At 40.2% G+C, this 288,358-nt stretch overlaps 10 protein-coding genes and 1 long non-coding RNA gene across 18 annotated transcripts; 5 read left to right on the plus strand and 6 right to left on the minus strand.

Annotated features, from left to right (window-relative positions):
* Positions 1–3,260: 3,260 nt before the first annotated feature.
* On the plus strand, positions 3,261–20,358 carry LOC130905874 (metal transporter CNNM3). Of its 2 annotated transcripts, XM_057819629.1 has the most exons (12): positions 3,261–4,021; positions 6,501–6,835; positions 6,897–7,073; positions 9,093–9,250; positions 9,319–9,462; positions 11,806–11,964; positions 12,071–12,240; positions 12,318–12,414; positions 15,477–15,607; positions 15,669–15,816; positions 15,940–15,991; positions 19,845–20,358. In XM_057819629.1, exons 1-11 carry the CDS (start codon positions 3,314–3,316, stop codon positions 15,981–15,983), a joined length of 2,271 nt encoding a protein of 756 aa, XP_057675612.1. In that variant the 5' UTR covers positions 3,261–3,313; the 3' UTR covers positions 15,984–15,991; positions 19,845–20,358. The 2 variants fall into 2 exon arrangements, with proteins under 2 accessions (XP_057675612.1, XP_057675611.1); XM_057819628.1 differs by lacking the exon at positions 15,940–15,991 and having other exon boundaries at positions 3,262–4,021; positions 19,845–20,355.
* A 14,904-nt stretch (positions 20,359–35,262) lies between these two features.
* On the minus strand, positions 35,263–36,855 carry purbb (purine-rich element binding protein Bb). Its single transcript, XM_057819648.1, has one exon. The coding sequence runs from the start codon at positions 36,661–36,663 to the stop codon at positions 35,770–35,772; it is 894 nt and encodes a 297-aa protein (XP_057675631.1). The 5' UTR covers positions 36,664–36,855; the 3' UTR covers positions 35,263–35,769.
* On the plus strand, positions 35,489–75,044 carry polm (polymerase (DNA directed), mu). Of its 2 annotated transcripts, XM_057819637.1 has the most exons (12): positions 35,489–38,795; positions 41,775–41,949; positions 42,020–42,127; positions 46,990–47,160; positions 47,232–47,303; positions 48,817–48,937; positions 48,997–49,129; positions 49,188–49,285; positions 54,733–54,944; positions 55,009–55,092; positions 55,163–55,265; positions 75,005–75,044. In XM_057819637.1, the coding sequence occupies exons 1-11, from the start codon at positions 38,605–38,607 to the stop codon at positions 55,247–55,249; spliced, it is 1,452 nt and encodes a 483-aa protein (XP_057675620.1). In that variant the 5' UTR covers positions 35,489–38,604; the 3' UTR covers positions 55,250–55,265; positions 75,005–75,044. The 2 variants fall into 2 exon arrangements, with proteins under 2 accessions (XP_057675620.1, XP_057675619.1); XM_057819636.1 differs by lacking the exon at positions 75,005–75,044 and having other exon boundaries at positions 35,491–38,795; positions 55,163–55,505.
* ved (ventrally expressed dharma/bozozok antagonist) lies at positions 63,050–78,903 on the plus strand. Its single transcript, XM_057819587.1, has 3 exons — positions 63,050–67,334; positions 75,005–75,237; positions 77,678–78,903. Exons 1-3 carry the CDS (start codon positions 67,169–67,171, stop codon positions 77,960–77,962), a joined length of 684 nt encoding a protein of 227 aa, XP_057675570.1. The 5' UTR covers positions 63,050–67,168; the 3' UTR covers positions 77,963–78,903.
* Positions 78,904–81,015: 2,112 nt separating this feature from the next.
* LOC130905976 (glycolipid transfer protein-like) lies at positions 81,016–94,165 on the minus strand. Of its 2 annotated transcripts, XM_057819808.1 has the most exons (6): positions 94,052–94,165; positions 93,378–93,543; positions 92,508–92,566; positions 90,645–90,778; positions 88,798–88,948; positions 81,016–87,277 (listed from the first exon to the last, which is right to left on the minus strand). In XM_057819808.1, exons 2-6 carry the CDS (start codon positions 93,478–93,480, stop codon positions 87,095–87,097), a joined length of 630 nt encoding a protein of 209 aa, XP_057675791.1. In that variant the 5' UTR covers positions 93,481–93,543; positions 94,052–94,165; the 3' UTR covers positions 81,016–87,094. The 2 variants fall into 2 exon arrangements, with proteins under 2 accessions (XP_057675791.1, XP_057675790.1); XM_057819807.1 differs by lacking the exon at positions 94,052–94,165 and having other exon boundaries at positions 81,017–87,277; positions 93,378–93,882.
* A 3,649-nt stretch (positions 94,166–97,814) lies between these two features.
* LOC130905291 (small G protein signaling modulator 1-like) lies at positions 97,815–135,542 on the plus strand. Of its 3 annotated transcripts, XM_057818525.1 has the most exons (25): positions 97,817–97,981; positions 98,083–98,126; positions 102,426–102,501; positions 106,699–106,861; positions 106,955–107,107; positions 107,199–107,266; positions 110,709–110,851; positions 110,915–111,046; positions 111,138–111,262; positions 111,325–111,392; positions 113,690–113,853; positions 113,920–114,049; positions 115,930–116,056; positions 116,122–116,186; positions 116,257–116,402; positions 118,600–118,728; positions 118,800–118,976; positions 119,072–119,140; positions 123,619–124,686; positions 127,533–127,657; positions 127,759–127,841; positions 129,929–130,038; positions 130,095–130,191; positions 130,254–130,421; positions 133,770–135,542. In XM_057818525.1, the coding sequence occupies exons 1-25, from the start codon at positions 97,975–97,977 to the stop codon at positions 133,856–133,858; spliced, it is 3,726 nt and encodes a 1,241-aa protein (XP_057674508.1). In that variant the 5' UTR covers positions 97,817–97,974; the 3' UTR covers positions 133,859–135,542. The 3 variants fall into 3 exon arrangements, with proteins under 3 accessions (XP_057674506.1, XP_057674507.1, XP_057674508.1); XM_057818523.1 differs by lacking the exon at positions 133,770–135,542 and having other exon boundaries at positions 97,815–97,981; positions 130,254–131,981; XM_057818524.1 differs by lacking the exon at positions 133,770–135,542 and having other exon boundaries at positions 97,815–97,981; positions 98,086–98,126; positions 130,254–131,981.
* A 1,583-nt stretch (positions 135,543–137,125) lies between these two features.
* srsf9 (serine and arginine rich splicing factor 9) lies at positions 137,126–157,895 on the minus strand. Its single transcript, XM_057818526.1, has 5 exons — positions 157,769–157,895; positions 153,487–153,666; positions 153,143–153,333; positions 141,354–141,526; positions 137,126–137,374 (listed from the first exon to the last, which is right to left on the minus strand). Exons 2-5 carry the CDS (start codon positions 153,642–153,644, stop codon positions 137,168–137,170), a joined length of 729 nt encoding a protein of 242 aa, XP_057674509.1. The 5' UTR covers positions 153,645–153,666; positions 157,769–157,895; the 3' UTR covers positions 137,126–137,167.
* On the minus strand, positions 144,599–147,554 carry LOC130905293 (uncharacterized). The gene is made up of 3 exons (XR_009061080.1): positions 147,200–147,554; positions 146,971–147,111; positions 144,599–146,400 (listed from the first exon to the last, which is right to left on the minus strand). It is a non-coding gene; the product is annotated as an uncharacterized LOC130905293 (long non-coding RNA).
* A 5,675-nt stretch (positions 157,896–163,570) lies between the features above and the next one.
* Positions 163,571–186,003, minus strand: ndor1 (NADPH dependent diflavin oxidoreductase 1). 2 transcript variants are annotated; one of them, XR_009061178.1, is made up of 16 exons: positions 185,865–186,003; positions 184,216–184,355; positions 181,024–181,101; positions 177,881–177,978; positions 177,698–177,796; positions 175,420–175,521; positions 171,590–171,793; positions 171,239–171,366; positions 169,402–169,613; positions 169,219–169,326; positions 168,984–169,098; positions 166,872–167,018; positions 166,671–166,789; positions 164,511–164,605; positions 164,218–164,435; positions 163,571–163,583 (listed from the first exon to the last, which is right to left on the minus strand). XR_009061178.1 is itself a non-coding variant. In XM_057819776.1 (15 exons), the coding sequence occupies exons 2-15, from the start codon at positions 184,348–184,350 to the stop codon at positions 164,291–164,293; spliced, it is 1,785 nt and encodes a 594-aa protein (XP_057675759.1). In that variant the 5' UTR covers positions 184,351–184,355; positions 185,865–186,003; the 3' UTR covers positions 163,984–164,290. The 2 variants fall into 2 exon arrangements, 1 of the variants encoding a protein (XP_057675759.1); XM_057819776.1 differs by lacking the exon at positions 163,571–163,583 and having other exon boundaries at positions 163,984–164,435.
* A 2,438-nt stretch (positions 186,004–188,441) lies between these two features.
* Positions 188,442–232,186, minus strand: lrsam1 (leucine rich repeat and sterile alpha motif containing 1). 2 transcript variants are annotated; one of them, XM_057819271.1, is made up of 25 exons: positions 232,020–232,186; positions 229,667–229,857; positions 227,612–227,668; positions 225,152–225,196; positions 224,977–225,054; positions 223,584–223,652; positions 222,200–222,284; positions 221,985–222,106; positions 221,780–221,870; positions 220,576–220,685; positions 219,116–219,145; positions 218,654–218,776; positions 215,129–215,268; positions 215,008–215,052; positions 214,839–214,909; positions 212,704–212,803; positions 212,511–212,598; positions 208,462–208,536; positions 208,014–208,094; positions 201,656–201,751; positions 197,639–197,737; positions 197,431–197,562; positions 194,657–194,723; positions 194,318–194,517; positions 188,442–194,217 (listed from the first exon to the last, which is right to left on the minus strand). In XM_057819271.1, the coding sequence occupies exons 2-25, from the start codon at positions 229,736–229,738 to the stop codon at positions 194,095–194,097; spliced, it is 2,199 nt and encodes a 732-aa protein (XP_057675254.1). In that variant the 5' UTR covers positions 229,739–229,857; positions 232,020–232,186; the 3' UTR covers positions 188,442–194,094. The 2 variants fall into 2 exon arrangements, with proteins under 2 accessions (XP_057675254.1, XP_057675255.1); XM_057819272.1 differs by having other exon boundaries at positions 229,667–229,864; positions 232,020–232,155.
* Positions 232,187–236,774: 4,588 nt separating this feature from the next.
* Positions 236,775–247,649, plus strand: lmo4a (LIM domain only 4a). The gene is made up of 5 exons (XM_057819372.1): positions 236,775–236,920; positions 240,002–240,239; positions 242,430–242,526; positions 242,631–242,789; positions 247,246–247,649. The coding sequence occupies exons 2-5, from the start codon at positions 240,007–240,009 to the stop codon at positions 247,252–247,254; spliced, it is 498 nt and encodes a 165-aa protein (XP_057675355.1). The 5' UTR covers positions 236,775–236,920; positions 240,002–240,006; the 3' UTR covers positions 247,255–247,649.
* The last annotated feature ends 40,709 nt before the right edge of the window (positions 247,650–288,358 follow it).

Consider the following 288,358-nt stretch of genomic DNA (forward strand, 5'->3'; position numbering starts at 1 on the left):
CCCGAATTCTTAATCGATATGGATGTAAAACAGTCTCAATTCTTGGTTAAAAGCAAAAAAACTGCAGTTAGTGTTTATTTTACGTAAATATGTCAAAGTACAATGCTAGTCTGTTAGTGAATGTAGCTAGCAGCCACCTGATGTAAACAAAGCTTTTCCGGTGAAAATTCTTGTCAATAAATTCTTAAATCCCTGAATTCTTTATAGATATGGATGTAAAACAGTCTTGATTCTTGGTTAAAAGTAAAAAAATAAAATAAAAAAAAAACGTGTGGTTAGCATTTATTTTACGTAAATATGGCGAACTATGATGCCAGTGCAGTAGCGGCTGATTTCTCCCATTGATTTTTTTTTTCACAAAATGCATGCATGGTACAAAAAATCTAATAATTGCCTCGAATCCTCGAACAAATCACTCTTAAGACAATCCTTCCTGTTTGTATACGGTACAGCTTTCATACTTTTTCAACAGAAATCCGGCGTTAGATCGCTGCGCGCGTGTTAGTGAATAGCTCCTCTTGATGTGGGCTGCCCCCTATTTGAATGCGAGGCACAGTGCATGACTGATCCGACCCGTCAATACATTATGAGGTCAATGCAATGAGTTAAAAAATAAAGCTTGTTCTTCCTCTGGCCAAGATGCACCTTCCCACTAATGAGTTTATCCCGAGTAGACGTCAATGGCAGTCAATGCATCACTTTCTTGCACAATAAGATTGCAGTATATTCTTTGTTGCACGAAGTCAAAGGTCTTCTTGTAAGACATTCATTAACACTCTTTGACTTTGCTGGTGAATATTTTGTCTTTTCTGTAATGTGTGACAGCCAGGAGCGCGTAAATGTGTACATATTGCAGATCCGTTTTCTAAAAGGCATTAGAAGAATCTGTCAAGGGTTCCTGAATACAAACTAGGGCTGCAGCTATCGATTATTTTAGTCATTGATTAATCAATGAATTAGTTCGAATAATCATGGAATTGGATAAGGAACATATATTTTTTTTTAACTACCTGAGCTGATCTTCAGACGGTATAAAAAAAGAAATAAATGAGGAGCTATGTAAAACAAAAGAGAGATTGGCTAACTTACATAGCAAAATTCCGCTAGCTTAAATGCTATAAAATTCTAACTTTTTTTTTTTTACAATGCTCAACGGTTAAATATACTGATAAACTAAACTACGAATGCATTTAAAAAAAAAAAAAACATTAGCTCAAACAAAAACTTATGTTTGTGTTTATGTAGCTTATGTTGGTCTTAACAGGGAGCAGCTAGATTCAGCCATGTGAAATGAGTTGTATTCACGGTTGCCACACAAATCAATAAAACTAAATGCAAACACTTTAAAAACGAACCATTAGAACGCCACTTTATTTAAACGAATACTCGAAGCAGCAAAATTTTCAATAATCGGATTACTCGAGTTAATCAATTAATCGTTGCAGCACTAAATGGAACTAATCGGTTTAGACGTGTATGTAATATCGTATTAAAATGATCGGAGGGCCTCAAATCAAATTGTGTGACATCATCAAAAATGGTATTGTCCGTTAAATTAATATTGTATCGTCATGAAATTGGTAATTTAAAAATTTAAATTTTATCAAGGGATAGTATTTTTTAACAAATTTCACATTTTAAATTAGTATTTAAGAAAATATTTCGTCGACGAACAATTTTTTTCATGACGATGACGAGACGATAACAAGCTAAAAACGTGTCTTGGAAGACTAAAACATAACAACACGAATGCCAGTTTTGGTTTGATGAGGACGAGATGAAAATGTGCTATTTTCCGTCACATTCCCAATGTGTGACATTTTATGTGTAGTTGGCTAACCTGCATAGCAAAAGTCCGCTAGCTTAAATGCTGTGAAATGCTAATTTTTTTTTTTTAAAAACAATACTCTTAATTGTTCAAACGCATATTCCCACAAAAACAGCTAAATATTCCTATTAATTAAATTACGAATGCATAAAAAAAATTAGCTCAAACAAAAATTTTAGCTTATGTTGGTCTTAACAGGGAGCAGCTGGATTCAGCCATGTGATATGAGTTATATTCACTGTTGCCACTTGAGGGCGGTGCAACCACCCATATCAATAAAACTAAATGCAAACACTTTCAAAACAAACGAATCGAACTACTTGATTTATTCGATTAATCACTGCAGCACTACTAGAAACTATCTGGTGCGCACCAGAAAACTATCTGGTGCGAACCAAATAATTTCTGGAAAGAAAGTTCCCTTTTTTAGGCCACAAACTGCAGGTGCACATCGGACAACAGCAGTTTCAGCGTGCTAAAAATGACAATCCAGCTTCACGTCAATTTTGTACTCAGCTATGAAGATATTACTGCATTACTTGCACATCGTCACCAATAGTCAAGAATAGTTTTCTCGTGCTTACCAGATTGTTTCTAGTGCGCACCACAAACGGTGTATCGCATGTCATTTTGGAGGGAAAATGACAAGCAGTACTCAATTTGGACATTTAGGGATGTCGTTTCTAAGGGGTGTACTCACTTTTGTTGCCAGGGGTTTAGATATTAAAGGCTATATTTTGAGTTATTTTGAGGGGGAACTAAATGAACTACATTATATAAGCTGTACACAGACTACTTTTCATTGTGTCAAAGTGTCATTTTGTCAGTGTTGTCCCATAAAAAGATATACCTAAATATCTGCTGAAATGCGAGGGGTGTACTCACTTTTGTGATTCACTGTATCTGGTGCGCACCAGATTGACTATTTCTCTGGCTATTTATTGATTTATTCATTTATGTATTATGTTTTAATTTTGGCAGTCCTGCGATTCCATACGTTTGCTCAGTTTGGTACTGATGCTGCATTCGAGGAAGGTGGGAAGTCGGACTGGTACCATCCGAGTGGGATAAGTCCGATTTCCCACCTTCCCCGAATGCAGCATAGGACCTCCCAGTTCAAGTGGCTTTCCAATGATATTTTTCCTGGTGAGAGGTTGGACGTCTCCGACGTCCCACCTTCCTCGAATGCAGCATTAGAGCAAAAGTGGCAAACGTGTCGAACATAAACGTGGCCCGTCGTATTAAGCACGTTTGTTCAAATCACGCGTATTGCGTCAACGAATTAGTAGCATCTGTCGAGTAAGATGTTTAGTTTGTTAATTTTACCGCGGCTAAACTGCTATTCAGTTAGCATGTTTTGATCAAGTCGAGTTGTCGTTTGCCCTACAACTTGAAGGCAGCAGCGGGAGCCCGAGAGTGGGCGGGGTCCCGCCGCGGAGTGCAGTCACATGACCCGCCCCGCGAAGCAAGCTGAGCAATTCCAATATGGTGGCTAGCTTGGCAGGTCTTCGCTTGCTGTTGATGATATTGTTGTGTTGCGGGATCCGGTTGGGCTCGTGCGAGCAGGCGGCGCTGCCCGTCGTGCGCCTGCTCCCGCAGGACCCCTCGGGCCGCGTGCGGATGAAAGAGGGCACCGTCAGGGCACCCCCGGGAGTCTTCAAGCTGAGGCTCTTCGCCAGCGACGTCCGCAACCGGACCTGGCCCGGGCTGGCCTTCGCGGGAGGCTCCGAAAATTCAAACCAGGACCCGTGCCGTGACGAAGCCGGACGGCGGCAGGCCGCCTTCCAGGTCAAGGAACCCTTCGCGGCGGATGAAGACTGCAGCTGCAGCGGGCTGCTGACGGTGGAGGTCCGGACGGGGGGCGACGGCGAAAACCTCTCTTTTCACTTGTGCGCGGAAAGCGGCGGCGAGTGGTCTTCTTGGGGGCCGGACAGGCTTTGCGTGGAAAGTGGCGGCGAGTGTTCTTATGGGGGGCTTCGCGTGGAGCCTCCGCCCCCGGAGCACATCCCGGCCTGGGGCATGGCGGTGTTGGTGCCGCTGCTGGTGCTCGCCTGCGGGCTGCTGAGGACGGTCCACCTCAGCCTATTGTGGCTGGACCCGGTGGAACTTTACGTGCTGCACAGCTGCGGTTCCGAAGAAGAGAAGCGCGCCGCCAAGCGTCTGGAACCTGTCAGGAGGAGGGGGAATTTTATGGTAAAACAAAACAATCCAAAAATTCAGAATGTCTTGAAGAAACAATAGTGATCATCAGTGTTGTCACAGATTACTCATTTAATTACTGATTACGCCCCGGCCCCAAGAAGTAGTTACTTTACTGATTACGTTATTATCAATGTAACTAAGTTACTTTAAAAGTAATTTATCAGTTACTTTTCATCAATGTTTCTCTCTTTGCTGCCTCAACATAAGAATAACAACAGAAAAATGTCATCGTATGAACCGTAATTTCTGGACTATAAAGTGCACCTGTTTATAAGCCACAACAGCCAAATTTCACAAAATTTGTGAAACAAATCCACATATATGTCGTACCTGTCCATGTCGTAACATTTGATATTTACATACAGTCGGGTAAATAAGTATTTAGTCAACCACTAATTGTGCAAGTTCTCCCACTTGAAAATGTTAGAGAAGTCTGTAATTGTCAACATGGGTAAACCTCAACCATGAGAGACAGAATGTGGGGAGAAAAAAAAACAGAAAATCACATTGTTTGATTTTTAAAGAATTTATTTGCAAATCATGGTGGAAAATAAGTATTTGGTCAATACCAAAAGTTCATCTCAATACTTTATTATGTACCCTTTGTTGGCAATAACGGAGGCCAAACGTTTTCTGTAACTCTTCACAAGCTTTTCACACACTGTTGCTGGTATTTTGGCCCATTCCTCCATGCAGATCTCCTCTAGAGCAGTGATGTTTTGGGGCCATCATTGGGCAGCAAGGACTTTCAACTCCCTCCACAGATTTTCTACGGGGTTGAGATCCGGAGACCAGCTTGGCCACTCCAGGACCTTGAAATGCTTCTTACGAAGCCACTCCTTTGTTGCCCTGGCTGTGTGTTTGGGATCATTGTCATGCTGAAAGACCCAGGCACGTCTCATCTTCAATGCCCTTGCTGACGGAAGGAGATTTTCACTCAAAATTGCTCGATACATGGCCCCATTCATTCTTTCCTTTACACAGATCAGTCATCCTGGTCCCTTTGCAGAAAACCAGCCCCAAAGCATGATGTTTCCACCCCCATGCTTCACAGTGGGTATGGTGTAAGGTGTTCTTTGGATGCAATTCAGTATTCACAGAACCTGTGTTTCTACCAAAAAGTTCTATTTTCGTTTCATCTGACCATAACACATTCTCCCAGTCCTCTTCTGGATCATCCAAATGCTCTCTAGCGAACCGCAGACGGGCCTGGATGTGTACTGGCTTCAGCAGGGGGACACGTCTGGCAATGCAGGATTTGAGTCCCTGGCGGCGCATTGTGTTACTGGTAGTAGCCTTTGTTACTGTGGTCCGAACTCTCTGTAGATCATTCACTAGGTCCCCTAGATTTTTGCTCACTGTTCTTGTTATCATTTTGACGCCAAGGGGTAAGAGCTTGCATGGAGCCCCAGATTGAGGGAGATTATCAGTGATCTTGTATGTCTTCCATTTTCTAATAATTGCTCCCACAGTTGATTTCTTTACACCAAGCATTTTACCTATTGCAGATTCAGTCTACCCAGCCTGTTGCAGGTCTTTAATTTTGTCTCTGGTGTCCTTCGACAGCTCTTTGGTCTTGGCCATAGTGGAGTTTGGAGTGTGACTGACTGACATTGTGGACAGGTGTCTTTTATACCTATAATGAGTTAAAACAGGTGCCATTGATACAGGTAACAGATGGAGCCTCGTTAGATCTCGTTAGAAGAAGTTAGACCTCTTTGACAGCCAGAAGTCTTGTTTTTTTTTTTTTTTTTTTTGTAGGTGACCAAATACTTATTTTCCACTCTAATTTGTTAATAAATTATTTAAAAGTCAAACAATGTGATTTTCTGTTTTTTTTCCACATTCTGTCTCTCATGGTTGAGGTTTACCCATGTTGACAATTATAGGCCTCTCTCATCTTTTCAAGTAGGAGAACTTGGACAATTGGTGGTTGACTAAATACTTATTTGCCCCACTGTATAGAAGAGGGTCCTTAAAAAAAAAAAAAAAAAAAAAAGCACTACTGAGCTGTGCAGCCACGCCCTTACTCAAAACCAAAATTAATCTTCTAAATGTACTCATGAAAAATCTGGTTGGATCAAAGGTAAATCTTGCGGAATCCACCACTTGTTTTTTTTTACCTCCAGGTGTTCAAAAACTCAGGTGAAAATAAATTTTAAAATGATTTTTATATATTATCGGTATTGGCCTTGAAGAGCAGGAAGTTATCGATATCCGTGCACCCCTAATTTTGACGAGGTGGGTCGTTTGTTCATTCAACCCAATGGTGGCCAGTGAATTGACATCGACACTATTCTAGTGGAACATTTTCGTAGCATCCTGTTGGTTCCTTTATATGGCAGTGAACTCTTTTTAAATGATATATCGATTCTTGGTGGGAGCATATCAACCTACAAATGATCAGGATATATCACCATATTGTCATGACACTAGACGCTTGACCGCAGCGGTCCGTTTTGTGCAACAGGCGTGCTCGCTGCTCTTCCTGTGCGTGCTGGGACACTCGGCTTTGGCGGCGCTGCTGTTCCGGGCGCTGGGCTCGGTGGCGTCGGCCGCCTTCGCCGCCGCTTCGGCACTTTTCGTGGTGGGCGAGCTGCTCCCGCACATCGTGAGCTCCGGCTACGGCTTCCGGCTGGCCCCGGGCCTGACCTGGCTGGCTCAGGTCGGCATGGTACTGACCTGCCCGCTGTCCTGCCCGCTGGGGCTGATCCTGGACCTGGTGCTGAGGCGGGACATCAGCACCTGTTGCATCAGGGAGCGGGCCATGGAGATGATCCGCACCAGCGTCAACGACCCTTACAGGTAGTGCACGTGCCACCTTACTAATCCAATTGGCTCTCACGTCGCTTCTCGCTTTTGCCAGCGAGTTTGTGAAAGAGGAGTTCAGTCGCGGGACGCTGCGCAGCAAGACGGTGGAGGACATCCTGACGCCCCTAAAGGACTGCTTCATGCTGCCCAGCTCCACTCTGCTGGACTTCTCCACCATGTCGGATATCATGCAGAGCGGCTACACGCGAGTGCCCATCTACGAAGAAGAGAGGTGGGCGCCTAAATGCCACCCAGTTATTAGTCATTTCAAAATGTGTTTGTCTTTGTCTAGTTTTTGTTGATGAAAGCTCAGATTCGTCCAGTTTTAGTCAAATGTTACACAATATTTTCGTCTGTAAAATTCAAAAGTTTCACTATTTCAAATAATCATTGACAGACAAGCAGGTTCACCGTTAGCAATAGCCTAATCCCAACGCCAACGTGAATGCTATGCTAACGCTACGAGGTACATTGAGCATGTGATGATGAAAACAAAAAAACACGTGTCACTCTTTAATTATGTAAGGTAGTGATTTAGATACGCCACAAGGTGTCAATGGGAAGTTTTAAATTAATTAGGATCAAGCGAATGACTGCATGTTGTCCCTTGACTGACTACCTTCACTACCTTACATAGTTAAAGAGTGACACTGTGAAGTACAGCAGCATGGCCATGTGACGTCACCGCCCTGTGACGTCAACAACAATAGCGAGCTACTAGTTTAATTTTTATTTAAAATTTTTCAAATTTTATTAAAACGAAAACATTAGGAGTTTTAATATCAAATTATTATAACTCCTTCTAAAATTTATCTTTTAAGAACTACGTTTTTCTCTCTGTGGTACCCTTTAAGTTAAAACGTGAAACTCATCATGATAAAATGTGAAATTTGTCATGTGAAAACAATACGATAACTTGCTAAGATTTAATTATTTATTATTTAATTATTTATTTATAACACCAATTTCATGACATTACAATATATATCTAAAGGACAACGATACAATTTTTGATTATGTCACAAAGTTCCATTTGAGCCCCCCCCCCCCCCCCCCGATCAATATAATACGATATTACATACACATCTAACCCGATTAGTTCCATTTAGTGCTGCAACAATTAATCGATTAACTCGAATAATTCGACTATTAATTAAATTTTGCTGCTTTGAGTGTTTTTTTTAACTAAAATGGCGTTGTGGTGGTTTGATTTGAAAATGTTTGCATTTAGTTTGATTGATTTTGGTGGACACACTGCCTTCTAGTGGCAACAGTGAATATTACACATGGCTGAATCCAGCTGCTCCCTGTTAAGACCAACATGAGCTATGTTTTTGCTTGAGTTAATGTTTTTTTAATGCATTCGTAATTCAGTTTATAGGTATTTTGAGTCGTTTTTTGTTGGAATATGTGTTTGAACCATTTGTTAAGAGCACTGTAAAAATAAAAAAAAGTTAGCATTTTATATTTATAATTCATATTTTATTTGCTTGAGTTAATGTTTTTTTAATGCATTCGTAATTCAGTTTATAGGTATTTTGAGTCGTTTTTTGTGGGAATATGTGTTTGAACCATTTGTTAAGAGCACTGTAAAAAAAAAAAAAAAAAAGTGAGCATTTTATAGTATTTAAGCTAGCAGACTTTTGCTATGTAAGTTAGCCAGTTGTTCTTTTGTTGTACTTAGATCCTCATTTATGTTTTTTTATACCGTTTGAGGCTCAGCTCAGGTATTTTCATTTTTTTATGTTCCTTATCCAATTACTCGATCAATTGAACTAACTAGTTCATCGATGAATCGACTACTAAAATAATCGATAGCTGCAGCCCTCTTTCCATTTCACCAAATAATCTACAATGTATGTTGGTAAAACAATATAAAAGTTTCCATCGACATTTTCCATGTATCATCATCATCGCCATAATTAGACCTGTTCTGGCAATTCACAAATTGGCCAGGAGATGGTGCCCGATCTGTGCTGACTTGCTATATTGACGGGATTCCATCCGGCATAGTAGTACCACCAATCGGGTTTAAGATGCCCCTCTAATTTGCTCCCCCTGTCAACCGTACGTCCGTAATGCATGTAAGATGTTTGAAAATAGCAACACATATAATCCACACGGATAACACAATTTGTTACGAAATCAATACGAATTCATTGATTGTTATTGATATTATGCTAATGTAAGATGTGGCAGTCCTAAAAGGCTGTTGATTGACAATTTCGCCGATTTGATTGAATCGTGGCAGGTCCAACATCGTGGAGATCCTGTACGTGAAGGACCTGGCGCTGGTGGATCCCGAAGACTGCACGCCTATGACCACCATCACCAAGTTCTACAACCACCCGCTGCACTTTGTCTTCAACGACACCAAGCTGGACGCCATGCTGGAGGAGTTTAAGAAAGGTGAGGCGAGATTGTTCGCCCGCACCCGATGACCCGCTTCCACGCTAACGTTAGCTCGTGGACTTCAGGCAACTCTCACATGGCCATCGTGCAGAAGGTCAACAACGAGGGCGAGGGCGACCCCTTCTACGAGGTGCTGGGATTGGTCACGCTGGAGGACGTCATCGAGGAGATCATCAAGTCGGAAATCCTGGACGAGTCTGACGGCTACCGTATGTTCTCTCTGATGTTGTTTTTGTCTTAGTCTTTTGGACAAAAATACTACTAATTAATTTTAGTCATATTTTAGTCATTTCAAAATATTTTCATCTTCGTCTAGTTTTAACTGACGAAATCTCATACAAATTTCGTCGAGTTTCAGTCGACAGTTAGTCAAAATGTTTTCGCCTGTAACATTTAAACCATGTACCCTTTTCAACATAAATCCGGCGTTGGTACGCTACATGTGTCGCTGCGACCGACTGCGAATAACTGAAGCGGATTGTGGGATGCCCCCTGCTTGAAGGCGTGGCGCACTGAAGGTCGAATCTGAACCGTCAATCATTATGAAGTTTATGAACTAGCCTTGAGGGAAGAGATGAGGGGATGGGCCACCGTCCCCCACACCCTTCCCCACCACCTTCTAGCCTACCAGCCACCGCCACAACCCTCCAACCCCAGGACCACGGGGCAGGACACCCCACCCAGAGGGGGCGACACCCTGCAAACCCACCGGCACTTGGCCGGCGACACACGCTTTGGGGCCTAAGGAGGATAGCCGGGTAAAAAAGGGAAAGGAAGGCTCCCCGAATGCCTGCCACCTGAATGAGTGTGTGGGTACCCAAGTTGGAAGATGTTAAGAGTGCGTGAGTTAGTGGCAGGCTCCCGCAATCGGAACTACCGGCCACAGGGCGAGAGACGGGCCCCCCAGCACCAGGGCCCCGACCACTCCCCGCCCCAGGGCACCCACCCTGCATTCTCGACCGGGCGCCACACCTTCCTGTGTTCATCTGCTATATGATATATTTAAAGCAACACTTTTTTTTTTTTTTTTTTTTAAACCTGTCCTGTTCAGCTGTTTGGCACGGAGAACGGAAGTCTATGTGCCCGGTTGGTTTGAACAGTTTTAATGTTTCACAATGAGAGTGTGACATACTCCCATTGTGATCATTCAACACACCTCGTTTATTATGACAAAGCAGTAAACAGGAAGGCATTATTGGGGAACAGAAGAAAAGAAACACAAGAGAAAAAAGAAAAACACAAACAACAACAAGAAATACATTGAACGTCTAAACTAACTACTAATATGTTGGTGCTATCGTCGGCTAGATGTACTTCTGGTTGACACCATGTGGGGGGCCTGTTGACCAGGGAAAGAGGGGACGGGGGTGGGGGGAGTCTATAAGCTAAGTGATTGAAAGGGGTAGAGTGTACGTAAATCAGCTCTGTGATCTAGAACCCAGTAATCGTGTGAATCCCTTGTGAGTGGAAGCCCATTGGTGACCGACCCTACGCTGCTCCATCGCCAATCCCGGCGCCGGGACCCCCCGCCCGAGTGCGCCCTATCACATCCAGCCGCACGCGAGCCCCAACATGCGCGGGACAGCCACGCCGACGAGCAGAGATGCTACGCGGGCGCCAACCCAGGGCCACGGCCCCCACCCAGCCAGTCTGGGGAGGGAGGGTGGTAGGTAGTGAAGGAGTGCCGGGAGTCCCTCCTCCCGCAGCCCAGCAAAGGAGCCATCGCCCCTCCCCCGGGATCCAGGGTGGTCCCCCAGACCACCCGCGCACCCATCAACCGGCCTTCAGGGATGGCAAGAGGGGACGCTCCACCCACCCCACGCCCACCCCGTCAGCCCACCCGGCCAACGAGCCACAGCCGCAGCCCCTCAACCGGCACGGCACGCCACGGGACCCCCAGTGGCCCACCAAGCCCAGGGCAGGGTCCCCCGCCGGAGCAGGCAACATCCAGCCGATACACCGGCACCCAGCCAGCGACCCGTGACAGAGCACAGGGCGTATACCCAGTCAGAGAAGAGAGGAGAAGGCGGAGGCAGGAAGATTCCGAGGAGCCGCCGGATCGGAGCCCCGACCTCCCCCCACTCCCGCGGCCAGCAGCCCAGCCAAAGGGGAGGCCACGCCCCAGGAGCCACGCCATTGAGAAAAAGTGTGGGAAAAGCAACACTTGATAACTTTTCAGTTCTGGTTGATTTGAGCGACGCCGGTGGGCAAAAGCGGTAGTGTTTTGCCTTTAGAAAGACTGCGTTTCCCATGTGGACCAGCGCACACCCGCACAGTGTCATAAAATCATGATCTCCCGGTCGCCTGCAGTTGGATTAAACAACATTTCAGTTTCCAGCGGCTGTGTGAAGGATGAATAATGATCCAGTTGGGGCTAAACAATAGCATATGATGGTTAGCAACCGTGTAGCTCAGTGTGACTTCTCCACGCCTCCCCGAACTCGTCATGCCAGCGAGTGAAAGCCGGGCCATTGTTTATTGTTGAGTGTCCTTTTTGTCATTTTTCCTCCTCAGACAAAACTTTTTGCCTCCACGGCATTTGTGTTTTTCAGTGGACAGGAAAGTGAAGCGTCAGCTGCCTCCGCTGGAGATCCCCTTGGAGCCTCGCGGGACCCCTGAGGAGTTTTCGCTCTTCAAAACGCCCGAGGGGGAGCCCAAGATAAGGACTTCACCGCAGCTTCTGCTCGCCACTCACCGCTTCCTCTCCAGAGGTGCGAGAGATGATCTCTGCTTACCAGCTCTCTCAGTTCATATGATAATAAAGGCATTCTATTGTAGTATTTAGTATGTAACTTAGCATTGCGTGTGTTTGTGCAGAAGTGGAGCACTTCAGTCCATTACGTGTGTCAGAGAAGATCCTTTTCCACCTTCTGCGTCACCCCAGCGTCAACCAGGAGGTGCACTTTGACCCCGCTAACCGCCTAAGCCCCGCCCACTATCTGTACACACGCAACCACCCGGTGGACTACTTCATACTGCTGCTGCAGGTGACCGTGCCAGGGAAGCCAAGGCGCTTTTGTTGTTTTGACTCCGAGGGGATGTCTTATTATTTTTTCCACCGTAGGGTCGCGTGGAGGTGGAGATCGGCAAGGAAGGACTCAAGTTCGACAACGGCGCCTTCACGTACTATGGTGTGTCCGCACTCACGTTGCCATCTTCAGGTGAGGATGCCAACTGTGACAACTGCATTTACAGTGCTGGCCAAAAGTATTGGCACCCCTGCAATTCTGTCAGATAATGCTCAATTTCTCCAAGAAAATGATTGCAATTACAAATGCTTTGGTAGTAATAGCTTGATTTATTTTGCTTGCAATGAAAAACCACAAAAGAGAAAGGGGAAAAAAAATATCATTATCGTGTGTCAAAATTATCGCGTTAACGGGCAGTAATTAATTATTTTAATTAATCACGTTAAAATATTTGACGCCTTTAACGCACGTGCCACGCTCAAACAGATTAAAATGACACTACAGTCTCGTGCACTTGTTACTTGTGTTTTTTGGTTTTTGTCACCCTCTGCTGGTGCTTGGGTGCGACTGATTTTATGGGTTTCAGCACCTTGAGCATTGTGTAATTATTTACATCAGCAGTGGCGAGCTACTAGTTTATTTTTTGTTTGAAAATTTTACTAATTAAAACGAAAACAAGAGTTCTAATATAAAATTTCTATAACTTGTACTAACATTTATCTTTAAAGAACTACAAGTCTTTCTATCCATGGATCGCTTTAACAGAATGTTAATAATGTTAATGCCATCTTGTGGATTTGTTGTTATAATAAACAAATACAGTACTTATGTACCGTATGTTGAATGTATATATCCGTCTTGTGTCTTATCTTTCCATTCCAACAATAATTTACAGAAAAATATGGCATATTTTATAGATGGTTTGAATTGCGATTAATTACGATTAATCAATTTTTAAGGTGTGATTAACTCGATTAAAAATTTTAATCATTTGACAGCCCTAGTTTAAACATGTCGTAACCTGAAATTATAATAATATAATTAGAGGTACCACTTTATGTATGTGTGTGTGTATATGTACCGTAATTTTCGCACTATAAGGCGCACCTGACTAAAAGCCGCCACCCACCAAATTTGACACGAAAATGACATTTGGTCATAGATAAGCTGCACTGGACTATAAGCCGCAGCTGTCCTCACTGTGTTATGAGATATTTACACCATAAGATATAAACTGGTTACGCTATTTGAGAGCAGCATCATACGACTGTCATAAAACCAAATGAACAACCACGAAGCTTTGAACAAATTGGCTGCAAACCCTCAATGCTTCAAGAAGCTACATTTGGCCATCACTGCTCCCTTGAGGGAGACAGACAACCTCTGCTGTCAACACTGTTGTCGTCCAACATGCCTCCTGGCATGCATTGCGGCGCTACAGAAAAAAATTCAGGTTATGTGCTATTTATTTCTTCAGTTACTGTTCCAGTTGTTTCATTAATTGCTAGTTATGGTATTTGGGAACACTTTATTTGACAGCTGCGCCATAAGACTCATTAGACCGTCATAATTATGACATGACACTGTCATGAGCATTAATGAATGATTATAACTGATGTCATTTTGTGTTATCCGGCAAATTATCGCACTTTTGAATGGACGTAAAAGATCCGAGCTGGCCAGTTAGTGACATAATTTGCCAGATGACACTTAATGACATCTGTTATAAGCATTCAGTAATACCCATGATAGTGGCATGTCATAATTATGATGGTCTTACGACACCGCTGTCAAATAAAGGGTTACCTATTAACCAAAATAAATCAACAAATAAGCTGCACTGGACTATAAGCCGCAGGATTCAAAACGATGGAAAAAAGTAGCGGCTTATAATCTGAAAATTACGGTATATATAAATTTTTTAAAATAATTAATTAAAAAGGGAAAAACCGGTAACTATGCTTTGATTTCTGTAGTCAATCGACATTTTTAATTAAAATACAACAATTTTGTAAGTATAGTAACTAGGGTTGTTCCGATCATGTTTTTTTGCTCCCGATCCGATTCCGATCGTTTTAGTTTGAGTTATCTGCCGATCCCGATATTTCATGATCCGATTGCTTTTTTTTTTGCTCCCGATTCAATTCCAATCATTCCCGATAATTTTTCCCGATCATATACATTTTGGCAATGCATTAAGAAAAAAACGAATAAAACTCGGACGAATATATACATTCAATATACAGTACATAAGTACTGTATTTGTTTTATGACAATAAATCCTCAAGATGGCATTTAGGTTATTAACATTCTTTCTGTGAGAGGGATCCATGGATAGAAAGACTTGTAATTCTTAAAGGATAAATGTGACTTTGTATGTTGTGACTAAATATTGCCATCTTAGTGTATTTGTTGAGCTTTCAGTAAATGATACTGCAGCCATTTAACTTCTGCCCAAATGCATGATTTCTTCCCCACATTGCCTCCCACGTTATTTTGAATTGCTGAGAGAGGTATTGTAAGGCTTTAGCCACATATAAACTGGCTCCAAAGGCTGTCAAAATTCTCTCTACTCATTATACGCTGCCTTGTAGCGCTATAGGTAGAACGGCATCTTTAAAGATTGAACGCCACAGTGCGCGAGTTGGTCATGCAGCGCATGCGTTAATTATTTAACGTGATTAATTTAAAAAAATTAATTACCGCTATTAACGCAATAAATTTGATAGCCCTACTTTGAGCCAAAACTACTCTGGATGAGCGTAAAACATTTTGTCTGTAACGTTAAATACAATTAGCAAACGATTTAAATAAAAAATATACGTATATATATTAAAAAAAAAAAGGCATGTCCGATATTTTTTTGCCGATTCCGATACTTTGAAATTGACGTGATCGGACCCGATCGATCGGGATAGTAACGAAAATGTATGGTTTCCCACTGGTTTTATGTTTCTAAAAAAGGGAAATGAAAAAAGCAACAAAAAAAAAGGTTTTTGGAGGCTCAAATGGACAATTTTAAAGTCAACAATGTTTCTAAACATTGTATTGACAATTAAAATACATGACGCTTTTTTTGCCTATCGATTAGTTGATTATTCCTGGCGGCCCTAGTTTACCTACCGTTGGCGGCGCAAGATCTCCAATCCATTTTGACTGGGCGGGGCAAATGAAAGAATGTTGTGAATTAAATATTTAAATGGGTTGGCTGGCATAATGGCTTTAGTACAGTACGTGTGTCTGTGCGCGCACAGTGCATCAGTCTCCGGTGGCGAGTCAGCGTCAATCCCCCCGAGATCCCTTCGAGGCGTCTGACGCCACCAGTCCGTCCAGTTACTGTCCGGACTACACAGTCAGAGCGCTGACGGACTTGCAGCTTATCCGAGTAAGTCCCGCGAGTCACTTGCGTGCGCCGCTCTCCCCGCTCACGTATCGTTTGTGCGCAGGTGACGCGCCTCCAGTACCTGAACGCCCTGATGGCGTCGCGGGGCGGCGCCGACTGTGGATCGGGTCCTGAGCCACCCGAGATCAAGATCCTCCCCAACAGTCACACTAAGCTGCTCAACGACAGGAACGCGGCGTCGGGTGCACCAGGTCAGTCTGCGCTAGCTAGCTAGCTAACTAACTAACTCAGATCGTCGCCTTTTTGCTGTCAGCGCAACTAAACAAAAGCAGTTTTTCTTGTCTTTTCTTTTCCCTCCTGACTTTCTCCTCCAGACTTGAACTTCTCTTTCTTTGACACCATTGACAACTACTGCTAGTGCAGCAGGTGAAGCTATCCGCATGCGTTACGCTTCTCTTGTGCGTGTTTGTGGCTCTCTTGTGTCATGCTGTACAATATGACGATATATACAGTGATCCCTCGCCACTTCGCGCTTCAAACATCGCGCCATCAGTCCGTTGCAGATATTTTTTTTTTCTTCAATTTAAAAAATAAATAAATGCGGTAGTTTATAGAGCTGTCCCGATCCGATCGCATAGTCTGTCACTCTCCCTCCTGCTGCTTTTCTTCGGGCAGTGCTTTGGAGTTGTTTGTTAAAGTTAAGGATGATTGACAGGCGTTAAGGTTCGATCTTACCAGAAAAGCTTGGAAGCTGAAACTGCATGTGTCAATCGTCGTTGAGCTAGTTAAACATTTGCTGCGGCAACTCATTGTGTGTAAGTGAGCACTCAACTCGATAAAGCATTTAATAAAGACAAGCATTTTTCTACATTATTGTCGTTTAAAAATAATTTGGTGGGACAGTAACATGTTTAAAAGTTAACATCATTATCACGTTTGAAGTGCTTAAAAACCATTAAAGCACTAGTATACAGTGAATCACAAAAGTGAGTACACCCCTTGCATTTCTGCAGATATTTAAGTACAGTGATACCTCAGCTCACGAACATAATTGGTTCCCAGAAAGTGTGTCTAAGGCGAAAAGTTTGTCTTCCGAACATTTATTTCCCATAAGAAACCATTAAAATGAGAATAATCCGTTCCCAGGTCACCATAAAACATAATTTTCTCCTAAATAAGCCTTAAAACTACACAAAAATATACCTTATTTTCTTTAATGTCTTCTTAGGCTTAACACTAGCCTGTGGTGGGGTCTTTTTCGGTCCCATAATAGCAAAAGTACACTCACTATTAGGGATGGGAATCGAAAGCCGATTCCAATTCGGAACCGGTTCCGACTGTTTCGAGGCCTCGACATCACAATGAAAAAACCTTAACGATCCCTTTAACGATTCCTAAAGACGCGTATTGCGTCGTGACGTGTCTTGTTGTCCAGACGCATCAAACTAGCATGGCGCCAAGTACCACTCGCTCCAAAGTTTGACTACACTTCACCAGGAAAGAGTGTGAAAATGAAAGGTTACGACGGGTAAGCACGAGCATTGCAGCCATAAACATAACAATGACAGCACGTAGGTTCAAACGCTCGAAAGTGTGTCTTCACTTCACGAAGAAAAATTACAACAAAGCGACTTGCAGTCATTGCAAGGTGGAGATCACTGCATCGGGAGGGAATACGACTGCGCTGTCCTCACAGAGAGGCTAAGGCTCAGGTCTAGCTATACAGCTAGCTAAACTCCCAAATGACGATGTAGAAGATGTTGGTATAATTTGCTGACTTTATTCAACCGTCACTTGAAGAGTGAAACTAAGAAAAAAATGAAACAAATCAATTTCGTCCCCAATAACAAACAGGTTTGCATCAACGTAAATCAGCGATGATTAGCTGCTAATAACAGTATGGTTAGCATTCGTTCGCTAGCATTAGCACATCGTTCAAACCACTACACAACTGGATTTAAGTGTCCGATCGCGAGTGGAAACACAAAAACAACAACACAAAAGATGATACATACAGGCGTTGCCTCTGTAGATATTAACATTAACAAAGAACGTAGGCTCGTAGAAGTGTTTCCCTCTCTCACTTCGCTCGCTCACTCGCTTGGATGCGGCATTTCTTCGGCTGCCGAAACTGCGGCCCGCGGCCCAAATACGGCCCGCCTCCACATTTAGTCCGGCCATTTTGATTTTTTTTTTTTTTCTCAATCGTGTTATTTATTTCCTAGCCTGTTTCCTTGAAGAATTCAGAGAGGGTTATTTGGTTATTATGCATTTAATTAATAGTGTTTTATTATTAATTATTATTACTATATTATTATTCTTATTTTATTTACTTTCATTCCGTGAAGAATCCAGAAACGGTTATTTGATTGTGGCTTTCTGAAAAACAATAATTTTTTACATTTATGCACTTCTGCAAACGTCACACTTTTTCTGTTACAAACTGACCCAGGCCCCTCGTCAGAGAAGGGAAAAGTTATGTGGTCCTCACAGGAAAAAGTTTGGGGACCCCTGCTTTAACACATATTGCCAAAGGCAGAACAACAACCTATCTGCCAATATATACCAATATTTTTTATTTCTATTAGATAAATGTTTCAGTAAAATGTTACACATTCTTGTGTATTTGCCACTTATTGCCATAGTTAACATTGAGGCTTTGGGCCTCTTTTGATTTCGTTGTGAGTTTGTAAGGTTGTGAGTTCTGATTAAACAAACTCGATGCCAATCAAAACGTTTGTTCTTCTTTTTCCCCAAATTAGAATCGATAAGAGAATCGATAAAGAATCGAATCGTTAAGCAATATCGATAATGGAATCGGAATCGTAAAAATCCTATCAATTCCCATCCCTACTCACTATGGTCCAAAATGTGTCTATCAAACACAAACCACGTCCGCACTCAACGAAAGGGAGGGGACGAACTGGGACGACGTGAGCGTGCGTCAGCTTCTCGTGGCGCTGTTCGACGCCGAAAACTAGTTCGTCAGCAGAGACTATATGCTCGCGCATTTAATGTTCTTGAGGCGAAAAGTTTGTGAGCTTAAGCGATCGTGAGCTGAGGTATCACTGTATATCTTTTCATGGGACAACACTGACAAAATGACACTTTGACTAGGGATATCCCGATCCAGGTTTTTGCACTTCCGATCCGATACCGATATTATTTTGCACTTCCGATCTGATACCAATACTGGACAATACCGGCCTATCTGAGCACGTGTTAAAGTTATTTAGCCTGCTTACTTAGTTGTAAGACTCATGTTGAAAAGGGTTTTAGTACTCTTGATAACAACTAGCCTGACTGATAATGGTTCAAGATTAGATGAAATGTCTTGTTTTCTCATGTATATTTATTAATTTCTCTTCACCTAAAAATATATTTGTTTTATCCGATTACTCGATTAATCGATAGAATTTTCAGTCGATTACTCGATTACTAAAATATTCGATAGCTGCAGCCCTACTGTCGAGTGCCAATTTGTCACGCATAGCAAACGTTTCTGCCAGTGTTAGTTGCGTAGGACCTTTCTTTTTGTCTTCGGTTTTCTTAACATACTCCTCTTATTGTTTGTGGTGGTATTTCGCTAAATGCTTGATTAGGTTGGTTGTATTAAATCTTCTTACAGCTTTACCACCACGCTTGACTTTATTGTGGCATATGTTACACTCTGCCTCTGACCTTAAAGGACTCTTTGTCGTCCTTTAAGGTGAAATGATCCCAGACAGCTGACATTTTTACCGATAAAATCTCTCGGTAAATTGGGAGACGGTAATGTAAATGTAGTGTGTTGAAGGTGTGCCGTAAAATGTGGACCGGATTTTAGGGAAACCGAAGGAAAAACTGGAATGGATTATGTAAATCGGTGCGCTGGAAAACCCGGACCAGACTTTAAAAAAAAAAAAAAAAACTATCGGAAGTCGGGATCGGAATTTTTCCGTGTTCCGATCCGATACCGATGTGCATTTGTTTGCCCATATCGGCGTCCGATCTGATCCAAATATCGGATCGGGACATCTCTAATTGTTGCATCCTTAAAGTTGTCAGACGACAACCGACATCCATCTCGTTATGTTTTAGTCTCCCAAGATAAGTTTTCGGAGTGTCATCGTGACGTCATCGTCAGTTGTTCGTCGACTAATTATATTCGTTATCGTCATCGTTGATGAATTTGATTAGTTAAAATTCCCATCCCTAGTTCTTACATTGTTTACCTCATTGGTCGTTTGAGACCACGTGCTCACCTGTGCTGTGCTCATTATTGGTTGGCTTCCTGCAGATGGAACAGAAGGCGGCAGCCAAGATGGCGAAGAAGAAGCTCGGGCGTAGCGACTAACGACGGCCGTTTTGAGCGTTCGTCCGATTGGACGTAACTCATCTCCATTCCTTTTGTCATTGTAATTATCATTATTATTATTTTGAATAATTTTTAATACTATGTTTTATAAACACTGTGTGTAGATTCGTTTATTATGTATACACCTTGATTTGTTTGATTAGGGCGGTGCCTTTTGTGTAGCTCAACCATTGGTCTTTTTTTTTTCTGTTTATGTGACAAAGGACGTGGGGAGTTTTTGTAAACGTCCGTCCGTTCAGACGCGAATCAACTCATTAGTACTGTGGCCGAGAGGTGTCGGGCGAACTGCAAAGTTAAAACACTTTGCAAATAGAAAAAAGCATGAACCCCAATTGCAAACGCTAAAGAAAAAAAGCACGAATACCAACTGCCACAACACGACCCCCAATTCCTAAAGCGCGATTGCAAATTGGCAAAAGCATGAACCCCAATTGCCACAACACGACAGCAAATGGTTCGCAGCACGGATGCAAATGGCTCGCAAGACAATTGCAAAGACAGTGACCCAGAAGTAAAAAAAAAAAAAAAAAAAAGACGACACTTTGTATATTGCTACATGTGCTTTGTAACCATCTCCATGGACCTCCGTAAAGTTGCCCCCCCACCCCATCAAACGCAAATTTATATAAAAATAATGTCAATCGTTTGTGCTGCAACGGTTTTGTAGATACAGTATTATGCTTTTATTGAGATATTAATTTGGAGTGCTGACGTCACTCGTAGCTTTTTTTTCTTAGCTTAGCTCCCGCGGCTAATGGAGTGTACCAACTCTCTCAATAACAGAGGGATGTCCTAACAGCTAGCACGAACGTAGCACAAACAAATTCGGGTCCATTTTGCACTAAATTGGGGGGCTTGAGATATTAATTTCGAGTGATCACGTCGAATCGAGACCCTTCTGTTATGTTTTTTTAATGGGGCGTACAAAGGGGTGTCCTAACAACTAGCACGAACGTAGCACAAACGAATGGCACCACTTCGGAACCATTTTGCAGTAAATGAGGGGCTTAGAGGGACGTCAACACTTGTAGTTAATATCTCAAGCCCCCCAATTTACTGCAAAAATGACCCGTTTTTTTTTTTTGTGCTACGTTTGTGCTAGTTGTTAGGACACCCTTTTATTATTGAGAGAGTTGGTACGCCCCATTAACAAAACATAACAGAGGGGTGTCCTAACAACTAGCACGAACGTAGCACAAACAAATGGCACCACTTCGGAAACATTTTGCAGTAAATGAGGGGCTTAGAGGGACGTCATCACTCGTAATTAATATCTCAAACCCCCCAATTTACTGCAAAATGGTTCCGAAGTGGTGCCATTCGTTTGTGCTACGTTCGTGCTAGTTGTTAGGACACCCCTTTGTTATTGAGAGAGTTGGTACGCCCCATTAACAAAACATAACAGAGGGGTGTCCTAACAACTAGCACGAACGTAGCACAAACAAATGGCACCACTTCGGAAACATTTTGCAGGAAATGAGGGGCTTAGAGGGACGTCATCACTCGTAATTAATATCTCAAGCCCCCCAATTTACTGCAAAAATGACCCGTTTTTTTTTTTTTTTTTTTTGTGCTACGTTTGTGCTAGTTGTTAGGACACCCTTTTGTTTTTGTTATTGAGAGAGTTGGTACGCCCCATTAACAAAACATAACAGAGGGGTGTCCTAACAACTAGCACGAACGTAGCACAAACAAATGGCACCACTTCGGAACCATTTTGCAGTAAATGAGGGGCTTAGAGGGACGTCATCACTCGTAATTAATATCTCAAGCCCCCCAATTTACTGCAAAATGGACCCATTTTTTTTTTTGTGCTACGTTCGTGCTAGTTGTTAGGACACCCCTCTGTTATTGAGAGAGTTGGTACGTTCCATTAGCCGCGGGAGCTAAGCTTAGAAAAAAAAAAGCTACGAGTGACGTCAGCACTCCAAATTAATATCTCAATAAAAGCATAATACTGTATCTACAAAACCGTTGCAGCACAAACGATTGACATCATTTTAATATAAATTTGCGTCTGATGGGGGGGGCAACTTTACGGAGGTCTGTGGAGATGGTCACAAAGCACTTTTTTTTTTTCTGGGTCACCGTCTTTGCAATTGTCTTGCGAGACAATTGCATTCGAGGTGCTAGCCATTTGCTGTCGTGTTATGGCAATTGGGGTTCGTGCTTTTGCTAATTTGCAATCGCACTTTAGGAACTGGGTGTCGTGCTGTGGCAGTTTGCATTCGTGCTTTTTTTCATTTGCAAAGCGTTTGCAATTTGGGTTCCTGCTTTTTTCTATTTGCAAAGTGTTTCTACTTTGCAGTTCGCCTGACACTTCTCGGCCACCGTACATTAGGCTAACATTGATGGCGACAGACAGCGAGAGGGGACTCTTATTTAGTAAATATTTATTTTTGTTAAAATTTAATGGAAAACACACAATATTACATTTGTTTTTTATTCTTTCAAGACTCCTCCCTCTTCAAATTATACGTCTATTGCCATAAATGGCGGCCATTGAGTTCATAAAACACATCCTTTCGAAAATTGGTTCAAGCAATTGTTGTGAAATTGACTGTCTTGTGTTCACGGTCACTAGCTAGCTAGCTATCTCACTAGCGAGCAAACATCTTTGGTTGTTTTGATGTTGTTGAATTGCTCGTTCATTTTTCTTTGGTTCTCCAACAATAATTTTGACTCCTCCTTAACTGGAAACTCAAATTAGCACCTTGATTCTCGCCCTGTTGTCTCCTAGCACTTTATCAGTACTTATTCACAAATATTCTGGATTTTTTTTTTCTCTCTCTCTAAAAGATGGATGATCACTTGAGCCTGTTCCCCCACTGTAATTATTCTCAGGCCAGCTGACAATATTCATCACAATAAGTGCATGCCAAAGTTTTAGCGACAGTTGACGAGGCTAATTAGCCTTTAGCGACTTGACCATTTCTTTCGGTTGACATTTTGTGTTTAAAAACTGTAAGAAACCTTCCGGTGTGTTTTGATTTAGTGTGTGTTGAACGCGCTAAGTGTGAAGCTGAACTTATTTAACAAAGCTAATGTTTGTTTTAGTAGTGTCAGGAAGAAGCTTAGCGTTCAACGCCCCATTAGCAAGATTAGCATTGGACGAGTTGGGAAATCATTCCGTGTGTATTTTTGATCGACCGCTGTTAGCACTAAATCTCAAGATTTGTTGAAATTGTTTTTCTAATCTAATATTTGGTTCTTTTTTTTTCTTTTTTATAAAAAGTGAATGTGGGAAAAGAACTGACAGAGTGCAAGTATTCGTGGATGTAAATTGGCGAGTATTTTGAAGTTTTATCACTTCCTGTTTGTGTTACATTTGTATCGTTTCAGCCGCAGGAGCGGCCTTGGACTTTAATACTTTCAATGATTCAATTTTGTCAGGAAATAAAAGTCAATCCTGATTTATATATGTGTCTAATTTTTCTGTTATATCTCTTTCAGTGCCATTGACATTGATATCACATGCCGGCGTCAAATCATCCTTCTGCAGTGAGTTAGGCATAGACTTCATAATGTATTGATGGGTCAGATCGGTCATGCACGGCGCCTCGCATTCTAGTAGGGGGCCGCCCACATCAAGAGGAGCTATTCACCAACACTCGCACGCAGCGATCTAATGCCGGATTTCTGTTGAAAAAGTATGAAAGCTGTACTGCATACAAACAGGAAACATTGTCTCAGCAGTGATTTGTTCGAGGATTCAAGGTAATTATATTTTTCGTACCATGCTTGCATCTTGAAATGTGAAAAAAAATCAATGGGAGAAATTAGCCACTACTACATTGGCATCATAGTTCGCAATATTTACGTAAAATAAATGCTAACTGCATGTTTTTTTTTGCTTTTAGCAAGGGATTGAGACTGTTTTACACCAATATTAATAGAGAATTCAGGGATTTAAGCATTTATTCACAAAAATTTTCACCTGAAAATCTGTTAATATCAGGCGGCCACCACCTAAATTCACGAACAGACTAGCATTGTGCGTCGATATATTTACAAAAAATCATTACTAACTGCAGGTTTTTTTTTGTGCTTTTAACCAAGAATCGGGACTGTTTTACGTCCATATCTGTAAAGAATTCGGGGATTTAGGCATTTATTCACAAGAATTTTCACCGGAAAAGCTCTGTTTACATCAGGCGGCTGCTAGCTACATTCACTAACAGACTAGCGTTGTACTTCGACGTATTTACGTAAAATAGTTGCTAACTGCACGTTTTTTTTTTTTTTTTTTTACTTTAAACTAAGAATCGAGACAGTTTTACGTCCATATCTATAAAGAATTCGGGGATTTAAGTATTTATTCACAAGAATTTTCACTGGAAAAGCTCTGTTTACATTAGGCACCCGCTAGCTACATTCACTAACAGATTAGCATTGTACTTTGACATATTTACGTCAAACAAATGCTAACTGCACGTTTTTTTTTTTGCTTTTAACCAAGAACCGAGAGTGTTTTATGTTGATGATCGATAAAGAATTCAGGGATTTAAGCATTTATTCACAAGAATTTGCAACGGAAAAGCTCTGTTTACATCAGGCACCCGCTAGCTACATTCACTAACAGACTAGCATTGTACTTTGAAATATTTACGTAAAATAAATAATAACTGCACTTTTTTCTTTTTTTTTTGTTTGTTTTTTTGCTTTTAACCAAGAATCGAGACTGGTTTACGTCCATATCTATAAAGAAATCGTGGATTTAAGCATTTATTCACAAGAATTTTCACTCAAAAAGCTCTGTTTACGTAAGGCATCCGCTAGCTACATTTACTAACAGACTAGCATTGTACTTGGACATATTTATGTAAAATAAATGCTAAGTGCACGTGTTTTTTTTGTGGGGTTTTTTTGCTTTTAACCAAGAATCGAGACTTTTACGTCCATATCTATAAGGAATTCAGGGATTTAAGCATTTATTCACAAGAATGTTCAACGAAAAAAGCTCTTTGTCTGTGATTCCACTACGTCAGCTTTGACGGCCTCGCCAACAATGCAGGCCCCCTACTTATCGGCCCTATGTCCCGTCAATACATTATAAAGTCTATGAGTTAGGGTTGCCAACTGTCCCTTGAAAAACTGAATCGTCCAGTCTTCAGAAAAAAGTACTAGTATTTGTAGAAAGAACGAATAATGGTATGGTGCTTTACAAGAATATGCAGGGAAACTCATTCCCCTGCCTAAACAGGTAGTCCCCGGGTCACGATGTACCCGACTAATGTGATTTCGAGCAGCTATCAAAATGACTACTATAGACACATACAGCCTGTATTGCCCTCATTATAAGGCTTATATCAGGCTTTTATTTTTTTGCGGCTCCAGACAGCCTTGTTTTTTTTTTGTTTTGTTTTTTTTTTGTCCTGGTCCAATATGGCTTTTTCAACATTTTTGGTTGCTGACCCCTGAGTTAGCCAGTAGAGGTCAGCCTTTATCCTTTAAAAGCACAGAGGTTCTAGTTTTCTTCAAATAGTAAGAACAATTTTTAAAATATTAAATAAAAACCATCCAAAATGAAAAAAAGAGACGGGCAAAACATTAAAAAATTTTATTTTAAACTAAATATGTACTAAATACTAAATAATTGCTTTAAATAGGGTAAAAAGAACGATTCGGACAATTTTGATGTCAACAATGTCTTCAAAGCATGTAGTGATTTTAAAGTAAACAGGTCATTGATCAAATAAACTTTAACATGAGTAAACCATTCAAAAAGTTTAATCTGGTCTAAGTTCACATGTAGGACTTTTAACTAAAACTTTCTAAATATTGGTACAGTAAAAATGCAGTTTTGAATTTGTGAGTTGTCAGAGAGGTCCTGTACTAATTTTTACCAACCTTAGCCAGAATTTATTCAGAATTGTGGATTTACAGTACCACAAAAATGAGAACTGTAACTACATCAAAGTATACATGTAGGACTTTTAATTCAAACTTTCTAAATTTTGGTACAGTAAAAATGCATAGTTTTGAGTATAGGAGTAGTCACAGAGGTCCAATACTAAAATTCGCCAACCTTGGCCAGAACTTATTCAAAATTGTGGCTTTACAGTACCACAAAAAAACTAACCTGATCAAACTTCACATGTAGGACTTTTAATTCAAATTTTCTAAATATTGGTACAGTAAAAATGAATAGTTTTAGTATGGGAGTAGTCAGAGAGGTCCAATACTAAAATATACAAACCTTGGCCAGAACTTATTCAAAATTGTGGCATTACAGTCCCACAAAAATGAGAACTGTAACCAGATGAAAGCACACGCGGGACTTTTAATTCAAATTTTCTAAATATTGGTACACTAAAAATGCATAGTTTTGAGTATGGGAGTAGTGAGAGATGTCCAATACTAAAATTCACCAACCTTGGCCAGAACTAATTCAAAATTGTGGATTTACAGTACCACCAAAAAAAAAACTGTAACCTGATCAACGTATACATGTAGAACTTTTGATTCAAACTTTCTAAATTTTGGTACAGTAAAAATGCATAATTTTGAATTTGTGAGTAGTCACAGAGGTCCAGTACTAAGTTTTACCAACCTTGGCCAGAATTTATTCAGAATTGTGGATTTGCAGTACCACAAAAAAAGAACTGTAACCTGATCAAAGTATACATGTCGGACTTTTGATTCAAACTTTCTAAATTTTGGTACAGTAAAAATGCATAGTTTTGAGTATAGGAGTAGTCACAGATGTCCAATACTAAAATTCGCCAACCTTGGCCAGAACTTATTCAAAATTGTGGCTTTACAGTACCACAAAAAAAACTAACCTGATCAAACTTCACATGTAGGACTTTTAATTCAAATTTTCTAAATATTGGCACACTAAAAATGCATAGTTTTGAGTATGGGAGTAGTCAGAGAGGTCCAATACTAAAATTCACCAACCTTGGCCGGCACTTATTCAAAATTGTGGATTTACAGTACCACAAAAAAAGAACTGTAACCTGATCAAAGTATACATGTAGGACTTTTAATTAAAACTCTCTAAATATTGGTACAGTAAAAATGCATAGTTTTAAGTTTGAGAGTAGTTGGAGAGGTCCAGTACCAATTTTTACCAACTTTGGTCAAAATTTATTCAGAATATGGATTTACAGTACCACAAAAATGAGAACTGTAACCTGTAACTAGATCAAAGTATACATGTAGGACTTTTAATTCAAACTTTCAAAATATTGGTACAGTAAAAATACATAGTGTTAAGTATGGGAGTAGTCAGAGAGGTCCAGTACTAATTTTTACCAATTTTGGCCAGAATTCATTCAGAATATGGATTTACAGTACCACAAAAATGAGAACTGTAACCAGATCAAAGCACACATGAAGTACTTTTAATTCAAATTTTCTAAATATTGGTACAGTAAAAATACAGAGTATTGAGTATGGGAGTAGTCAGAGAGGTCCTGTACTAATTTTCACCAACCTTGCCCAGAATTTATTCAGAATTGTGGCTTTACAGTACCACAAAAATGAGAACTGTAACCAAATCAAAGGACACATCAAGGACTTTTAATTCAAATTTTCTAAATATTGGTACAGTAAAAATACATAGTGTTAAGTATGGGAGTAGTCAGAGAGGTCCAGTACTAATTTTTACCAATTTTGGCCAGAATTTATTCAGAATATGGATTTACAGTACCACAAAAATGAGAACTGTAACCAGATCAAAGCACACATGAAGTACTTTTAATTCAAATTTTCTAAATATTGGTACAGTAAAAATACAGAGTATTGAGTATGGGAGTAGTCAAAGAGGTCCAATACTAAAATTCACCAACCTTGGCCATAACATATTCAAAATTGGGGATTTACAATTCCACAAAAAAGAACTGTCACCTGATAAAAGTACACATGTGGGACTTTTAATTCATTTTTCTAATGTTGCTACAGCAAAATGCATAGTTTTGAGTTCGGTTGGAATGCATTTAACGTAATGCTTGGATTACACGGGTGCGCTAATTTTACCACAGGAACACCAACGTCCACTGGCTTGACCTCAGTCACCAAATCCTACTTATTTTTCACTCAATACTTATTTTTCCCCATGTATGTGTAAGCAGTGTATCAAATACTTGTTCTCCCCACTGTATATGGCGGAAAACACTTGGGTGACTTGAAGTTCCGCTTTGAGACCCCCAATTTGGCCAAATTTCAAAATTGTCCGATATGCATGTGCATGCATCATTCGAAAGTTTAAAATCTCAATTTTCTGGGGGAAGAAAATTTTTGAACAGGAGGGCATTTAAAAAAAATTTTTTTTTTTTTAAACGGCAAAACCCTTTCTGGAGGCGAGAACACGCGAGAGCAGAATTACAGAGGCCATGACTTTAACGAGATATTATCGCGTACTTATCTTGTTTTGATCCCAAAAAATCCATGTCGCATGTATCAGTGAGTGTCAAGACACAGCTGTGAATGGTCAAAGCTGGATTTGTTTGGGATGTTATGTGTGAAACATATAACAAGGGCCGCGATGCAGAAATCGCAGACATCAAGGTGTGGTCGAGATGTTCTTTTTCATATATTTACGCTTCTAAACGTTTTTTTTCCTATTTTCCTTTGTTTGGATCGATTATTTATCATCAAACATATCGGAGAAAATGCGACAGTCACAAAAAAAATACAATTATGCGGTAGTTATGAGGTCGATATCAGTGACTTTTTTACAGACGCCATTTTTTTCATTGTGACATAATTTGTTTAGAAGTTTAAGATATGTGAGTGAATAATTTTTTAAAGCCAATTTTTAAACGAAATATGAGACATCAATGAGTGATTCTAAGCTAAAAACGACATAAATTTTGAATAATAAATATAATTAATTACCTTCGTTTTATGGATGGGTTGAAACAAAAGCGGTTGCGCGACATCTGTAAACCAGGGTTTTCAGGGTAAAACGGACAAATTGAAAATTGTCTGGGGGCTTCATGCGCCATGAATCTGCTATGGCAGCATATAAACATATAGTTCTATTAAACGCAACAGTTATTTTGGCTTAAAATACAGCAGTTTCTTTTAAAGAGGAGTGCAAGAGCAGAAACTGCTTTTTCAGTCTTGTCTGTGTTTTCCGCCATATATGGTCGCAGTTGGCGCATGTGTATTGACACCAAACCCTACTTATTTTTGGAAATACGACCCTATTTATTTCTCTCTACACGGGCCCACTGGGGAAATCTACGGTATCCCCATATGCCAGTCCGCCCTTGCTTCCAGGCAAAATGGATCGGACGTCCAGCACTGTCATTGGCAACCAATGAGTTAAAGAAGTGCCCAGTAAGGGTTGGGAAAGAAAATCCTAATTCGGGTTAAAAGGTCACATTGGCAAGTCGTAATGATGTGTAGTCACATGAAACTGGCATGATTGATGTCACGTTGTCACGGCGAGGCTGACGAGTCGAGCACGCAGCAAGTGGTGGGAGTCCCGTTCTGTGCGCATGTTGCGTCCGCCTGCCGCTCACATTGCGGGCACATGGCAACAGGATCTAAAAATAGCGTGCCCGCCTGCCTGCCTGCCTGGTAGTCCTCCTCCTTCCCCGCAGGATCAGGATCAGGCTTGCTCCCGAACGCTAACGTGCTGACATACTTTTCTTCTTTTGCCATCTCACTCTCCCCGTCTGTTTCTCTTCAAATACAATTCCAAAACTGCAGCTTTATTTGTTGTTCAATTAGATTTCAGCTTCTGTGGGTTGCCACGTGAAGGGTCAACTCATCAGCAATGGGATTATATGTTGATGCTTTGGCTCTGATTTTTTTCCCACCCAAACTTTACCATTTTTTTCCCCGACTATTTAAGAAAAAAAATCAGAAACAAACAAGCAATAACAACAACAACATCAAAAAATCAAAACACATTTGAGACATTGCTGCCTAGAGTGTTTGTTGGATCCTCAAAATTGGTGAGAATGTTCATGAGACATACAGTGGGGAGAACAAGTATTTGATACACTGCCGATTTTGCTGGTTTTCCCACTTGCAAAGCATGTAGAGGTCTGTAATTTGTATCATAAGTTCTCTTCAACTGTGAGGGACGGAATCTAATACAACAACAACAACAAAAAAACAGAAAATCACGTTGTATGATTTTTAAATAATAAATTTGCATTTAATTGCATGAAATAAGTTTGATACATCACACAAATCGAACTTAATATTTGGTACAGAAACCTTTCTTTGCTATTACAGATACCAAACGTTTCCTGTAGTCCTTGACAAGGTTTGCACATGCTGCAGCAGGGATTTTGGCCCACTCCTCCATGCAGATCTTTTCCAGAGCCTTCAGGTTTCGGGGCTGCTGCCGGGCAACACGGACTTTCAGCTCCCTCCATAGATTTTCTATCGGGTTCAGATCTGGTGACTGGCTAGGCCACTCCAGGACCTTAAGCTGCTTCCTACAGAGCCACTCTTTGGTTGCCTTGGCTGTGTGCTTTGGGTCGTTGTCATGCTGGAAGACCCATCTTCAGGGCTCTCACTGAAGGAAGGAGGTTGTCAGCCAAGATCTGGCGATACATAGCCCATCCATCCTCCCCTCAATATGGTGCAGTCGTCCTGTACCCTTGGCAGAGAAGCAGCCCCAAAAAAATGATGTTTCCTCCTCCATGTTTCATGGTTGGGATGGTGTTCTTGGGGTTGTACTCATCCTTCTTTTTCCTCCAAACACGACGAGCCGAGTTTAGACCAAAAAGTTCAATTTTGGTCTCATCCGACCACATGACCTTCTCCCATTGCTCCTCTGGATCATCCAGATGGTCAGTGGCAAACTTCAGACGTGTCTGGACATGCACTGGCTTCAGCAGCGGGACCTTGCGTGCACTGTAGGATTTTAATCCATGACGGCGTAATGTGTTTCCGATGGTTTTCTTCGAGACTGTGGTTCCAGCTCTCTTCAGGTCATTGACCGGGTCCTGCCGTGTACTTCTGGGCTGATCCCTCACCTTCCTCATGATCAGTGATGCCCCACGAGGTGAGATCTTGCATGGAGCCCCAGAACGAGGCAGATTGACCGTCAACTTGAACTTCTTCCATTTTCTAATAATCTCTCCAACAGTTGTTACCTTCTCCCCAAGCTGCTTGCTTATTTTCCTGTAGCCCATCCCAGCCTTGTGCAGGTCTATTATTTTATTCCTGATGTCCTTACACAGCTCTTTAGTCTTGGCCATTGTGGAGAGGTTGGAGTTTGTTTGTTTGAGCATGTGAACAGGTGTCTTTTATACAGGTAAGAAGTTCAAACAGGTGCAGTTACTTCCGGTAATGAGTGGAGAACAGGAGGGGTTCTTAAAAAAGAACTAAGAGCCGAAATATTTACTAGTTGGTAATGTATCAAATACTTATTTCATGCAGTTAAATACAAATTTATTATTTAAAAATTATACAATGTGACTTTCTGGATTTTTGTATTAGATTCCGTCCCTCACAGTTGAAGAGAACTTATGATACAAATTACAGACCTGTACATGGCTTGCAAGTGGGAAAACCAGCAAAATCGGCAGTGTATCAAATACTCGTTCTCCCCACTGTATCTGCGCCAAACTTCCATGCTTGGTGAGAGTCATACCCTGAAGGGTCCTGTAGGGGTCATTTGCATCAACTCTGTAGCGCCAACTAGTGGCAACAGAAAGTCACTCAGTTTACTTATACATGTCCGGTTATTTCCGGGTTGGTCGCTGTAGTTTCAAGAGCTTTTGTAAGACTATAATTTAAAGCGCATGTCCACACGTCTCTGTCTGTTGCCGTGACGACCCTTTGCTCGCCATTACAAGGAAGTAGATTTTTTTCAGGGACTTTGGCAGCTTATAGACCTACAAAATTTGGCACAAGGGGTCGAATTGGCCCAATTACAAGATCCGTTTTGGTTTTGAATATGGGTGTGGCTGCACAGCTCAGTAGCGCCTCCTTTTTTGTAGGGCTGTCTTCAATAGGGTCTTTTTCACCTAGTTTTGTGAATGTATTTGTAATCCCCAAAAAAGAGGCGAGTTTTGAGAAAATTTGATTTGATGAGAGGGAGACGATCTGCCACCACCCTGACCTGCGTGCCGTCCGAGTTGCGCCAAAGTGCGAGGGCCCGTTGCAGGCCTAGTTTTCATTATTTTTTAAGTTTAAAAAAAAAAACATTGAAATACGGGGGAGTGCAACAGTAAATATTGTCTCTATTTTAAAATTTTAAAATGTATTTATTTCAGTGGCATTGATAATGATAGTGAATCATTAAATCATGTGGATATTGAAATCTAAATGAAACCTCTTTAAATGAGTATGTCACGAGTAGAAGTCCAATCCATTTGAACTAGGAGGGCTGTTGAAGTAAATTGGACGTCTATCACAGTCAATGGCAGCCAAGGAGTTCGGAGCACAGCGACAAATTTCCACCCTCAACTCTGCAGCTGCGGAACGAGCGCATGCACGAATGTGAGAAGGTGGGCGGAGCCTCCGCCGCACACGCATTCCTGCAGAGGGAGTCAGCTGGCTGACAAGCGCGCGATTGTGCCAACCCACGCCACATTCTCATTAGACAAGTATGTACACGCCCCTTCCCTTCCCCACCCTACCTACAAGTACTACTCCGCTTCCAAATTCCAAAACAAGACAACACGTAGCGCCGACATAGGCGGAGTTTTACTTTTGGGGCAGGGAGGCATAACATGTTGACGGCCCCGAAACGCAGTGTCAGCAATAAAATTAACTTACAACAATATTTATAAAAATAAGTTGAAAATGAGGGTTTTTTGTTTCCCATCATTCTTGAGGGGAATTCTAAATCAGGCTGCTTAGGACAGCTATACTTTTCACCAAGATCGTTGTCCATTGAATTTAGTTCTCCCGGCGTTGTTGTGCCAATATTTTTACCCTTGTCAAAAATTGTACCCCCTGGGCGGAGCCACTGTGCTGCACGGATTTGGATGATTTCCATGTTTCAGTGATGTAGTTATCCACGAGGTTTTAAAACATGGCCCAGCTATAAAAAAAAAAAAAAAACAGAACTTTTTTCTTCTTCTGTCGAATAATCATTGCTATGTGGCAAAATGGATTTTGCCATGTTGCAAAATAGATTTTGCCATGTGGCATGTTTTTGGGTATGTGCATAGCCGTCAATGGCATAGTCTGACTTGGTTGCCAGTTGGCTGTCATTGCACTCTAAAGTGTATTGTCAAAAATCACAGCCAAACATGTTTTTTTCTGCCATTTAAAATTAATGGAAAATTTGGACATGCATAGCCATCAATGGCATAGCCTGCCTAGTGTCCGGTGAATGTCAATGCGCTGTAATGGTAAGTGGATGGCCAAAAATCACAACCACATGTTTTTCTGCCATTTAAAATGAATGTAAAATTTGGACGTGCATGGTCTGCAAAACTGTAATATACCCCCAAAAAATGCCATACCCCCACCCCCCGCCCCAAAACAAACAAAGTCCATTTTGCCATATACCAAAAAAATGCCAAATGTCAAAATCCATTTTGCCACATGGCAAAAAAAAATCTCACATGGCAAAATCAATTTTGCCACATGGCAAAAAAAAAAAAAATCCCACATGGCAAAATCAACTTTGCCACGTGGCAAAAAAAAAAAAGCCACATAGCAAAGAAAAAATGCCACATGGCAAAATCAATTTTGTCACTTGGCAAAAAAAAGCCACATGGTAAAATCTATTTTGCCGCATGGCAAAAAAAATGCTACATAGCAAAATAAATGCCACATGGCAAAATCAACTTTGCCACATGGCAAAAAAAAGCCACATGGTAAAATCAACTTTGCCACATGGCAAAAAAATGCCAAATAGCAAAAAAAAAAAAACAAAAACAAAAAACATGGCAAAATCAATTTTGCCACAGGGCAAATACCACTTTTGGTTCTCGTTGTCTCTCTCAATTTGACAAGCAATCAGTTGGCATTTTGTTGGTGAATCGTCACATTACATCGCCCCAATACTACGCAGGTTGCTTGACTGCGGTTGAAATGTGTTTAATTATCAAGCATCAAAATAGTTTTCGATTCATGTGCTATCTGATTGGTTGTCAATGAGTCATAATTGGAATAAAAATCATGAACATAGTAAGATTTTGTTCCCTGACGAGCTGTTAAAACGAAGCGTTTTAGGTAACGTCTTGCCTCTGCAACGTTCACCCGTCAATGGAGTTTTCCATATATGTTAGAGGTGGGTTGAGTAGCCAAAATTTTACTTAAGTAAGAGTAGCGTTACTTCAAAATAATATTACTCTAGTTAAAGTAGTCATCCAAAAACTGTACTCAAGTACAAGTAAATGGGTAACATTGTGAGTAACTGCTTACAATGTTTGGTTTTTAAATGTTTTTTTTTTTTTTTAACCTAGTTATCTGTATCAACTGTTATGATTATACTGTGCTATAACCTATCACATAAGTACATTTAGAGCTGCAGCTATCGATTATTTTAGTAGTCGATTAATATATGAACTAGTTAGTTCGAAAAAAAAAAAATCGAGTCATCACATGATGAACATGAAAAATTAAGATGCCTGAGCTGAGCATCAAACGGTCTAAAAAATGAATAAATGAGGAACTATGTACAGCAAAAGAAAAATTGGCTAACTTAAATAGCAAAAGTCCGCTAGCCTAAATGGTATAAAATGTTTTTTTTTTTTCTTTTCACAATGCTCTTTACAAATGGTTCGACACATATTCCAAAAAAAAAAACCGGCCAAATATACCTATAAACTAAATTACGAATGCATTAAAAAATATATTTGCGCAAACAAAAACTTATGTTGGTCCTAACAGGGAGCAGTTGGATTTAGCTATGTGCAATGAGGCAGACTAGAGGGCAGTGTATCCACCCAAATAAAACTAAAGTAAAACTTTCAAAATAAACCATTACGCCACTTTGATTAAACGAATACTCGAAGCAGCAAATTTTTATTCGAATCTTTTTTTCTAATCGAATAGTTGAGTTAATCGATTAATCGTTGCAGTACTTAGTACATTAACGCCAAAGAAAGACAAAAAATCATTTAATTCCGACAAGAGAACAAAAATCTGCAGAACTAAAGCGTAATTCGTCCAAAGAGCATGAGTGCCCTTTAGTAAAGAATAAAAGTTCCTAGTTTGAATAGTGAATAGTTCCTTCATAGTTCCTATTAATACGAAAGGATAACATCTCCGGTTTTCCGTGGTCAATCGGTGCCAAATACAAATTAGGAGTGAGGCTAAAATCTGCGCTTTCGAGTCATGTTGATGTCAAATACTTAATTTTTTTACTGTGCTTAGTTACTATCCATCTCTGTTAGTATGAAGCTAACTGTATGCTAACAGAACTTTCCCAATGACAGGAATTATCTCGAGCCCCCCAAGAAAAAGTTTTCAACTTTTTAGGAAGAAATTGCGGTTTTCTTTATTTCTGAACGGAGGACATTTCCTTTTACACAATACATTTTTCATCAATAAGTATTTGAAAATATCTTTTTCTTTTGCTGGTTTGCAATAATTTTCCTATAATCTTGTGTATAGAGTTTTTTGGAAAAGAAAAAAAGCAACAGGAAGATCCACGGACGTGTTAGTCGGTGTCCGGCGTCTCTGGAGAGATGTCCGCTTTGCAGAGAATGCATGGACCCTCTGCCGGTATTGCTAAGAATGCGCCCCTGCACGCACGGCTGACTTGTAAAAGTGCCAAAACATCGGACAAGAAGAAGACACGGACGCCGAAGGACGCCGACGAACGGACGGACGTCCCCACGGGCGGCCTCCACGACACAGACTACTTGACGGCTGGAAACTCGGTGACACTCCAGCACGAGGCCGATGGACGCTCGCGTGCTCTTTTTTTTCTCCCCCCAATGGCGGGCGGGCGGACGGACGGACGTCAGTCGTCGTCCACGTCGTCGCCGTCCGACTCGTCCCGCCTGTCGTACATCTTGTCCCGGTGGCGCTCCTGTATCTCCTTCATGGCGTCGGCGTAGCGGCTGAAGGCTCCGCCGAACTTGGCCCAGGCCTTAAAGGGCACCGTGATGGAGTTCCGGTAGCTGGGCTTGACCTCGCTGACGCGCAAGAAGACTCCGTACTTGTTGGAGCCCACGTCGAAGAAGAAGCGCTTGGAATCTACCATGATGGAAGTCTTCTCCGGGAGCTCGGCGTAGCCTCCCGCCGCCACGCCCCCGCCGGCCAGCTCGTCGTCGTCGCCGCCGTAGTCGTCGATGAGCTTGGCCAGCGCGTCGCGGAACTCGATCAGGCCTTGCGCCGGAAGGGCTATGGTCTGGCCGGCCAGTATGCCGCCGCCGCCCCCCGCGGGGCCCCCGAAGCCAGAGCCCGGCCCCCGGTTGAGCGTCTGGCGGATTCGCAGGAACCTCCCGCGCTGGTTCTCCTTCAAGTCCAAGTAGTACTTTCGGTTCTCGCGCACCAGAAACTCGCTCTTGAGGGCTCGCCGCGGACCTCCGTCGTCGCCGGCAGAAGCCTGCGCTATCTGCTCGGGGCTGCTGGGCCCCAGTTGGGCGTAGTGCTCGATGAAGTCCCCGAGGTAGTCGCGCACCTCGGCCGCCACTGACAGCGACAGGGTCAGCCGACTTTTGGAGCCTCCCGCCCCGACCTCGGCGATCTTAATGAAGCGGCCCTTGCTGTTCTGCTTGACGTCCAGGTAGAAACGTTTATTCTGGATGTCCAGGCGCTTGGAGGCCAGCTCCTGGGTCTCCTGTTCGCGCTGAAAGTGCTGGAAGCCACCGCTGCTGCCGCCGCGCTCGCTCCCGCTATCGCCGTCCGCCATGTTCAGCTTCTGCCCATCTCCTCCTCGTCGGAGCTCCGGCCAACGCGCGCCGCCTTCACGCTCACGCTAACCGGGGCCGAGCTCAAAGGGAGGCTCGCTATTGGCCGAGCCGCCCGCCGGTCACCCGGCTACGGTCTTTTCATTGGCTGGCGCTTTTTGTCACTCATGCTCGAGAGGCCGCTTCCGCTTGCGTTCTTCCCCACACTATTTTTGGCCTCTCGTGCCTCCCACCCGGCTTCGACGTCTTTGCGTGACATCACGTTTTCCAAAGTAGACGTCGTGCCGCGAAAATGACCACTTAACGACATGGCGGTTTAACGTTTGCTCGCCATGCCTTTTCCCTCTTTGAAGCAACACGTGGCGCTCATTTGCCGCCAGGGGGCAGCAGAGTTCCGCATACCTCACCCTGCAAGTATCCTCATTGCTCCATCCCTGTTTGTCAAGAGGACACTGGAGTAAACTCATTCACTGTCATTGACGGCGACAGCGGTCCAATCATTTCGGATAGGCAGAACTCCCAGTTAAATGGAATGGACGTCCTTCCCCGTCGATGGAACAAACATGAATTCAAACGGATTGATTGGACGTCCATCGCTGTCAATGGCACAATAACATGTTCTTTTTTTTTTTTTTTTTTTTTTGTTATGTAAGTTAAATTACTTTATTTTTTTTAAATTTTTTTTAGAAATATACAGTTCAAACACAATTTTTAAAAAATGAAGTCTGATCATTCTTTTTTACTTATTCTTAAATAAAATATTCTTAAAATCAAGCCAAATTATAGACAAAAAATGAATGATATGTGATTATTCACTGCACTTAAATCATTCATTGCCGTGGACGGCGACAGACGTCCATTCCAGTAGTAGGACTGCTAGATCTTTCCCAGTAAAAATGGATTGGACGTCTATCAACCTCTTTGCCAAGGATACATGATCTTGTTTTTTAATGTGAAATATGTAACATACTTTTTCAATATACACAATATTTTGTAAAACTTATTTTTCCTCCCTTTTATATAAAATATAATAATTTTAAAAATATGTAAATAGTAGGGCTGTCAAAATTATGGCGTTAACGGGCGGTAATTAATTTTTTTAATTAATCACGTTAAAATATTTGACGCAATTAACGCACGGCTCAAACAGATTAAAATGACAGCAGTGTAATGTCCGCTTTTTAATTGTTTTTTGGTGTTTGGCGCCCTCTGCTGGCGCTTGGGTCCAAATGATTTTATGGGTTTGGGGAGTGAGCATGGTGTAATTATTGACATCAACAATGGAGAGCTACTAGTTTAGTTTTTGATTGAAAATTTTACAAAAAAAAAACGAGGGGTTTTAATATAAAATTTCTATAACTTGTACTAACATTTATCTTTTAAAAACTACAAGTCTTTCTATCCATGGATCGCTTTAAGAGAATGTTAATAATGTTAATGCCATCTTGTTGATTTATTGTTATAATAAACAAATACAGTACTTATGTACTGTATGTTGAATTTATATATCCGGCTTGTGTCTTATCTTTCCATTCCAACAATAATTTACAGAAAAATATGGCATATTTTATAGATGGTTTGAATTGCGATAAATTACGATTAATTTTTAAGATGTAATTAACTCGATTAAAAATTTTAATCGTTTGACAGCCCTAGTAAATAGATACAAAAATGAAGCATTATCAAGTCAAGAACAATACAGGGTAAAATAATAATATACTGTGGGTCGTGGTGGTGGAATGTGGCCTGCAGTACCTAACATCTCCAGCAGCCGACGCGCTTTCCCTTCAAGTTTTCCGAAGAAGACAGACGCGGAAGTGACCTAATCTGTATCATCCCCACAAAATGACAAACTAAAAATATAACTAAATATATAATAATTTTTGGCGTTTATAATTTGTAAGCCCAGCCTGTATGACTTAAAAACTTCTTCAGAACGAACTATGTTGCCACTTAAACGACGAAAAGTGTCCTCCGCGAATAGCGGGGCGTCGGCGAGTCACAGCCGGGATGAAGCGTGCAAGTTCCCGCAGGTGGTTCTTTACCTCCTGGAGAGGAAGATGGGGACCAGCAGGAGAAGTTTCCTCACCGAGCTCGGCAGGGGAAAAGGCTTCAGAGTTGACGAGAACTTCACGTACGTTGTCATTTACATTCATCCGGAAGATACTTAATATGTCACAGTCAGAAAATCTCATAACTGAGATTTTAGACAGTTATTATGATAGTAAATAATCATGACTCTGTGAAACTCTTCAGATATTGTTGTTTTATGTTTTCTGTGTTATTATTTTAAAGGGAACCATTTTAAGAATTGCACTTTAATTATTTATTAAAGCAACGCTAGCTAACTTTTTAACCTTTATCAAATATTTTCATAACATTTGTGATAATATATCATCTGACAACAAGTTGAATGACCCCTCTTTTATATCTTGAGGGGGTCTGTATCGCTTTCACCGACATTAATTAACTTTGAGGAGGGTGACAGGAACCCTGCCACACAAAAAAATAACTACAAATGTGCTGATTGCTTTACAGCATACATCACTTGCTGCGAATGCTCCAAAGATGGCAGAGCAACAAGAGGCAAAAAGTTTATTCTGAGGAGGAAAAAAAAAGAGGCTACCAAAACAGAATAAACATTGGCCCGTCTATTACTCGCTGGCGTGACGTGGTCTTTCCTTAAGGCAAAACACGAGCGCTTTTGTCCACCTGCGCGGCTACAATCGACCAAAACGGAATTCTAACGCCATCAATGTCTGTAACATTACCGGAGGAAGTAAATTAGATCAAGATTCAGGCATGAAAATCTCTCACCGCTCGGCTAAATTCGCCGTTTCAAAGTCAAAAAGGGTGACGTACGTGAATTGTGTAGATCCGAGGAGAACATTTTTTGAGGGCTTTGGGAGTACAGGAGATTGTTTTTTTATGTCGGACGCTTGGTATGCAAGCGGCAAATGTCAAAAAGAGCGCCCCAAAGTGGCCAAAACATTGACTTATTTCAACATAACAAAGGAGGATACACTGTTATGTCCTGTCTCTTCAATGCCAAGCTTGGCTGGACGTCGGCCGTGAATGAACACCTAAATCGCCGTTACCCAGTTGTAGTTTTGGAAGACGACAGGAGACAATTACAAGCTGGCAGATCATAAGTCCATCAAACAAACTAGTGACATGTTTTATTGAAGTTGCTAAGCCTGTCACGATATGAAATTTTTTTCCATTTATCGCATGGTAATAAAAATGAGGGCGGTAATTTTCTCGGCTGGATACATTGGTGCATGCGTGTTGATGGCATATAAGACTGCATTTCCTTTCACAGATATTTATTGGTCATCAACATGCCGTAGAATTAAAGTTCAGACACACAAAATAAGGAAACACATCTATATTAAATACTGTAAACGTTAGCGTTGCTACATTGAAGCTAATGGGGAATAAAGACAACCTACTTTAGCCTGCTATAAAACATTGGCTGTCTTCTCTAAAACGCAAACTTGCGGTTAAAAGGTGACACTTGAAACATAAAAAATCACTGGTTAACAGCATTTGCAAATGAAAAAAATGACAAAAATTGATGACTGACACCACATGCAATGACAAAAAGAGCTTTTTTTTTGCGGAGTGTAAAGTTTACTGTTAGCAGTTTTGCGACCGTACTTCCGGTGAACATTTCAAAATAAAAGCACATCATGTTCGCCATGTAAATAACGATTTCTGGAGTTAATCCCACATACTTCAGAATTCAGATTCTACTCTAAGAATAGCTTTAAAATGACACCCATTATGAAAAATCTGATTGGCAATGATTATAATACTCTTATCTATAGGAGTAAACTATAATACAAATGCTAGATCATAGACTTCATAATACTTGACAGGACACGGGATACAGGGCCGATCATAGACTTCATAATACTTGACAGGACACAGGATACAGGGCCGATCCGTAGGGGGCCTATTTTCAAAAACTTTAAATTCAGATTTTTTTCACCGACCTAAAACCAAAACAGGCACCTACCTTAGCCATGTATGAGTCCCCTTGAGCAGTGGGATCAAAAAATTCAAAGTCGTTCTCTTATAAAATCCCGATTAATTATTTTTTATATAACACAACTTAAAATGGCTACAAAAGTCTCAGATTTTACACTGGATGCACAAAAATCACCAAATGCAGAGATAATCACCTATATTTTCAGGATCAATAGCAATATTTAACATAAGTTTTTGACCAGAATAGCAACTTATTATTATTATTAAGTTTTCAACAGCTAATAAATCACTCAATTTAACATCAGAAACTTACTTGTGGAAAACATGCTGAATCATAAATAACATCAAAATAGATTATTAATAAATTCTATGTACAATCAACTTATTGTAGAATAGAGTAGCCCTTTATTATCATTATACACTATATACCGTGAGCGAATGAGGCTAGCGGCCACCTGGCGTAAAAGGAGTTTTTCTGGCGAAAATTCTTGTGAATAAATGCTTAAATCCCCAAATTTTTCGTAGATAAGGACGTAAAACAGTCTCGATTCTTGGTTAAAAGCAAAGAAACCGTACATTTTGGGTTTATTTTACGTATATTGATGAAGTACCATGCTACTATGTTAGCGAATGAGGCCAGCGGCCGCCTGGCGTTAAAGGAGCATTTCTGGCAAAAAATCTTGTGAATAAATGCTTAAATCCCTGAATTCTTTATAGATATGGATGTAAAACAGTCTCGATTCTTGGTTAAAAGTAAACTATGAGGCTAGTCAGTTACCAAAATTAGCCGCCTCCATGTGTAAACAAAGTAGAAAATTCCTGCGAATAAATGTTTCAATCACGCATGCATGGTACGAAAAATATAATAATTTACCTTGAATCCTCGAACAAATCACTCCTAAGACAACCCTTCCTGTTTGTATGCGTATTTAAATCCAATCGTAAGTAAATCCAAGCTTAAATCCGACATGAGCGTGTGCCGTCTTCGGCTATTACTAAATGAAGCTCGGCCTCCTCTGGCAAGGCGTCGCGCAAAGAATGACGAAGTGACACGTCAATAGTGATCATGTCAATCGGCGAACATTGAGTCTTTAATAGGCGGATACATGTTTCTATTCAGTGAAAGTGTCACACACGTCATCTCTGAGAAGAACTCTAGCGATGAGGTCAGACGCTGGCTGAGTTCACGGGGTCACCATGCCACGCCCGTTCACCTGCTGGATGTGAGCTGGTTCACGGAGAGCCTGAGCGAGGGACGTCCCGTTGACATCTTGAGCAGCCATCGCCTGACGGACGTTTGTATCCTCATTCTGGGCCCCTTGTCACGAAACGGGCCGTTATGTTGAAACGCTCTCGGCACCGTAGGAGCAGCCGCAACTGGAATCGGGAGGAGAGCAGATGGCAACGTTCTCCTTGCCCGTCTATGCCTGCCAGAGAAGAACCGGCCTAAACCATCACAATGAAGTCTTCACCGTAGGTTGCTTTGGATAATATGTGCTCTATGTTTGAAGCTTGACTTTATTTCATTTTTGAGTTGTCTTGGGAGCAATACACTGCTGGTCGAAAGTATCTGCAGTTCTGTCAGATAATGCTCAATTTCTCCCAGAAAATGATTGCAATTACAAATGCTTTGGTAGTCATATCTTCATTTATTTTGCTTGTGTTGAAATCCCCCCCCGGGCCAAGATGCACGGAAACAGCGACAGCCAAAACAAGTGCCGCTCGGCCGATGCTGCCCTCGCGCGCGCCAACCGTGAAGGCAGAACTTTGCGCGTTCTCTCTGACATTAACCCTTTGTCCTGACTCCATGTTCCAAAAGTTTGAAAAAGACTCACCGAAAGCAGGTTGACAATTTATCCGTCGACAATGGTCAAAAACAAGGCAAAAAACAGACGACGGAGGGACAATTCTGGATCCAAAACAAGGTTACATGTTTCCGAGCAGCAAAAATCTGTGTTATCTCAGTGTCCAGTCTTTTAGAGTCCTTAGTGAAGTGGGCCGTGTCGAAGGTGTGTCCCAAGGTGTGCCCGAAGGTGTGTCTGGGCGTTGCTTTTGGGTCTTCCCCTCTGTGGCCGGTTTTGGGCGGCTTAGATTCGTGCCTGGATGGGACGCCCGCTATCAACTTTGTTGTCCGGGCTATCTCTACTTGTTTTAGGACAAAGCGCTTTGTCCTTGGAGTTTGCTGGGAGAGCTGATTGCAAGAGTTGGTGCGTCAATCTTGTTCGTGACGCACGCGTTGGGCTTCAGTGATAAGACGGCATTGTGTATCTCTTCTATTTCTTCTCATTAAACGATGGTGTGCTATTTATTTTATATTAGTAGTGCAGTCCTACCGTATATATGAAAATGATACTATTTACTGATTTATTATATTACGTGTGTTAGAGTAATGCAGACAGTTAGACGGTGCCTACGAGAAACTACCATTTTTCTCATCTCCCCCTCATTAGCCCGGATAAGGTGATTCACTTTACTGTGTCAAAGGGCATGTAGTGGAGTCTGCTTAAACAATAGTTAGATGAATGTGTTAGACTAATGCAAACAATTATATGGTGTGTGCGATGAAGGTTTCTTTTCCCTTCACTTGCAATGAAAAAAGCACAAAAGAGAATAGGGAAAAAATTTTATCATGATCATTTTACACAAAACTTCAAAAAACGGGCCAGACATAAGCATTGGCACCGTATGAAAAATCATGTGATGCTTCTCTAATTTGTGTAATTAATAGCACCTGTTACTTACCTGTGGCACATCACAGGTAGTGGCATGAACTAAATCACGCTTGCAGCCAGTTAAAATGGATTAAAGTTGACTCAACCTCTGTCTTGTGTGTACCACATTGACCATGGAGAAAACAAAGACCAAAGAAATGTCTGAGGACTTCAGAGTAATAGCAAATCTTCATTTATCGTCATTTATTTATCTTTATTTTGCTTGCAATACATTTTTTTTTTTAAAAAGATAATTTTATTTTTAAAAAATCCCCCAAAAATGGGGCGGACAAAAGTATTGGCACCCTCAGCCTAATACTTGGTAGCACAACCTTTAGACAAAATAACTGCGAACAACCGCTTCCGGTTGCCTTCTCCAAACTGCCATTTTTAGAACTCTCCATAGGTGTTCTATAGGATTCAGGTCTGGACTCATTGCTGGCCACTTTAGAAATCTCCAGTGCTTTCTCTCAAACCATTTTCTAGTGCTTTTTGAAGTGTGTTTTGGGTCATTGTCCTGCTGGAAGACCCATGACCTCTAAGGGGGACCCAGCTTTATCACACTGGGCCCTACGTTATGCTGCAAAATTTGTTGGTAGTCTTCAGACTTCATAATGCCATGCACACGGTCAAGCAGTCCAGTGCCAGACATAGCAAAGCAACCCCAAACATCAGGGAACCTCCACCATGTTTGACTGTGGGGACCATGTTCTTTTCTTTGAAGGCCTTGTTTTGTAAACTCAATGCTGATGCATTTTCCTCAAAAAAGCTTGACTTTTGTCTCTTCTGACCAGAGAACATTCTTCCAAAACATTTTTGGCTTTCTCTGGTAAGTTTTGGCAAACTCCAGCCTGGCTTTTTTATTTTTCTGGATCAGAAGTGGGGTCTTCCTGGGTATCCTACCGTAGAGTCCCTTTTTATTCAGACGCGGACGGATAGTACGGGTTGACACTGTTGTACCCTCGGACTGCGGGACTGTGTGAACTTGTTTGGATGTTAGTCGAGGTTCTTTATCCACCATCCGCACAATCTTTGGTTGAAATCTCTCGTCATTTTTTCTTTTCCGTACATATCTAGGGAGGTTTGCCATAGTGCCATGGGCTTTCCACTTATTGATGACACTGCGCACGGTAGACGTAGGAACATTCAGGTCTTTGGAGATGGACTTGTAGCCTTGAGATTGTCCATGCTTTCTCACAATTTTGCTTCTCAAGTCCTCAGACAGTTCTTTGGTCTTCTTTCTTTTCGCCATGCCCAATGTGGTACACACAAGGACACAGGACAGAGGTTGAGTCCATTTTAATCCATTTTAACTGGCTGCAAGTGTGATTTAGTGATTGCCACCACCTGTTATGTGCCACAGGTAAGTAACAGGTGCTGTTAATTACACAAATTAGAGAAGCATCACATGATTTTTCAAACAGTGCCAATACTTTTGTCTGGCCCATTATTGGAGTTTTGTGTAAAATGATAATGATTACATTGTTTTTTCATACTTTTATGTGTTTTTTCATTGCAAGCTAAATAAACGAAGATTGTATTACCAAAGCATTTGTAATTGCAATCATTTTCTGGGGGAAATTGAGCATTATCTGACAGAATTGCAAGGGGGCCTATACTTTTGGCCAGCAGTGTATGTACAGTGCCTTGCAAAAGTATTCGGCCCCCTTGAACCTTGCAACCTTTCGCCACATTTCAGGCTTCAAACATAAAGATATAAAATTTTAATTTTTTGTCAAGAATCAACAACAAGTGGGACACAATCGTGAAGTGGAACAAAATTTATTGGATAATTTAAACTTTTTTTAACAAATAAAAAACTGAAAAGTGGGGCGTGCAATATGATTCGGCCCCCTTGCGTTAATACTTTGTAGCGCCACCTTTTGCTCCAATTACAGCTGCAAGTCGCTTGGGGTATGTTTCTATCAGTTTTGCACATGGAGAGACTGACATTCTTGCCCATTCTTCCTTGCAAAACAGCTCGAGCTCAGTGAGGTTGGATGGAGAGTGTTTGTGAACAGCAGTCTTCAGCTCTTTCCACAGATTCTCCATTGGATTCAGGTCTGGACTTTGACTTGGCCATTCTAACACCTGGATACGTTTATTTTTGAACCATTCCAATGTAGATTTGGCTTTATGTTTTGGATCATTGTCCTGTTGGAAGATAAATCTCCGTCCCAGTCTCAGGTCTTGTGCAGATACCAACAGGTTTTCTTCCAGAATGTTCCTGTATTTGGCTGCATCCATCTTCCCGTCAATTTTGACCATCTTCCCTGTCCCTGCTGAAGAAAAGCAGGCCCAAACCATGATGCTGCCACCACCATGTTTGACAGTGAGGATGCTTTGTTCAGGGTGATGAGCTGTGTTGCTTTTACGCCAAACATATCGTTTTGCATTTTGGCCAAAAAGTTCAATTTTGGTTTCATCTGACCAGAGCACCTTCTTCCACATGTTTGGTGTGTCTCCCAGGTGGCTTGTGGCAAACTTTAAACGAGACTTTTTATGGATATCTTTGAGAAATGGCTTTCTTCTTGCCACTCTTCCATAAAGGCCAGATTTGTGCAGTGTACGACTGATTGTTGTCCTATGGACAGACTCTCCCACCTCAGCTGTAGATCTCTGCAGTTCATCCAGAGTGATCATGGGCCTCTTGGCTGCATCTCTGATCAGTTTTCTCCTTGTTTGAGAAGAAAGTTTGGAAGGACGGCCGGGTCTTGGTAGATTTGCAGTGGTCTGATGCTCCTTCCATTTCAATATGATGGCTTGCACAGTGCTCCTTGAGATGTTTAAAGCTTGGGAAATCTTTTTGTATCCAAATCGGCTTTGAACTTCTCCACAACAGTATCTCGGACCTGCCTGGTGTGTTCTTTGGTTTTCAAAATGCTCTCTGCACTTTAAACAGAACCCTGAGACTATCACAGAGCAGGTGCATTTATACGGAGACTTGATTACACACAGGTGGATTCTATTTATCATCATCGGTCATTTAGGACAACACTGGATCATTCAGAGATCCTCACTGAACTTCTGGAGTGAGTTTGCTGCACTGAAAGTAAAGGGGCCGAATAATATTGCACGCCCCACTTTTCAGTTTTTTATTTGTTAAAAAAGTTTAAATTATCCAATAAATGTTGTTCCACTTCACGATTGTGTCCCACTTGTTGTTGATTCTTGACCCAAAAAATTAAATTTCATATCTTTATGTTTGAAGCCTGAAATGTGGCGAAAGGTTGCAAGATTCAAGGGGGCCGAATACTTTTGCAAAGCACTGTAAGTTTTGCACTTCAATTATTCATGAAATGGCCCTAATATTTCAATAGACATTAAAGAAATGAAAGTTTTATGTATTTTTTTGTCCAATACTACAAGTTTGTACACTTGTGTGTACTTGTTCTTCAAGTATGTGCACTTGCCTGTACTTGTACTACAAACACATGTACAAACACATGCACTTTTACTTGTACTACAAGCATGTCCACTTGCTTTTACTTGTACTACATGTACATTTGTTGATAGTACAAGCACATGTACTTGTTTGCACTTGTACTACAAGCACGTACCGTACCAAAAAATGATATCGGTGCAACACTAACAGTAATATGAGTGGATCTGCCTTTTGCCGAGGATGCCCTGTCGTTGCTGGCGGAAAACGCTGAGCTGTGCCAGGACGAGGGACGCGCCTTGGCCTTCCGCCGTGCCGCCGCCGCGCTCAAGGCTCTTCCAGAGCCGGTGACAGACGTCAGGCGGCTCCGAGGGTGTCCATGCCTGGGCCAGCGCTCGCTAGCGGTCATTCAGGTGCCCGTTATGTTTTTATAGTGTTAGTTTCCGTTCTGGCCTTGCTTTGCTGACCGACCTTTGTCACGCAGGACATTTTAGAGAATGGGACGTCCCAGGAAGCCGAATCCACCAGGCGCTGCGAACGCTACCGGGCAATGAAGGTTGTGCTAGAACTAGGGCTGCCAAAATTATCGCGTTAACGAGCGGTAATTAATTTTTTAAATTAATCCAGTTAAAATATTTGACGCGATTAACGCACAAATGTATACTTGTACTTGTTGTGTTTTTCGGAGTTTTGCCGCCCTCTGCTGGCGCTTGGGTGCGACTGATTTTATAGGCTCCAGCACCCATGAGCATTGTGTAAGTCACAGGTGTCAAACCGGTCCTCAAAGGGCCGCAGTGGGTGCTGGATTTCATTCCAACCAAAAGAGATGAATACCTTTTCACCAATCTGGTGTCTTACAAGTGTAATCAGTTGATTCCCGTCAGGTGCTGGTTATTTTAGCAGAAACCTCATTGGTTGAACAGTCTATGCTCGATCTGTTGGAACAAAGACCAGGACCCACTGCGGCCCTTTGTGGAATCTGTTTGACGCCACTGGTGTAAGTAATTATTGACATCAACAATGGCGGGCTACTAGTTTATTTTTTGATTGAAAATTTTACAGATTTTATTAAACGAAAACATGAAGAGGAGTTTTGATATAAAATTTCTATAACTTGTCTTTTAAGAACTACAAGTCTTTCTATCCATGGATCGCTTTAACAGAATGTTAATAATGGTAATGCCATCTTGTTGATTTATTGTTATAATAAAGAAATACAGTACTTAAGTACCGTATGTTGAATGTAAATATCCATCTTGTCTTATCTTTCCATTCCAACAATAATTTACAGAAAAATATGGCATATTTTATAGATGGTTTGAATTGCGATTAATTACGATTAATTCATTTTTAAGCTGTAATTAACTCGATTAAAAATTTTAATCGTTCGACACCCCTAGCTAGAACAAATGCTGACAAAACACAAACTACACGCACTTACCGTTATTAACTTGAAATGATAAATAATTATTTGAAGTCCAGGAAAGCAAGCTGTTGTCACCGCGACAGCCGGGTTAACTTTTCCCTTATCGCTGCCTGTCTCATAAAGATGGATTTTTTTTTTAGTCTCTGCGGGGTCTGCTCGGCGAGCAGCACAGACTCAACGGCATCTTCCGCTGCACTGGTGGTCCCGGTTGTTCTGCTCGGTCGTCCGCCGCTTGGCATCCTTCCGCCGGCGCTCCGACCGTGCGCCCCAGCCGTTCATTGCCATTGAAAGGGGTTGCGGGTCTTACCAAATGCGCTACTGCCCTCCAGTGGCCAGTTTTATTGCCTTAAAATGGATATTCAGATTTGTCCTTTGGAGCTCACTTGAATCAGAACCCAGACATGTCTCTTATGAAATGGGACTGAAACAATTAAAAATAAAGCGGTATTTTTACATTTTTGGAGCAAATGAGTTAATTATTGATGACTTTTTAATCTCTTATCTGTTGAACTCGTCGGCTGCTATTGATGGTGCTAGATGTTCCGATTCATTTTTTGCTGCGAGGGGCAAATGAACATTTGTTCGGTTCTCCCAGTCGAAGTGAAGTGGACGTCTTGCGCAGTCAATGGCACTTGTCTTCCAGCTCCTGACGGGAATCTTTGGCGTGGGAGCCAAAACGGCAGATCTCTGGTTCCGGGAAGGCGTCCGGAACCTTCCCCAATTGCGCCGCTCGGGACGCATCCTCAATCGAGCGCAACGTGCTGGTGAGTGTCTCAACGAGCTGGCGTCCGGGACTTATTTTTCGAGCCTCTCGCACTTTCAGGCGTGGCCCACTACGACGACCTGATGCGGGGCGTGACCCGGGCAGAGGCCCACGCCGTGGTCCAGATCGCCCGTGAGGCAGCGGTCGCAGAGCTGCCGGGTGCGCAGTTGACCCTGGCGGGAGGCTTCAGGAGGTACAACTGGGTGACGCCGGTAGTGCCTTCCTTTTTTGCTGACGGACGCTATTCACAGGGGGAAGCCCAGTGGCCACGACGTGGACTTGTTGATCACACATCCGCAGGAGGGGTTGGAGGAAGGACTTATTCCAAAAATGGTGGCCCGCCTGGAGGCTCAGGTCAGCGCTCAAACAGTATGGAGGACCAAAGCTGCCTAAATTACAAGTAAATAAATGAATGATAAAAGTGAAAAACAACTGTAAATACAAATATAGTTACGTAAATAAATACATTCTAAGGCAAAAGTAAAAATGAATATACAGTGCTGGCCAAAAGTATTGGCACCCTTGCAATTCTGTCAGATAATGCTCAATTTCTTCCAGAAAATGATTGCAATTACCAAATCATTTGGTAGTAATTATTTCATTTATTTTGCTTGAAATGAAAAAACACAAAGAAAATGGGGGAAAAAATTATTATCATTTTATACAAAAACTCCAAAAATGGGCCGGACAAAAGTATTGGCACCCTCAGCCTAATACTTGGTAGCGCAACCTTTAGACAAAATAAATGCAGACTAGGGATGTCCCGATCCAGGTTTTTGCACTTCCGATCCGATACCGATATTGTTTTGCACTTCCGATCCGATACCGATACTGGCCGATACAGATACCGGCCTCTTTGAGCATGTATTAAATTTTAAAGTTATTTAGCCTCCTTACTTAGTTTTCAGACTTATATTGAAAACGGTTTTAGTAGTCTTGATAACAATTTGCCAGCTGAATTAGGTGAGTTGGAATAACACATAAGGTTGGTAACAAGAAACTGACCTGTTTATTAAATGATAAACACAAAACATTATAAATAACAAACAGAAATGACATATTCAGACAGTAAAACATGCTAATAATATTGTAAACTGTCTTAAAAAAGCAAAACACACAAACAACCTGAAACTATTAACTATTATACACTCCCTTTGATTTGCTTGCCCAGCCCAAAAAAAACCCAAAATTTTGTTTTATTTGTAGGCTCGAGCCCGAAAAAAAACAAAATTTTATGCTTTATTTGTGAGGACTCAGGAGCGATGCGTGGTTACGTTTTGTGTGATCACGTTTGGTGACGCCAGTGCATATATGCATAATGATAACAAATTATTGCCTGTCTTTTGTAACAAATTCTCCCAGTTAAACAAGACTGTAAGATGGATATTCAATAAAAATTTATATATTTTATATTTGCATGTGTGTTCTAACAGGTGAATAGTGGATTTGACATTTATTTTAATCTCCTCGAGTTGGCAGAAAAAAAACACAAGTTTTCTCAATGTTTAAATACTCTACATATTTTTATCATTATATATGCTTTTACACAGCGAAATAACGCTGGAAAAGTACATACATACATACATCGTTTTAGTATAAATATATGATTTTTTTTTTTTTTTTTTTTTTTTTTTTAAAAGTCTGCCCAACGCGTCTAAATCCCACTTTACTCACGAAAGATAATGGCTCATCATCCAGAATGATTCCTTCAGCAATGACTCTTCCCTGGGCTTTGGGACTGTCAAGTGCCAGTTCGTCACGCAGAGCAAAAGTTTCTGCCAGTGTTCGTTGCGTATGACCTTTCTTTGTCTTCGGTTTTCTCCTTTTACTCCTCATATACTGCTCATACTCCCTGTATTGTTTGTGGTGGTATTTCAATAAATGCTTGATTAGTTTGGTTGTATTAACACTTTTTACAGCTTTACCACCACGCTTGACTTTATTGTGGCATATGTTGCACTCTGCCTCTTCGTCTTTGTCGTCCTTTAAAGTGAAATAATCCCACACAGCTGACATTTTTACCGATAGTCTCTCAGTCATTTGGGAGACGGTAATGTAGTGTGTTGAACGTGTGCGTAAAATGCAGACCGGATTTTAGGGAAACCGAAGCAAAAACCGGAATGGATTATGTAAGTCGGTGCACTGGAAAACCCGGACCGGACTTTCAAAAAAAAACTGGATCGGAAGTCTGGATCAGAATTTTTCCGTGTCGGCATCTCTGATGCAGACAACCGCTTCCGGTATCCGCTTCCGGTATCCATCAATGAGTTACTTACAATGCTCTGCTGGAATGTTAAACCATTCTTCTTTGGCCAGCTGCTCCAGGTCTCTGAGAGTTCAAGGGTGCCTTCTCCAAACTGCCGTTTTCAGATCCCTCCGCATGTGTTCTATGGGATTTAGTTCTGGACTCAATGCTGAGAACTTTAGAAGTCTCCAGTGCTTTCTCTCAAACCATTTTCTAGTACTTTTTCAAGTGTGTTTTAGATCATTGTCCTGCTGGAAGCCCCATGACCTCTGAGGGAGACCCAGCTTTTTCCACACTGGGCCCTACATTACGATGCAAAATTTGTTGGTAGTCTTCAGACTTATAATTCCATGCACACAGTCCAGTGCCAGAGGTAGCAAAGCAACCCCAAAACATCAGGGACCCTCCGCCATGTTTGACTGTGGGGACCTTGTTCTTTTTTTTGAAGGCCTCATTTTTTCCCTGTAAACTCTATGTTGATGCATTTTCCCAAAAAGCTCTACTTTTGTCTCATCTGACCAGAAAACATTCTTCCAAAATGTTTTTAGCTTTCTCAGGTAAGTTTTGGCAAACTCCGGCCTGGCTTTTTTATGTCTCTGGGTCAGAAGTGGGGTCTTCCTGGGTATAGTGTCCCTTTTCATTCAGACGCCAACGGATAGTACGGTTTGACATTGTTGTCCCCTTGGACTACAGGACAGCTTGTTTGGATGTTAGACGAGGTTCTTTATCCACCATCTGCACAATCTTTCATTGAAATCTTTCGTCAATTTTTCTCTTCCATCCAAATCTAGGGTGGTTAGCAACAGTGCCGTGGGCTTTAACACTTCTGGATGACACTGCGCACAGTAGATCCATGAAAATTCAGGTCTTTGGAGATGGACTTGTAGCTTTGAGATTGACCATGCTTCCTCACAATTTTGCTTCTCAAGTCCTCAGATAGTCCTTTGGTCTTCTTTCTTTTCTTTATGCTCAATGTGGTATAAACAAGGATACGGGACAGAGGTTGAGTCAACTTTAATCTATTTTAACTGGCTGCAAGTGTGATTTACTTAATGTCACCACCTGTTATTTGCCACAGGCAAGTAACAGGTGCTGTTAATTACACAAATTAAAGAAGCATCACATGATTTTTCAAAGGGTGCCAATACTTTTGTCTGGCCCATGTTTGGAGTTTTGCGTAAAATGATAATGATTTCATTTTTTTCCCCATTCTCTTTTGTGTTTTTTCATTGCAAGCAAAATAAATGAAGACATTACTAACAAAGCATTTGTAACTGCAATAGTTTTCTGGGAAAAAATTGAGAATTGCAGGGGTGCCAGTAGTTTTCTTCAACACTGTGAATACAAAAATTAAAAAAAAAAAAAGAAATTAAAAACTACAAAAATAATTTACTCAATATTTTCGTCTGTAAAGCTTTAGTCCATGAACAAATGAATAAAAGTTTACAACAATTTCGGATGAACATAGACATTGAGCACATAATTGTAGCATCTACAAATGTATCGTGATAATAAACACAGCAGGAAAACAGTTCTTGTTTTCAATTAATTATACTCACCTGGATCCCACTAACTGTATGTAAAAAAAAAAAAAAAAAAAAAGGTGTCCGAGAGTTTGAGACGACGATAGCAGTTAGCAAAAGCCTAATGCTAATGTGAACATGATTGCTATGCTAACGCTACGAGTTACATTTAGTGTGTGATAATCACTCAGCACAGATCTTAAAAGGCTAAAGCAGCATGGAATATTCTCTCTTGCCAAGATAAAAAGACTAATCTTACCTTGTGTGTCTCAAAACAACAGGTGGGGGGAGCAGCAAGACACATGAGTGACACAACCAGACATTGCTACGATGCAGGCTAACTACACACAAAATATCACACATTGTGAACATGTGTCGGAAACTATGGTGCATTTTCGTCTCGTCAGACGAAAACTGGCATTCGTGTCATTATGTTTTAGTCTCCCCCAAGACACATTTTTAGCCTGTTCCAGTCTCGTCCTCGTCATGAAAAAATTGTTCATCAACGATATACAGTGCCCTTCATATTTATTGGCACCCCTGGTTAAGATGTGTTTTTTAGCTTCAAATATTATTTTTTTTTCCAAATAATATGGATCCTTAATAGAAAAAAAAGAGAAAAATCCAACCTTCAACACAAGTGGATTTATTCAGTGGGGGAAAAAAATCCCACATAAAGAAATAATTATTTGACATCAAATAATGTGTGTCACAATTATTAGCACCCCTGGTGTTAATACTTTGTACACCCCCTTTTGCCAATAAAACAGCACCTAATCTTCTCCTATAATGTTTCACAAGCTTGATTTTGTGTCTGGTGAACCATTTCTGTGTAGATTTGGCCTTATGTTTAGGGTCATTGTCTTGCTGAAAGACCCAGTGATGACTCATCTTCAGCTGTCGGGCAGAGGGCAACAGATTTTGATTTAAAATATTTCAAAGCATTCATGATGCCATGCACCCTAACAAGGTTCCCAGGGCCTTTGGAAGCGAAACAGCCCCACAGCATCACTGACCCACCCCCATACTTCACAGTGGGTATGAGGTGCTTTCTACACGCCAACAAGCTGTTTGGGAGGCATGCATGGAGAAAACCTTTCCTCACTCACAATCATAAACCCAAACGTCTGGAGTTCGCCAAGCGGTCAACTGGGACCGTGTGCTTTGGTCAGATGAGACCAAGATTGAGCTTTTTGGTAACAAACACTCTAAGTGGGTCTGGCGTGCCACGAAAGATGCGTGTGCTGGATAGCACCTCATACCCACTGTGAAGTATGGGGGTGGGTCAGTGATGCTGTGGGGCTGTTTCGCTTCCAAAAGGCCCTGGGAACCTTGTTAGGGTGCATGACTTCATGAATGCTTTGAAATACCAGGACATTTTGAATCAAAATCTGTTGCCCTCTGCCCGAAAGCTGAAGATGGGTCGTCACCGGGACTTTCAGCAAGACAATGACCCTAAACATATGGCCAAATCTACACAGAAATGGTTCACCAGACACAAAATCAAGCTTGTGAAACATTATAGGAGAAGATTAGGTGCTGTTTTGTTGGCAAAAGGGGGTTGTACAAAGTATTAACACCAGGGGTGCTAATAATTGTGACACACATTATTTGATATCAAATAATTATTTCTTTATGTGGGATTTTTTCACCACTGAATAAATGCACTTGTATTGAAGGTTGGATTTTTCTCTTTATTTTCCATTAAGGTCCCATATTATTTGAATATGTATATATATATATATTAGAAGCTAAAAAACATATCTTAACCAGGGGTGCCAATAAATATGAAGGGCACTGTATTTTCCTTATAGTCATCGTTGACGAAAAGAACACTGAAATGAATACATAAATTAATTCAATATCATTAGATTTTGACATTTTCAAATTGATCTGTAGAAAATTCTGGCACATTTTACCCTTAAAATGAGCTATTTTACCTTATAATGGGAATATTTGTGTGGAATATTATGACATTTTTTGTAAGGGGGGAAAAAGATGACTGATTTTCTCGTTTGATGGTGTGACCTCAGGACTTTCTTCTGTACCACAAGAGCAGCAAGAAGTCGAACTCGGGTTCTAGCGGGGCCTCCAGCATGGACGGTTTTGAAAGATGCCTGTGCATCTTCAAACTCCCCGAGCCGGACGACGGCGGGCTATGGCGAGCCATCCGCGTGGACCTGACGGTGGTTCCTGCGGGCCAGTCGGCGTTCGCCCTGCTCGGCTGGACCGGCTCTAAGGTGACAGCACAGGCGGGTGAGCGTTAGGCGTTAGCGTGACAGCTGTTTTTTCCTTCCCGCGCAGCTGTTTGAACGCGAGCTGCGACGCTGGGCGAGTCGCGAGAAGAACATGTCGCTGAGCAGCCACGCTTTGTACGACAACCGGCAGGTGTGGGAAATAACCGGACGTTCGTTTCGTGTTTAGCGGTGACGCAGCTTTGTTTGTGTTGGCGCGGCAGGGTGAATACTTGGAAGCCGCCACGGAGGAGGAGATATTTGCTCACCTCTCCCTGGAATACGTACCGCCTACGGAGAGGAACGCCTGAAGAACCTTGGTGTCAGGTCGGTCATGTCCACGGTTTTCTTTGGAGAAGGAATATGCCTTTTTGACTCTAAGAATGACTTCATGGTCCTCAAAAGGTTCTGGGTGGACAGAATATTGTGTTTTATGTACATAGTAAATGAAAATCTACCTGTTTTGGTTCTCTACTAGTCAGCAACAGTTAATTGCATTTATTGAAATGCTGCTAAGAAAGATCATGTCATATTGTTCCAGTAAATAAATATATTTAAACCAGTATGTTTTTGGGCAGCCCGTTTAATTTTTGTTTTAGTCTTAAGTATTTTCGTCCAAAAAAGACTATTAGTCTTAGTCCATAGACTTCATAATATGTTGACATGACACGGGGCGTAGGGCGGATCCGTAGGGGGCCTATTTTTAAAAACTTCAAATATTTTCAAAAGCAAAGCTGCTACCGACCTAAAACCAAAACAGCCACCTATCTTAGCCATATATGAGTCTCCATGAGCAGCGGCATTAAAAAAATTCAAATTCGTTCCCTTATAAAATCCCGATTAATTACTTTTTATAAAAGTATAACACAACTTAAAATGGCTATAAAATTCTCAGATTGTACACTAGATACACCAAAATCACCAAATACAGAGATAATCAGCTATATTTTCAGGATCAATAGCAATATTTAACATATATTTTTGCCCAAAATAGCGAATAAATTTTTTTTCAACAGCTAATAAATCAATTTTCAAATCAGAAACTTAATACTTGAGAAAAACATGCAGAATCCATTATAAATAATTTATGAATAGATTATTAATAAATTCTATATGTAATCGCAACTTAATATAGAATAGAATAGCCTTTTATTGTCATTATATAGTTGTATAGTTAGTCATATAGTTGTAGCGATTGAGGCTATCGGCTGCCTGACGTAAACAGAGCTTTTCTGGTGAGAAGTCTTGTGAATAAATGCTTAAATCCCCAAATTCTTCATAGATATGGACGTAAAACAGTCTCGATTCCTGGTTAAAAGCAGAGAAACCGTGAAGTTAGCGTTTATTTTACGTAAATATGTCGAAGTACGCTGCTACTCTGTTTGCGAATGAGGCTAGCGGCCGCCTGAAAAATGGCTTTTGCCACGTGGCATTTTTTTGCCATGTGGCAAAACTGATTTTGCCGTGTGGCATTTTTTTGCCATGTGGCAAAATTGATTGTGCCATGTGGCAAAACTGATTTTGCCGTGTGGCATTTTTTTGCCATGTGGCAAAATGGATTTTGCCAGTTGGCATTTTTTCTTTACTATGTGGCATATTTTTTTCCATGTGGCAAAATGGATTTTGCCATTTGACATTTTTTCTTTACCATGTGGCATATTTTTTTTTCCATGTGGCAAAATGGATTTTGACATTTGGCATTTTTTCTTTGCCAAGTGGCATTTTTTTTGCCATGTGGCATTTTTTTTTTTGCGATGTGGCAAAATTAATTTTGCAATTTGGCTTTTTTTTTGTCATGTGGCATTTTTTGCCATGTGGCAAAATGGATTTTGCCATGTGGCATTTTTTTGCCGTGTGGCAAAATTGATTTTGACATGTGACATTTTTTCTTTGCCATGTAGCATTTTTTTGCCATGTGGCAAAAGTAATTTTGCAATGTAGCATTTTTTTGCCATGTGGCTAAACGTAATTTTGCAATGTGGCTTTTTTTTGCCATGTGGCAAAATTAATTTTGCAATGTGGCATTTTTTTTTGCCATGTGGCAAAATGCATTTTGATTTTTGGCATTGATGGCTATGCACGTCCAAATTTTCCATTAATTTTAAATGGCAGAAAAACATGTGGCTTGGGATTTTTGATCATACACTTTACATTACAGCACATTAACATTCAACTGGCACCCAAGTCAGGCTTTGCCATTGACAGTGTGGTGGCTACCACTACCACCACAATTTAGTGTTTTAAGATTTATTTAATTATTTATGTGATATATTTTTGGACATGTATTTTCTAATGGGTTGACACTTCAGTTAATATTTGTCTGAATGCTTACTGGGTTTTATTTGCCAATTTGAGGTAACGAGGGAGGTTAGTAGAGTCTGCCCTGATTTAAATGGCCACATAGATGTGTCTGGAGGTCAGTTTGGTGAAGCCTTTTGTTATGTTGGCCTCTTTTATGTTGGGCCCAAGAAATTTTGTTAAACTGTTTCTTTTGTGAGTCTTATTAAATTGAATTTTCACCTAAGTTGAAACACCAGTGTCCTCGTGTATGTTTGGTCCACTACAGATGGCTATTTGCAAAAAAAAAAAAAAACACATGGCAAAAAAAAATGCCACATGGCAAAATCCATTTTGCCACATGGCCAAAAAAAAAATTCTCTGAAAATGTTGTAAGCAAAATTTGCAGTTCCTGTAGCGTCGTTAACCTCAAAATGGCGGCCTCCACATCAAAGCGGCGTGGGGCTTCACACGACAACGATTGACATTCAATCATGTACCTCTTAAAAACTCAAAACTCTTTGAATGAGTTTGTCACAAGTAGACATCGAATAAGTTTGAAGTGGGAGAGCAAGCGGCGAATGAAAATTCGTTCTATTGCCGTCAATGGCAGCCAGTGGGTTAATAATCAGAGAATTCCTGCTTGCCACTGTAAAAAAAAAAAAAAAAAAAAAAGCACAGACGAGGTAGCTGACATCGTCTGGGCTTTTCACGCCCTGCTCCACTGCGGCTTGCTCAGTGGAGACTCTCCGTCTACCTGCCGAGCAAACGTGGGAATGAAAATTTGACACGTTGACGCCAACTAACAGACGTCATTTAGGCGTTAGCATCTCATAATCGAGGCCATTGGAAGCTATTTCTAGATATTTCTTGTTGTTAGGGTTGGGCAATAATTAAAAATATTTAAATCAATCACAGCGACTAGCATGAAATACTTGCGATTAATAACATTGCCATACAAAAAACACACACAGAGTCCTAATAATTTCAAAAATGTGTATGCAGTAGTATTTCTTTATTCCTTTCAGTTGTAGTATTTTTTATCACTTACTATGAAAAAATATTATTCCCAAAAAAAAAAAAAAAATACAGATGATAACTCACTCTCGGGTGTAAGTCGCACAGGCGAAAAAGTGCATAACAATAACAAAAGAAAAAAAAAGTAGTACCAGATTATAAATGGTATTTTTATGGGGAAAGACATTTCATCTTGAGAGCAATGGCAATGAAAGAGTCAAAGAAGCACGAGGTGTAAAATTTGCTCAATAGAATATTTTTCTATTTATATGTCATTTTATTGTTCATTAGATTGTATGAGGTTATTTTTGTCTAGCAGAAAACATAGGATGAGTGTTCAAACTGGATTTTCATCCCCAAATTTCTTGATTTTTCAGCAAGAAGCTTTTTGAAAAAGAATGTAAGGTCACACGATTTTAGAAATGACATCAAATCCCTGAAAATGTACTAAGATCACATCACCTCAGAAGATGATGTCTTGCACAGTGGGCCCATCAAAGCCTGCCGGGGGAGCCTTTGATGGGCTGATAGGGATCAATAGTCCTCGGGAAGCCGTTTTAATGGAGGCTTTACAGACGGGGCGGGGCGGACCGGGGCGTCAATGGTCAGAGCTGCCGACGCAATATCCAACTTAAATACTGAAGGAAAAGTGACACAAACTCGGTCTTCATTTTAAAACCACCGAAATGCAAAGAGAACTACTTTTGGCACAGTTACAGTGTATCACAAAAGTGAGTACACCCCTCGCATTTCTGCAGATATTTACCGTAATTTCCCGAATATAAGGCACACCCGTGTATAATGCGCAACCCAAATTTACTTGTAAAATCTAGGGAAAATTATTGTACCAGTTTATAACGCGCACCCTAATTTTAGCACCAATAAATAGAAGAATACAAGAAAACAGAGCTCGTGTACAGATACAGAAATGTCATTTTACTGAATGGTGAAACACAGCACAAGCATAGCATATTGGTAGTTCAAAACATTACCATAAACTGACAATATTTACGGTAATCATATGATTTGACAACTTCTCCAACTTACCAGAATCTAGGAGAAAACAAAACAGATGTGACTTTTCTTTTAAAGGCTGCTGTATGACTTGCTCGTTTCATCATGATGAATAAATGTTTCTTCCATGGATTGATACGGTAAAATGAAAGTGAGAACGTAAGTCGGAAATCCGAGAGAGCTCATCGCTGCCGACACGGCAGTAACAATAGGAACTATTGTTATTTGGGTTTGAGTTTCCCGAGGGACAGATATAGTTGACGGAGACACACAGGAAGTCTGTGTTGTTACGTTTGTTATAGTTCGAGTTGCGGAGTTGCAATAAACGTTGACTAGAATGAGTTCAAGAAACTAAATTCTGTGCTTTATGAAGAGTGAAAAAATCAGAATTTAACACATACGAAATCATTCGGCCGATCAGAGTGAAGTATTACCGAAACAAAATGGTGACGTCACGTACCGTAATGGTCGGCAACGGATCACCGCATACGTTTCTTCAACACAACGTGGCCGTGTCAAAAAAAAAAAAAAAAGCGGTTTATATATATATATATATGTATATATATATATATATATATATATATATCTGTCTCCATCCATGTACCCGTTTATAATGCGCACCATGATTTTACAAGTTGATTTTGGGGGGAAAAAAGTGCGTGTTATATTCGGGAAATTATGGTAAGTATACCTTTTCATGGGACAACACTGACAAAATGACACTTTGACACAATGAAAAGTACCGTATTGGCCCAGATATAAGACGGCCCTGATTATAAGACGACCCCCTCTTTTTCAAGACTCAAGTTTGAGAAAAGACTTTTTGAAACCCAAATTAATTTTTATACAGAAAATAATTACAGTACATCTGAAACAAATGATTATAACAATATATATGAGAGAAAAAGCATGTTATTTTGCCTCATTCAAATCTTAATATCTGAACATTTAAATATGTAAAGTGCAATCACATTCGTAAATGAATGGCTTCTGGTTTTTGAAATTTAAATAAACCAATCTATTGTGATAAAATTGCAATAACTGCATTAACCATCAAAGTGAAGTCTAACTGTAACTGTAGTCTTGAAACAAATCTGAATAAGGAAAAACATTGCAATAAAATTATGCAAACTGCTTAAACGTGAGAGTAGCTGAGATCTGTCATGACAGAACATCGCTTCAATGATATCTGGCGCCATCTGGCGTCGTGAATGGGGAGAGTAGCTGAGATTTGTCATAACAGAACATCGCTTCAATGATATCTGGCATTATCTAGCGTCGTGAATGGGTATAACGTCTAGACCGTGAAAATAAAACGACCCCCTCTTTTTCAATCTTATTTCAATGCAAAAAACACCGTCTTATATTCGGGCCAATACGGTAGTCTGTATGCAGCTTATATAATAGTGTTCAGTTATTTTCCCCTCAAAATAACTGAAACGACGTACATCTCTAAATGTCCAAATTGAGTACTGCTTGTCATTTTCCCTCCAAAATGTCCTGTGACTCGTTACAGGAGTGCTGTCAGCATTGCTGCAGAGATTGAAGAGGTGGGAGGTCACATGACATTTCGGAGGGAAAATGACAAGCAGTACTCAATTTGGACATTTAGGGATGTACGTTTTTTTCAAAGGGGTGTACTCACTTTTGTTGCCAGGGGTTTAGATATTCATAGCTATATTTTGAGTTATTTTGAGGGGAAAATAAATGAACTCCGTTATATAAGCTGCACACAGACTACTTTTCATTGTGTCAAAGTGTCATTTTGTCAGTGTTGTCCTATGAAAAGATATACTCAAATACCTGCAGAAATGCGAGGGGTGTACTCACTTTTGTGATACACTGTAGAAGCGAGCTCAAATACAACCCATGCTAGTACTGCTTATTTTCTGCCGGTAATCTTTCCAAAAAAGAACATGCCGACTAAACACTGCTGCTATAGAACTTGTAGGAATGACTCAAGACAGTACGAACGTCCGCATATGAAGGATGTTTTGTTCATACGTTTCCCGAAGCCGAAAACTCAGAGGGGAAAAAATGTGAACAATGGATTAACTTTTGCAGACGTCCAAAAGATCAGTTTAACGCCAGCAAGGTGAAGCCATTCACCTTCGTATGCAGTAAAAATTTTGTTGGGGGCCATGGTCCTACACATGACAATCCTGATCCATTGCCTGCCCCGTAGAGGTAAGCCATTTTGATATTTTTACAGATTTTCTAGCATGACGTTTTGCCGTGCTGCTTCTTTCTTACAATGAATGACCTGAAATTTTTTTAAAAATTTTATTTATACATCAAAACAGTCACTTAGGCCTATTTTTCTAAAAGAATTCAATAAATTAGCCATATTTGGCCTAGAGCCGACAGGTAGGCTCTAGATCTAACAGCTTTACCTTTTCTGTTGTAAAGAAACAACCTTAGTAAGGTGAAGCGTAAATGAATTACGTAATAGAATTAAGATTTGTTGTAAATGAAAACATTAAAAGTGTTCATTGGGTGCTGTCACTGAGTAGCATTTGCGATGGCTACACAAAAATAGCAATATAAATTACCCCCAAGAACGGTCAGAGACATAAGACAACCAGGGGATATAATATATAAGAAAGACAGGGCATATGGTGGTAAAGGATAGATTGTTGAAACAGGAGAATGTCATTGTCAGTGGCGTAAGGCAATGCACACAAGAAAAAGGTGTCGATAAAAAAAAGCTACCTTTGGATCAGGTCGGCTCTTTTCCAGCCCTCGACACTTGGGGCCATCTTTTTAACCAAACATTTTTATGTTCTTCCACATCTTTGCCAGTCAATTTGGTGCAAGGGACATTATTTTCGGACAGATTTGGTAGGTTTAGCTCAGTAAATATCTCATTTATACACTATTTACATGCATTTAGCATTAGGGACAAACGCGAGTTTGACCCCCCTAGCAACAGTTGCTAACGACATGAATATTAATGAGCAAAGGTGAAGTGTTACGTGCGGTACGCTATTCGTTAGAGTAAATAGCGCGATGTGTGTGCGCATGTGCCGCCTGTGATTGCCAAGGGTTGGCCGGAGGTGTGATTGTGTCTGTAACAGAGTAGCAAACAGGCCCATTTAGTAGATGAAAGACTTGAAATGGAGCCAATCAAAGGTCTGCTCAGTGTGTGTGTATGCGTGTGTGGCGGGGGGTGCAATGTAGTCAATAATAACAAAGGTGAGAGGGGAGGTCCTGGTAACAAATGCTTCAACATAAAGACGGGACATACAGCGGTATGAAAAAGTATCCGAACCTTTTGGAATTTCTCACATTTCTGCATAAAACCACCATCAAATGTGATCTGATCTTTGTCAAAATCACACAGATGTAAAAACAGTGTCTGCTTTAACTAAAACCACCCAAACAGTAATAGGTTTTCATATTTTGATGAGGATAGCATTAGGCCTGCAGCTATCGAATATTTTAGTAATCGAGTAATCGACCTACAATTCTATCGATTAATCGAGTAATCGGATAAAACAAATATATTTTTGGGTGAAGTGCAATAATAAATATACATGAGAAAACAAGACATTTCATCTAATCTTGAACCATTTTCAGTCAATCAGTGTCTTTATTTTCTATGTATGTTGTTGAAAACAGCCAACAATTGCATATCAGATGTAACTAAAATAAAAAAAAAAAGACTAATTACCTGCTTTCACTCAAAAAAACCTTTAGATCTTATTAAAAAAAATATATATATATATATACATATATATATATATATATATATATATATATATGTATATACACAACTTAAAATGCCGTTACGCTTGATAACACACATCACTTAAAAGTTAGGATTTTTTTCCCCACGTGTTTCCATTGAATTTCTATTTGTGTCAAGCCATTTTAAGTTCTAGTTAAGTTTTAAGCTAGTCTAAATTGTACGTCCTGATAGGATTTTGAGTTTTTGCAGTGTTTAAAATAAATGTATGATTACAGGCTGTATTGGAGCACAATAGGGACCAGTGCTACTTGGTGTTTTATCCAGCAATGACTACTGAGCTAAGATTGATAGTTAGCATGATTAAGTTTTTATTTTACACCCTCATCACTCCACATCGCTATGTTATGTTAAAGCCTGTATGTAAGACATGTTAGCCAAGCATCGACAGTGGTCATAATTAATAGAAACCTAGCCGTCCACGGGGCTAACTTTACGTTAATCTTATTTATTAGCGCATAGCGCTCTTTATTAGCGCTTAGCGCTCTACTGCTTTAAGATGGCGGCTGTTTACTAACGCTGCCCAGACGCAGCCGAGTCTGTCATTTCGCATCTAGTTCAACATACATGTGATCTCTATGAGACTCATCAGACACTACCTGCTACCAGTTAGCATCGTGCGGGCTAGTATTTAGCAACTTCGGCGTCGTTTTTAGCGGCTGTCGGCTGCAGTAAGTTTTTCTCTTCTTCTTCCTCTACGTGCGTGACATCAGCGCGTCCCGCATTAAAAGTAGTCCAAGCAAAACGTGATGCTTAGAGCTGTCAAAAAAAAACGATTACTCGAGGTGAATAAAACTACTCGGATCAGTTTTTAAACTCGAGTTACTCGAGTTAATCGAGTATTCGTTTCAGCTCTAGATAGCATGCACACATCTGGTAAGAATTGTCTTGATGACAAGCATTGTCTGATGTGCATCATGGCTCGATCAAAAGACCTGCGATCAAGGATTGTTGATTTGTATAAAGCTGGGAAAGGATAGAAAACCATCTCTAAAAGTCTGGATGTTCACCAATCGACAGTCAGAGAAGTGGTCTACAAATGGAGAGAGTTCGGGCACTGTTGCTTCTCTCCCAAGGAGTGGCCGTCCTCCAAAGATGACGCCAAGAGTTCAGCGCAGAATACTCAGAAAGGTGAAAAAGAACACTAGCGTGTCTGCTAAAGACTTACAGAAATGACTAACACAGTCCAATATCTCTGCACACATCAACTATATGGCCAAGAATGGTGTTCATAGGAGGACTCTCCGGAGGAAGCCACCGCTGTCTAAAAAAAAAAACATTGTTGCTGCTTTAATGTTCGCAAAAAGGCACTAAGACACTCCACAAGAGTTTGGCAAAATATTGTGTGGACTGATGAAACCAAAGTTGAATTGTTTGGGAGTAACACACAACGTCATGTGTGGAGGAAAAATGAACAGCTCACCAGCATCAACACCTCATCCCCACCGTGAAGCATGGTGGATGGAGCATCATGATTTGGGGCTGTTTTGCTGCCTCAGGCCCTGGACAACTTGCAATCATTAATGGAAGAATGAATTCAAAAGTTAATCAGGAAAACCTGAGGCTGTCTGTCAGACAGTTGAAGCCAAAAAGAGGATGGATGTTGCAACAAGAGAACGATCCAAAACACAGAAGTAAATCAACTCCAGAATGGTTTCAGAAGAACAAAATAGACTTTCTGGAGTGGCCAAGTCAAAGTTCAGACGTGAACCCTATTGAGATGCTGTGGCATGGCCTAAAGACAGTGATTCATGCCAGACATCCCAGGAATCTGACTAAACTACAGCAATTTTGTTGAGATGAATGGGTCAAGATTAGTCCTGATCAATGTGCCAGATTGATCTGCAGCTACAGGAAGCGTCTGGTTGAAGTTGTTGCTGCCAAAGGCGGGGCTGCAAAATATTAAATGTGATGGTTCAATTTAAGGCTGCAGCTATTGATTATTTTAGTCATGGATAAATTGATGAACTAGTTCGTTCAAATAATCAAGCAATCGGATAAGGAACATAAAAAATTGAAATACCTGAGCTGAGCCACAATCTATGTACAACAAAAGAACAATTGGCTAACTTGCATAGCAAAAGTCTGCTAGCTTACATGGTAAAAAAAAATTTTTTTTTACAATGCTTTTAAAAAAATGGTTCAGACACATATTCCCACACATAACAACTAAATATACCTATAAACTAAATTACGAATGCATTAAAAATAACATTAGCTCAAACAAAAACGTAGCTTAGGTTGGCCTTGACAGGGAGCAGCTGGATTCAGCCATGTGAAGTGAGGCAGATTAGAGGGCAGTGTATCCAGCTAAATCAATAAAACTAATTCAAACACTTTCAAAACAAACCATTACAATGCCACTTTAATTAAACGACTACACGAAGCGGCAACATTTATTTTGAATCTTTTTTTTCATAATGGAATACACAAGTTAATCGATTAATCGTTGCAGCACTAGTTCACTTGCTTATTTTTCCCCCTTCTGTCATTGTTTGCATACTAGCCCCAATGTTTGGGTGGTTTAAGTTAAAGCACACACTGTATTTTTATCTGTGTGATTTTGACAAAGATCACATTTGATGGTGATTTTATGCAGAAATGTCACAAATTCTAAAAACTTCAGATACTTTTTCACACCACTGTAGCCATTGTTCAACTCATTCACTTCCATTGACAGCCAAAGACATCAAATCCATTTCAACTGGGATTACCGGCATTAAGCGATCATGCTTTACTGCCGTTGACGGCGATAGATGTCCAACCCAGTTTCAGGATGTACCCTGCCTATTAGAGATATGCCGATCGACCGGGTCCGATCACGTCATTTTCAAAGTATTGGAATCGGCAAAAAAATATCGGCCATGCCTTTTTTAAATATATATATTTATTTAATTACATTGTTTTCTAATTGTATTTAACGTTACAGACATAATGTGTTACACTCTTCCAGAGTCTTTAGTTTAAGCTTAAGGTAGGGTTATCAAATGTATCGCGTTAATGGCGAGAATTCATATTTTTTACATTTATCACGTTACAATATTTAACGTAATTAACGCACGCGCTGCACGACGCACTCGCGCATTGTCGCGTTCAATGTGTAATGGCGCCGTTTTACTCATGCAGTATATAGAGCTAAAAGTCAGCGTAAAATGACAACAGTGAATTTTGGCAGCCTTTGGAGCCTTTTTTAAATGGCTAAAGCCTTACAATCCCTCTCCCAATAAATAGAATAATCGTGGGAAGCATTGTGGGGAAGAAAGGTAGTAGCTGATCTTTTTCTTAACACCCTATGTTATTTCCCAACGCAGTACCACGACGCACAGTCATGGTTGCACTTCCCATCATGCATTTGGGCAGAAGTTAAATGGCTACAGTATCATTTACTGAAAGCTCAACAAATACACTAGATGGCAATATTTAGTCACGATATACAAAGTCACATTTATGCTTTAAGAATTACAAGTCTTTCTATCCGTGGATCCCTCTCACAGAAAGAATGTTAATAATGTTAATGCCATCTTGAGGCTTTATCGTCATAATAAACAAATACAGTACTTATGTACTGTATGTCGAATGTATATATTCGTCCGAGTTTTATTCATTTTTTTCTTAATGCATTGCCAAAATGTATATGATCGGGAAAAATTATCGGGAATGATTTGGATTTGAATCGGGAGCAAAAAAAAAAAGCAATCAGATCGGGAAATATCGGGATCGGCAGATACTCAAACTAAAACGATCGGATCGGGAGCAAAAAAACATGATCGGAACAACCCTACTCTCTATTATTATTTATTTCTTCCATTTTATTTTTAATTTGCCGTCTCGCTTATCGGACGTCTCGCACTATCGATTGCAGCCAAATGATGACATTTTTGTCCGGGTTGGCTGAGATAACGGCCCTCTGAAGGAACCATAACTGCAATGTGGCCCTCGACAAAAATACGTTTGACACCCCTGGTGGCTGGAAGGTAGTGGTAGGGGGTTGCGGGTTCAGACGCACTGGAGCCACAAGGTAACAGCTTCATTGAGGCCCAATGAGACGCTTTGATGACTGGACGAGACGAGGCGGGGCAGGGGAAAAGGCTTTGATGTGCACGGAAGCGGGCGGTCAGAGGGGGCCCGCCGCCTATAAGTACGTGCCGACGGACCCCGGCTTTTACCTTACGTCATGAGGGGACCATTTTCTATCGAGTGGATGGCCAAAAGCAGCCGCGCCCAGGAGCTCGCCGGGACCCACGCCGACAGCCTGCCGGGCTTCTACGGGAGGCCCGCTTCTGACCACAAGCCGGGTGAGTCTTCCTTTCTCATCCATTCATTAACTCATTGGTTCCATTGACGGCGACAGACATCCAATCTATTTGAACAGGGAGGGATGAACGATATTGGAAAAAACTTACATTGCGAATTTTTGGGGGGGTTTGCGATATATTGTGATACAGTGCTGTCCAAAAGTATTGGCACCCTGGCAATTTTGTAATGCTCAATTTCTCCCAGAAAATGATTGCAATTACAAATGCTTTGGTAGTAATATCTTCATTTATTTTGCTTGCATCGAAACAACACAAAAGAGAATGGGGGGAAAAATTTTAAATCATTATCCTTCTACACAAAACAACAAAAATATGCCGGACAAAAGTATCAGCACTCTCAGCCTAATACTTGGTAGCACGACCTTTAGACAAAATAACTGCAAACAACCGCTTCCGGTATCCATCAATGAGTTGGTTACAATGCTCTGCTGGAATTTTAGAGCATTCTTCTTTGGCCAACTGCTTCAGGTCTCTGAGATTTGAAGGGTGCCATTTTCAGATCTCTCCAGCGGTGTTCTATGGGATTCAGGTCTGGCCACTTTAGAAGTCTCCAGTGCTTTCTCTCAAACCATTTTCTGGTGCTTTTTGAAATGTGTTTTGGGTCATTGTCCTGCTGGAAGACCCATGACTTCTGAGGGAGACCCAGCTTTTCCACCCTACATTATGCTGCAAAATAGTCTTCTTCATGTTCTGTGCTAATTATTTCTTCAGTTACTGTTCCAGTTGTTTCATTAATTGCTAGTTATGGTATTTGGTGACACTTTATTTGATAGTGACACCATAAGACTCTCATTGGACAATCATAATTACGATATGATAGTGTCATGAGCTTTAAAGAATGCTTATAACAGATATCATTTGCTGTTATCCGGCAAATGATCTGACTTTTGAATGGATGTAAAAGATCCTAGCTAGACATACCGTAATTTTGGCACTATAAGGCACAGCTGACTATAAGCCGCCACCCACCAAATGTGACACGAAAACGGCATTTGTTCATAGATAAGCCGCACAGCACTATAAGCCGCAGCTGTCCTCACTGTATTATGGGATATTTAGACCAAAAGATATCAACTGGTCGCACTTTATTTGACAATCGGCATCATACGACTGTCATAAGACCAAATGAAGCACCATTAAGCTTTGAATCAATTGGCTGCAAAGCTTCGTTGCTTCAATAAGCTTCATTTGGCCATTACTGCTCCCTTGGGGGAGACATTCAACCTCTGCTGCCACCTGCTGTCAACCCGGTTGCTGTCCAACATGCCTTTTAGCATGTATTGCAGTGCTCCAGATGAAAATAACAATGTTATGTGCCAATTATTTATAACTGTTACTGTTCCAGTTGTTTCATTTATTCCTAGTTATGCGATTTGGTGACACACTATTTGACAGTGGTGCCATAAAACTGTCATTACACAAACATAATCATGACATGACACTGTCACGAGCATTAGTGAATGTCTATAACAGATGTATTTCGTGTTATCCGGCAAATGATCTCACTTTTGAATGGATGAAAAAGATCCGAGCTGGATATAAATGGCGTTATTAACATAACTTGTCAAATGACACTTGACATCTGTTATAAGCATTGATTAATGCCCATGATAGTGTCATGTCATAATTATGACAGTCATATGACGTTGCTGTTGAATAAAGTGTTCCTAAATACCATAACTAGCAAATAATGAAACAACTGGAACAGTAACTGAATAAAAAAATAGCATAGAACATGATTGGTGTTTACATTGTTGGCGCTGCAATGCATGCTAGGAGTCATGTGTTACCTATAAACCCGAATAAAGCAACAAATAAGCCGCACTGGACTATAAGCCGCAGGATTCAAAATGAAGGAAAAAAGTAGCGGTTTATAGTCCGAAAATTACGGTAAATGGAGTTAGTGACATAATTTGCCGGATGACACTTCATGACATCTGTCATAAGCATTCAGTCATGCCCATGATAGTGTCTAATAATGGGTTTGGGTTAGCAATTAACCCAAATAAATCAACAAATAAGCCGCATTGGACTAAAAACTGCAGGATTACAAATGAAGGAAAAAAGTAGCGGTTTATAGTCCGAAAATTACGGTATTCAAATTAGCTGAGTAATCGTTTCAGGTTTACATAGAAGGCAGCTTTTGCGTGACATGCAAAGCTCATTGACCCCCAGCCATTTTCACCGGTGCAACCCCCTTCGTTCCCGGCCATTTTACTGCATTTTGACTGATTTTGCAAGCCCCACAGAAAATTCTGTTCTATTGCTACAGTGCCTTGCAAAAGTATTCGGCCCCCTTGAACCTTGCAACCTTTCGCGACATTTCAGGCTTCAAACATAAAGATATCAAATTTTCATTTTTTGTCAAGAATCCACAACAAGTGGGACACAATCGTGAAGTGGAACAAAATTTATTGGATAATTTCATCTTTTTAAACAAATAAAAAACTGAAAAGTGGGGCGTGCAATATTATTCGGCCCCCTTGCGTTAATACTTTGTAGCGCCCCCTTTTGCTCCAAAGCTGCAAGTCGCTTGGGGTATGTTTTGCACATCGAGAGACTGACATTCTTGCCCATTCTTCCTAGCAAAACAGCTCAAGCTCAGTGAGGTTGGATGGAGAGTGTTTGTGAACAGCGGTCTTCAGCTCTTTCCACAGATTCTCCATTGGATTCAGGTCTGGACTTTGACTTAGCCATTCTAACACCTGGATACGTTTATTTTTGAACCATTCCATTGTAGATTTGGCTTTATGTTTTGGATCATTGTCCCGTTGGAAGATAAATCTCCGTCCCAGTCTCAGGTCTTGTGCAGATACCAACAGATTTTCTTCCAGAATGTTCCTGTATTTGGCTGCATCCATCGTCCCGTCAATTTTAACCATCTTCCCTGTCCCTGCTGAAGAAAAGCAGGCCCAAACCATGATGCTGCCACCACCATGTTTGACAGTGGGGATGGTGTGTTCAGGGTGATGAGCTGTGTTGCTTTTACGCCAAACATATCGTTTTGCATTGTGGCCAAAAAGTTCAATTTTGGTTTCATCTGACCAGAGCACCTTCTTCCACATGTTTGGTGTGTCTCCCAGGTGGCTTGTGGCAAACTTTAAACGAGACTTTTTATGGATATCTTTGAGAAATGGCTTTCTTCTTGCCACTCTTCCATAAAGGCCAGATTTGTGCAGTGTACGACTGATTGTTGTCCTATGGACAGACTCTCCCACCTCAGCTGTAGATCTCTGCAGTTCATCCAGAGTGATCATGGGCCTCTTGGCTGCATCTCTGATCAGTTTTCTCCTTGTTTGAGAAGAAAGTTTGGAAGGACGGCCGGGTCTTGGTAGATTTGCAGTGGTCTGATGCTCCTTCCATTTCAATATGATGGCTTGCACAGTGCTGCTTGAGATGTTTAAAGCTTGGGAAATCTTTTTGTATCCAAATCCGGCTTTAAACTTCTCCACAACAGTATCTCGGACCTGCCTGGTGTGTTCCTTGGTTTTCATAATGCTCTCTGCACTTTAAACAGAACCCTGAGACTATCACAGAGCAGGTGCATTTATACGGAGACTTGATTACACACAGGTGGATTCTATTTATCATCATCGGTCATTTAGGACAACATTGGATCATTCAGAGATCCTCACTTAACTTCTGGAGTGAGTTTGCTGCACTGAAAGTAAAGGGGCCGAATAATATTGCACGCCCCACTTTTCAGTTTTTTATTTGTTAAAAAAGTTTAAATTATCCAATAAATGTTGTTCCACTTCACGATTGTGTCCCACTTGTTGTTGATTCTTGACAAAAAAATTAAATTTCATATCTTTATGTTTGAAGCCTGAAATGTGGCGAAAGGTTGCAAGATTCAAGGGGGCCGAATACTTTTGCAAGGCACTGTATATAAACATGGAACCCACCAAAAGAAAGACTCTTTTCTTTCAGCAGGAAAAGAAAGTTACTTCATATCTTTTTCCATTCTTTAGAAATCAGCATTAGAAAATAGCTTAGTTTGAGCAATTTTCCAATTTCTGATGAAAAAACAGAGAAATTGAGCTTTATGTGACTTTAACACAGCTATTTTTTGCTTTAGTTACATCCCAAACATCTGAATAATGTTTTCCTTTTACAAAATAACATAAACAACAAAACAAATAGAGCTTTTGATTGCAAAGTAACAATTTATTTACACATAACTAACTGAGAGATGACACTTTTGTGAATGCGACAGCCTGGGTAACCTTTTCCCTCATCGCCGCCTGTCTCATAAAGACGGATTTTTTTTTAGTCTTTCTGTTGTGGTGACCACTGCCTCGTTCGCCTGGGGAACTTGTGTTCCTGGGGGGACGACTGGTTTGGCCGTGCGCGTGGGAGGGTGCGGGGGACGCGAACATCCGAGCACGGCGGTGTGGGCTCTGCTTGGCGAGCACCATGAACTCAACGGCATCGTCCGCTGCACTGGTGGTCCCGGTCGTTCTGCTCGGTCGTCCAACTTCTGGCATCCTGGACATTCATTTGGTCGTCTTCCGCTGGCGCCACGGCCATTCGTTCCGTTGAATCAGGTTGCGGGTCTTACCAAATGCGCTACTGCCCTCCAGTGGCCAGTTTTATTGCTTTAAAATGGATTTTCAGTGTTGTGCTTTGGAGCTAAGTTGAATCAGAACCCAGAGATGTCTCTTGTGGAAAAAAATCGTAAAAGATGTATAAATTTGGGCTGTCAAACGATTAAAACTTTTAATCGAGTCAATCACACACATCTTAAAAATTAATCGTAATTAATCACAATTCAAACCATCTATAAGATATGCCATATTTTTCTGTAAATTATTTTTGGAATGGAAAGATAAGACACAAGACGGATATATATACTAGGGCTGTCCCAAACGACTAATTTTCTCCCGATTAGTCAGCCGATTATTTTTAATTAGTCGACTAATCTAATAATTAAAAAAAAATTTTTTTTTAAATTTGATTCTCTTTACTAATTTAGCAATGAAATTTTTGTTGACGCTTATCAATTCACAAAAACATATTGGAACACTTAAATTATTTATTGAAGTACAAATAAACACATAAATAATAATAAATCACAAATAAACAATGAGTTCAAATGCTGATAGAATTAACTACTGTAGCATCCCGATTGAAAAGGTGGTCTCTTAAACTGATGGTTTACAACTTTTATTCCATCCTTGATGTAATCACACCATAAGAGCTACGGTGCACACAAATAAAACAACACAATTAGAAATTAACAAAAACTTTTCACCTTTTTCCTTTTAAACCTTATTTATATATCAATGAATTGCCTATATGAATTGCCTTTACCTTAATTTATTACCTTATCATTGACAATCTCTCCCTTGAGTGCAATCACTGTATATACTGTATATATTTATGACCTTTTAACCTTATATAATTTTCTATACCATAAAATAAACCATAACATGAAATAAACCTTTCAGTTAGCATTAAGGACAATACTAATAGCACTTATAGACCCTACCCACGTGACGTCACAACTCCGCTCTCCTGAATGGTACCGCCCAACTGTCCGTCAAAACATAGTGTTAACCTTTTACGGCTATGTACATTCCTCCTATTTACGGCGTGTTTTTCTGCTCCTTAACATTAATAATCAAAACGGTGAAGGCGTGTTTGGCTGTTGGTTGCACAGAGAAGATGGAAGGAGCGACTTGAAGTTTTACCGTATTCCAAGGGATCCAAAGAGGAGAGCGAAATGGACGGCTGCAATTCGACGTGAAAACTGGGCACCAAAAAAATCACCACAGACTATGTAGTAGTCATTTTATATCCGGTAAGATGCATTTAAGATATACTTAGAGGGTTTTGGGCTGACAAATAACCACAATTAAGATCATTGCTAGGCTAATCGCCGACAACATACACGTATGTATGTAGTGAGAGTGCTATCGCTAAACCATATAAACATTAAAAGCCTTAACTCCATTGACAAACGACATGAAATACATTAGACTTGACAGTGGATGTTAGCAATAACAAAAGATTTTGAATTGAAAATTTCGTAACTCACCTTTCCAAGCACAAGATAGATTCCTGCCGAATTTTCGTGGACGAGGACCTGTTTCACCCAACCAGCAACCAAGTATTTATAAGCCTCCAAGCTCTTAAAGTTTTTCAAACTTTCGTGAGAATAGGCTGATTTTGTGTGGACAAGATAGTTGTAAATATCAGGGTCAGGCAGAGACGGCGAAGGCAGCCGGTCAAAAATCATCGATTTAGGCATCAAATATGGATCTGGCGACTGTATAGAACGAAGCTTTTCCACATAACGCCTTTTATGCAACACATCCAGTGAGTTTACGGCATCAGAAAGCACCGGGTCTTCCATGAAATGCATTTTAAATTCCTCGATCAATTGAGACCAATGCTAATACAGAGACAAAATGACGGACAAGTGGGCGGAACCATACAGCGAGCACGTGGTTTTGTGACGTCGGTGGCTAGGGTCTATAGGCCCATTGTCAATGAAACATTATTATTTAGTAAGGCGACAGCACCCTCTGGTGTACAAAAAAAAAAAATTTACTTACGGTGACGGCGCTTGAGGTGTTTATTCACGGCCGACGTGCAGCCAAGCTTGGCATTGAACAGACAGGACAGAAGAGTGTACCCTCCGTTGTTTCTTTGAAATAAGTCAATGTTTTGGACACTCTGGTGCGCTTTTTTTGGCTTTGTGCCGCTTTCCCCGCTTGCATACAGAGCATCCGACATTCTGAACTTTCCACGCATGTATTTTTTAAACCCTTCATTAACTGTCGACGGGACGTTGTGCTCGTCGACGGATTTACATCATCGATGACGTCGACTATGTGGACTAGTCGGGACAGCTCTAATACTGGACTGTCTCAGGAAATTAGAATACACAATATTCTAATTTTCTGAGACAGTCCTGTATATTGTTCTATGTAAAGGACGTCAGCCAAGGTCGGCCCCCCACATTTTTACCACGCCAAATCTGGTCCCCTTTGCAAAAAGTTTGGACACCCCTGCTTTAAATGGTGGATTAATGTACAGGACTGTCTCAGAAAATTAGAATATTGTGTATTCTAATTTTCTGAGACAGTCCAGTATATACATTCAACATACGGTACATAAGTACTGTATTTGTTTATTATAATAATAAATCAACAAGATGGCATTAACATCATTAACATTCTCTTAAAGCGATCCATGGATAGAAAGACTTGTAGTTCTTAAATGATAAATGTTAGTACAAGTTATAGAAATTTTATATTAAAACCCCTCTTAATGTTTTCGTTTTATTAACATTTGTAAAATTTTCAATCAAAAAATAAACTAGTAACTCGCAATTGTTGATGTCAATAATTACACAATGCTCATTGTGCTTAAACCCATAAATTCAGTCGCACCAAAGCGCCAGCAGAGGGAAACAAAAAACACAAGTAACAAATGGACATGTCACTGTGCTGTCATTTTAATCTGTTTGAGCGGGGCATGTGCGTTAATTGCGTCAAATATTTTAACGTGATTAATTTAAAAAATTAATTACCGCCCGTTAACGCGATCATTTTGACAGCCCTAGTATAAATACGTCTTTGGGACACTGAAACAAAAATAGAACGTATTTATACGTTTTTGGGAGCAAATGAGTTAGAGAACAAAACCTTTTGAACATTAAAAAAAATATTGGCTTTTGTCGGCAGGTTCCGAGGCAGAATCCGGCAGCGGCGTTGAGGAGGAGACGTCTGGCTACGAGAGCGAGCGTTCCCCGTCGCCACCCGGCCGCCGGCACGACGTCATCGCCGGCAGGAGGCCGCGCACGGCCTTCACGGCCGAGCAGATCGGCAGCCTGGAGCGGGCCTTTGAGAGGAACGCTTACCTGGGAACGCACGACAAGGCGCAGCTGTGCCACAAGCTTAACCTCTCCGACAAGCAGGTCTGCATAAGTGTCATCTTCTCGTCCATTTTTTTGGTCCATATTTAACACTCCGTCTCAGTTTAAATTACAGGTAGTCCTCACCCTAGCCTATTTTTTTACCCTAAACTTAACTAGACACAGGGATATTGTGGAAATTGCGATAACTAGATAGTAACCTTTGCTATGTTTGGAAGCCATATAATGTTGTGAATCAACCGTTAAAGTTGTTTAAATTGCTCCTGTTATTGCATTAGTTCCCTTCTGTCTACTTTCGATACAGTGGGGCAAATAAGTATTTTGTCAACCACTTATTGTGCAAGTTCTCCCACTTGAAAATACTGTAATTGTCAACACGGGTAAACCTCAACCATGAGAGACAATGTGGGGAAAAAAAAAAAAAACAACAGAAAATCACATTGTTTGATTTTTAAAGAATTTATTTGCAAATCATGGTGGCAAATAAGTATTTGGTCAATAACAAAAGTTCATCTCATTACTTTGTTATGTACCCTTTGTTGGCAATAACGGAGGCCAAACGTTTTCTGTAACTCTTCACAAGCTTTTCATACACTGTTGCTGGTATTTTGACCCATTCCTTACCCCTTGGCATCAAAATGATAACAAGAACGGTGAGCAAAAATCCCAGAACCACACGGGGGGACCTAGTGAATGACCTACAGAGAGCTGGGACCACAGTATCAAATGCTACTATCAGTAACACAATGCACTGCCAGGGACTCAAATCCTGCACTGCCAGACGTGTCCCCCTGCTGAAGCCAGTACACGTCCAGGCCCGTCTGCGGTTCGCTAGAGAGCATTTGGATGATCCAGAAGAGGACTGGGAGAATGTGTTATGGTCAGATGAAATTAAAATAGAACTTTTTGGTAGAAACACAGGTTCTTGTGTTTGGAGGAAAAAGAATACTGAATTGCACCATACCCACTGTGAAGCATGGGGGTGGAAACATCATGCTTTGGGGCTGTTTTTCTGCAAAAGGACCAGGATGACTGATCTGTGTAAAGGAAAGAATGAATGGGGCCATGTATCGAGTGATTTTGAGTGAAAATCTCCTTCCATCAGCAAGGGCATTGACGATGAGACGTGGCTGGGTCTTTCAGCATGACAATGATCCCAAACACACAGCCAGGGCAACAAAGGAGTGGCTTCGTAAGAAGCATTTCAAGGTCCTGGAGTGGCCTAGCCTGTCTCCAGATCTCAACCCCATAGAAAATCTGTGGAGGGAGTTGAAAGTCCATGTTGCCCAACGACAGCACCAAAACATCACTGCTCTAGAGGAGATCTGCATGGAGGAATGGGCCAAAATACCAGCAACAGTGTGTGAAAAGCTTGTGAAGAGTTACAGAAAACGTATTGCCAACAAAGGGTACATAACAAAGTATTGAGATGAACTTTTGGTATTGACCAAATACTTATTTTCCACCGTGATTTGCAAATAAGTTCTTTCAAGATCAAACAATGTCTATTTTCTGTTTTTTTTTCCCCACATTCTATCACTCATGGTTGAGGTTTACCCATGTTGACAATTACAGGCCTCTCTATAATCTTTTCAAGTGGGAGAACTTGCACAATTAGTGGTTGACTAAATACTTATTTGCCCCGCTGTATGTGAAAGTTTTCAAACTGTTTCATCATTTCAAGATCAATTCAAGTCAAGGTACTAAGGTTCACTAGGAAGGTTCTCTACAACAGAGCCTTTCAGAGAAGTCTACTGCTTTAAGATAGCTGCTGTTTACTCATGCTGGCGAGTGTATCATTTTTCATCTACTTCTCTATACATTTGCTAACGCTGCCAAGTCTGTCATTTCACTTCTAGTTTTATATACCAGTGCATGTATATGACCAGGACCGGCCCAGGCCATTTGGGGGCCCTAAGCAAAATAATGCCAAGGGGCCCATATTTTTGGCACACCATTTCGTCACAGTGTACTGTGAAACCCATACATGCAATCCAACCCATACGTCCTTATTTTGTATATTAATCAGATGTTGTTGCACTGCATACTTCAAACTTCTCACTCCAAATGATTGTCAGGACTTACAGTAGATAGCGCCAAACCTTTTTTAAAAGAGGGAAAATAAAGAAGTGAAAGAAGAACTTTTATTTTTTTAAGCTTGAAATTAAGTATCAAAACTCACAAAAGTCAAATAAAGCAAACTGTGGTAAACAAAATAGAATATAAATTAAATAATTGCCAGATTGGGGGCCCCCTAGTGGTCATAGGCCCTAAGCAGCTGCATAGTCTGCGTATAGGCTGGGCCGGCCCTGTATATGACTCATAATAACATTTATCTTTGAAGAACTACAAGTCTTTCGACCCTACCCTTTTATTCCTTGAAAGTAGAAAGAGCACTTTGGACTGTAGTATGTTCACTTTTTTTCCACAGCGCAAAATATCCATCGTTCCAAAGTTCAATGTCAAATTTCTCTCTGGGCAGATCCGCAACTGGTTCCAGAACCGACGCATGAAGCTGAAGCGGACGGTGCAGGATGCCTTGGCCCAGGCCTCCCGCTTTGCGCCATACCCTCCCGAGCTGCGGGCGTACCGGGCTGTGCCTTACCCCGGCCTCTGCTCGCCGCCGCCCTCGCGGACCGCCGCTTTCCCGCCAAACGGCGTCTGGTACGCCCCGCCCTTGGACTCGTTTTACCAATACAGCGCTGGCGCTACGCCGGCGACCTCTCCTCTCACGGGCTCCTACTCACCGTACCCGCAATACTACTGACATTTTTGCCATATGTCATCCATGTGTGGAGTATTTACACTTGGTGCAATATTGCGGGCGTGTTTAAATAAAATCCATTTCCCACCGTGCGCGTGGTTGCCTATGAGTGTTGCAGGACATACGTGCGCCCATGGACAAATTCTATTAAGCTTGCCAGTGCTGTGCTCTCATTCCAAATGGATTGGACGTCCATTGCAGTCAATGTCAGAGTCAACTCCACAAACCAATTAAACCCCCGCTAACTCGATGATTAAGCCTTATGTAAAAAATTCTGAACTGAAATTATAGGAAAGTCAGTTGCATGCAATGACATTTTTCGGCCACTGGGGGGAAGTGGGGCACTGCCCCCATGAATCCCTGCCTATGATGTAAGGGCGTTAGTACTGTACCAACAATGGTGATGGAAGATAAGCAATTTTACATTTTTGATGGCGCGGCACAGTTGGCTCTCTTTCAAGAAAACAAACAAATAAATAAATAAATAGTGTCTTTCGGGCTAAAGTGGCTGAAATGTAGTCTTGAGTCAGGTTGAAGGTTCCTAAAACGAGGCTGTGAGACACGAGTTTACAATCACTGACAAAGAATGTTTACCATAATTTCTGGACTATAAGGCGCACCTGACTATAAGCCTCCACCCACCAAATTTGACACGAAAACGGCAAGTGTTCATAGATAAGCCGCACTGGACAATAAGCCGCAGCTATCCTCGCTGTATTATGGGATATTTACCCCAAAAGATATTAACCGTTAACACTTTTTTTGACAGTGGCGTCATAAGACTGCCATGAGAACAAATGAACCACCATGAAGCTTTGAACAACTTGGCTGCAAGACTTCATTGCTTCAAGAAGTTTCATTTGGCCATCACTGCTCCCTTGGGGGAGAGAGTCAACCTCTGCTGCCACCTGCTTTTGCTGTCCAACATGCCTCCTTGCATGCATTGCAACGCTACAGATGTAAAAAAAAAAAAAAAAAAAAATCAAAATTCATGTTCTGCGCTAATTATTTCTTCAGTTACTGTTCCACTTGTTTCATTAATTGTTAGTTATTGGATTTAGTAATATGCTATTTGACAGTGGCGTCATAAGACTGTCATAAGACAGTAATTGACATGACATTGTCATGAGCGTTAATGAATGCTTATAACAGATGTTTTTTCATGTCATCCAGCAAATTATCTCACTTCTGAAACTGATCTGGACATAAAGAGAGAGTTACTGACATAATTTGCTGGATGACACTGAATGACATCTGTCATAAGGATTCAGTAATGCCCACGATAGTGTCATGTCATACAGTAATTATGACAGTCTTATGACAGTCTTATGACGCCGCTGTCAAATAAAGTGTTACCTATTAACCCAAATAAATCAACAAATAAACCGCACTGGATTATAAGCCGCAGGATTCAAAATGAGGGGAAAAAGTAGCGGCTTATAGCCCGAAAATTACGGTATTTACAAAGAAATAACGATGTACAGTAAGCCTAAATGTAGGTGGGGATCTGTTACAAACCAATGACATTTTCAACTCATTCATAAACTTATGAAATTAGGGTTTGATTAATAGTTTCTGATTTTACAACTATTAATTTGATCTGATTGTGAATAAAGTTTAGAAAATACAGTGGGGCAAAGAAGTATTTAGTCGACCACTAATTGTGCAAGTTCTCCCACTTGAAAATATTAGAGAGGCCTGTAATTGTCAACATGGGTAAACCTCAACCATGAGAGACAGAATGTGGAGGGAAAAAAACAGAAAATCACATTGTTTGATTTTTAAAGAATTTATTTGCAAATCATGGTGGAAAATTAGTATTTGGTCAATACCAAAAGTTCATCTCAATACTTTGTTATGTGCCCTTTGTTGGCAATAACGGAAGCCAAATGTTTTCTGTAACTCTTCACAAGCTTTTCACACACTGTTGCTGGTATTTTGGCCCATTCCTCCATGCAGATCTCCTCTAGAGCAGTGATGTTTTGGGGCTGTCGTTGGGCAACACGGACTTTCAACTCCCTCCACTGATTTTATCTTTGGGGTTGAGATCTGGAGACTGGCTAGGCCACTCCAGGACCTGGAAATACTTCTTCCGAAGCTACTCCTTTGTTGCCCTGGCTGTGTGTTTGGGATCATTGTCATGCTGAAAGACCCAGCTACGTCTCATCTTCAATGCCCTTGCTGATGGAAGGAGATTTTCACTCAAAATCTCTCGATACATGGCCCCATTCATTCTTTCCTTTACACGGATCAGTCGTCCTGGTCCTTTTGCAGAAAAACAGCCCCAAAGTATGATGTTTCCACCCCCATGCTTCACAGTGGGTTTGGTGTTCTTCAGATCCAATTCAGTATTCGTTCTCCTCCAAACACAAGGACCTCTGTTTCTACCAAAAAGTTCTATTTTGATTTCATCTGACCATGACACATTCTCCCAGTCCTCGTCTGGATCATCCAAATGCTCTCTAGCGAACCGCAGACGGGCCTGGACGTGTACTGGCTTCAGCAGGGGGACACGTCTGGCAGTGCAGGGTTTGAGTCCCTGGCGGCGCATTGTGTTACTGATAGTAGCTTTTGTTACTGTGGTCCCAGCTCTCTGTAGGTCATTCACTAGGTCGCCCCGTGTGGTTCTGGGATTTTTGCTCACCGTTCTTGTTATCATTTTGACGCCACGGGCTGAGATCTTGCATGGAGCCCCAGATAGAGGGAGATTATCAGTGGTCTTGTATGTCTTCCATTTTCTAATAATTGCTCCCACAGTTGATTTCTTTACACCAAGCTAAGAGGGAAGAGTTACAGAAAACGTTTGGCGTCCGTTATTGCCAACAAAGAGTACATAACAAAGTATTGAGATGAACTTTTGGTATTGACCAAATACTTATTTTCCACCATGATTCGCAAATCTTTCAAAATCAAAAAATGTGATTTTCTGTTTTTTCTCCCCCACATTCTGTCTCTCATGGTTGAGGTTTACCCATGTTGACAATTACAGGCCTCTAATAATTTCAATTGGGAGAACTTGCACAATTAGTGGTTGACTAAATACTTATTTGCCCCACTGTATGACATACTACAAATACTAAAGTGGGGGTTGAGTAATTTTTGAATACAATTTCCACACATTTTAGGTCCAGTTACATTAAGGCACCAGTCTTATTTATTATGAAATAAGGTTGAAATGCAGCATCGTGACTGCGTTAAAAATTAAGATTCACTTCATCATAAGGCTTCACAGATTATAAAGTATCTGCCCTCTTCATGAATTTTTTTTCTTCATATTTATCACACACAAAGGTTTCAGTTCAACAAACAAATGCTAATATTACACAGCGAAAACCCAAGGAAATGTAGAATGCAAGGGGGCAATCAGTTTGCTGATGACCTGATCATTTGATCCAGTTGTGTTAAAGGTAAAAGACATGGAAAACAAGCTGGATAGGGGCTCTCAAGGACCAGACTTGGGCACCCCACGTCCCAGACATATTTAAAAGTCACTTCAAAATGCGCTAGTCTTCGAGTTTTAATCGATGAATGCCGAAAATGTTTTTGTCTGCGAGAGTTTGACAGGTTTTAGTCCGAAATAAAGGTTTTCCAACAATCTCAAATGAACAAGATACAGTGGTACCCTTACTTACAAAATTAATTGCTTCTGGAAGTATAGTCGTAACTTGAAAATTCTGTAAGAAGAGACGTGTTTTTCCATGTCAATGCCCTAATTGCTTCCAAGCCCTCCAAAATTCAGACATAAAAATGGATCGAAACATGTAACAAATACATGTTACAATTTGGTTATTGCACAATAAACAAAGTCAGAGTTGTGCATAATGCAATGAAAGAATAAAATACACTCATGTAAAGCTGTCGGAACATGATGGGCGAATGACGAAGATGCACACATACAGTTTTGGTCCCTCTTAGCCAATTGGAATGCAGGAAATACTAGGCAATAGCCAATGTCAGAGCAGCGATGTTACGTTCCCGAAACTCTGGGAGTTGCAAGTACCAGCCATACTGTACTTTTGCCTCTATTTGGCAACCCTAATGCTAACGCTATGCTAATGCTACGAGTTAAATTTAATGCTGGATGATTACTTAGCACAAAACAAAATTATATATAATTAGCCTCATACAGTGCTGGCCAAAAGTATTGGCACCATTGCAATTTTGTCAGATAATGCTCAATTTCTTTCAGAAAATGATTGCGATTACAAATGGTTTGGTAGTAATATCTTCATTTATTTGGCTTGCAATGAAAAAACACAAAAGAGAATGTTTTTTTTTAAAAATCTATATCAATTTACACAAAATTCCAAAAATGGCCTGGACAAAAGTATTAGCACCCTCAGCTTAATACCTGGTAGCACAACCTTTAGACCAGGGGTCCCCAAACTTTTTCCTGTGAGGGCCACATAACTTTTCCCTTCTCTGGTCAGTTTTAAACAAAAAAAAGTGTGACGACTGCAGGAGTGCCTAAATGTAAAAATGTATTGTTTTTCAGAAAGCCACAATCAAATAACCCTTGCTGGATTCTTCACAGAACAAAAGTAAATAAAATTACTAAAAATAAAACATAATATAATAATACAATAGAATATAACTAGGGCTGTCAAAATTATCGCGTTAACGGGCGGTAATTAATTTTTAAAATTATTCACGTTAAAATATTTGATGCATTTAACGGACATGCCCCAATCAAACAGATTAAAATGACAGCACAGTGTCATGTCCATTTGTTACTTGTGTTTTTGGGTGTTTTGTCGCACTTTGCTGGCGCTTGGGTGCGACTGATTTTATGGGTTTCAGCACCATCAGCATTGTGTAATTATTGACATCAACAATGGCGAGCTACTAGTTTATTTTTTTGTTTGAAAATTTTACAAATTTTATTAAGAGGGTTTTTAATATAAAATTTCTATAACTTGTACTAACATTTATCTTTTCAGAACTACAATTCTTTCTATCCATGGATAACTAACAGAATGTTAATAATGTTAATGCCATCTTGTTGATTGTTATAATAAACAAATACATTACTTACTGTATGTACCTTATGTTGAACGTATATATCCGTCCTGTGTCTTATCTTTCCATTCCAACAATAATTTACAGAAAAATATGGCATATTTTATAGATGGTTTGAATTGCGATTAATTACGATTATTTTTAAGCTGTGATTAACATGATTAAAAATTGTAATCCTTTGACAGCCCTAAATATAAATATATTATAACACTATTAATCAAATAGATAATAACCAAATAACCCTCTCTGGGGTCTTCACAGAAAAACTCAGAAAATAAATAACACAATTAAAAAAAAAAAAAAATTGTTCTGGGGGCCGGACCTAATGTGGAGGCGGGCCGTATTCGGCCCGCGGGCCGTAGTTTGAGGACCCCTGCTTTGGACAAAATAACTGCGAACAACCAGTTCCAGTATCCATCAATGAGATTATTACAATTTTAGACCATTCTTTTGCCAACTGCTCCAGGTCTCTTAGATTTGAAGGGTGCCATTTTCAGATCTCTCCACGTCTCTATGCGATTCAGGTCTGGACTCATTCCTCTCAAACCATTTTCTAGTGGTTTTTGAAGGGTGTTTTGGGTCATTGTCGTGCTGGAAGACCCATGACCTCTGAGGGAGACCCAGCTTTCTCACACTGGGCCCTACATTATGCTGCAAAATTTGTTGTTAGTCTTCAGACTTCATAATGCCATGAACACGGTCAAGCAGTCCAGTGCCAGAGGCAGCGGCGCAACCCCAAAACATCAGGGAACCTCCGCCATGTTTGACTGTGGGGACTGTGTTCTTTTCTTTGAAGGCCTCATTTTTCCTTTCCCCTGTAAACTCTATGTTGATGCCTTTTCCCAAAAAGCTCTTTTTGGCTTTCTCAGGTAAGTTTTGGCAAACTCCAGCCTGGCTTTTTTATGTCTCTGGGTCAGAAGTGAGGTCTTCCAGGGTATCCTACCATAGAATCCCTTTTCATTCAAACGCTGACGGATAGTACGGGTTGACACTGTCGTACCCTCGGACTGCGGGACAGCTTGAACGTGTTTGGATGTTAGTCGAGGTTCTTTATCCACCATCCACACAATCTTTCGTTTAATTCTCTTGTCAATTTTTCTTTTCCATCCACATCTAGGTAGGTTAGCCAAAATGCCATGGGCTTTACACTTATTGATGACAGTGCGCACGGTAGACACAGGAACATTCAGGTCTTTGGAGATGGACTTGTAGCCTTGAGATTGCTTCCTCGCAATTTTGCTTGTCAAATCCTCAGACAGTTCTTTGGTCTTGTTTCTTTTCTCCATGCTCAATGTGGTACACACAAGTACACAGGAAAGAGGTTGAGGTAACTTTAATCCATTTTAACTGGCTGAAAGTGCGATTTAGTTATTGCCACCACTGTTATGCGCCACAGGTAAGTAACAGGTGCTGTTAATTACACAAATTAGAGAAGCATCGCATGATTTTTCAAAGGGTGCCAATGCTTTTGTCCGGAGTTTTGTCTAAAAGGATAATTTAATTTTTTTTCCGATTCTCGTTTTTTCGTTAAAGCAAAATAAATGAAGATATTACTACCAAAGCATTTGTAGTTGTGATCATTTTTTTGGGAGAAATTGAGCATGATCTGACAAAATTGCAGGGATGCCAATACTTTTTGCCAGCAGTTTAACATGTACAGGTCGTCCCTGTGTTACGACGTATCCGACTTATGCGATTTCGCCTTTATGACGCTTGAGTCTCGTCCGCCATTTTTTTCTCCATTTTTTTGGGTCACATTAACAGTACCTTATTGTACCTCACATGATCTTCTTACTTTACCTTATTAATATGACGTGTTCTTTCCTCACTAAATGTGAAGTTTTTCAGTTTTACAGCATAGCAGTTTTTGCTTTCTACCTCCTACACTTTTGACAATTTGTAAAGCTTTACCACACATATGTACATGTCTGTTCAAAATGACACGCATTTTAACAAGAAAACACATGACACAAAACAATTAGTGTTCAAACGTCCATCTATTCTCATCAATATGTAAATTTAGTAGATTCAATTTGCCTGGCAAAAGACCACTATCTTAAATGCTATGAATGCTAACGTATTTACAATTCTCAGAGCAAATTGCTCTAATTACAAATGCATCAACAAACATATATTAGCTGAAGCAATTTACAGCCTAATGTGGGCCAAACCATAGCGCAGCTTTTATCCATGTCAGATGTGTGTGTAAGGTCCTCTGTCAGTCCACCCAGACCGAATGCTGCCACCAGAGGGCAGTGTTTCCTCTATCATTAAAAAAATACTTTTGGACATTTTGGATTTTTTTTTTTTTTTTTTTTTGAGATTTAAAGGGTTAACTCTGATTTACGCAGAAATTAGGGTTACGTCACCAGTGTAGGAGCGGAACTCATTCGTAACCCGGGGACTACAGTCATTTTTTTTGGTGATAATCCCTGTTTATTTCCTTGGCCAATCACAACACTTTTTAGTAGGGCTGTCAAAATTATCGCGTTAACGGGCGGTAATTAATTTTTTAAATTAATCACGTTAAAATATTTGATGCAATTAACGCACATGCCCCGCTCAAACAGAGTAAAATGTGTAATGTCCGCTTGTTACTTGTTTTTTTGGTGTTTGGCGCCCTCTGCTGGCGCTTGGGTTCAAATGATTTTATGGGTTTCAGCAAAATGAGTAAGCATGGTGTAATTATTGACATCAACAATGGCGAGCTACTCGTTTATTTTTTGATTGAAAATTTTAATAAAACGAAAACATTAAGAGGGGTTTTAATATAAAATTTCTATAACTTGTACTAACATTCATCTTTTAAGAACTACAAGTCTTTCTATCCATGGATCGCTTTAAGCGAATGTTATTAATGTTAATGCCATATTGTTGATTTATTATTATAATGAACAAATACAGTACTTATGTACCGTATGTTGAATGTATTTATCCGTCTTGTGTAGGGCTGCAGCTATCGAATATTTTAGTAGTTGATTAATCGATGCACTAGTTAGTTCGAATAATTGAGTAATCGGATAAGGAACATAAAAAATTAAAATACCTGAGCTGAGCCTCAAACGGTATAATTTTTTTCAAAAAATGAGCATCTATGTACATCAAAAGAACAATTGGCTAACTTACATAGAAAAAGTCAGCTCGCTTAAATGCTATAAAATGCTCGTTTTTTTTTACAATGCTCGAAACAAATGGTTCAGACACATATTCCCACCCAAAAAAATGGCTAAATATACCTATTAACTAAATTATGAATCTATTAAAAAAAAAAAAAAAAAAATAGCTCAAACAAAACTTAGCTTACGTTGCTCTTAACGGGGAGCAGTTGGATTCAGCCATGTGAAAAGAGGCAGACCAGAGGGCCTAATCAGTAAAACTAAATGCAAACACTTTCAAAATAAACCATTACAAAGCCAATTTAATTAAACTAATACTCAAAGCAACAAAATTTCATTCGAATATTTTTTTCCAATTGAATACTTGAGTTAATCGATTGTTGCAGCACTAGTCTTGTGTCTTATCTTTCCATTCCAACAATAATTTACAGAAAAATATGGCATATTTTATAGATGGTTTGAATTGCGATTAATTACGATTCATTAATTTTTAAGCTGTAATTAACTCGATTAAGGATTTTAATCGTTTGACAGCCCTACTTTTTAGAAATCAAAACAATATTAATATAAAATGCCAACTGGTTTACAGACAAATGTTTTTTGTTTTCTAAAACCGGTGTAATCCGACTTAGCCTATGAGGCTAACGATATTCTGTCCGTAAATTGATTTATTTTTTTATTTTAATTTTTTGTGGTTTTTCATCGCGGGCAAAATAAATGAAGATATGACGACCAAAGCATTTGGAATGGCATTCATTTTCTGGAAGAAATTGAGCATTATCTGACAGAATTGCAGAGGTGCCAATACTAGCAGTGTAGGAATGGATTTTTTTTGGGTGTTTTTTGCTTGTGTTGTCATTTGATGAACTGAAACCTTTTTGTGTGATAAATATGCAAATTCGAGAAAGGGGCAAGTAGCGTAATTGCACTGCATCATAAGGCACACAATATTAAATAAATGGGGCGCACACATGAAAGCTCCATAAGTAATGCCGTGCCATCAAACTTTGTAGTCCAGCTCCGCGTCGAGGCGCGCGTACATCTCATAGATGGCATCGATGGTGGGGGTGTAGTTGACCAGGAAGCGACGCACATTTTCGAGGCACTCTTCCTCTTTCACGTCATCTCCTTTCGAAAGCGCTTTGAGGAAGTTGGACCTGTAAGGAGCTGCGTACAGTGCCGTCTGCGAGGCAAAAAAAGGAAAGGGTGGATCCTCTCAGGCTAAACCAAACCACTATTTCAGTATCAAGTTAACAGTTAATAACAGTAAATAAAATACTCAAGTCCCCATTCTGTATCAGCAGCTTTAAACTACATTCAATTAATTCAATGTTGTGAATCAACCGTTCAAGTTGTTAAAATTGCTCCCGTTATTCCATAATTTCATATTTTAAAGATAGATTCAAGTCAAAATTTTGCCGATTTAGGAGTATTTTAAATAAAAAGTAGGGCTGTCAAAATTATCGCGTTAAAGGGCGTTAATTTAATCAATCACGTTAAAATATTTGACGCAATTAACGCACATGCCCCGTTCAAACAGATTAAAATAACAGCAGTGTAATGTCCGCTTCTTACTTGTTTTTTGGTGTTTGGCGCCCTCTGCTGGCACTTGGGTCCAAATGATTTTATGGGTTTAAGCACAATGAGTGAGCATGGTGTAATTATTGACATCAACAATGGCGAGCTACTAGTTTATTTTTTGATTGAAAATTTTACAAATGTTAATAAAACGAAAACATTAAGAGGGGTTTTAATATAAAATTTCTATAACTTGTACTAACATTTATCTTTTAGGAACTACAAGTCTTTCTATCCATGGATCGCTTTAAGAGAATGTTAATAATGTTAATGCTATCCTGTTGATTTATTGTTATAATAAACAAATACAGCACTTATGTACTGTATGTTGAATGTTTATATCTGTCTTGTGTCTTATCTTTCCATTCCAACAATAATTTACAGAAAAATATGGCATATTTTATAGATGGTTTCAATTGCGATTAATTAATTTTTAAGCTGTAATTAACTCGATTAAAGATTTTTATCATTTGACAGCTCTAAAAAAAAGTTAATTAGGTTCGCTACAACAGAGCCTTTAAGAGAAGTCTACTGCTTCAAGATGGCGGCTGTTTACTAACGCGGGCCGAGTCTGTTATTTCGCATCTAGTTCTACACATGATATCTACAGTAGCCGTATGTGGCCGTATGTTTGTAGCAACTAGCAACTGGGCGTTGTTCTTAGCGGCTGTCGGCCGCAGTCAGGTATTATAGATTTTTTTATTTAGCGGCATGAGTTGAACATGATATTTACTCTCGGTCCGTTCCTCATTGCGTCTCGAAGACCGCGCTGACTTTGTTTTAATTCCGCTTTACCTGGTATAATTTAATAATCGGAATTTGGACGTTTGTGAATCGTTCTTCCACGGCCGAATCGCGAACAATCTAAGAATCGGAAATTTCGCACGCCTCTAATTAGGGTTGGGTGAATTTTGATGTACAAGTTACCTATTTGAGTTTGCAATGGGATGGGGGGGGGGCATGGGTCAGGAGGGGCAGTTGGCTTAAAAACTGTTACAAAACTCATATAAGTGAGACAATGTGGTGATGCCTGACTCAGATTGCAACTAACCACTTTATTGTTCACTAATTTAGGAAAGATAGCGCTTTATCCCAGTTTTGTGTGGGTTTTCTACAAGTACTCACATTGAAAATCTTCTGCACAAACCACCCGTGGTATCTTTTGAGTGCCTGCTCATAAGCTTTGGTGATGTTGACACGAATGAGGTTGGGCTGGTTTGGATCTTGTTCACCATCTGCCAAACTCTGCAGCAAGACTTGGATGAAACGAAGACCCCTGCAGGAAGAAAACAAAGATATCAAACTATATTATTTCATTAAAGACATTTTGTTCTTTTCCCTCTTACCTCATGTACAGTGGTATGAAAAGTAGCTAAACCTTTTGGAATTTTCTCACATTTCTGCATAAAATCACCATCAAATGTTATCTAATCTTTGTCAAAATCACACAGATGAAAAAAAAAGTGTCTGCTTTAACTAAAACCACCAAAATATTTATAGGGTTTTCATATTTTAATGAGGATAGTATTGAAACAATGACAGATCGTCAGGTCGCTTCCTGTTGATTTGGGGACATTTGGGGGACACATCCTGGTCATATCAGGTAATTTGGGGACATTTGGGGGAGACGTCCAGGTCATATTAGATCATTGGGGACATTTGGGGGGGGGTACCTAGTCATATAGGTCATTTAGGGGACACGTACTGGTCATATCAGGTCATCTTGGGACATTTGGGGGCGTTTCCTAGTCATATCAGGTCATATGGGGACATGGGGGGGGGGTGTCCTGGTCATATCAGGTCATTTGGGGACATTTGCGGGGCGTGTCTTGGTTATAACAGGTCATTTGGGGACATTTGGGGGGGCGTGTCTTGGTCATATCAGCTCATTTGGGGACATTTGGGGGCGTTTCCTAGTCATATCAGGTCATTTGGGGACATTTGCGGGGCGTGTCTTGGTCAAAACAGGTCATTGGGGGGGGGGGGGGTCCTGGTTATATCAGCTCATTTGGGGGCGTTTCCTAGTCATATAAGGTCATTTGGGGAGATTGGGGTGGGTGGGTGTGGGGGTTGTCCAGGTCATATCAGGTCATTTAGAGACATTTTGGAGGCGTGCCCTGTCATTTCAGGTCATTTGGGGACATTTGTGGGGCGTGTCTTGGTCGTAACAGGTCATTTGGGGAGCGTGTCCTGGTTATATAAGGTCATTTAGGGACATTTGGGGGCGTGTCGTGTCATAGCAGGTCATTTGGGGACATTTCGGGGGCATGTCCTGGTTATATCAGGTCATTTAGGGACATTTGGGGGGCGTGTCCTGTCATAGCAGGTCATTTGGGGACATTTGGGGGGCGTGTCCTGGTCATATCAGGTCATTTGGGGACATTTGAAGGGCGTGTCCTGGTCTTATCAGCTCATTTGGGGGGCGTGTCCTGGTCATAGCAGGTCATTTAGGGACGTGTTGGGGGGCGTGTCCTAGTCCTATCAGGTCATTTGGGGGGGGGGTGTCCTTGTCTTATCAGGTTATTTGGGGAAATTTGGGGGGGGTGTCCTGGCCCTATCAGGTCAGATGTAAATAACAATCAAAATTTATGTTCTGTGCTAATTATTTCTTCAGATAGTGTTCTAGTTGTTTCATTAATTGCTAGTTATGGTATTTGGTAACAATTTATTTGACAGTGGCGCACTGTACGGTACTTTAATAAAGAATTTAAGAGTTCCAAAATGTTTTTGTGAATTAATACAAATATTTAATTGAAAGATTAGTGCAAAAAAATTAATTCATTAAAAAGTTTGCATACTAATGTGGAGAAAAAATATCGTTTGGGAAAGCCCTAGTTAAGAGTAAATAATATTTAGCTTTTTTAAGACTTATTTCTGGTTCCACTGCTAAAAAACAATAATAAATCCTATAGGAAACACAGTACACATGCACCCACACACACTAAACAATTTTCATTAGTACGCCACCTCACCTCTTAAGCCACATGAGGGCCAGCGTGGCTCCCACTTTGGGCCACTCATCCGCCAGGTCTCGCCGCTCGGCCTCTAGGATGTGCTGCAGGGTGACGTACCTTTGTGGGTCCTTCACATAGACTTCTTTAATTTTCTGTACGCATGCATTCACACCCACACACATGCACACACCCTAATTAATTCACTACCACTGATAGCAATAGGTTAGGTCTAAGCCTCCCAATTAAAATGCACTGGAGATTCACAACATGTACAGTGGGGCATTTAGTGGGGGGTATTTAGTCAGCCACTAATTGTGCAAGTTCTCCCACTTGAAAATATTAGAGAGGCCTGTAATTGTCAACATGGGTAAACCTCAACCATGTGCAAATCATGGTGAAAAATAAGCATTTGGTCAATACCAAATCTCAATACTTTGTTATGTACCCTTTGTTGGCAATAACGGAGGCCAAACGTTTTCTCTAACTCTTCACAAGCTTTTCACACACTGTTGCTGGTATTCTGGCCCATTCCTCCGTGCAGATCTCCTCTAGAGCAGTGATGTTTCAACTCCCTCCACAGATTTTCAATGGGGTTGAGATCTGGAGACTGGCTAGGCCACTCCAGGACCTTGAAATGCTTCTTACGAAGCTACTCCTTTGTTGCCCTGGCTGTGTGTTTGGAATCATTGTCATGCTGAAAGACCCAGCGACGTCTCATCTTCAATGCCCTTGCTGATGGAAGGAGATTTTCACTTAAAATCTCTCGATACATGGCCCCATTCATTCTTTCCTTTACACAGATCAGTCGTCCTGGTCCCTTTGCAGAAAAACAGCTCCAAGCGTGATGTTTCCACCCCCATGCTTCTCAGTGGGTATGGTGTTCTTCGGATGCAATTCAGTATTCTTTCTCCTCCAAACACGAGAACCTGTGTTTCTATCAAAAAGTTCTATTTTGGTTTCATCTGACCATAACATATTCTCCCAGTCCTCTTCTGGATTATCCAAATGCTCCCTAGCGAACCGCAGACCGGCCTGGATGTGTACTGGCTTCAGCAGGGGGACACGTCTGGCAGTGCAGGATTTGAGTCCATGGCGGCGCATTGTGTTACTGATAGTAGCCTTTGTTACTGTGGTCCCAGCTCTCTGTAGGTCATTCACCAGGTCCCCCCGTGTGGTTCTGGGATTTTTGCTCACCGTTCTTGTTATCATTTTTACACCAAGGGGTGAGATCTTGGATGGAGCCCCAGATCAAGGGAGATTATCAGTGGTCTTTTATGTCTTCCATTTTCTAATAATTGCTCCCACAGTTGATTTTTTTACACCAAGCGTTTTACCTATTGCAGATTCAGTCTTCCCAGCCTGGTGCAGGTCTACAATTTTGTCTCTGGTGTCCTTCGACAGCTCTTTGGTCTTGGCCATAGTGGAGTTTGGAGTGTGACTGACTGAGCTTGTGGACAGGTGTCTTTTACCCCGATAATGAGTTAAAACAGGTGACATTAATACAGGACGTTAGACCTCGTTAGAAGAAGTTAGACCTCTTTGACAGCCAGAAATCTTGCTTGTTTGTAGGTGACCAAATACTTATTTTCCACACTAATTTGGAAATAAATTCTTTAAAAATCAAACAATGTGATTTTCTGTTTTTTTTTTCTCCACATTCTTTCTCTCATGGTTGAAGTTTACCCATGTTGACAATTACAGACCTCGCTAATCTTTTCAAGTAGGAGAACTAGCACAATTGGTGGTTGACTAAATACTTCTTTGCCCCACTGTAAATGCCTGAATTATTAACTAATTCGCTGGCAGTGATGGCAAAAGAGGTCCAGTGCATTTTAAAACACACTTTCTCAACCAACCTCGCACGAAATCACACACACTGACCGTGATGTTGCCATTAATGTCTGACTTGATGAGTGAGAACACTTTGGAGCCTAAACAATCTGAAAGACAGGTGGAATTTTATTAGAATTCAAATAGCTGGCAAATGTGGTTGAATTAAAAAAAAAAAAAAAGATTCAAATTCGATTTTGCTGCTTCGAGTATTCGTTTAATGATAAGGCAACGCACAAAGAATGAGGAAGTGACACGTCAATAGTAATGATGTCTATGTTTGAACATTATGAAAATAATTCACTCAATAATGATAGGGTCAATTTTATCCTTACAACATATGGGAAGACAATCTAAATGACCTGTATTATTGAACTTATTATATAATGCATATAAGGTTGCTTAAAGGTTGGTGGGGACAATTTCAGCATCCTGAAAAGTTGCTAGTGTTATGTCCCTACTATCCCTATGCAAACCTACGCCCTTGGTCCTAAGGCGGGGACCGCAAATAACTGTCCACTAGCAAGCCCCACCCCCACTCCACACGCACACATACCTGTCAGACGGTCCACCCAAGGGGGGCAATTTATACTCATTGCACCTGGGCCCTGTTCACATTTTTTCCGCCCCTGAATAAACTGTAAATTACGCACGTCTCAGCTTCTTGAGCAGTAAAACTGACGTCAGTAGTGTGTATGAGAGATGGCGCGAGAGAGACAAAAGTAAACTTGTGTGCGCGAGACAGTTCATCTTGAATTTTGTCCCTGAAAGCAACTTAACACCAGTTGCTGCTTGGTGACCCTGAACCAGATAACACTGTGTTGGGTTTGCATTTGGTTAAGTGAGGGGATCAACTATGTCATCGTATCTAAAAACATCTCGAAAGAAAGAGGTAAAGTGTGTTCATTTGTAGTGACTTACCGAAGAAGGACGGTAGGTGCGACACGGTATCCAGGAAGAGTTTGGTGTTGACAGAGTTGTCCGGCGGCAGCTCCCCGAATGGGTGGACAAGGAGTAAAGACATGTTTGTCACCCTCCTTCCTACAGCTGATGCTGTGCGGAGTACTTATACTCTTCGTGCTGTTCTCTGCATAGGAACGAATGAAAGCGTTTTCACGCTATCCGCAGCCCAGGACCAGCTGTAAAGCGCAACAGGACGGCAAGAGGAAGACGTAGGTGACGTCGGCGCGACCAGGAAGTGAAGAAGAGCGGGGACTCCGGAAAGACCTATTCACTGTAGTCCCAAGCACGAATGCGTTTATTTTTCCATTGTTGCACAATAAAACCGTGACTTTAAAAAAAAAAAAAAAGGATCGGGGAGATTATAATAAATCGTAGAAAGAGCTTTACGAGTTTCGGCGAAAACGCGAATAGTTTTTTATGGGGTTGTTGTTCGTGAACTGCAGTTCCACTCGCACACATATCAAGTTACTGTAACAGACAAATGTGTCTCATGTTGATGACGTATGCACGCGCGGAAGACGAGGGAAAAGAGAGGGAGAAAGTGGTTGTTGTTGAGAGTTGTTGGTTCCGCCAATTACGTTATACTTACATAATATTATATTATCTACATTATCATTTCGTTTAGCACTTACAAGTATGTGAGCCACTTTTCGAGTGGCCCAAACTCCGGGAAAGCACATTTAATATGGGGTCAGATTAGACCCCATACATTTATCAAGGTTTTCTTTGCCGTGTGTGTGTGTATCCGTCCGCCAAAACACCGTAGTATCACTACGCCAGTACCTAGTCGCTTTGAGTTTGCCGCTATGAAATAGAACAAGGCTACATTCAGAACTAAGTGTACTTTCCAGCAGTGGCGCCACCAGGGGGTGGCCACGGCCACCCCTATAAATTGGTTAGCCACCCCACTTGCCAGTATATAGTTAGATTGTTGTAGCATCATTTATGCATTTCATCCCAAATGAATGCATGTATTTTGTTTTGTTAAATATAGGGCTGTCAAATTTATCACATTAATGGGCGGTAATCGCATTGCCGCAAACAGCCTACAATGGCGTTGTTTTACTTCTATACAGAGATAAGAGGCAGTGTCAAGTGAGTGGAGTAGATAAAAGCGTTCATTGGGGCCATGCTTTTAATTGGCAAAAGCTTTGTCATCCCTCCCTCAGCAACTATAAATTTTGTGGGAAGCGACGTGCGGAAGAATGACAGGAGTCGATCTTTTTCTTAACACCCTGTTGTGTACCCAACGCAGAGAAGACATAGCATTTGCAGCCACCACACACAGTCATGGTTGCACCACTTCCCATCATGCATTTGGGCAGAACAGTTAAGTTGCTACTGTTCTGACAATTTTCAATATACGCTGGTTAAGGAATGTTTCAACGCACACTCATCATGTGTCGAAGTCAGGCAGCAGGATCAGACAAAACACCGTGGCCGATGGTAATCCAAGGTGTCAAATTGTCAATGAGTAGTCAAGCTAATCGTGGTCATTCAGTCCAAAGTCATGTCGTGTGGTCAAATAACAAACAAAAAAAAAGGCAAACTTTGTGTCTTCAAACTTTCAAACAAACAAAACAATATACTCGCAACTCTGCGGTCATCTATAACATACACGTGCGTTTGCATGCGGATGAAAACTATATCCGCCAGCGTTCCCCTCCTGTGCGGAGTAAGTCATTGATTTATACGCACATAGTGGTGACGTCATTGCCCATATTGGCGGCACTGCCACATTACGTCACTCAACACAAAAAACTGCTCCAACAGCTACTGTATCATTTCCTGAAAGCTCAACAAATACACTAGATGGCAATATTTAGTCACAGTATACAAACTCACATTTATCCTTTAAGAATTACAAGTCTTTCTATCCGTGGATCCCTTTCACAGAAAGAATGTTAATAATGTTAATGCCATCTTGTGGATTTATTGTTATAATAAACAAATACAGTACTTATGTACAGTATGTTGAATGTATATATCCGTCTTGTCTTATCTTTCCATTCCAACAATAATTTACAGAAAAATATGGCATATTTTAAAGATGGTTTGAATTTTGAAGTTTGAACGAGTCAGAAAAGCCACAACCGGCGATGAGGGCAGCTGCAGAGATCATGCTAACGGGCAGGACTGGTTGTAGCTAGCCAGGTTCATGGACAGTCAGCCAAGCCCGGGCAGGAGGCTGCTACCGTGGCAGCATCTGGTCAGGTTCAGCGCCACCCAGAGTGGGGGCCAGCTACAGCGCCAGCAGTCAGCCAGGTGGACCACCAACAGGCCAGTAACTTGATGGGAAATTCGCCAGAGAAGACGGGGGTTTGAAACTCACAAAAGAATGGGTTTGTGTTATTTATTGTAATCTCAGATTTATTTATTTTTTATGTTTTACAAGTTAGACCTGTTGAGAAACTAATTGCTGACTGTGTACTATAAGTCCCAACTGTGGTTATGTGGAAAATTGCCCATGCTGTGCAGAGTATACCCTAAATAATTGCACATTGTTGTCATAACATCTACTGTATATCATGGATTTTATCTGAAATTGAGGCTTGTAAATCCCACAGCACGGCAAGTGGGCATTTGTGTGTTGTTTTCACCACCATTTTCTGCTTAAGTTCTGGGACCTGTGCCCGTCTCGTCATCCCTGTGCTGTCATACAGTGGGGCAAATAAGTATTTAGTCAACCACTAATTGTGCAAGTTCTCCCACTTGGAAATATTAGAGAGGCCTGTAATTGTCAACATGGGTAAAACTCAACCATGAGAGACAGAATGTGGAAGAAAAAAAAAAAAAAAAAACAGAAAATCAGATTGTTTGATTTTTAAAGAATTTACAGTATTTGCAAATTATGGTGGAAAAAAAGTATTTGGTCATTACCAAAAGTTCATCTCAATACTTTGTCATGTACCCTTTGTTGGCAATAATGGAGGCCAAACGTTTTCTGTAACTCTTCACAAGCTTTTCACACACTGTTGATGGTATTTTGGCCCATTCCTCTATGCAGCTCTTCTCTAAAGTGATGTTTTGGGGCTGTCGTTGGGCAAGATGGACTTTCAACCCCCTCCTCACCCCGTGGCATCAAAATGATAACAAGAATGGTGAGCAAAAATCCTAGAACCACACGGGGGGACCTAGTAAATGACCTACAGAGAGCTTGACCCACAGTAACAAAGGCTACTATCAGTAACACAATGCGCCGCCAGGGACTCAAATCCTGCACTGCCAGACATGTCCCCCAACTGAAGACAGTACACGTCCAGGACCGTCCGCGGTTCGCTAGAGAGCATTTGGATGCTCCAGAAGAGGACTGGGAGAATGTGTTATGGTCAGATGAAACCAAAATAGAACTTTTTGGTAGAAACACAGGTTCTCGTGTTTGGAGGAAAAAGAATACTGAATTGTACCATACCCACTGTGAAGCATGGGGGTGGAAACATCATGCTTTGGGGCTATTTTTCTGCAAAGGGACCAGGACGACTGATCTGTGTAAAGGAAAGAATGAATGCGGCCAGGTATCAAGAGTTTTTGAGTGAAAATCTCCTTCCATCAGCAAGGGCATTGAAGATGAGACGTGGCTGGGTCTTTCAGCATGACAATGATCCCAAACAAACAGCCAGGGCAACAAAGGAGTGGCTTCGTAAGAAGCATTTTTAAGGTCCTGGAGTGGCATAGCCAGTCTCCAGATCTCAACCCCATAGAAAATCTGTGGAGGGAGTTGAAAGTCTGTGTTGCCCAACGACAGCCCCAAAACATGACTGCTCTAGAGGAGATCTGCATGGAGCAATGGGCCAAAATACCAACAAAAGTGTGTTAAAAGCTTGTGGAGAGTTACAGAAAACCTTTGGCCTTTGCTATTGCCAACAAAGGGTACATAACAAAGTATTGACATGAACTTTTGGTATTGACCAAATACTTATTTTCCACCATGATTTGCAATGAAATTATTTAAAAATCAAACAATGTCATTTTCTGAGTTTTTTTCCACATTCTGTCTCTCATGGTTGAGGTTTACCCATGTTGACAATCTCTAATATTTTCAAGTGGGAGAACTTGCACAATTAGTGCTTGACTAAATACTTCTTTGCCCCACTGTATGTACTTTACGTTCTGGCACCTTATGATTTACAAATTAAGCGCTGGTTATATGATTATTGATTTAAACTAATATTCTGGCAACTTCATAGGGAATATGTCAGCTAATATGGCCGCATTTTTTTCTTTTTAGATAAAACAACACCAAATAATTTTGGGGGTTTAAGAATATTTTAGGGTGGCTTCAGCCTAATGACGCCACTGTATGTGACAAGACAGCCCATAACAAACCTCAAAACGCATACATTCATGATTCATACATTGCGAAAACACCCAAGTAGACAAGTGACAATCCCAACCCCCAAGCAGCCAGCAAATCGGTTGTCAGGTGGGGGGGCTACTGTGTCTTTAAAGGGGTGTTGGTCGATAGAGAGGTAGCACATAGGTTTAATTCAGTCGCAAAGGAAGCTAGCATTGTTGACCTCTGGGAAACCGGCGTCCGTCCGTGCAACCGGCAGCCATGGGAGGTAAACGCTATTACTGTATCCTTCTTATTATCGAGATAATCATGTTTTAAACACACATGCACGCTCCTGTATTGACTGTGTGTGTCTGTGTTTCGTGGCAGAAGAGGAGACTCGTCAGAAATTGCTTCGCAGTGTAAAGAAAGAGGTGCGTTTTGGGGCTTTTTTTATTTTTGATGTACTGTATTTGCTGAAAAACAGTTCAGCCGTGATGGTGACGATCTCGGTGATGACGACGGAGCTGATGGTGCACGTATCATATCCATTAAATGAATTGCTTTTTTTTGTCCTTCTGTGTTTTGCATTGAAACGAGAAAAGATTGCACTCTTGAAGCAGTCAATGTTGTTCTCCCGCATAGAGACGAATAGAAAACACGGTTGTTGTTTTTTCCCCATGTGAGAGAACACCCTCCTTCCCCCTCACCTGTGACTCATTGCATCGCAAACATAGCACACACGTGAAAGGGCTGCTTTAAAGTCCCAATATCTGTTTTTTTTCACACTAGTTAATCGATTGGATCTTGTTAAAATGTCTTTAAAAAGCTCCATAGATCCAAAACTATTGAAATTGTATCTTTAATCGGGGTGCACGATATACATTTTTTGAAACCGATACCGATAACTTCCTGCTCCTCAAAGCCGATACAGATACGCTAACCGATATTATACATATACTGTATATAATTTTTAAATGTATATTCACATGGGTTTTTGAACACCTGTAGGCCAAAAATACTACTGGTGGATTCAGCATAGACTTGCCTTTGACATAACGAGAATTTTCATAATGACATGAACATTATTATAATGAAAAAAACAAAGAACAGTTTTGATTTCAAATACAGTGCCCATATTTATTTTTTTCAAATAAATAAAATTTGAGTCAATCACCATCAATTAGTCAATATTATTGTTGATGTGTTCCCCTGAACAATGAGCACTGAACTAAAATATAAACCCTACAGCAGACATGTCCAAAGTCCGGCCCGGGGGCCAAATGCGGCCCGTGGTCAAATTTCATCTGGCCCCCAGCCTCTGTCATAAATTCAATAACGTCTGGCCCGCGCACAGACTGCATGAATTGGTCAGCAGCACTGCTACCAGCATATGAATTAGCTTACACACAAAATGCTGCTCCTCATTTACCAACTAAAAGGCAGTAGCACTCTAAGCAACATTACCCCTTGTGACCTTTTACTTACAATTTTCTAAAATGGCGATAATCAACAACAACAACAAAAAGTTGACTGCGTGGGCCGACGCTTCAAGGATAGGTGGAAATTTGACTATTTCTTCACTAAAATACACAACAACTGTGTCTGCCTCATTTGCAAAGAGACAGTCGCTGTTTTTAAAGAGTTCAATGTGAGGCAATATTACTAGGGCTGTCAAACGATTAAAATTTTTATTCGAGTTAATCACAGCTTAAAAATTAATTAATCGTAATTAATTGCAATTCCAAACCACCTATAAAATCTGCCATATTTTTCTGTAAATTATTGTTGGAATGGAAAGATAAGACACAAGACGGATATATACATTCAACATACGGTACATACAGTAAGTACTGTATTTGTTTATTATAACAATAAATCAACAAGATGGCATTAACATTATTAACATTCTCTTAAAGTGATCCATGGATACAAAGACTTGTAGTTCTTAAAAGATAAATGTTAGTACAAGTTATAGAAATTTTATATTAAAACCCCTCTTAATGTTTTCGTTTTATTAAAATTTGTAAAATTTTCAATCAAAAATAAACTAGTAGCTCGCCATTGTTGATGTCAATAATTACACCATGCTCACTCATGGTACTAATCCATAAAATCAAATGGACCCAAACGCCAGCAGAGGGCGCCAAACACCAAAAAACAAGTAACAAGCGGGCATTACACTGTACTGTCATTTTAATCTGTTTCAGCAGGTCATGTGCGTTGATTGCGTCAAATATTTTAACGTGATTAATTTAAAAAATTAATTACCGCCCGTTAACGCGATAATTTTGACAGCCCAAAATATTACCAAACAAGACACACTGACATGTACGACAAGATTACAGGGAAGATACGCAGCGAGAAATTGAAACAACATGAAGTTTGCTCGCAAGAGCCCGAGAGTCGAAAGAGACCGCCACACAGGCTAGTTGCGAGATTGTTGAAATTATTTAAAAAAAATAATAATAAAGCAAATGTGACACACAAAATGGCTTGCTAAAATTTGCCGAAATATATTGTTCAACGTAAAGGACGTCAGCCTAAGTCGGCCCCCCACATTTTTACCACACCAAATCTGGCCCCCTTTTCAAAAAGTTTGGACACCCCTGCCCGACAGGTATTGTGCTTTGTCAGCAGATTAAACATTTGGTGCGAGAGGAGAAGAGACTTTTGTGGTCTTGGCCATGAAACAACTCAAACGCACATATCCCAATCCACCAACACCGTGCCAAAATTAATATTGATAGGCCCGATAATATATAATGTTATTGGATTTATTGGGGTGACGTCATAATTCCTATTATCGGACCGATAATTATCGTGCACCTCTAATATTTAATGAGGAACTTAAGGCATTTTCTAATATTGTTCACGGTTTCATATCCAGTCCCTGACAAAAGTCTTGTCGCTTATCCATTTTGTAGAAACAATTGCTAATAACCTGACTTTGAATCATTCAACTGGTTTCAGAAATGGCTTATATGAAAGCTAAGACCCTCCGAAGTGTTGTTAAATGTACAAAAATATATTTGTTTCACTGAAAAAAGATTTATCATTCCATGAAGACATAAAGGTCCAATTTTGGCAAGACAAAAGTTTTGTCGCATACAGAAAGTAGTCTGAAAATTGAACAAAAAAATGTACTTCAAATTAGGGCTGTCAAAATTATCGCGTTAACGGGCGGTAATTAATTTTTAAAAATGAATCACGTTAGAATATTCGACGCAATCAACGCACATGCCCCACTCAAACAGATTAAAATGACAGCACCGGCTCATGTGCGCTTGTTACTTGTGTGTTTCGGAGTTTTCTCGCCCTCTGCTGGCGCTTGGGTGCGACTGATTTTATGACCATGAGAATTGTGTAATTATTGACATCAACAATGGCGACCTACTAGTTTATTTTTTGATTGAAAGTTTTACAAATTTAATGAAACGAAAACATTAAGAAGTGTTTTAATATAAAATTTCTATAACTTGTACTAACATTTATCTTTTAAGAACTACAAGTCTTTCTATCTATGGATCGCTTTAACAGAATGTTAATGTTAATGCCATCTTGTTGATTTCTTGTTATAATAAACAAATACAGTACTTATGTGTTGAATGTATATATCCGTCTTGTGTATTATCTTTCCATTCCAACAATAATTTACAGAAAATATGTCATATTGCATAGATGGTTTGAATTGCGATTAATTACGATTAATTAATTTTTAAGCTGTGATTAACTCGATTAAAAATTTGAATCGTTTGACAGCCCTAGAAAAAACATCACGAGTTGCGGTTGAAGTAAGCATTGTGTTGTCAAAACTGCTGAATCAAACCAGAGGAACCCACAGGCCATTTGGGGGCCCTAAGCAAAATAATGCAAAGGGGCCCATATTTTTGGCCCACCATTTCGTCACAGTGTACTGTGAAACCCATACATGGAATCCAACCCATACGTCCATATTTTGTATATTATTCAGATTTTGCTGCACTGCATACTTCAAACGTCTCACCCCAAATGATTGTCAGTACTTACAGTAGATAGCACCAAACCTTTTTCTAAAAGAGGAAAGAAAAGTTTTTTTTTTTTTTTAAGCATGTAATCAAGTATCAAAACTCACAAAAGTCAAATAAAGCAAACTGTAGTAAACAAAATAGAATATAAATTAAACAATTGCCAGATTGGGGGCCCCCTAGTGTTCAGGGGCCCTAAGTAGCTGCATAATCCGCCTATTGGCTGAACCCACGGAATCTCCAAAAATGGATTCATCACGACGTAGATGAAACTCCGAGCTGTGCGTGAACTCCTGGGAGCGCCTATATATATGGTTTGAAGTAGAATGTTATGAACATCGTCCAGCTCCAAAGCGCCAGTGTGGATTTACCTCGCCAAACGCCTTAAATCAAAACCATCTAGAGACAAGAAGTTAAGGATGTGATTTAAACCCAAGGATATACCTAAAAGCATAGACTTCATGATACTTGACATGAGACAGGGTGTAGGGCCGATCCGTAAGGGGCCTAAAACTTCAAATATTTTCAAAACCAAAGCTGCTACCGACCTAAAACCAAAACCTTAGCCATATATGAGTCTCCATGAGCAGCCGCGTCAAAAAATTCAAAGTTGTTCCCTTATAAAACATTATTAAACGCTGGACTTTGATGGACATAAGGTCATGTAACAGTATAAGCAGTGACTGTTGTTGGCCTTCAGTGAACACTGATGCTTCTGTCCCACAGGTGAAACAGATCATGGAGGAGGCGGTGACGAGAAAATTTGTCCATGCTGACAGCAGCCACATTGGTTCCTTCTGCGGTAGATATTTCTCAGCATTTTGTTGGGCTTTCTGTTAATCTGAAAAATGAATCACACTTTTGAGGTGGGGGGGGGGGGGGGTTCTCAACATACCTGAAAATGCCTTATGAAATCGGCAAACTACACCTAAAACAAACAGATTTCAATAAGGCTTTTCTCGAGTTGGATTGCGAGTATGCAGAGCCGGTCCAGGCCATTTGGGGGCCCTAAGCAAAATAATGCAAAGGGGCCCATATTTTTGGCCCACCATTTCGTCACAGTGTACTAGTGGTGTCAACAATAATCGATGCGGTGATGCATCCCGATGCGGGGTATGGACGATTCGATTCGATGCGGGCAACAAGCCGAATCGATTCAGCGCATTTTTAAATATATAAGTACGTTCAAAAATCTTCCCTGCGCAATTCCGGTGATGCAATGGATTTGGTTTCCCCATTTGTATTATTATTGTCATGTTTCATTTTTTACACACTGCATAACTCTGGTCAAGTTTCCCACCAACCTCATAGAAGCCAAAATGTCTCCAGATGTCAGTTTTCAATGTCTTAGGTGCATCAAGAATCTTTCTTGCTCCCTCTTTCTCCGCTTCAGCCACTGTTATGTTATGTCCTATCTCTTAGAGGTTAGATCTTGTGCCCGAGTTCGGGTTCGGGCCCAAAATGTTAAGCATTCACGTTCGGGTCGGGTCGGGTCGGGTCGGGCCGCCCCGCGCCGGACTAATAAATTATTTTTAAAAAATGGGATAAAACCGAGAGCAGGCTCTCTGTATTGTGCATTTGCTTGTGCACTCACATGAAGCAGTGGCGCCACCCGCTTTTTCTTCTTGTCCTCCGCTGTGGCGCTTGCGATTCGTTACGAAAGACACTTTTATTTATGCACACAAAGGCAACACAAATGTGATCCTTTTGAATCCTCTCCTCTGTGTGTCTGCAAACTCTTTTTTTTTTTCTTTCTAATATTAAACTTTCCCAGCGTTATTTCGTTTTGTAAATGATTTTATAATGATCACAAAAATATGTAGACTATTTAAACATGAAGAAAACTTGCGTTTTTTTTCTGCCAACTGAGAATTCGTTACGAAAGACACTTTTTTATGCACACAAAGGCAACACAAATGTGATCCTTTTGAATCTTCTCCTCTGTGTGTCTGCAAAATCGCATGTTTTTTTTTTTTAATATTAAACTTTCCCAGCGTTATTTCGTTGTGTAAATGCTTCTATAATGATCACAAAAACATGTAAACTATTTAAACATTAAGAAACATGCGTTTTTTTCTGCCATCTCGAAGAAATGAAAATAAATTGCTGCTGCTGCGGGTTTTTTTTCCGCGTCACTCCAAGCCGGGTCGGGCTCCAATACCAGTGGGCTGTGTCGGGTCGGGCTGGATTTTTTAGGCCCCCATCTAACCTCTACTCTCTCAATTGCAAAAAAATGATATTTCCTCATCAGGGGTCGCGTTAACCGAATATTTTCCGTCTTTGACCGTTTTTTTAAAACGGTGACGGAAAAAACTGAAGTCCATCTGTCATTTTGACAGGTTGCAATTCACACCCCAGACCACAGGATGGCGAGTGGGCATATTAATAAGCTATTGTCTCTCTTGATGCATGACGTCGCTGGCTTTACTCGGAAAAATGTCCGAACTAGCATTCAGGTGTAGCAAACACGGAAACGTTAGGAAGCTTTGGAGAGCATTGTCTAAGGCTACGTTCATTCTACAGGTCTTAATACACGAATCCAATTTTTTCGTGTTTTTCCGACTTGAGTCAGGCATTAACTTGACGGTCTGAACGGGACGAGTCGCATAGAAGTGGACCATTTCAAATCCGATCTGGGTCATTTTTTGATGTGGTTCAAATCCGATCTGGGCCACATTTTTCCAGACTGTCGCGGGGATCTGTACCGTCCAGTGTCCCAAATCCGATTTCAGCTGTGCGTTATTAGCGCCTAGCTTGCAGTGAACACGGCTTTTGGGGAAGGGCCGGGCTTGACAACAGTCATAAAAAAATAAAAATGGGTTGAGAATAGGCATGAGAATGATCGGTTTTCTCTCTGCTCTATGTGAGCTATATTTCAACATTTCCTACACGGCCGAGAGTCGGAAGAGGGGTCTGGCTGCAGCCCGTCTTGGAGAGTCAGGGCAAACTTCCCGTATGTGTGTGTGACATGCACGGACAGTGCGTGCATGCTATCGATCCATATAAACTGTGAATATAAGCCTAAACGGGGATTATTTATGTTTGTTATTTGTGTCCTCCTTTTGAAAAGCAAAATATGATAGGCCTGGAATGACGGATGACTTGTCATTTGTTTTGATGCTTCTGCGCACCGGCGCGTGTCGGACTGCGAATTAGAGCGCATGCGTAATACTTGAATGGTCCCAATGGACAAAGGCAGTCCGAACGGGCACGTCAAAAAAATGGATATGACAAAAAAATCGGATTTGTGCATTAAGAACTCTAGTATGAACGTAGCCTAATTGAATGAGCAGGGACAAACAGCTTGGAGTCAGAAGTACGTGCGCTATTCTCAAACCTGAACGCACCCCGAATCTTGGATGACAAATCAACAGAGCAGAGAGTAGACACAACATGGCTGGTAGTTTCTTCAATTTATTCAGAGTTGAGTAAGTAACGCACCACTTTTGACCAACACTGCTATTGAATATGTCATTATTATCATTTTTAAAATTTAAGTGACGGGTAAAAATAGATTATGACCGGATTTTTATGACCCTGTCAGTCAAAATGACAGACAACGAAAAAGTCTAGCGCAACCTCTGTTCCTCATGTTGAAACAGATTGTTATGGCTGCTAAAATGCTGCTGCACTTCATTTTAATTCATTATTTTTTATTGTTATGTGGTAGTTACTGATTGCATTTCTAAGTTGATTGCACATATATAGTGGGCTAGGCCTACATTTTACTTTTGTTCTACATTGCAATTTAGTTGGATGTTTTGTTTGCAACTGAACTGATCCCTGGATTGATATTGCGATAAAGATGCTGCTGCACTACAATATTTTCTTTGTCGCTTTCTTTAATATTTACTTGAATGTTTTTATCGATAGGTTGTTGTGACTAAAATACAGTGACTGTTATTACTGATTTTGCACAGGAGTTCAGATGTTGCACTGTGTGAAAGGCTGCTACTGTGTGTGTAAAAAAAAGAGAAAGCCCTGGTCTCATTCAAAGCACCAATTAAATGCCGTGATCTGTTTTTTTTTTTTTTTTTTTTTTTAAATATATATCTAAAAGTACTGTATTTTCATTTGACTTCAACCAGGAGTGACACAAGAGCCAACAAAAAGTTGTTTAATGTCTGACCGCTTGTGTTGCCTCATGATTCACGAAAAATATGCTTTGCTTTAGAATTTTAATGCATCCCAGGCTTTAATGCATCGCAATGCATTGCCGAATTGAACCGAATCGAATCGTGACCCTCCGAATCGAATCGAATCGTGGCCCTCCGAATCGTAATCGAATCGAATCGTGAGGGCAGTACCGATGCACACCTCTACAGTGTACTGTGACACCCATACATGCAATCCAACCCATACGTCCATATTTTGTATATTAATCAGATTTTCTTGCACTGCATACTTCAAACTTCTCTCCCCAAATGATTGTCAGTACTTACAGTAGATAGCGCCAAACCTTTTTCTAAAAGAGGAAAGAAAGAAGTTAAGGAAGAGACCATGCGCTGCACGACCCACTCACGCCTTGTCGCGCTCAATCTGTAATGACGCCGTTTTACCCATATAGAGAGATAAAAGGCAGCGTAAAATGAGTAGAGTGAATTTTGGCAGCCTTTAGAGCCTTTTTTTAGTTGGCTAAGGGCTCACAATCCCTCTCCCTACGATTAGAAACTATCATGGAAAGCAATGTGGGGAAGCAAGGTTGGCAATTGATCTTTTTCTTAACACTTTATGTTGATTTCCAACGCAGAGAAGATATATCAACTGGTAGCACTACGCACAGTCATGGTTCCACTTCCCATCATGCATTTGGGCATTTGGTGGCGCCACTGCTTTATTCAGTGTACTTCTTATCACATGCGCACACGAGTCTTTACTGAGGTTCCTTTTTACCGTAATGCCACACCCATAGAGAGCGCACAACTATGGTAACAGAAGTGTGATATAAATATGTTACAGTACTATTTTGATTAAATTGTGTCCGAATTTGTATGCGCAGCGGTGGTGGAGGCCTGCGTGCTGCACGGGCTAAAACGGCGTATCGCGGGTATGCTGTGCAGCAACAAAGTGGCGGCGCTCTTCATGAAAGTGGCCAAAAGCTACGCCCCTGCAGAAGAGCTGTGCCACAAAGTCCAAGAGCTGGAGCACCTCATAGAAAACAGGTGTTGTGCGCCACAGTTACCACAGTAATGAGACATTGTATTGTTTTTATGATTGCATTCTAACTGTGGTCGGTATTTCAATGTGTCTTCCAGCAAACGAAACAATTCTTCACAGAGCAACGAGCGCAGTCGGCAGTCAAAGTTGAGCAACCTTTCACCTCTGGCCCTCAAACACATATGGATCAGAACCGCATTGTTGGAAAAGCTCCTGGACAAAATCATCCTGTATTTAGTAGAGAACTCTAGGTATCTTAATACGTGCCGGATGTATTAGTCTGACTGATCTGCAACACGACTAAATGATATGGCCGTTTTTTTTTTTCTTCCCTACCCGCAGTACTTTTTACGAGAAAGAAGCCATGATCATGGATCCTGTGGATGGACAAATTCTTGCATCACTATTGGGTAATTGATGTGTTAAAGCTGAGTTCAGGCTTTCCCTTCTAGCGCTTTGTAAGTCTGGCTGGCCACTAGAGACGTGCAAAATTTCCGATTCTTAGATTATTCGCGATTCGGCCGTGGAAGATTCGAGAACGATTCACAAACATCCAAATTCCTATTATTGAATTATACCAGGTAAAGCGGAAATAAAACGCAGTCAGCGTGGTCTTCGGGACGCAATGAGGAACGGACCGAGAAAATATCATGTACAGCTAATGCCGCTAGGTAAAAAAAAAACAATAATACCTGACTGCGGCCCTCAGCCGCTACAAACAGCATCCAGTTGCTAGTTGCTACAAACATACGGCAACATACGGCTATGGTAAATATCACATATATCTAGACTAGATGTGAAATGACAGACTTTCCCGCGCTAGTAAACAGGCGCCATCTTAAAGCAGTAGACTTCTCTAGAAGGCTCTGTTGTAGAGAACCTAATTAATTTTTATCTAAAATACCCCTAAATTGGCAAATCGTGGCTTGAATCTATCTTTAAATGATGAAACAGTTTTAAAACTTTCACATGTCGAAAGTAAACATGAGGGAAATTATGGAATAATGGGCACAATTGATTGTTGATTCACAACATTAAATTAATTGAATGTAGTTTAAAGCTGCTGATACAAAATGGGGACTTGAGTATTTTATTTACTGTTTTTAACCGGTAACTTGATGCTAAAATAGTAGTTTGGTTTATTTAGCCTGAGAGGATTTTTGAACAATTTTGGAACAAATATACAAAACATTAAGAAAAAAATAAATAAATGGGGGGAGGGGGGCATCAATAATCGATTTATAATCGAATCGGAGTCTCTGAATCATAATCGTAATCGAATCGTTAGGTGCCCAAAGATTCCCACCTCTACTGGCTACTAGGCTTTTGTACTTTTAAACAGGTCAAATCAGTATTAAATAATCATATAATTAGCAAGCTATTTCACTCAATCAAATTTGTTAAATACAGTAATTTTCGGACTACTTTTTTTCCCCTCATTTTGAATCCTGCAGCTAATAGTCCAGTGCGGCTTACTTTTTTGGGTTAATAGGTAACACCTTATTTGACAGCAGCGTCATAAGACTGCCATAAGACCGTGTTACGTCCCAAGGACGGCTCGCGAAGGGCGTAACATAAAACGAGCCACACAAATTCTCAAGTGGCACAAATTTATTTACACAACAATCAAACTCGCAATGAATATGTACAAAATGTGGATGAAGCGCGGCTTCAGGGTAAGCCCAGGCCAAAACAACAAACAAAAGGAATCTACACTTGAACCCCACCCGCTAACTAAACCCTGATCATGAAAAAGAACAAAGACAAGACAGCCACTAACCTAGCTACCTACACTATACAAAACAGGAGAAAACGGGTTGAACAGAAATGGCGACTTACCCCTACTTGCTTCAGTGCTCTTATTTACAGTGGTGAACAAAAAAGGTCCAATAACGAATAAACACAAAAGACCTCACCGAAAAAGCGGGAGTGTATCAAAGTAGCGATCAAATGCAAACAAGAGTGAATGGCGAGCAAACAGCTGTCGAGGAGGACCGCGGCAGAATGCTGTCAAATGCGACCTCATAGAGCGTTGACAGCGGCGGGTTTATGAAGCTTGGCGCCTTTTTCTTGGCCAATCAGCGGCGGCGACGTCGTCGGTCCGTCCTGCGTCGATCAGCTTTCATCAGAGTGGGAGGGGAAGCAGCCAGCTGGTGGAGGCAACGATCAGCCGACTGGAAGAGTCTCCGAAAATTAACTATTAAACGGCCAGGGGCTGTCACAGACCGTTATAATTGTGACATGAGACTATCACGGGCATTAATGAATGCTTATGACCAGTGCTGTTAAGTATCATCCGGCAAATTACGTCACTAACTAAAAAGTATTGGCACCTCTGCAAATCGGCCAGATAATGCACAATTTCCCCAGAAAATGATTGCAATTACAAATACTTTGGTAGTAATATCTTCATTTATTTTGCTTGCAATGAAAAAAAAAACGAAAGAGAATGGGGGGGGGGGGGGGGGGGATCATTATCATTTTTCCACAAAAGTCCAAAAATGGGCCAGACAAAAGTATTGGCACCCTTTGAAAAATCAGGTGACGCTTCTCTAATTTGTATCATTAACAGCACCTGTTACTTATCTGTGGCACATAACAGGTGGTAGCAATAACTTAAATCAAACTTGCAGCCATTTAAAATGGATTAAAGTTGACTCAACCTCTGTTGACGAAAACTGACGAGAGATTTCAACCAAAGATTGTGCGGATGGTGGATAATGAACCTCGACTAACATCCGAACAAGTTCAAGTTGTCCTGCAGTCCGAGGGTACAACAGTGTCAGCCCGTACTATCCATTGGCGTCTGAATGAAAAGGGACTCTGTGGTAGGATACCCAGGAAGACCCAGAGACAAAAAAAAAAGCCAGGATGGAGTTTGCCAAAACTTACCGGAGAAAGCCAAAAACGTTTTGGAAGAATGTTCTCTGGTCAGATGAGACAAAAATTTTGGGAAAAGGCATCAACATAGAGTTTACAGGAAAAAAACAAGGCCTTCAAAGAAAAGAACACGGTCCCCACAGTCAAGCATGGTGGAGGTTCCCTGATGTTTTGGGGTTGCTTTGCTGTCTCTGGCACTGGACTGCTTGACCGTGTGCATGGCATGATGAAGTCTGAAGACTAACAACAAATTTTGCAGCATAATGTAGGGCCCAGTGTGAGAAAGCTGGAGGTTATGGGTCTTCCAGCAGGACAATGACCCACAACACACTTCAAAAAGCACTAGAAAATGGTTTGAGAGAAAGCACTGGAGACTTCTAAAGTGGCCAGACCTGAATCCCATAGAACACCTGTGGAGAGATCTGAAAATGCCACCCTTCAAATCTCAGAGACCTGGAGCAGAATGGTCTAAAATTCCAGCAGAGCACCGTAAGAAACTCATTGATGGATACCGGAAGCGGTTGTTTGCAGTTATTTTGTCTAAAGGTTGTGCTACCAAGTATTAGGCTAAGAGTGCCAATACTTTTTGTCCGGCCCATTTTTGGAGTTTTGTGTAAAATAATAATGATTTAATTTTTTTTTTTCATTCTCATTTGGGTTTTTTCATTGCAAGGCAAATAAATGAAGATATTACTACCAAAGTATTTGTGACTGCAATCATTTTATGGGAGAAATTGAGCATTTGACATCCTATTCTATGCTTCCTCATCGCTAATCCTGGTACCTCGTCTAAGTATCCTCGAGCAAGATACTGAACCCCACGTGTGTCAACAGTTAGTGAATGAGTAAATAGCGTCAAATTGCTCTAAAGGTTGAAAAGCGCTATACAAATGTAACTCCGTTTAGCATATTTTTGTTTTGGATTTTCTGGACTTGCGTCAAACTTTGATGTTCTTTGACCTTGTCTTGAAGTGGGTCCCTGTGCTTTGGAGTACACTCAAGTCAAGACCTCTGACCATTTCTGGACGGACCCATCAGCTGACGAACTTGTACAGAGACATCGTATTCACAGCGGTCACAGTCGACAGGACTCTCCCTCCAGGAGGCCTGCCCTGGTTAGTTAGTATTTGTTAATTCCGTGACAATTTGTGCTGAAGCCTCATTTTGTCATTAAATAGATCCAAAAGAGACAATCCAGTGGGAGCATGGACGATCGCCCTCTGGTGTGGGCGAGGGAATATGTGGAGTCATTGCACCAAAATTCCAGAGCAACGTTGCTGTTTGGCAAGAACACTGTGCTGGTGCAGCCTGTATGTTTTAAACCGGACTTGCACTTCAGTCACTGTCCAGTGTGATTTCTGCGTCTACATTCATTTTCATTTTACAACCATACATCACCAGAGGGACGACATGGAGGCCATACCGGGTTACCTCTCCCTGCATCAGACAGGAGAGCTGATGACACTCAAATGGACGCCCAATCAGCTAATGAATGGCAACGCAGGGGAGCTGGATTCTGAGAAGAGGTAGGTCTAATTACAAGTCGGTCTAAAAAAGGCTAACCTTTATTGTGGATTTTCCCTCTCAGTGTCTACTGGGATTACGCCATGACGATTCACTTGGAGGAGATAGTGTATCTCCACTGTCATCAGCAAGGTAAATTATTTCAGAGAAGTAGACGTCACCATCAGTTGACAAGACAGCTGCCACAAACTTTGGCCACAAACTGCCTGGGTCGGCCTTCCCGTTGTGGGCCGACCCAGGCAGACCATTTGACTTTCACTGTGCTAAACTAAACATGCTGCGTTCAAACGCCGGATTTAGGTGAAAGAAGGACGAACGTTTTACTGCATACAAGCTGGCAGCAGTGAGTCAAGAGTTATTTGGTCGAAGAGTCAAGGTAATTATAGGACGAACGTTTTACTGTATACAAGCAGGCAGCAGTGAGTCAAGAGTTATTTGGTCGAAGATTCAAGGTAATTATTATATAAAATAGCCCCATGCGTGCACTTTGAGATGTTGTGAAAAAATGCTTAGAAAAAATTAGAGTGACTTGAGCTCAAAATTGTTACGCAAGGGTACTGAAAACTGTGTGCAATCACGGCATACATGCATACAGGTAGTGCCCGGGTTACGAACGAGTTCCGCTCGTACGTTGGCGACATAACCCGAATTTCCGCGTAAATCGGAATTAACACTTTGAAAAGTCAAAAATAACTACGGCTTTGCTGTTTGGAGATACAGATCTTAGCCCTGCCCAGGTTGGTTTGGGGACATTTCTGGGACAATATCAGGTCCTGTTGATTGGGGGACACGTCCTGGTCATATCAGGTCATTTGGAGACATTTGAGGGGCGTGTCCTGGTCATATCAGGTCATTTGGGGACATTTGGGGGCGTGTCCTGGTCACATCAGGTCATTTGGGGGCGTGTTTTGGTCATTTCAGGTCATTTGGGGGCATTTAAGGGGCGTGTCTTGGTCATATCAGGTCATTTAGGGACATTTGGGGGGCGTGTCCTGGGCATATCAGGTCATTTGGGGACATTTGAGGGGCATGTCCTGGTCATATCAGGTCATTTGGGGATACTTGGGAGGCGTGTCCTGGTCATATCATGTTATTTGGGGACATTTGTAGGCGTGTCCTGGTCATTTCAGGTCATTTGGGGACATTTGAGGGGCATGTCCTAGTCATATCAGGTCATTTGGAGACATTTGGGGGCGTGTCCTGGTCATAACAGGTCATTTGGGTACATTTGAGGGGCATGTCCTGGTCATATCAGGTCATTTGGGGACACTTGGGAGGCGTGTCCTGGTCATTTCAGGTCATTTGGGGACATTTGAGGGGCATGTCCTAGTCATAGCAGGTCATTTGGGGATGTTTGTGGGGCGTGTCCTGGTCATATCAGGTCATTTGGGGACATTTGAGGGGCATGTCCTAGTCATATCAGGTCATTTGGAGACATTTGGGGGCGTGTCCTGGTCATAACAGGTCATTTGGGTACATTTGAGGGGCATGTCCTGGTCATATCAGGTCATTTGGGGACACTTGGGAGGCGTGTCCTGGTCATATCAGGTTATTTGGGGACATTTGTGGGCGTGTCCTAGTCATACCAGGTCATTTGGGGATGTTTGTGGGGCGTGTCCTTGTTATAGCAGGTCATTTGGGGACAGTTGGGGCGTGTGTCCTGGTCATATGAGGTCATCTGGGGACATTTGGGGGGGGTGTTCTGATCATAGCAGGTCATTTGGGGGGCATGTTTATAGTCATAACAAGTCATTTGGAGACATTTAGGGGGCGTGTCCTGATCATATCAGGTTATTTGGAGACATTTATGGGCGTGTCCTGGTCATATTAGGTCATTTGGGGGGGCGTGTCCATAGTCATATCAAGTCACTTGGGGGCGTGTCTTGGTCATATCAGGCCATTTGGTGACATTTGGGAGCCATGTTCAAGTCATATCAGGTCATTTTATTCATTTTTGTTGCAGTTTTATTGCTTTACAACTTTTATATATGTAGGAAAGTCAATTTCATGGAATGACACTCATTCACCCCCCCTTAAAATCCGCTCGTGCTATTAATCCTGAAAATGTAGGTGATCAAATCTGCATTTGGTGATTTTTTTTGTGCATCTCGTGTAAAATTTGAGAATTTTATAGCCATTTTAAGTTTTGTTATACTTGCATAAAAAATAATTAATAGAGTTTTTATTAGGGAATGACTATGAATTTTTTTATGTCGCTGCTCATGGAGACTCGTATTTTCCTAAGGGAGGTGCCTGTTTTGGTTTTAGGTCACTAGCAGTTTTGTTTTTGAAAATATTTGAATTTTAAGTTTTGGAAACTAGGCCCCCTACAGATCCGTTCCGAGCACAGTGTCCCGTCAACTGATAGTGAAATCCATATCAGAGATTACTTTGCTGATTGAGACTAGCTTGGGAACCTTTCTTCGCAGTGAACAGTGGTGGAACCCTGGTGTTGGTGAACCAGGATGGCATCCAGAGGCCCCCCTTGCATTTCCCCAAAGGAGGCCACCTGCTCCAGTTTCTCACTTGCCTGGAGACGGGCCTTCTTCCTCACGGACAACTGGAGCCACCGCTTTGGAACCAGAGAGGAAAGGTCCGTATTATTGACAACTTTTATGCACTGGTGTTAACATGGATTAAATGTTCTTTTCACTCCTAGGGAAAGGTTTTCCCCAAATTGCGCAGGAGAAGCCCACATAGCTCCTGTGACTCAGTGTCTGATAAAGAGGATGATGAATCCACAGATTACGTGTTTCGAATCCTCTTTCCTGGAAACCAAATGGAGTTCAGTAAGTGTTAAGACTCACAAGACACCTGAAAATTCGACCCTCAAACTGTGCTGTTTTTGGCAGCCCTTTGAATTTTTGTCTTAGACTTTTGGACAAAAATAATAGCCTTAGGGTGCTTTCACATTAGGCCAAGCGGACCAGGGTCTGGTTGGAGGGCTAGTGTTGGTGTGGTATGAAAAAAGTATCTGAACCTTTTGGAATTTCTCACATTTCTGCATAAAATCACCATCAAATGTGAGCTGATCTTTGTCAAAATCACACAGATGAAGAAACAGTGCTTTAACTAAAATAACCCAAACATTTTTAGGTTTTCATATTTTAATGAGGATAGTATGCAAACAATGACAGAAGAGGGGAAAAAAGTAAGTGAACCATCACATTTAAAATTGTGTGGCCCGCCCTTTGGCAGCAATAACTTTAACCAGAAGCTTCCTGTAGCTGCAGATGAGTCTAGCACATCGATCATTACTAATCTTCGCCCATTGTTCTCTACAAAACTGCTGTAGTTCAGACTGATTCCTGGGATGTCGGGCATGAATCGCTGTATTTAGATCATGCCACAACTTCTCAATTGGGTTCAAGTCTGGACTTTGATTTGACAACTCCAGAACGTGTCATTTGTTCTTCTGAAACCAGTCTGAAGTTCATTTACTTCTGTGTTTTGGATCATTGTCTTGTTGCAGCATCCATCCTCTTTTTAGCTTCAACTGTCTGACAGACGGCAACAGGTTTTCCTGCTAAACTTCTGAAATCATTCTTCCATTCATGTTTGCAAGTTGTCCAGGCCCTGATGTAGCAAACAGCCCCAAATCATGATGCTCCCTCCACCATGCTTCACGGTGGGGATGAGGTGTTGATGTTGGTGAGCTGTTCCATTTTTCCTCCACACATAACGTTGTGTGTTACTCCCAAACAATTCAACTTTGGTTTCATCAGTCCACATAATATTTTGCCAAAACTTCTGTGGAGTGTCCAAGTGCCTTTTTGCGAACATTAAATGAGCAACAGTGGGGTTTTTTTAGACAGCAGTGGCTTCCTCCGTGGAGTCCTCCCATGAACACCATTATTGGCCAAATAGTTGATGTGTGCACAGAGATATTGGCCAGTGGCCTGTGCCATTGATTTCTGTAAGTCTTTAGCAGACACTCTAGGGTTCTTTTTTACCTCTCTGAGAATCCTGCGCTGAACTCTTGGCGTCATCTTTGGTGGACGGCCACTCCTTGGGAGAGAAGCACCAGTGCCGAACTCTCCATTTGTAGACAACTTCTCTGACTGTCGATTGATGAACATCCAGACATTTAGAGATGGTTCTGTATCCTTATCCAGCTTTATACAAATCAATAATCCTTGATCGCAGGTCTTCAGACAGCTCTTTTGACCGAGCCATGATGCAAATAAGACAATGCTTCTCATCAAGACAATTCTTACCAGGTGTGTGTTTTAGTGGGCAGGGCAGCTTTAAACCACTCATCAGTGATTGGGCACACACACCTGACTTAAAATGTTTGGTCAAAATTGGTTTCAATTGCTCTTTAAGTCTCCTTAGGCAGAGGGTTCACTTACTTATTTTTCCCCCTTTTGTCATTGTTTGCATACTATCCTCATTAAAATATGAAAACCTATAAATGTTTGGGTGGATTCAGTTAAAGCAGACACTTTTTTTTTTTTTTCATCTGTGTGATTTTGACAAAGATCAGATCACATTTGATGGTGATTTCATGCAGAAATGTGAGACATTCCAAAAGGTTTAGATACTTTTTCATACCACTGTAGTCGTGTCAATTGGTAACATGAAATCTGGTTGGCATGTTTGAGAATAATTCTCCAAGTATCATTGGAAAACACTGGTCTAAATGATAATGGATTTCTGTTCCGCTCAGTGCCTTTGGAGCTGGTGGACCAGGGTATGAACATGTGGGAACAGACACCCAGGAATTCCTCAGAATCCTCCTGCTCACAGACTGGATCGTCTGATAGCTCTCTGCCAAGTGGCTGCATTCAGGAAAGGTATGACCATACACACACTAATCCATTTAAAGGTCCTGTAGTCCATCTCAAATCTAATTTAACAGGGCTCCTCTGAAGCTCCTCTGTGACACCATGAGGTACCAGATCATCTCCCGTGCATTTTACGGATGTGAGTGTAAATTCCACTCACTCCAATCTCATTGAATAAAACGGCTCTCACGCAAGTCTTTCCACTCCAGGGCTGGCATATTGCCGTCACTTGTCCACAGTTCGCACCCACCTTTCTGCTCTGGTCAACACCACCATAGTCGTCCCTGATGTGCCCTCTAATGCAAGGGGAGGTCTCTCTGCTGATGTTTGGGCCAAGTTTCTTCAGGACAGCTCTGTAAGATTGAAATAAGGGCTAAAGTGGGGTTACGTGTGTAGACATTTTGCAAGCATATGATGTCGTTGTAATTGCAACATGGTGTCCAAATTTCGGTGGCCCTAAAGAGCAAAACACGACGGCATATCAAAAAGCACAACGGCAAATTCAAAAACACAACGGCAAAATACGTAACAAAAAAAAAAAAAAAAGTAAAATACAAAACGCCAAATCACATAACAAAAAAAAACAACAACAAAAAAAACACAACGACAAATCCAAAAATGAAATTACATTAAGGAACCGGAAGAGGTAGGTCCTAGTCCAAAAATCCACTTTACACATTAATACACATTAATATCTTTTGGTGTAAATATCCCATAATACAGTGAGGACAGTTGCAGCTTACAGTCCAGTGCGGCTTATCTATAAACAAATGTTGTTTTTGTATCAAATTTGGTAGGTGGCGACTTATAGTCAGGTGCGCCTTATAGTCCGAAAATTACGGGAGTCTGATCAATATGTAAATTTAATCGATCAAATTTGCCTAATATGCCTAATTTGCCTTACAAAAGTCCACTAGCTTAAATGCTACAAATGCTAACGTATTTGCAATCCACAACTCCATGACAATCCACAAAAAAAAAAAAAATCCACAACTGAAGCTCTAAACTTAATTACAAATGCGTTCACAAACATATATTAGCTGAAGCAATTTACAGCCTTATGTGGGCCAAAGAAAAATGCTGCTATGCTAAGCATTAATGAATGACAGTCCAGCCAACGCTGCCACCAGAGGGCAGTGTATCCTGCACCATCAAACAATATAAAATATATTTTTGGACTTTTTGGATAGTTATTTTGAACTTTCAAAGTGTTAATTCTGACTTGAAATTCGGGTTACCTTCCCCAAATGACCTGATTTGACCAGGACACGTCCCCCAAATGTCTCCAAATGACCTGATATGACCAGAACACGTCCCCCAATTGTCCCAAATTGACCCGATATGATCAGGACACCCCCCCCAAATGTCCGTAAATGACCTGATATGACTAGGACACATCCCCCAAATGAGCTGATATGACCAGGACACGCCCCCCAAATGTCCCCAAATGACCTGCTATGACCAGGACACGCCTCCAAATGACCTGATATGACCAGAACACTCCCCCCCAAATGTCCCCAAATGACCTGATATGATCAGGACACGCCCCCAAATGCCCCTAAATGACCTGATATTACCAGGACACGCACCCCCAATGTCCCCAAATGACCTGATATGACCAGGACACGCCCCCCCCCCCAAATGTCCCTAAATGACTTAATATGACTGGGACACGCCTCCCAAATGTCCCCAAATGACCTGATATGACCAGGACACACCCCCCAAATGTCCCCAAATGACCTGATATAACCAGAACACGTCCCCCAAATGACCTGATATAACCAGAACACGTCCCCCAAATGACCTGATATGACCAGGACACGTGTATCAATTTATCAAATGTCCCCCAATGACCTGATATGACCAGGACACGCCCCCAAATGTCCCCAAATGACCTGATATAACCAGAACACGTCCCCCAAATGACCTGATAGGACCATGACACGTCCATCAAATGTCCACCAATGACCTGATATGACCAGGACACGCCCCTAAATGATCTGATATGACCGGAACGCGCCCCTCAAATGTCCCCAAATGACCTAATATGACTAGGACTAGCCCCCCCCCCCCAATGCCCTAATATGACCAGAACACGTCCCCCAAATGACCTGATCTGCCTAGGACACGTTCCCCAAATGACCTGATATGACCAGGACACGCCCCCCCAAATGGCCTGATATGACCAGGACACGCCACCCCCCATTGTCCCCAAATGACCTGATATGACCAGGACTCGCCCCTCAAATGTCCCCAAATGACCTGATTGACCAGGACGTGTTTCCCAAATGTCCCCTCATCAACAGGAAGTGACCTGATATTGTCCCCAAACCAACCTGGGCGGGGCTCAGATCTGTATCTTCAAACAGCAAAGCCCTAGTTATTTTGAAATTTTAAAGCGTTAATTCCGACTTACGCTAAATTACGTGTTACGTCGCCAGCGTAGGAGCGAAACTCATTTGTAACCCGGGCACTACCTTTAACATGTACGCCGTGACTGCACACAGTTTTCAGTATTCACTCACGATTCCAAAATATGTATTAAAATCTAGGCCTATGAGGAGCTTGAGATACACAGACTGGTGTATTTTGGAGGTGTGGCACCTTCACTTCGCAAAGAAATCTGGCCTTTTCTCCTTGGACACTACCAGTTCACAATGAGTGAGAAATGCAGGCTGGAGGTACAGCATTTGTATATCTTTCAAAATGTCGTCAGTGCTGCAATTTTCAACATTGCTTGTCTATATTTCAGATTGACGAGCAGATGCGCCTCATGTATGAGCATACCATGAAGGAGTGGCAAGGTTGTGAAGCAATGATGCGACAGAGGGAGCAGGAGAAACATGCGGAAGCCCTCGCCAGATGTTTGTCGAGCACTCGCACTGAGGGTGGGCAGGTGTCGGAGCAAGAATCCACTATTAGCACAGATGTAAGTTCACTTTAATAGATATGTCAATGGGGAGCTACACTAGCCGAATGTGCTTTTCTAACTCCTCGTTCTATTTTTTTTTTTAATGACTCTAGTCATCACTATGCAGTAGTTCGGATCCGCAGAGTACTCAGTCGCAGAACGACTGCAACAGCAGTGCGCCGGTAAGATTCACATGTAGTACCTTTACTTAAATTTTAGCAATCCAAGTTTAAGCTTCAAATAGGGCTGCAGCTATCGATCATTTAAGTAAACGATTAATATATCGATGAATTCATCGGATAGCAAACGTTTCATGCGTTGCAGAATAATTTTAGGAGATGATAAATAAAAGAAGTTATGTTTATGCAATAACAATAACATTTATTTCTACCTGCACATCCATTGCACTTTCAAAAGAGCGTTAAATACGAATACAAAGTAAAATACCTGATTGTATCTCAAAACTCTACAGAAATGCGCTCAAACAAAAACTTATGTGGGCCTTATTTCCATCATGTACTGTACAAAAGAATGCAGGTCATACAATGTGTAAATTACAAATACAGTATATATCAAAATATAGTGGAGCAAAACAACCATATGTGGAACCACATATATAAATATTTACACAGTGATATGAAAAAGTACCTGAACCTTTTGGAATTTGTCACATTTCTGCATAAAATCACCATCAAATGTGATGTGATCTTTGTCAAAATCATACAGAGGAAAAAAACATGTCTGCTTTAACTAAAACCACCCAAACATTTATAGGTTTTCATTACCGTATCGGCCCGAATATAAGCCTTGATTATAAGACGACCCCCTGTTTTTCCAAGTTTGAAAAAAGACTTTTTGAACACCAAATTGATTTTTATACAGAAAATAATTACAGTACATCTGAAAAAAATGATTATAACAATATATTTGAGAGGAAAAGCATGTTATTTTGCCTCATTCAAATTTTAATATCTGAACCTTTAAATGCGTATTCTAAAGTGCAATCACATTCGTAAATGAATGGCTTCTGGTTTTTGAAATGTAAATAAACCAATCTATTGTGATAAAACAACAAAATTGCAATAGCCATCAAAGTGAGGTCTAACTATAACTGTAGTCTTGAAAGAAATCTGAATAAGGAAAAACATTGCAATAAAATAATGCAAACTGGTTAAACTTGAGAGAAGCTGAGATCTGTCATGACAGAACATTACTCCTCAAGTTCAGCATTCGCTTCCATGATATCTGGCGCCATCTAGCGTCATGAATGGGTATAATGTCTAGACCGCGATATAAGACGACCCCCCTTTTTTCAGTCTTATTTCAATGCAAAAAACACAGTCTTATATTGGGGCCAATACGGTATTTAACGAGCATGCAGGGCCGGCCCAGCCTATACGCAGACTATGCAGTTGCTTAGGACCCCTGACCACTTGGGGCCCCCCCAATTTGGCAATTGATAATTTTGTTGTTGTTGTGTTTACTACAGTTTGCTTTATTTGACTTTTGTGAGTTTTGATACTTGATTACAAGCCTAAAAAAATAAAAGTTCCTCCTTAACTTCTTTCTTTCCTCTTTTAGAAAAAGGTTTGGCGCTATCTACTGTAAGTACTGACAATCATTTGGGGTGAGAAGTTTGAAGTATGTAGTGCAACAAAATCTGATTAATATAAAATATGGACGTATGGGTTGGATTGCATGTATGGGTTTCACAGTACACTGTGATGAAATGGTGGGCCAAAAGTATGGGCTCCTTTGCATTATTTTGCTTAGGGCCCCCAAATGGCCTGGGCCGGCCCTGCGAGCATGCAAGCAATGACAGAAGGGGGGAAAAATAAGTAAGTGAACCCTCTGCCTAAGACTTAAAGAGCAATTGAAACCAATTTTTACCAAACATTTTAAGTCAGGTGTGTGCCTAATCACTAATGAGTGGTTTAAAGCTGCCCTGCCCACTATAAAAAACACACCTGGTAAGAAATGTCTTGATGAGAAGCATTGTCTGATGGTCAACATAGCTGTCTGAAGACCTGCGATCAAGGATTGTTGATTTGTATAAATCTGGGAAAGGATACAAAATCATTTCTAAAAGTCTGGATGTCCATCAGTCGACAGTCAGAGAAGTTGTGTACAAATGGAGAGAGTTTGGCACCGTTGCTTCTCTCCCAAGGAGTGGCCATCCACCAAAGATGACGCCAAGAGTTCAGCGCAGAATACTCAGAGAGGTAAAAAAACAACCCTAGAGTGTCTGCTAAAGACTTACAGAAATCACTGGCACAGTCCAATAACTCTGCACACATCAACTATGTGTAAAACTATGGCCAAGAATGGTGTTCTTGGGAGGATTCCACAGAGGAAGCCACTGCTGTCTAAAAAAAAAATTGTTGCTGGTTTAATGTTCGCAAAAAGGCACTTGGACACTCCACAGAAGTTTTGGCAAAACATTTTGTGGACTGATGAAACCCAAGTTGAATTGTTTAGGAGTAACACACAACGTCATGTATGGAGGAAAAATGGAACAGCTCACCAACTTCAACACCTCATCCCTACCATGAAGCATGTTGCAGGGGGTATCATGATTTGGGGCTGTTTCGCTGCTCAAGGGCCTGGACAACTTGCAATCATTAATGAAAGAATGAATTCAAAAGTTTATCAGGGTGTTTCGCGGGAAACTCTTAGGCTGTTTTTCAGACAGTTGAAGCTAAAAAAGAAGATGGATGCTGCAACAAGACAATGATCCAAAACACAGTAGTAAATCAACTTCAGAATGGTTTCAGAAGAACAAAATACCAAGTCAAAGTCCAGACTTGAACCCCATTGAGATGCTGTGGCATGACCTAAAGACAGCGATTCATGCCAGACATCCCAGGAATCGGACTGAACTACAGCAGTTTTGTAGAGAGGAATGGGTCGGGATCAGTCCTGATCGATATGCCAGACTGATCTGCAGCTACAGGAAACATCTGGTTGTTGTTAGTTATTGCTGCCAAAGGGGGGGCACAAAATATTAAATTTTACCCCTTTCCCACTGGCCAAAAACCCCCATGTCAACCCACTAACAATCGGCTTTTGGTGGCAGTGGGAAAGTTGCAGCGACCCGCCTCGACCCGTGTCAATCAACCCGCCAAGCGACCCGCGTTAAAATCACCTCGGCTCTGATCGTCATGCAGTGTGAAAGCAAAACCCCGGGTCAACAGTCAACATCCTAATCTACGTGGTGACGTAGGCTCTTATGTGATGTGTCATAACAACGCGCCAGTCGCCTCCCATTTAACACGCCCCACAACCGTAGTTACGTCGATGCTAACAACAAAGCTAGTAGAAGAAGAATTCACGTCGCCTACGTTACCTCAGCACAAGCAGAGTGTTGATCCTTTGCTGCATTTCGAGTATTTTGAGGGCAGTAAAAGGCATGAAAACAGAGAACACAAACGGAAAGGAGGCTTCCATGTTGCTCCGCATTGTTTACTTCCTTGAACTGAATGAATTTGGTCGCACTTGTCGACGTTGATCTTAGCGTGGTGACGTCACGTAACCTTACGCACGGCTGAGGAGGGGTGGGGGCTTAGACGGGTGGAAAAAAAAAAAAAACTACTGAGAGCTGGGACCACAGTAACAAAGGCTACTATCAGTAACACAATGCGCCGCCGGGGACTCAAATCCTGCACTGCCAGACGTGTACCCCTGCTGAAGCAGGCACACGTCCAGGCCTGTCTGCAGTTTGCTAGAGAGCATTTGGATGATCCAGAAGAGGACTGGGAGAATGTGTTATGGTCAGATGAAACCAAAATAGAACTTTTTGGTAGAAACACAGGTTCTCGTGTTTGGACACGGCTTTATTTTGTCAATGGGAAAGGTGCCCGTTTTCTGAAATTTCCAGGTTCGCGGTGAATCAGGAACAGGCACACTTTTGCTCAATAGACGATGTTTATTGATTAGAAAATGCAGAATAAATGAGATTCATTGATTACAATCCCACAAGAGCAAGAAACAAGTATCAAAAACAAGCATAACAAATGTCAACGATGACGCTAGATTTGAGTTTGTCAACCCCATAATCCCCGCGCTACATTACAGCACAATCAAGTGCCCCCTAGCAATGAAAATCGCTTACCGTGACAAATGAGTGGGAAGCCAGCAACACTCCGGCAGAGCGGCAAAGGAACAAAGCCAGGCGATCCGTACGTGACCCCTGGCGGACTTCCTTTGCCACGAACCTGGAAATTTCGGAAAACAGTGCCAAATGCCATTTGCTAGTGGGTTGCATCGGCTTGGAAAAAACGTGCGTTGACCCACTAGTTTCAATGGGAAAGGGGCATTGTGATAGTTCACTTATTATTGTTCCCCCTTCTGTCATTGTTTGCATACTATCCTCATTAAAATATGAAAACCTATAAATATTGTGGTGGTTTTAGTTAAAGCAAACACTATTTTTCCATCTGTGTGATTTTGACAAAGATCAGCTCACCTTTGATGGTGATTTTATGCAGAAATGTGAGAAATTCCCAAAATTCAGATACTTTTTCATACCACTGTATTGAACATTTTTGCATTACATCCTTCCGGTGCGGCCTCCTGGGATATAAAGTTTTTTCGTGGTGCTGTTGGTTTTGAAAAAGGACCCAAAAGTGCTCCTATATTCAACTTTTCTTCTGTCCATTAGGTGTTTACATCCGTTGATGCTGTGGATCCCATTGAGACCAGACCCAATGGATATCAGATAGAGCACAAAAGTCCAATAAAGGATGTCCCAGCTGATTCCTTTGAGTCCAGCAATCTATCCTGCCAAGATGTTTTTAAACCACTCCAAACTTGTGACAGTTACCTTCTTTTAACCGAGCCACCCATTGCATCGGCAATCTTACAGCAGTCAGTCACCGCAGCCGATGTCGTAAGCGAGGAATCTACAGCTGAGGGGCTTCCAAAGACCGTCGAGGTCCTTGAGCAGGCACCTAAGGACAGACTCTTTGAAAGTGACAGCATGGAGAGTAATGAAGTTCTTGGAATAATTTCAGAAGCTGTGGACAAACCTGACAACATTAATAGACAAGCTCCAATGGACAACACAAACATTATTAGGCTGGAGAAAGAGATTCAGAATCAGTATTTTCAAGCGCCACCACTTGGACAGACTTTAAAAGCACAGAATGTAGAGGAACAAGAAACGGATGAGTCAGAAAAAGACAATCTTTTAACAATCGGCTCTGAAAAGGCAGAGATACTTGACAACCTGCGCTCGCAATTATTGGCTGGCTGTCTCTTAGAGGTAGAAAATGCTGAGTCTGTACACACAGGTGCCAGAAATGTATCAGACATCTCAAACTCACCAGTCAGGCAAGTACTAGATGTTTTTCAGTCGGCATCCCGCGGGAGCCTTTCCCTGTCATCCCATATAAGACAGTCCCCGGACTCGGATGACTCTCCCTCAGCTCTAGAAATGGAGGAGATTCCTTCCGGGGTGGCCTGCTTGAACTTCGAGGAACAGAATACCAGGCCCTTGACGGTACTCGCGATCCCGCCCGCGTGTCTGGCTCGGAGACCCAACGCGGCATCTGCGGAACTCGTCCCGGATCCCCCGCCTGACACTGCGTGTAACACCAGCCCCGAGGACACTGAAGCTGGGCTGTCTGAAGATGAGCCTGATGCAGAAAATGGGTTCGCGGCACCGAAAACTACGGAGGCAGAGGCAGAGTTCCATCGGAAAGATTGCTCAGCTCAACAACTGTATTCTGTAAGGGTGAAAAATATAAATCCAGAGGAACTGGATCTGTTAATATTGTTTTTCATTAGCATGCTAGGAAGCTCCCATTGACTCACGCTAGCTTAGCCACTCCGGCGCCCTGAAATTAAAAAATAACTTGCAAACTGCACAGAACTTGTTGAAATCAACTAGGGCTGTCAAACGTTTAAAAATTTTAATCGAGTTGATTACAGCTAAAAGATTAATTAATCGTAATTAATCGCAATTCAAACCATCTATAAAATATGCCCCTGCTTTAAATGTTTTTTTTTTTTTGTATTTGACTGACTTATATTTTGGTATTTGGAAGCTAAATGTAACGAAGCTGAAGTTTATGACAAGTTCTGAGATTACACATAAATTACGGGAATTGTGGTACTTCAAAGTGGAAGTTTGGCGTTCGGCTTAATCTTCGAGTTAGCGGGGTTTAATTAGTTGGTGGAGTTGATTTTAGGGCTGTCAAAATTATCGCGTTAACGGGCGGTAATTAATTTTTTAAATGAATCACGTTAAAATATGTGACGCAATTAACGCACATGCCCCGCTCAAACAGATTAAAATGACAGCACAGTGCAATCTCCACTTGTTACTTGTGTTTTTTGGAGTTTTGTCGCCCTCTGCTGTCGCTTGGGTGCGACTGATTTTATGGGCTTAAGCACCCATGAGCATTGTGTAATTATTGACATCAACAATGGCGAGCTACTAGTTTATTTTTTGATTGAAAATTTGACAAATTTTACCAAAATGAAAACATTAAGAGGGGTTTTAATCTAAAATTTCTATAACTTGTACTAACATTTATCTTTTAAGAACTACAAGTCTTTCTATCTATGGATCGCTTTAACAGAATGTTAATAATGTTAATGCCATCTTGTTGATTTATTGTTATAATAAACAAATACAGTACTTATGTACCGTATGTTGAATGTATACATCCATCTTGTGTCTTATCTTTCCATTCCAACAATAATTTACAGAAAAATATGGCATATTTTATAGATGGTTGGAATTGCGATTAATTACGATTAATTAATTTTTAAGCTGTAATTAACTCGATTAAAAATTTTAATCGTTTGACAGCCCTACTTTTTACATTACTTACAGTGGTTGCCGCTGTTGGCTAAAATAAAATTCTAATATCCCTCGTCTTCGAAGAAGGCAGCATGTTGTCGACATGTTGTATCTCTGTCTGGGCTGTGAGTGCATGTGTGTGGGTAGGCTGGACAGATCATTTGCCAATGAAACGTGTGTTCTAGGGAAAAAATGGACTAGCACATTCAGCAAGTGAAAAGGGGTAAATGTCAGCCTGGACAAAATGAAAGTAATTCACTTAATAATGGTAGGGTCAATTCTATTCATACAATATATAGAAAATTGGGCTGTCAAACGATTAAAAATTTTAATCAAGTTAAATACAGCTTAAAAATTAATTAATTGTAAGTAATCACAATTCAAACCATCTCTAAAATATGCCATATTTTTCTGTAAATTATTGTTGGAATGGAAAGATAAGACACAAGACGGATATATACATTCAACATACGGTACATAAGTACTGTATTTGTTTAATGTTACAATAAATCAACAAGACGGCATTAAGATTATTAACATTCTCTTAAAGCGATCCATGGACAGAAAGACTTGTAGTTCTTAAAAGATAAATGTTAGTATAAGTTATAGATATTTTATATTAAAACCCCTCTTAATATTTTCGTTTTATTAAAATTTGTAAAATTTTCAATCAAAAAAGAAACTAGTAGCTCGCCATTGTTGATGTCAATAATTACACCATGCTCACTCATGGTACTAACCCATAAAATCAGTTGGTCCCAAGCGCCAGCAGAGGGAGCGAAACACCAAAAAACAATTAACAAGCGGACAATTACACTGTACTGTCATTTTAGTCTGTTTGAGCGGGGTATGTGCGTTAATTGCATCAAATATTTTAACGTGATTAATTAAAACAATTAATTACCGCCCGTTAACGCAATAATTTTGACAGCCCTAATGGAAACACAATCTAAGTTATTTATACAACTGAACTCATGATATAATGCCAATAAGGTTGCTTAAAAGTTGGTGGGGACAATTTGATCATCCTGAAAAGTTGCTAGTATAATGTCCCTACCGTCCCCATGCAAATCTACGCCCTTGGGTAGGATACCCAGGAAGACCCCACTTTTGACCCAGAGACATAAAAAAGCCAGGCTGGAGTTTGCCAAAACTTAACTGAGAAAACAACACGGTCCCCACAGTCAAACATTGCGGCGGTTCCCTGATTATTTGGGGTTGCTTTGCTGCCTCTTGCACTGGACTGCTTTGGCATGATGAAGTCTGAAGACTACCGACAAATTTTGCAGCATAATGTAGGGCCCAGTGTGAGAAAGCTGGGTCTCCCTCAGAGGTCATGGGTCTTCCAGCAGGACAATGACCCAAAACACACTTCAAAAAGCACAAAAAAATGATTTGAGAAAAAGCACTGGAGGCTTCTAATGTGGCCAGCAATGAGTCCAGACCTGATACGCATAGAACACCTGTGGAGAGATCTGAAAATGGCACCCTTCAAATCTCAGAGACTTGGAGCAGTTGGCCAAAGAAGAATGGTCTAAAATTCCAGCAGAGCATTGTAAGAAACTCATTGATGGATCCCGGAAGCGGTTGTTCGCAGTTATTTTGTCTCAAGGTTGTGCTAGCAAGTATTAGTCTGAGGGTGCCAATATTTTTGTCCGGCCCATTTTTGGAGTTTTGTGTAAAAATATAATGATATTTTTTTTGTTCTGTTCTACACTCCTTTAACCATTTAACTAAAACAACTAACCTCTTGATCATATTGGCAGCAAGAAACCATGGACATGTATCTCATCAACTTGCATCGCATTGACAAAGATGTCAGACGATGTGACCGTACATATTGGTACTTCACGCCCGAAAACCTGGACAAGCTGAGGAATATCATGTGCAGGTAACAAAACTAGTATGCCATCACAATGGGAAATTGATCTTCCGTTCTTTGCTGTTGTCATTACTCACTGGACTGTTGTGATGTCTTTTTTTCTTTTTTAGTTATGTGTGGCAACACTTGGACACGGGTTACGTCCAGGGCATGTGCGACATACTGGCGCCTTTACTGGTTATTCTGGACAATGGTCAGTGTTTCGTGAATGTGTTCTGATAAGAAAGCTTGTCGTGTTCAGGCTGGGATACCTCTCATACATGCCAGATAGAAAAAGACTGAAGCTTGGATCAGGGAGTTATTAGTCACTTACTGAATTTTGTGTGTTGCCCCTCAAAAAATAGGCCAACTTTGGCACACTGCCAGGTCAGGCCCATGAATGAAAACTCACCATTGGATATGTTAAGATCTTATATTTCTCATGAACAGTCTCACCAATTTTGAGGAGGTTCCAACTCCATATGTGCACATTGTAAATCGACTAAAATTTCACGTTCAATTCAAATTTCAAGTTTGGTTTGGGATATGGGTCCAAGAGACTTTCTGGTGCAGTTTTGCACAAGGCATTGACTTTCCAATTTTCATTGCTCTACTTTGAAAAAACCAAAAAGGCCTTTTTTTTTTTTTTAAAAATCAAGGGGGTGCTGTTTAGCCATTTTCTTACAGTTTTTCCCAAGTTAAAAAAAAATTATCGAAATTTACTCCAAGCCTAATGTATATGCAAATTGAGGTGATTTTCGAGCCTGTTAAGGCCTCCAATTTCCTTTTCATTTGCCCTGAACAAAGAAAAACAGTAATAATACACCATATGGTGCTCGGGCCCTAACAAGGTAAAAATGACTTTTGGAACTAGGATTGTTCCGATCATGTTTTTTTGCTCCCGATCTGATCCAGATCGTTTTAGTTTGAGTATCTGCCAATCCCGATATTTCCCGATCCGATTGCTTTTTTTTTTCCGCTCCCGATTCAATTCCAATCATTCCCGATAATTTTTCCCAATCACATACATTTTGGGAATGCATTAAGAAAAAAATGAATAAAACTCGGACGAATATATACATTCAACATACAGTACATAAGTACTGTATTTGTTTATTATGACAATAAATCCTCAAGATGGCATTTACATTATTAACATTCTTTCTGTGAGAGGGATCCACGGATAGAAAGACTTGAAATTCTTATAGGATAAATGTGACCTTGTATATTGTGACTAAATATTGCCATCTAGTGTATTATTTGAGCTTTCAGTAAATGATACTGTAGCCATTTAACTTCTGCCCAAATGCATGATGGGAAGTGCACCCATCACTGTGCGTCATGGTACCAATTGATTTATCTTCTCTGCGTTGGGAAATAACATAGGGTGTTAAGAAAAAGATCAACTACTACCTTTCTTCCCCACATTGCTTCCCACGATTATTCTAATCGTAGGGAGAGGGATTGTAAGGCTTTAGCCATTTAAAAAAAGATTCCAAAGGCTGCCAAAATTCACTCTACTCATTTTACGCTGCCTTTTAGCTCTATATACCGTATGGGTAAAACGGTGCCATTATAGACTGAACGCGACAATGCCTGAGTGGGTCGTGCAGCGCATGCGTTAATTGCGTTTAATATTGTAACGTGATAAATGTAAAAAATATTAATTCTCGCCATTTACGCGATAAATTTGATAACCCCACCTTAAGCTTAAACTAAAGACTCTGGAAGAATGTAACACATTATGTCTGTAACATTGAATACAATTAGAAAACGATTAAAAAAAATAAATAAAAAAAAGGCATTTCCAATATTTTTTTGCCGATTCCGATACTTTGAAAATGACGTGATCGGGATGCCGATCGATTGGGATATCTCTATTTGGAACCGTACCAGGATGTTTATGAGCTTTTGCAAAATAGCAGCTTTTTTTTTTACCTGTCAGGAAGTGCATCCTGTGAGCGTTTTTTTTTTTTTTTTTTTTTTTTTTAATCTTTGAGGCTCATAAAGGCTAATTTGTGGTCTACTATGACCATGTGATACAATAAGGTACTGTTTACGCAGCTTTAAAAAAAAAAATCAATGGCGGACGACACTCTGGCGTCGTAAAGTCAAAATTGCGCAAGTCAATTCTGTCGTAACCCGGGTACTAGCAGTACACCTTATTCACCAGAACAACATAGCTTTGTGTTAATGTTCGGACCAGTTTTGTGCATTTTCGTCATCATTTCCCACGATTACACCAAACTCAACTGAACTATTCAAACGTTGTTTTAAACCTACACATTACTGTGTTCTCAGAGGTGATGGCGTTTAGCTGCTTCACTGAGCTGATGAAAAGGATGAACCAGAACTTCCCTCACGGGGGTGCAATGGACTCTCACTTTGCCAGCATGTGCTCACTCATCCAGGTATGCAATTGCATAAAGATATGGAATATTTGTATTGATTTATCTACGCACCCTAGATCCTGGATTCCGAGCTGTTTGAGTTGATGCAGCAGAATGGCGACTACACTCACTTCTACTTCTGCTACCGATGGTTCCTTCTGGACTTTAAAAGAGGTGAAGCATCATTGTATATCATTGTTCGTGATCCTTATTAAACCGGTGTTATTCCCACCCAGAAATGGTGTATGATGACGTGTTCTCTGTATGGGAGACTATCTGGGCTGCGGCGTGCACCACCTCAGAGCATTTTGTGCTTTTCATCGCACTCGCATTGGTGGAAATGTACAGGGATATCATCCTGGAGAACAACATGGACTTCACTGACATCATCAAGTTTTTCAATGGTAAAGATTACTGTGGTCTTATTGAGTGGGAAAACGAGGTCTGTCCATTGAAATTGATTACAGTGGTGGGACAAACAACATTAAATTATCGTGTATATGTACAGGGATATCTCAGTTTTTTTTTTTTTTTTTTTTTTAAATGTTTACACTTCGTATTACAAAAAAATAAAATAAAAAATCTATCATACAAACGCAGCAATGCAATACAGTGATCCATCATCCACACATGTGCGATGATCAAAATCCACAAAGTAGAGTTGTAGCTTATTTACATTAAAAAAAAACATTTTTTTGGGGTGTTTTTTTTTCAATGTCCTCAATGTATCGATTCAGATTTAGCATTGGAAAGAAATACATATGCGGCATAGTTTTCCACTTTTTTTCCCCTCAAGGTATAATTCTTTATTAAGTGCTTCACTGAGCGAGTCGTCTCAAATCAACTCATGCTGCTTAGAACAGCACACAACACAACACAATGAGTTGCCATAGCCAATAGCGTACCGCACGTAACACGTCACCTTTGCTCATTAATATTCATGACATTAGCAACTGTTGCTGGGGGGGGGGCAAACTCGCGTTGGCCCCTAATGCTAGATGCATATAAATAGTGTACGAACGAGATGTTTACTGAGCTAAACCTACCAATTCTGTCCGAAAATGATGTCCCTGGTGCCAAATTCACTGGTAAAGATGTGGAACAAGATACAAATATTTAGTCCCTGACAAAAGTCTTGTCGCTTTTCAAAGTCAACTGGGACCGTGTGCTTTGGTCCAAGGCTTCAACTGGGACCGTCCCAGGCTTCAACTGGGACCGTGTGCTTTGGTCAGATGAGACCAAGATTGAGCTTTTTGGCAACAAACACTCTAAGTGGGTCTGGCGTGCCACGAAAGATGCGCATGCTGAAAAGCACCTCATACCCACTGTGAAGTATGGGGGTGGGTCAGTGATGCTGTTTCGCTTCCAAAGGCCCTGGGAACCTTGTTAGGGTGCATGGCATCATGAATGCTTTGAAATACCAGGACATTTTACATCAAAATCTGTTGCCCTTTGCCCGAAAGCTGAAGATGGGTCGTCACTGGGTCTTTCAGCAAGACAATGACCCAAAACATATGGCCAAATCTACACAGAAATGGTTCACCAGACACAAAATCAAGCTCCTCCCATGGCCATCTCAGTCCCCAGACCTTGTTAGCAAAAGGGGGTTGGTTGTACAAAGTATTAACACCAGGGGTGCTAATAATTGTGACACACATTATTTGATGTCAAATATTTTTTTTCTTTATGTGGGATTTTTCCCCACTGAATAAATGCACTATTATTGAAGGTTGGATCTTTCTCTTTTTTTCCATTAAGGTCCCATATTATTTGAATTAAAAAAAATTATTAAAAGCTAAAAAACACATCTTAACCAGGGGTGCCGATAATTATGGAGGGCACTGTATATAAAAGTTGTAAAGCAATAAAGCAAACAACAAAAATGAATGAAATGGACAAAAAATATATATTTTTATAATGGGTCAAAATTATTTTTTGAACAGATCATGTGACTAGCACTTTAGACGGTCATTTGCTTTGCATATTATTTAAAAAAAAAAAGAATAAATAAGGGAGCGTAACTTTATTTTTCAAATGATTTTTTTCTTTGTGTGAAAAAAAATTTGGGGGATTGAAAAATTTAGACACAAATGTCCTACCCATAATATGACCCAAACACAAAAAGGATTGCTCAAATCAAAACTTTTTAAATTAAAAATTAAGTGTTCAAATGCGAATATTAGTCTCAAATCTTTTTGCATTCAGAAACTTTTTTCTATGATTGTATTTTTTCGTTTGAATGAAAATACAGTGGTACCTCGACATACGATCTCTTCGACACACGATCTTTTCGACATCCGACGTAAAATTTGACGCGCCATTTGTTTCTACATCCGACGACATGCTCGAAATACGACGACACGACAGCAATGCAAACGAACTCACGGCGGATTTTCTTGTGTGAGAAATCAACACAGGTTTCCAAAAAGTTGGTACAGTTGGTGAAACAAGGAAAAAAGTGATGCTTACCTTTGAAATGAAGATGCAAATTATAGAAAAATATGAGCGTGGGGTGCACATCCGTGAGCTGGCTCAACAATACAGCTCCACGGTCCTCTTCCGACCACCGTTCGCCAGTCTTTATAAGTTAAGGTGACAATTATTATTGTGGTAACATCGCCAAAGAAATCGCCAGCTTTGTCACGTTTTTATAATTTATTTAAGAACTTATTCAACACAAAACGCCCATTGCCCTCTGCAGTTGACTGTGCTCTCAAGAAAACAAAAGCATTATCCCTACCGCACTGACCTATCTCACTGTGACGTCAGCCCCGCGGTGCATTCAGGTACAGCAAAAAGTGTCCGCCACATTAGAATCCAATTTGTTACATTATTAACGGAATCATTTTTATTTTATTATTAATATTATCATTATTATATTATTCTGATTTTTATTCATAACTTATTTATTTTGCTATGTTTAATTGCCATTTATAATAATTGTACCAGCAGTATTTATTATGGATTTAGTGTAGGTTTTTGGGCTGTGGAACGAACTAATGGAGTTTTAATGTATTCCTATGGGAAAATCCTGCTCGACATACGACCATTTCGACTTACAAACAAGGTCTTGGAACGAATTAACTTCGTATGTAGAGGTACCACTGTATATATTTTTTCGTTTGAAGCAACTTATTTTTTGATTGAATAATAAAGACACAAATGTCCTAGCCAAAATGTGGCCCAAACGCAAAACAACATTACTTAAATCAAATTAGTTGCTTCAATCCCCCCCCCCCCCCAAAAAAAAAAAACAATTCATAGAAAAATTGCTTTCAAATGCATGTTTTTTGAGTTTCAAATGTATTTTTGCATTCAAACATATTTTTTTGATCGAATAATGAAGACACAAATCTACCTCCATATGGCTTCGCCCGGGGGATACAATTTTTGACTGGGGTAACTACATTGGCACGACACCGGCGGGTGTACCATATTCAATGGATGACGATCTTGGCAAAAAGTATAGCTGTCCTAAGCAGCCTGATTTAGAATTCCCCTCAAGAATGATGGGGAACAAAAAAAAAAAAAGCTCATTTTCAACTTATTATTATAAATAGTCAATAAGTCAATTTTATTGCTGACAGTGCGTTTTGGGGTCATCAACATGTTGTGCCCCTGGCCCAAAAGTCAAACTCCGCCTATGGTGCCCACGTGTATTTGGGCCAATAAGTGCAGTTATCTAAAGTATTAATTGGAGTTACATGCCTAAGCCTCCTTAATATTTTGCAAATTTTCTTTTCTCCTTACAGAAATGGCTGAGCGACACGACATCGCTCGGGTCCTTGCTATGGCTCGAGAATTGGTCCACAAAGTTCAGACACTCATAGAAAACAAGTGATCCTGTGCACTACTGTTCATTAGCCATTTCATTTTAACGTACAATCCCAATACAAAAAAAGTGTACAATGCAGTAAGGTGGTTGAAAGTGATTGTCAGCCTTAGTTTCTCTGAGAAACAGTACAGGCCAGTAATTAGATATTAAGTGTTATTGTTCACATAGTGAATGTACCCTTATTGAAAATGCTTCAGGTTGTGTGTTATTTTTTTTTTCCCCCCCTTGGATGTTGTCATTTTTCTGGGATAATAACAGAGTCGGGTAGTAACACATGCCTTTTACTCAGTTACATTTACTTGAGTAACTTTTTGAGAAAAATGTACCTCTAAGAGTAGTTTTACTAAGCCATACTTTTTACTTTTGAGTAGATTTGTGAAGAAACGCTACATTTACTCCGCTACGTTGGGCTACACGCGTCGTTATATTTTTCCTATTTATTCTACAATTATTTTTTTGCCAGAGATACTACCAGTGGCTCTACCAGTTTCACCAATGAGACATCGATAGAATAATCACATGACTCTGTTATACCAATCAGACTCAAGCTATGATCACGCCAGCCAGTTCAATCACGTAGCGTCTTAAAATCAAATCAAATTTATCGAAGATAGCGTCTTTACGTGTGCACATGTTGGTCGGTAATTGAAGTGGAAATTTGTGTTCACCTACCTCGCCAAAAAACATTATTCGCGCACTAACTTGTTACCCGAGTGCCCAGACTTGTGTATCATTAGCCCTAGTCCTTATTTGCCCCTCTTGTGCCAGTGGGTCATTCTTGTTTGAGAAGCACTAAGAAGTTATGTTTACCTTGTCAAGTTTTCATCCCATGTTCTCGCTTCCGAAGATCTTTTGTTGCCAGTTGTTTTTTTTGTTTGTGTTAACTTGGAAGCTGGCCTGTGACTGTCACATGTCCAGGAAAATAAACTGTAAATTGAAACCTGCCACACACCTTTGTCTCGTGCATTTGAGTCCAGCAGTGTCTGCAACTCTGTTGCTATTTGAAACCCTAAAGTTTAAAGACAAGAGTGTACAAATTTTATAAAAACCAAATCATCAACAGGGGTTTTATTATCTAACTAGAAACTGCAATTTCGGGAGAAATTACTTCTGGTGTTTGCCATGTGGAGATACAGATCTTAGCCCCAGCCTAGGTTGGTTTGGGGACAATATCAGGTCACTTCCTGTCTATTTGGGGACATTTAAGGGGCCTGGGATAATGATATCAGGTCATTTGGGAACATTTGGGAGGCGTAGCCTATTCATATCAGGTCATTTGGGAACAGTTAGGGGGTGTGGCCTGATCATATCAGATCATTTGGGAACATTTAGGGGGCGTCGCCTGATCATATAAGGTCATTTGGGGGCGTGTCCTATTGATATCTGGTTATTTCCTGTTTATTTGGGGACATTGTTTTTTTTTTTTCCATTGAAAATGAATGGGAAAAAATTTGGACGTTCATAGCCGTCATCGGCATCCATGTACATTGGCATCAATAGAATGGACAAACATGCCCGTCAATGGCATTAAAAAGAGGAAATGCCATTGGAAATGAATGGAAAATTTGGACGTCCATGTCCGTCAATGGCAGCACCCTCTATAAGCGTCAATGGAAGCGGGGAAGTTTGGGGGACACGTTCTATTGATATCTGGTCATTTTCTGTTGATATGGGGAAATTTTGTTTTTTTCCCCTATTGAAAATGAATGGGAAAATTTTTGGACGTCCATGGCTGTCAATGGCATCTACTTACATAGGCGTCAATGGAAAGCAAGTACATTGGCATCAATACAATGGAGAAACATGTGCGTCAATGGCATTAAACAAAGTAAATGCAATAAATGAATAGGAATCGGGGACGTTTGGGGGACACGTCTTATTGATATCTGGTCATTTTTTGTTGATTTGGGGAAATTTTGTTTTTTCCCCCAATGAAAATGAATGGGAAAAATTTTGGACATGCATGGCCGTCAATGGCATCGACATCCATATAGTCAATTGAATCCAAGTACATTGGCATCAATAGATTCGACATACATAGCCGTCAATGGCAACAATGCAACGTAGATTCTATTGGAAATCCTATTGAAAGTGAATGGGACATTTCCCATTAAAAATGAATGGGAAAGTTTTTGGCAAATTCCCAGGGAACCGTAATTTTTTTTCAAATTCTGTATACAATCTTTATGCCCCTCACCGTCCCATAATTTTTTATGTCCAAATTATGTGATTTGGTCAAAAATTGTAGGACAAATAGCGTTTTGAAATTTTTTAAAAAATCGGAAAATCTGCGTTTACGTGAAAACGGTAAATTTTTCGGGGCCGTTTGACAAAAAGCCAGTCAGACGAAAATTCCGGACGTGTCGATACCTGAACGGTGCCGATCGGTGCAGCGGTACGGGCTGTGCGGCGCGCCGAAAAACGCGGAGAATAAGTCGATTAATGAATAAATAAATAAATAATGATAAAGTCGCAGAATAACATTATCTGGCTTTGCCAAAAAGGCAAAGACCAGGTAATTATTATAACTCATAATAACATTTATCTTTTAAGAACTACCTAGTTTCTATGTCTGTGGATCTCTTTAAAGCGGATGTTCAGAATTTTTGATTCATCTTCGAGTTAGCAGGGATTTAATTCGTCAGCGGAGTTGATTTCAAAATTCCGTGCAGTTTGTTATTAGTTTCAGGGCTCCAGAGTGGCTAAGCTAGCGCAAGTCAATGGTCCTGTCTTAGCATGCCAATAAAAAAAATGATATTAAGAGATCTAACATAGTCAAATCAATTCAAAACACCCATTCATTTTAAATCAACTGGCCACTGAAGTAGCTTTGTGCAATGGTTCACCAAATTAATAATTCGTCCGCTTTACTTCCACTGTATTTTAAAAACATTTTGAAGAAAGCTTTTGCAAGCGTTTTATTGAAAAGAAACACAATTTGACCATTCACTTCAGTCAGATACTAAAAACAAAAGCACACAGTGAAAATTTGTTTCTTCTTATTCTGATTCTTCACAAAAGTAATCTGAGATAAAGCTGCAAAAATGTGTCTCGTATTTCAGCATTGTGAGAACTGGTTTTAGCAAGCTAATACACAATTCTGGTCAAAAAGGTCCGAATTCTACTTTGAGACGATACACAACGGGTGTCAGAACTTCAAAAACGGCAAAAGGAAAACCAATGGAATGTACGCAGCAAGAAACTGTTTCGATCTATCACTGTAAAAATAAAAAATGAACAAAAATTCAAAATCAAAAGCTTTTTTTTAAAAAAAAAAAAAAAACCTTCTTGGTTTCCTCGACGAATCCTGAACCTTTAGCGGTAGTGACGGGGCGGCGGGCTGTTGTGTGATGCTCTCCGTGGCGGACTATGGCGTGACATGCGTGGAGGGGACTGGTAGCGTGGCGGCGGTGATCCTCGGTAGGGTGGTGAAAAGCGACCTCTGGATCTGGAGCGGGACCGCGAGCGACTCCAGTTGGGGGTGCCTCTATCCTCGTAGACACGAATGTAAGCTGTCTCACCCTGCAAACAAGGACAAGAGTGAGCGAAGGTAGGGCCTTGTACAACCCCTAGCAAAAAGTATATAAAATCACCAGTCTCGGATGAGCAATCACTCAGACATTATGTAGAACAAACTCAGATAAAAAGCTTTAAAAAAAATTCTGAATTAGTCGAAAAGTGCAACTCTTTCGCATTCAGAAACACTGAAATGAATAAAAAAACATTGAGGTGGTCAGTAAATGTTACTTTTATACAGCAACTGCAGGGAAAAATAGATGGAATCACTCCATTCTGAGGGGGGAAAATATGGACTGATGAGAAACAAAGAAACAACAATCAAAACACATCTAGTATTTAGTGGCAACACCTCTGGCTTTTATGACATGGTCTCTGAGGCATGGACTTGATGAGTATTCTTCACCAATTTGGTGCCAACTCTCTTTGATTGGAGTTGCCAGATCATCCTTGCAGTTGCTGTGGACCATTTTTTTCAATTTCCACCACAGGGTTGAGATCTGGGCTATTTGCAGGCCATGCCATTGACTAGATGAGTCTTTCTCCAAGGAATGCTTTAACAGTTTTAGCTCTGTGTCATCTTGGAAATTATTTCATTATCCCCAAACATATTTTCAATTGAAGGGATAAGAAAGCTGTCTAAAATTTCACTGTCAGCATTTATTGAAGATTTAACCACATCCATCTTCCCAGTGCCGTTGCCTGACATGCGGCCTCATATCATCAAGGACTGAGGGAATTTTGATGTTTTCGTCAGGCAGTCATCTTTGTAAATCTCACTGGAACAGCACCAAACAAAATGGACAAGGTGATGATGCTGGAACTTTTGTTTGGTGCCATTCCAATGAGATTTACAAAAATGACTGCCTGAAGAAAACATCAAAATTCCCTCAGTCCATGATAGAGCTGGGAATCTTTGGGCACCTAACGATTCGATTATGATTACGATTCAGAGGCTCCGATTCGATTATAAAACGAATATTGATGCACCCCACTCCTTTTTTTTTTTTTTTTAAAGTTTTGTACATTAGTTCCAAAATTGGTTTAGCCTGAGAGTATTTTTGAACAAACTACTATTTCAGTATCAAGTTAACATATAGCAGTAAACAAATATACAAAAATAACATTAAATAAAAAAACTCCAGTCCCCATTCTGTATCAGCAGCTTTAAACTACATTCAATTAATTTAATGTTGTGAATCAACCGTTAAAAGTTGTTAAAATTGCTCCCGTTATTCCATAATTTCCCTTTTGTCTACTTTTGACATGTGAAAGTTTTAAAACTATTTTAAAGATAGATTCAAGTCAACATTTCACCGATTTAGGAGTATTTTAGATAAAAAGTTAATTAGGTTTGCTTGGAAGGTTCGCTACAACAGCCTTGCAGGGAAGTGTACTGCTTTAAGATGGCGGCCGTTTACTAACGCCCACATCTAGCTTTTTGCAGATGTGCTGCTACCGCTACCGAGTCTATATTGCATCTAGTCCTATATAAATGATATCTACCGTAACATTATGTAGCTGTACTTGTAGCAGCTTTTCGGCAGCAGTCAGGTATGTTGTTGTGTTTTTTTTATCTCGTGGCATGAGTTGAGCTAGAGCCGTGAGTTGAGCGATGGCATTACCCAAGGGGCCGGGTAATGAGAAGCATGATGTTTCGCTACTCCCGCTCCGTTCCGTCCCGAAGACCGCGCGGTGCGCTGAGTGTGTCGTACTTCCGCTTTACTTGGCATATTTCAATAATCAGAATTTGGATGTTTGTGAATCGTTCTCGAATCTTCCATGGCCGAATCGCGAATAATCTAAGAATCGGAAATTTTGCACACCTCTAGTCCATGATGATATGGGGCTGCATGTCAGGCAAATGCACTCGGGAGATTCACATTGAAATTTTAGACAGCTTTCTTATCCCTTCAATTGAAAATATGTTTGGGGATAATGAAATCATTTTCCAAGATGACAAAGCTGGAGTCAAGGTATGTGAAAGAACTGTGCAAAATTGCCTAAAGGAAAGGGGATTTTCATACAGGAAAGCTAAAAGGAAACCATCATTGACACTTAAACAGAAAAGAAGACTGCAATGGGCTAAGGAGAGGCAATTATGGACTCTGAATGACTGGATGAAGGTTATTTTCAGTGATGAGTCAAGAATCTGCATTGGACAAGGGGATGATGCCGGAACTTTTGTATGGTGCCGTTCCAGTGGGATTTACAAAGATGACTGCCTGAAGAAAACATTAAAATTCCCTCAGTCATTAATGATATGGGGTTGCACGTCAGGCAAGAGTACTGGGGAGATGCCTGTGGTTAAATCTTCAATAAATGCTCAAGTTTACGTCGAAATTTTACACAGCTTTCTTATCCCCTGAAATATTGAACATCTTGAAAATACGTAATTTTCCAAGATGACAATGCATCATGCCACAGAGCTAAAACTGTGAAAGCATTCCTTGGAGAAAGACTCATCCATTCAATGTCATGGGCTGCAAATAGCCCAGATCTCAACCCTATGGAAAACCTGTGGTGGAAATTAAAAAAATAGTCCACAGCAAGGCTCTGACCTGCAAGGATGATCTGGCAACTGCAATCTAAGGCTACGTTCATACTACAGGTCTTAATGCACGAATCCGATTTTTTGTCATATCCGTTTTTTTGGCGTGCCCGTTCAGACTGCCTTTATCCATTGAGACCGTTCAAGTATTACGCATGCGCGCTAATTCGCAGTCCGACACGCGCTAAGCAAGAAGACCCACATGCGCAGAAGCATCAAAACAAATGACAGACGTCATCCGTCATTCCAGGGATATCATATTTTGCTTTTCAAAAGGTGGACACAAATAACAGACATAAATAATCCCCGTTTAGGCTTATATTCAAAGTTTATATGGATCGATAGCATGCACGCACTGTCCGTGCACGTCACACACACATACGGGCAGTTTGTCCCGACTCTCGGCCGTGGAGGCAATGTTGAAATATTGCTCACTTGGAACAGAGAGAAAACTGAGCATTCTCAGGCTTATCCTCAACCCATTTTTATTTTTTATGACTGTTGTCAAGCTCAGCCCTTCCTCAAAAGCCCTGTTCACTGCAAGCTAGGCGCTAATAACGCACAGGGCTCTCTCACTATTTGATGACGTAATTGCTGCATTAAATCCGATTTGCGGGACTGGACAGTACAGACCGCCGCGACAGTCTGCAAAAATGTGGCCCAGATCGGATTTAGACCACATACGAAAGTGACCCAGATCGGATTTGAAATGGTCCCGTTCTATGCGACTTGTCACGTTCAGACCGTCAAGTTAATGCCTCACTCGAGTCGGAAAAACACGAAAAAAATCGGATTGGTACATTAAGACCTGTAGTATGAACGTAGCCTAAGAGAGTTGGCACCAAATTGATGAAGAATACGCATAAAGTCCATGCCTCAGAGACTGCAAGCTGTCATAAAAGCTAAAGGTGGTGCTACTAAATACTAGAGATGTTTTGATTGTTATTTCTTTGTTTGTTTCTGATGGTTCCATTTTTTTACCCCCTCAGAATGGATTCCATATATATTTCCCTGCACTTGCTTTATAAATATAACATTTACTGACCACCACAATGTTTTTTTTATTCATTTCTTTTGGTGTTTCTGAATGCTAAAGAGTTGCACTTTTGAACTCATTCATACTGAGTTTGTTCAACATCAAGGTTCACTAAATCTTCCTGTCGTGCTTTCCACGTCTCTCTCCCCTAACACACCTGAATCAAATGATTATGTCATCAGCAACCTCTCCAGAAGCCTGATAATGATCCTGATTATTTTGATTCAGGTGTGTTGGAGGAGGGAGACATGGAAAACACGACAGGAAAAGTGGCACTGAGGTCCGGATTTATTGAAACCGTGTTCTACATGATAAATCGTCCGAGTGAGTGCTCGTCCGAGACTGGCAATTCCATACTTTTTGCTAGGGGTTGTATTACCACAGCAACTCCCACTCACTTGGTGCGAACGGAACTCCGTGCGATCCAGCCGGCGCAACGCGTAATCCATGTCCTCTCGACGGAGGAATTCTACCACGCCCTCTCCATCCCGCTGCACGTCGGCGAAACACACGTCACCTGCCTCGCGCATGTGATCCTTCAGATCTTGCCAACTGCCACTTGGTGGTAATCCTGAGATGATATTAATATACATATTTAAAATGGCGATTATACACATATTGTAACATGTTTGGGCAAATCTTCTTTACTAACTTTACTTTGGTGTAGACGTACACTCAAATAAGACAGACACCGAACTATCCCAATACCCCCTTGTGAAAAGCAACACTATACCAAACCTTTCTATAATCAACTGGACAACTGCAAACGTTCAGCGTCTGCCTGATACAAAGGTCCAAAAGAGAGACAAGGACAATGAAATACAAGTTGCAAGTATATCTTGTCAACATGACTTTCACTTTTGTCCCACGCAAAAAAATGCCAATACAGTGGTACCTCGACATAAGATCGCTTCGACATACGATCTTTTCGACATCTGACGGAAAATTTGACAAGCCATTTGTTTCTACCTCCGAAGAAATGCTCGAAATACGACGATTCATGACAGCGTGGCAATTTCATTGTTTTCCCGCAAGACTGATGCAAAGCGGATTTTCTTGTGAGAGAAATCAACATGGGTTCCAAGAATGTAAAAGCAGGTGGTGAAAAAAAGAAAAAAAGGTGAGGCTTACCATTGAAATGAAGATGGAATGATGGAAAAATATGAGCGTGGGGTGCATGTCCATGAACTGCTTGACACTACTCCAACGAGACTACTCCAAATTTCGACAATTTGGCAACGTTGTGAAAAAATGTCAAAAAATGGCTCAGTGGCGCCCCCTGGAATTTTTTAAAAAGGCCTCTCCATTTAGGTTTTTTCAACGTAGAGCGATGAAATTTGGGGAGTCGATACCTTGGGCCAAAATGCTTCAAAAAGTCTCTTGCACCCATATTCCAAACCCAACAGGAAATCGGGTATTTTGGATTGAATATTGAAAAACATGCCATTTTTGTGGCAGGGTGCACGTTTGAGACCATTGCGCCGAGGCAGTTAGTTGGATCCCCCTCAAAATCGGTGAGACTCTTCATGAGACACATGAGATGTTAAGTTATCAAAATGGTGAGTTTTCATTCACGGGCCTGACCTGGGCAGAGCACCAAAATCGGGATTATTTGGGGTTTAGGGTTAGGGCTTCTTCAGGGCAAATGAAAATGGCCGATTTGAAGTTCTGAACATGCTCGAAAACTCACTAAAATTTGCAGGTATCAAAATGGTGAGTTTTCATTCACGGGCTGACCTGTGCGGGGCGTTTTTTTTTGTGTTAGGGTTTAGGGTTCTCACTCTGCTACTTCTTCTGTGGGAGAAAAAAAATACTATGTCCTTTTCAATGACATATATTAGGGATAAAACTACTACTTCTGTGAGAGAAAAAAAATACTATGTACTTTTCAATGAAATATATTAGGGATAAATTGGTTCATCTGATGACAGCAGTGAAGAACTGCTTTGACTCATGAAGGCTGTTGCTTCACACTCTGCTACCTCATCTGTAGGAAAAACAAAAGATACGATGTATTTTTCATCGTGCCAAAGTCGATGGGGTGCCAAAGTCGGACATTTTTTGACAAAACACCAAATTCAGAAAATGACTAAACTCCCCCATACAAGAAGAATGGATACCACTGCAGATAGTTCGGTTAGAAAAATAATGATGCGCGTCCCGAATTAATCAGACCAAAACTATCTCTTCATCATCGAGTTGCCTTTTTATTTTCTTTCTATGAGAACATCGGTCTTAGCTTTCTTTAGGACCTCCGTGAAGTTGGCCCCCCATCAGACGCAAATTTATATAAAAATTATGTCAATCGTTTGTGCTATGATTGTGCTGGTTTGTGCTGCAAAAAGTTTCGTTTGTGCCATCATCGTTTTGCAGTTATTAAACATTGTTTTTTAGGTCATCCAGAGTTCACCCAGCCCCCCATCTGTGGCAGAATGGAACCCCAGTGGTGTCATTTGATTCTGCCTCGTTAGTGCTGGATTGTGCTGAAAAAAGTTTTGTTTGAACTGCTACGGTTTTCGAGATATTCATAAAAATGTACAGTGATGACGTCACGCGCAGCCCCCCATCAGACGCAAATTTATATAAAAATTATGTCAATCGTTTGTGCTATGATTGTGCTGGTTTGTGCTGCAAAAAGTTTCGTTTGTGCCATCATCGTTTTGCAGTTATTAAACATTGTTTTTTAGGTCATCCAGAGTTCACCCAGCCCCCCATCTGTGGCGGAATGGAACCCCGGTGGTGTCATTTGATTCTGCCTCGTTAGTGCTGGATTGTGCTGAAAAAAGATTTGTTTGAACTGCTACGGTTTTCGAGATATTCATAAAAATGTATAGTGATGACGTCACTCGCAGCCCCCCATCAGACGCAAATTTATATAAAAATTATGTCAATCGTTTGTGCTATGATTGTGCTGGTTTGTGCTGCAAAAAGTTTCGTTTGTGCCATCATCGTTTTGCAGTTATTAAACATTGTTTTTTAGGTCATCCAGAGTTCACCCAGCCCCCCATCTGTGGCGGAATGGAACCCCGGTGGTGTCATTTGATTCTGCCTCGTTAGTGCTGGATTGTGCTGAAAAAAGTTTTGTTTAAACTGCTACGGTTTTTGAGATATTCATAAAAATGTCTAGTGATGACGTCACGCGCAGCCCCCCATCTGCGGCGGAATGGAACGGCGATGATGCCATTTTTTTCTTCATCGTTAGTGCTGGTTTGTGCTGCAAAAAGTTTCGTTTGTGCCATCATCGTTTTGCAGTTATTAAACATTGTTTTTTTAGGTCATCCAGAGTTCACCCAGCCCCCCATCTGCGGCGGAATGGAACCCCAGTGGTGTCATTTGATTCTGCCTCGTTAGTGCTGGATTGTGCTGCAAAAAGTTTTGTTTGAACTGCTACGGTTTTCGAGATATTCATAAAAATGTCTAGTGATGACGTCACGCGCAGCCCCCCATCTGCGGCGGAATGGAACGGTGATGATGCCATTTTTTTCTTCGTCGTTAGTGCTGGATTGTGCTGCAAAAAGTTTTGTTTGAACTGCTACGGTTTTCGAGATATTCATAAAAATGTCTAGTGATGACGTCACGCGCAGCCCCCCATCTGCGGCGGAATGGAACGGCGATGATGCCATTTTTTTCTTCGTCGTTAGTGCTGGATTGTGCTGCAAAAAGTTTTGTTTGAACTGCTACGGTTTTCGAGATATTCATAATAATGTGAAGTGATGACCTCAGTTTTCAGCGCTGCGGGCCGCACAATAGATCAGGAATAAGATTGCGTCCACTGACAGGTTTCAGTGACGTTCTCCGCTGATCTATCGGTTGTTGTCTCCTACGTCATCACGACCACCTGAGCCGCCATCTTTCGTGTATCTCAGTGACCTGGACTACATCCGCCGCAGTCACGTTTGTTTTGTTGAGTTTTGCGGGGAAGCAGCCACGCGAATGTCACATCAAAATGGAAAAAAGCCTGAAGAACGACAAGACTCCTTATGTGGAGAAGCTTGAAAAGGAAGCGAGAGATCGGTATTTGTCAGTTATGGTGCTTCTGCCGTGGTCTGAAGACCAAAGATGACTTGTTGCGTGTGATAATGAGAACTGCCCCATTATTATTTAACCTGTGTTGGTCTACACAACATGACACAGCTAAAGACATATGTCAGTTCTGCTCTCTGTGCTCCACTTAAGTTAGTGGTGATTGGTAGTTTGTGATTTGCTTTAACTGACAATTTGGCAACATTAAAAGTACTTGGCCAAAGTAGTAAACTGTCGTCCTTTGTATAAACATTATTATGCGTGTGTGTGTGTGTATATATATACATATATATATATACATACATACATAAAATACAGTATTGACACAAATGCTGTACTTACAAAGAATAGGATTCAAGATGACAATGTTTTATTAAGTACAATCAAGTCACAACAAAATACAAAAAATCAACAACAGCTAAATTTGAAAGGCTGAAACTGTTAGCATACTAAATGGTACCTTTCACGTATAACAGTACAAACTACAAAACAGTTGGGCAAAGGTTTGTAAGGGCACCGCAAACATAAAACAATCTTTACAACAATGTGCAATCTTCGCCATCACATGGCAGAACCACGTTAATAGGTATAGTTCCTGTTAGGATCTTATACTTCTGGCAAAGATTACCAATTACCTGTTCAACATGGATCCTCAAATGTGCCATCTTCCTAGTCTCCTCCACATCTCTACCAGCTAACTGACAGCGACCGTTTGTGAACGCAGGGAGTTGGACCTCTGCACATAACATACCCACGTGTTCTTGAATATCAAAACCTCTGTCAGCCAAGACAATGTCCCCAGGCAAAAGGTTATTGAGCAAAGCACTGTTCAAGGTGATATGTTTGTCACTTGTGCAACCACCCCAACCTTTTGACATGAAACAAATTCCCCACTTTGGTGTGATTCCAATTAGGTATTTCATGGTGTAGTTATGCTTATAACTAGAAAACATTTGCGCACGGGCCTTAATATTTGATGGTTTCTCTGTAATTTTATTTTATTTTTTTTTTAAATCAATAATCACTGCAACTCTGCGTCTGAAGGACTCAACAAACTCGTGAGGCATTGTTTTATAGAGTGTTTCTCTGTTGGGCCAAACAATTGCTCGTCTCAAATTAGCATGTACAAAGGGCACCATGTCATTGAATACTCAGTACACAGTCTTACGGGAAACATGGAATATGTGTGCAATGTGTAGTGCAGACAGGTCCTAACGCAGGCGCATGAAGGTCAGAAGGAGCATCTGAAGGGCGCTGAAGGCTCCTCCTGTAGCGCACCAACGTCCTCCTCCATCCTCAATTTCTCATGCCTACTTCGTCTAGAAGAGCGGTCCACGTTGGTGGGTTGAACACATGTGTGTCCCAGGCGTAAGGATGGTGCCCAGTCAGGGTCTGCCTCATTTCTTTCATATGCTGGTTTTCCTGCAATTACAAAAGTCGTATCAGTCATACAACAGGTTAACATTAGTTACTTAAATTGGATTTTAAAGCTCTGTAGTGTGTCTAAACTGGTGGGAACTGCCTTCATATGGCACTGATGTGTATGCAACAGATTTTTTAAAATTTATTAATTATTTATTTTTTAAGTTTAACTGATCATTAGGCATAACAAACAAGCAGAAGATTTCTTCTGGTGATTTAGTAGGTCTGTAGTCTCCTCCACAGACTGCTTGGTCAAGCATATCAGTAGCCTAAGCGGGAGGTAAATATAGCATTTTTTTCTAACACATCTCCCATACTTATAATCATTCATGGTGTGCTGTTACATCTTCATTAATACCCTTACTTTGTTACCTTTGAACTGTTTTTTTGTGTACTAGTATCATACGGTGAACGCCTGTGGTTTATGCACAGTTAGCCAGTAGGGCTACAGTTAGCCTCTCTTAGACACTAGCGTGGTTAGCCAAAGCAAGCAACACAACCACACGCCATAAGCGTTTAAATGCAGTCAGTATCAGCGTCCGAAGAACATTAACACTTCCAGTTACTTACCTTTATGGAAATGTAGGGAACAGACCGACATGTTTTCAGTTGATGAATGAAAAGCGATGGCCTTTCTTCTCACCGCTGCAACCATTCAAGCCTCTTGGTCAACTCATCGGAGTTCCATATTTTCTCTTCCAGGCGGGAATGCTAAAAAAAAAAAACGTATCCCATCCTTTTTGCATTCGTTTCTATCATGGGACCTAGAATGGCAGTCTTTCAAACAACACGAGTGTACCATTTTCAACGATTACCACGCAGAATGGATGCCGAGCAAAGGATCGCGTCACGGGCTTGTTGTTGTTGTACAATACACGAAAACCCACAATGCATTGCGCCAGAAACGTCACGAGACAAGAACCGATTGTGCGGCCCGCAGCGCTGAAAAAAAGGTCATCACTTTACATTATTATGAATATCTCGAAAACCGTAGCAGTTCAAACAAAACTTTTTGCAGCACAATCCAGCACTAACGACGAAGAAAAAAATGGCATCATCGCCGTTCCATTCCGCCGCAGATGGGGGGCTGCGCGTGACGTCATCACTAGACATTTTTATGAATATCTCGAAAACCGTAGCAGTTCAAACAAAACTTTTTGCAGCACAATCCAGCACTAACGACGAAGAAAAAAATGGCATCATCGCCGTTTCATTCCGCCGCAGATGGGGGGCTGCGCGTGACGTCATCACTAGACATTTTTATGAATATCTCGAAAACCGTAGCAGTTCAAACAAAACTTTTTGCAGCACAATCCAGCACTAACGACGAAGAAAAAAATGGCATCATCGCCGTTCCATTCCGCCGCAGATGGGGGGCTGCGCGTGACGTCATCACTAGACATTTTTATGAATATCTCGAAAACCGTAGCAGTTCAAACAAAACTTTTTGCAGCACAATCCAGCACTAACGAGGCAGAATCAAATGACACCACTGGGGTTCCATTCCGCCACAGATGGGGGGCTGGGTGAACTCTGGATGACCTAAAAAAACAATGTTTAATAACTGCAAAACGATGATGGCACAAACGAAACTTTTTGCAGCACAAACCAGCACAATCATAGCACAAACGATTGACATAATTTTTATATAAATTTGCGTCTGATGGGGGGCTGCGCGTGACGTCATCAATGTACATTTTTATGAATATCTCGAAAACCGTAGCAGTTCAAACAAAACTTTTTTCAGCACAATCCAGCACTAACGAGGCAGAATCAAATGACACCACCGGGGTTCCATTCTGCCACAGATGGGGGGCTGGGTGAACTCTGGATGACCTAAAAAACAATGTTTAATAACTGCAAAACGATGATGGCACAAACGAAACTTTTTGCAGCACAAACCAGCACAATCATAGCACAAACGATTGACATAATTTTTATATAAATTTGCGTCTGATGGGGGGCCAACTTCACGGAGGTTTCTTTAGGTGGTCAAAATATGCCCGATCATAAAAACAACAAATTGCAACTCGCCACCAGGGGGATCCAAAACACGTAACCTGCAAACAACCTGGCATTTTTAACAGATTTAGTGTAGGTTTTGGGCTATGGAACGAATTAATGGAATTATAATGTATTCTTATGGGAAAATCCTGCTCGACATACGACCGTTTCGACTTACAAGCAAGGTCTTGGAACGAATTAACTTTGTATGTAGAGGTACCACTGTACATTAGTGCAGAAGTCCACCATCATCTAGACCTGCCTTTGACTAGTGTCCAACCAAATCCCTTTTTACTACAATCCATAATGAGAACATGCGAATGTCAATTCAATTTTCCCTACTCATCCCCATGAGTGAGGAAAATATTGCCATGATATCATGTTGTGCTTACAAATGAACCCTTTGTCTTTCAATTTCAATAACCAGTTAGTCAGCCATTTGTCCTCCAGTTTACAATGAGAGTGCAAAATACCCACCAAGGATTTAGGACTTAAAGCAACACTTGGTAACTTTTCAGTTTTGGTCAATTTTAGCGACGCAGGTGGACAAAAAGCGGTAGTGTTTTGCCTTAGGAAATTTCCCTTGAGGACCAGCTCACACCCGCATAGTGTTGTAAAATCACGATAGTCGCCTGCAGATAGATTAAACTAGGGCTGTCAAACGATTAAAATTGTTAATCGAGTTAATCACACCTTAAAAACTAATTAATCGTAATTAGTCGCAATTCAAACCATCTCTAAAATATGCCATATTTTTCTGTAAATTATTGTTGGACTGGAAAGACGCAAGACGGATATATACATTCAACATACGGTACATAAGTACTGTATTTGTTAATTATAACAATAAATCAACAAGATGGCATTAACATTCTGTTAAAGCGATCCATGGATAGAGAGACTTGTAGTTCTTAAAAGATAAATGTTAGTACACGTTATAGAAATTTTATATTAAAACCCCTCTTAATGATTTCGTTTTAATACAATTTGTAAAATTTTCAATCAAAAAATAAACTAGTAGCTCGCCATTGTTGATGTTAATAATTACACGATGTTCACGGTGCATAAACCCATAAAATCAGTCGCACCAAAGCGCCAGCAGAGGGCGCCAAAAAACACAAGTAACGAATGGGCACTGTGCTGTCATGTTTTTTTTTTTTTTTTTTAAATTAATTACCGCCTGTTAACGCGATAATTTTGACAGCCCTAGATTAAACATAAATCTACGGACCCCTTTTATTGCTGAAGTCTGTAATGTACGAAAGGAAAATCATTAGCCAACGATTTAACATCCCACCAACTTCGCCTCTTCACTTCATCATTATCAAGTCAGCCTGCCTATGAAAGTCCCTCTCTCCTCCAGTCCACAATGTCCATCCAGTCCTCCATCTACTTTTCCTTGAATCCTCACGCTTTCCATTCGTAAGTGAGCCCTACAAGCCTATGATTTAGGACTTCAGTCTATCAGCCAAATGACCATGAGTGAAAGGGGAAAAAACTGCGCATCCTCCTTTGTACTGGATTTGTATTTCAGGCCATTGGCGATACCTGACTATGACATCCATCTAAAGCTTGATTTCCAGTCCGCTATTGATGAGCAAGAAATCATCTGTCCTGGATTCACTCAACTTGCATCTACCAGTCTGAAGTCCGCCGCCATGTAAGAAGAAGCAACTCTCTGAATTTCCACTTTATATTCCTGTCATCCTCTGGTCCGCCATTAAGAGAAAGAAGGGTCGAATTATTACTTTGGTTGCTAGTTCCTTAATGTGCCATGGAAGCCGAGAATCTTTTGCCTCGGAATATTTACTATCAGTCCTTTTTTCCCGCCTCCAAAGAAAGCGACTGTAAATCTGCTTCCTTCCTAGTCTCTGTGCGCTGTAGTCCGCCATGGATGAAAGGAAAAACCTCTACTTGATTTTAAACATCTTCCCTAAACCTTGAGTCCAAAAGTAGCTAGGCCAGTCAACAACTCTTGACGTTGATCTACAAGTCTGCTCGTTCGCCACTAAACCTTACAGAGGACACACCTACAGAGGAATGAAAAAGTATCTGAACTAGGGCTGCAGCTATCGAATGTTTTAGTAGTCGATTAATCGATTGACTCGTTAGTTCGAATAATCAAGTAATCGGATAAGGAACATGAAAAATTAAAATACCTGAGCTGAGCCTCAAACAGTATGATTTTTTTTGTTTTAATGAGAATCTATATACAAAGAACAATTGGCTAACTTACAAAGAAAAAGTCCGCTAGCTTAGATGCTATAAAATGCTAAAGTTTTTTTTATTTTTTAAATTTACAATCCTCTATATAAATGGTTCAGACACATATTCCCGCAAAAAACGGCTAAATATACCTATACTAAATTATGAATGCATTAAAAAACATTAGCTCAAACAAAAACTTATCTTACGTTGGTCTTAACAGGGAACAGTTGGATTCAGCCATGTGAAAAGAGGCCGACCAAAGGGCAGTGTATCCACCCTAATCAATAAAACTACATGCAAACACTTTCAAAATTAACCATTACAACACCACTTTAATTAAACGAATACTCGAAGCAACAACATTTAATTTGAATATTTTTTTTCTTATCGAATACTTGAGTTAACCGATTAATCGTTGCAGCACTAATCTGAACTTTTGGAAATTTCTCACATTTCCGCACAAAATCATCAAATGTGATCTGATCTTTGTCAAAATCACACAGATAAAAAAATAGTATCTGCTTTAACTAAAACCACCCACACATTTATAGCTTTTCATATTTTAATGAGGATAGCATGCAAACAATGACAGAAGTAAGTGAACCATCACGTTTAATATTTTGTGGACCCCGCCTTTGGCAGCAATAACCTCAACCAGACGCTTCCTGTAGCTGCAGATCTGTCTGGCACATCGATCAGGACCAATCTTGGCCCATTCTTCTCGACAAAACTGCTATAGTTCAGTCAGATTCCTGGGATGTCTGGCATGAATCGCTGTCTTTAGAAGATGCCACAGCATCTCAATGGGGTTCAAGTCTGGACTCTGACTTGGCCACTCCAGAATGTGTATTTTGTTCTTCTGAAACCATTCTGAAGTTGAATTATTTGTCTTTTGGATCATTGTCTTGTTGCAGCATCCATCCTCTTTTTAGCTTCGACTGTCTGACAGACGGCCACAGGTTTTCCTGCAAAACTTCTGAATTAATTCTTCCATGAATGATTGCAAGTTGTCCAGGCCCTGAGGCAGCAAAACAGCCCCAAATCATGATGCTCCTTCCACCATGCTTCACGGTGGGGATGAGGTGTTGATGTTGGTGAGCTTTTCCATTTTTCCTCCACACACGACATTGTGTGTTACTCCCAAACAATTGAACTTCGGTTTCATCAGTCCACAAAATATTTTGCCGAAACATCTGTGGAGTGTCCAAGTGCCTTTTTGCGGACACTAAGGAGCAACAATGTTGTTTTTAGACACCAGTGGCTTTCTCCATGGACTCCTACATTGAACAAACTTATTGGCCATAGACATGGACTGTGCCAGTGATTTCTGTAAGCCTTTAGCAGAACTCTAGGGTTCTTTTTTACCTCTCTGAGTATTCTGCGCTGAAATTTTGGCGTCATCTTTGGTGGACGGTCACTCCTTGGGAGAGAAGCGACATTGCTACACTCTCTCCATTTGTAGACAACTCCTGTGACTGTCGACTGATGAACATCCAGACATTTAGAGATGATTTTGTATCCTTTCCCAGATTTATACAAATCAACAATCCTTGATCACAGGTTTTCAGACAGCTCTTTTGATCGAGCCATGATGCACATCAGACAATGCTTCTCCTCAGGACAACACTTACCAGGTGTTTGTTTTATAGTGGGCAGGGCAACTTTAAACCACTCATCAGTGAGTGGGCATCAGTGACTTAAAATGTTTGGTAAAAATTGGTTGCTCTTTAAGTCTCCTTAGGCAGAGGGTTCACTTACTTATTTTCCCCCCTTTTGTCAATGTTTGCATGCTATCCTCATTAATATAGTCATTTTTGGGGTCATGCAACAGTGCCAAACTCTCTCCATTTGTAGACAACTTCTCTGTCGATTGATGAATATCCAGACTTTTAGAGATGGTTTTGTATCCTTTCCCAGCTTTATACAGAACAATCCTTGATCGCAGGTCTTCAGACAGCTCTTTTGACCGATCCATGACACACATGAGACATTGTTTCTCATCAAGACAATTCCTACCAGGTGTGTGTTTTATAGTGGGCAGGGCAGCTTTAAACCATTCATCACTGATTGGGCACACACCTGACTTAAATTGTTTGCTAAAAATTGGTTTCAATTGCTCTTTAAGTCTCCTTAGGCAGAGGATTCACTTATTATTTTTTACCCCTTTTCTCATTGTTTTTGTTTACATGCTATCCTCATTAAAATATGAAAACTTATAAATGTTTGGGTGTTTTAAATTCAAGCAGACACTTTTTTTTCCATCTGTGCGATTTTGACAGTGATTTTATGCAAAAATGTGAGAAATTCCAAAAGGTTCAGATACTTTTTCATACCACTGTAGCTAGAAATCTTGCCTTGCATCTTACTTGTCCATGTGTCTTGTGGTCCGCCATGAGAGGTACTTGTCAGTGATTCCTGACTTCTAAATCTAAATGTTGTTGTCCACCATGGGATGGCTAGAAAATCTGCACGTCCACTTCCACTGGCTCTCCGAGGGTGATTTAATAACGGCCTAAAACTGTCCACCTACCGGTAACTATTACACGGAACTCTGATCTCCGTGTCGGGGGTCCAAATCTTCCTCTGGGTCCTCCTCTTTCACCACCACCTCCGCCACCTCTCATCGGACTAAAGTTACTAGAGGATCGAGGATACTCTACGCGCAGTTTGGTGTCTCCATATACGTATCCGTTCCTTCCATAGACGGCGTCGTCCGCATCCCTAGAGAAGAGAGCACACAACTCCTTACGATGGCTCGCGGCTGATATTTTGTGGATCCCGTCCTGTTGGGAGTCACTTGAAGCGCTTGAATAAAAACAAAAAAACACGCGATACCCTGCAGTGGAATGAAGATGGACCCATTCCCAAACTCACCGTGGGTCTTCAAATCGGATAAAGGCAAATGGGATAGTGCCCCTGTTGTTTTTTAATTCAATCTCACGGATTTTTCCGTATTTGTAGAATAGACCCTCGATATCCCTCTCCTGGATGTCCATGGGAAGATTCCCGACATAAATCCGCCCCTCCGACATGGTGAAGGAAGAAGTTCCACTGCTGCTGACACAAAGAGAGAATTGGGGAGGGGGAATCTTTTGACTTTTATTTCACTTTATTGTAGCAGTAGTTGGTATCCTAATGCTAATCCAATCCACCAATTCCTTTAAAAAGCCGTGATCGGATGAGGGCAGAGGCATTAAAAGGCACCAAATGAAATGCTTCTCTAGTACCGAAGTGCGTCTTGTCTTTCGGTCCCAGGTTTTGGTACCCGGAGGATCAGTACCTGATCACGTTGTCAGAGATTGGCTGTAAAGGCGGAAACACACTGGGCAGTTGCTTTGGTTGTGCGTTTAAAATTACTGGGCAAGTTAATGGGTTGGTCGCCAGAACTACTTGATCAATCTTTCTGACTGTTTGAATTTCTCTCCTGATTTGCAAACATGTTAGTGGAATTTCAAAAACAAGGTGGCTTGCTTCGATAAAGCCTTTATTAATGCATACAGTAACTATACACATAATCTATAAAGCTGTTTTTTTACACACCTAGCCCCCCTCCACACACACACACACACACACACACACACACACACACACACACACACACACACACACACACACACACACACACACACACACACACACATTCATACAGTCACTTTGAAAAGTATTGGAACAGAAAATCCAATCCTTTGTTATTGTCAAATAGTCAAGACATTTTGTTTTCAGATTTATAACAGTATGAAAAACTTATCTGAAACTTTTGGAATTCCACACATTTCTGCATAAAATCAACAAATGTGATCGGATCTTTGTCAAAATCACACAGATGAAAAAACAGTGTCTGCTTTAACTAAAACCACCCAAGGGTTTATAGGTTTTCATATTTTAATGAGGATAGTATGCAAACAATGACAGAAGGGAGAAAATAAGGACCGTAATTTCCCCAATATAAGGCGCACCCGTGTATAACGCGCATCCCAGATTTACTTGTAAAATCTAGAGCAAATTATTGTACCCGTTTATAGCACGGACCCTAATTTTAGCACCAATAAATAGAAGAATTCAAGAAAACAGAGCTCGTGTACAGATACAGAAATGTCATTTTACTGAATGGTGAAACACAGCACAAGCATAGCACAGCGGTAGTTCAAAACATTACCATAAACTGACAATATTTACGGTAATAATATGATTTGACAACTTCTCCAACTTACCAGAATCTAGGAGAAAACAAAACAGATGTGACTTTTCTTTTAAAGGCTGCTGTATAACTTGCTCGTTTCACCATGATGAATCAATGTTTCTTCCATGGATTGATACGGTAACTTGAAAGTGAGAACGTAAGTCGGAAACCCGAGAGAGCTAAGCGCTGTCGACACGACAGTAAAAATAGGAACTATCGTTATTTGGGTTTGGGTTTCCCGAGGGACAGATATAGTTGACGGAGACACACAGGAAGTCTGTGTTGTTACGTTTGTTATAGTTCGAGTTGCGGAGTTGCAATAAACGTTGACTAGAATGAGTTCAAGAAACTAAATTCTGTGCTTTATGAAGAGTGAAAAAAACAGAATTTAACACAGACGAAATCATGCGGCCGATCAGAGTGAAGTATTACCGGGAAAAAAATGGTGAGGTCATGTACCGTAATGGTCGGCAACGGATCGCCGCATACGTTTCTTCAACACAACGTGGCCGTGTCAATAAAAACAAAAAAAATTCAGTTTACATATATATACTGTATATATTTCTGTCTCCATCCATGTACCCATTTATAATGCGCACCATGATTTTACAAGTTGATTTTGGAGAAAAAAAGTGTGCGTTATATTCGGGAAATTACGGTAAGTGAACCATCACATTAATATTTTGTGCCCCGCCCCTTTGGCAGCAATTACTTCAACCAGACGCTTCCTGTAGCTGCAGATCAGTCTGGCACATCGATCAGGACAAATCTTGACCCATTCTTCTCTACAAAACTGCTGTAGTTCAGTAAGATTCCTGGGATGTCTGGCATGAATCGGTGTCTTTAGGTCATGTCACAGCATCTCAGTGGGGTTCAAGTCTGGACTTTGACTTGGCCACTCCAGAACGTCCATTCTGAAGTTGATTTACTTCTGTGTTTTGGATCATTGTTTTGAGGCAGCATCCATCCTCTTTTAAGCTTCAACTGTCTGACAGACGGCCTCAGGTTTTCCTGCAAAACTTTTGAATTCATTCTTCCATTACTGATTTCAAGTTGTCCAGGCTCTGAGGCAGCAAAACAGCCCCAAATCACGATGCTCCCTCCACCGTGCTTCACGGTGGGGTTGAGTTGAGGATGTTGGCAAGCCGTTCCATTTTTCCTCCACACATGACATTGTGTGTTACTCCCAAACAATTCAACTTTGGTTTCATCAGTCCACAAAATATTTTGCCAAAACTTCTGTAGAGTGCCTTTTTGCGAACATTAAAGGAGCAACAATGTTTTTCTAGACAGCAGTGGCTTCCTCCGTGAAGTCCTCCCATGAACACCATTCTTGGCCATATAGTTAACGTGTGCACAGAGAGATTGGACTGTCCCGGTGATTTCTTTAAGTCTTTAGCAGACACTTTCGGGTTCTTTTTTACCTCTCTGGGTATTCTGCACTGAAATTTTGGTGTCATCTTTGGTTGATGGCCACTCCTTGGGAGAGAAGCGGCAGTGCTAAACTCCCTCCATTTGTAGACAACTTCTCTGACTGTCGATTGATGAACATCCAGACATTTAGAGATGGTTTTGTATCCTATCCCAGATTTATACAAAATCAACAATCCTTGATAGCAGGTCTTCAGACAGCTCTTTTGACTGAGCCATAATGCACATCAGAAAATGCTTCTCATCAAGACAATTCTTACCCGGTGTGTGTATTATAGTGGGCAGGGCAACTTTAAACCACTCATCAAAAATTGGGCACACACTTGATTAAAAAGTTTGGTAAAAATTGGTTCCAGTTCCTCTTTAGGCAGAGGGTTCACTTACTCATCCCCCCTTCTGTCAATGATTGTATGCTATCCTCATTAAAATATGAAAACCTGTAAATGTTTGGGTGGCTTTAGTTAAAGCAGACACTGTATTTTCATCTGTGTGGTTTTGACAAAGATTAGCTCACATTTGATGGTGATTTTATGCACAAATGTGAGAAATTCCAAAAGGTTCAGATACTTTTTAAACCACGGTAAAGATGAATATTAGGGATGCAGCAATTGAATATTTTAGTAATCAAGTATTCGACTGAAAATTCTAGGGCTGCAGCTACTGATTATTTTAGTAGTCGATTAATCGATGAACTAGTTAGTTCAAATAATCGAATAAGGAACAAAAAAATTGAAATACCTGAGCTGAGCCTCAAACGGTATGATAAAATATATAAATGAGGATGTAAGTACAACAAAAGAGCAACTGGCTAACTTACATAGAAAATGTCCGCTAGCTTAAATGCTATAAAATGCCAACTTTTTAGTATTATTATTATTATTTTTTTACAATGCTCTTAACAAATGGTTCAAAGCACATATTACTAGTACTAACAAGAGGTGTTGGTCCACAAGTAACAAATACATATCCCGTCCAAAATAGGCACAGGTATGACTACAGGTTTAGCCACAGAAACGCATATATTAAAAAATTGTTGTGGCTAACTGCACGTAGATGTGGCTGGGAGATAGCGAAGACTTTTAATGCCCACTTGCTGACTCTTCATAAGATCATGATGAGGCAACAGCATTAAGCAGAATTTTCAAACCTAACCTCAAATTAAAAAAACAGAAGCGAAAAGAAATGTTAGACGTGGCTAATGATATTTATATATTTAAGTACTGGCCATGTTCATAAAAGCACGCGTCGGCCTAGCCTAAATTAGGACGCTACCATAGCAAGTCGTCAAATTTTCGTCATTGGTTCCCAAAATGACCTCGCTTTCGAGCAGTTCGTCAACAAGCAAATTGTATTACACCAGCTAAATTGGAAAAGAAGTGACAATAACATGATGAAGGCAAATTATTTCAGCCCCATAGCATGATAGTGTCCGTCTAGTCTGCTAACAAGGCTAACATGAAATACAATATCAAATTAATGCAATATCTTATTGCGGCTTATCGTGTAATTGCACGTAAAAACAATAAAAACGTGTTGATTAATTACCGTTTAGGGTGAACAAATCAGTTTCTTCGGTGCTAACGTTAGCAGCTCGGCCTCGCTTTGCTTTGTTTGCAGTTTTAGCTAACACAAGCATAGACATGAAATATAAAACTAGATGTCTTAAGGCGGACTGGGCGGCGTAACTATTTGACAGCCATCTTGCGACAGAAAACTCCGATTCATTCATCCTTCCGTATTTCAATATTTATTTCGCTTTGGAAATGTATGTTTCTACTATAGAAATTTGTGATGTTTATAAGTGCAATAATCAACCAAGAAGAATACCACATTGTCTTACTCTTTTTAATATTTATTTTTCAACGCATTTGATTTCTTCCAGATTAAATTAAACTAGCCCTGCAAGCAGGACTCAACGGGCCCTCGGGGGAGTCTTGTGTTGATTTCTCCAATTTCTTTTCGGTGATTTTTTTTTTTTTTGGGGGGGGTCATTAGGTTTTTTTTCCCTTCGAGGAGGAGTCGGTCTAGTAAAAAAAGGCCATTTCCTTCCCGGCAGGGGGCGCCAGGCCTAATGGGTGATATTTCAATGAAGTCGAGTTCAGACTGGGATACATCACGTACATGCCAAATATGAAAAAGATTAGACGTTGTATGGGGGAGTTATTAGTCATTTTCTGAATTTGGTGTTTTGTCAAAAAAATGTCTGACTTTGGCACCCCATCGACTTTGGCACGATGAAAAATACAGCTTATCTTTTTTTTCTCCTACAGATGAAGTAGCAGAGTGTGAAGCAACAGCCTTAATGAATCAAAGCAGTTCTTCTCTGCTGTCATCAGATGAATCAATTTATCCCTAATATATTTCATTGAAAAGTACATAGTATTTATTTCTCTCACAGAAGTAGTTTTATCCCTAATATATGTTATTGAAAAGTACATAGTTTTTTTTTTCTCCCACAGAAGAAATAGCAGAGTGTGAAACCTAAACCCTAACCCTAACACACACAAAAAACGCCCCGCACAGGTCAGCCCGTGAATGAAAACTCACCATTTTGATAGGTGCAAATTTTAGTGAGTTTTCGAGCATGTTCAGAACTTCAAATTGGCCATTTTCATTTGCCCTGAAGAAGCCCTAACCCTAAACCCTGACGATAATCCCCAAATAAGCCCGATTTTGGTACTCCGCCCAGGTCAGGCCCGTGAATGAAAACTCATCATTTTGATACTTTAACATCTCATATGTCTTATGAAGAGTCTCGCCAATTTTGAGGAGGATCCAACTAACTGCCTCGGCACAATGGTCTCAAACGTGCACCCTGGTTTTCGACAAAAATGGCATGTTTTTCAATATTCAATCCAAAATACCCGATTTCCTGTTGGGTTTGGAATATGGGAGCAAGAGACTTTTTAAAGCATTTTGGCCCAAGGTATCGACTCCCCAAATTTCATCGCTCAACGTTGAAAAAACCTAAATGGAGAGCCCTTTTTAAAAAATTCCAGGGGGCGCCACTGAGCCATTTTTTCACAACGTTGCGAAGTTATCGAAATGTTCGCGAATCCGCATGTTGCAAATTTTGGTGAGTTTTTGTGCATGTTAAGACCTCCAAATGGGCCATTTTCATTTGCCATGAAGAAAGAATAATAATAATCCTTTGCTTTTTAGGGCTTTCGCACCATGTTGGTGTTCGGGCCCTAATCATCAGTCAGCGACAAAGCTAATTGAAGTACATTCAAGATTCTCTTCCTTAACTCTGTACTTACTGGGTTTGGCACAGTTGTACTCATCTTAATTTGAGTCAGTCATGGGTGGCCAAATTTCCATTTCGATCACGAACAAGATTCAGCTGTCGCTTCTTAGAAGCAAAAACTTTTGCAGTCCCTGACCACGAATATGAACCTAATTATTTGATAGGCTAAATATAGAGTGCTCACTACGTTGATCGAGAACAACAACAACAAAAATCTCTTTCTGGGATGCGTTGTTCCATGATCCTTAAATACCTTAATTAAAAAAAAAAAAATGGACATAGTTAATTATATTTATGTTGTGTTGTGTGAGCAACGTATGTGTTTATGCAGCACCATTTAAATGTACATAGTTAATGATGTTGTGGGTGCAACACATGAGGTTATGCAGCACCTCCACAAAATTGACGTATTTTTACATTACTTATAGTGGCTGCTGCTGGCTGAAAAAAACTTTTAATATCCCTCCTCTTCAAAGGGGGCGGAGGATGTGGCATGTTGTCAACAATCGATGTGTATTTCTGTCGGGGCTGTGTGAGTGTGTGTGATGTGGCGATCATGGGTCAAGTCATCGGCCAATCAAATGTGCGTTTGGGGCTGGGGGGGGAATTGACCGGCACATGCAGCAAGTGAAAAGGAGTAAATGTAACTCACTTAATAATGTTAATTAATATCTCAATTACTTGATAACTCTTTATTGTCAATAAACATGACAAGATTTACATTCCATCGTTCAAGTGACACTGACTGTACATGTACCTCCAAGCAGCATAATGTGGACATGCATTAAGGCAGTGTGAGGAATGTAAACACCTTGTTTTTCAAAACAGTAAAACCTCAGAGGCTTTATCCTAGCTTTCCAAACTGTTTTCAATACCTACCATTGCAACCATAGCATAAAACCAAAGACTGAGAGCACCCAATTACTACAAGTATATCCAAATAAACTGGGGATGGATATACATTGAGCCTTCCCAAACACTGCAAACATTAAAATGAGATTTAATGTTTAAAATGGGTCTTTATTACAGCTAATTGTGCAATTTTGCAGCCTGCATTTAACGGTTGTGCTACTTGCTGTTTCATATCAAACAGCGATAGGAGCTACAGTGGGGCAAGTAAGGATTTAGTCAACCACTAGTTGTACATGTTCTCCCACTTGAAAATATTAGAGAGGCCTGTAATTGTCAACATGGGTAAACCTCAACCATGAGAGACAGAATGTGGAAAACCCCCTGAAGGGATTCGGGAAACGATATCGTCATCGCACACACCATATAACTGTTTGCATTAGTCTAACACATATATAGTCTAACACATACATATGGTACAGGTTTTCGTAGGCACCGTCTAACTGTTTGCATTAGGCTAACACACGTAATATAATTAATCAGGAAATGTGTATCATTTTCATATTTACGGTAGGACTACACTACTAATATAAAATAAATAGCACACCATAGTTTAATGGGAAGAAATAGAGATACACAATGCCGTCTTATCACAAGAGTGACGCACATACTCGGGGAATCTGCTCTCAGCAAACTCCAAGGACAAAGCGCTTTGTCCTAAAACAAGCACCACCAGCCCGGACAGCAAAGTTGATAGCGGGCGTCCCAATCCGCGCACGAACCTAAACCGCCCAAAACCGGCCCCAGCGGGGGCGGCCCCAAAGCAACGCCCAGAAACGCCTTCGACGAGACCCGCGTCAGCAAAGACTTCAAAAAGACTGGACACTGAGATAAGACAGATTTTCTTCTGCTCGGAAACATGTAGCCTTGTTTTGGATCCAGAATTGTCCCTCCGTCGTCTGTTTTTGCCTTGTCTTTGACCATTGTCGACGAATAAATTGTCAACCTGTTTTCGGCGAGTGTTCTTCAAGCTTTTGAAACATGGAGTCAGTGTGCAAAGGGTTAACACAGGAACGCGCGGAGTTTAGCTTCCTCCTTAGCCTGGCTCCTCGGGGGAGTCAGCGACGGAGCACATTTCCGTTCTGTTGCCGGCCTCCCCGTGCAGTTTGGGCTGGGAGGACTAAATTCCTTCACCCCCCAGAAAATCACATTGTTTGATTTTTAAAGAATTTATTTGCAAATCATGGTGGAAAATAAGTATTTGGTCAATACCAAAAGTTCATCTCAATACTTTGTTATGTACCCTTTGTTGGCAATAATGGAGGCCAAACATTTTATGTAACTCTTCACAATGTATTTTGGCCCATTCCTCCATGCAGATCTCCTCTAGAACATTGATGTTTTGGGGCTGTCGTTGGGCAACACAGACTTTCAACTCCTTCATCACCCCGTGGCGTCAAAATGATAACAAGAACGGTGAGCAAAAATCCCAGAACAACATGGGGGGACCTAGTGAATGACCTACAGAGAGCTGGGACCACAGTAACAAAGGCTACTATCAGTAACACAATGCGCCGCCGGGGACTCAAATCCTGCACTGCCAGACATGTCCCCCTGCTGAAGAAAGTACACGTTCAGGCCTGTCTGCGGTTCGCTAGAGAGCATTTGGATGTTCCAGAAGAGGACTGGGAGAATGTGTTATGGTCAGATGAAACCAAAATACAGTGGTACCTCTACATACGAATTTAATTCGTTCCAGGACCTTGTTTGTAAGTCGAAATGGTCGTATGTCGAGCAGGATTTTCCCATAGGAATACATTATAATTCCATTAATTCGTTCCAAAGCCTAAAAACATACACTAAATTCTTAATAAATACTGCTGGCACTGTTACAAATGGCAATTAAACATAGAAAAACAAATAAGTTATAAATAAATAAGTCAGAATAATATAATAAGAAGAAGAATAATTAATAATTATTCCTGTAAATAATGTAACGAATTGGATTCTAATATGGCGGACACTTTTTACTGTCCCTGAACGCACCGCGAAGCTGACGTCACGGTGAGATAGGTCGGTGCGGTAGAGATAATACTTTCGTTTTCTTGAGAGCAGTCAACTGCTTAAGACAATGGGCGTTTTGTGTTGGATAAGTTCTTAAATAAATGATAAAAACGTGACGAAGCTGGCGATTTCCTTGGCAATGTTACCACAATAATAATTGTCACCTTAACTTATAAATAGTGGCGAACGGTGGTCGGAAGAGGACCATGGAGCTGTATTGTTGAGCCAGTTCAGGGACGCGCACACCAAGCTCATATTTTTCTATAACTTGCATCTTCATTTCAAAGGTAAGCATCACTTTTTTCCTTGTTTCTCCAACTGTATCAACTTTTTTTGAAAACTGTGTTGATTTCTCACACAAGAAAATCCACCGTGCGTTCGTTTGCAGTGCTGTCATGTCGTCGTATTTCGAGCAACTCGTCGGATGTAGAAACAAATGGTGGCTCAAATTTTACGTCGGATGTCGAAAAGATCGTGTGTCGAAGTGATCGTATGTAGAGGTACCACTGTAGAACTTTTTAGTAAAAACACAGGTTCTCGTGTTTGGCGAAAAAATAATACTGAATTGCACCATACCCACTGTGAAGCATGGGGGTGGAAACATCATACTTTGGGGCTGTTTTTCCGCAAAGGGACCAAGACGACTGATCTGTGTAAAGGAAAGAATGAATGGGGCCATGTATCGAGAGATTTTGAGTGAAAATCTCCTTCCATCAGCAAGGGCATTGAAGATGAGACGTGACTGGGTCTTTCAGCATGACAATGATCCCCAACACACAGCCAGGGCAACAAAGGAGTGGCTTCGTAAGAAGCATTTCAAGGTCCTGGAGTGGCCTAGCCAGTCTCAACCCCATAGAAAATCTGCGGAGGGAGTTGAAAGTCCGTGTTGCCCAACGACAGCCCCAAAACATCACTGCTCTAGAGCAGGGGTCCCCAACCTTTTTTGCACCACGGACCTGTGTTATTTGGGTCTTTTTTTTCACGTGGACCAGTGTTCTGACAAATTTTGCAACCCATCAAAATTTGCAACGATGCGGTTCTGCGCCTGCGCGTAACGTTAAACATAGCCGCAAAATGCGCAAATGCAGCGATTCCAAAGTAAACACTACAAACTTTCTTGAAAGAAAGGAATATTAACTTACGTTTGATCATGGAAGGACTTGTAGAAAAGTTCTCCTCAGATTCATCCTGCCATGTAAGCTGCGTGTGTTAAGCAGGGGCACAGGGTTAATTCGGCCAGAATGCGGTCGTTATTAAATTATTATTTCTGTGCGGCCCGGTAGCAAATGCGCCACGGACCGGTACCGGTCCGCGGCCCGGCAGATGGGGACCCTTGCTCTAGAGGAGATCTGCATGGAGGAATGGGCTAAAATACCAGCAACAGTGTGTGAAAAGCTTGTGAAGAGTTACAGAAAACGTTTGGCCTCCGTTATTGCCAACAAAGGGTACATAACAAAGTATTAAGATGAACTTTTGGTATTGACCAAATACTTATTTTCCACCATGATTTGCAAATATATTCTTTAAAAATCAAACAATGTGATTTTCTGTTTTTTTTTTCCACATTCCGTCTCTCATGGTTGAGGTTTACCCATGTTGACAATTACAGGCCTCTCTAATATTTTCAAGTGGGACAACTTGCAAAATTAGTGGTTGACTAAATACTTATTTGCCCCACTGTATGTCTTGTAATAGGAATAAAAACTCAAAGGCGAATGTCCATTCATTCAAAAGCTGAGTTAAGAAAACCTAATTGATTTCAGCAGCAGGTTTGAAATGCTCTTCAATCCTTTTAAAATAGACAATTATGCTCCTTCCAAAGAATGTTGCTTACTTTTCACAGTACAGCCTAAGCAGCAGTTGCTATTTCTGTGGAATATGAAGGCTACAGTTCTGAAAGCAACTGATCAGGACCAGGTCTCACTCTGGAATTTTCCAGACTTCTCCATGCCCGCTAGCATCTTCTCCGCATCCTCAGAGGAAAGACCTCCATTCTGTTGAAACACCGCCTTCAGTGCATCGCACACACCATTTGGCATGTCTTTAGCATTCCTGTATATATGAAACAGCATTAAGTATTCACGTGGCGTACAGGTGTGACCAAAATAAGTTCGAGTAAGAACTCACCCAGCAATGTAAAAGTAGGCACCTTTATTTGCGATCAAGTCCCAAATGAGCAGCGCGTTTTCTCGCACACGCTGCTGCACATAAACTTTTTCTTCCTGGGGTGACAACGCAAATGTTTTATATGGCTGTGTAAAGCTTTGAAAATGGCACAATGACACTTACAGTGCTGGCCAAAAGTATTGGAATAAAAATATTTCGAATAAAAATTTGCAGGTAGTCTTCAGACTTCATAATGCCATGCACACGGTCAAGCAGTCCAGTGCCAGAGGAAGCAGAGCAACCCCAAAACATCAGGGAACCTCTGCCATGTTTGACTGCGGGGAGCGTGTTTTTTTTTTTTCTTTGAAGACCTCGTTTTTTTTCCTGTAAACTCTATGTTGATGCCTTTTCCCCAAAAAGCTCTACTTTTGTCTCATCTGACCAGAGATCATTCTTCGAAAATGTTTTCGGCATTCTCAGGTAAGTTTTGGCAAACTCCAGCCTGGCTTTTTTATGTCTCTGGGTCAGAAGTTGGGTCTTTCTAGGTATCCTAACATAGACTCACTTTAGTAACGGTTGACACTGTTGTACCCTCGGACTGCTGGACAGCTTGAACTTGTTTGGATGTTAGTCGAGGTTCCTTGTCCACCATCTGCATGATCTTTCGTTGAAATCTCTCGTTAATTTTTCTTTTCTGTCCACATCGAGGGAGGTTAGCCACAGTGCCGTGGGCTTTACACGTATTGATGGCACTGGGCACGGTAGACACAGGACCATTCAGGTGTTTGGAGACAAGGTTGAGGACAGAGGTTGAGTCAACTTGAATCCATTTTAACTGGCTGCAAGTGTGATTTAGTTATGGCCACCACCTGTTATGTGCCACAGGTAAGTAACAGGTGCTGTTAATTCAACAAATTAAAGAAGCATGACATGTTTTTCAAAGGGTGCCAATACTTTTGTGAGGCCCATTTTTGGAGTTTTGCGTGAAATGATAATGATTTAATTTTTTTCCCCATTGTCTTTTGTGTTTTTTCATTGCAAGCAAAATAAATGAAAATATTACTACGAGGGTCATGTTTTTTTGCTCCCGATCCGATCGTTTTAGTTTGAGTATCTGCCGATCCCGATATTTCCCGATCCGATTGCTTTTTTTTTTTTGCTCCCGATTCAATTCCAATCATTCCCGGTAATTTTTCCCGATCATATCCATTTTGGCAATGCATTAAGAAAAAAATGAATAAAACTCGGACGAATATATACATTCAACATACAGTACATAAGTAATGTATTTGTTTATTATGACAATAAATCCTCAAGATGGCATTTACATTATTAACATTCTTTCTGTGAGAGGGATCCTCCGATAGAAAGACTTGTAATTCTTAAAGGATAAATGTGACTTTGTATATTGTGACTAAATATTGCCATCTAGTGTATTTGTTGAGCTTTCAGTAAATGATACTGCAGCCATTTAACTTCTGCCCAAATGCATGATGGGAAGTGCAACCATGACTGTGCGTAGGGGCACCAATTGATATATCTTCTCTGCGTTTGGAAAGAAGATAGGGTGTTAAGAAAATTATCAACTACTACCGTTCTTCCCCACATTACCTCCCACATTATTTTTAATTGCTGAGAGAGGTATTGTAAGTCTTAGCCAGATAAAAAATGGCTCCAAAGGCTGTCAAAATTCTCTCTACTCATTATACGCTTCCTTTTAGCGCTATCTATAGGTAAATCGGCGTCTTTAAAGATGAACGTGACAATGCGTGAGTGGGTCGTGTAGTGCATGCATGAATTATTTAACGTGATTAATTTAATAAAATTAATTACCGACGTTAACGCAATAAATTTGATAGCCCTACTTTAAGCCAAAACTACTCTGGATGAGTGTAAGATATTTTGTCTGTAACGTTAAATACAATTAGAAAACGATTTAAATTAAAAATATATATATATTGAAAAAAGGCATGTCAGATATTTTTTTGCCGATTCCGATACTTTGAAAATGACGTGATCGGACCCGATCGATCGGGCATCTTTAATTACTACCAAAGCATTTGTAATTGCAAACATTTTCTGGGAGAAAATGAGCATTATCTGACAGAATTGCAGGGGTGCCAATACTTTTGGCCAGCAGGGTATATATATGGTATCTTAAAAATAGAGTGATTGTCTGACCTGGTCCCGAGAAAAAGCTGTGAAAAGGGTCAATTGTCCATTTTTTGTCATGTCCTTCCACTCGGACCTGAAGTAGAAGTCTTTAGACTCTGATCGACAGCCAAAGAAAAGGACATTGGCTGCATGGGGAGACAATATCGGAAGCATTATAAAGTCACATCTCAATGTCACTGATAAGGGCGCAGAGGTAGGAGTACTCACCATTTTTACCTTCGGCAATCCTCTCTTGTAAAGCTGACCTAAAGGGTGCCACTCCTGTTCCAGGTCCAACCATGATCACAGGGATGTTTGTTTCTGTGGGAAACTTGAGACTTCCCTTTTTGACCCAGAGGGGCACAAAGACATCTCCTGTAATATTAATAGATGGACATTCCCTTAATTTAGTACTTCTCTAATAGTGGGTCCCGTCTCCCCACCCCCAGAACCATGGAAAGAGAGTTGCGACATTCTCTGATCTCGCCACCGGTGGTCACGTGGTTCATGTACGGCGTGAGTAGTTCCAAGCACAAGCAGCGCTGTAATTTTTTATTTATTTTAATTTTTTTTAAAAATCTGCCCTCTTCAGCCGTTTGACACAGAGAATAGAAGTCTAAGTATCCGGTTGGTGTGAACAGTTTTAATGTTTCACATTGGAGTATGACATACTCCCATTCTGATCATTCAACATACCTCGTTTATTAGGACAAAGCAGCGAACAGGAAGGGGTTATGGGGGAACAGTAGAAAAGAAAAGAAACACAAACAACAACAAGAAATACACTGAACGCCTACATTAACTATGAATACCCTAATTTTCGGACTATAAGCCGCTACTTTTTTCCCTCATTTTGAATCCTGTGGCTTATAGTCCAGTGGGGCTTATTTAATGCATAGAATAATTATCATTTATTGCGCTATCATAGCTTTTCGCTCTGCCAACAGACACAAATATGAATGGGATCAGAGGATTTGTTCTATATATTTTACGAACGATAATTTATACATGTGTCCAGTCCTGTATCCAATGCGTGACATTTTTTTATTATAAAAGAGTACTCACTCTGGCCATTTCGAGCTTGGCTGCTCCCCTCCTTTGCTTAGCCTTAGCCTCCTTTGCCAGTCAACGTCCTCTTTCTTGATATCTCGGGACATTTAGGTGGCTGCGCGTGTATGGTCGGCACCGCATCTCCTTTGAGCAGCAATCTTTTAGCAAAATCCGATTTCACTTGTCCATAGTTCGAGAAGCTTTCAGGTGGAAAATGCGCACCACAGAAAAGCGTGCCGGAGGCTGTGTCTAGAAAATGAGCCCTCTTTGCACGGACGAACTTTACCCATTAGCCACGTTTACATGCTGACTTTTATTCATACCGATTCAAATCATTCCGAATGGAAATTTCACATCAGCTGTTTACATGTCACTTCATCTATTCCGATCCAGCGTTTACATGTGACTGCCTTTATTCCGAAAGGACGTTTGACAACTGCCGTCTGACATGCGCAGATTAATCAAAACAAAGCGTCACGTTGCAAAACATGGAGATCGATTGTCAGATCAGCTGCTGTTTTAACTTTTCGAGTGGAAACAAAACTTCAGAATGACACGCCGTTCATTTAAAAAGTTGTGTGGGTGCGCTGTGCGTGTGCTTGGAAGCCATGTTGCAAGTGACGTTACTTACGTCACCAAGTGACGTCACCACGTCAGTACGGAGCATGCGCAGAAACCAGACACCATTCTGCTTCCCTGTTTACATGATATAATTTGACTTCTAATCGGTTTGGGAAAAGGAATATTCCACCCCTGTGAAACGGAATGAAATTCCATTCGGTTTGGGCCTGTTCATTCCGAATGAGGTGTTTATATGGAACACATTTATTCGGTTTGAACAAATATTCCGATTGTAATTGGAATATTTGGCTCCATGTAAACGTGGCTATTGTCTGCGTAGTCCAGCTTTTTTTTTTCGCGTTCGGGAACTCATGGATACTATATTCCGATAAATAACTATTTGTACACCACATAGCACAGCAGTTTTGAACCATTTTTGTGATGTTGATGATAATTGCTCATTAATGTGATTGATTTTTTTGTTAACTTTATCAATATTTGTTATCTTGGCACATAACGGTTCTATTGATGTCTCACACCCCCTTTGCCGCTACATACCCTTTAAAGCTCTTTACAAGGAGCTTGACAACCAGTCAACCACTTGCTGCCTGGACAGTCACCGTATAGGTTAAATAAATTTAAAACAAAATGTCTAATAGAAAAGACACAGCACAACCACTCATCTATTAAGTATTCCTCAGATGAAGCCAAAATTGATTTTTTTTTTACCTATTGTGGGGTCAAGCGAGGCCAACCACGTGGAACAGAGGCCTCTTCGTGGTTTATAGATCTTGGTTTTATAGTTTACAACCGCTACCAGGATCTGGAGCCTGTGTGGGTAAGCCTGTGTAGAAGATGTAAAACGGCAATTTAATAGAATTATATAAATGCAGATTTTGGACAAATTTCAAAAATTTGCAGTTGAATGTTTGTAATCCAATGAAAACGACGTGGTTGTGTGTACCCGGAGAGAGGAAGCAATGGAAAATGAACGTGGCTGGATCTCAGGAAAAAGATCCAGCAGGTAGTCCACTTTGAGTTGTGCTGTTGTTTGGGGAAAGTCTGCTAAGACCTGCAGCAAAAATCCCATTTAGAGAGTGAAGTCTGTATATGCACATTCATTTAAAAGGCAACATTAAACAATCACCTCTAATGCTGTTCGGCGCGGTCGATTGCAGTATATGTGCAGATCCTCCTGACCTTCTGCTGAGCTGAACTCAATCAGCTTTTCCCGCTCCAACTCATTTGTGGAGACGGTGGCAAGCAGTTCGAAGAAGGAGCGACGAGGCACCGCTGCAATGTCTAGGTAGCGTTCCACCAGGTCACGCAACGTACATGGCTGCCGAAGCCTCGTAGGAACTGAGCAGAAAGCAGTTTTAGGTATTACCGTCATTAGGAGAGGTCATAGTCAAGGATGTTCATGCTCCAGTGGTATGAAAAAGTATCTGAACATTTGAAATTCCTCACATTTCTGCATAAAATCACCATCAAATGTGATCTGATCTTTGTCAAAATCACACAGATGTAAAAACAGTGTCTGCTTTAACTAAAACCACCCAAACATTTATAGGTTTTCATATTTTAATGAGGATAGCATGCAAACAATGACAGCAGGGGGAAAAATAAGTATGTGAACCCTCAGCCTAAAGAGACTTAAAGAGCAATTGAAACCCATTTTTACCATAAATTTAAGTCAGGTGTGTGCCCAATCAATGATGAGTGGTTTAAAGCTACCCTGCCTACTATAAAACACACACCTGGTAAGAATTGTCTTGATGAAAAGCATTGTCTTATGTGCATCATGGCTCGGTCAAAAGAGCTATCTGAAGATTTGGGATCAAGGATTATGGATTTGTATAAAGCTGGGAAAGGATACAAAACCATCTCTAAAAGTCTGGATGTTCATCATTCGACATTCAGAGAAGTTGTCTACAAATGGAGAGAGTTTAGCACTCTTGCTTCTCTCCCTAGTTCAGCGCAGAATACTCAGAGAGGTAAAAAGGAACCCTAGAATGTCTGGTAAAGACTTACAGAAATTACTGGCACAGTCCACATCAACTATATGTAAAACTATGGCCAAGATTAGTGTTCATGGGAGGACTCCACGGTGGAAGCCACTGCTGTCTAAAAAAAACATTGTTGCTCGTTTAACGTTCGCAAAAAGGCACTTGTACACTCCACAGATGTTTTGGCAAAATATTTTGTGGACTGATGAAACCAAAGTTGAATGATTTGGGAGTAACACACAACGTCATGTGTGGAGGAAAAATGGAACAGCTCACCAACATCAATGCCCAATTCCCACCGTGAAGCATGGTGGAGGGAGCATCATGATTTGGGGATGTTTTGCTGCCTCAGGGCCTGGATAACTTGCAATCATGAATGGAAGAATGAATTCAAAAGTTTATCAGGATGTTTTGCGGGAAAACCTGAGGCCGTCTGTCAGACAGTTGAAGCTAAAAAGAGGATGGATGCTGCAACAAGACAATGATCCAAAACACAGAAGAAAACCAATTTCAGAATGGTTTCAGAAGAACAAAATACACGTTCTGGAGTGCTCAAGTCAAAGTCCAGACTTGAACCCCATTAAGCTGCTGTGGCATGACTTAAAGACAGCGATTCATGTCAGACATCCCGAGAATCTGACTGAACTACAGCAGTTTGGTAGAGAAGAATGGGCCAAGATTAGTCCTGATTGATGTGCTAGACTGATCTGCAGCTTCAGGAAGCGTCTGGTTGGAGTTATTGCTGCCAAAAGGGGGCCCACAAAACATTACATGTGATGGTTCACTGACTTATTTTTCCTTCTGTCATCGTTTGCATACTATCCTCATTAAAATATGAAAACCTATTAATGTTTGGTTGGTTTTAGTTAAAGCAGACACTGTTTTTTCATCTGTGTGATTTGACATGGTGATTTTATGCAGAAATGTGAGAAATTCCAAAAGGTTCAGTTAATTTTTCATACCACTGTGCGTACATACCTTTACAACCATCTGTTGCTGTAAGAGAAAATCTGGCCTCTGGATTTAATCCCAACAGATTACAGAATTCCTGAACATCTTCGGCGGCGTTGCAAGGACGCATCATAACAACGTCACCTGCAGTAAAACTAAACAGAGCATCCACCAAAACAAAAAAGGAAAAGTGGGCATTATGAAAGGATGCCTCTGCTGCCAAGGCTGACCTAGTTAATTTAAAAAAAAAATTTTTTTTTTTTTTCTACAGACATTTTCAATACTGCCTAACTATCCCTTGTAAAAATTGGACATACCTCATGAACTATTTCACGTTCTGTGTGACAAATTCAAACAAGCAAACAAGGTCAGACTCACTCTATGTTAGATCCCGTGATGTCAAAATCAATGTGCCTCACGTCTTGAAAATGCACCGGGTCAGTTACTCTCTCATTGGACAGCAATTTGGCATGAAAGGGATTCCCTTCAGAGAGGCCAGTTTGCTGGGTAGGAATTCTTTGACAGTTATCTGTCTTCTCGTTTACATCATCCAGGAAATTAAAAGTGTATGTTGGAGGAAGCCTGGTGAGAAATGAAACCTATTTCTAATATCAAAGAACATGAAAAAATGACTTCAAGGTTTTATAAAATTTGAAAATACACTGCTGGCCAAAAGCACACTATTGGCACTCCTGCAATTCTGTCAGATAATGCTCAATTTCCCCCAGAAAATGATTGCAATTACAAATGCTTTGGTAGTAATATCTTCATTTGTTTTGCTTGCAATGAAGACACACAAAGGAGAAAAAAAAAAAAAAAAAAAATCATTATCATTTTACAGAAAACTGGGCCGGACAAAAGTATTGGAAACCACTGCATAATACTTGGTAGCACAACCTTTAGACAAAATAACTGCAAACAACCGCTTCCGGTATCCATCAGTGAGTTTCTTACAATGCTAAACTGGAATTTTAGACCAATCTTCTTTTGCCAACTGCTCCAGGTCTCTGAGATTTGAAGGGTGCCATTTTCAGATCTCTTCATAGGTGTTCTCCTGGATTTAGGTCTGGACTCATTGCTGGCCACTTTAGAAGTCTCCAGTGCTTTCACTCGAACCTTTTTGAAGCGTGTTTTGGGTCATTGTTGCTGTCAATGGCAGCCAATGAGTTCATCTTTGACTGCAGACTGAGTTTGCCATTGTTGATGTCATTAATTACAAAATTCTCATGGTCATAAAATCAGTCGCACCCAAGAGCCAGCAGAGGGCGACAAAACCCCAAAAACAACAAGTAACAAGTGTAAATGAATCTGTGCTGTCATTTTAATCTGTTTGAGTGGGGCATGTGCGTTAATTGCGTCAAATATTTTAACAAAATTAATTTAATAAAATTAATTACTGCCCGTTAACGTGATCATTTTGACAGCCCTATTTTTTTATTGAAAATTTTACAATTTTATCTAATCGAAAACATTAAGAGGGGTTTTAATATAAAATTTGTATAACCTCCTGGAAGACCCATGACCTCTGAGGGAGACCCAGCTTTCTCACACTGGGCCCTACGTTATGCTGCAAATTTTATTGGTAGTCTTCACACTTCATAATGCCAAAGTAGGTTCAGGAAGCAAAGCAACCTCAAAACATCAGAGAACCTCCGCCATGTTTGACTGTGGGGACCGTGTTCTTTTCTTTGAAGGCCTCGTTTTTTTCCCTGTAAACTCTATGTTGATACCTTTTCCCAAAATGCTCTACTTTTCTCTCATCTTACCAGAGAACATTCTTCCAAAACGTTTTTGGCTTCCTCAAGTAAGTTTTGGCAAACTCCAGTCTGGCTCCTTTATGTCTCCGGGTCAGAAGTGGGGTCTTCCTGGGTAAATGGTGTTATACTTGTATCGCGCTTTTCCACCTTTGAGGCCCTCAAAGGGCTTTACACTATCTCACCATCCATCTACTGGTGACGCAGCACCAGGAGCAATGTGGGGTTCAGTATCTTGCTCAAGGACAATTAGACGAGTTCATCAGGGCGAAGAATCGAACACACAACCTCTGAGTTGGGGGACAACTACTCTACCATTGAGCCACCCCATCCTACCATAGAGTTGCTTTTCATTCAGACGCCGACCGATAGTGCGGGTAGACACTGTTGTACCCTCGGACTGCGGGACAGCTTGAACTTGTTTGGATGTTTGTCGAGGTTGTTTATCCACCATCCGCATAGTCTTTCGTTGAAATCTCTCGTCAATTTTTCTTTGCCGTCCACAACTAGGGAGGTTAGGCACAGTGCCGTGGGCTTTACACTTATTGATGACACTGCGCACGGTAGACACAAGAACATTCAGGTCTTCGGAGATGGACTTGTAGCCTTGAGACTGCAAATGCTTCCTCACAATTTTGCTTCTCTGGTCCTCAGACAGATCTTTGGTCTTCTTTAGGGCTGCAGCTATCGAATATTTTAGTAATCGAGTAATCGATTGAAAATCCTATCGATTAATCGAGTAATTGGATAAAACATTTTTTTTAGGTAAAGAGCAATTATATAAATATACATGAAAAAAAGATATTTCATTTAATATTGAACCATTTTCAGTCAATCAATGTCTTTATTTTCGATGTACATTGCTGAAAACAACCAACAATTGCCTCTCAGATGTGACTAGAATAAAAAAAAAAAAAAAGACCAATTCACTGCTTTCACTCCAAAAACTTTTAGATCTTATAAAAAATATATAGATTTCTGACCTAAAAATGTCATTACACTTGATAACACGCATCACTTAAAAGTTAGGTGTTTTTCCTATGTGTTTCAATTGGAATTTCCATTTGTGTCAAGCCATTTTTAAGTTCTAGTTAAGTTTTACGTTAGTCTAAACTGTAAGTCCTGATAGGATTTGGAGTTTTTGCAGTGTTCAAAATAAATGTATTGTAACATATCAGGTTATAATATGGCGGGGATATTTGCATGCCTTCCTGAATGCATCGCATGACGTGCGGGGGTGAGGGAGGTGCGGGAGAGCGAGAGACGTGCCTTCCTGTTGTTGTTGTCGTTCCACAAGTTCCCAAAAAAGAAATAATTGCAAACTAACGAAGCGGGTGACTCTTTGTCAACGTAAAAATATGATACCTGCTGTATTGGAGCACATTAGGGACCAGTGCTACTTGGTATTTTATCCAGCAATGACTACTGAGCTAAAATTGACAGTTAGCTTGACCATATTTTCATTTTACGCCCTCATCACTCTACAGCGCTATGTTTCACAGATTAAATAAAGCCTGTATGTAAGACACGCATCGACAGTGGTCTTAATAGAAACCTAGCCCTCCGCAGGGCTAACGTTACGTACGAGAGCAAGTGACATCAACGTTTATCTTATTCATTAGCGCTGAGAAGTGTACTGCTTTAAGATGGCGGCTGTTTACTAACACCGCTGACTCTGTCATTTCGCATCTAGTTCAACATACATGTGATATCTATGAGACGCATCAGATGCTACCTGCTACCTCCGCATCATGCGGACTAGTTTTTAGCAACACGGCGTAGTTTGTAGCGGCTGTCGGCTGAAGAAAGGTTTTCTATATTTTTTTTATTGCTTCTTCCTCTACGCGTTGTCCCGCATTAAAAGTAGTCCGGGAAAAATGTGACGCTTAGAGCTGGCAAGATTCAACGATTCCTCGAGGTGAATAAAATTACTCGGATCAGTTTTTATACTCGAGTAACTCGAGTTGCTCGAGTATTCGTTTCAGCTCTAGTCTTCTTTCTTTTCTCCATGCTCGATGTAGTACACACAAGGACACAGGACAGAGGTTGTGTCAACTTTAATCCATTTGAACTGGCTGCAAGTGAGATTTAGTTATTGCCACCACCTGTTATGTGCCACAGGTAAGTAACAGATGCCGTTAACTACAAAAATTACAGAAGCATCACATGATTTTTCAAAGGGTGCCAATACTTTTGTCCGGCCCATTTTTGGAGTTTTGTGTAAAATGATAATGATTTCATTTTTTTCCCCCATTCACTGTGTTTTTTAATTGCAAGCAAAATAAATGAAGATATTACTACCAAAGCATTTGTAATTGCCACCATTTTCTGGGAGAAATTGAGCATTATCTGGCAATTGCAGGGGTGCCAATACTTTTGGCCAGCAGTGTAAATCTCATGTAATAGTAAACGAACTCAATTAGATTCTGTATATTGAAACAAGAGGCTACTTACGGCTCATCGTCTCTCAGTGGGATCATATCCGCAAAACGTGGGTACAGGGCAAAGGCTTTTTCCCAAAATGACTTTAACCACATTTCAATCACTGCATCGGGCCTGTGAGTGACATGAAGACAGATCTGTCACAAATATTACAATGCTTGGTTAAAGGTGTAAACACTGCTGACTCCTTCGCACTTAGCTAGCAGGCTTCTTTACATTCCCTTGAAAACATTAGCATACTTACTAGGAGTGGGAACCTCTTGTTACCTAACAATACGATACGATTTGCTATACAAAGCTCACGATAACGATGATCTGACGATATGGCGATACAACGATTATCGATACGTTGGTCAGGAAATCATTCTAGGATATTCTACAAACAACTAATAAACAGAAAAACAAGCTGTGAATTGGAATGAGTTTATCACTAGTAGATGTCCAATCCATTTGAACTGGGAGGGTGGCAGCGAATGAACGAATGTTCATTCGCTGCCATCCCTCCCACTTCAAATGGATTGGACGTCTATGGCCGTCATTGGCAGCCAATGCCAGGCAATGAGGTAATTTTGGGCCATTTAAGGTCATTTACCTATTGATTTTCAGTTACTTCCCCGAAAATCGGACAGAATGACTGCGAATGCTCTGGTGTCGAATTGGTTCTGCAACGATTAATCGATTAACTCGAGTATTTGATTAGAAAAAAAGATTCAAATTAAATTTTGCTGCTTCGAGTATTCGTTTAGTTAAAGTGGCGTTGTAACGGTTTGTTTTGAAAGTGTTTGCATTTTATTTTCATTGATTTGGGTGGATACACGGCCCTCTAGTCGACCTCATTTCACATGGCTGAATTCATCTGCTCCCTGTTAAGACCAACACAAGCTAAGCTTTTGTTTGAGCTAATGATTGCTTTTTTAATGCATTCGTAATTTTGTTTAACGGTATATTTAGCCATTTTTTGTAAGAATATGTGTCTGACCCATTTGTTAAGAGCATTGTAAAAAAGCGTTAGCATTTTATAGCATTTAAGCTAGCGGAATGTTGCTATGTAAGTTAGCCAGTTTTTTTGTTGTGCATAGATCCTCTTTTATTTTTCTTATATGCCGTGTGAGGTTCAGCTCAGGTATTATAATCTTTTATGGTCCTTATCCGATTACTCGATTATTCGAAAATAAATAGTTCATCGATTAATCGGCTACTAAAATAATCGATAGCTGCAGCTCTATTTGGAATGAACGAACGTTCCCAGTCTAAATGATTTGGGCGTCGAGCACCGTCAATGGCAACTTGTTGGTCCCTTTTTTTTTTTTTTTAAACACTGACACCTTTTTAAAACGATATCTCGATTCTTGGCAGGAGCATATTGATAACCTTTTAGGATACAAAGTATCACGATATATCACCATTTCAATATTTTGTCACACCTCTAACACCGTATTGGCCCGAATATAAGACGGTGTTTTTTGCATTGAAATAGGACTGAAAAAGAGTATCGTATTATATTTGCGGTCTAGACATTATACCCATTCACAACGCTAGATGACGCCAGATATCATTGAAGCGATGTTGTTATGACAGATCTCAGCTACTCTCCCCATTCACGACGCTAGATGGCGCCAGATATCATTGAAGCGACGTTCTGTCATGACAGATCTCAGCTACTAGTTTAACTAGTTTGCATTATTTTATTGCAATGTTTTTCCTTATTCAGATTTGTTTCAAGACTAGTTACAGTTAGACTTCACTTTGATGGTTCATGCAGTTATTGCAATTTTATCACAATAGATTGGTTTATTCACATTTCAAAAACCAGAAGCCATTCATTTACGAATGTGATTGTACTTTAGTTTACATATTTAAATGTTCAGATATTAAAATTTGAATGAGGCAAAATGACATGCTTTTTCTCTCAAATATAAAAATATAATCATTTGTTTCAGATGTACTGTAATTATTTTCTGTATAAAAATTAATTTGGTGTTCAAAAAGTCTTTTTTCAAATTTGAGTCTTGAAAAAGAGGGGGTCGTCTTATATTTAGGGCCGTCTTATATTTGGGCCAATACGGTATTTACAGTATTTTACACACTCATTCTCTCCCTGCGAGGAGTTCTATACAAAGTATGTATGAATAAAACACATTGTCACTTTAATGTTGACGTCAAAACTTTAAACCTTCTCTTCGGTGACGTAGAAAAAGTGTGTATGTGCATAGTCTGCGCTCTCACGAAAATACACTCACAATAATAATACTATATGCATGTATGTCCTTATTTGGACCATGGCCCTTACCCCAGGTCATGTTGGTCATCAGCTAGCCCAACAGGTAGTAACATTGTAGCACCCAACTGTTCAAGACGCTTGTGGAGCTTCTTGGCCACAAAATTGAACCTAAAAACAAATGCAGGACATACATGCAAAAGGTGCTGAGTCATTCTGAATGAGCATATGAAAACAATTTTGAACCAGACTTACTTAGGATAAGAAGAGTCTCCCAGGCCTAGTACAGCACAGTCCACTTGACACAGAGATCCAAGAGGTAAAGATTTCCTGAAGAGGAATCTCCAGAAGATCTTTGGAGAATAGTATACATTAGAGACAGAAAGATATATCGGGCCGATATTTGGAAATGTGACATACAGTGGGGCAAATAAGTATTTAGTCAACCACTAACTGTGCAAGTTCTCCCACTTGAAAAGATTAGAGAGGCCTGTAATTGTCAACATGGGTAGACCTCAACCATGATAGACAGAATGTTGGGAAAAAAAACACATCGTTTGATTTTTAAAGAATTTATGTGCAAATCATGGTGGAAAATAAGTATTTGGTCAATACCAAAAGTTCATCTCAATACTTTGTTATGTACCCTTTCTTGGCAATAATGGAGGCCAACCATTTTCTGTAACTTTTCACAAGCATTTCACACACTGTTGCTGGTACTTTGGCCCATTCCTCCATCCAGATCTCCTCTAGAGCAGTGATGTTTTGGGGCTGTCGTTGAGCAACATGGACTTTCAACTCCCTCCACAAATATTCAATGGGGTTGAGATCTGGAGACTGGCTAGGCCACTCCAGGACCTTGAAATGCTCCTTACGAAGTCATTCCTTTGTTGCCCTGGCTGTGTGTTTGGGATCATTGTCATGCTGAAAGACCCAGCCACGTCTCAGCTTCAATGCCCTTGCTGATGGAAGGAGATTTTCATTCAAAATCTTTCGATACATGGCCCCATTCATTCTTTCCTTTACACAGATCAGTCAGTGTGGTCCCAGGTCTCTGTAGGTCATTCACTAGGTCCCCCCGTGTGATTCTGGCATTTTTGCTGACAGTTCTTGTTATCATATTGACGCCACAGGGTGAAATCTTGCATGGAGCCCCAGATCGAGGGAGATTATCAGTGGTCTTGTATGTCTTCCATTTTCTAATAATTGCTCCCACTGTTGATTTCTTTATACCAAGTGTTTTACCTATTGCAGAGTCAGTCTTTCCAGCCTGGTGCAGGTCTACAATTTTGTCTCTGGTGTCCTTCGACAGCTCTTTGGTCTTGGCCATAGGGGAGTTTGGAGTGTGACTGACTGAAGTTGTGGACAGGCGTCTTTTAAACCGATAATGAGTTAAAACAGGTGCCATTAATACCGGTAACGAGTGGAGCCTCGTTAGACCTCTTTGACAGCCAGAAATCTTGCTTGTTTGTAGGTGAACAAATACTTATTTTCCACTCTAATTTGGAAATAAATTCTTTAAAAATCAAATAATGTGATTTTCTGTTTTTTTTTCTTCCAAATCCTGGCTCTCATGGTTGAGGTTTACCCATGTTGACAGTTACAGGCCTCTCTAATCTTTTCAAGTAGGAGAACTTGCACAATTGGCAGATGACTAAATACTTATTTCCCCCACTGCATATCGGTATCAGCCTTTTTTTATTCAGACCGGCCGATATGAAAAAATCCATTTAAAACTAGGGATAGGGACTAGGGATCATGCCACTTTTAGATGATCGGAATTGGATGAAAAGGATCTGGTTTTTAATTTAAAAAAAAATAAAATATATATATATATATTAGAGATGTCCCGATCGATCGGCGATCCAGTCATTGACTGGTGTAAATGCGCACCGCTGCTCACGGTCTGATCGAAGGAAGGGCAGACCAAACCATCTAATGAAAATACGGGGGTTGGGGGGGTGGCTGGCAATAAATATGCTCTCTGGGTGTTTACTTTTTGCCAAAAACAAAACAAGAAAAAGAAACCCTTCGTTTAATTCCTATTAAAATTATAATGATTAATATTTAAATTTGCGAACGATTATCTAATGTTCTAATTTTCTTTGTGGGCCCCCATCAGGGCATGGGCCCTTAGAATCATTATCACTTTTCACCCCTATACGGCGCCCCTGCATGGCAACAAGCAAACTGTTCATGTATGTTTCAGTTCAAATTCTGTACATATGTATAGGCTCAAGCTTCTTAGCGTTGAAGGCCCAGATGTCACTACAGAATAAGCGCATGAACACCTATGGTGGAAAACACAGACAAGACTGAAAAAGCAGTTTCTGCTCTTGCACTCCTCTTAAAAAGAAACTGCTGTATTTTAAGCCAAAACAACTGTGTTGTGTTTGATAGAACAATATGTCTATATGCTGCCATAGCAGATTCATGGCACATTAAGCCCCCGAACTATTTTTAATTTGTCCGTTTTATCCTGAAAACCCCCGTTTACAGACGTCGCACACCCGCTTTTGTTTCAACCCAGCCATAAAACAAAGGTAATTAATTATATTTATTATTCAAAATGTCTGTCGTTTTTAGCTTGGAATCATTCATTGATGTCTCATATTTAGTTTTAAAAAAAAAAAAAAAAAAAAAAGGACTTAAAAAAATTATTTACTCACATATTTTAAACTTTTAAACAAATTATGTCACAATGGAAAAAATGGCGTCTGTAAAAAAGTCACGGATATGTACCTCATAACTATCGCTTAATTGTATTTTTTTGTCACTGTTGCATTTCCTCCGAAATGTTAGATGATAAATAATTGATCCAAACAAAAAAAAGTTGAAAAAAAAACGTTTAAAAGGGTAAATATATGAAAAAGAAAATCTCGACCACTCCTTGATATCTGCGATTTCTGCATCGCGACCCTTGTTATATTACCATGTTTCACCCATAAAATCCCCAAAAAATCCAGCCGTGGCCATTCACAGCTGTGTCTTGACACTCAGTGATACATGCTACATGGAGTTTTTGGATCGAAACAAAGTAGGTACGCGATAATATCTCGTTAAAGTCATGGCGTCTGTAATTCTGTTCTCGTGTGCTCTCACCTCCAAATAGGGTTTTGCTGTTTAAAAAAATATTTCAAAAAATAAAAATGCCCTCCTGCTCAAAATTTTTCTTCCCTCAGAAAATTGAGATTTTAAGCTTTCCAATGGTGTATCACACAATGCATATCGGACAAATTTGAAAGTTGGCTAAATTGGGGGTCTCAGAGCATAACTTCAAGTCACCTGAGTGTTTTCCGCCCTATGGTTCTCTGAGGCTGCAGTTGCAATGCATTATGGGATTGCTGTCTAACAGCCTATTGATTAAATCAATTACAGATTGCTGAGTGATGCATTACCTTCATGTTGTCGGGAGGGTCTCCTTGGCCAGTGGTAGAGCAGACAAAAACAACAAGTGACTCGGAGATCAAGTTAGCCTGTTTTGAAAGAAAAACAATATGGCAGAGCCATTCAGTGCAGTTGTGTAAACATTCATTCATTCATTCATTATCCTTTCCCAGTACTTCTCAAATAGTGGGGTGCGCCCCCCTGGATGCCAGGGGTGGCGCATGTGACCTCGGGGAACATGCTTTTTTTTTCTTCTTTTTGCCGTACTTGAATAAAGTGTACTTGCGCATCCACTCAGTGGGTGGCAGTGGCGCTCTCATTTACGGAGTGCGCGCAGTATTTTTGAACTAAGCAAGAGCACAGTGACCAAGAGATATGAAGAACTGTGCGCTGTTTTCGAAAGCCGTTTTCCGGCCTTTTTTTGGCACAACACCGGACTCACGCAGCGACCCACTGTCTTCTCCTGTTCTCACGTGTCCGCCCGAGAAGTGCCATTTTCGGCTGGGGATCGTCACGACGATCGCCCTCACATACGGTTCTCCCTTTGCCGCAGAGCAGGGCTGGCCCAGCCTATACGCAGACTATGCAGCTGCTTGGGGCCCCTGACCACTCGGGGGCCCCCAATCTGGCAATTGTTTAATTTATATTCTATTTTGTTTACTACAGTTTGCTTTACTTGACTTTTGTGAGTTTTGATGCTTGATTATTAGCTTTAAAAAAATAAAAGTTCTTCCTTAACTTCTTTCTTTCCTCTTTTAGAAAAAGGTTTGGCGCTATCTACTGTAAGTACTGACAATCATTTGGGGTGAAAAGTTTGAAGTATGCAGTGCAACAAAATCTGATTAATTTACAAAATATGGACGTATGGGTTGGATGCATGTATTGGTTTCACAGTACACTGTGACGAAATGGTGGGCCAAAAATATGGGCCCCTTTGTATTATTTTGCTTAGGGCCCCCAAATGGCCTGGGCCGGCCCTGCCGCAGAGAATGCGCTTTTTTCAGGCCGTTCGCGTTTTGTCTTTGACTTTTAATACAGTGGGAGATGACGAAAGACCACTGTTTACTGTGTCTAAAAATGATTATAGCGGACAGCAGGAAGCCAAATCAAATTAGATGCCACTTAAAGACATTAGACCCCAATCTCATTGATAAGCCGCTTGATTATTTTTAATCAAAAATGTTGCCAACAATCGTCCCGCTTTGTCAGTGTTATATCAATAAACCAGTGAGCACTGTTAGCATGCGCAGTGCAAAATAACCCCACACCATTGCAAAGGAGGTGATACTGTGAGCGGCGAAAATAAAAACTGTCCTTCTGTCCAAAGACACTTTTTTCCCCATCTATTCAGTTTTGTTTTTCGGTCAAATTTTTGGCATATTGTCCTCATGAGTTAATGTTTCTGATCAAATTGAATTTGTTTTTATTTACTGATTTTATTACATTTTATTTTTCAGTATCAAATGGTCAAAAATGTACCTTGATTGTATTTTTACACTTTGGATGTGACTTTCTTTTAAATTCAGGCCAATTGTTGCGCGTTAAGTCTTTTCTGTTACAAACAAAACAATGTTAATAAAGTTATACTTTATTATAAGTTGAGTTGTTACTTGTTTTTCTTTAATAGAAAAAAAGGACACAATGTTAGGCTGAGGCGTACTTATAATTGTAAGGTTATAGACAAATGGTACTATTTACAGTGGCGGCAGAGAGTTTGGGGGGGGGCGCGAAACATTTACAACTTTCTTGGGGGGGCATAACAGTAAATAAGTGAGAAGCACTGCACTTTCCGTATCGCTTATCCTCACTTGGGTCACGGAGGGTGCTAGATCTCATTTAACTAAAGGTAAGAGCAGGGGTGAAAGTGGTTATAATTTCTTGACGGAACTCCCCGACATGAAGGTCGCCTCGGAGCCCAAAAATTATTATTATTATTATCATTATTATTATTTTTTTTTTTTTTTGGGGGGGGGGGGGGGGGTCAAAACTACTGAAATGCAAAGAAAACTGTTTTGGTCAGTTATTTATAACATACAAAAACTGATTTTCATTCAATTTTTTTTTTTTTTTTTTCAATAATTTGCAAAATAAAAGTAACAAAAACAGCAAACCCCAAACTCCATCTCCAAATTTTTATTTTCCCTCATTTCCTCACATACTAAATGCAAAATCCTAACTACTTAAGAACTACTTAAGAAGTCAATGTAAACATTTACTTTTTGTTGTTTTTTTAAAAATAAAGATATAAGTACCATACATTCAGAAAAATAAGTACAAATGACTTATATTATGCAGAGTGAAATGGAATATATCTTGAAGATCGCGCAAACATTTTTAAATCATGAGGAAATGAATAAGTAGCCTAACATATATGAACAAATATAAGTCCAAATTGCACATTGACAGCTAAGATGTTCTGAACCTCCCCATCGGAGCAAATAAAACTACATATGATAAAAAAGCCTCCTTAACTCTTGCCTTGCTGTTAAAGATTTGATCCATTTTCTGTTGCATTGCCTCTTTTTTTTGTGGCATCAATTCAACAAACTTTTTTTTTTTTTTGCCGTTTCAAAAAACACACACATTTGAACCAATCATAGCTAACTATCTCTGGTGATCACATGTCAGTATGTCAGCCAGTTGAATGGATAAATGAGTCCAGGTGTTTTGCTTTGCTGCATGCATTCGCACATTGACGTTACTCGTCATCGTCAGACTCCGATAACTGCATCAGCTGGGGAAACCTCCATGCCGTCCGTGGAATAAAATCAATAATAAATATCAGTGGAAACGGATTACCCTACACAAGCCCTTTTTTTGTGGTTGTTGTTAACACTTGTGTATGTAAATCTGATGTTGGTAGATTGAGATTATTTGAATAGATTGATGAAATGCATGTGTGGCAGCTTTGTATATGTTTTTTTTACATAGCATTTTGACAGTTGCTGTCATATTTTTGGAATCAAAGCACCGTGTACCGGAACAGCTGAATCTTATACCGGAACTGCGTTCCTGACTGTTCTGGCCCACTTTCACCCCTGGGTAAGAGGCAGTGTACACCCTGGACTGGTTGCCAACCAATCACAGGTTGTGTAACCACAAAGTAAATACCAGTCAAACGATTGAATTCCATTGATCAACGTGTTCAATTGTACCATTGTCCTACTTTGTGAAAATGGTGAATAAAGTAAATCAACACTTACAACATTGTAGTCATCAAGGCTAGACAAATGCACTCGGAGACGCCTTCTCAGCGCCTGCCTCGCAATCCTCTGAGCTGTGTCCTGGGCCGTCCCGGTCTGGCTGCCATAGAGAATGAGCAAAGCAGGGACTGCCATAGTGACTGAAAGAGTAGTTATATGATGAATATCACTGGAGTCGAATTGGTTATAAAACACAACATTCGTAAACAGGTCGCAAATTCAATACATCATTGGAATCGAAATCACAAAATGTACATTTTTATTTTTTACAGTAGATATCAAAATCTATCTATTAAATATACACCGGAGAGCATTGGCTGTACGTTTTATTGTAGGGTGGCCAAACGTCCTCTTTTGCCCGGACAAGTCCTACTTTCACGTCCGGGCGGGTTTTATAAATTCACAAAAATGTCCAGTTTTTATGATTTTTCACGATTTTCATCATTTTTTTGATGAGAATCCCTCCGGCCGCTGGGTGGCAGCAGTTGACATGGCTCCTACTAGAATGGAAGGAAGTAGTAGTTCTTGTTTTTGTTGGCAGTTTACCCCTATCATGAGGCATTACCGCCATCTACTGGCTTGACGATTTGGCCACAACTCCTGCCCAGTTGTTAAGTTTTTAACGATAAATACTTAAATAATGGCAACTGTCGACTTCTGTCGGAGCTTTGACTGTAAAATCCCGTTTGGTGTCGCATCGGCGCGCTGCCGATGATTGTAAACTTTCAGAGCAAAGTTTGATTTTTGCCTCAGCTAGCTATCAGTAAGCTAAACCGCGCTAGGCATTATGGGAAACGTAGTTTTGAACTGCTACGTTTGGAAACATGCTGATCGAATAGTTTGTCAGTTTATTTCGGTTTGGTTTGTGTGCAATCTAGAACATTGAATAAGAACATCAATTGAATGGGAATAACAATTTGTCAAGGACAATTGTCGTGATAGTAATCTATAAAAATGTTGAGTTGGCACATAGCCTACTGTGTGTATGTGTATTGACTGGACTACATTTCTATGGGTCTGCATTTTATATATACATAAATATATATATATATATATATATATATATATATATATATATATATATATATATATATATATATATATATATATATATATATATATATATTTTTTTTTTTTTTTTTTTTTTAAAGCCATTATCTTATTTTTTTTCAAACTGCATTTTTCCATCCAGAGTGAGGGGGCACACTTTAAATATATTAAAGTGATATAGGCATCTTTGAGTGAACTTCGAGTATAATTCAAGTATCTTGAGGCCGGGCTGAGAGTCCACTTTTTTAGAAATCAAAATATGGTCACCCTATTTTATTGTAAGTCATACGGCAGTGTTATATCATGCGTTATGTAAAGTATATAACAGCTTGCATTACATTATGTGCCTTACGTAAATCCAACAATGCTGCTTAGTCTTGTGATTCGCAAGTACGACAGTTGCATACTTGGGAAATAGGAGCTACATTACTCCGTTCAAATTACTTAAAATCATTTGAATGCACGACATTAAAACGGGAAATGACAACAGTATTGCTAGCAAGTAGCAAGCTAGCAAAATTGAATTAACAGTTTGTACATCTACTTTTCTTCTCAAATAATATATGTATATCATAGAACGGAAAATACACAAGACTCACAGTTTCTGTCACAGTCGATAATGGCGAGAATCGCTTTAAATTCAAGAAATTATGAGTGAAACTCCAGTCTCATCATTCTGGACCTCATCGTCACACTTTACGGCAATGAGGTCGCGCCGTGGTTGGTCAGTGAACTGACGCGACGTTCAGGAGTCAGAAAACGGATCGGAATTTTAAAGTGTATAGTATAGTTCAGGCATGAAAATGGGTGAAGGGTTAAAAAAGTGAAAAGGCTGTGGAGGAAATATGTTCCTCCCAAACGACTAATTTTCTCCCGATTAGTCAGCTGACTATTTTTACGATTAGTCGACTAATCTAATAATTTCCCCCACCTTTTTTTTTTTTTTTTTTTTTTTTTACTAATTTAAGCAATGACATTTTTGATGATGCTTATTAATTCACAATACCATTTTGGAACACTTAGATTCTTTATTAAAATACAAATAAACACATAAATAAACAACAACAAATCACAAATATATAGGGCTGCAGCTATCGATTATTTTAGTAGTCGATTCATCGTTGAACTAATTAGTTCGAATAAACGAGTAATCGGATAAGGAACATGAAAAATTAAAATATCTGAGCTGAGCCTCAAACGGTATTAAAAAAAACAAACAAAAAAATGAGGATCTATGTACAACAAAAGAACAGTTGGCTAACACACGTAGCAAAAGTCAGCTAGCTTAAATGCTATGAAATGCAATTTTTTTTTTTTTTTTACAGTGCTCTTAACAAATGGTTCAGACACATATTCCCACAAAAAAAACGGCTAAATATGCCTATAAACTAAATTTTGAATGCATAAAAAAACATTAGCTTAAACCAGAACTTAGCTTACGTTGGTCTTAACAGGGAGCAGTTGGATTCAGCAATGTGAAATGAGGCAGACCAGAGGGCAGTATATCCACCCTAATCAATAAAACTAAATGCAAACACTTTCAAAATAAACCATTACAACATCACTTTAATTAAACGAATACTCGAAGCGGTAAAATTTAATTCGAATATTTTTTTCTAATCGAATATTCGAGTTAATCGATTAATCGTTGCAGCACTACAAATAAACAATGAGGTCGAATGCTGATAGCATTGACTAGTGCAAAAGAATGGAATGTAAACAGATTCAGAACACTGACTTCGCATTTCCAACATGATTCAAAACAATTCTTCAAAAAAAATATCTAGCATTAATATTATTGTAGATTTTTCATAAAGGGTGTCATTTTAAACCTATTGTAAGTGTCGAATCTGAATTCTGAAGTATGCGGGATTATCTCCAATCCAAAATCTTTATTTATATGACGAACATGACATGCTTTTATTTTGAAATGTTAACCGGAAGTACGTTCGCTAAATCGCTAACCATAAGCTTTACACTCTGCAAAAAAAAAGCTCTTTTTTTCATTGCATGTGCTGTCAGTAATCTTTTTCTTTTCTTCTTTTTTTTCATTTGCAAATGCTGTTAACCAGCGATTTTTCATGTTTGAAGTGTCACCTTTTAACTGCAAGTTTGCGTTTTGGAGAAGACTGACAATGTTTTATAGCAGGCTAAAGTAGGTTGTAGCAATGCTAAAGTTTACAGTGTGTAATATAGATGTATTATATATTTTGTATGTATCAACTTTTAATTCTACGGCGTGTTGATGACCAACAAACATCTGTGAACCTGTTAAATTAAATGACTTTTTCAAGTAATCTGTGACAACACTGTTAGTTAGTTAGATGGAATTACGATCTGTAATTGTCTCCTGTCGTCTTCCAAAATTACAACTGGGTGACGCCGCATTAGGTGTTCATTCACGGCCGACGTGCAGCCAAGCTTGGCATTGAAGAGACAGGACACGACAGTGTACCCTCCTTTGCTTCGTTGAAATAAGTCAATGTTTTGGCCACTCTGGTGCGCTTTTTGGGCTTTGTGCCGCTTTACCCGCTTGCATATCGAGCGTCCGACATTAAAAAAAAATCTCCCGAAACACCCGCCCCTTAAAAATTTTCTCCTCGGATCTACACAATTCATGTAGGTCACCCTTTTTGATTTCAAAATGGCAAATTTCGCCAAAAGGTGAGAGATTTTCATGCCTGATAGTTATATATTTAAATATGAATCACATAAATTACCACATTAATCAACTTGTGTAAAAACACATTTACTCATGTCAACTGCCATTTTAAAAACTGAAAAAAATACATTGATTTAAAATGAAATTGCTGAGGCGATTTTTAAAAGTGTTTGGTTCACTCAAAAAGTATTTTTCCACACTCATTTGGATACCATCCAACTGCCTCTTATTATTGGGGTTATTGGGGTGGCGTGGCTCAGTGGTAGAGTAGTTGTCCCCCAACCCAGAGGTTGTGGGTTCGATTCTTTGCCCTGATGAACTTGCCTAAGTATCCTTGAGCAAGATACTGACCCCCACGTTGCTCCTGGTGCTGTGTCACCAGTAGGTGAATGGCGAGATAGTGTAAAGCGCTTTCAGCGCCTTGAAAGGTGGAAAAGCGCTATATAAGTGTAACACCATTTATCCTATGCACACCCACTTGGGTGGTTGATAAGAAGACCCCAGAAGCCATCTTTGACCATTTTTAATTGTGATAATACTGTGATACTATTACAATGTACATAATTTTGTTACAAGACAACAGCCACATCAATATTTACATTGATTACACGTGAAGTACAAGTGTCATACGTTTTATAATATTGCAATATATTTCAACATTAAACATTAAGTGTACAGTATGTAAGAGCACTTGAGAGAGTATAACAGTTAGTTATGGCTGCAAAAAGGTTTGGTTAGTTCATGTACTACCGCACACGCATTTTAAATAAAGAATCAGAATTCAAAGTGCCATTACCCCAACATCAATGGATAAAGATGGAGAGCCATGCTAGAAAAGCTCAAGCCCTTCCCCTAATAGGGGATTATATACAATCTCGGTTTTGCAGCTAATTGTTAGTTAACCATTTAAGTCTAAGTGTGGTTTTACAAGAATGAAAACATGAAATGCAAGGAATAACAAAAGGTTTATCAGTCATGTCTAAATTAACCTCCGAAATACAAAAAAAAAAGAATAATTAACAAATCATTGCTAATGAAATCAAAATTGTGAATTCCCTGATAACTACTTGATCGTTTCTATTAAAAAAAAAAAAAATCTCCTGAATTTTGTATGTTAAAGATAATCAAATTACAATATTCCCTTAACCCGTATCAGGGAAATTCACAGTGATGACACAGCATAACAACTAAAGGGCTTGATTTCTTCCTTAAAACAGCAAAGAGCAGTCAAACCAGCAAGGTTACGAATTGCTACATTTCCACTTCGAACCCCTCAAACATTGTCCAGAGTAAAAGTGGGTGATTTGGTCACAAGGTTGGACCCAAGTGGTGTCATATTGCACACTGCTACACAGCAAATAGTACATAACCTATGCAAAGTGATCAAAACAACAACTAACCATTTGTATAATAATACGTATACCCATACAAGAACTGTATCAGTTATTGTAAATAGAAATATATAACGCTTACTTTTGATGGGTACTGTTAATGATGTGAAATACAGCCACAATTAATGTCACAGCGTTGTACAGTGTCCAGCAAAACTGAAAATAATATTTCATGCAGCTCTGGTGTTGGGTATTATACTGTGTAAGTACAGTGGTATGAAAAAGTATCTGAACCTTTTGGAATTTCTCACATTTCTGCATTACATCACCACCAAATGTGATCTGCTCTTTGTCAAAATCACACAGATGAAAATACAGCATCTGCTTTGACTAAAACCGCCCAAACAGTTATAGGTTTTCATATTTTCATGAGGATAGCATGCAAACAATGACAGAAGGGAGGAAAGTAAGTAAGTGAACCCTACGACTAAGGAGACTTAAAGTGCCTTTGACACGAAAAAGCATGTTTATTTCATAATACACGCGGTATTTTATGCCCCTGAATGATATGGACCGCTTGGATGTGTGTGGAAGCGATCGCTATATTTATTTAGTTTTTTGAATCCCGCGCCAGGAAAATGAGTGACTTCCGGCTTCGGTCTTGCATTAAGGAGGAGGGCGCTGTGACGTGTACGGTAGAAGACGTCCTCTTCACGCTACAGTGTACTGTTGTGTTTGAGGACGAAGGATTCAGCTGATTTTGCGGATTAATACGTTTATTTTTCGCATCACGCCAGCCAAACGGCTGCAGAAAAATCATTCTGTATGAGGGAGAGGGGTATGCGCCTTTTTGGAGTTTCAAAAGGTTCCCATTCACCGTGGATATTTGCTGTGGGACCATTGGACTTACGAGGAAGTGAGTAAACATCTTGTTTTGTATTATGTCAAATACGAATACAGCGATTACAAAGTAAACACTACAAACTTCCTTTAAATGAAGGACTACTTACATTTGATCATTGATAGGCATGTAAAAAGCTCTCCTAATGCATTAGCAGCACGTTAGCTGCGTTAGCTCCAGCCACCATCCTCCGGGGAACGAACTGTAAATTGCTCTCCGCCGGGCGGTTTGCCGATCCGCTAAGACATTCGATAACCGGGTCGTCATGTCAAATAATCCAGGATAGCTATGTGTGATTTTCCGCTTTGAAGACTTTGAAACATCACTCGGTTCGGGTTAGCATGTCGGCTAGCTGTCACGCCTTCTGGTTTGTTTACATTCTCCGAAGCCGGGGAAGGAAAATGACATATGTCCGATTTAGGTGTCATAAAATATCGTTCGGGAGGTGCGACAGTAAAGGTGAAGTCGACAGTTTTGACCATTATGGAGTAATATTGCCATGTCCTGAATAAATGAATTTTTATTATTTCATATTCCATTCAGCACAAGACTGTTATTTGTCATGACCATGCCATTTATTTAGCAATTGGGGAAAATACTTGGATAAAAAGAGTATCCTGTAAAAATATTGAAGTAAAGAGACAGAAACAATGACATTTTGCCGCTCTCTTCGTCTCGTTTTCCTCGTTGTGAATAGTTCCCCCTCAACGGGCTGACTGGTCCTTCTCAAGCCATTTATATAGCTATTGGGGAAAAATACTTGGGTAAAAAGAATATCCTGTAAAAATATTGGAGTAGAGAGACTGAAACAATGACATTTTACGGCTTTCTTCGTCTCGTTTTCCTCGTTCTGAATAATTTCCCCTCAATGGGCTGAATAGTAAAATCGATGAGCCAAGTCTACCGCTGACGTCATCCACCTGTTGGGGACGCTAAAGCCCTATAATGGTAGGCGTGGCTAACCGGCAGATTAAAAGACTAATTTCTCGTCATCTGTGCTTTGCTAAATTGTTGTATATAGTCGAATCGTCTCAAAATATGATTCTAATTCACATAATAATGACATTTCAGACTTTTTTTCTCGTGTCATAAGCTCTTTAAAGAGCAATTGAAACCAATTTTTACCAAAAAATTTAAGTCAGGTGTGTGCCCAATCATGGATGAGTGGTTTAAAGTTGCCCTGCCCGCTATAAAACACACACCTGGTGTAGGAGCCTAAATAATGTTTAGTTAGATATACATGTTAGTGAATAGTTTATTTTGGTTCTACTGTATAAGACAGGCTTGTGATTTGTTTGTTTGGTTTCTTGGGACGGACTTGTGACGTCATGTCGTTTGATATAGAGGCGGGGTTGGCCGTGTGTGCGGGGAGTCACGCTAGGCAGAGAAAGCAGGAAGCATGGAGCCAAAATAGTTTTTTGACATCTGTATCCCTCTCTCTTTCCCTCTCTGGATTAGTCTCTCTCTTGCTCTCTCTTCCAATTTGGATTAACAACTTTCTATCTCTCTCCAGCTATCTCTCGGTTGCTCTTTTGTTATGTTTTTGGATAAAAAGCGTTTGGATTACTTTCTTTTTGGATTAAACGAACCAACTGTGAAAGAGCGGCGTGGGACTTTTTCTTGGCCGCTGTCCAGCGTCGTGAGGTGTACGGAGCGAGGAGATCGTCGGATTCTGAGGGCTTTAAGTTTAGGATTCTACACCTGCTAAGAATTACCTTGATGAGAAGCATTGCCTGATGTACGTCATGGCTCGGTCAAAAGAGCTGTCTGAAGACCTGCCATCAAGGATTTGTATAAAGCTGGGAAAGGATACAAAACCATCTCTAAAAGTCTGGATGTTCATCAATTGACAGTCAGAGAAGTTGTCAACAAATGGAGAGTTTGGCACTGTTGCGTCTCTCCCAAGGAGTGGCCGTCCACCAAAGATGACGCCACGAGTTCGGCGCAGAATACTCAGAGAGGTACAAAAAGAACCCTAGAGTGTCTGCTTAAGAGTTACAGACATTTCTGTGCACACATCAACTATATGAAAATCTATGGTCAAGAATGGTGCTCATGGGAGGCCACTCAATAAAAAAAAAAAAAAAAAAACATTGTTGCTGCTTTAATGTCTGCAAAAAGGAACTTGGCAAAATATTTTGTGGACTGATGAAACCATAGTTGAATCGTTTGGGAGTAACACACAAGGTCATGTGTGGAGGAAAAATGGAACAGTCCACCAACATCAACACCTCATAACCACCGTGAAGCATGCTGGAGGGTGCGTCATGATTTGGGGCTGTTTTGCTACTTCAGGGCCTGGACAACTTACAATCATTAATGGAAGAATGAATTCAAAAGTTTATCAGGATGTTTTGCAAGAAAACTTAAGGCCATCTGTCAGGTAAAAAGAGGGTGGATGCTGCAACAAGACAATGATCCAAAACACAAACGAAAATCAACTTCAGAATGGTTTCAGAAGAACAAAATACACGTTCTGGAGTGGCCAAGACTTGAACCCCATTGAGATTCTGTGGTATGACTCAAACACAGTGATTCGTGCCAGACATCCCAGGAATCTTACTGAACTACAGCAGTTTTGTAGAGAAAAATGGGCCAAGATTAGTCCTGACGGATGTGCCAGCCTGATCTGCAGCTACAGAAAGCGTCTGGTTGAAGTTATTGCTGCTAAAGGCGGGGCCACAAAATATTAAATGTGATGGTTCACTTACTTATTTTTCTCCCTTCTGTCACTGTTTGCATACGATCCTAATTAAAATATGAAAACCTAGAAATGTTTGGTTGGTTTTAGTTAAAGCAGACAGTTTTTTCATCTGTGTGATTTTGATAAAGAACAGACCACATTTGATGGTAATTTTAAGCAGAAAGGTCAGAAACACCAAAAGGTTCAGATTAGGCCTGCAGCTATCGATTCTTTTAGTAGTCGATTAATCGATGAACTAGTTAGTTCGAATAATCGAGTCATCTGATAAGGAACATGAAAAATTAAAATACCTGGGATGAGCCTCAAAAGGTATAAAAATAAAAAATAAACAAATGAGGATCTATGTACAAAAAAACAAAACAATTGACTAACTTACATAGCAAAAGTCTGCTAGCTTAAATGCTATAAAATGCTAACCTTTTTTTATTTTATTTTTAACAATTCTCTTAACAATTAGTTCAGCCTCATATTCCCACAAAAAAACGACTAAATATACCTTTAAACTAAATTATGAATGCATTTAAAAACATTAGCCCAAACAAAAATTTAGCTGACGTTGGTCTTAACAGGGAGCATTTAGATTCAACCATATGAAATGAGGCAGACCAGAGGGCAGCGTATACACACTAATCAATAAAACTAAATGTAAACACTTTCAAAACAAACTATTACAACGCCACTTTAATTAAACGAATACTCGAAGCAACAAAATTTAATTCGAACATTTTTTTCTAATCGAATAGTCGAGCTAATCGATTAATTGTTGCAGCACTAGTTCAGATACTCCTTCATACCACTGTACTCCAAATATTCTGGTTAGTTACTATTTTGATCAATGGGTGTATTATTTTTTTGCTTATTTATTTACTTATTATTGTATGTGCAAGAGATCATAAAGCTAATGGCTTGTCTGTGTTATGTCCATATACATAAGGTTGGTACGTGGTTATTACGGTGTACAGAAACAAAATGTATTGTTTTCAGAAAAAGGCACATATCTGTTAATGTGTACTAACATAAAAATAAATCAGTTTCAAACAAATGCTTGACTGATACAAACAACAACATAAAAATACTCCAAACGTTTTGAACAATAACGTCAGTTTTTGGTTAATAAAGGGGGGGCTCAGCATTTCAAAAATCTACTCAAAGCATCGCTATACATGAGCTCACAGCAGCATTGTCATCATGCACGTTTTATGATAAAGTCCTAGGGTTGCCACGGTTGCTTCTAGCTGATGTAAAGGCGTATGCGCTGCGACAGGGCACCTTGACACAGGGGGCACTTCAGTAGGGCGTCACTACAGACCTGACAACAGCAAACATGGCCACATGGCAGAAAGATGACTTGAGCCTGGAAGGAATTACAGTAAAACAGTCATTTATTAGACAACATGGGCAAAAGCTTTATCGGTTGTTTTGTTACGACGAAACATTTTGTTTTTTTATTTTACCCCTGTCTCCATGCAGACAACACATTCTGAGCTTCCGATTCCCTCTATTGGGCTCGGGGCTGATGGCGTAACAGGAGTACCGGGCGTAACAGGCGGGCTTGGGGTAGAAACGCCAGAATGGTTGGGTAGTGATGAAAAGAAGAAACCGGATGGCTCTGGAGCGGGAACGTCTTTGCTCTGTTCCACCACTTTACAAGCACCTAAGAAAAGATGATATGTTTAATTGAATGTTATATACTACATTCTAAAACTAAACGAGGTTTAAAGTCAGGTTTGCCATTATAATGTAAAATTTAATGAGATTATCAGAGACGATGTGTCAAGGTGTGCATGCTTTACCTTCAGGCTTGCGATCTCGAGCCCAGTTCAGGAGAGCTTTCTGGATGCCAATTTCGGCAATGCCAAGCTACAAAAAAAAAAAAAAAAAAGTCAAAATTATGAGCCGAGAGACCATACCGGCTTCCAAGTTTGACCACAAATATACAACAAAATAACATAAATGCTCTAAATTGACAGCATTTGTATCGGATAGAATGAACTACTTGCATCCGAAAATGAAAATAAGACAAGGTCAGCCGATTACAAATGTTGAAACGATGAGGTAAATACTAGGGCTGTAAAAATTATCGCGTTAACGGGCGGTAATTAATTTAAAAAATTAATCACGTTAAAATATTTGACAGAATTTACGCACATGCCCCGCTCAAACAGATTAAAACATGCACAGTGCAATGCCAACTTGTTACTTGTGTTTTTTTGGAGTTTTGTCTCCCTCTGCTGGCGCTTGGGTGCGACTGATTTTATGGGCTTAAGCACCCATGAGCATTGTGTAATTATTGACATGAACAATGGCGAGCTACTAGTTTATTTTTTGATTGAAAATTTGACAAATTTTACCAAAATGAAAACATTAAGAGGGGTTTTAATCTAAAATTTCTATAACTTGTACTAACATTTATCTTTTAAGAACTACAAGTCTTTCTATCTATGGATCGCTTTAACAGAATGTTAATAATGTTAATGCCATCTTGTTGATTTATTGTTATAATAAACAAATACAGTACTTATGTACCGTATGTTGAATGTATATATCCATCTTGTGTCTTATCTTTCCATTCCAACAATAATTTACAGAAAAATATGGCATATTTTACAGATGGTTTGAATTGCGATTAATTACGATTAATTAATTTTTAAGCTGTAATTAACTCAATTGAAAATTTTAATCGTTTGACAGCCCTAGTAAATACATATCACACATATCAAGGAGAAAGCAAACACATATCTTAACTCATTTGCTCCCAAAAACGTATAAATACTTTTATTTTTAATTGTTTCAGTGTGCCAAAAATGTATTTATATTGGGGCTGTCAAAATTATCGCGTTAACGGGCGATAATTAATTTTTTAAATTAATCACGTTAAAATATTTGACGCATTTAACGCACATACCCCGCTCAAACAGATTAAAATGACAGCACAGTGTCATGTCCACTTGTTACTTGTGTTTTTTCTGGTGTTTTGTCGCCCTCTGCTGGCGCTTGGATGCGACTGATTTTATGGGCTTAAGCACCCATGAGCATTGTGTAATTATTGACATCAACAATGGCGAGCTACTAGTTTATTTTTTGTTTAAAATTTTTTACAAATTTTATTAAAACGAAAACATTAAGAGGGGTTTTAATATAACATTTCTATAACTTGTACTAACATTTATCTTTTAAGAACTACAAGTCTTTCTATCCATGGATCGCTTTAACAGAATGTTAATAATGTTAATGCCATCTTGTTGATTTATTGTTATAATAAACAAATACAGTACTTATGTACCGTATGTTGAATGTATAAATCCGTCTTGTGTCTTATCTTTCCATTCCAACAATAATTTACAGAAAAATATGGCATATTTTATAGATGGCTTGAATTGCGATTAATTACGATTAATTAATTTTTATGCTGTAATTGACTCGATTAAAAATTTTAATCGTTTGACAGCCCTAATATATACGTCTTTTACGTTTTTTTTCCACAAGAGACATCTCTAGGTTCTGATGCAACTTTGCCCCAAAGCACAATGCTGAAAATGCATTTTAAAGCAATAAAACGGGCCACTGGAGGGCAGTAGCACATTTGGTAAGACCCGCAACCCGATTCAACGGAACGAACGGCCGGGCTGCATGGCCGGGGCGCCGGCAGAAGACGACTGAATGGACGACCAGGAGGACGTCCAGGACGCCAGGCGCGGGAAGTCGGAGCAGGACGACCGGGAGGACGTCCGGGATGCCAGGCGGTGGACTACCGAGCAGAACAACTGGAAGGACTCCCGGGATGCCAGGCACCGGACGACCGAGCAGAACGACCGGAACCACCATTGCAGCGGACGATATCTTTGAGTCCGTGCTGCTCACCGAGCAGTGCCCGCGCCACCGTGCTCAGCCGCTCACGTCCCCTGTGACCCCCCCAGTGTCCCGCAACTCAGCCGGAAACGCGCACGGACAAACCAGTTCCCACCGAGGAACAAAACATTCCCCACACAAGTTCCCCAGGTGAACTCCTCCGCGAGGCAGTGGTCACCACAAAAGAAAGACAAAAAAAAATCCATCTTGATGAGACAGGGAGCAATGAGGGAAAGTTTTACCACGGCTATGGCGGCCACAGCAGCGTCATCTCTCAGTTCAATAGTTTAGTTATGAGTAAATAAATGGTTACTTTGCTATCAAAAGCTCTATTTGTCTTAGTGTTTATGTTATTTTGTAGAAGGAAAACATTATTCATATGTTTGGGATGTCACAAAAGCAAAAAATAGCTGTGTTAAAGTCAAAGCTCAATTTCTCAGTTTTTTCAGGAGAAATTGGAAAATTGCTCTAACTAAGCTATTTTCTAATGCTGATTTCTTAAGAATTGAAAAAAGATATACTTTTTTTTTCCCTGGTGAAAAAAAAAAAAAGAGTCTAATCTTTCTTTTGGTGGGTTCTATGTTTATATAGCAATAGAACTGAATTTTCTGTGGGCCTTGCAAAATCAGTCAAAATGCAGTAAAACGGCCAGGAGCGAAGGGGGTTGCACAGGTGAAAATGGCTAGGTGTGAATGAGTCATCAGTGTTGTATACAGACCTTCTTTAAGTCAGAAGAGTTCATGTGGCGAAGGGCCTCGGTATTCACGCGATGGTGAGCCATGATAGGCAAGTAATGCTGAGCTGACAGTTTGCATAGTAGATTTACTAACTCTTTTTCCACACCGGCTTCCTGTGATGGACAAACATCCATAAAATTACTTTTCAGATACTTCAGTGAGTCAGATATATCGTGAATGGCACAGTACCTGCATGCGCAGTGACAAGGGCTTGGCATCCAGCAGTCTCTGGTACTGGATCATCCAGTAGTTCTGCTGGGTGGACTCTGACTTCAACTCCATCTCCACCTAGAATTCCCAAAGTGACTTTTAGTGTTGTCATGAAACCACGTGAACTCAGATGAATAATAGAAGACTAGCCCACTGCTACAAATATATTGTTTTAATAAGATGAAATAAAAATAACCTCTTCAATTGTCAAACTTTACAAAGAAAACATTTTCACTTGTCAAACAAGTACAACCATAATCTCAATAAATATATTTGAATTTTTTTCTCCTATTTTAATGTTGGCAATTATAGCATACTAAAAGGAAAACACCAACTTCACCATGTTAACTCTCGGGAATTAAGCATGGATAGAATATAGAGCTATTAAAATACACTATGATTTAGACACTATATATATATATATATATATATATATATATATATATATACATACTGTATATCGATAGATAGATAGATAGTAGAGGAGTTCCAAAAAATCGATTATTACATGTATCGCGATTCGACACGTGACGATTTGATCACGATTCATAAAGGTTCAAAAACGATGTTTTTTCCCTCATAACTTTATGGCAGCCGCTCGTAGCAGAACAAAATTCAAGACACATCTGCCGCCGGGCACAATTAGCAGGTGCGCGCATGTTATGATGGATGCTGCTGGTTACTGAGAGAGAGAGACTTACTCCTTTTTAAAAGAGTGGAACATAAAATTGTATATGAGAGAGGCAGGACCAGAATCGCAACCCGGTGGTTGCGTAAGTAAGGTAAGTAAGTTATTTTAAGGTAAGTTATTTTTTTAGAGCAAGAGGGGGAGATAGTTCGTTGCTCCTTGTCATTTAGATGTCCAGCAGTAGTTTTAAGGCATTTCAATTGAAAAATGTCCTGAGTGTGTAGCTAGGACCCGTGTGCATCTAAAAGAGGTGAGTACACGAACCCTCTTGTACTGTTTAGCCTTTATTGTTGTAGTTTTTGAGACGTTATTAGTTAGCGCAGAGCGCTAAGCTAATTAGCGAATTCGTGAACATGTATTTCATATGCAGAACGTGTAAAACCCCGATTCAGTACAGCGGTAACTAGAGATGTTCCGATCGATCGATCGGGTCTGATCACGTCATTTGTAAAGTATCGGAATCGGCAAAAAAATATCGGCCATGCCTTTTTTTAATATATATATATTTTTTAATTGTTTTCTAATTGTATTCAACGTTACAGACATAATATGTTACACTCATCCAGAGTCTTTTGTTTAGGCTTAAGGTAGGGCTATCAAATTTATCACGATAACGGCGGTAATTAATGTTTAAAAAAATGTAGCACGTTAAAATATTTAACGCAATTAATGCATGCGCTGCACGACCCACTCACGCATTGTCGCGCTCAATCTGTAATGGCGCAGTTTTACCTATATAGAGAGATAAAAGGCAGCGTAAAATGAGTAGAGTGAATTTTGGCAGCCTTTGGCACCTTTTTCTAATTGGCTAAAGCCTTACAATCCCTCTCCCTATGATAAGAAATATCATGGGAAGCAATGTGGGGAAGCAAGGTAGCAATTGATCTTTGTCTTAACACCTTATGTTATTTCCCAACGCAGAGAAGATATATCAATTGGTAGCACTACGCACAGCCATGGTTCCACTTCCCATCATGCATTTGGGCATGGCTACAGTATAATTTACTGAAAGCTCAACAAATACACTAGATGACAATATTTAGTCACAATATACAAAGTCACAAGTCTTTCTATCCGTGGATCCCTCTCACAGAAAGAATGTTAATAATGTAAATGCCATCTTGAGGATTTATTGTCATAATAAACAAATACAGTACTTATGTACTGTATGTTGAATGTATATATTCGTCAGAGTTTTATTCATTTTTTTCTTAATGCATTGCCAAAATGTATATGATCGGGAAAAATTATCGTGAATGATTGCAATTGAATCGGGACCCAAAAAAAGCCATCAGATCGGGAAATATCGGGATCGGCAGATACTCAAACTAAAACGATTGGGATCGGATCGGGAGCAAAAAAACATGATCGGAACAACCCTAGCGGTAACACTACAAACATGCGAAATAGTACAGAATTCTGTGAAAACAAAGTATATTGGTTAAAAGAAGTCTTATTTCTAAAGACACTTTGTTTCCACAAAATGTGGAATTCATTCCACCTGTGTAAATTTTATTGTATTGTTGACAGAAATAAGTACTCCCTTTAAAATGGGAGTACTAAAATGTTTTTGCACTTTCTTGTAAAAATTAAATAAATAAAAAAGCAGCTTAAGGGCAGCTTTTTGTTGTATGGGTATGTTTTCATCGTTCCTGTTGAATCATTAGGATATTTTAAATAAATACTGGACATAAATTTGTTTGGTTACTGTATTACGTAGTAACGTACGATGCATCGATAATTGTGATAATCGTAACAACCGCAATCATCCTCAACACCGGAATCATCGTTTAATATTCGGATCGTAGCACCCTGAATCGTAATCGAACCGTGGGGGGCCTAAGATGGTACACCCCTAATAGATAGATAGATACTGTACAGAAGTACAGTCATGAAAATGATATACTTTAACCCTTTAACACCGAACGTGTCGGCAGCGACCCGTTTACGCGTGTCGTCTTTGAAGCTTCGTCACGCTGTAATTACGTCACCCACGTGCCGCTGGTTGGTCTCATTTGAAAGTGCGGAAGTTGATGCTCACACCAGTTTTTATTTGAAGTCATTCGACCAAGAAAAACGGGAGATAATGTCATTTGAATTTTATATTTTTATTGCACTCATAAATATGCATTAAAACGCTGCATGGACCATGTATCTATCTCCATATTTCCATCATTTCTTGTCCTTTTTCAAAACCGAAAACAGCACAAAAGACTACATATCCCAAGAGCTGTTGTGATGTCAAGAAGGACGAACCGAATGTGGACATTTTTAATAAATTTCCGAGCGAGGCGCCAACTAAGGAAAAGGAGGCATGCTGAAGCAAGCAACGGCCAGTTTGAGCGAGCAACTTTGAAAGTGCAGAATGAATCAAAAACTAAATGTAGCGCACGCTAATGCATTATTTCATTAACTCAAGGAAGAAGATGAGCCGTATTTGTCGTTGTTTTCCTGGGATGAGTCGGCGTCTCGGCGAGTAGAAGTGATAGGCTGACAGCAGCGTACAAACGGCGAAAGAGTAGGCTGTGTGACGTTATGTGTGACGCAGCTCCGTGACCTGTTCATGCAGAAGCTTTATTGAGTTTGCAAAAAAAAAAAAACTTTATTGGGTCGTATGCCAGAAAAAAATTGAATTGAACTGAACTACTTGTCAATATTTTTGAAAATACTTTTTTTCAATGTTATATATATTTTTCTTCACTATAATCTTTTCAATTTTCATAAAGATGAGTGTTCAAGAAGTTTGGTTGCATGTACATATATACTTTAGATAAGGTGATGGGTATAATACCTAATTTCTCAAAGAGATATCCTCCAAACCCTTTTTGTGTTAGATAATATATATATATATTTTTTTCTCACTATTTTTCACTGTATATAACCCGTTTTGATCATAGTATGTGTAAAGGCCATAAACGCCTATGACCATACTTGCTGTTTGTGTTGAATTGTCAAACATAAAACTATTCAATCTTATTTTTTTCTATTGAATGTTTATCCTAACAAGTAGAATAAATATTATCAAGCTTCAAAATGTTTGGTCGAGCATGTTTGGTTGTCAATGGGACATCAACATTACAAATTTTGAAAAAATGATGTGCGATTTTCTTGTCTTTTTGGGTCCAAAATGTGGATTATAATTGGTCAGTGAAAAAAACAACAGTTTGGACATGAAGTTCAAGGTGTCCTGAAAAAAGGGACCCAACTTGGCCATTGTAAACATTTTTTTCTTTGAAATATAAAGGCAACATCAAATGTATGAAAATTCGGCCAAAATAGGCTTAGGTGTTAAAGATGTGTATGCTCACCAGAACTTGCAGCAGTTCTTGTTCTCGCTGGTGCTTCTGTTTCAGCAGCTGCTGCAACAAATCACCAAGAGCCGTGCGCTGGTCCACTAGCACTTCCTGCAGGGACGCACACAACATACACAAAAGCAAAGGAATGTTCCAAAAGTGTAAATTCACCATTTCAAATTTACCAAAAAATGTTAATAACTCTTCTTTCAGTGCCATTAACAACGCTGGACATCCAATCATGTGGCTCTGAAATGAGTTTGTCATTAGCGACAAAAATAAACATTTGTTCATTTGCTGCCAGCACTCCCACTTCAAATGGATTGGACGTTGAGCGCTGTCAATGGCAGCCAATGAGTTAATTAAGCTTGAGTAGCAAAACACAGAATATTTTCCACATTTTATGACAGAAGGTCAAAAGAAGGGGTTGGCATTTCGCGGCTCTTTGAACCCTCTGCGGTTCAGTTTTATATTAAATAAATGAATATTTGACTCAAATTTATCCTGGGGGCTTGGGAGATTTAACATAGAAATTTAATTTCCCTTTTATAGGCAGCTCAAGTGTCAGTTTGTTAACAGAACACTTACACATGTTATGAATTCACCAACTATGTTATGTCAGACAAAAGGAAAGGTCCTACACAACTAACACTTGCAGAAACATTTGCTATGCGTGACAAACTGGCACTCGACAGTCCCAAAGCCCAGGGAATAACAAGTGTCATTGCCGAAAAATTCATTCTGGATGACGAGCCATTATCTCACGTGAGTAAAGACGCACCATCCAACACTAGAACCACGGTACAACATGCCCAGCCGTCATTACATCCTTGAGCGATTCGGCCATGGAAGATTCGAGAACGATTCACAAACATCCAAATTCCGATTATTGAAATATGTCAAGTAAAGCGGAACTAACACACAGCGCGGGACGCAATGAGAAACGGACCGCATTGCGTCCCGAAAGTAAACAAAATGCTTGTCATAGACCCGGGTAATGCCAATCCTCAACTCACGGCTTTAGCTCAACTCATGCCGCTGGATAAAAAACACAAGAACACCTGACTGCTGCTGACAGCCGCTACAAACTACGCCAACAACGTTTTACTGGAGATAATAGATATCATATGTATATAGAACTACATGCTAAACAACAGACTCAACTGCGTTAGCAACATTGAAGTATTGAAAACCAGATGCGTTAGTAAACAGCCGCCATTTTAAAGCAGAAGACTTCCCTAGTAGGCTGTTGTGAACCTTCCAAGCGAACCTAATCAACTTTTTATCTAAAATACTCCTAAATCGGCAAAATCTTGACTTGAATCTATCTTCAAAACAGTTTTAAAACATTCACATGTCGAAGGCAAGCGTCTGGTGGCCGGGCCTGTCCCCATGGGGCCCGGCCGGGCTCAGCCCGAAAAGGCAACGTGGGTTCCCCTTCCCATGGGCTCACCACCTGTGGGAGGGGCCAAAGGGGTCGGGTGCGTAGGGAGTTGGGCGGCAGCCAAAGGCGGGGGCCTTGGCGGTCCGACCCCCAGCTGCTGAAGCTAACTCTTGGGACATGGAATGTCACCTCTCTGGCAGGGAAGGAGCCTGAGCTGGTGTGTGAGGCAGAGAAGTTCCGACTAGATATAGTCGGACTCTCCTCCACACACAGCTTGGGTTCTGGTACCAATCCTCTCGAGAGGGGTTGGACTCTCTTCCACTCTGGAGTTGCCCATGGTGAGAGGCGCCGGGCAGGTGTGGGCATACTTATTGCCCCCCGGCTTGGCGCCTGTACGTTGGGGTTTACCCCGGTAGACGAGAGGGTAGCCTCCCTCCGCCTTCGGGTGGGGGGACGGGTTCTAACTGTTGTTTGTGCTTATGCACCGAACAGCAGTTCAGAATACCCACCCTTTTTGGAGTCCTTGGAGGGTGTGCTAGAGAGCGCCCCCTCTGGGGACTCCCTCGTTCTACTGGGGGACTTCAACGCTCACGTGGGCAATGACAGTGAGACCTGGAGGGGCGTGATTGGGAGGAACGGCCCCCCCGATCAGAACCCGAGTGGTGTTCTGTTATTGGACTTCTGTGCTCGTCACGGTTTGTCTATAACGAACACCATGTTCAAACATAGGGGTGTCCATATGTGCACTTGGCACCAGGACACCCTAGGCCGCAGTTCGATGATCGACTTCGTAATCGTGTCATCGGACTTGCGGCCGCATGTTTTGGACACTCGGGTGAAGAGAGGGGCGGAGCTGTCAACTGATCACCACCTGGTGGTGTGTTGGCTCCGATGGCGGGGGAAGATGCTGGCCAGACCTGGCAGGCCCAAACGTATTGTGAGGGTCTGCTGGGAACGTCTGGCAGAATCCCCTGTCAGAAAGAGTTTCAACACCCACCTCCGGCAGAACTTCTCCCTTGTCCCGGGGGAGGTGGGGGACATTGAGTCCGAGTGGGCCATGTTCCGCACCTCCATTGTTGAGGCGGCCGATCAGAGCTGTGGCCGTAAGGTGGTTGGTGCCTGTCGTGGCGGCAATCCCCGAACCCGCTGGTGGACACCAGCGGTAAGGGATGCCGTCAAGCTGAAGAAGGAGGCCTATCGGGCCTTTTTGGCCTGTGGGACTCCGGAGGCAGCTGACAGGTACCGGCTGGCCAAGCGGACTGCGGCCTCGGCAGTCGCCGAGGCAAAAACTCGGACATGGGAGGAGTTCGGTGAGGCCATGGAAAACGACTTCCGGATGGCTTCGAGGAAATTCTGGTCCACCATCCGGCGTCTGAGGAGAGGAAAGCAGTGCACTATTAACACTGTGTATAGTGAAGATGGTGTACTGCTGACCTCGACTCGGGACGTCGTGAGTCGGTGGAGAGAATACTTCGAAGCCCTCCTCAATTCCACCGACACGCCTTCCTTTGAGGAAGCAGAGTCTGGGGACTCTGAGGTGGGCTCTTCGATCTCTGGGGTTGAAGTCACTGAGGCGGTTGGTAAGCTCCTCGGTGGCAAGGCCCCGGGGGTGGATGAGATCCGCCCGGAGTTCCTAAAGGCTCTGGATGTTGTAGGGCTGTCATGGCTGACACGCCTCTACAACATCGCGTGGACATCGGGGACAGTGCCTCTGGATTGGCAGACCGGGGTGGTGGTCCCCCTTTTTAAAAAGGGGGACCGGAGGGTGTGTTCCAATTATAGAGGAATCACACTCCTCAGCCTCCCCGGTAAAGTCTATTCAGGGGTGCTGGAGAGGAGGGTCCGTCGGGAAGTCGAATCTCGGATTCAGGAGGAGCAGTGTGGTTTTCGTCCCGGCCGTGGAACAGTGGACCAGCTCTACACCCTCAGCAGGGTCCTCGAGGGTGCATGGGAGTTCGCCCAACCAGTCTACATGTGTTTTGTGGATTTGGAGAAGGCGTTCGACCGTGTGCCCAGGGGAATCCTGTGGAGGGTGCTCCGGGAGTACGGGGTACCGAGCCCCTTGGTAAGGGCTGTTCGGTCCCTGTACGACCGGTGTCAGAGTCTGGTCCGCATTGCCGGCAGTAAGTCGAATTCGTTCCCAGTGAGGGTTGGACTCCGCCAAGGCTGCCCTTTGTCACCGATTTTGTTCATAACTTTTATGGACAGAATTTCTAGGCGCAGCCGAAGCGTTGAGGGGGTCCGGTTTGGTGACCTCAGCATTGAATCTCTGCTTTTTGCAGATGATTTAGTGCTGTTGGCTTCATCAAGCCGTGACCTCCAACTCTCACTGGAGCGGTTCGCAGCTGAGTGTGAAGCGGTTGGGATGAAGATCAGCACCTCCAAATCCGAGACCATGGTCCTCAGTCGGAAAAGGGTGGAGTGCCCTCTCCGGGTCGGGGATGAGATCCTGCCCCAAGTGGAGGAGTTCAAGTATCTTGGGGTCTTGTTCACGAGTGACGGTAGGAGGGAGCGGGAGATCGACAGGCGAATCGGTGCGGCGTCTGCAGTAATGCGGACGCTGCACCGGTCCGTAGTGGTGAAGAAGGAGCTGAGCCGAAAGGCAAAGCTCTCGATTTACCAGTCGATCTACGTTCCTACCCTCACCTATGGTCACGAGCTTTGGGTCGTGACCGAAAGAACAAGATCCCGGATACAAGCGGCCGAAATGAGTTTCCTCCGCAGGGTGTCCGGGCTCTCCCTTAGAGATAGGGTGAGAAGCTCGGTCATCCGGGAGGGACTCGGCGTCGAGCCGCTACTCCTCCGCGTAGAGAGGAGCCAGCTGAGGTGGCTCGGGCATCTGGTTCGGATGCCTCCCGGACGCCTCCCTGGAGAGGTGTTCCGGGCATGTCCCACCGGCGGGAGGCCCCGGGGACGACCCAGGACACGCTGGAGAGACTATGTCTCTCGGCTGGCCTGGGAACGCCTTGGGATCCCGCCGAAGGAGCTGGTTGAAGTGGCTGGGGAGAGGGAAGTCTGGGCTTCCCTGTTAAAGCTGCTGCCCCCGCGACCCGACCCCGGAACAAGCGGAAGATAATGGATGGATGGACATGTCGAAAGTAGACAGAAGGGAAATTATGGAATAACGACTTTAACAGTTGATTCGCAAAATTAAATGAATTGAATATAGTTTAAAGCTGCTGATACAGAATGGGGACTTGAGTATTTTATTTACTGTTTTAAAATGTTAACTTGATACTGAAATAGTCGTTTATTTAAACCTGAGAGGCTTTTTATACAATTTTTGTAACTAATGCACGAAACATTAAAAGCATCTAATAGCTTGGGGGATTTGTGGGATTTTCCACTGAGGTTGTTGGTGTGTTTTGCTTTTTTAAGACAGTTTAGAAAATTATTTGCACGTTTTACTGACTGACTATGCCATTTCTGTGTGGTATTTATTAGAGCTGGGAATCTTTGGGCACCTAACGATTCGATTACGATTCAGAGGCTCTGATTCAATTATAAAATGATTATTGAGGCACCCCCCTCCTTTTTTTTTTTTTTTTTTTTTTTTTTTTTTTTTTAATATTTTGTACATTACTTCTAAAATTGTTCAAAAATCCTCTCAGGCTAAACCAAACTACTATTTCAGTATCATGTTAACATATAACAGTAAACAAATATACAAAAAATAACAGTAAATAAAAAACTCCAGTCCCCATTCAGTATCAGCAGCTTTAAACTACATTCAATTAATTTAATGTTGTGAATCAACCGTTAAAGTTGTTAAAACTGCTCCCGTTAATCCATAATTTCCCTTCTGTCTACTTTTGTCAAAGTTTTAAAACTATTTCATCATTTAAAGATTGATTCAAGACAAGATTCTGCCGATTTGGGAGTATTTTAGATAAAAAGTTAATTAGGTTCGCTACAACAGAGCCTTCTAGAGAGGTCTACTGCTTTAAGATGGCGGCTGTTTACTTACGTTGAAAAGTCTGTCATTTCGCATTTCTGTTCAATAATACAAGGTCTAACACTGACGTCGTCTGTCAATTTGCATCTAGTGCTACATATATATGATATCTACAGTAGCCATATGTTTGTAGCAACTAGCAAATGGGCGTTGTTTGTAGCGGCTGTCAGCTGCAGTCAGGTATGATTGTTTTGTTGTCTAGCGGCATGAGTTGAACGTGATATTTACTCTCGGTCCGTTCCTCATTGCGTCCCAAAGACCGCGCTGACTGTGTTTTACTTCCACTTTACCTGGTATAATTCAATAATCGGAATTTGGATATTTCTGAATCGTTCTCGAATCTTCAACGGCCGAATCGCGAATAATCTAAGAATCGGAAATTTCGCACGCCTCTATCATTTATACTGGACTGTCTCAGAAAATTAGAATACACAATATTCTAATTTTCTGAGACAGTCCTGTATATTGTTCTATGTAAAGGACGTCAGCCAAGGTCGGCCCCCCACATTTTTACCACGCCAAATCTGGTCCCCTTTGCAAAAAGTTTGGACACCCCTGCTTTAAATGGTGGATTAATGTACAGGACTGTCTCAGAAAATTAGAATATTTTGTATTCTAATTTTCTGAGACAGTCCAGTAATGTTTTGTGTTTGTCACTGAATAAACAGGTCAGTTTCTTGTTACCAACCGTTGTGTGTTATTCAAACTCACCTAATTCAGCTGGCTAGTTGTTATCAAGAGTACTAAAACCTTTTTCAACATGTGTCTGACAACTAAGTAAGGAGGCTAAATAACTTTAAACTTTAACACATGCTCAGATAGGTCGGTATCGGTAACGGCCAGTATCGGTATCGGATCGGAAGTGCAAAAACCTGGATCGGGACATCCCTAAAATGCACTATGATTTAGATTGATTCGTTACATGTGTGTGAACAAGGAAGCAAACTATAACAAAATTATGCAGTCGGTACAGAAAAAAAATACAAGGTAAGTAGATGAGTGTAGGCAAATGAAAATAGAGCGGTGACACCTACCTGAAGGTTCTCAGCATCCAGATTGCGTCTTTTAACTTCCAGTTTAGTCAGCTGCATTAATTCAGCCTCAATAAGCTTGATCTGGAACAGTGGAAAAGCAACATGAAGCGAGCAGGGAGAAGCAGCATGCTGGGAATGGCAAACATGATGGGTTCATGGAATGATTGATTTATTGATTAAATATCTTATATAGTCTACTTGAGGCACTGTTAATGTTGGGAGGTGAGGCAATTAGCAACCTATGGTGGACCAAGGAGCATATCAACATGTTTGCAGCATCTGCATGCAGTAACACAATAAGATATTTTGAAGTAGAGTTATTCTAGTATCTTGTTACATGGCCATTAAAGACTCCACCCACATCCTTGTGTGTGAGCTAAAAAGAAATCCCATCGTGTTCAGGCAGGTTTGCACCTCATTCCACCCATCGGCAACTCTTAATACAGACCTGGTTGCGGATGTAACCGTGGACAGAGTCTTTCTGTAACTGCAGCGCTTGGAATGCGGCTTTTTGCATCTCCTCCTAAACAGTTCAAATAGAAGACATCGGTGATCACAAAGCTCAACTGTCTCAATTCAATTCCATCTGGAGAGAAAAAAGTCAAACGAGACTGAATTTGTAGAAAAATATGGTGGTAAGAAAAAGTATCTGAACCTTTTGGAATTTGTCACATTTCTGCATAAAATCATCATCAAATGTGATCTGATCTTTGCCAAAATCACACAGATGAAAAAACAGTGTCTGCTTTCACTAACAACAACCAAACATTTAGAGGTTTTCATATTCTAATGAGGACAGTATGCAAACAATGACAGAAGAGGGGAAAATAAGTACAGTAAGTGAACCATCAAATTAATTATTTTGTGCCCCCCCCCTTTTTGCAGCAATAACTTCAACCAGACACTTCCTGTAGCTGCAGATCCGTCTGGCACATCGATTAGCACTAATCTTGGCCCATTCTTCTTTGCAAAACTGCTGTAGTTCTGTCAGATTCCTAAGATGTCTGGTATGAATCACTGTCTTTAGCTCATGCCACTGCATCTCAATGGGGTTCAAGTCTGGACTTTGGCCAATCCAGAACATGCTGTTGTTCTTCTCAAACCACTCTGAAGTTGATTTACTTCTGTGTTTTGAATCATTGTCTTGTTGCAACATCCATCCTTTTTTTAGCTTGAACTTTCTGCCAGATGGCCTCAGGTTTTCCTGCAAAACGTTCAAATTCATTCTTCCATTAATAAGTGCAAGTTGTCCAGGCCCTGAGGCAGCAAGACAGCCCCAAATCCTGATGCTCCCTCCACCATGCTCCACAGTGGGGATGAGGTGTTGATGTTGGTAACAGTTCCATTTTTCCTCCACACATGACGTTATGTGTTACTCCCAAAAAATTCAACTTTGGTTTCATCAGTCCACAAAATATTTTCACCAAAATTCTGTGGAGTGTCCAAGTGCCTTTTTGTGAACATAAAAAAAATGTAACAATGTTTTTTTAGACAGCAGTGGCTTCCTCCGTGGAGTCCTCCCATGAACACCATTCTTGGCCATAGTTTTACATATAGTTGATGTCTGCACATAGATATTGGACAGTGCCAGTGATTTCTGTAAGTCTTTAGCAGACACTCCAGGGTTCTTTTTTTACCTCTCTGAGTATTCTGCGCTGAACTCTTGGCATCATCTTTGGTGGACGGCCACTCCTTGGGAGAGAAGCGACAGTGCCAAACTCTCTCCATTTGTAGACAACTTCTCTGACTGTCGATTCAGACTTTTAGAGATGGTTTTGTATCCTTTCTCAGCTTTATACAAATCAACAATCCTTAATCGCAGGTCTTCAGCCAGCTCTTTTGACCGAGCCATGATGCGCATCATACAATGCTTCTCATCAAGACAATTCTTACCAGGTGTGTTTTATCGTGAGCAGGGCACTTTAAACCACTCATCAGTGATTGGGCAGACACCTGATTTAAAATGTTTGGTAAAAATTGGTTTCAATTGCTCTTAAAGTCTAAGGGTTCACTTACTTATCCCCCTGCTTCTTCTGTCATTGTTTACATGCTATCCTCATTAAAATACGAAAACCTATAAATAATTGGGTGGTATTAGTTAAAGCTGTTTTTACATCTGTGTGATTTTGACAAAGATCAGATCACATTTGATGGGGATTTTATGCGGAAAATGTGAGAAATTCCATAAGATTTTTTCATACCACTGTATGATTGGTACCAGAGGTGGGAAGAGCAGCCAAAAATTTTACTCAAGTAAGAGTAGCGTTACTTAAAAAAATATATTTCTCAAGTAAAACCCAAAGTAGCCATCTAATGTTTTACTCAAGTACAAGTAAAAAAGTACTCATTAAAAAGAATACTCAATTGAGGAGTAACATTGTGAGTAAATGCTTACAATGTCCAGTTTTTGAAAACAATGGTATCTTTTTTTTTCTCAGCACAACTTCATCTATATGAACTGCTATTCTTATACTGTACTATAATCTATTACATTACCATATTAGGCCAAAAAGATGACACAAAAATCCTCGAATTCAGAACAGAACAACACTTGAAAAATCAAACGTCCAAAGAGCATGATCTTCTAGTAGAGAAAAACGTAGTTACCTCTGATTACTATAATGGCGTCATGTGGTTATTGGTGTGACGTCTCATTGGTGAAAGTGAGACAGCTACTGTCAGCATCTCTAGCAGATATATAGTGGGGAGAACAAGTATTTGATGCACTGCCGATTTTGCTGATTTTCCCACTTGCAAAGCATGTAGAGGTCTGTAATTTGTATCATAAGTTCTCTTCAACTGTGGGGGACGGAATCTAATACAAAAAAAACTGAAAATCACGGTGTATGATTTTCAAATAATAAATTTGCATTTAATTGCATGAAATAAGTATTTGATACATCACATAAATCAAAGTTAATATTTGGTACAGAAACCTTTGTTTGCTTTTACAGATACCAAATGTTTCCTGTATTCCTTGACAAGGTTTGCACACACTTCAGCAGGGATTTTGGCGCACTCCTCCATGCAGATCTTCTCCAGAGCCTTCAGGTTTCGGGGCTGCTGCCGGGCAACACGTACTTTCAGCTCCCTCCATAGATTTTCTATCGGGTTCAGATCTGGTGACTGGCTAGGCCACTCCAGGACCTTAAGATGCTTCTTACGGAGCCACTCTTTAGTTGCCTTGGCTGTGTGCTTTGGGTCGTTGTCATGCTGGAAGACCCATCTTCAGGGCTCTCACTGAAGGAAGGAGGTTGTCAGCCAAGATCTGGTGATACATAGCCCCATCCATCCTCCCCTCAATACGGTGCAGTTGTCCTGTACCCTTGGCAGAGAAGCAGCCCCAAAAAATGATGTTTCCTCCTCCATGTTTCACGGTTGGGATGGTGTTCTTGGGGTTGTACTCATCCTTCTTTTTCCTCCAAACACGACAAGCAGAGTTTGGACCAAAAATTTCAATTTTGGTCTCATCCGACCACATGACATTCTCCCATTGCTCCTCTGGATCATCCAGATGGTCAGTGGCAAACTTCAGACGTGTCTGGACATGCACTGGCTTCAGCAGCGGGACCTTGCGTGCGCTGTAGGATCTTAATCCATGACGGCGTAATGTGTTTCCGATGGTTTTCTTCGAGACTGTGGTTCCAGCTCTCTTCAGGTCATTGACAAGGTCCTGTCGTGTAGTTCTGCGCTGATCCCTCACCTTCCTCATGATCAGTGATGCCCCACGAGGTGAGATTTTGCATGGAGCCCCAGAACGAGGCACATTGACTGTCAACTTGAACTTCTTCCATTTTCTAATAATCGCTCCAGCAGTTGTTACCTTCTCACCAAGCTGCTTGCTTATTTTCCTGTAGCCCATCCCAGCCTTGTGCAGGACTATTATTTTATCCCTGATGTCCTTGCACAGCTCTTTGGTCTTGGTCATTGTGGAGAGGTTGGAGTTTGTTTGTTTGAGCATGTGAAGAGGTGTCTTTTATACAGGTAATAAGTTCAAACAGGTGCAGTTACATCCGGTAATGAGTGGAGAACAGGAGGGCTTCTTAAAAAAGAACTAAGAGCTGAAATATTTACTAGTTGGTAAGGTATCAAATACTTATTTCATGCAGTTAAATACAAATTTATTATTAAAAAATTATACAATGTGATTTTCTGGATTTTTGTATTAGATTCCGTCCCTCACAGTTGAAGAGAACTTATGATACAAATTACAGACCTCTACATGGCTTGCAAGTGGGAAAACCAGCAAAATCGGCAGTGTATCAAATACTTGTTCTCCCCACTGTAAAGCCAATATGTAGAGGAAAAAATGTAATGACTCTAGTGTAGCCCAAAGAAGCGGAGTAAAAGTAGTGTTTCTTCCTAACAAATCTACTCAGGTAAGAAGTATTGCGTGGTAAAACTACTTTAAGACGTCCATTTTTCTCAAAAAGTTACTCATGTAAATGTAACGCATTACTACCCATTACTGCTGCTATTAGATCACAGAAGACATACCTCCTGTAAAATTTGAGCAATGGCTTTTGATTTGTCCAAAACTTGGATGGATAGCATCTTATCAAACTTCTTCTCCAGACTCTCCATACTGTTAGAAAATATCCAGAAAGGACCATTAAACAACATAACACTTTGATTGGTCAATTAGAATAAACTGCAATATCATTATGGGATGCGTATGTGTATTTTAAACCTTCTGGAGGCCTCAGACACCAAGCTCTTTCTCCGATAGTCACTGGCTTCTTGGAGGAGGCTCACAGCACAGTTGTCAGACAGCATCTTCTGCATAGCCGCTACAAATGATACGGAGAAGTGATTTTTAAAAGAATATAAATGTGATCCAAGGTTAAGTTAGCAGGAACGAAAAAAAACAAACAAATAACTAATACTAAGCCATTTATGCCAAATAAATCATGTTAGTCCAATATCTGTAGATCACAGATCCCCGTGGACTCCTGAGCAGGGCTCCAGACATGTATTTTTTTTACGAAGAACACATTGGCCTCTAACCTCAAAGTTTAAAATCAACATTTCTACAGGTATCAGCAAATTTCATTTAATGCTTTTTAATGCCACTTTAAACTAATTTAATGCCCATGCCAGACTGCAGGTAGTTTCACACATACAAATTGTGAGTTGTCTGATAACGACTTTTTAACCGATAACCAATATTGTCCATCTACAAAAATTCGATACAGTTATCAAACCGATACAGATATAAGCGGTTGAGGATTTAACATATTATGACTACCGTAATTTTCGGAATATATGCCGCTACGTTTTTCCTTCATTGTACATCCTGCCGCTTATAGTCCAGTGCGGTTTATTTGTTGATTTAATTGGGTTAATAGGCAACACATGCCTCGTAGAATGCATTGCAACACTACAGATATACAGTAAATAATGATTAAAATTCATGTTCTGTGCCAATTATTCATTCAGTTACTGTTCCAGTTTTTTCATAAATTCCTTGTTATGGTATTTGGTAACACTTTAGTTGACAATGGCATCATAAGACTGTCATATTTACGACATGACGCTATCACGGGCATTACTGAATGCTTATCACAGATGTCAGTAAGGCTACGTTCATACTACAGGTTTTAATGCATGAATCCGATTTTTTCGTGTTTTTCCGACTCGAGTGAGGCATTAACTTGACGGTCTGAACGTGACAAGTCGCATAGAACTGGACCATTTCAAATCCGATCTGGGTCACTTTCGTATGTGGTTCAAATCCGATCTGGGCCACATTTTTCCAGACAGTCGGTCTGTACTGTCCACTCTCCCAAATCGGATTTCATGCAGCAATTACGTCATCAAATAGCGAGAGAGACCTTACCGTACCGGTGCAGCTGTGCGTTATTAGCGCCTAGCTTGCAGTTAACACGGCTTTTTGGGAAGGGCTGAGCTTGACAACAGTCATAAAAAATAAAAATGGGTTGAGGATAAGCCTAAGAATGATCGGTTTTCTGTCTGCTCCATATAAGCAATATTTCAACATTGCTTACACGGCCAAGAGTCGGGGCAAACTAACCGTGTGTGTGTGTGACATGCACGGACAGTGCGTGCATGCTATCGATCCATATAAACTTTGAATATAAGCCTAAACGGGGATTATTTATGTCTGTTATTTGTGTCCTCCTTTTGAAAAGCAAAATATGAAAACCCTGGAATGGCGGATGACGTGTGTCATTTGTTTTGATGCTTCTGCGCATGCGGGTCTTCATGCTCAGCGCGTGTCGGACTCCGAATTAGTGCGCATGCGTAATACTTGAACGGTCTCAATGGACAAAGTCAGTCTGAACGGGCACGCCAAAAAAACAGATTTGACAAAAAATGGATTCGTGCATTAAGACCTGTAGTATGAACGTAGCCTAAGTGTCATCCGGCAAATTATGTTACTAACTCCATTTACGTCCAGTTGGGATCTTTTACATCCATTCAAAAGTGAAATAATTTGCCAGATAACTAGTATCTACTTTATGAACAAATGCCGTTTTCATGGCTAATTTGGTGGATGGCGGCTTATAATAAGGTGCGCCTTATGGTGCGAAAAAAAAAAAGTTGTTTTAACCATCAGGTTTACAAAATATTTAATGCCTCACAAACATTTTTAGGCCTGAATTTTGAGAAAATCCAGTTAATGACTTTTAATGCTTTTTATTGACCCAAATAAACCCTGTTAATGACATAAGTAGAAAACCGAAAGTCATGGATTGAAAAACGACTTGTAAACTGAATATTCAAATTTCTACTCATTTGCACTGTATGACTCATCACATTTCCATTCTTAACCAAAAACTGAATTCATATGAGGCTACGTACCGGCTATCTCTCTCTTCCTCAGAGAGTTAGCTTCTTCCTGTGTGATGGCAGTCAGATGCTCCATACGGATCCTGATTTTATTCAAAGAGCCATATAAAACGAGTTTAAATATTAATCAATAAGATAAACAATAATTCATTCGTCCTGTGAGAAATTATTTTCCACTCACCGGTCTTCTTCCATGGATTGGAGAAACTCAGCACTCTTTTTCTGCCTGCAGAGGTCGAAACATAATATAGGTCATTTATCAATTGGGAACAAGCAACTCCACAGTGACCTTAATGTACTACCTGTGGTTATCCAACAGCATGTTAGTGATTCGACTGCTGATGCTGTCTTCAGCTTGTCTTACTTTGTCCAACAACAGTAATCTCTCCGACTCCTGGGCACGCTGCTGCATGGTGACGCCCTGCTCTAGCCGTTCTTGTTCCTTTAAAATCGGTGCAAAGGTGAGCTGTTTAGTTTCCGCGTGTCTGTTTACCGTATTTTTCGGACTACAAGTCAGTTTTTTAAAAAAAATACTGTAATTTCCCGAATATAACGCACACTTTTTTCCCCCAAAATCAACTTGTAATGGTGCGCATTATAAACGGGTACATGGATGGAGACAGAAATGTGTATATATATATCGTAATTTCCGGACTATAAGCTGCTACTTTTTTCGTTCATTTTGAATCCTGCGGCTTATAGTCCAGTGCGGCTTATTTGTTGATTTATTTGTGTTAGTAGGCAACCCATGCCTCCTAGCATGCATTGCAGCACTACCGATGTAAGTAACAATCAAAATTCATGTTCTTTGCTAATTATTTATTCATTTACTGTTCCAGTTGTTTCATTAATTGCTTGGTATGGTATTTGCTAATACTTTATTTGACAGCAGCGTCATAAGACTGTCATAAGACCATCATAATTATGACATGACACTATTATGGGCATTACTGAATGCTTATGACAAATGTCATTAAGTGTCATCCAGCAAATTATGTTACCAACTCCATTTATGTCCAGCTCGGATCTTTTACATCCATTCGAAAGTGAGATCATTTGCCGAATAAAACTGAATGATAACTGTTATAAGCATTCGTTAATGCTCATGACAGTGTCATGTCATAATTATGTCTAATTGTCTAATGACAGTGTTATGGCGCCACTGTCAAATAATGTCTTACCAAATACCGCAACTAGCAATTATTTAAACAAACAGGAACAGCAACTGAATAAATAATTAGCAAAGAACCTGAATTTTGATTGTTATTTACATCTGTTGCACTGCAATGCATGCTAGGAGGCATGATGGACAACAACAAAGTTGACAGCAGGTGGCATAAAAGGTTGACCCCAAGGAAGCAGTGATGGCCAAATGAAGCTTCTTGAAGCAATGAAGCTTTGCAGCCAATTGGTTAAAAGCTTCATGGTGGTTCATTTGGTCTTCTGACCGTCATATGATGCCGCTGTCTGATGAAGTGTTACCGGCTAATATCTTTTGGTGTAAATATACCATAATACAGTGAGGACAGCTGCGGCTTATAGTCCAGTGTGGCTTATCTATGAACAAATTCCGTTTTTGTGTCACATTTGGTGGGTGGCGGCTTACAGTCAGGTGCACCTTATAGTCCAAAAATTACGTTATATATATATATATATATATACTGGACTGTCTCAGGAAATTAGAATATTGTGTATTCTAATTTTATGAGACAGTCCTGTATATATATATATATATATATATATATATATATATATATATATATATATATATATATATATATATACTGTGTATATATATATATATACTGTACATCCAGTTGACGATAGCACCAACATACAGGACTGTCTCATAAAATTAGAATACACAATATTCTAATTTCCTGAGACAGTCCAGTATATACATACCGATTTTTTTTTTATTGACACGGCCACGTTGTGTTGAAGAAACGTATGCGGCTATCCGTTGCCGACCATTACGGTACCTGACGTCACCATTTTGTTTCGGTAATACTTCACTCTGATCGGCCGAATGATTTCGTCTGAGTTAAATTCAGCTTTTTATCGCTCTTCATAAAGCACAGAATTTAGTTTCTTGAACTCATTTGAATCAACGTTTATTGCAGCTCCGCAACTCGGACCATAACAAACATAACACAGACTTCCTGTGTGTGTCCGTCAACTAACCCAAATAACAATAGTTCCTATTGTTACTGTCGTGTCTGTTTTATCTTGTCTTGAAAAAAACTAGAATACTTCGAGTGCCGTGTTCAACGTTTTATTTCTTGCTTTCAATGAACTTAAATGCCGACAGTCCGGCTATAATGCGGCGCTCTTTTGTCTAGCCTCAGCGGCCCTCTGGCTCATAGACAATCACAACATAGATATGACAATACAGCAGCATGGATCCACCAGTGCCACAACATAGAACAACATAACATAGAATACCAATATGTCACAGTGTCGACAGCGATGAGCTCTCTCGGATTTCCGACTTACGTTCTCACTTTCATTTTACCGTATCAATCCATGGAAGAAACATTGATTCATCATGATGAAACGAGCAAGTTATACAGCAGCCTTTAAAAGAAAAGTCACATCTGTTTCGTTTTCTCCTAGATTCTGGTAAATTGGAGAAGTTGTCAAATCATATTATTACCGTAAATATTGTCAGTTTATGGTAATGTTTTGAACTACCAATATGCTATGCTTGTTCTGTGTTTCACCAGTCAGTAAAATGACATTTCTGTATCTGTACACGAGCTCTGTTTTCTTGTATTCTTCTATTTATTGGTGCTAAAATTAGGGTGCGTGTTATAAATGGGTAGAATAATTTCCCCTAGATTTTACAAGTAAATTTGGGGTGCGCATTATACACGGGTGTGCCTTATATTCGGGAAATTGCGGTAGTTTGACCAGCGGTGCGACTTATACTCCGGAACGACTTATGTGTGAAATCATTAACACATTACAGAGCTACTTAAAGTTCACAATGACTCACAGATGTCAAGGTCTGATCTTGACAGAGATGCTTGGAAGCAGAAACTTCAAAGCGCTGCATGCGTCAATCATCGTTTCACTTGTTAAACAGTTGCTGTGGCCACTCATTGTGTGTATATGAGTAGCTTGAGCGGATTTGAGTGGACTCACTCAATGAAGTATTTAATAAAGACAAACGTTTTTCTACTTTTTGTTTAAAAATAATTCAGTGGAACAGTAACATGTTTAAAACTTCTCATAAATATATACACATAAAAGTCCCCATTAACTGCAAAAAACAAGGGATCATTGTAAAATATCATTCCATATGTTACTTTATGAATATACAGCAAGAGGACGCTGTGTTTCAACATTGGCGGTAATATAAAAACAAATAAAGAGGGTTGAACAAAATGGCCCCGAAAATAAAATCATATTTTCTAGATTACAAACTGCAAGTAGTAAAATATGTTTATGTGTCATGTAACGTTAGCATACCGTAGACGTACTCACAGCCTGCTGGTCTCTATTGTATTTTCATTTTAAATTGCCTTTCAAGAAGACACATCTGTTATTGGTGTTGGATTTTATCAAATAAATTTCCCACCAAAATGCGACTTATATATCAGTTGCACCGGGGTATATTTTTTTCCTTTTCACTGCGCATTTCTTAGCTGGTGCGACTTATGGTCCAGAAAATACGGTAATTTCTAATTTGACAACTCTTATAGTCCCAAAGAGAGCTCAGGTCAGAAACAAACATGGGACTAGCATAAACAGATCCAGTTGAGTAGCTCCAAAAAAAAAAAAAAAACTGATTGCACTGACTACAATGAATAAGAACAGCATACCAAGCGAACTGAGTTCAGTATATCCACTTTATGAGAGGTGTTCATGAGTAAAAGCTGGGTGTGCTCATTTTGTTTCTCCTCTCGGTGTCGCTCGAAGGCCAGTTTTTCCTCCTGTTTCTGAATCTGAAAGAAAAAAAAAAAGATGACTAAGCATATTAGTTGTGCTCATGCATTATAACACCAACTAATTCCTGCTCAACCAAATCCTGTTTGGCCTCTTGTTTTGCTATTTGAAACCGCTTCTGTGCTGTAAAGCCTAGAGTGTTTGCAGTGAAGTAACCAGGATAGGTGGGAAGAACAAAAGCTTTGTAAACATTGGGGAAAATGAACCATCGGGGAAAAGGAACCATCATGGAGATGAGTGTGAATATAGGTTGTAGAAAACAGAAACAATGACATTAGCAGTACTAATCTAAAACAGCATGAAATCCTAAATGAAACATAAGTATTAAAGAAACCTACCTTTCTCTTCTCGTATTCACTGAATTTATTCTGCAAGAAAAAGCCATGAGACGAAGTGAACATGCACATCTAAACCATTACAAGAGTGTAACGACTTGGGCTATATATATATAATGTAATCATGATATGAGTCATACACGTGTGCTTTTTATGGAAAATAATTATTTTTGTTTTGATGGTAATAATGTTGATCTGTGGCTGTGGGTTTAGACTCACCTAACGGACTGCATTTGTTGCAATTTATTTAGAATATTTCAGTTTTTTTATTTATTTTAACCATAAACTTCATAATGTATGTCATGACACATTCCTCATTCACTGCGTCACGTCTTCCCGAAGGGGGCCGTCCCACACTCCGCAAATTTTACTTTTTTTTTTATTTTTATTTTTTTTATTAATAATTTTTACTTAATAAAAATAACTGCCCATTTTAGCCAAGAATCGAGACCATTTTACTTCCATATCTATAAAGAATTCAGGGATTTAAGCATTTATTCACAAGAAATTTCAACAGAAAAAGCTCTTTGTTAACATATGGCAGCCGCTAATTTGCTAACTGACTAGCATCATAGTTCGCAATATTTACGTAAAATAAATGCTTACTGCACGTTTTTTTGCTTTTAACCAATAATCGAGACTGTTTTACGTTCATATCTATAAGGAATTCAGGGATTTAAGCATTTATTCACAAGAATTTTAAACAGAAACAGCTCTTTGTTTACATATGGCGGCCGCTAATTTGCTTGCTGACTAGCATCATAGTTCGCAATATTTACGTAATATGAATGCTAACTGAATGGGTTTTTTTTGCATTTAACCAAGAATCGAGACCGTTTTACGTCCATATCTATAAAGAATTCAGGGATTTAAGCATTTATTCACAAGAATTTTCAACGCAAAAAGCTCTTTGTTTACATATGGCGGCCGCTAATTTGCTTACTGGCTAGCATCACAGTTCGCAATACCGTACTGGCCCGGATATAAGATGGTGTTTTTTTCATTGAAATAAGACCGAAAAAGTGGGGGTCGTCTTATATTCACGGTCTAGAAGGTTAGACTTTTCTCTCAAATATATTATCATAATCATTTGTTTCAGAGGTACTGTAATTATCATAGTTCATAGTTCGCAATATTTACGTGAAATAAATGCTAACTGCGCGTTTTTTTTGTATTTAGATGGGCCCCTTCTGAATCGGCACCACGCCCCGTCAATACATTATGAAGTCTATGTTTTAACTTAACATTACATTCATGCTCCAATTTGCTAATATGTTGTTTTGGGGAAAAATCCTGTTCAATGGGGAAAAAAAATGTTTTTTATTTTTTTTAACCCAGACATCTCAGAACTACACATTTTAAAGCTCTAATTACAATACCGTGAAACCGTGATATTTTTGCTTAAGGTTATCATATCGTCAGAATCTCAACCCGGCACATGCCTTGTACAAGTTGTCATCTACCTGCCAAGCGTCATCTACGGCATCCACACAGTCAGAGACGAGTTGGCCACTGTCCATTTCCAGCACAGGTAGAAGATACTGGGATGGGGGGCAGTACTCCTCTCCCAGCTCTGGGGGTAAAAAATTCTGTGAAACTCCATATAATCATTACTATTGAATTGTGTTAATGTGCCATCCTTTAACTAGCCTTAGTACTGTGTAGTGAAATGAAAATACACACACACACATAAAGAAAAAGAGGATGTGTAGAGGATAGAGCTGGGAATCTTTGGGCACCTAACGATTCGATTACGATTCAGAGGCTCCGATTCGATTCTGAAACGATTATTGATGCACCCCCCTCCTTTTTTTTTTTTTTTAATGTTTTGTACATTAGTTCCAAAATTGTTCAAAAATACTCTCAGGCTAAACCAAACTACTATTTCAGTATCAAGTTAACATATAGCAGTAAACAAATATACAAAAATAACAGTAAATAAACACCTCCAGTCCCCATTCTGTATAAGCAGCTTTAAACTACATTCAATTAATTTAATGTTGTGAATCAACCGTTAAAGTTGTTAAAACTGCTCCCGTTAATCCATAATTTCCCTTTTGTTTACTTTCGACATGTGAAAGTTTTAAAACTATTTTAAAGATAGATTCAAGTCAGTATTTTACCGATTTAGGAGTATTTTAGATAAAAAGTTAATTAGGTTTGCTTGGAAGGTTCGCTACAACAGCCTTGCAGGGAAGTTTACTGCTTTAAGATGACGGCCGTTTACTAACTCCCGCATTTAGCTTTTTGTAGGTGTGCTGCTAACGCTACAGAATCTATATTGCATCTAATCCTATATAAATGATATCTACCGTAACATTATGTGGATGTACTTTGTAGCAGCTTTTCGGCAGCAGTCAGGTATGTCGTTGTGTTTTTTTTATCTCGTGGCATGAGTTGAGCTAGAGCCGTGAGTTGAGCATTGGCATTACGCGAGGGGCCGGGTAATGAGAAGCATGATGTTTAGCTACTCTCGCACCGTTGCTCATTGACCGCGCGGCGCGCTGAGTGTGTTGTACTTCCGCTTTACTTGGCATATTTCAATAATCGGAATTTGGATGTTTGTGAATCGTTCTCGAATCTTCCACGGCCAAATCGCGAATAATCTAAGAATCGGAAATTTTGCACACCTCTAGTAGAGGATCATAAAATGGAAGTCAAACTCACCAGAGCATAGGAAGTGCTGGATGTTTTCTGTACCTTCCATGCACACAGATGCAGGAGGGTAAGTCATTGTGGCTGCATCTAGTATCAAGTTCTGTCATAAAGGATGTAGACACACACATACATACCGTACTTGCTGTGAGAAAATGTTTCACTATTTTTTTATCGAAGCCATTGTGGGAATTGAAATTCCAAGGCCAAAACATACCTCCAGTGTGCGGATATAAGCGAAATTTTGGGGAATCTGGATGATGAGGTTGTCACTCACATCCAGGGTACGCAAACTGGACAGAGAGCTAATTGTCGAGGGTAGTTCACTCAGACAGTTGCCTAAAGAGAAAGGGAGAGTCCCACAGTAAATACAAATTGACACGGAGATATCAAATCGAAGACTTCTCTAGAAAAAAGGAGTGAGAATTTGACCTTTCAAATTGAGTGTCTGTAGCAGCCGCAGATCCCCGATGGATTCTGGAATGACTTTCAAACGATTTTTCTCCACATTCAAAATCTGAAAATGAGTTACATGAGTTAATTACAGTGGAATGAAGAACTATCTGAACTTTTTGGAATTGCTCACATTTCTGCATAAAATCACCATCAAATGTGATCTTTGTCAAAATCACACAGATGAAAAAACAGTTTCAGTTTTAACTAAAACCACCCAAACATTTAGACGTTTTCATATTTTAATGTGGATAGCATGCAAACAATGACAGAAGTGGGAAAGCAAGTAAGTGAACCATCACAATTAAAATTTTGTGGCACCCCTTTGGCAGCAATAACGTCAACCAGACGCTTCCTGTAGCTGCAGATTAGTCTGGCACATTGATCAGGACTAATCTTGCCCATTCATGTCGACAAAACTGCTGTAGTTCAGTCAGATTCCTGGGATGCCTGGTACGAATCGCTGTCCTTAAGTCATGCCACAGCATCTCAATGGGGTTCAAGTCTGGACTTTGACTTGGCCACTCCAGAACGTGGATTTTGTTCTTCTGTAACCATTCTGAAGTTGATTTACTTCTCTGTTTTGGATCATTGTTTTGTTGCAGCATCCATTGTCCAGGCCCTGAGGCAGCAAAACAGCCCCAAATCATGATGCCCCCTCCACCATGCTTCACCGTGGGAATGAGGTCTTGATGTTGGTGAGCTGTTCCATTTTTCCTCCACACATGACGTTGTGTGTTGCTCCCAAACAATTCAACTTTGGTTTTATCAGTCCAAAAAATATTTTGCCAACACTTCTGTTGAGTGTCCGAGTGCCTTTTTGCGAACATTAAACGAGCAACAACAACTTCTCTGACTGTCGATTGATGAACATCCAGAGTTTTAGAGATGGTTTTGTATCCTTTCCCAGCTTTATACAAATCAACAAACCTTGATTGCAGGTCTTCAGACAGCTCTTTGGACCGAGCAATGATGCACATCAAGACAATTCTTACCAGGTGTGTGTTTTATAGTGGGCAGGGCAGCTTTAAACCACTCATCAGTGATTGGGCACACACCTGACTTCAATTTTTGCTAAAAATTGGTTTCAATTCCTTTTTAAGTCTCCTTAGGCAGAGGGTTCACTACTTATTTTCCCCTCTTTCATCATTGTTTGCATGCTATCCTTACTAAAATATGAAAACCTATAAATGTTTGGGCGGTTTTAGTAAAAACAGACATTGTTTTTTCATCTGTGTGATTTTGACAAAGATCAAATCACATTTGATGGGGATTTTAAGCAGAAATTTGAGAAATTGCAAAAGGTTCAGATACTTTTTCATACCACTGTGAGTAATCTAAAGTCAGTTCAGTGTTGCTTTACCTGCAAAGATGTCAACTTCCCAATGTCCTCAGGGAGTGAATTGAGTTTATTATCATGTAAATCCAAAACCTATAGTGTAAAAGAATCAAATATTTTGTCTTCGTCAGAAAATGTGAGTGGAAAGCAAATTTTTAAAATGTAAACAATAGGGTTATTCAGATCATGTTTTTTTGCTCCCGATCCGATCCCGATCGTTTTAGTTTGAGTATCTGCCGATCCCGATATTTCCCGATCAGATTGTTTTTTTTTTGCTCCCGATTCAATTTCAATCATTCCCGATAATTTTTCCCAATCATATACATTTTGGCAATGCATTAAGAAAAAAATGAATAAAACTCGGACGAATATATACATTCAACATACAGTACACAAGTACTGTATTTGTTTATTATGACAATAAATCCTCAAGATGGCATTTACATCATTAAGATTCTTTCTGTGAGAGGGATCCACGGATAGAAAGACTTGTAATTCTTAAAGGATAAATGTGACTTTGTATATTGTGACTAAATATTGCCATCTAGTGTATTTGTTGAGCTTTCAGTAAATGATACTGTAGCCATTTAACTTCTGCCCAAATGCATGATGGGAAGTGCAACCATGACTGTGCGTCGTGGTACCAATTGATATCTTCTCTGCGTTGGGAAAGAACATAGGGTGTTAAGAAAAAGATCAACTACTACGTTTCTTCCCCACAATGCATCCCACGATCATTCTAATCATTGGGAGAGGGAGTGTAAGGCTTTAGCCATTTAAAAAAAGGCTCCAAAAGCTGCCCAAATTCTCTCTATTCATTTTACGCTGCCTTTTAGCTCTATATATTGTATGGGTAAAATGGCGCCATTATAGATTGACCGCGACAATGCGTGAGTGGGTCGTGCAGCGCATGCGTTAATTGCGTTAAACATTGTAACGTGATAAATGTAAAAAATATTAATTCTCGCCATTAACGCGATAAATTTGATAACCCTACCTTAAGCTTAAACTAAAGACTCTGGAAGAGTGTAACGAATTGTCTGTAATGTTAAATACAATTAGAAAACAATTTAATTAAAAAATATACAGTATATATATTAAAAAAAGGCATGTCCGAAATTTTTTTGCCGATTCCGATACTTTGAAACTGACGTGATCGGACTCGATCGATCGGCGACATCTCTAGTAAACAAGCTTAGTATCAAAATTGGTGTTAATTTTTAGCAGAATGTGTTACTGTTTACGTAAATTTTGTGTGGATGTACAGTATTTGTCATTATAGTACTTCTTCTGTGAAATATATTTCAGCACAACACTTATCACATCACACAAAAGTGTGGGAGTATTTTGTTTGTATGTTAAAATAACCAAAATAACAATCTTTACCCAAAGCATTGTCATATTTATGTGATTTTACCTTGAGAGTGCCAAGAGAAGTGATGTCAATTCCTTTGGGAAGCAGTGACTTCAGCTCGTTGTTGTGTACAATAAGAACCTGTGGGAGCCCCACACAAAAACATTTCCGCCCTGTTCATACGAAGTAGTCGTAGTATGCACTGTATGTTCTTGTTTTTAGCTTTGTATGATCTTACCTTCTTCTGGAGAACTTTGCAAATTGAAAAGGCACCCGCTGGAACCTGCGTTAAGGGCAGAATTTAATATTCAATGTTTTCCTTTCATTGATACCACAGCCCACAGGAAAGTACATATTTATAATAAATGCAAAAGGATTTTGAGCATGTACAGTGGTATTAAAGAGAATCGGAACCTTTTGGAATTTCTCACATTTCTGCATAAAGTCACCATCGAATGTTATCTGATCTTTGTCAAAATCACACAGATGAAAATACGGTGTCTGCTTTAAGTAAAACCACGCAAACATTTATAGTAGGGCTGTCAAACGATTAAAATTTTTAATCGAGTTAACTATAGCTTAAAAATTAATTAATTGTAATTAATCGCAATTCAAACCATCTTTCAAATATGCCATATTTTTCTGTAAATTATTGTTGGAATAGAAAGATAAGACACAAGATGGATATATACATTCAACATACGGTACATAAGGACTGTATTTGTTTATTATAACAATAAATCAACAAGATAGCATTAACATTATTAACATTCTGTAAAGCGATCCATGGATAGAAAGATAAATGTTAGTACAAGTTATAGAAATTTTATATTAAAACCCCTCAATGTTTTCGTTTTAATAAAATTTGTAAAATTTTCAATCAAAAAATAAACTAGCAGCCCGCCATTGTTGATGTCAATAATTACTTACACAATGCTCATGGGTGCTGAACCCTATAAAATCAGTCGCACCCAAGCGCCAGCAGAGGGCGGCAAAACTCCATAAAACACAATTAACAAGTGAGCGTTTCACTGTACCGTCATTTAAATCTGTCTGAGCGGGACATCTGCGTTAATTGCGTCAAATATTTTAGCGTGATTAATTTAAAAAATTAATTAACGCCCGTTAACGTGATAATTTTGACAGCCCTAATTTGTAGGTTTTCATATTTTAATGAAGATAGCATGCAAACAACTACAGAAGGGGGAAAAATAAGTGAATAAACCCTCTGCCTATGGAGACCTAAAGAGCAATTGAAACCAATTTTTACCAAACATTGTAAGTCAGGTGTGTGTGTGCCCAATCACTGATGAGTGGTTTAAAACTGCCCTGCCCACTATAAAACACACACCTAGTAAGAAGTGTCTTGATGAGAAGTATTGTGTGATGTGCATCATGGCTCGGTCAAAAGAGCTGTCTGAAGATCTGCGATCAAGGATTGTTGATTTGTATAAAGCTGGGAAAGGATACAAAACCATCTCTAAAAGTCTGGATGTTCATCAGTCGACAGTCAGAGAAGTTGTCTACAAATGGAGAGAGTTTGGCACTGTTGCTTCTCTCCCAAGGAGTGGCCGTCCACCAAGTAATCAGCGCAGAATACTCAGCGAGGTTAAAGAAGAACCACAGAGTGTCTGCTAAAGACTTACAGAAATCACTGGCACAGTCCAATATCTCTGTGCGCACATCAACTATACGTAAAACTATGGGCAAGAATGGTGTTCATGGGAGGACTCCATAGAGGAATCCACTGCTGTATAAAAAAAACATTGTTGCTGGTTTAATGTTCGCAAAAAGGCACTTGGACACTCCGCAGAAGTTTTGGAAAAATATTTTGTGCACTGATGAAACCAAAGTTGAATTGTTTGGGAGTAACACACAACGTCATGTGTGGATGAAAAATGGAACAACTCACCAACACCAACATTAACACCTCATCCCCACCTTGAAGCGTGGTGGAGGGAGCATCATGATTTGAGGCTGTTTTGCTACCTAAGGGCCTGGACAACTTGCAATCATTAATGGAAGAATGATTTCAAAAGTTTATCAGGATGTTTTGCAAGAAAACCTGAGGCCGTATGTCAGACAGTTAAAGCTAAAAAGAGGATGGATGCTGCAACAAGACAATGACCAAAACACAGAAGTAAATCAACTTCAGAATGGTTTCAGAAGTACAAAATACACGTTCTGGAGTGGCCAAGTCAAAGTCCAGACTTGAACCCCATTGAGATGCTGTGGCATGACCTCAGGACAGCGATTCATGCCAGAAATCCTGGGAATCTGATTGAACTGCATCAGTTTTGTAGAGAAGAATGGGCCAAGATGAGTCCTGATCGATGTGCTGGACTGATCTGCAGCTACAGGAAGCGTCTGGTTGAAGTTATTGCAGCCAAAGTAGGAGGCCACTAAATATTAAATGTGATGGTTCACTTACTTATTCTTCCCCCTTCTATCATTATTTGCATACTATCCTCATTAAAATATGAAAACCTATAAATATTTGGATGATGTAGTTAAAGCAGACAGTTTTTTCATCTGTGTGGTTTTGACAAAGATCATTTGATGGTGATTTTATGCAGAAATGTGACAAATTCCAAAAGGTTCATACCACTGTACATAGGGTGTCAGATATAACTTGCCACTGCACATTGAAATCTTGGGCTCTAACAAGAGCACAAAATGAAAGTATTCAAGTTCTCACCTCTGACAGCTCGCAAGAGGAGATGTCCAGGATGTCATCGGCACCCGCTTCTTTTGACTAAAGAATAGTAGTTAGTGGGTAACAAATTGTCTGTAATCAGATCACACTGTTGACATGAAGAGGCACTAACAAGGAAGTTGTCATTGTCAAAATACCTTTAACTGTATAGGACATTATTTTACCTTCATATGCAACCATTACTTAAGTTAAATAAATCTCCCAGCAGAAAACATTCCATGAGTCTGATGGTCATCTCTAGACGTCAGTCATTGACAAATCATCATTTCATCCAAATTTCAAAATGTTTTCACATAAATGTATATTTAATCAGGATTGTATGGGGGGTTGGGCATATTTTTCATGAAATGTCTTCAAATTCGAACCTTAAATTGCACGTTGATTGCTTTTATTCGTACTGTTCATTGTTGCATACACATTTTAAAAAATATGTCCTTGTTTGGGCTAATTATGAATGAAAAAATTATTCTCAATCACAAATTGTTTTGAAATAATAATAGCTGGGACACACTATAATACAGTGAGGCAAATACAGTGGGGAGAACAAGTATTTGATACACTGCCAATGGGTTTCTCCCCACTGTAAGTAGTCATCCACTAATTGTGCAAGTTATCCCACTTGAAAATATTAGAGAGGACTGTAATTGTCAACATGGTTAAACCTCAACCGTGACAGACAGAATGTGAGAAAAAACAACAGAAAATCACATTGTTTGATTTTTAAAGAATTTAATTGCAAATCATGGTGGAAAATAAGTATTTGGTCAATACCAAAAGTTCATTTCAATACTTTGTTATGTGCCCTTTGTTGGCAATAACGTAGACCAAACGTTTTCTGTAACTCTTCACAAGCTTTTCACACACTGTTGGTGGTATTTTGGCCCATTCCTCCATGCAGATCTCCTCTACAGCAGTGATGTTTTGGGGCTGTCGTTGGGCAACACGGACTTTCAACTCCCTCCGCAGATTTTCTATGGGGTTGAGACCTGGAGACTGGTTAGGCCACTCCAGGACCTTAAAATGCTTCTTACGAAGCCACTCCTTTGTTGCCCTGGCTGTGTGTTTGGGATCATTGTCATGCTGAAAGACCCAGCCAAGTCTTATCTTCAATGCCCTTGCTGATGGAAGGAGATTTTCACTCAAAATCTCTCAATACATGGCCCCATTCATTCTTTCCTTTACACAGATCAGTCGTCCTGGTCCCTTTGCAGAAAAACAGCCCCAAAGCAGGATGTTTCCACCCCCATGCTTCACAGTGGGTATGGTGCAATTCAGTATTCTTTTTCCTCCAAACAAGAGAACCTGTGTTTCTACCAAAAAGTTCTATTTTGGTTTCATCCGACCATAACACATTCTCCCAGTCGTCTTCTGGATTATCAAAATGCTCTCTAGCGAACCGCAGACAGGCCTGGACGCGTACTTTCTTCAGCAGGGGGACACGTCTGGCAGTGCAGGACTTGAGTCCCTGGCGGCGTAATGTGTTACTGATAGTAGCCTTTGTTACTGTGGTCCCAGCTGTCTGTAGGTCATTCCCTAGGTCTCCCAGTGTGGTTCTGGGATTTTTGCTCCCCGTTCTTGTTATCATTTTGACCCACGGGGAGGGGAGGGAGTTGAAAGTCCGTGTTGCCCAACGACAGCCCCAAAACATCACTGCTCTAGAGGAGATCTGCATGGAGGAATGGGCCAAAATACCAGCAACAGTGTGTGAAAAGCTTGTGGCGAGTTACAGAAAACATTTGGCTTCCGTTATTGCCAACAAAGGGCACATAACAAAGTATTGAAATGAACTTTTGGTATTGACCAAATACTTATTTTCCACCATGATTTGCAAATAAATTCTTTAAAAATCAAACAATGTGATTTTCTGGGGGTTTTTTCCCCCACATTCTGTCTCTCATGGTTGAGATTTACCCATATTGACAATTACAGGCCTCTCTAATATGTTCAAGTGGGAGAACTTGCGCAATTAGTGGTTGACTAAATACTTATTTACCCCACTGTATATACACACTAATGGTAATGAGCACTTTATTTTACCCGACACAGCTGATATTCCAGTCTCTTCTTAGAATCATCACTGGGTTTCTTCTTTCTGAAGAACAGAGGCATCTTATATCCTGTCTGTCCTGCTGTCAGTCAGGCCTACTGGGTTTCACTTGGGTCACTCCACTTCAACAAGAGCCGCTTGAAAGGCTGGCAGACCAGTTGGAAAACACTCCAGACACTTTCTGCACGCAAAAAGGTAAAGACAATTTTTAATACTTAAAAAAAAATAATAATAAAATAAAGTTAGACCTGGGTTGTCGTGGCAAGAAAGCAAAGCTGAATTTTGTAATGAAATAATAAAATGAATAAATGATCATAGGCGGAGTTTGACTTTTGGGGCAGGGGTGGCACAACATGTTGATGACCCTGAAACGCAGTGCCAGCAATAAAATCAACTCACAAGAATATTTATAATAATAATTTGAAAACTAGAGTTTTTTGCTTCCCATCATTCGTGAGAGGAATTCTAAATCAGGCTGCTGGCAGGACAGCAATACTTTTCGCCAAGATCATCATCCATTGAACATGGTACGCCCGCTGGTGTCGTGCCAATGTAGTTACCTCAGTCAAAAATTGTATCCCCTGGGCGGAGCTATACGGAGGTAGATTTGTCTCTTCATTATTCGATCAAAAAAAAAAAGTTGCTTCAATCAAAATATATATTTTCAATTAAAAAAAAGTCACTTCAAGCAAAAAAAAAAAGTGTTTGATTGCAAAAATAAGTGTGAATTATAAAAAATGCATTTCAAAGCTATTTTATTTGATTTTTTTTTGATTGAAACATATTTTTTGATTGAAGTAATGTTGTTTTGGGCCACATTTTGGCTAGGACATTCGTGTCCTTATGATTCAATAAAAAAATAATTTGATTCATATAAAAAAAAAACATATTTTCAAAAGAAAAATCACTTCAATCAAAAAGTGAAAAATTTCAATCATAGAAAAAAAAAGTTTTTGAATGCGAAAAAACATTTGAGACCCAAAAAATTGCATTTGAATGCATAATTTTTCATTAAAAAAAGATTTTAGCAATCCTTTTTGTGTTTGGGCCATATTATGGGTAGGACATTTGTGTCTCTAAATCATTCAATCCCCCAAAAAGTTGCTTCAAACAGAATTTTTTTTTTCAATCATAGAAAAAAAAGTTTTTGGAATGCGAAAAAATATTTGAGACTCAATAAATTGCATTTGAACGCATAATTTTTCATTAAGAAAAAGATTTTAGCAATCCTTTTTGTGTTTGGGCCATGTTATGGGTAGGACATTTGTGTCTAAATCATTCAATCTCCTGAAAAGTTGCTTCAATCAGAAAAAAATTTCAATCAAAGAAAAAAATCATTTGAAAAACAAAATTGCCCTCCCCTATTTTTTTTTTTTTTTTTTTTAATAATATGCAAAGCAAATGACCGTCTAAGGGGCTAGTCACATTAGCTGTAAGAAAAATAATTTTGACCCATTTTAAAAATATTTTTTTGTTCAGTTCATTCATTTTTGTTGTTTGTTTTCTTGCTTTACTACTTTTGTAAATATAGGAAAGTCAATTACATGCAATGACACTTTTCAGCCACCAGGGAGCCCTGGCCCCCCTTTAAACTCCGCTTATGTAAATGATTATTTAAAAAAATAAAAGTATTATCTTTATCATCACATGTTCGTTTTCTTTACATTTCCTTATGATTACGTTACATTTTTAATGGCTGATTTTTCCTTACATAATGTTCCTGTTGCACTAATTTGATAATGGCAGGGTGTGTCTAGTGTCTACACCGGAGACGACCCACACATGCAGATGCAGACTTGACAGCATCAGGCGTTCGCTATCTATTTAGATGTTGAAATCATTTTAGTGATATTTTAGTGAAATCAAATGAACTGAAATCGATATAATTCATTTCGGTTATCCGTACCCTATCCGAGGTACATCGCGTAAATGTATTTATAGGGTCAGACCTATTCTATCGGCGATGTGGGCGGGTCATTTACGAAGTGACGCGAATTCCCGTCAATTCAATGTATAAATAATTTACAAACAGTACAAATACGAGAACATTAGTATGTTTTCTTTCCTTTCGTTTGGTTAATCATATACAAGTCTATAATGATTGACGGCCTTACCTTAAAATGTCATTGTTCCTTAGCATTTTTAAGCTAACTATTGCGAGCAACGAACAAAAAGGAATGTTGTGTTTCCTAGTAGACTGACTAATGAATTACATAGTGTTGCTATATATTTGTGTACTACTGTATTTAAAATAGAGAATCTAGTCTTTGGAAAGGGTTTACGTCAGTCACTTTAACGACGCAAAAGCCGATTAACCACGGAAAATTCTTAAAAATTACTCACCTACTTCCCGAAATCGAATATATACATGATTGCGGTCATAAACAGCAGTTTTACAACAGTCGCTTGGTAAATTCGTCTTCGGTCTTGCCCAAATGATGGACGTTTCTGTCAAAACACACGGGCCTCCTAGTGTTGTATCGGTCGCGAACGATTCGTTCTTTTTGAACGAATTGTTTGGGTGACCGAGACCGAACTAATCACCATCTGCACTGATTCGTTCTATGAAGCTGGTGGCGCTTGTTCGCTGCGTGGGAGGGCGTTGAGCAAGCGGCAGCGTCTTCTGACATCGCACACGACCAATCAGACGCCAGCCTCATCGCGGGCAGGGGAGGGAGCGGAAACAGAATCATGGCGTATGTCACTCATTTCCACGTGTGGCCAATAAGCAGCCAGCGTGCAGGCAGGGGGGAAAGACTGAGTTTTGTCACTTCCCGTTCAGTGATTCGGTCCTCCGGTTCCTGACCTAGCTTGCTGCTAACTTGACTTTCCAGTAATGACTATGCGGTGAACGAGTCATAAAATGAAAGGAAACGACTTTGTCACATATTTGTTAACGTGGAGCCTATCAAATGCTGCTCAAAAAGACAAAAACACCACACAAATCTAGCGAGCATGGTTTAGTGTTCTACTTTTCTCAACAGACTCGGGACTGTGCCTATGACGATATACTATCAAATTTACAGTAATTTAAAACACGCGTAGCTGCGAGGCAAGCAAAACCTGAGCTGCGGTCGCGTGACGGCAGTGAAGCGGGCAGAGAACTGTCACTATATGGAGGCTTCATGGCAGCGATATGTACCTCATATGTGCACAGAAAAAAATAATATTTAGTATGATCACCATAATACTGATTTGCAATGAAACTGTATATACATGTCAATTTTTTCCGAGTGTTTTTTTTTTTTTTCGTGTCAGAGGGTGTCGGTTGGTTTGACAAATTATGTCAATCCGTCCATCATGTGCTACTCAAGCGCCCCAAAAACAAAGCGCGCGGACACGGGAGATGTCGCAATATGTCTACATTTTTCTTAACAGACTAATGAGAGTAGAAAGGCGAAATCATAAAGCAAACAATTATTTCTCGTCAGCATTTGACGATCTGAGATGCGGGGACGACAGGGGAGCTGACCGGATTATTTTATTTATTAATACCAGTGCAAAAATTCAAAACGATCATCTTAATAATAAAAAACAAAAATACAACAGAGCGAGAGGTTAATATGATGTGTTGGCCGTTCCATAATTAGAAATTAAACTTTCGATTTATTTTTATTTTCGTGACAGCAGGCATGCCGCGTTGGCTGTTAGCAGCAGCATTGTATATGTGAGCAAGATCATGCTAAAGAAAGTCCGTGCGCCCCCGACCCCAAACCCCGACTTCCCCCTCAAAAGGAAAATGTTTAACCGTGTCCTAATTCGAAATGCAAGCACGAGCCATGACTTTGAGCCCATAGAACTAGGACAGACGACGCGGAAGTTCTCCCTCGCTTTTGCAGCAGCGGGAGGGAGACGAGGCTGTCTCTGAGAGCAGAATGATATCGCCTGTCACTCATTTCTGAAACTACGACGAGTGGTCAATGTGCAAGAGAGGGAGGGACCAAGCAATGTCACTTCCCGTTCAGTTATACTGCGAAGCGGTCTTTGGTGATTCGTTCGGCAACGTCACTTCCCGTTCACTAACCGAACGATTCATTTGGGTGGGGAGGGAGATGAGGGGGGCGAACGATTCGTTGAACGATTCGTTTGAACGAATCGTTTTACTGAACGAACCGGAATGGATTCGTTTACTCAAGTGAACGACAGATCCCGTCACTAGGGCCTCCTACTTCTTCGTTTGGAATTTACGTAGGTCCCTATGCAGAATGGCACGTTGCTGCCACCTGCAGGTCGATATGATAAACAACACATCTCTGACATTCAATTACAAAAATGGTGTCCTGCATTAGGACGTGAATATACGCTGTTGGATCCGGGATGGTTACAGTTTGTAGGTGGTTAGTTGTGTTTTATAGAATATCGTGGAAGCAGATTGAAATGATTTTTTTTTGCAAATATATATATATATGGCGAGAAACTCAGGTGACTTAAAGTTCCGCTCTGAAACCCCCAATTTGGCCAAATTTCAAAATTGTCCCATATGCATGTGTGATACATCATTGAAAAGCTTAAGATCTCTTTTTTTTCTGAGGGAAGAAAAATTTTTAACAGGAGGCATTAAACTTTTTAAAATAGCAAAACCCTATCTCGAGGTGAGAGCACGCGAGGGCAGAATTACAGACGCCATGACTTTAACTAGATATTATCGTGTACTTACCTTGTTTCGATCTAAAAACTACACGTAGCATGTATCACCGAGAGTCAAGACACAGCTGTGAATGGCCACAGCTGGATTTTTTGGGGGAATTTTATGGGTGAATACTGGTAATATAACAAGGGTTGCGATACAGAAATCGCAGACATCAAGAAGTGGTTGAGATTTTCTTTTTCATATATTTATCCTTTTAAACGTTTTTTTTTCTATTTTTCTTTGTTTGGATCCATTATTTACCTTCTAACATATTGGGGAAAATGTGACAGCAACAAAAAAAAAACACAATTAAGCTATACGTAGTTATGAGGTAGATATCCATTACTTATTTACAGACACCATTTTTCTCATTGTGATGTCACTTGTTTAAAAGTTTAACATATGCGAATGAATCATTTTTAAAAATTATTTATATATATATATGTATATATATATATATATATATATATATATATATATATATATATATATATATATATATATATATAAGGTTGTCAAACGATTTTTAATCGAGTTAATTACAGCTCAAAAATTAACTAATCGTAATTAATCGCAATTCAAACCATCTAAAAAAATGCCATATTTTATTGTAAATTATTGTTGGAATGGAAAGATAAGACCGAGATGGATATATACATTCAACATACGGTACATATGTACCGTATTTCTTTATTATAACAATAAATCAACAAGATGGCATTACCATTATTAACATTCTGTTAAAGCGATCCATGGATAGAAAGACTTGTAGGTCTTAAAAGATAAATAAAAATAATAAATAAAATATATAAATATATAAATAAATAAAATATAGAAATATTTATAAAAATTTATAGAAAATAAATAAAAGATAATAACTAGTACAAGTTATAGAAATTTTATATTAAAACCCCTCTTCATGTTTTCGTTTTAATAAAATTTGTAAAATTTTCAATCAAAAAATAAACTAGTAGCCCGCCATTGTTGATGTCAATAATTACTTACACAATGCTCATGTATGCTGAAGCCTGTAAAATCAGTCGCACCCAAGCGCCAGCAGAGGGCCGCAAAACTCCGAAAAACACAACAGGTACACCTTTCACTTTGCTGTCCTTTAATATGTTTGAGCGGGGCATTTGTGCGTTAATTGCGTCAAATATTTTATCCGGATTAATTTAAAAAATTAATTACCGCTCGTTTACGTGTTAATTTTGATATAATAATTATATAATATAATAATTTTGATACAATAATTATATAATATAATAATTTATATATATATATATATATATATATATATATATATATATATACACAGTGGGGAGAACAAGTATTTGATACACTGACAATGGGAAAACCCATTGGAAGTGTATCAAATACTTGTTCTCCCCACTGTATGTGTATATATATATGTATGTATATATATATATATATATATATATATATATATATATATATATATATATATATATATATATATATATATATATATATATATATATATATGTGTGTGTGTGTGTGTGTGTGTGTGTGTCTATAAAAATATGTATATATGTGTATATTGAAGCAACGTTTTAGCAATTTTTTAAAACCATTTTTTGATCTAATTATAAAGACACAAATGTCCTACCCAAAATGTGGCCTACACACAAAACATCACTTCAATAATTTTTTATAATCTAATCAAAGAAAAGTAATATGCCATTCAATTGATTTTTTTTAGCTTCAAATTTATTTTTTGCATTCAAACACTTTTTTTGTCTTTATTTCATTTTTTAAGTGACTTTTTCTTCGAATGAAAATAAATTGATTGAAGCAGTTTTTTAAATTGAAAAATAAAGACACAAATCTACCTCCATAGAATAGAAAACAACTTTGAGTAACAATCTCATCTCTGTGTTCCATAATTTCCATTTCCATGATATAGTGCGTCAGTGAATTGGCTATGTAGTTCGCTGCTTAGTTTGTCCACAAGAGGTCACCCTCCACTTCTACTGAAACACATTGTACTCCACTACTATGGAGGTGGATTTGTCTCAAAAAGATTTGTCTGCCTCCGTACACAAGACCGGAATGTTTTTGTAGTCAATCTCGTATGTATTTGAAAACTATATGCTATACAGTATATTATTATTATTATTATTATTATTCTAATACTATATATAATAATTTCATACTTAAGGGGCAGTGTGAATTAACTAGCCACATCATACAATTTAACGACCAGAAATAAGTGTTTGCTTTAGTGAGGGAAAAAAAAGAGTGTTATTTCATTACGGCTGACAAAGTTCCTCATTATTGATTGTTGTGTGTGTCCAATCACCGACTGTCAAACGACCGGCCATCCGAGTTCTCAAAATCCACGCCCCTTAAACGTAGGTGGCTGTGCGAGTAGCGATGACGTATTTGACAACAGAGCGCGCGACTTGAGCACCGCTTTATTATCGATGGCTGCAAACAGATAAAGAGTGAAAGTGACTTGCTGTCACCTCAGCCGAGGAGCTTTTATGACTCTGGTCTGAATATCTTCGTTCTTTCGTGGACTGCAAGTTAGAGAAACAGAAGCCTCGAGCGTTTCATCATTTTCTCCAGCGTCTTTTTTGAGGCCAGTTGTGTAAGTTCATTTATACTCATTATGTTTGACTGTTTGCTTGGTTTTGATAAATGATCAACACCAAACTGCCATGAATTTCTTCTCTCTCATTCTTTATATTTTATTTCAATTTAATTTAATTTTTTTAACTTTATGGGGGAAAATCCCAGCTTAAAAAATGACATATTGGTGAGAGAGTGCAGTATCAGCATGCTATGTATTGTCTTATTATTTTAGTTACCAACCAGCAGGAGATACTATGGAAAAAGTAAACACCAGTGCGCAAAATGCAACTGGTCAAAACCTTTTAAAACTTATGGTTAAAAACACCTCAACTCCATGATAATGGCCACAATGAAACACAATAAAACTTGGTAATAATAGTGTGTTGATTCAACACAGGATATCGTGTTGATCAGAGGTCACGGAACCGCGGGCCTCGGTCCGGTTCCGGACCCCCAAGCCGTCTGGACCGGATCTCAAGCTGTCTGGACTGATACACGTTGCAACAACAAAAATCATTTTTTTCCCGCGGGTTTGAAGAGCGGAGGTGGGCAACAAAAATAAACCTTAGCGGTAACGTGCGTGAGCCAGCCAATGGGAGTGAAGCATTTGAAAGTTATTTTTAGAACAGCATGTCTCACACTCGCTTTCCAGACTCCGCGGAGTGACAGCCAAAAACTGAGCCGAATGAAGTTGGAGGAAGAGGCGAAAAGGTACGGCAAATGTCGTGCTCAAAACTATGCAAGATTGATGCAGAAAACAGAGTGTTTAAGGAGGAGTGGACCAACACATTTTTGTTCATTTTACCTGGCGGCAGCACAAGACCACTAAGCCTCATCTGTTCAGAGACAGTGTTCTGCCAAAATCTGCTACCTCGGCGGAACGTGCTACATTAGTCGAATTTGACACCCAAACTACTACCGTGCGCGCTAAACTTGTGTTGTTTGGATGCATACAGGCAGAACGTACTTAAAATGCCTTAAGAAAATACTTAAATGCAGTTATACCAACTAAGGATGGTTTAAATACGCTACATGACTAATGTGGTCAACTGCTTCAAAGCTAACACACAAAACCACAATGGTTAAAAGTATGAGAGGGTAATACATGCAAAAAGTATTTTTGAGGCAATGAAAAGGTTCTAAAAAACTAAATAAAAACAAAAAGAGTGAGTACTCGCCACTTCTGACCGATGTGCGCATGCGTGCGGATGCTAGCGCAAGCGCGCTGAGCATTGTGTAGATGTTTCGCGGCGTAGTAAGGAATGGCCGAACAACGCTTGTAAAAAGCCGCAATTTGAAAAGGCACTATGAGACGAAACACGCAGCTTTTCCGCAAAGTTTCCCGATTAACTCTGCCATCCGTTCTCAAAAAATAGCGGAATTAAGGGCTCAATATGATCGCTTTATTATTTATTACTAATTAATTATGATTAGATATTATTCATTACTTACTATAAATTATTTTTTTTATATTTTATTTACATGTTTGAATGTTGTAATTATCAGCATGGCCACATAAAGATATGTTTGTATTTTAAAAAAAAAAGAAGCAGTAAAAATAGTTCCGGACCCGAGTAATTTTTTAATTTCGGACCCAGAGGATTTTTAATTCATGACCCCTGGTGTAGATATATACATATATTTCAGTTATACACAATTTAATAAAAAGAAAAAAAAATGTAAATAATGAGAATGCAAGAAAAGGGCGTAGATTTGGTCTCAATATAACTATATTATATATATATATTATATACAATTATACAATATATGTATATTATATATTATAATAATTTAAAAAAATATATCATGTTAAAATATTTAACGCAATTAATGCATGCGCTGCACGACCCACTCACGCATTGTTTCGCTCAATCTGCAATGGCGGCGTTTTACCTAAACAGAGAGATAAAAGGCAGCGTAAAATGAGTACAGTGAATTTTGGCAGCCTTTGGCGCCTTTTATTAATTGGCTAAAGCCTTACAATCCCTCTCCCTACGATTAGAAATATCATGGGAAGCAAGGTAGCAATTGATCTTTTTCTTAACACCTTATGTTATTTCCCAACGCAGAGAAGATATATGAATTGGTATCACTACGCACAGTCATGGTTTCACTTCCCATCATGCATTGGGGCATGGCTAAGTATCATTTACTGAAAGCTCAACAAATACACTAGATGGCAATATTTAGTCACAATATACAAAGTCACAAGTCTTTCAATCCGTGGATCCCTCTCACAGAAAGAATGTTAATAATGTAAATGCCATCTTGAGGATTTTTTCTCATAATAAACAAATACAGTACTTATGTACTGTATGTTGAATGTATATATTTGTCCGAGTTTTATTCATTTTTTTCTTATTGCATTGCCAAAATGTATATGATCGGGAAAAATTATCGGGAATGATTGGAATTGAATTGTGAGCAAAAAAAAAAAAAGCCATCGATTCGGGAAATATCGGGCTCGGCAGATACTCAAACTAAAACGATCGGGATCGGATCGGGAGCAAAAAAACATGATCGGCATAACCCTACTCGTTACTGAACGAAAGTAATCATATTACAGTTACTGAAAACACTGTTCTCCAATGCTACTTGTTTTAGGACAGAACGCCCTGCTCTTTGTCCTGGAGTGCCCGGGAGAACTGATTGCGAGAGTTGGTGCGTCAATCTTGCTGATGACCTACACGTTGGGCTTCTATGATAAGATGGCGTTGTGTATCTTTTATGCCCTATATTCTGCTTCTTTTCATTAAACTACGGTATAAGCGCTATTTATTTTATATTTGGTGTGTTAGAGTAATACAAACAGTCCTACAGTAAATATGAGAAATGATACTATTCCCCGATTGATTATATTACTTGTGTTAGAGTAATGCAAACAGTTAGACATTGCCTACAAGAAACAGTACCATCTCCTTCAAGGTTGACTGAGATCTGCACTCAGTACCGTACTCATTTAACTAGTCGACAAAATTCTCTCATTAAAGCGCCAAGGGCAGTGACTGTACTGACTTTTTTAAGAAATAAACTGTCACACAGACATGGATTGCAGGATTTCCTACTTAGAACTTGACATTTCTCCTGTTCTCTATAGTTGTGATGGTGAACAGCAGGGTGGAGGCGCCCACCGTGGCCGTGATGGGGGGGACAGCAAGTCGGTCGTGTGCCGGATGCGGGGGTCGAATCGCGGACCGCTTCCTGCTCTTCTCCATGGAGCAATACTGGCACACGCGCTGCCTCAAGTGCTCCTGCTGCCATGCTCAGCTGGGCGAGTACAGCAGCACCTGCTACAGCAAAGGAGGCATGATCCTCTGCAGGAACGACTACATCAGGTGAGTGCACCTCATGCTTGGCAGAAAATGATTTACACACTATTCTGTACACTGTGTTATGATCTGACATGACCAATTTGATATCAGACATTGATACAGGAGAGAAAATATGAGCGGAATTAACAGTCTTCTTTTTAGATAACCTGTAAAATTTGTAATTTTTTCAATCCCCATGAATCATAGCACCAATTTAATGGTTTGACAATTTTTAATTGCGGTCATGTAAAGTCCAGTAACTAGTTTTAAGTGACACAACCAGACACTGTTAAGATGCGGGCTAACTACACATAAAATGTCAGACAATGTGAACATGTGACAGAAACTGTTGCGCATTTGCGTCTCGAAAAGCAGCAGTCGGCTCGTTATGTTTTAGGGGCAGGTTACATGGCGACTCTGCGACACAAAGACGCAATGACTGAGTAGCGGAATCGCCTCGTGTGCATATGGTGTTGGCGAAGATGAAAAATTCTGAATCCTGCCTCCAAAGTGGAAGAATCCTATTGCGGGGGATTGAGGGGGGCTTGCTTCGCATGCATATCAAAAGCTCCCGCGGCGCCAGACCGCGCCGATAACGTCGGCACTCGTACACGTCACATTGGGCGTGCGCAGCGGTGCTACCAAACATTAAAAACAGCAAATACGGCAAAATGTCAGCTTTAATTTACTGTTTTAATTAGGGTTGTTCCGATCATGTTTTTTTGCTCCCAATCCGATCCCGATCGTTTTAGTTTGAGAATCTGCCGATCCCGATATCTCCCCATCCGATTGCTTTTTTTTTGCTCCCGATTCAATTCCAATCATTCCCGATAATTTTTCCCGATCATATACATTTTGGCAATGCATTAAGAAAAAAATGAATAAAATTTGGACAAATATATACATTCAACATATAGTACATAAGTACTGTATTTGTTTATTATGGCAATAAATCCTCAAGATGGCATTTACATTATTAACATTCTTTCTGTGAGAGGGATCCACGGATAGAAAGACTTGTTATTCTTAATAACAAGCGTGACTTTGTATATTGTGACTAAATATTGCCATCTAGTGTATTTGTTGAGCTTTCAGTAAATGATACTGTAGCCATTTAACTTCTGCCCAAATGCCTGATGGGAAGTGCAACCATGACTGTGCGTGGTGGTACCAATTGATATATCTTCTCTGCGTTGGGAAATAACATAGAGACTTAAGAAAAAGATCAATCACTACCTTTCTTCCCCACATTGTTTCCCACTATATTTCTAATTGTAGGGAGAGTGATTGTAAGGCTTTAGCCAATTAAAAAAATGCTCCAAAGGCTGCCAAAATTTACTCTACTTATTTTACGCTGCCTTTTAGCTCTATATATAGGTAAAACGGCGCCATTACAGATTGAACGCGACAATGCGTGAGTGGGTCGTGCAGCACATGCTTTAATTGCGTTAAATATTTTAACGTGATAAAATTTTTAAAAACTAACGGGATAAATTTGATAACCCTACCTTAAGCCTAAACTAAAGACTCTGGATGGGTGTAACATATTATGGCTGTAACGTTAAATACAATTAGAAAACGATTTAATTAAAAAATATATAAATATTAAAAAAAGGCATGTCCGATATTTTTTTGCCGATTCCGATACTTTGAAAATGACGTGATCGGACCCGATCGATCGGGATGCCAATCGATTGGGACATCTCTAGTTTTAATAATATTTTTGAATTAAATATGTTGAATGTTTCCATTTTTGTGCCTTTTTGAACAAAAGAAAAATGCCATTGCTTCAAGTGGTCGGGGATATTTTTTTTGCGGGGCTGAGGAGCTTGTTGGGGTCAAAGTGCATCATTCGCTGTCGCCTTGTAAATCTGCACTGCCCCCTAGGGCCTGGCATGAATACTACATCGTTTTAATGCGGAATTTCGACATTGTTCGAATGGAGACGGGCCCATATGAATGCAAATTTGAAATTTTTCGTATTCTCGGAGAGTCACCATGTAAACCGCCCCTTATGCTCCCAAAACACATTTTTAGCTCGTTATCGTGTCGTCATCGTGACGTGAAAAAGCGTTCGTTGACTAAATATTTTCGTTATCGTCATCGTTGACAAAAACAACTCTGTAGTACACCATTGTTGGTCCATTAGCTTTAGAATCTATCCAAGTAGCTTTACAGCTTTTAATGTTTAGTTTTATTCGTGCTCTTCCTCAGGCTATTTGGACACAGCGGAGCTTGCAGCGCGTGCGGACAGTCCATCCCGGCTAGCGAGATGGTGATGCGGACACAAGGGAATGTTTACCACCTGAAGGTGAGTGTGATTATGAAACTGATTTTTGGAATATTCCATCTCAAGCTTCAATCATTGTGCTGAATATTTTCAGTTAAATAATTAACAAGTCTTTGATGTGTCAGTGTTTCATTTGTGCAACCTGTCGGAACCGCCTGGTGCCCGGCGATCGCTTTCATTACATCAACGGAACAATCTTCTGCGAACACGATCGGCCAGGAGGCGGGCTACTCGGTGGGCACCCAACTCAAATGCAAGCTAATGGCATCATGTCCGACCAGAAGGTGAGAAGCATTTAGGGGTTAATATTAGGGTTGTTCCGATCATGTTTTTTTGCTCCCGATCCGATCCTGATCGTTTTAGTTTGAGTATCTGCCGATCCCGATATTTCCCGATCCGATTGCGTTTTTTTGCTCCCAATTCAATTCCAATCAATCCCGATAATTTTTCCCGATCATATACATTTTGGGAATGCATTAAGAAAAAAATGAATACAACTTGGACATATATATACATTAGGGCTGTCAAAATTATCGCGTTAACGAGCGGTAATTAATTTTTTAAATTAATCCCGTTAAAATATTTGACGCAATTAACGCACAAATGCCCTGCTCAAACAGATTAAAATGACAGCACAGTGAAAGCTGTACTTATGTTTTTCGGAGTTTTGCCGCCCTCTGCTGGCGCTTGGGTGCGAGTGATTTTATAGACTTAAGCACCCATGAGCATTGACATCAACAATGGCGGGCTACTAGTTTATTTTTTGATTGAAAATTTTACAAATTTTATTCAAACGAAAACATGAAGAGGGGTTTTAGTATAAAATTTCTATAACTTGTACTAAAATTTATCTTTTAAGAACTACAAGTCTTTCTATCCATGGATCGCTTTAACAGAATGTTAATAATGGTAATGCCATCTTGTTGACTTATTGTTATAATAAAGAAATACATTACTTATGTACCGTATGTTGAATGTATATATCCATCTTGTGTCTTATCTTTCCATTCCAACAATAATTTACAGAAAAATATGGCATATTTCACTGATGGTTCGAATTGCGATTAATTGCGATTAATTCATTTTTAAGCTGTAGTTAACTCGATTAAAAATTTTAATCGTTTGACACCCCTAATAAACATTCAACATACAGTACATAAGTACTGTATTTGTTTATTATGACAATAAATCCTCAAGATGGCATTTACATTATTAACATTCTTTCTGTGAGAGGGATCCACGGATAGAAAGACTTGTGACTTTGTGTATTGTGACTAAATATTGCCATCTAGTGTATTTGTTGAGCTTTCGGTAAATTATACTGTAGCCATGCCCAAATGCATGATGGGAAGTGGAACCATGATTGTGAGTAGTGCTACCAATTGATATATCTTCTCTGCATTGGGAAATGACATAAGGTGTTAAGAAAATGATCAATTGCTACCTTGCTCCCCCACATTGCTTCCCATGATATTTCTAATCGTAGGGAGAGGGATTGTAAGGCTTTAGCCAATTAAAAAAAGGCTCCAAAGGCTGCCAAAATTCACTCTACTCGTTTTAAGCTGCCTTTTTTCTCTCTATATAAGTAAAACGGCGCCATTACAGATTGAGCGCGACAATGCGTGAGTGGGTCGTGCAGCGCATGCATTAATTGTGTTAAATATTTTAACGTGATACATTTTTTAAAAAATTAATTACCGAAAAAATTAATTACCGCCGTTATCGGGATTAATTTGATAACCCTACCTTAAGCCTAAACTAAAGACTCTGGATGAGTGTAACATGTTATGTCTTTAATATTAAATACAATTAGAAAACGATTTCATTAAAAAATATATATTAAAAAAAGGCATGGCCGATATTTTTTTGCCGATTCCGATACTTTGAAAATCGGATGCTCCCGATCGATCGGGACATCTCTAGTTAGTATTCATTTTCATTGTAGAGATCTTTGAAGGAGAAGCATACTACATCACTCCTGTCTTTTTAATGTGAAGCTTTGCATGAAATCTACAGCTTTCATAAATAAACTAACTAGCAAGGTAAAATTGGTACTTGAATGTGCTTTAGAATGATACCACGTACCTGAAAAATAGGCGATACCCAGTGTTTAACATTGGGTCTAACCAGTTTAATTTGTTTTAATACTAAAACATAAAATACTGTTATAATTGCATCCATCATCCTAAATAATCAGATTCTGAAGAATTAAGGAACTATGTTTGAATAATACACTTCACTAGTCCTCGGCAAACATCTATGGGTCTTTGATCAATCTCGACTTCTGTCAGCTTCACAGGTGCTGGGTGGGGTTTGTTTGCATCCTGTTCTGTTCTGCCTCGTCGCTGGTCTCGGTGCCGGGGTTCTCTGCTTGGGTGGGTCTGGTCATGCGTGGGTCCCGTCGGGCATGTGGTGGACCCGCGGGCACGTGGGGGTGCCGCGTGGGTCAGCCCGCTCTGAGCCGCATCCCCTCGTACAGGATACCAGGGAGGTGTTCCCTGATGTCATACTGTGCACCCGTCCTGGCCCAGGGGTGGGGTGGGGTTGTGCCGCTGTCCCCTTGGTCTGTGTCTGGCCCTTTCCGTTTCTCCGGGACTGCGGTGGCTGCTGCTGCCCTTCTGTCGGCGGGGTCGTCGGCAGGGCCTCCTGGAGCCCATAGTAAATGGTGTTACACTTGTAAAGTGCCTTTTCACCTTTTTTAAGGCCCTCAAAGCGCTTTACACGGTCTCCTCATCTACCTACTGGTGACGCAGCACCAGGAGCAACGAGGGGTTCAGAATCTTGCTCAAGGATACTTAGACGAGTTCATCGGGGGGAGAATCGAACCCACAACCTCTGGGGAACGACTACACTACCACTGAGCTTGCCTGGTACACCAGACTCACCGCTGTTCCAGCAATTGAGTCTGGCCACCATTCAGCGGATACAATTTCCAGGGCGGCGCAAGCCACAGCAAACAGACAGCGGAGTGGACCAATCAGCGACGGGCACACGTGACGTTAGTAAAACGACGAGGGCAGGACGAGGGACTTGCGCGCGAAAGGAAACATACGAGGAGAGCGGAGTTTATTCGACATGGCTAGCACGAGACAGACTGTTGTCAATGACTCGTGTCGATGTGTTTTTGGTAATTTAAAACTGATTTTACCATGGATTGGAACATATTCTCGGCTCTCCTGTTCACCGTCTGTGTTGTTGTGAAGACGACTTCCGACGCGCAAGAGTGACGTTGCTCGTTAAGAACACGTCACGCAAATAAACGAATCTGATTTGTCCATTGATTTTGTACCTGCTCGAGAGGCCGTCAATGGGATGGTTCCCAGACTTTTCTCTCAGTGTTTGAAAAATACAGGGAGAACAGTCTGGCCGTGCCAGGCAACCACTGAGCCACGTCATCCCCCATGGGGGCTGGGTTGGGGCTTGTTGTCCCCGGCCGGTGGGTTGGATATCCCCTGGTCGCTGGCGCTTGGTGTGGCGCCTGTCCGGGATGCGGGGTGGGTGCTCGGGAGGTGGGGGGAGTGGTGGGCGGATGTGGGTGGTCTGGGGCAGGGATTGGTCGGGGCCCTGGTGCTTCCCCTGCCCTGCAGCCGGTGGTTCTGGTGGACCGGGCCATGCCTGCGGGAGCCTGCCTCTTAATTCGGGCACTCCTCACTTTGCACTGTAAATACCTCTTACCCTGGCACCTACATACTCATTCATTCCTCTGGGGAGAGTCGGGAGGGGGCCATACAGTCCCTGCCCGGCTGCCAATTGATTTTAATGCATCACACACCAAAGTTGTGGGATGGATGGGACCTGTTGGGGGGGTGACATTACGGTTACCTCCTCTCGGCAGGCCTCGCCATTCCTGCACCTCTTTTAACGCACCACACACATCATACTCCGTGGGGGAGCTCCAGCAAAGGGCGGTGGGACGGTAAAAATTCCATGCAGCGGTCCCCTTGCCCCAAGCTGAGCTCTCCTATTTAAATGCATACATTGCACTACCCTCCCCACAAAATCCCATCACGGTACTGGGTAATGGTTGCCAGTCAGGGACCTGCCACATTAGTAGGGTGGTTGGTGGGTCCCACACTTTTTCTCTATGGCGTGGCGTTCCTTTCTGCCTGTGCTGCCGGCCGCAGAAAGGGGGGGGGGGGGGGGGGGTGCTGGTCTCGCGTCGCCCCGATCCAGCTCTTCGGCATTCTCCTGCTTCCGCCTTCCCTTCTCTTCTCTGCCTGGGTATCCGCCCGGCGCGGGTTGCTAGCTGGACGCCGGTGTGTTGGCTGGGTGTCGCGTGCTCCTTCGGGGGACCCTGCCCTGGGCTTGGTGGGTTGTTGGGGGTCCCGCGATGTGCCGTGGTGGCTTAGGGGCTTATACTGTTGCACGTGGGCCGTGTGGGCGGGTGGGGGCAGGTGGTGCGTCCCTTCTTCCCATCCCTGAAGGCCGGTTGATGAGGGTACGGGGGGGCCTGGGGAACCACCCTGGATCCCTGGGTGGGTGACGATGGCCCCTTTGCTGGGCTGCGGGAGAAGGGATGGGCTGCGCTGGCCCCCTCGCCCCCTTCCGTCCATCTGGGGAGGGGCTGTGGCCCGCACGGCATCTCCACTTGTCTGCGTGGCTATCGCATGTTTGGTGATATTCGAGCATGGCTATATGTGAGTGGGTGCGCTCGGGTGGAGGTCCTCGGTGCCGGGATCGGCGATGGGGCATTAACATAAATTCTTTATGTAATGGTTCTTAATTTGCATTTTTTTACAGGTCTGCTGAGAAAACATGAGTGTCTTCGCCATCAGTCCTTCTTTTCTGCCCCTTCTACACCTTCCTCTTGTAAAGCCAGCTAGTCATGCCTTTGAAGATGACTTGAAAGTTACTTGCTTCATTTTAGGGGTGGGGGGGGTCTTAGGATTGTTGGTCCTCAAGACTGTCTTTTATGAACTGTGGCAATAATATTGTGAAGATCAAGCATGACTGTAAGGATGGAATCAGACATTGACATTTCCTACAAGTGATACCAACGGAAAGTAGGGTGGCCTTTGCCCAGCATTCCACACAGTGGATATTGAATCTGGAGGTAACAGTGGGAGCAGAAGAACTCTACTCATACAAAATGTATGAAGTTATATGGCATCCTTTGATTTTGTGTTTTCCCACACGTTGTAACAGAAGCATTAAAAACACAATTCGGTCTTTTCCATTTGCAAGTATTCATCTTGAAAAGTTGTGGTTCTTTTTTATATTATGTTCATATGCAGCTTTTTATACCTTATTTTCACATGTATGTTACATTTGTGTAGACTGAATTTGGCTTTTGTCTTAGTTTTATTTCCCAAGGAGATACAATAACACAGCATTACGTCAAGTACATTCTCAAAGCAATGAGGTTTTGTTTATTTGGTTGTTGTTTTTAACTGCCCATACAAAGAGCCAGGGCCGGCCCAGGCCATTTGGGGGCCCTAAGCAAAATAATGCCATGGGGCCCATATTTTTGGCCAACCATTTCGTCACAGTGTACTGTGAAACCCATACATGCAATCCATTCCATATGTCCATATTTTGTATATTAATCATATTTTGTTGCACTGCATACTTCAAACTTCTCACCCCAAATGACATGTAATGACAAGAAAATGGACGTTTGCATGGATAAACGGCAATGCGCGCCACATTATTCATGATGCTCTATCAACAACGTATACTGTAAAATGAGTAGAGCTGAAACGAATACTCGAGCAACTCGAGTTTAAAAACTGATCCGAGTAATTTTATTCACCTCGAGTATTCATTTATTTTGACAGCTCTAAGCATCACGTTTTGCTCGGACTACTTTTAATGCGGGACAACGCGCCGATGTTACGTGCGTAGAGGACGAAGCAAAAAAACAACAACAACAAAACTTAATGCAGCAGACAGCCGCTACACACGACGCCGACGTTGCTAAATACTTGCCCGCACGATGCTAGTTGGTAGCAGGTAGCGTCTGATGCGTCTCATAGAGATCACATGTATGTTGAACTAGATGCGAAATGACAGACTCGGCCGCGTCTGGGCAGCGTTAGTAAACCGCCGCCATCTTAAAGCAGTAGAGCGCTAAGCGCTAATAAAGAGCACTAAGCGCTAATAAGATTAACGTTACTGTCACAAACTCACGTAACGTTAGCCCTGCGGAGGGCTAGGTTTCTATTAATTATGACCACTGTCGATGCGTGGCTAACGTGTCTTACATACAGGCTTTAACATAACATAGCATTGTGGAGTGATGAGGGTGTAAAATAAAAACTCAATAATGCTAACTATCAATTTTAGCTCAGTAGTCATTGCTAAACACCAAGTAGCACTAGTCCCTAATGTGCTCCAAAACAGCCTGTATCATACATTTATTTTGAACACTGCAAAAACTCAAAATCCTATCAGGACTTACAGTTTAGACTAACTTAAAACTTAACTAGAACTTATAAATGGCCTGACACAAATAGAAATTCAATTGAAACACGTGGGGAAAAAAATCCTAACTTTTAAGTGATGTGTGTTATCAAGCGTAACGGCATTTTTAGGTAAGATATATATATATATATATATATATAATTTTTTTTTTTTTAACAAGATCTAAAAGTTTTTTGAGTGAAAGCAGTGAATTAGTCTTTTTTTATTCTAGTTACATCTGAGATGCAATTGTTGGCTGTTTTCAACAATATACATCGAAAATAAAGACATTGATTGACTGAAAATGGATCAAGATTAGATGAAATGTCTTGTTTTCTCATGTGTATTTATAATTGCTCTTCACCTAAAAATATATTTGTTTTATTCGATTACTCGATTAATCGATAGAATTTTCAGTCAATTACTCGATTACTAAAATATTCGATTGCTGCAGCCCTAAAAATGAGGTTACCAGATTGGGGGCCCCCTAGTGGTCAGGGGCCCTAAGCAGCTGCATCGTCTGTGTATAGGCTGGGCCAGCCCTGCGAAGAGCGCCTTGCACTTCAACCTGGCTATTAGAAGATGTACATTAATTCTGATGTTGGATTCTCAACCATTCCTTGTAACATACGGTGCTGGCCAAAAGTATTGGCACCTCTGCAATTCTGTCAGATAATGCACAATCTCTCCCAGAAAATGACTGCAATTACAAATGCTTTGGTAGTATTATCTTCATTTATTTTGCTTGCAATTAAAAAACACAAAAGAGAATTGGAATTTTTTTTTTTAATCATTTTACACAAAACTCCAAAAATGGGCCTCACAAAAGTATTGGCACCCTCCGCCTAATACTTGGTAGCACAACCTTTAGACGAAATAACTGCGAACAATCGCTTCTGGTATCCATCAATGAGTTTCTGCTGGAATTTTAGACCATTCTTCTTTGGCCAACTGCTCCAAGTCTCTGAGATTTAAAGGGTGCCATTTTCAGATCTCTCCACAGGTTTTCCATAAGATTCAGGTCTGGACTCATTGCTGGCCACTTAAGAAGTCTCCAGTGCTTTCTTCTCGAACCATTTTCTAGTGATTTTTGAAGTGTGTTTTGGGTCATTGTCCTGCTGGAAGACCCATGACCTCTGAGCAGGGCCGGAGTGGGACTCATTTTCGGCCCTGGAATTTCATGCCTCAGACCGGCCCACTCATTTAAAATTATGTCATTATGCATACATGTGTTAAGTTCAGTGTTCTCTAAAGCCGTGTACTGTAATTCTGTGTATTCCAATTCAGTGCAGGTAATGGTTGTTTAACAAGGTGGCTCTATTTTAACAAGTGCAACACAACATATTTTGAACAAATTTAAAAATGGATTTAAAAAAAAAAAAAACTATATTAAATGATACATTTGAAAAATAAATTAGGCCAGTCAAACGATTAAAATTTTTGATCAAGTTAATTACAGCTTAAAAATTAATCGTAATTAATCGCAATTCAAACCATCTATAAAATATGCCATATTTTTCTGTAAATTATTGTTGGAATGGAAAGATAAGACACAAGATGGATATAAACATTCAACATAAGGTACATAAGGACTGTATTTGTTTATTATAACAATAAATCAACAAGATGGCATTAACATTATGAACATTCTGTTAAAGCGATCCATGGATAGAAAGACTTGTAGTTCTTAAAAGATAAATGTTAGTTAAAGTTAAAGTTATAGAAATTTTATATTAAAACCCCTCTTAATGTTTTCGTTTTAATAAAATTTGTAAAATTTTCAATCAAAAAATAAACTAGTAGCCCGCCATTGTTGATGTCAATAATTACTTACACAATGCTCATGGGTGCTGAAGCCTATAAAATCAGTCACACCCAAGCGCCAGCAGAGGGCGGCAAAACTCCATAAAACACAATTAACAAGTGGGCATGTCATTGTACTGTCATTTAAATCTGTCTGAGCAGGGCATGTGTATTAATTGCGTCAAATATTTTAACGTGATTCATTTAAAAAATTAATTACCGCCCGTTAACCCGATAATTTTGACAGCCCTAAAATAAATGAATCAATAAGACCTTTTCTGCAACATCAAATATTAACAAAATGAGTGCTTACAGATAAAACAAACATAGCAACATAACAATATGAAAAATAAAGAATACGTATTGCACATTGTAACAACTTCCAATGATACTATTATCCATTTTCCATTTCCACTTTAAAAACGCCACGTAATCGATTATATTAATTCTAATGTTAACTCGCTGAACGACATGGCAATCTTACCTTCCAGCTCTGCACCTGTGGTGTGTTCATTATGGCTAATGCTTGCTGCTACATATCCCTTGTGAGGTGCTACAAGAAGCCAAAGTTTCCACAATTACATATTGTCGTATCACACGGTGCAAGTTGCATTTTATTCGCCATCTGGCCTTACCACTTTCGTTGTAATCCTCTGTAGTTTGAGGCAGCAAGGTCGTTGCATGAAAAAAATTAGCTATTTTTGCGCATTTTGCCGATTCTTTCACGAGTGCTTTTCTTTTTAATTCTTATTTTTCAGCGCCACCCTTGCTCTTTTTATCCATCCGAGCACCGAGTTAGCAGCTAATTTGGCTCAATACAGACTACAATTAGGGGGCGGAGCTGCATGCTGTATTTTTCGTCTGCACACGTGAGGATGAGTCTGGGAAAAAAATACTGTTTTTTTTTTTTTTTTTTTTTTAAGACGGCCCACAGGGACAGCGGTAACAGAATGTAAGTTATACTCAGTGACACTGTCACAAATAAATACCAAACAAAAAATGATAACAGTGTAATTTTTTTTTTTTTTTTTTTTAAATAAAACCCGGACCGGCCCATCTGGCCGGCCGGCCCTTCTGGAATCGTCCAGAAGCTCACAATTAGTCACTCCGGGCCTGCCTCTGAGGGAGGCCCAGCTTTCTCACACTGGGCCCTACATTATGCTGCAAAATTTGTTGGTGGCCTTCAGACTTCATAACTTTGGTTTCATCAGTCCACAAAATATTTTGCCAAACTTCTGTGGAGTATCCAACTGCCTTTTTGCGAACATTAAATGAACAACAATGTTGTTGTTTTTTAGACAGCAGTGGCTTCCTCCGTGGAGTCCTCCCATGAACACCATTCTTGGCCTTAGTTTTACAAATAGTTGATGTGTGATATTGGACTATGCCAATGATTTCTGTAAGTCTTTAGCAGACACTCTAGGGTTCGTTTTTTACCTCTCTGAGTATTCTGCGCTCAACTAGTGTCATCTTTGGTGGACGGCCACTCCTTGGGAGAGAAGCAATAGGGCATAACCCTCTCCGCTTGTAGACAACTTCTCTGACTGTCGATGGATGAACATCCAGACATTTAGAGATGGTTTTGTATCCTTTCCCTGCTTGATACAAAGCAACAATCCTTAAACACAGGTCTTCAGACAGCTCCTTTGACCGAGCCATGATGCACATCAGAAAATGCTTCGAGACATTTTATTACCAGGTGTGTGTTTTATAGTGGGGGGACAGCTTTAAACCACTCATCAGTGATTGGGCACACACCTGACTTAAAATGTTTGGTAACATTTGTTTTCAATTGCTCTTTAAGACTCCTTAGGCAGAGGGTTCACTTACTTATTTTCCTCCTTCTGTCATCATTTGCATGCCATCCTCATTAAAATATGAAAACCTATAAATGTTTGAGTGTTTTTATTTAAAGCAGACACTGTATTTTCATCTGTGTGACTTTGACAAATATCAAATCAAATTTGATGGCGATTTTATGCAGAAATGTGAGGAATTCCAAAAGGTTCAGATACTTTTTACAGAAACTCAATTTGAAATTTGAGAAACAGTCAAGAGATTGTCCAAGTTTGCAAAATGTGATGCTTTCTAGACTAACACCAATAGGACAACCGCTGCATGTGAATGCAAATTGCAGTTTTTCCGACCCTCTTTCTGTTGCTCACTATAGAAAAGGTTGTGCGCATTCAAAAGGAAGAACAAGTGCACATGCGGGATAGTTTTGATGATTTTTTGACTTTACACTCTTTAAAGGTCTAGTCATACGGATGAAGTAATGAAACCCCTTTTGTTTCTCAAACAAGCAAGGCTGATTACCCACAGGAATGGGATTTCAAACTTGTGATCTTAGTCGATTACAGAGGCAATTAAAGGGGGATGCACCGGAGGCCTTGGTAGGCTTGAGCTGCACTCCTGAGTTGCAGCCTAATGAGGCCTAATTAAAAGGGCAGGGGCTTTGCTTTGGGCACCAGTTTGTGCGCTCTACTGCTGACTGGAGGATGGAGGAGGAGATGAGACAGAATAGGCAAATGTCTTCACACTCCAACTTGAGCACAACAAATACAACAGGCTCTATTTGGCATGCTTTGGCTAAAAAAGCTCGGGCTGCTTAAGCGCTAGATGGGGTCTAATGTTGGATCCACCCAAAGGCGTAGGTTCTAAGAGAAATGTAGAGTCAAATTTTACGTTGGATGTCGAAAGGATCGTACAGTAGTATAAAAAAGTATCTGAACCTTTTGGAATTTCTCACATTTCTGCTTATAATCACCATCAAATGTGATCTGATCTTTGTCAAAATCACACAGATGAAAAAACAGTGTCTGCTCTAACTAAAACCAAATAAACTTTTATAGGTTTTCATATTTTAGTGAGGATGGCATGCAAACAATGACAGAAGGGGTAACAATGTCAACACTCTGCCTAAAGAGATTTAAAGAGCAATTGAAACCAATTTTTACCAAACATTTTCAGTCAGGTATGTGCCCAATCACTGCTCAATGGTTTAAATCTGCCCTCCTTACTATAATAGGGGGGCTGTATTCCCTCGCTTCTTTCTTGGCAAAAAAGCTCTAAATGACTGCAATGAGGCTAAATATCTCGGACATTTTATAACTGATGATTTTTCAGACGACAGGGACATTCACCATCAATGCAGTAAACTTTATGCACAGGCAAATATGCTTAAGAGAAAATTTTTTATGTGTTCCATCCACGTGAAAATATCACTGTTCAGGGCATATTGCACACCATTTTACACTGCTCACCTGTGGACCAGGTACTTAGCGAAGTCCATACAGAGGCTAAATGTAGCTTATAATGATGCCTTGAGACTGTTATTGCAGGTGCCTAGATGGTACAGCGCCAGCCAATTATTTGTCAGTTCTGGGTTACCCACCTTTAAAGCGCTACTAAGAAATCTGATGTATAAGTTCATGTGTCGGTTAAATGAGTCCGAAAATAGTATTTTAATGAAAATAACGGATCCTAAAAATAGTTATAGATGTAGGTCAAGCATGTGGCGCCATTGGAGTAAAAGCCTGTTTGTTGTGCGGAGATAGTTTGTGCCTTTTTCATGTTTTTTGTTTTTTCAGTTTTTTTTTCTGTGTTTTCTTATGTTATTTTTCTGTTGATTTATGTGATATGGACACCCCGTGTGACTCCTGAATAAAGATCATATATATAAAAGACACAACTGGAAAGAAAAGTCTTGATAAACATTGTCTGATGTGCATCACGGCTCGGTCAAAAGAGCTGTCTGAAGACCTGCAATCAAGGATTGTTGATTTGTATAAAGCTGGGAAAACCATCTCGAAAAGATGTTCATCAATCGACAGTCAAATAATTTGTCTACAAACGGAGAGAGTTTGGCACCGTTGCTTCTCTCCCAAGGAGTGGCCGTCCACCAAAGATGATGCTAAGAGTTCAGCGCAGAATACTCAGAGAGATACAAAAAGAACCCTAGAGGGTCTGCTAAAGACTTACAGAAATCACTGGCACAGTCCAATATCTCTGTGCACACATCAACTATATGTAAAAGTATGGCCAAGAATGGTGTTCATGGGAGGACTTCCCAGAGGAAGCCACTGCTGTCTAAAAAAAAAAAAAAAAACGTCCATTTAATGCAAAGCTTCATTGCTTCAAGAAGCTAGCAGCCAATCGGTTCAAAGCTTTGCAGCCAATTGGTTCAAAGCTTCATTGCAGTAGACGTTGACTGTCTCCCCCAAGTGACTCACTTGGGGGAGACAGTCAACTTCTTGAAGCAATGAAGCTTCTTGAAGCAATGAAGCTTTGAACCAATTGGCTGCGAGCTTCTTGAAGCAGTGAAGCTTCACTGCTCACTTGCAGTGATGGCCAAATGAAGCTTCTTGAAGCAATGAAGCTTTGAACCATTTGGCTGCAAAGCTTTGGACCAATTGGCTGCTAGCTTCTTGAAGCAATGAAGCTTTGCAGCCAATTGGTTCAAAGCTTCATTGCAGCAGGCGTTTACTGTCTCCCCCCCAAGTGACTCACTTGGGGGAGACAGTCAACTTCTTGAAGCAATGAAGCTTTGAACCAATTGGCTGCAAAGCTTTGAACCAATTGGCTGCTAGCTTCTTGAGGCAATGAAGCTTCACTGCTCACTTGCAGTGATGGCCAAATGAAGCTTCTTGAAGCAATGAAGCTTTGAACCAATTGGCTGCAAAGCTTTGAACCGATTGGCTGCTAGCTTCTTGAAGCAATGAAGCTTCACTGCCCACTTGCAGTGATGGCAAAATGAAGCTTCACTGCCCACTTGCAGTGATGGCAAAATGAAGCTTCTTGAAGCAATGAAGCTTTGAACCAAATGGCTGCAAAGCTTTGAACCGACTGGCTGCGAGCTTCTTGAAGCAATGAAGCTTTGCAGCCAATTGGTTCAAAGCTTCATTGCAGCAGACGTTGAATGTCTCCCCCCAAGTGACTCACTTGGGGGAGACAGTCAACTTCTTGAAGCAATGAAGCTTCTTGAAGCAATGAAGCTTTGAACCAATTAGCTGCTAGCTTCTTGAAGCAATGAAGCTTCACTGCTCACTTGCAGTGATGGCCAAATGAAGCTTCTTGAAGCAATGAAGCTTTGAACCAATTGGCTGCAAAGCTTTGAACCAATTGGCTGCTAGCTTCTTGAAGCCATGAAGCTTTGCAGCCAATTGGCTAGCTTCTTGAAGAAATGACGTTTTGCAGCCAATTGGTTCAAGGCTTTGCAGTCAATTGGTTCAAAGCTTCATTGCTTCAAGAAGCTTCATTTGGCCATCACTGCTCACTTGGGGGAGACGGTCAACGTCTGCTGCCACCTGCTGTCAACATTGTAGTTGTCCAACATGCCTCCTAGCATGCATTGCAACACTACAGATGTAAATAACAATCAAAATTCATGTTCTATGCTAATTATATCTTCAGTTACTGTTCCAGTTGTTTCATTAATTGCTAGTTATGGTATTTAGTAACACTTTATTTGACAGTGGCACCATATGACTGTCAGAAGACATCATAATTATGACATGACACTGCCATAAGCATGAATGAATGCTTATGACAGATGTCATTTTGTGTCATCCGGCAAATTACCTCACTTTTAAATGGCTGTAAAAGATCCTGGACATAAATGGAGTTAATGAAATGCATTGGAGCGGGAATACTTCAGAGAAGAAATTCTCTTTATCAGCAGTAAGCATCTGATCAAATGATTCATCTTAAACACATATTTTTCAGCATATATGCACTGTAAGATAACATCAGTAGCTCTGCAAAGTGGATCTACTATTATGAGTAATTAAGAAAGGCATTTGAAGTGGGAATTCTTTGTGGTTGAGGAGGTGTAGTAGATATTTCATCCAATCAGAGTAGTCTGAATAATTAAACTGATCAACTTAATTAGCTTAATTAAGTTGATTTGACTACGGATCACTGCCATATGGTGCAGGGAAACAAAAAGAGAGGGGAACTAATTAAAAGTAAAATAATGAGGATTTTTAATTAACTGGTTCCCTAGACATTAGCAAGTGTGTGATGCGGAGTTGTAATTAAAAAGTCCTGTTGTGCTGGCAACATTCTACCCCTCCCTGTTTTAATATCGACAAGGGCTCCATCCATCTAATTAAATCTGGAAATGAATTAGGAACATAGAAGTTCCTCGCCTAATTTTGACGTCCAACCTTTGACTCGTAAACCTGCAAGAGAAATGATGGCATGTATCTTTTTTAGACATCTTAACAATGCTAAACTGGATGGAAAAGTTGGAGAAAATTTGTATTCGATGCGCTTGAGTGTTTCATTCCGCGAAAGAGAGCGATGACTAATTTGCTGGTAGGTTATCAAAGATGATTATTCATACACTTCATAATGTATTGACGGGACACGCGGCCGAATCACAGGGGGCTTATCTCTGTCAAAGCTAACCGAGTGGAAACACATACAAAGAGCTTTTTCCGTTGAAAATTCTTGTGAAGAAATGCTTAAATCCTTGAATTCTTTATCGATATGCATGTAAAGCAGTCTCGATTCTTGGTTAAAAGCAAAAAAACTGTGCAGGTAGCATTTATTTTACGTAAATATTGCAAACTATGAAGCTAGTCAGTAAGGATATTAGCATGTGTAAACAAAGAGCTTTTTCTGTTGAAAATTCTTGTGAATAAATTCATAAATCCCTGAATTCTTTATTGATATGGACAGAAAATGGTCTCGATTGTTGATTAAAAAGCAAAAAAAACTGTGCAGGTAGCATTTATTTTACGTAAATATTGCAAACTATGAGGCTAGTCAGTAAGGAAATTAGCACCCGCCATGTGTAAGCAAAGCATTTTCCGTAAAAAATTCTCGTGAATACATGCTTAAATCCCTGAATTCTTTATAGATATGGACGTAAAACAGTCTCGATTCTTGGTTAAAACAAAACAAAACAAAAAACGGGCACGTAGCATTTATTGTACGTAAATATTGTGAACTATAGGGCTAGTCAGTAAGGAAATTAGCGGCCACCATATGTAAACAAAAAGCTTTTTCCATTGAAAATTCTTCTGAATAAATGCTTAAATCCCTGAATTCTTTATAGATATGGACGTAAAACAGTCTCGATTCATGGTTAAAAGCACAAAAAACAAAAAATAAACATGCATGTAGCATTTATTTTACGTTCTATGAGGCTAGTCAGTAAGGATATTAGCATGTGTAAACAAAGAGCTTTTTCCGTTGAAAATTCTTGAGAATAAATTCTTAAATCCCTGAATTCTTTATTGATATGGACGTAAAACAGTCTCTATAAAAGCAAAAAACCGGGCAGGTAGCATTTCTTTTAAGTAAATATTTCAAGCTAAAGTTACGCTATTGTATATAGACAATATACAAAATCCAACGCGGTGGCCGTCGAAAGCAAAAAAACTTTTGCTTGAAATATTTACATAAAATGAACATTAAACTGCCTGTTTTTTTGCCTTTAACCAAGAATAGAGACTGTGCTACGTTCATATCCATAGAAATTCTGCGATTTAAGCATTTATTTTGAAGAATTTTCAACTTAAAAAGCTCTTTGTTTTGTGACGGCCGCCATGTTATATTTTGCAACCATACAAAATAGCAGAAGTCAACCTAAATGAGTTGTTATTGTATATACTTTGGTATGAATAAGTATCTGAACCTTTTGGAATTTTTCACATTTCTGCATAAAACCATCTTTGTCAAAATCACACAGATGAAAAACAGTGTCTGCTTTAACGAAAACCCCCCAAACATTTATAGGTTTTCATATTTCGATGAGGATAGTTTGCAAACAATGGCAAAAGGGGGGGAAATAAGTGAACCATCACTATTAATATTTTGTGAGATATCAGAGATATTGGACTATGCCAGTTCTTTGTGTAAGTCTTTAGCAGACACTCCAGGGTTCTTTTTCTACCTCTCTGAGTATTCTGCGCTGAACTTTTGGTGTCATCGTTGGTGGACGGCCACTCCTTGGGAGAGAAGCACCAGTGCCAAACTCTCTCCATTTGTAGACAACTTCTCTGACTGTCGATTGATGAACATCCAGACTTTAAGAGGTGATTTTGTATCCTTTCCTAGCTTTACACAAATCAACAATCCTTGATCGCAGGTCTTCAGACAGCTCTTTTGACCGAGCCATGATGCACAACAGACAATGCTTCTCATTAAGACAGTTCTTATCAGGTGTGTGTTTTATAGTGGGCAGGGCAGCTTTAAACCACTCATCAGTGCTTGTGCACACACCTGACTTAAAATGTTTGGTAAAAATTGGTTTCAATTGCTCTTTAAGTCTCCTTAGGCAGACAGTTCACTTGCTTATTTTTTCCTCTTCCATCATTGTTTGCATGCTATCCTCACTAAAATATGAAAACCTATAAATATTTGGTTGGTTTTAGTTAAAGCAGACACTGTTTTTTCTTCTGTGTGATTTTGACAAAGATCAGATCACATTTGATGAGGATTTTATGCAAAAATGTGAGAAATTCCAAAAGGTTCAGATACTTTTTCATACCACTATAGAAAAAATTGTGTTTTTTTTTTTTTTTAGTAAAATTAAGAAGATTTTGCATGCTTTCCTCAAGTATTTAAGTTTCTAATGTGAAAATTATAAATAAAATGCATTATTATTATTATTATTTATTAGGTGTTGTAAATTTGCACTAAATTAAAAAAAATAAAAATAAAAACGTGTTATTTTGGGCGTAAAACTCATATATGTTAAATATTGTGATTGATCCTGAAAATATAGGGGATTATCCCTGCATTTGGTGATTTTTGTGCATCTAGCTTAAAATTTGAGAATGTCATAGCCATTTTATATAGCCATTTTTATAGTTTTGTTATACTTGTATGAAAAATAATTAGGATTTTGTTAGGGAACGACTTTGAATTTTTTGATGTCGCTGCTCATGGAGACTCATATATGCCTAAGGGAGGAGCCTGTTTTGGTTTTAGATAGCTAGCGGCGATGGTTGTGAAAATATTTGAATTCTAAGTTTTGGAAAATAGGCAGACTATAGATTGGACTATAGACTCTACCGATCGGCCCTGTGTCCCGTCAACTGATAGTGAAATATATAGACTTCTTTTTAAAACGATATATCGATTCTTGGCAGGAGCATAGCGAAAACCTTTTGGGACACAAAGTATCACGATATATCCCTATTTCGATATTTTGGCACACCCTTAGCGACAATCATGATCATTAAACATAAATGTTAAAGCAATATTCACGACCGTAATTCTGTGTGTGGAAATACATATGAAGACTCATCTGTATCATAATTAACAGAGAACTGCCAGATGTCAGTTGAGACTTTAAAGAGGAACGAGGCAATGTCAACGTGAGGACTGCAATGGAGAGCAGCTGTCCTTCTATGATCCCGCCATTAACTGTACAGTACTGCCATCCTCTCTATCTTCATTAGGGAGTATTTCATTTTGTTTTGGACTTGTGTGTGGCATCATGAGGCATACAAGGTGTCCCCAGGACACTCTAGGTGTACAGGCATTCATTAGCACTCTGTAATTGGGAACAGATGCAATCCGCAGCACAGCATCCACCATATGATGAGGCGCATTTACAAGAAACTACACACGATCACACAAACTACGGTCATGTGAAAAAATTAGGACACTCCATGAAATATTCAGTTCTTTATTAAGAAATGTTCACATATCAATGTCTGATCTTGTGGAGTTTTTGCCTTGCTGTCTGACTGCTGTCGACTCGGTATTAAATTTCAACTTGTTTCGAAGCCTTCTTCCAGTTTTTAAATTTGAGTCAGTACAAGGGGTTAAAACCATAAGCGGATATCAAGGGGGGGCCAGGTCCTCCCTGGTGGCCGAAAAGTTTCATTGCATATAACTGACTTTTCTATACATATAAAAGTTGTAAAGCAAGAAAACTTTGACAAAAATGAATTAAATGAACTAAAAAATATAATTTTACAATGGGTCAAATTTTTTTTTTTTTAACTGATCGTGTGACTAGCAACTTAGATGGTCATTTGCTTTGCATATAATTTTCACAAAAAAAAAAAAAAAAAAATTAGGGGAGGGCAATGTTATTTTTCAAATGATTTTTTTTCTTTAATTGAAAATATATTTTTTTTTTATTGAAAACAACTTTTTTGGGGATTAAATTATTTAGACACAAATGTCCTACCCATAATATGGCCCAAACACAAAAAGGATTGCTTCAATCAAAGAAAACTTTTTCAATGAAAAATTAATTGTTTAAACACTTTAAATGCAAATTTTTCAATCTGAAATATTTTTGCGCATTCAAAAACTTTTTTCATGATTGAAATTTTTCTTTTTTTTTTTTGATTGGAGTGATTTTTCTTTTTGAAAATAATTTTTTTTGAAGCAACTTGATTGAATAAGAAAGACAAAAATGTCCTAGCCAAAATGTGGCCCAAACACAAATCAACATTACTTTAATTTTTTAAATTTTTAAATTTAAATGTAAATTTTAGATTTTTAATATTTTAATTTTGCTTTAAAAAAAAATCAAAGAAAAATAGCTTTCTCGTGTATTTTTTTTTTTTTTCAAATTTTTAAATTTATTTTTGCATTTAAACACTTTTTTGTTTTGATTGAAATTTTTCTTTTTTTTTGATTGAAGTGATTTTTCTTTTTGAAAATATATATTTTTTTGAAACAACTTATTTTCTGATTGAATAAGAAAGACAAAAATGTCCTAGCCAAAATGTGGCCCAAACACAAATCAACATTACTTTAATTTTTTAGTTTAATTTTATTTTTAATTTTAATTTTAATTTTTGATATTGTAATTTTGCTTCCAAAAAAAAAAATCAAAGAAAAATAGCTTTCACATGCATTTTTTTTTTCAAATTTTCAAATTTATTTTTGCATTTAAACACTTTTTTTTTTTTTGATTGAAATGTTTCTTTTTTTTTTTATTGAAGTGATTTTTCGTTTTGAAAATATATTTTTTTAAACAACTTATTTTTTTATTGAATAAGAAAGACAAAAATGTCCTAGCCAAAATGTGGGCCAAACAGAAATCAACATTACTTTAATTTTTAAATTTTTAGATTTTTAAATTTTTTAATTTTAATTTTTAATTTTTTAATGTTGCTTCCCAAAAAAAAAACCAAAGAAAAATAGCTTTCACATGCATTTGTTTTTTTTTGCAAATTTTCAAATAAATTTTTGCATTTAAACACTTTTTTTTTTTGATTGAAGCGACTTTTTTTTTTTGGTTGAAAATATGTATTTCAATTGAAGCATTTTTAATATATATATATATTTTTTTTTAATTGAAACAACTTTTTTTTTGATTGAATAATAATGACACAAATCTAACCTTCATATGGCTCCGCCCAGGGGATACAGTTTTTGACTGGGGTAACAAAATTGGCACGACATCAGCGGGCGTACCATATTCAATGAATGATGATCTTGGCGAAAAGTATTGCCTAAGCAGCCTGATTTAGAATTCCCCTCAAAAATGATGGGAAACAAAAAACTCTCATTGTCAACTTATTATTATAAATATTCTTGTAAGTTAATTTTTATTGCTGACACTGCGTTTCGGGGTCATCAACATGTTGTGCCCCCCTGCCCAAAAGTCAAACTCCGCCTATCGTTAAAACTAAGGTGAACGCGCAGAGTTTGGCATTTTGGCCGGGTTGTTGTTGTTGCGCCGGCCCGGGGTCGTTGGAATTGCGCTAGTGCGGCTAAAAGGTCAAATTCCAACATACCGCATCTTCCAGTCACCACTTACCGTCTTCAATGTGAAGCATGAGTTCTGACGCATTTGAATTCAGAATTAATCCTGCTGCTTTTGTCATCAGTCACTTGACCAATAAATACAAAGAACCACTTCCTTTGGCAGCCATATATGCCAACACCGTGGCGCTGATGAGGTGCTACAGTAATTGCTATTGTTTAACCTTCAGAATCTAAGTAGATCCAAGGGCGCGCCGTACATTTATTAATAACATGAGCAAACGTGTACGATCCAGAGAGACACAATTCACATTCACAAAGGATAAAACAACCATCTGTTGAGTAATTAAGCCTCTTCATTGCATGCGGGATAATGCAGTTTAATTTAACTTAATGTGATTGTCATCCGTAGGAAATTGCTCGTGAGCATTAAAAGCTATTGAAGCATATTTAAGAGCAAACAGAAGGTTGACCAGATGAGTCTGCAGCGTGGGAAGAGCATTCAATTTTGTTCATGTTTCCCACGTCTTTGCTAATCATCAGGGTGTGAAATTTGAGTCATATTCTGTTAACGTTTCTTAACTTCACTTGTCCTTTTCTGCAAATTTTTCTGGCTTCAGAGCCCAAGACTACAATCATTATATTACAACTTTTAGATGGACTCCAGCAATTTTCAGGGCTACATTACTCACCAATATGAACCCAATTAATTGTTATGCTAAATCAGTGGTGCTCATTACATCGATCACGATCGACCAGTTGATCGCAATGCTAGTGTGGGTAGTAGAGGCGTGCGAAATTTCCGATTCTTAGATTATTCACGATTCAGCCGTGGAAGATTCGAGAATGATTCACAAACATCCAAATTTCGTTTATTGAATTATACCAGATAAAGTGGAAATAAAACAGTCAGCGCGGTCTTCAGGACGCAATGAGGAATGGACCAAGAGTAAATATAGGGTGACCATATTTTGATTTCCAAAAAAGAGGACACTCGGCCCGGCCTCAAGATACTTGAATTTTACTCGAAGTCCACTCAAAGATGCCTATATAACTTTAATACATTTCAAGTGTGCCTCCTCCGTCTGGTTAGAAAAATTCAGTTTTATTAAAAAAAAAACAAAAAAAAACTTAGGCCTATTGCCATATAGTATATATTATACACTATATGGAAATATTTTTTTACTCAACAAGCTTTATTCTTCCTAAAAAAAAATTATCAAACCTTAAAAAAAAAACAAAAAAAACAAATGAATAATGATTAAAAAATATATATATACATAATGCAGACCCATGGAAATGTAGTCTAGTCAATACGCACACACAGTAGGCTATGTGCCAACTCAACATTTTTATAAATTACCATCACGACAATTGTCGTTGACAAATTGTTATTCCCACTCAATTTTTATTCTCATTCAGTGTTCTAGATTGTACGCAAACAATAACCGAAATAAACTGACAAGCTATTTAACCAGCATGTTTCCAAACGCAGCAGTTCAAAACTACATTGCCCATAATGCCTAGCGCGGCTGAGCGCACTGATAGCTACAGTACCCTGTTAGAGAGTACCAGGCGAGGCAAAATCAAACTTTGCTATAAAAGTTTACAATCATCGGCAGCGCAACGATGCGACACCAAACTGGATTTTACAGATTACGCCAGTACAAACCTCCGACAGAGGTCAACAGTTGCCATTATATACGTATTTATCGTAAAAAAAACTCTCAACTGGCCATGCGCTCCTATTTAAAATATAATACTAACAATTAACCAAATACACGAACAGAGAACAATTAATACAAGACTAATACAATATACTGCATCTCTGTTTACACATATAACCCAATATTCAACACACATGATCAACATTAACAGGAGAGAAACCTACAGAAAGGTTTATGGAGCCACGTCTCAAAACTCCTTGCTGTAGTCTGATTTCTTGCCAAACTTTCAACTGTTGTTAGATGGTGGTAATTCCACATGAAACAAAGGGTAAACTGCCAACAAAAAACAAGAAGAAGATGTACTCCTTCTCCCGCCCCTACTAGTCGAAGCCACATCAACGCAGGCAGGCGCTGCCTCCTAGCGGCCGGAGGGATTCTCTTCAAATTGGTCCCGTGAAAAATCATAAAAACCGGACATTTTCATGAATTTATGAAACCCGGCCGGACCCTCTGGAGAGCACGTAATAAGAGGACATGTCCGGGCAAAAGAGGACGTTTGGTCACCCTAAGTAAATATCATGTTCAACTCATGCCGCTAGATAAAAAAAAAAAAAAAAAAAACAATAATACCTGACTGCGGTTGTCAGCCACTACAAACAGCGCCCAGTTGCTATTTGCTACAAACATACGGCAACATACGGCTATGGTAGATATCACATATACAGCATCTAGAACTAGATGTTAAATGACTGACGATGGCCATGTTAGATCATATACCAAGAACTAGATGCGAAATGACAAAATTTTCAGGCGCCATCTTAAAGCAGTAGACTTCTCTAGAAGGCTCTGTTGTAGCGAACCTAATTATTTTTTATCTTAAAAAAAAAACAAAAAAAATTGGCAAAATCTTCACTTGAATCTATCTTTAAATGATGAAACAGTTTTAAAACTTTCACATGTCGAAAGTAGACATAAGGGAAATTATGGAATAACGGGAGCAATTTTAACATCTTTAACGGTTGATTCACAACATTAAATTAATTGATTGTAGTTTAAAGCTGCTGATACAGAATGGGCACTTGAGTATTTTATTTACTGTTTTTAACGGTTAACTTGATACTGAAATAGTAGTTTGTTTAGCCTGAGAGGATTTTTGAACAATTTTGGAACTAGCGGACAAAAAATGGGGGGGGTTGTGGTGCATCAATAATCGATTTATAATCGAATCGGAGCCTCTGAATCGTAATCGAATCGTTAGGTGCTCAAAGATTCCCACCTCTAGTGGGTAGCTTGCGACAATTTTTTTGTTTTTTTCTATGTATATAGTTACAGTGGGGCAAGTAAGTATTCAGTCAACCACTAAATGTGCAAGTTCTCCCACTTGAAAATATTAGAGAGGCCTGTAATTGTCAACATGGGTAAACCTCCACCATGAGAGACAGAATGTGGAAAAAAAACAGATAATCACATTGTTTGATTTTTAAAGAATTTATTTGCAAATCATGGTGGAAAATAAGTATTTGGTCAATACCAAAAGTTCATCTCAATACTTTGTTATGTACCCTTTGTTGGCAATAATGGAGGCCAAACGTTTTCTGTAACTCTTCGCAAGCTTTTCACACACTGTTGCTGGTATTTTGGCTCATTCCTCCATGCAGATCTCCTCTAGAGCAGTGATGTTTTGGGGCTGTCATTAGGCAACACGGACTTTCAACTCCCTCTACAGATTTTCTATGGGGTTGAGATCTGGAGACTGGCTAGGCCAATCCAGGACCTTGAAATGCTTCTTACGAAGCCACTCCTTTGTGGCCCTGGCTGTGTGTTTGGGATCATTGTCATGCAGAAAGACCCAGCCACGTCTCATCTTCAATGCCCTTGCTGATGGAATGAGATTTTAACTCAAAATCTCTTGATACACGGCCCCATTCATTCTTTCCTTTACACAGATCAGTCATCCTGGTCCCTCTGCAGAAAAACAGCCTCAAAGCATGATGTTTCCACCCCATGCTTCGCAGTGTGTATGGTGTTATTCGGCTGCAATTCAGTATTCTTTCTCCTCCAAACACGAGAACCTGTGTCTCTACCAAAAAGTTCTAACCTTTTACTCAACTTTATAAGAGATGTTTATAGTGTGATTCAAAAAACCTGCTTTAGGCATTTCAATGAAGTTCAGTGTTTGCTTTATTCATTTTTTTTACGCCAATATTTGCACTTTTACTGCAAATGAATATCGTTCCCAAAAATTGGTTTAAAAAAATCGTAAAAAAAAACAACAAATCCTCTAACTACTAATAATCGGTATCAGTCCTGAAAAACTCATATCAGTCTCTTTCTAATGTAGAGGTACCACTGTATAGATATAGATCCAAAGAAAACAGTAAATCGTTCAAACATTAAGTTTGCACTTTGGAGTGTATTTAACACTTACATTTACAGTTTTACTTTGGTTGGCATTCTCCTTTGGTGGGGACAAATGGCGTGTTAAATGTTGAAATGGTCGGGGCGGTAAATCTTAGCTTAAAGCTAAAAAATGAAGGGAATAAAAGGGCAGTTGTCCATTTGGCAAACTCAGCTGGCCACCAAGAAGGCACTCTTTACTGGCTTGGCTGATAGAAATCTGCACTGACATTTTCCTTTCCTTTCTATCTGAAAGAGCTCCGGACTGACATTACAGTTAAGCATTTCAAAGGCCCACTGAAATTGCCTTTTTTTTACATTAACCGAGGCCAGCTCTCTTGGGATTGAGGACTGGGGAAATCATAGGAAATACGGCACAGCATTTCTGATACCAACATTTTTCAACTGCAGTAATACAGGAGTACAATGAGTAAAATACATGCTTTATTTGTTGGTTCCCTATGAAGCATCTAGACCCCTAAGCAAGGTCGTCTGGAACCGGTCCGCTGTATGTTCCAAGAACAAGAACCAAGCAGGGTGAAGCAGCCTCTCGTTACTACGGAACGTGTTACCTGACGTGTGCTCAAAATGTTAGCTCCTTTAAATCAGGAAGAAAAACGCTTTTGTTTACCAAAGCATATTTTTAACTGTCTATATATTTCAAATTTCAAGCTATTTGCTTTTAATTCATTTCATGCTTTATTTTTATTTCAGATTTTAAATTCTATTGATGATTTAAAGCAACACCAGGTAACTTTTCAGTTATGGTCGATTTTAGCGATGCTGATGGACAAAAGCAGTAGTGTTTTGCCTTTGGAAAGACTGCGTTTCCCATGAGGACCAGCGCACACCCGCACAGTGTTGTAAAATCACGATCTCTCACGATTTGGGGCGTGTCCTGGTCATATCAGGTCATTTGGGGACATTTGGGGAACGTATCCTTGTCATATCAGGTCATTTGGGGACATTTGGGGGGCGTGTTCTGGTCATATCAGGTCATTTGGGAACATTTGGGGGGCGTGTCCTGGTCATATCAGGTCATTTGGGGACATTTAGGGGGCGTGTCCTGGTCATATCAGGTCATTTGGGGGGCGTGTCCTGTCATCAGGTCATTTGGGGACATTTAGGGGGCGTGTCCTGGTCAAATCAGGTCATTTGGGGGGCGTGTCCTGGTCATATCAGGTCATTTGGGGACATTTTGGGGACGTGTCCTTGTCATATCAGGTCATTTGGGAACATTTGGGGGGTATGTCCTGGTCATATCAGGTCATTTGGGGGGCGTGACCTGGTCATATCAGGTCATTTGGGAACATTTGGGGGGGTGTCCTGGTCATATCAGGTCATTTGGGGGGCGTGTCCTGGTCATATCAGGTCATTTGGGGACATTTGGGGGACGTGTCCTTGTCATATTAGGTCATTTGGGGGGCGTGTCCTGGTCATATCAGGTCATTTGGGAACATTTGGGGCGTGTCCTGGCCATATCAGGTCATTTGGGGACATTTGAGGAACGTGACTTTGTCATATCAGGTCATTTGGGGACATTTGGGGGGCGTGTTCTGGTCATATCAGGTCATTTGGGAACATTTGGGGGGGGTGTCCTTGTCATATCAGGTCATTTGGGGGGCGTGTCTTGGTCATATCAGGTCATTTGGGAACATTTGGGGGGGGGGGGTGTCCTGGTCATATCAGGTCATTTGGGGACATGTGGGGAACGTGTCCTTGTCATATCAGGTCATTTGGGGACATTTGGGGGGCGTGTTCTGGTCATATCAGGTCATTTGGGGGCGTGTTCTGTCATCAGGTCATTTGGGGGGCGTGTCTTGGTCATATCAGGTCATTTGGGGGGCGTGTCCTGGTCATATCAGGTCATTTGGGGACATTTTGGGGACGTGTCCTTGTCATATCAGGTCATTTGGGAACATTTGGGGGGCGTGTCCTGGTCATATCAGGTCATTTGGGGGGCGTGTCCTGTCATCAGGTCATTTGGGGACATTTAGGGGGCGTGTCCTGGCCATATCAGGTCATTTAGGGACATTTAGGGGGCGTGTCCTGGTCAAATCAGGTCATTTGGGGGACGTGTCCTGGTCATATCAGCTTATTTGGGGACATTTAGGGGGCGTGTCCTGGTCATATCAGGTCATTTGGGGACATTTGGGGGGCGTGTTCTGGTCATATCAGGTCATTTGGGAACATTTGGGAGACACGTCCTATTGATATCTGGTCATTTCCTCTTGATTTGGGGACATTTTTTTTTTGCCATTGAAAATGAATGGAAAATTTGGACATCCATGGCCGTTAATGGCATCGACTTACATTTGCGTCAGTGGAATCCAAGTAAATTGGCATCAATAGAATCAACAAACATAGCCGTCAATGGCGTTAAACAAAGTGAATCCTATGGAAATGTTATCTTTTGCTTCTTTGCAGAATTTGTGCAAAAGCGGTCGCATGGACTTCTGTCTTTATAATGAATGGGGAAAGGGGAAGGAGACGTATGCCGTAAAGCAGTAGGCACATTTGTAGGTTTTTTTTGTGCGGTAGGGTTCCTGCCACCCTCCATAAAGTTAATTAGTGTTGGTAAAAGTGCTACAGATATAAAAGAGGTGTCATTCAACTAGGTTTCAGTCAACATATTATCACAAATGTTATGAAAATATTTTATAAAGGTTAAAAAGTTACCTAGTGTTGCTTTAATATGATATATGTGATTTTTGTATATATTTTTATTTCCTGTTTCAATTGTCTTTAACTTTCTTTTGATTTAATGATTTTTATGAATCATTTTACCACTGTTCGTGAATCCTCGTGTCAACTTTGTGTTCAATTGTGCTATACAAGTAAATTTGCATTGCCTTGCCTCAAATTGCTAGCAGATATTACTGTGTTTTCGATATATTGACAGAATATATCGCAAAAGAAGGTTGGATAGTTAAGATTAAAGCTATATTTCTCTTTCGTTCAAAGGTGGATGTTAATTTATGTTACTTGAATGATGTCACAATTTTCTTACTATCTCATGATGCTCAGACAAAATGTACCATCTGACTTTTCTGATAACTGCATTCACTGCATTACTCAATGCTGCTCTCTGCTGGTAAATTAGCAGGTAGTGCCACAAGATGTTTAGCTTGCATTAGGGTTTTAGAAACGCCTTCACTGAAGTTTCATCTCTGCTAGGCTCAAATTTAACCTTAAAAAAAAAAAAAAAAATACAGAGACAGCGAGAACCAAAAGTGATATTTGCCATGCGACAAAATGGATTTTGCCATGTTCCTTTATTTTTTTTACATGTGGCAAAATGGATTTTGCCATGTGGCATTTTTACTGCATGCGCTGTAATGGCCAAAAATCACAGCCACACGCTTTTCTGCCATTTAAAATGAATGGGAAATTTGGACGTGCATAGCCGTCAATGGCATGGATGTGCATGGCCAGCAAAAATGCCGTATACCCCCCCAAAAAATGCCACATACCAAAAAATTGCCACGTCAAAATACATTTTGCCACATGGCGATATCAATTTTGCCACATGGCAAAATCCATTTTTCCACATGGCAAAAAAAAAAGAAAAAAAATGCCACATAGCCCAATCCATTGTGCCACATGGCAAAATTACAGTAATTTTGCCACATGACAGAAAAATGCCACATGGAAAACTAAATATCACACGGCAAAAGCCTTTTTTCCACATTGCAATACAATGACACATGGCAAAATAAATTTTGCCACATACCAGATACCACTTTTCGTTTTCGGCCCTGCTGAAAAAATATGTAGAAATTCAAAATTACATCTCCAAGCTGTGAGGCAAACGTACATTCAGATTGGTTGTCCCCATTGAGCCAACCACAGTTACTTAAATATTTATTTTTTAGGTGGCGTAAAGAACTATTTGCTTAGAAAATATGATTAATCAGTCTTTCATTGTGCGAGAGTCAACACAACGACTTTAATTAAAATTTTCGGGGAACTTGTTCCACACGGTGGTAATCAAGTCCTGTGTTTATTTGGTGAAACACAAAAATATTACGTCTAATTAAGCAAAGAAAATTATGTAGAAAAGATTGACAAAAAATGTTTGTTAATTTTTTTTTTTTTTTTTAATGCATTGATGTGTTTAAATGGCACTCAAAGTGCTCAGCTCTTTCAAGGACAAAGAGCTTTTTTTAAATTACATTTCAATTTACTGATTATAATATTTAGCATTTTCACATAGCTTTCACACTCACACAACTCAAAATGATTTTCTAAAATGCAATAAAAGCAACAAAGATCCACTCGCAAATTTCCCTCCTGATCGAGTTGGCAGAAGGAATGACTCAAATCCAGTAAATGTCTAAATTTTGTCACTTTTGAAATAAAGGAAAATATATAGAAATTTCCCTGCCTGTCCTGATAGATATAAAACGCAGGGTTATATATCCTAGACACATATACAATGGTATGAAAAATCCCCATCAAATGTGATCTATGTTAAAATCACACAGATGAAAATACAGTGTCTGCTTTAACTAAAACCACCCAAACATTTATAGGTTTTCATATTTTAATAAAGTAAGCCTGCAAACAATGACAAAAGGGGGAAAAATAAGTAAGTGAACCATCACATTTAATATTTTGTGCCCCCCCGGCAGCAATAACTTCAACCAGACGCTTCCTGTCGCTGCAGATCAGTGTGGCACATCGATCAGGACTAATCTTGGCCCATTCTTCTCTACAGAACTGCCGTAGTGCAGTCAGATTCCTGGGATGCCTGGCATGAATCGTTGTCTTTAGGTCATGCCACAGCATCTCAATGGGGTTGAGGTCTGGACTTTGACTTGTCCACTCCAGAACGCGTATTTTGTTTGTCTGAAACCATTCTGAAGTTGATTTACTCCTCTGTTTTGGATCATTATTTTGTTACAGCATCCATCCTCTTTTTAGCTTCAACTGTCTGACAGGCGGCCTCAGATTTTACTGCAAAACTTTTGAATTCATTCTTCCATTAATGATTGCAAGTTGTCCAGGCCCTGCAGAAGCAAAACAGCCCCAAATCATGATGCTCCCTCCACCATGCTTCACGGTGGGGATGAGGTGCTGATATTGGTGAGCTGTTCCATTCCCCCCCCCCCCCACACATGATGTTATGTGTTACTCCCAAACAATTCAACTTCTTTGGAGTGTCCAAGTGCCTTTTTGCGAACATTAAAAGAACAACAGTGTTTTTTTTTTTTTTAGACAACAGTGGCTTCTTCCGTAGAGTCTTCCAATGAACACCATTCTTGGCCATATAGTTGATGTGTGCACAGAGATATTGGACTGTGGCAGTGATTTCTGTAAGTCTTAAGCAGAAAGTCTACGGTTCTTTTTTACCTCTCTGAGTATTCTGCGCTGAACTCTTGGCGTCATCTTTGGTGGACGGCCACTCCTTGGGAGAGAAGCAAAAGTGCCAAAACTCTCTTCATTTGTAGACAACTTCTCTGACTGTTGATTGATCAACATCCATGCTTTTAGAGATGGTTTTGTATCCTTTCCCAGCTTTTTACAAATCAACAATCCTTAATCGCAGGTCTTCCGACAGCTCTTTTGACCTAGCCATGATGAACATCAGACAATGCTTCTCATCAAGATATTTCTTACCAGGTGTGTGTTTTATAGTGGGCAGGGCAGCTTTAAACCACTCATCAGTGATTGGCTTAAAATGTTTGGTAAAAATTGGTTTCAACTGCTTTTTAAATCTCCTTAGACACAGGGTTCACTTACTTATTTTTCCCCCTTCTGTTAATGTTTGCATTCTATCCTCATTAAAATATGAAAACTGTTGAAATTCACCTCCCCAGACAATCCGCACGGAAACAGCGACAGCTTAACAAAGCACGCTCTGCCGATGCTGCCTCCGAGCGCGCCAACCGGGAAGGCGGAACTTTGCGCGTTCACCTCTGATATTAACCCTTTGTACTGACTCCATGTTCCTAAAGTTTGAAAAAGACTCGCTGAAAGCAGGTTGACAATTTATTCGTCGACAATGGTCAAAAACAAGGCAAAAACAGACGACGGAGGGACAATTCTGGATCCAAAACAAGGCTACATGTTTCCGAGCAGCAAAATCTGTCTTATCTCAGTGTCCAGTGTTTTTTATGTCCGTGGGCTGGGCGAAGGTGTGTCCAGGCGTTGCTTTGGGATCATCCCTCTCTGGCCGGTTTCGGGCTGTTTAGGTTCGTGCTTGGATGGGATGTGGTTGCCACAGCGACCGGCGCTGGTCTTGACCTCACAAGCGTCTGCTATCAACTTTGTTATCCGGGCTGGCACTATTTGTTTTAGGACAAAGCACGCTGGTATTTGTCCTTGTTCGTTTGTCGGGAGGACTGATTGCCAGAGTGGTGCGTCAATCTTGCTTGTGGCGCACACGTTTTGGGCTTCTGTGATAAGATGGGGTTGTGTATCTATTCTGTTTCTTTAAACTATGGTGTGCTATTTATTTTACATTAGGTGTGTTAGAGTAGTGCAGTCCTACAGTGAATATGAGAAATGATACTATTCCCTGATTGATTATATTACGTGTGTTTGAGCAATGCAAACAGTTAGACGGTGCCTACAGTACCATTTTTCCTTTTCCCCCACATGAGCGCCGATAAGGTGATTCTCTTTACTGTGTTCAAGGCCACTGAGTGGAGTCTGCCTAAACTATAGTTAAATGAATGTTATACTAATGCAAACAATTATATGGTGTGTGCTAGAACGGTACCTTTTCCCTTCAAAACCTATAAATGTTTGGGTGGTTTTAGTTAAAGCAGACACTGTTTTTTTCATCTGTGCGATTTTGACTAAGATCAGCTCACATTTGATGATGATTTTATGCAGAAATGTGAGAAATTACAAAAGGTTCAGAGAATTTCGTACCACTGTATACACGAATGATGGAACGCAAGATTTAAACGAGTTTTCATAACGTCTTTCTTTCTTTTAACAACGTAAAACAGAGAACTCAGAGTGCACCCCAGGATTTTGACAGCCCCTGTGTGTGTGCCCTTTGATTGATGAGCCCTATTGCAAATGTTTTTTCATCCAAGTCAGTGGGAGTTAAAGCGCCTGGTGCATTTTAATACTAAACAAAACATTAGCTGGAGTGGTCCCACTGCTAACTCCCTCTAAGATGATTTCATCAGTCATCTCTCTGATGCTCAGCATGACTCCAGGAGACAGACAAGGTGGGGGGGTAAAATGGAAGGGGAATTGGGAATTTTACACTCATGCTGTTGTGGGAGTTTTACAGCTCTATAGCAACTATAGTCAATGTATCTGGATTTGAAACAAAATAATTGAAGAGATGAATCACAATCAGAGATTTCTTTCAAAATATGCTGTATTATATGAATTCGAAGCAAAGGTGTAGGATTGGTCTCAACATTGGTAGGCACGATATAACAGCATAACCTGCATGTACACTACTACCACGGATAGAAAGACATGTGCAGTAGTTCTTAAAATATAAATGTTAGTACTGGGGTGTAACAGTACACATAAATCTCGGTTCGGTACGTACCTCGGTTTTGAGGTCACGGTTTGGTTCATTTTCAGTACAGTAAGAAAACAAAATGCAAAATATAAATGTGCTAGTTGTCTATTACACACCTTTGTGCTTTCAACAATAGGAACATTAGCCTATACAAAGCTAGAATTCTGCTCAAAAAGTAGCAGGCATTTAAAGATAATCCAACAACAATTTGCCTTTCAGACCCAGCGTATTGCTCAGCTTTCTTTCCTGAAGAAGAGGTCCTGTGCTAAAGAGAAAAGCAATCCCAATGACAAAGATTTTAACATGTATTCTACAAATGAAATGGCTCAATGAATCTTCTTTTTTGTTTTTTTTTTCAAAAGCTTTATTGGTGGATTTTCTCAAGTTAAAGCACCACACAGAAATTAATAAATTTAATTGTGTAAGCAGGATCTTTGTATTATTCTTATTATTTAATTACAGGTGTTTTAGCTCATTTCAATTTATTTTATTTAAATGGGCTATTATTTATTTTATTATGTGTATATATTTTACAAATGTGTTGTAGTATTTATTTATATTGTATATTTTATGTTGTATAACTTTAGCTCCTATGTGAATATTAGTTCCTACTTGTTATGTTGTGGTAGGAGGGTTTTGTATTGAACACGGGGCCGTATTGGTTATATTATAGCAGAGAAGACGGCAGTAAATCAACAAAGACAAGTCAACTGTGCCCCGATCTACCACTCAAGAGATCTGATGGACTCAAAAAGTGGGTTACGATTGCATATTAGTTTGAAAATCAACCGGATCCACTGTATTTTTACACGAGTGACTTCCAGTCTGCCCGATCCTAGCTAGTAGTATTGATGCAGGAGGGCCGCGTCTTGCGTCAAATCATTAACTCTGCCGTTCTTTTTGCATTAGTCGCGTTGAGCTGCTTCTGGGACGCATCTAACACGCGGCCGCACTGCGACTGGTGTGCATTGGCTGATTGACTCTAATGCCCATGTTTCACTGCGTTCTCGCGGCGGCCACGTTGTCGCGCCGTTGATGTTTTTGGGTTATACTGTCCTACCGTGTTGGTCCTCATTATAGTAGAGAAGATGGAGTAAATATAATGTACACAAAGAATCTGTAACCCGATCGACTCACAGCCTCGAAAAGTAAGGGTTATATTACGTCAGAAACTCGTTTGGTACGCGTCCGTTCCGAAACGAGCACCACGTACCGAAACGGTTCAATACTATTACCGTAATTTTCGGACTATAAGCAGCTACTTTTTTTCCTTCATTTTGATACCTGTGGCTTATAGTCCAGTGCGGCTTATTTGTTGATTTTTTTAGGTAACACTTTATTTGACGGCGGTGTCATAAGACTGTCATAAGAGCATCAAAATTATTACATGACACTATCATGGACATTACTGAATGCTTATGTCATTAAGTGTCATTTGGCAAATTATGTCACTAACTCAATTTTTGTCCATCTTGGATCTTTTGTATCCATTCAAAAGTGAGATCATTTGCCGGATAACACTTAATGACATCTGTTATAAGCATTCACGAATGCTCAGGACAGAGACATGTCATAATTATGATTGTGTAATGACAGTCTTATGGCACCACTGTCAAATAAAGTGTTAGCAAATACCATAACTAGCAATTGATGAAACAATTGGAACAGTAACTGAAGAAATATTTAGCACAGAACATGATTTCTGATTGTTATTTACATGTGTAGCGCTGCAATGCATGCTAAGAGGCATGTTGGATGACAACAGTCAACAGCAGGTGGCAGCAGAGGTTGACTGTCTCCCCCAAGGGAGCAGTGATGGCCAAATGAAGCTTTTTGAAGCAATAAAGCTGTGCACTAATTGGTTCAAAGTTTAATGATGGTTCATTTGGTCTTATGACAGTCGGTCGTATGATGCCGCTGTCAAATAAGGTTGTACCGGTTAATATCTGTTGGTTTAAATATCCCATGATACAGTGAGGACAGCTGCGGCTTATAGTCCAGTGCGGCTTATCTATGAACCCATGCCGTTTCCGTGCCAAATTTGGTGGACTGCGGCTTAGTCAGGTGCGCCTTATAGTGTGAAAATTAGGGTACATGTACCGTTACACCCTTAGTACGAATTCTAATAATTTGATTTTAAACCCCTCTTAATGTTTTGGTTTTAATAGAATTTGTTTAATTTTTAACCAAAAAACTAAACTCGTAGCTCGCCATTGTTGTTGATGTTGCAGGGCGGTGACACAATTCTATCCTAAATGACCTATATAACTGAACTCTTTACAATGCTGGCCAAAAGTATTGGCACCCCTGCAATTCTGTCAGAAAATGCTCAATTTATCCCAGAAAATGATTGCAATTACAAATGCTTTGGTAGTTTTATTTCGCTTGCAATGAAAAAACACAAAAGATAATGAAAAAAAAAAAAAAAAAAATCATTATCATTATACAAAAAACTCCCAAAAATGGGCCGAAAAAAAGTATTAGCACCCTCAGCCTAATACTTGGTAGCACAACCTTTAGACAAAATCACTGCGAACAACTGCTTCCGGTATCCATCAATAAGCTTCTTACAATGCTCTGCTGGAATTTTAGACCATTCTTCTTTGGCCAACTGCTCCAGGTCTCTGAGATTTGAAGGGTGCCATTTTCAGATCTCTCCACCGGTGTTCTATGGGATTCAGGTCTGGACTCATTGATGGCCACTTTAGAAGTCTCCAGTGCTTTCTCTCAAACCATTTTCTAGTGCTTTTTGAAAGGTGTTTTGGGTCAAACCTATGACCAGTGTTGTTAATCTTACTGAAAAAAAGTAATTAATTATAGTTACAAATTACTTATCCCAAAAAGTAATTGCGTTAGTAACTCAATTACCTGAATGTAAGAGTAATTAGTTACTTGGCAAAGTAATTGGTGATAATTCCTTTTTTTTTTTTCCCCTCAAAAAAAAAACAAAAAAAAAACATTGGCCACACTATGTGAAGTTTTTGTGAAGGTTTTTGGTACAATTGGCCCGAGCCCAATTCTTTACCCTGAATCAACTGTTAAAAGTTGTTAAAATTGCTCCCATTATTGCATTAGTTCCCTTCTCTCTACTCTCTACATATGAAAGTTTTAAAACTGTGTCATCATTTAAAGATAGATTCAAGTCAAGATTTTGCCGATTTAGAAGTATTTTAGATAAAAAGTTACTTAGGTTCGCTAGGAAGGTTCTCTACAACAGAGTCGTCCTAAAAAGTCTACTGCTTTAAGATGGCGGCTGTCTACTAACTCATTTAGTGCCATGTCTGTCATTTTGCATCTAGTTATATCTATGTACAGTACATGTGATATCTACCATGTCTACCATATCTACCATAACATGCGGACGTAGTTTGTAGGCTATCGGCTACAACATGTATTATTGGAGCTACCTAGCATCGCGTTTGCTCGGCGTCACAACTTTCTCGCCTCCTCCCTACTCCTGCTCTGCTCTGTTGTCTCGGTGAGTCCGTCTCCCTCAGACTTTTCGACCAATATAGTAACGCATAGTAACGCATGCCTTTCCGTCCTCAGTAACAGTACATTAGATTACCCATTACTGAAAAAAATAACGCAGTTATATTGTAACGCCGTTATTAACAACACTGCTTATGACCTCTGAGGGAGACCCAGCTTACTCACACTGGGCCCTACATTATGCTGTAAAATGTGTTGGTACTCTTCAGACTTCATAATGGCATGCACACGGTCAAGCAGTCCAGTGCCAGAAGCAGGAAAGCAACCCCAAAGCATCAGAGAACCTCCGCCATGTTTGACTGTGGGGACCGTGTTCTTTGAAGGGCTCGATTTTTTCCTGTAAACTCTATGTTGATGCCTTGTCCCAAAAAGCTCTACTTTTGTCTCATCTGACCGGAAAATGTTCTTTCAAAACGTTTTTGGCTTTTTCAGGTAAGTTCTGGCAAACTCCAGCCTGGCTTTTTTATGTCTCTGGGTCAGAAGTGGGGTCTTCCTGGGTATCCTACCATAGAGTCCTTTTTCATTCAGACCCCGACGGATAATACGGGTTGACACTGTTGTACCCTCGCACTGCGGTACAGCTTGAACTTGTTTGGATGTTAGTCAAGATTCTTTATCCACCATCCTCACAATATTTAATTGAAATCTCTCGTCTATTTTGCTTTTCCGTCCACATCTAGGGAGGTTAGCCACAGTGCTATGGGCTTTACACTTATTGATGATACTGCACACGGTAGATACAGGAACATTCAGGTCTTTGGAGATGGACTTGTAGCCTTGAGATTGCCCATGCTTCCTCACAATTTTGCTTCCCAAGTCCTCAGACAGTTCTTTGGTCTTTCTTTTCTCCATGCTCGATGTGGTACACACAAGGACACAGGACAGAGGTTAAGACAAGTTTAATCCATTTTAATTGGCTGCATGTGTGATTTAGTTATAGCCACCACATGCTATGCGCAACAGGTAAGTAACAGGTTCTGTTGATTACACAAATTAGAGAAGCATCACATGATTTTTCAAAGGGTGACAATACTTTTGTTGGAGTTTTGAGTAAAATGATAATGATTTAATTTTTTTCCCACCCTCTTTGTGTTTTTTCATTGCAAGCAAAATAAATGAAGATATTACTACCAAAGCACTTGTAGTTGAAATCATTTTCTGGGAGAAATTGAGCATTATCTGACAGAATTGCAGGGGTACCAATACTTTTGGCCAGCACTGTAAAAAGTCATATAGGTCATTTAGATTGTCTTCCCATATGTTGTCATGATAGAATAGACCATACCATTATTAAAGGAAATAATTTTCATTATGTTGAATCCTACATTTATCCCTTTTCACTTGCTAAATGTGCTGGTCCATTTCCCCCCGCTCCCAAATGAAAGTTTGGTTGGCTGATGACTTGAAGCCCCCGTCCCGCCACAAAGACACACACACAGTCCCAACAGATTCATGCCGACAGCATGCCGCCACCTCAGCCCCCTCCAGAGAGGAGAGATATTAGAAGTTTTTTTTTCGGCCAGCAGCAGCCACTGTCATGTAAAAAGACGTCAATGTTGTGGAAGCAGGGGAAACACTAGCCTGGTACTCCAGACTCACCGCTGTTACAGCTATTGAGTCCGGCCACCATTAAGCGGATAAAATTTCCAAGGCGGAGCAAGCCACAGCAAACAGACAGCGGAGTGGACCAATCAGCGACGGGGCGGGACGAAAGACTTGCGCGCGGATGTAAACATACGAGGAGAGCGGAGTTTATTCAACATGGCTAGTGCGAGACAGACTGTTGTCAATGACTTGTGTCGATGTGTTTTTGGTAATTTAAAACTGATTTTACCGTGGATTGGAACTAGAGGTTGCGCTAGACATTTTCGTTGTCAGTCATTTTGACTGACAGGGTCATAAAAATCCGGTCATAATCTATTTTTACCCGTCACTTAATTTTTTAAAATGATAATGATGACATATTCAATAGTATTTAGTTTTCATTCATTTTTAATTAATATTGTAACGCTTGCTTGGCGGCGAAAAATTAGACACGGAAGTCGTGGTATTTTTCTCCCTCTTTTTACTCTGCTCACCGCCAACAACACCAACAAAACAACAACTCCGCCCCCAAAGAAAAAGAGGCAACTATAGAGACCCCAATCACCAACGTCACACAATGATCTTAATTGTGGTTGTCAGCCCAAAATCTTCTAAATATATATTAAATGCATCTTACCAGATATAAAATGACTACTACATAGTCTGTGGTGATCGTTTGGTGCCCAGATTTCTTGTCCAATTACAGCAGTTCATCTCGCTCTCCTCTTCGGGTCTCTCAGAATACGGTAGAACTTCAAGTCTCTCCGTCTATCTTCTCTGTTACTGCAACCAACCGCCACACACGCCTTCACCATTTTGATTATTAATGTTAACGAGCAGAAAAACACGCCGTAATAGGAGGCATGTACGTAGCGGTAATGTGTAAACACGACGAGCTGACGGACAATATGGCGGCTCCAGTCAGGGGGGCGGAGTTGTTACGTCATGTGATTGGGGTCTATACACAGGCGGCAATCTACTCCACCAATTGGATGACGCGCTGGCACACCGGGTGCACCAATAAGAACCTCGCGTTGATGTGTCAATCACGGTGCCGCCGCCAGACCCCGGTGACGCTACAATATTCTGACAGAATAGCCAACGATGTCATGCATTAAGAGAGACAATAGCTAATTGATATGCTCACTCGCCACCCTGTGGTCTGGGGTGTGAATTGCAACCTGTCAAAACGACGGACGGACTTCAGTTTTTTCCGTCACCGTTTTAAAAAACCGGTCAACGACGGAAAATATTCAGTTAACGCGACCCCTGATTGGAACATATTCTCGGCTCTCCTGTTCGCTATCTGTATTGTTGTGGAGACGACAGCCGACGCGGAAGAGTGACGTTGCTCGTTTAGAACACGTCACGCAAATAAACGAATCTGATTTGTCGATTTATTTTGTACTTGCTCAAGAGGCCGTTAATGGGCTGGGTTGAAAAACACAGGGAGAACAGTCTGGCAGTGCCAGGCAAGGGAAACACCACTAATTTTGCTACTGAAAGTGCAATTTACATCAGAGTTAGCATAACATTAACTTGCTAACCTGCAACGACGTCAAGCTAGCCGTCCCTTATTTGGATGATCGTTTGCATGATGTGCATTACGCTAATATCGTCCCTACCAATGTTGAGATCAAACCTACGCCCTGGTACTCAAGTAAATAGAATGGAGTAAATGCTACTACCCACCTTGGCGCATATAGCACTATTCCCAATTACTTTCCTCGGAAAAGTTCGGACTTGCCACTAACTTTTTTGTTACTGCAAACGCATAAGAATGCCAAACACCCTGAAGGTCTGAAACATACAAAAACATTTATATTGTCTCTACGATTGTAATCACTGTTCAGTCATTACGGATGAAACTATTATCAGTGTAACATTAAAGTCTAAATTTCATCCTCTGCGGAAAGACCTTGAGTGTATTCGGATGATCAAGCGGGAGCTGACATTATCTCGCTACAGCTCTGTGACTCGCTGCAGTACGAAAAGTGCCTGAGGAGTGAAGCAAAGGGCTCGGTTTTCTACTAATGACTTAATGTGCCCCCCTGACTGTGTTCATTTCAGAGCAACCCAAGCTCATCTTCTCCCCACTGGGCACCTAATGCAATTACACCCTTGTATCTGCAGGGGGCTCCCTCTGTCTCTTCCAGCAGCACATCAGCCTACTGCTATGACTTAGTATGTGTGCGTGCGGTGTGAAGGAAGAGGCAGAAACCGAGACTGGTAGGTCTCATGCCCACGATACGGTTAATCAATCATCGCGCCGACTTAATGACACCCTGCTGCTTCCCTAATGTCTTCTGGCAGAGGCAGCCCGCTGCTGGCGCAGAGCTCATGCAGGCTCACATATGGTTGCCTCAAATTGACTGACAGGACCCCTTTCATGTGTGCTGCCCTGCACGCCGGATGCCATCAGCCACATATAAGCGCCGTTGGCTGACACTGAGAGGGTTGGCGAAGGAGAGGGTGGAATGATGGAGAGAGTGATGCACTGGAGATAAAAAACCTGATTTTTGCGATTTTTTTAAACAATTAAGGGTAAAGCCAGAAAACGCCGTGAAAAACAAAGAAATGATGGGGAAAAAAATTCGTTTAGTGAAAGTTATTGAGGATCTTTCTGAGTATTTCCCCATCTAAAAACAGTTGTTTCGGACCAAATTTGTCATGCTTGCGCATTTTCTTCTTACAAGTTGTGCACAATGGCAGTACACGCGCATGCTGGATTGTTTATGTACTACTACTAGGCTACTACAAAGACAGCGTTCTAATTCACCTACAGTGTGTGTTGGGAGTATTTGTAGTGGAAATAAAAAACCTGATTTTCGCGTTTTTTTTTTTTTTTAACAAATAAGGGTAAAGCCGGAAAACGCCGCGAAAAACGAAGAAACAGTGGAAAAATTTTTTCGTTTAGTGAAAGTTATTGAGGATCTTTTTGAGTGTTTCCCCGTATAGAAAACAGTTGTTTCGGTCCAAATTTGTCATGCTCGCGCATTTTCGTCATAAAAGGCGTGCAAAATGGCAGTACACGCGTATTCTGGATTGTTTACGTACTACTACTAGGCTACTACAAAGACAACCTACAGTGTGTGTTGGGAGTATTTGTAGTGGAAATAAAAGACACAATGTTAATGTTTGCATACTATCAGAGGCGTAGCAAGGGTCCCAGGTGGCCCCAGGCAACAAGCAACATGGGGCCCTTCGAGCGAGTGCAAATAAGGGGGACAGTTGGAGCAATAGCACACAGTGGGGCAAATAAGTATTTAGTCAACAACTAATTGTGCAAGTTCTCCCACTTGAAAATATTAGAGAGGCCTGTACTTGTCAACATGGGTAAACCTCAACCATGAGAGACAGAATGTGTAAAAAAAAAAAAAAAAAAAGAAAATCACATCGTTTGATTTTTAAAAAAATATATTTGCAAATCATGGAGTGGTGGAAAATAAGTATTTGGTCAATACCAAAAAGTTCATCTCAATACTTTGTTATGTACCCTTTGTTGGCAATAACGGAGGCCAAACGTTTTCTGTAACTCTTCACAAGCTTTTCACACACTGTTGGTGGTATTTTGGCCCATTCCTCCATGCAGATCTCCTCTAGAGCAGTGACGTTTTGGGGCTGTCGTTGGGCAACACGGACTTTCAACTCCCTCCACAGATTTTCTATGGGGTTGAGATCTGGAGACTGGCTAGGCCACTCCAGGACCTTGAAAAACTTCTGACGAAGCCACTCCTTTGTTGCCCTGGCTGTGTGTTTGGGATCATTGTCATGCTGAAAGACCCAGCAAAGTCTCATCTTCAATGCCCTTGCTGACGGAAGGAGATTTTCACTCGAAGTCTCTCGATACATGGCCCCATTCATTCTTTCCTTTACACAGATCAGTTGTCCTGGTCCCTTTGCAGAAAAACAGCCCCAAAGCATGATGTTTCCACCCCCATGCTTCACAGTGGGTATGGTGCAATTCAGTATTCTTTTTCCTCCAAACAAGAGAACCTGTGTTTCTACCAAAATGTTCTATTTTGGCTTCATCTGACCATAACACATTCTCCCTGTCCTCTTCTGGATCATCCAAATGCTGTCTAGCGAACCGCAGACAGGTTTGGGTTGTACTGGCTTCAGCAGGGGGACACGTCTGGCCGTGCAGGATTTGATTCCCAGGCGGCGCATTGTGTTACTGATAGTAGCCTTTGTTATTGTGGTCCCAGCTCTTTGTAGGTCATACACTAGGTCCCCCTGTGTGGTTCTGGGATTTTTGCTCAGCGTTCTTGTTATCATTTTGACGCCACGGGGTGAGATCTTGCACGGAGCCCCAGATCGAGGGACATTATCAGTGGTCTTGTATGTCTTCCATTTTCTAATAACTGCTCCCACAGTTGATTTCTTTACACCAAGTGTTTTACCTATTGCAGATTCAGTCTTCCCAGCCTGGTGCAGGTCTACAATTTTGTCTCTGGTGTCCTTCAACAGCTCTTTGGTTTTGGCCATAGTGGAGTTTGGAGTGTGACTGAGTTTGTGGACAGGTTTCTTTTATACCGATAATGAGTTTAAATAGGTGCCATTAATACAGGTAACAAGTGGAGCCTCGTTAGACCTCGTTAGAAGAAGTTAGACCTCTTTGACAGCCGGAAATCTTGCTTGTTTGTGGGTTACCAAATACATATTTTCCACGCAAATTTGGAAACAAATTCTTTAAAAATCAAACAATGTGATTTTCTGTTTTTTTCCCCCACGTTCTGTCTCTCATGGTTGAGGTTTACCCATGTTGACAATTAATTTAACTAATATTTTCAAGTAGGAGAACTTGCACAATTGGTGGTTGAGTAAATATTTATTTGCCCCACTGTATTTAATAAAAGTCTAATAATGCCTCGCTCTCATAGAGCACTTTTTAGGACAGTAAAAGTGCCCCCCCCCCCCCCAATTCCATTATTCATTCACTCCACACTCAGTGGATGTTAGCTTCTATTGTAACCACAGTTGCCCTGGGTGAGACAGACAACTTCGAAAAAAATTCCCAGATAAAAATGTGTGTGTATGTTTTTATATTCTGGGTAACATCTTTATGTCTGAAGAAACGCTAGCATGCTGCAATGCTGTTAGCAAACGCTAACAAGCTAGTTACAACAAGTCAAGGCAGTTAATTGGTTTAGGACATAAAAATACTACTACTAGTCTGCAGTGCTTCTACTACATTAGAACATAAAACTACAGTAACCTTGTACATTCACCGCGGTCTTGCTTCCTTTTCTCCTCATCTGCTTTTTTTCTTTCTTTTTTCGCTTCCAGAAGGATAACTTCTCTTCATTTTTGGTAATTAAAAAAAGGCCGGATCGCCGCCCACTCTCACTCTGAGTCACATGAGACACATACATACTCGCACAGTATAATGAACACAAAGGTGGGGGAGTGTGAGTGCGCGCTGCGTGCACGTGCGGTCATCTTGGCCATAAAAGTGGCGAAAACTTAGCACTTTACACTGACTCATATGGATGTACTTACATTCGTTCATGGATGCACACATTTTAAAAGGTGACCGTCTTCTGCAAGAAATGCGCACCTTACGCCTATTCTCGCTCCCAGAATACGCAGCGCTTGTGACGTAGGACAATAACAGGACTGGTTGCTACGGGAACGTAAGCATTACCAAGGAACCTTGCTAAAATGAGTATTAAAATTGCTAATAAAATCGTTTAGGATTATTTTAGATGCATATATGTTATATTTTTCTTATAGCGTATTCGGCGAGGAATACGATAGACCCATTAATAGACTTTTTGGGAAAAATCCCCATATCTTTAAGTAGTCACATGAATAATGAGGTGGCCTTAGAAAATCAACGTGTAACACTCGGCAAGGACTTTCCAGAGAGTACTTGGTGAGTCACTCTTTAAACAATCATGTGATATTAATAGCTGATTGGACTTTCTTAAACATGTATAATCTACGGGACATGGTTAGTGCACATTGGGATTAATAACAGAATCGTTAGATAATCTGCCAAATGCTTCCATGGTATTGAAACACTCCCTACACTTGTCGCTGCAGCAGTGCAGTGAAGCTGCATGCTAAATCTGTTGGCCCTCTGGGGACCCCTGCTGGCTGGGGGCCCTAGGCAATTGCCTGGTTTGCCAAATGGGATGCGACGCCTCTACAAGTATCAAACAGGCTGGCCAGTTTGGCTGAACTGCTTAGCAGAATGGAAGGTGAATGCCATAGTTGGAGTTTGACTTTTGTGGTGGGGGGGCAAAAATGTTGATGACCCTGAAATGCAGCGTCAGCAATAAAATTAACTTACAAGATGCTTGTATAGTAGCTTAGCCCATTCTCGTAAATACAGGCACCCCAGCCGTGTGCATGTTTTTCTGTGTTACCTAGTGGAAAAGTACACGCCACATCCTTTATGACTGAATATTGAAGGCAGGAAAATTTATTAAAATAAAAGTTGAAAATGAGTGGGGGTTTTTTGTCTCAGGTGTTTTTTGTTTTTTTTGTAAGCGAAGGATCGTCTCTAAGGTGCTAGTCACATGTTATGTTTGAAAAATCATTTTGACCCATTATAAAAATATTTTTTGGTGTCATTTTATTCATTTCTGCCGTTTGCCTTATTGCTTTACAACTTTTATAAACAACATTTTACCGTCAAAGGCTTAATTTCAAATTCATATACAGTGGTACCTCTACATATGAAGTAAATTCGTTCCAGGAGCATGTTTGTAAGTCGAAATGGTCGTATTTCGTGCAGGATTTTCCCATAACAATACATTATAATTCCATTAATTCGTTCCACAGCCCAAAAACCTATACTCAATCCTTAATAAATACTGCTGTTAATATTGAAAATAGCAATTACAACGAGCAAAACAAATAAATGATGAATACAAATCAGAATAACCATTTTTTCAACAATTTTTTCAGTGCAGTAAAGCTGCGTATGCTAAATCTGTTAGCCCTCTGGGAGCCCCTGCTGGCTGGGGGCCCTAGGCAATTGCCTGGTTTGCCTAATGGGATGCGACGCCTCTGCATGCTATCCTGATTAAAATATGAAAACCTATAAATGTTTGGGTGGTTTTAGTTAAAACAGACACTGTTTTTTCATCTGTGTGATTTTAACAAAGATCAGATCACATTTGATGGTGATTTTATGCAAAAATGTGAGAAATACCAAAAAATTCAGATACTTGTTCATACCACTTGATGCTGTAAAGCAGTCAGCACATTTGTAAAAAAAAATTCGTTCCTGCCACCCGCCTCAAAGTTAGTTTCGGTAAAAGCGATACAGGCCCCCTCAAGATATAGAATTGTCAGTCGACATATTTTCACAAATGTTATGAAAATATTTGATAAAGGTTGAAAAGTTACATATTGTTGCTTTAAATGGTGGTGCATAACCTGATATGTTGCTCACACAACAAAAAATACACACGACATAATCATAATTCACTATGTACATAAAAAAAGAAAAAGAAAAAAAAAAAGAAAAAGAAAATCAAGGTATTTAAAGATCATGGAGCGACGCCCCCCCCCCCCCCAAAAAAATAAAACAAAATAAATAACGATGATCATGTGATTGATCATTTTGAATCACAAATTTAAAATCACCAATCACAGTTCAAATGATCATGTGATTATTGTTGCGTCGTTGGTGAAATTGGTAAAGATACTCTTGGCATTGCTGGCAAAAAAAAAAAAAAAAAATCTAATATGTAGAATAAAGAGGAAAAATGTAACGACGAAAAAGTATGGCTGAGTAAAACCACTCTTAAAAGTACATTTTTCTCAAAAAGTTACACAAGTAATTAGGGTTGTTCCGATCATGTTTTTTTGCTCCCGATCCCGATCGTTTTAGTTTGAGTATCTGCCGATCCCGATATTTCCCGATCCGATTGCTTTTTTTTTTTGCTCCCGATTCAATTCCAATCATTCCCAATAATTTTCCCCGATCATATACATTTTGGCAATGCATTAAGAAAAAAAATGAATAAAACTCGGACAAATATATACATTCAACATACAGTACATAAGTACTGTATTTGTTTATTATGCCAATAAATCTTCAAGATGGCATATAAATTACTAACATTCTTTCTGTGAGAGGGATCCACGGATAGAAAGACTTGTAATTCTTAAAGGATAAATGTGACTTTGTATATTGTGACTAAATATTGCCATGTAGTGTATTTGTTGAGCTTTCAGTAAATGATACTATAGCCATCTGTTCTGCCCAAATGCATGATGGAAAGTGCACCCATCACTGTGCGTAGTGGTACCCATTGATATATCTTCTCTGCGTGGGGAAATAACATTGTGTGTTAAGAAAAAGATCAATTACTACCTTTCTTCCCCACATTGCTTCCCACAATGTTTCTAATCATAGGGAGAGGGATTGTAAGGCTTTAGCCAATTAAAAAAAGGCTCTACTGGCTGCCAAAATTCACTCTACTCATATCACGCTGCCTTTTAGCTCTATACATAGGTAAAATGGCGCCATTACAGATTGAACGTGACAATGCGTGAGTGGGCCGTGCAGCGCATGCATTAATTGCGTTAAATATTTTAACGTGATTAATTGAAAAAAAAATAAATAAATACTGCCGTTAATGGGATAAATTTGATAACCCTACCTTAAGCCTAAACTAAAGACTCTGGATGAGTATAAAATATTATATCTGTGACGTTAAATACAATTAGAAAACGATTTATATAAAAAATATATATATATTAAAAAAAGGCATGTCCGATTTTTTTTGGTCGATTCCGATACTTTGAAAATGACGTGATCAGAACCGACCGATCGGACATCTCTTCAATTAATGTAATGGCGTTCATGTAACGCGTTACTACCCACCTGTGTCTTACTTGTGGCCATTTTAACACTGTTCATAAAACAGAAATTGCATTTACGCATTCCCAAACAAAGCCAAGTGTATCGGATAAAGTGTCCGCAAGCCATTTGGAATCATTTCCAACCTGAATTTTCTATGGCATAAACCTGGCAAAGCTGACAGCATCACTTTGCTCCAATCTTTTATCTATGCAGAGCAGTACCTATGACATAGAAGAGTTGGAAAATCTATTTGTATGCAAGATGCTGTCGGAAGCCCATCTGTCCACTGGAGCACCCCGTAATTTATGTTAGTTGTTGTTGTCATTGCTGTCAGCCCACAGCTTCTATCTCTATGGATGTGACAGTGGTGGAGCGCTAGAATTAAAAGAGCAATCCATCATCTGAGTAGAGCTTTAGTTTGACAGTTCACAGAGTGAAGCGAGCAGGCTAAGGTGATTCAAGTCATATCATCGTGAAAACTTCATTAAAAAAAAA

The sequence above is a fragment of the Corythoichthys intestinalis genome, chromosome 17 (assembly GCF_030265065.1).
Source record: "Corythoichthys intestinalis isolate RoL2023-P3 chromosome 17, ASM3026506v1, whole genome shotgun sequence".
NCBI classification, from domain to species: Eukaryota; Metazoa; Chordata; class Actinopteri; order Syngnathiformes; family Syngnathidae; genus Corythoichthys; species Corythoichthys intestinalis.

Bases quoted from the DNA above. Each gene is read 5' to 3' on its own strand.
- LOC130905291 (XM_057818523.1), top strand. The intron at 107,108-107,198 runs GTATCTTAATAC...CCCTACCCGCAG, and splicing joins TATTTAGTAGAGAACTCTAG to TACTTTTTACGAGAAAGAAG. The intron at 116,057-116,121 runs GTATGACCATAC...CTAATTTAACAG, and splicing joins AGTGGCTGCATTCAGGAAAG to GGCTCCTCTGAAGCTCCTCT.
- lmo4a (XM_057819372.1), top strand. From the start codon at position 240,007: ATGGTGAACAGCAGGGTGGAGGCGCCCACCGTGGCCGTGATGGGGGGG. The intron at 240,240-242,429 runs GTGAGTGCACCT...GCTCTTCCTCAG, and splicing joins TGCAGGAACGACTACATCAG to GCTATTTGGACACAGCGGAG. The intron at 242,527-242,630 runs GTGAGTGTGATT...TTGATGTGTCAG, and splicing joins GGAATGTTTACCACCTGAAG to TGTTTCATTTGTGCAACCTG.
- LOC130905874 (XM_057819628.1), top strand. From the start codon at position 3,314: ATGGTGGCTAGCTTGGCAGGTCTTCGCTTGCTGTTGATGATATTGTTG. The intron at 4,022-6,500 runs GTAAAACAAAAC...TTTGTGCAACAG, and splicing joins GGAGGAGGGGGAATTTTATG to GCGTGCTCGCTGCTCTTCCT. The intron at 9,463-11,805 runs GTATGTTCTCTC...TGTGTTTTTCAG, and splicing joins GGACGAGTCTGACGGCTACC to TGGACAGGAAAGTGAAGCGT.
- ndor1 (XM_057819776.1), bottom strand. From the start codon at position 184,350: ATGGCAGTCCCTGCTTTGCTCATTCTCTATGGCAGCCAGACCGGGACG. The intron at 177,797-177,880 runs GTAAGTCTGGTT...ATTTGTTTTTAG, and splicing joins GGAGACTCTTCTTATCCTAA to GTTCAATTTTGTGGCCAAGA. The intron at 169,099-169,218 runs GTACACACAACC...TCTTCTACACAG, and splicing joins CCATTGCTTCCTCTCTCCGG to GCTTACCCACACAGGCTCCA.
- srsf9 (XM_057818526.1), bottom strand. From the start codon at position 153,644: ATGTCGGAGGGGCGGATTTATGTCGGGAATCTTCCCATGGACATCCAG. The intron at 153,334-153,486 runs GTGAGTTTGGGA...TCTCTTCTCTAG, and splicing joins ATCCGATTTGAAGACCCACG to GGATGCGGACGACGCCGTCT. The intron at 137,375-141,353 runs GTGAGTGGGAGT...CCTTGTTTGCAG, and splicing joins CGGAGTTCCGTTCGCACCAA to GGTGAGACAGCTTACATTCG.
- purbb (XM_057819648.1), bottom strand. From the start codon at position 36,663: ATGGCGGACGGCGATAGCGGGAGCGAGCGCGGCGGCAGCAGCGGTGGC.
- lrsam1 (XM_057819271.1), bottom strand. From the start codon at position 229,738: ATGCCTCTGTTCTTCAGAAAGAAGAAACCCAGTGATGATTCTAAGAAG. The intron at 218,777-219,115 runs GTAGGTTTCTTT...TTTTTCTTTCAG, and splicing joins GTGAATACGAGAAGAGAAAG to ATTCAGAAACAGGAGGAAAA. The intron at 215,053-215,128 runs GTAGTACATTAA...CGACCTCTGCAG, and splicing joins ATGCTGTTGGATAACCACAG to GCAGAAAAAGAGTGCTGAGT.
- polm (XM_057819637.1), top strand. From the start codon at position 38,605: ATGTTGCCACTTAAACGACGAAAAGTGTCCTCCGCGAATAGCGGGGCG. The intron at 38,796-41,774 runs GTACGTTGTCAT...GTTTCTATTCAG, and splicing joins AGAGTTGACGAGAACTTCAC to TGAAAGTGTCACACACGTCA. The intron at 55,093-55,162 runs GTGTGGGAAATA...TTGGCGCGGCAG, and splicing joins CTTTGTACGACAACCGGCAG to GGTGAATACTTGGAAGCCGC.
- LOC130905976 (XM_057819808.1), bottom strand. From the start codon at position 93,480: ATGTCTTTACTCCTTGTCCACCCATTCGGGGAGCTGCCGCCGGACAAC. The intron at 90,779-92,507 runs GTCAGTGTGTGT...GCATGCGTACAG, and splicing joins ACATTAATGGCAACATCACG to AAAATTAAAGAAGTCTATGT. The intron at 88,949-90,644 runs GTGAGGTGGCGT...TTCTTCCTGCAG, and splicing joins GCCCTCATGTGGCTTAAGAG to GGGTCTTCGTTTCATCCAAG.
- ved (XM_057819587.1), top strand. From the start codon at position 67,169: ATGAGGGGACCATTTTCTATCGAGTGGATGGCCAAAAGCAGCCGCGCC. The intron at 67,335-75,004 runs GACGGCGACAGA...TTTTGTCGGCAG, and splicing joins ATTAACTCATTGGTTCCATT to GTTCCGAGGCAGAATCCGGC. The intron at 75,238-77,677 runs GTCTGCATAAGT...CTCTCTGGGCAG, and splicing joins TTAACCTCTCCGACAAGCAG to ATCCGCAACTGGTTCCAGAA.